The 274,678-nt window shown below is 50.7% G+C and overlaps 15 protein-coding genes across 56 annotated transcripts in view; 7 read left to right on the top strand and 8 right to left on the bottom strand.

The window, feature by feature from the left end:
* Positions 1 to 500, top strand: part of PDIA2 (protein disulfide isomerase family A member 2) — a 21,354-nt gene extending 20,854 nt beyond the window's left edge. For both annotated transcript variants that reach the window (XM_061599951.1, XM_061599950.1), the window contains one exon: positions 302 to 500. In XM_061599951.1, the coding sequence (XP_061455935.1) occupies positions 302 to 370 (69 nt within the window). In that variant the 3' untranslated portion in view covers positions 371 to 500. The remainder of the gene's footprint in view (positions 1 to 301) is intronic.
* Positions 501 to 1,314: 814 nt separating this feature from the next.
* On the bottom strand, positions 1,315 to 29,430 carry AXIN1 (axin 1). Of its 5 annotated transcripts, none has more exons than XM_061599946.1 (10): positions 29,270 to 29,430; positions 25,891 to 26,865; positions 17,351 to 17,491; positions 14,465 to 14,561; positions 11,380 to 11,517; positions 8,974 to 9,518; positions 8,313 to 8,489; positions 7,492 to 7,734; positions 4,038 to 4,205; positions 1,315 to 2,561 (listed from the first exon to the last, which is right to left on the bottom strand). In XM_061599946.1, exons 2-10 carry the CDS (start codon positions 26,766 to 26,768, stop codon positions 2,435 to 2,437), a joined length of 2,514 nt encoding a protein of 837 aa, XP_061455930.1. In that variant the 5' UTR covers positions 26,769 to 26,865; positions 29,270 to 29,430; the 3' UTR covers positions 1,315 to 2,434. The 5 variants fall into 5 exon arrangements, with proteins under 5 accessions (XP_061455930.1, XP_061455929.1, XP_061455931.1 ...); XM_061599945.1 differs by lacking the exon at positions 29,270 to 29,430 and adding an exon at positions 28,281 to 28,987; XM_061599947.1 differs by lacking the exon at positions 29,270 to 29,430 and adding an exon at positions 27,736 to 27,840.
* A 302-nt stretch (positions 29,431 to 29,732) lies between these two features.
* Positions 29,733 to 43,886, bottom strand: MRPL28 (mitochondrial ribosomal protein L28). Its single transcript, XM_061599952.1, has 5 exons — positions 43,447 to 43,886; positions 42,850 to 43,002; positions 42,373 to 42,507; positions 41,475 to 41,561; positions 29,733 to 40,966 (listed from the first exon to the last, which is right to left on the bottom strand). Exons 1-5 carry the CDS (start codon positions 43,738 to 43,740, stop codon positions 40,871 to 40,873), a joined length of 765 nt encoding a protein of 254 aa, XP_061455936.1. The 5' UTR covers positions 43,741 to 43,886; the 3' UTR covers positions 29,733 to 40,870.
* Positions 43,887 to 46,224: 2,338 nt separating this feature from the next.
* Positions 46,225 to 55,966, bottom strand: PGAP6 (post-GPI attachment to proteins 6). Of its 2 annotated transcripts, none has more exons than XM_061599359.1 (13): positions 55,767 to 55,966; positions 53,477 to 53,654; positions 53,068 to 53,275; positions 52,702 to 52,835; positions 52,200 to 52,459; positions 51,648 to 51,970; positions 51,412 to 51,505; positions 51,080 to 51,203; positions 50,718 to 50,854; positions 50,112 to 50,290; positions 49,398 to 49,544; positions 48,583 to 48,699; positions 46,225 to 48,195 (listed from the first exon to the last, which is right to left on the bottom strand). In XM_061599359.1, the coding sequence occupies exons 1-13, from the start codon at positions 55,882 to 55,884 to the stop codon at positions 47,899 to 47,901; spliced, it is 2,316 nt and encodes a 771-aa protein (XP_061455343.1). In that variant the 5' UTR covers positions 55,885 to 55,966; the 3' UTR covers positions 46,225 to 47,898. The 2 variants fall into 2 exon arrangements, with proteins under 2 accessions (XP_061455343.1, XP_061455344.1); XM_061599360.1 differs by having other exon boundaries at positions 52,702 to 52,802.
* On the top strand, positions 55,920 to 65,104 carry LOC133371693 (cytoglobin-2-like). Of its 2 annotated transcripts, none has more exons than XM_061599361.1 (4): positions 55,920 to 56,982; positions 59,318 to 59,434; positions 60,511 to 60,733; positions 61,942 to 65,104. In XM_061599361.1, the coding sequence occupies exons 1-4, from the start codon at positions 56,942 to 56,944 to the stop codon at positions 62,083 to 62,085; spliced, it is 525 nt and encodes a 174-aa protein (XP_061455345.1). In that variant the 5' UTR covers positions 55,920 to 56,941; the 3' UTR covers positions 62,086 to 65,104. The 2 variants fall into 2 exon arrangements, with proteins under 2 accessions (XP_061455345.1, XP_061455347.1); XM_061599363.1 differs by lacking the exon at positions 55,920 to 56,982 and adding an exon at positions 57,033 to 58,016.
* Positions 65,105 to 69,980: 4,876 nt separating this feature from the next.
* Positions 69,981 to 70,903, bottom strand: LOC133371666 (hemoglobin subunit alpha-D-like). The gene is made up of 3 exons (XM_061599264.1): positions 70,729 to 70,903; positions 70,377 to 70,581; positions 69,981 to 70,225 (listed from the first exon to the last, which is right to left on the bottom strand). The coding sequence occupies exons 1-3, from the start codon at positions 70,821 to 70,823 to the stop codon at positions 70,097 to 70,099; spliced, it is 429 nt and encodes a 142-aa protein (XP_061455248.1). The 5' UTR covers positions 70,824 to 70,903; the 3' UTR covers positions 69,981 to 70,096.
* Positions 70,904 to 75,942: 5,039 nt separating this feature from the next.
* Positions 75,943 to 100,503, top strand: NPRL3 (NPR3 like, GATOR1 complex subunit). Of its 11 annotated transcripts, XM_061599618.1 has the most exons (16): positions 75,943 to 76,055; positions 76,224 to 76,447; positions 77,828 to 78,025; positions 78,631 to 78,700; positions 81,581 to 81,619; positions 85,622 to 85,751; positions 87,990 to 88,064; positions 89,405 to 89,558; positions 89,989 to 90,070; positions 95,262 to 95,399; positions 96,620 to 96,776; positions 97,658 to 97,764; positions 97,891 to 98,020; positions 98,135 to 98,324; positions 99,107 to 99,299; positions 100,060 to 100,503. In XM_061599618.1, exons 1-16 carry the CDS (start codon positions 76,012 to 76,014, stop codon positions 100,223 to 100,225), a joined length of 2,097 nt encoding a protein of 698 aa, XP_061455602.1. In that variant the 5' UTR covers positions 75,943 to 76,011; the 3' UTR covers positions 100,226 to 100,503. The 11 variants fall into 11 exon arrangements, with proteins under 11 accessions (XP_061455602.1, XP_061455603.1, XP_061455605.1 ...); XM_061599619.1 differs by lacking the exon at positions 81,581 to 81,619 and having other exon boundaries at positions 75,944 to 76,055; XM_061599621.1 differs by lacking the exon at positions 77,828 to 78,025 and having other exon boundaries at positions 75,944 to 76,055; positions 76,224 to 76,483.
* Positions 100,504 to 100,990: 487 nt separating this feature from the next.
* On the bottom strand, positions 100,991 to 105,520 carry MPG (N-methylpurine DNA glycosylase). Its single transcript, XM_061599635.1, has 3 exons — positions 105,239 to 105,520; positions 103,415 to 103,619; positions 100,991 to 102,051 (listed from the first exon to the last, which is right to left on the bottom strand). The coding sequence occupies exons 1-3, from the start codon at positions 105,449 to 105,451 to the stop codon at positions 101,648 to 101,650; spliced, it is 822 nt and encodes a 273-aa protein (XP_061455619.1). The 5' UTR covers positions 105,452 to 105,520; the 3' UTR covers positions 100,991 to 101,647.
* Positions 105,521 to 112,869: 7,349 nt separating this feature from the next.
* RHBDF1 (rhomboid 5 homolog 1) lies at positions 112,870 to 133,322 on the top strand. 8 transcript variants are annotated; one of them, XM_061599613.1, is made up of 20 exons: positions 112,870 to 113,133; positions 113,979 to 114,075; positions 122,840 to 122,975; positions 123,237 to 123,367; positions 124,528 to 124,629; positions 125,500 to 125,713; positions 126,034 to 126,240; positions 127,401 to 127,523; positions 127,625 to 127,788; positions 129,489 to 129,740; positions 129,870 to 129,981; positions 130,125 to 130,199; positions 130,361 to 130,522; positions 130,642 to 130,742; positions 130,888 to 130,951; positions 131,144 to 131,238; positions 131,555 to 131,630; positions 131,728 to 131,828; positions 131,971 to 132,124; positions 132,648 to 133,322. In XM_061599613.1, the coding sequence occupies exons 3-20, from the start codon at positions 122,862 to 122,864 to the stop codon at positions 133,065 to 133,067; spliced, it is 2,667 nt and encodes an 888-aa protein (XP_061455597.1). In that variant the 5' UTR covers positions 112,870 to 113,133; positions 113,979 to 114,075; positions 122,840 to 122,861; the 3' UTR covers positions 133,068 to 133,322. The 8 variants fall into 8 exon arrangements, with proteins under 8 accessions (XP_061455597.1, XP_061455598.1, XP_061455601.1 ...); XM_061599614.1 differs by lacking the exon at positions 112,870 to 113,133 and having other exon boundaries at positions 113,845 to 114,075; XM_061599611.1 differs by lacking the exons at positions 112,870 to 113,133; positions 113,979 to 114,075 and adding an exon at positions 115,706 to 116,153.
* A 2,488-nt stretch (positions 133,323 to 135,810) lies between these two features.
* Positions 135,811 to 136,735, top strand: POLR3K (RNA polymerase III subunit K). The gene is made up of 3 exons (XM_061599638.1): positions 135,811 to 136,301; positions 136,404 to 136,491; positions 136,586 to 136,735. The coding sequence occupies exons 1-3, from the start codon at positions 136,191 to 136,193 to the stop codon at positions 136,711 to 136,713; spliced, it is 327 nt and encodes a 108-aa protein (XP_061455622.1). The 5' UTR covers positions 135,811 to 136,190; the 3' UTR covers positions 136,714 to 136,735.
* Positions 136,736 to 137,595: 860 nt separating this feature from the next.
* On the bottom strand, positions 137,596 to 174,964 carry GTF3C1 (general transcription factor IIIC subunit 1). The gene is made up of 37 exons (XM_061599589.1): positions 174,683 to 174,964; positions 174,082 to 174,291; positions 171,263 to 171,436; positions 170,466 to 170,609; positions 167,881 to 167,977; positions 166,925 to 167,048; positions 165,055 to 165,213; positions 163,110 to 163,225; positions 162,681 to 163,008; positions 162,104 to 162,315; positions 160,240 to 160,382; positions 158,648 to 158,801; positions 157,741 to 157,844; positions 157,023 to 157,192; positions 156,616 to 156,885; positions 155,519 to 155,664; positions 155,039 to 155,136; positions 153,899 to 153,995; positions 152,326 to 152,503; positions 151,977 to 152,118; positions 149,156 to 149,291; positions 148,355 to 148,436; positions 147,592 to 147,780; positions 147,066 to 147,223; positions 146,778 to 146,920; positions 146,283 to 146,364; positions 145,554 to 145,666; positions 144,657 to 144,719; positions 143,594 to 143,687; positions 142,539 to 142,711; positions 142,043 to 142,327; positions 141,092 to 141,348; positions 140,602 to 140,882; positions 139,918 to 140,479; positions 139,519 to 139,546; positions 138,684 to 138,876; positions 137,596 to 137,897 (listed from the first exon to the last, which is right to left on the bottom strand). Exons 1-37 carry the CDS (start codon positions 174,901 to 174,903, stop codon positions 137,676 to 137,678), a joined length of 6,348 nt encoding a protein of 2,115 aa, XP_061455573.1. The 5' UTR covers positions 174,904 to 174,964; the 3' UTR covers positions 137,596 to 137,675.
* A 27-nt stretch (positions 174,965 to 174,991) lies between these two features.
* On the top strand, positions 174,992 to 212,751 carry KATNIP (katanin interacting protein). 10 transcript variants are annotated; one of them, XM_061599593.1, is made up of 28 exons: positions 174,992 to 175,184; positions 176,871 to 176,947; positions 179,545 to 179,714; positions 180,790 to 180,884; positions 182,203 to 182,337; positions 183,291 to 183,413; positions 185,856 to 186,105; positions 186,588 to 186,728; positions 187,953 to 188,155; positions 190,605 to 190,714; positions 191,464 to 191,566; positions 192,182 to 192,394; positions 193,488 to 193,628; positions 196,191 to 197,025; positions 199,435 to 200,172; positions 200,929 to 201,137; positions 201,632 to 201,707; positions 203,006 to 203,044; positions 204,631 to 204,808; positions 205,713 to 205,878; positions 206,186 to 206,343; positions 206,504 to 206,568; positions 207,339 to 207,449; positions 208,093 to 208,232; positions 208,860 to 208,961; positions 210,013 to 210,173; positions 210,605 to 210,693; positions 211,218 to 212,750. In XM_061599593.1, exons 2-28 carry the CDS (start codon positions 176,886 to 176,888, stop codon positions 211,274 to 211,276), a joined length of 4,872 nt encoding a protein of 1,623 aa, XP_061455577.1. In that variant the 5' UTR covers positions 174,992 to 175,184; positions 176,871 to 176,885; the 3' UTR covers positions 211,277 to 212,750. The 10 variants fall into 10 exon arrangements, 8 of the variants coding, with proteins under 8 accessions (XP_061455577.1, XP_061455576.1, XP_061455575.1 ...); XM_061599592.1 differs by having other exon boundaries at positions 174,992 to 175,260; XM_061599591.1 differs by having other exon boundaries at positions 174,992 to 175,432.
* On the bottom strand, positions 211,858 to 236,066 carry GSG1L (GSG1 like). Of its 4 annotated transcripts, XM_061599633.1 has the most exons (9): positions 233,384 to 236,066; positions 225,918 to 225,965; positions 224,052 to 224,204; positions 223,327 to 223,438; positions 222,691 to 222,858; positions 218,542 to 218,609; positions 216,114 to 216,375; positions 215,134 to 215,619; positions 211,862 to 214,246 (listed from the first exon to the last, which is right to left on the bottom strand). In XM_061599633.1, the coding sequence occupies exons 1-7, from the start codon at positions 233,736 to 233,738 to the stop codon at positions 216,362 to 216,364; spliced, it is 918 nt and encodes a 305-aa protein (XP_061455617.1). In that variant the 5' UTR covers positions 233,739 to 236,066; the 3' UTR covers positions 211,862 to 214,246; positions 215,134 to 215,619; positions 216,114 to 216,361. The 4 variants fall into 4 exon arrangements, with proteins under 4 accessions (XP_061455616.1, XP_061455617.1, XP_061455615.1 ...); XM_061599632.1 differs by lacking the exon at positions 216,114 to 216,375 and having other exon boundaries at positions 211,858 to 214,243; positions 215,420 to 215,619; positions 233,384 to 236,065; XM_061599631.1 differs by lacking the exon at positions 216,114 to 216,375 and having other exon boundaries at positions 211,863 to 214,243; positions 233,384 to 236,065.
* Positions 236,067 to 241,315: 5,249 nt separating this feature from the next.
* On the top strand, positions 241,316 to 242,168 carry LOC133371805 (hemoglobin subunit alpha-1-like). Its single transcript, XM_061599636.1, has 3 exons — positions 241,316 to 241,447; positions 241,570 to 241,774; positions 241,911 to 242,168. The coding sequence occupies exons 1-3, from the start codon at positions 241,353 to 241,355 to the stop codon at positions 242,037 to 242,039; spliced, it is 429 nt and encodes a 142-aa protein (XP_061455620.1). The 5' UTR covers positions 241,316 to 241,352; the 3' UTR covers positions 242,040 to 242,168.
* A 1,807-nt stretch (positions 242,169 to 243,975) lies between these two features.
* On the bottom strand, positions 243,976 to 274,470 carry ADCY9 (adenylate cyclase 9). Of its 6 annotated transcripts, none has more exons than XM_061599598.1 (12): positions 272,191 to 274,469; positions 267,961 to 268,133; positions 264,835 to 264,939; positions 263,674 to 263,891; positions 261,364 to 261,466; positions 259,241 to 259,449; positions 258,577 to 258,736; positions 256,143 to 256,291; positions 255,669 to 255,710; positions 255,073 to 255,108; positions 254,159 to 254,200; positions 243,976 to 252,588 (listed from the first exon to the last, which is right to left on the bottom strand). In XM_061599598.1, the coding sequence occupies exons 1-12, from the start codon at positions 274,055 to 274,057 to the stop codon at positions 251,397 to 251,399; spliced, it is 4,296 nt and encodes a 1,431-aa protein (XP_061455582.1). In that variant the 5' UTR covers positions 274,058 to 274,469; the 3' UTR covers positions 243,976 to 251,396. The 6 variants fall into 6 exon arrangements, with proteins under 6 accessions (XP_061455582.1, XP_061455584.1, XP_061455585.1 ...); XM_061599600.1 differs by having other exon boundaries at positions 255,669 to 255,707; XM_061599603.1 differs by lacking the exon at positions 243,976 to 252,588 and adding an exon at positions 253,593 to 253,735 and having other exon boundaries at positions 272,191 to 274,470.
* Positions 274,471 to 274,678: the final 208 nt, after the last annotated feature.

Below are 274,678 nucleotides of genomic sequence, written 5' to 3'. Positions count from 1 at the left end.
AGGGTCAATCCAGGCTGGTTCCCTTGCTTGCATCATGGTGCCCCACTCAGCAGCCAGAGGAATGCAATTGTTCAACCCTGAGAAAGGATTCTTCTGCTCTATCGGCTGGGAAACATTTAAAGGGGAAGGTCTGGATAGGAAGGTGGTTGCTTCACCTCCTCAGAGCATCTTTGGCAGTTATGGGAAAGGGGCCTCAATTCACAAGCAAAGTAACTGCAGGCAATGATAAATATTTATTTCAGACCATACCATTCTGGTTAAGATGCTATTTCCATGGTAACACTGGGCTCTGGCTTTCCAGGCTGCCAAGGGATCCAAGGGGAACAGGAGGAGCGCACCAGATGCCCCGGAGTCAAGAGACGAACTATAGAGCCTTTGAGGGCCTTGAGTCCTGCGGCCCCACATTGAAGTTCAAACCTACACTAGTGCGGCTCAGTTGTCAAAAACATGAGACTCTGTAGCATTAGCCACCTGTGCAAGTTGTGAAATATATAAATGTGTGATGCATCAGCTAGCTTCACCTTCTAGTCACTTCAGGGGCCCATTCTCCTTGATGGTCCCTCCTGGTCTCTGGAAAGGGCCAAGTGCTAGTTGCAAGCATTTGCAGGAACCAATATTTCTTAAGTTTTCCTTGCTTCTAGCTTCGTTAGAGGGAGCTGACACTATGAAACAGGAAAGTTTGCAAGCTACACAGAACGCTTCCTCATGGAGAAGGGAAAGGCCTCCAGCTGCCAGCAGCTTCATTGCAACGCTGAGCACTGAAAGCAGAGACCATTTGTGGATCAGGAAAACAGCAAGCCATAACTTAACATTTAAATTAAATGAGCATTTCATCCAATCACTGCCTTGCTGAGGTTGTGGCCCTAAAAGTAAACCAAGCAACATCTTGGCATTAGTACACACGGCTCTGCGGATGAATGAGATGGGGTGGGGGTTGTTGACATGGCATCCCCGTGCAAAAGGAATCCAACCCAAGACACAACTTCAATGCTGCTGCTGCTGCAGCTGTGAAGATTACAAGACTTGCTGCTCCTGCCCAGATGGAGAGGACCCCAAAACTCGGAGGCTTCCAGGACTGTGCAAATAGCCACCCTGAAGCCTGGACAGCATTTGAATGAAAATGGTTATTCCCCGGCAGTCCTGGTGAAGGCAGAAATGATCAGAGCCCCACATGGGCAACATGTTCGCTCCAAAGGCACCTTGCCCATCACCCCGAATGCAAGCAAAGGTGTTGGGTGGGGGGGAGGCACTGAGCCCCTCGGTGCCTGCAGAATCTGGAAAGGAAGAGGATGACTACGCACACACACAGAGCCGCCATTTGAACATGGGGTTTTATTCCATTATTATCCAAGTACCTTTAAAAGATAAATTGTACAAGTCGACTTGTGAAAAATGTTCAAGAGATGCCAGTCGTGTGCCCAACTGCTGGGAGCTAATGCTTTCTTTAGAAAATGTACATATTTACAATTGAACCCTTCAGAAAAAAAGGGAAATTAAAACCCTGCTATGGCCGGGCCATATACCGTATAAATCCCATCAGATGTGGAACAAGGCAAGCAGAGCCCCAAGAAGGAAATAGTCTTGTGGCAGCAGCAGCGAACAGAATAGTGTTTGAAGGCACTCGGTGACATATGGAAGGTGCAGGACTCTGGCAAGGGCAGCCGGGACACCCCTGATCCCAGGGACACCTTGAGACCAGCTAGAGGGGAAGGCACCCAGAGTCAAGCTGGGGGAGGAGCAGTGAGCAAGAAGCCCCTGGAGATGCAGACCAGTGTTAGGAGGTGGCTACCATTTAGGGTGGGGGTGGGGGCACTTAATACTCATAATTCTGCAATGTGCAGGGAGAAGGCTCAAAGGGCCAGCATGTTCAGCCCAGAGACTCTTAGAAATATCCCATGTCTCAAGCAATGGCCACTTACCAGGCTGCCCCCCCTCTAGATTCATGTGCCAAACTCTGCTCTCTCCTCAGTACTGACCCCCACCTGCCTAGCTAGCAAGAGGGGCAGCAAAGTAGAAAGGCTTTGAGCTGAGACCCCTTCCCTCTAAAGCATCAGCGCAGCAGTTCATTCAGAGCATGAACAACCAATGTGGACCAGGCCCTTGCGCTGTCCACCTGCCCACACTCAAGCTGCGTGGCTGCACCCCCCCCCCCTTCCAAAGAGGAATCTGGGGGTGTCTGGCTTGTCTCCCAAGACATTCCATTCATGAGGATATCAAAACATGCAGCGTTAGTCAACCGTTGCATCTCCTTTTCTAATGCAACTGCTTGAGGATGCTGCTTTGCGCTGCCGGTAGTGGGGGGCTGTGACTGCCCTGCAGGCAGGCAGGCAAAGGGAAGCTACCGCTCCTAGCAGCCATGTGAGCTGCTGCCGCTGCCGCCTCCCCTCTCACCCCCTCTTCTCTCCAGCAGGTGGGGCTCCCACACACCTCTGGGCTAGTCAATCTTTTCCACCTTCCCGATGATCTTCTCTTCAAAGATGGGCAGGATAGCCTCATCTTCTCGCACCTCTTCAAATACCACGCCGCAGTCAAACTCATCGCTTACTTTCTTAAAGTAATACCTGCAAGACAGGGGTGGAGAGGTGTGGGAAGCCCACAGAGTCAGCAGCACCTCCGTGGCAGGTGGGCACTTTGAGGCCACACGCCACTGGCCGGCCCAACAAGAGAGGGGTCGTCACAAGGAGCCGAGTGAGCCACCCACCACAAAACACATCTGGAAAGCCCTGCTAGCAAGCAGCCTTTTAACACAAGTGATGACAAGTGGGGTGACATTCACACTTGGGCAGGAAAGCCCGGCCGGCACAGATATAGACGCCTCTGCAGATCCTGATGCACCGGCTGACAACCCTGCGGAGCAGAGCTCACTCTTTCTCAACCAGAGGTGGAGAACCTGTGGCCCTCCAGGTGATGTTGGACTACAACTCCCATCATTCCTGGCCATTTGCCATGCTGGTGGGACCGGATGGCAGCCGAGGTCCAACCACATCTGGAGCCTGGCCTCCATAGAGTTCCCCACTCACTTTAAAGCGAGCCTCTGGCGCTCACCAGGACTTTTAAGAACAGGCATGTGCTCTGTCACTGCGGGGGCTCCTCTTACAGCTTACTTGCCCCTCATTTCTCCAGATCTCTCAAATGGGCACGTGAGGCTGACAAAAAGCGAAAAGAAAAATTTCTGTAAAAATGGAAACTGGATTCAAAACAAAGCATGGAACTTTGATCACACTCTCCGGGGGAACCTTTTCTACAGACTTCCTCAGCTCAAATCCCAATGAAATCACGTCTAACATTGCTCCTCTTGCAAAAGCTTAAGTTTTCTTTTTAAAATGAGTAAGATCCCAGCCCTCATACTCATGGAAGGAATCAATTGCGCATGTGGCCCCTGAAAGCGTATGTTTGTGTGGCTTAGTTTGGTTTGGTTTTTTGGGAGATGCAATGTGCACATTTATCAGTCTCCCGGGTAGCGGACCCTCACCCTTCCTCTGCCTCTCCTCTTAACAGATCCCAAATGCACACCCAGATTATGACAACAATGATGATTTTAATTTATTACCCACCCTTTACCCTGAGATTTCATGGCAGGTTACACAATTTAAAATACCTCCTTAAAAACAATTTTAAAACAACTGACATTACAAGATGTACTGCAGACCTGGGTTCGAGCCCTAGAATGTGCCATCCCCGCTCCCAGCTCTGACCCCTTGTGCCCCTCAGGTGCGAGTGACTCCCCTTGCAGGGAAGTTCTATAGATGTTTTGGCCATTAAAGCCACAGAGAGCACACTGAGCAGCTTTCCTTAGCGAGTATGATTATTTACCAACCCTCAAAGTTGGGGCCATGCGCTGATGGGAACTGTCACTATGGCCAGAGGCTGATGTGGGGAGCAGAGCCGGAGGTAAAGAGCAAACAAGGGGCAGAGGAACGGAGAGAGACAAAAGGCCCAGACAGCCGGAACCGGAGGAGGGAGAGAGCGGCCTGAGCGAGATGCAGCCACTCCTCCTCCAAGGACCAGCCTGGGATCCAAAGCAGCCCAGTCTTTACCTGTAGTTCCCTTTCTTGGTGAGCAACTCCTTGAAGTGACCCAGCGTGACCACGCGGCCCTTGACCAGGGTGCGGTATGGGATCGGCTCCCCACAGAAGTAATAGGCCACCACGATGTTCTCACAGGGCTGAGAGGAACTGCCGCCTGGCCTCTTCTGCAGCTTCACCCTACAAGGGAAACACAGAGGAGGCCCTTGGCATTGCCGGCATCTGGAATGCCTGCCGAGATCTTGGGTGGGCTTCCTTGGAAAAGAACAGGTTCCCTCACAAACCGGGGCAAGGAGGACCCAGGGACACCATTCATCAAGGAGGGAAGGGATATGCCCTACAAGGCCCCAGCAGGCTCTGGGAGGAGGAACTTTTCCCCAGTCCCCATCCTTCCTCCTTCTCCAGGCCAGGGGCATGAAAACAGATGCAGGAACAGGCCACAGTCGGGGGTTGGCCAAGAGAAGCTGCCTTGCCCCAGAATGAGTGGTCAGGCCTGGGGGAAACAAGGGGTCCTGCAGCCCCCTCAGCTTGGCTAGTTGGGGAAGAGGAACAGCTACTCCAAGCACAATGAATGAAACGACTTCCCAAGCAGGGCAAGGTGGAGGGGGGAAGAGACGGCAGGCTCCCTCTCATGGGAGGGGATTTTTATCGCAACCCTCAAGACGCTGACCTGCAGAACCAGTTTCTGTAACCCTCACAGGCATCAGCCAGTTCTGCATGGCAGGCTAGCCCTCCCGCTCTTCAAGGCAGTACACAGAGAGGACTCTGGCTTCCACCTTCTGGGCCTGCCTTGGGTCAGCCTGTGCCCCTTTTCCCCATCCCTGCTTCAAAGACCTGAAGGGTTTTGTTCATGTTGTTTTCGAGAGGCCACCTCAATCTGTGCTGTGTTCCTCATTCTGGGGAACCAGCCCTGACCTGTCCCTGCAGGAGGCAGAAATTCTAGCTTGCCAGAGAATAGCCTTCCAGGGGTGCTGCTGAGAGCACCAGACCACTCCGCCTAGCTTCTGTCCCACACAAGCTGCCAGGTGCTACTGAGGGCCTGGCCAAAGCAAGTGGGGCAGGAGGGGCACAAAGCAGAATGCCACCCCAACCCACTGCTCCAGGATGAGCAACGGGAGGCTGCCAGCAGCAGTCTGCATCCCTCGGCCCACCGGCCCCTCCCTTCCCTCCATCAACCACCCAGAAACTCTTGGAAGCAACCACAATGGGTCCAAGCTGGCTGGCTGCTCGGGCCAGCCAAGGCCACCAACCATCCCTGGAACCGCAACCTTCTCCAGAAGCCAGGCCATGGAACCAGCCCCACAGACCCCACGGCCACTAAGCTTCAGGAGATCCCCAAAGAGACGGACTTAGCCCAACAGCCTGTTTCCCAGGGGGCTCTCCTATTGTTCCCCAGGGACTGCTATCATGGCTTTCCATTCTGGAGGCAGCATTGCTACTAGAAGCCACCGACAGACCCTTCCTCCTCCTCCTCCTCTATTAACTTGTCTAATCCCATGGACAGCTGCACAGGACTACAGGATGCAGTGGGCACAAGGTGAGGGTGGAAGGCTGAAGCTGGAGAACCTCTGGAGGCAGAAACAAAGACGACCGGGATGCACAATGGGAGGCTCTCAGCTCTGCCAGCAGGAGACACACCTGGCTGGCGTGGAAGCTGCCTCCGGTCCCAAACTCGGACCGCAAGCCGCCCACACCAACACGGCACAAAACACCAGCTGCTTTGCTGATGGAAGCAAAGACCTCCCGGCGGCCGGGGAGGTGATTGAGCAGCCTCTGTTCTGCCCTGCGTACAAACTCCAAGGGCCTGTTGCTGAACTGGTGGTTCTGTCCCACAGCCAAGCCCTGTCCGAAGAAGAAGGCTGAGAGAGGCTCGCGGAGGCCGGCTGGGGTGGAGGGTGGGGAGTGCGAGAGCTCCTAGAGAGACGCTGCCAGGGAGAGAAGAGACACACAGAGCTGCAGCGCACACTCAGAGTCAGAGGCGGCAGGCACCACGCCCAGCAATGGCACACCAGCTGGCCCAACAGAGGAGCAGCCTGCCTGGATAACCTCCTGCGCATACCTGAAGAACAATCTTGGACATTAGACAAGCCCTCCTGCAGCACGCGGGGGAGACTGTGGAGCTCCACGTGGCACAACCCCAACTTCCACAGAGCTCTGGGCTCCACGCCCCCAAGAGAAGGACCTTAGGGGGACCCTGGCTCTACCTTCAGTTGCTCAGAGGACATTTGGGGGCAGCTCTGCACAGGCAAGGCCTCATGCAGACGGGAGGGAGCCAGACTGTTGCCTTTGCCTCCAGGAGATACACCCTCCCCGAGGCCCTGCAAGAGACCAATGCCAGCCCTTCTGGAGGAGCCTACAGCACAGCTCTGCGCAACGCCAACCCTGTGAATGCCACAGGAGCAGAGCCCGGCAAAGGAAAGGAGCTGCTGCTGCCGCCGCTACCACCACTGCCTCCCCCACCCCCAAAGAGCGAGGGTCCAGAACAGGCGGCTAAGGAGCTAGTCCTCTCCTGCTGGCCTCTGCGGGTGTCTCACCCCACCTGGGAGCAAGCGAGCCGTCTCAGCCCCAGGGCAAGCTGCCTCCAAGGTTGGCATAGGGATGGCCTAACCAGCCTCACAATCTTGCATGGGTGGCGGGGGGGGGGGGCTTAGAGAAAATTCTCCAAGAGCCAGCAAGCCTCACTGCATGGCCAATGCACCACAAACTGCCACACAATGCTCAGGCAAACTCAGCCTCCCAAAATCTCTCCCATTTAGAGGGTGGACACAACACAGCTCTCACTGTGCTCTCCTCCAGCTTAAAACAAGAAAAAGAAAAGAAAGAACGAACCAGGTGGTTGGAAGCAGCCATGGCTGCCCAAGGCCACGCAGAACTCCTGTCAGTCACAGCAGGCAAGGAGGGCTAGTTGGGCAAGGGAGTTGCAGCACTCGGTCTGATGGGGCGCTTCCAACGCCCCGTGCCAAGGACATGGGGGGCCACGGGGGCCTCCATCTGAGGAGCCCCCACAAGCCCAGCCTCCCCACAGGCAGTGTCCACAGAGCCAGCAGCTGGTCCAAGGCTGCTGAGATCTCCCCTCCCCGCCAGCCAAGGCCCCAGAGTGCCCCCCTGGCAAGTGGAACCATGGGGGGGGGATTGGGCAGGGCAGCCACCCCTCAGTAGCAAGCTCTGGACTGTAGCACTTCTCACACGTGGGGAGAAGCCAGCCAGGGCTGTCTCGGGACACACAGCAGCCGTTCCTGTGAGAGACCTGCCCTCCGGCCTGGGAGAGAGAGGAGGAGGAGGAGACCCTTCCCCCAGTCTCCAGCTGCTGAGTGCCAGTGCAGCAAACACCGCAGCAGCAGCACCCTTGCTCCGGAAGGCGGAAGGCTTCGTGGGAGGGGGACCCCAGGCAGCCCCCGTCCGCTCCCAGCCAACACCAGAGCCACACGAAGGCAATGCCACCACCATGCCCCCCCTGTGGCTTTACCGCTGCTTGGCAGGCTGCTTCCCGGCTCTCTTCTCCTCTTCCTCCAGCCGCCGCCGGGCCTCCTCCAGCTGAGTCAGTGGGTTGGGGGCAGGGTTGGGAGGCATGGTCGGGTCCTGGACGAAGGGGTGCGATGGCTGCACAGCACTGCGAAGCTGGGCACTGACCCAGGGGTGCACGGCCACGGGACGCTCGGCAGAGACCGGGCGGGGGGGCTCGTGTGCCTTCTTTGCAGCACCAGAAGAGCTGTAAGGCACAAAGCAGAAGAGGGCATCCAGTGCCAGCTTACGGTCCTCTCCTCTCATACACACACAAAGCCTGGGAGGAGCCCCCCTCCACTACGCGGGGTAAGCACAGTGCAGGGGACCAAGCGGCCATTGCCCTGCTGCTGCCCAGAAAAGAGGAGATTTGCAGTGTGAGACAGGCGGGGCAGGGAGAAGGGCCAAGCCCATCTTCGGGGGGGGGAGAAACAGACAGCGATGGAGAAAGGCCTGAGCCAAATGTGCAGATGAGAGCAACATCAGCAGCTGAGGGAAGCTGCTGCCACTGTAGCAGAAGCACAGGCTGCTCTCGGAAGGAGACAAGGCCCCGGCACAGGCGCTCTGGCATGAGGTGCCACAGAAACTCCCCTCCTCCCTCCCATCTGACTGACAACTGCGAGGAACAGCATGATGCTCCCTTGGCCTGATCCACAGCCAGGCCTTCCTGACATTCTCGGCAGGGAAGCTTCTGAGCCGGTGGCAACTATGGGCTGACGCCTGCCGTTCCACTCCCTGCATCCCAGCCGTGCATACTCCTCTCCCCCCACCCACCCCATGGCTTACCCATGGTTTGTTTTCTTGTGCCTGCTGATCTCCTTCTCGCCTTCTATGATCCACTGCATGATCTTCTGGTTTCTTTCTACATCGTCCGAAGAACCTGACACCTCGTGGTTGGTGCTGTCGTTCTTCCCCAAATCCACTTTCTTGAGGCTTCTCTTTGAGAGCAAGCCGGCTTTCGCACTAGGAGAAAGGAGAGTGCAGCCGCCTCTGGTCATGAGACACTCACAAGGGGGGCTACTCGGCCTCTTTGCTTCCCTGAGACACCCCCACTGGGCGCTGCTCCTGAGACAGCCAGCAAAATTACAGCACAGCTGGCTAAGCTCAGCTCCAAGAAGCTGCTGGATAGCTGGTCAGCCAGACTGTCCCTACTGGTCCCCGGCTGGCCTGGGGCTGCAACGTGGCCACTGGCCCTCCTCCAGCTCCTATCCTATCTCACTTGCTGGGATGGGACCGTCTTGAGCATTCACTCTCATCATCCATGACCACAGAAGGCACCAAGCAAAGCCTTTCCACTGCCGGGCCCCTCTGTCAGAAGGTGAGAGCACCAGCAGCACCAGCTCCAGTTAATGGTGATCAACTCACCACCTGCTGGCAGTCTCCTGTCCTCCCCCCATCTCCCACTATAATCTAAGTGGAGATAAGCCCCGCTCCACCTCACACTCACCTGTAAGCCAGGGGGTCCAGAGGGCTGGGGGCCATGCCCACACACTCCCCATAGGCCCGCGACTTGGTGGCATAGCTATGAGCATCAACATTCCAGGCGAAGGTGCCTTGCGTGCACGGGCCGGCTTCTCCCTCCACCGGCTCTTTGGGCTTCAGGGAGCCATGATGATGGACGAGGTGGTGGTAAACATGCTTGTGGTGGTGATAGAGGCTGGCAGTGTCCGCTTTCAGCCCCACCTTGGCGGCGTGCTTGCCGTGCCCAAGCGGAACAGTCCCCATTATGCCGTGCAGCTTCCCGGCAAGGCCGCTCTCTGGTGAGCGGGACTTGGGGGAGTGGCGGGTGGGGCCTGGAGACTGGCAACCCGGCGTCTTCATGACACGCTGCACGTGCTCCTCGAGGATGCTCTCCGGGTCCTCTTCATGCGCGTCCCTCAGCTGCATCTCGATGTAGCGGGGGTTGAAGTGGGGCAAGGCCTGTTGGGGCGGCAGCCTGTGGCTCACAAGCGAGGGGCCCGAGGAGATGTCTGCCTCTTCACCTTCCTCCTCCTGTCAGAAGACACAGACAGGTCAAGGGGGCGGGGATGGAGCTTGCCACAAAAATTTGGTCTCAAAGTGACTTGCAATTTTTTTAAAAAGCATGCGGTACCAACTTTAAAACACATCAACACATAAAAGAACATTCTCAACTGAGTGTGTTCCTCCTGCAACAACATGAAAAGGGCACATTCTCCCCCACCCAACAACTAGACGAACCCCAATTAGGAGCAAAAGGCCTGGGTGACTAGGAGCGCCTTCAACTGGCGCCTAAAGACTGAGAGCGACGGCACTGGGATCTCAGGAGACACTGAGCCAAGCAAGCATTGCAAGCAGAGCCAGGGAGCTCCAATCAAAAGGAAGGCTCCAAGGGGAGCCAAGAGCCCCCAAGGGGAGGGAACGGCTCAGCGACGCGGATGAAGGAAATGCCCCAGAGAAAGGGGGGAGACACCACCATCCTGCAAGGGGCCTCCCTACAAGACTGCTGATGTGCAGGTGTCTGACAGGAAAAAGGCGCAAGGGACCTGCAATCTACAGCTGAACATCGGGGCATCTCTGTTCGCTGAGCGGGTGGGCTCATGGGTTGTGCCAAGGGCCATACCTAACTGGCAGGTTTTGAGAGAGGCAGCAGACTTGCCCCGCAAGGGAGGAAGGGCAGAGCCACTGAAAGGAGCAGGACCCCTTTGGAGGAATCGCAGCCAGACCCTGCTGCTCCCCCAGCCAGAACCCAGCAGCTGTACTCCAAAGGAGCCAGTTCTGCTCAATCTCCATCTGGAAAGCAGCCTACCAGAGGCACTTAACACTGGCACACACAGCCTGCCCAGAGGGATGGCCCTGAATTTCTCCTTGCAGAAAACATGGCTCTGCAGTGTTCTTTCAAGTGCTGCCTGCATCCAGCAAGCCCCCAGCTGCTACTCTGCTGCCCTCCTTGCCCAGCCCTCACCCTCCTGCCTGGCAGCCAGCGTGGTGTAGTGGTTAGAGTGCCAGACTGGGGACTGGGACCTGGGAACAGACCAGGGTTCAAATCCCCGCTCGGCCATGAAGCTCACTGGGTGACTTTGGGCCAGTCGCCGCCTCTCAGCCTAGCCAGTCCTGTGAGGATAAAATCAGGAGGGGGAGAACCATCTCTATATGTCACCTTGAGCTCCTTGGAGGAAAAGTGGGATATAAATGTAATAATAAAATAAATAAAGCTTCTTGCCATGTGACAGGAGTGCCTTCAGCAGAGAGAGAAAGCAAGACCTGGAGGGAAGGGGGGGCTTCTCTGCACAGAGAGAGGGGGGGGGGCTGGAATGGAGGAACTTCTCATCTGGGTATTTGAATGAACGAAGTCTTTATTGTTCAGAGCCATAGGCTACCACAATTAAACAGATATAAAAGGAAGATACAAAATACATATTAAAAAAAGGATCATATCACAAAACACAGAGTGGACAACATAGAGTGGAAGAGCAATGGTACAGTTCAAATAAAACTTCCTCTCCTAAGAGGGAGATACCCTGACCCACCCCATGTCTTAGTGTATAGACACTACGGTCAGACTAGCGCAGGGGCACATCCCACTCATCCCACAAGGTGTTTTAGGTAACTAACTCTTACTTTTCCTGCAGCTAGAGCAAATTTTGCCACCTGAGTAGTTATAGATTTGTCATTGCCTGCTAACAGGATGCATATCTGCTCCAGGGGAGGTCTAGGCCTTGTCACTGAACCAGAGCACAACACGTCAAGCACTAAGAGGTAAACACCCCACATTCTCTTCCCCCAAATCCCAAGCCCACTGTGCCCCTTTGCCGTGGCTGGGGGGCCCAATGCACCTGCCCTGCCACCATCTACTCAGGGAACGGCTGGGATTCCCACGCAAGCTGCTACTCACCGCTCGGACACGCTTCAGCCGCTCCTCCAACTTGGCCTCTGCTTCCCGGTCCCTCAGGACCTCCTCCAGGCGATTTATCAGCTCGGCAGCAAATTTCTGTGGTTCAACATGAATATCCTTTGGCATTCGGTAAGTACGCTGTGGAAAGACATACACCGCTAGTTAGCAAAGAAGCCAGCCCTGAAGAAGCCATTTTAATCCACTGAGGAACCGGATCTCAGCTCACAAAGTCCCTGAAGTGGTGGTGGTGGTGGTGGTGGTGGGGTTCTTGCAACCAACTGCCCAGGGCAAAGCGAGGTCTCCCTGTTCATGTGGAGCCTTATTTCCAAAGCTTAGCAAAGGGTCACTCAGAGACCAATTAACTAGTTTGGTACTTCACGGACTTTTCTTTAAAAGCACCTTCACAGAACATACAGTTTGCAAAAGGACTTTAAAACCCAATGAGGGATTGGTAACATTCACGTTCCCAACTCCTCATTAATCACACAGAACAATCAGGCTGTTGGGCTACGTTGCACATGAAGCTCAAAGGCTGGGCCTGGAACATTTGCCTTGCACGGCTTCCCCTGCTGCTGCCCCCACCCCAATTAGCAAGGAAAAGCCGGCCGAGAACCCACACCAGATCCTGTTCGCTGCATAGCCCCACGCTGGGGAGATCTCTCCACTAGTAAACACCAAACCAAGAGATTTTACTGTTGCCCCAAGAGCAGCTGTACAATTAGGACAATGGCAGTGGCAGCATTGGGTAATGGCTGCTAGCCTTGCTGCAGGAATAAAACCTTTTAGGCTGAGACCTAACCCAGTCTGCGTCTGTGTTAGAATTGCTTAATAATTTTTTTAATAATGCTTTTAACCCTTTTTTAAAGTTGGTTTTCTTAATGTTTTTAACGCTGTTTTGTTTTAAGGTATTTTAAGATCTGTTTTTATGATGTTTTAAAGTGTTTTTAGCACTTTGTTTGCCGCCCTGGGCTCCTGCTGGGAGGAAGGGCGGGATACAAATTAAATAATAAATAAATAAAATCCAGCTTTGGCACTGGGGTTTATCATCTTTTTTTAATTATCAGGAAGTATCTTCTACAACTGAAGAAGGGGGATATAACGCTTAAGACAGCAACAAAAGGAAGCACCTGCCTTGAGCAACTAAGGCTGGCACCTGGATGTTGCCAGCCCATCTTCTCCTGGAGGCCTTGGCTTCATTGGGGGAGGCAGGGAGAAGAGATAGAGGCAAGTGTGGCACAACCTCCCATCCCCCAAAATAAAAGATCGCTAAGAAATAATTACACAATTGCCACAGGTCTATCAGGGGAAGACTATTGGTGATGTCATGGACATACTCAACACAGACATAATTAGCATTCCCTTCATTTGGGAGAAGGAAGCAGCTTTTCCAGTTTCCATCCTAAGCCACGCCTAAAACTGTAGAATCACAGAATCTGCTCCAAGGCAGAGAAAAATGAATCTGTTTTGAGGACAACACTGGCACTATGAAGCCACTTCTGCCCTCTTACAATATCATTTATGTTGTCACCCTTAGGTAGCTGCTGACCGACCAAGACAGACTGCAAAGTGCCACTCTGGATCAGGCGTTCAGATATCCTGTGGAAGATATGACAGCATCTGAAAAAGCTTCAGGCAGGCTTTGTGCCAAATACTTAGGCCAGGCAGCACAAGTGGCCAAGCAGCGGAAGACGCCAGCCTCTGAAGCTCCTCTAGCGGCTGGTCCCACTGGGCTTTGCCCAACCTGAGTTCTGAAAATGTGTGCAGAGAAGTGGCAGAAGAGGGCTTTGGATGAAACCTTGATCACAAGACGGGACAGCAGGAGAGGGGCCAGGACCCTTTCTGCAAGGCCGTGGGGCCACTTCTCGGCTGCCCACAAAGAAAAGACAAGCACCCGGCGGCCCTACTGAAAGGCCACAAGTGGCTGACCCACCACTGGGGTCATGGCATCTTCACATACCGAGGAGGGAGAGCAGAAACATTCAGTGTAGCAGAAACCCCCAGGCCTCCGCATGAAGAGGGATCTGTCATCAGACACGACTGATCCCAACATTCACACATCAGAGACTCCAACGCAGCCAGCAGTCCATTCAAAGGCCGAGCTACTTTTCTCCAAAACCCAAGCTGCCAGCCAGATGTGCAGCCTGAAGCTCTTTGCGGCCCGCCTCCCACGGCTCACCCCCAGACCAGCTGAGCCCTCGCGCGTCTCCGAAACAGAACAACACTGGCTGCAGAAACAGCTTCAAGAGTGATGTGGCACAGGAGCGTTCCCACCAGCAGGTTGACGGAGGGAGCGCTAAACTGTACCCACCAAGTGCTCTGCCACCCCCCCACCCCCAACACAAAGACCAAAGCCAGCAGCAGCAGTGAAGGCGCCTCAGCCCCTTTCAAGGGGGCAGCAGCAGCAAGGGGGCGCTTGCGCTCAGCTGGGGGGCTCCTAAGTGCCTGCTTAAGGTGAGGCAGATGGGAATGGATCAGGACGGAGGCACCTAGCCTACATCCTTCCCACGGGCAGAACGACCTGCAGGGAAAGCCACCCAGCCAAGGGGGCAGACAAATTTCCAGCAATGCTGACCAAGCAGCAGTCCGGGACAGGAATCCAGGCTACCCACAGGGAGGCCATGCAGCAATCCCTGATGCTTCCAGAGGAGCAAGGGGCTTTTGGGTGGCTGAAAGCAAAAAGTGCGCCCCAGGAGCAGGAGGGGGGCACAGACGGACAGCCAAACACTGCGGCATCTGCCGGCATCTGCCCATGCTTTCTGGCACAACCGCATCAGCTGCCACCGCATCAGCTGCCAACGCAAGCAGAGGCCCCCTTACAGGCAGAGAAAGCCCCCCCCCCCGGCTACCTTGCTAATGCCAGACTGGCGCTGAGGGAGCGGAGCTCTCTCGATGGGCCACACCATGCTGGACGCAATGTACACAGAGTCAGCCCACCTGCCCACCCGCCACTCCGACTGGCAGCAGGTCTCAGGAGAGGGAGGAAGACACCTCCAGGAGCTGAACCTGCGGGACCTCCTCCTCCTGCATGGAGAGCAGGTGCTTCCCCACGGAGCTGTGATGCCCAGAGGTGGAGGCTGTCACTTACAGGAATGTGAGGTAGTGGTACGCATCCGTTCGCTTTGGCACTTTCCTGCATCTCTCTGCGGTGCTGCTTCCGGAGTCGGTATGGTGGAATCCCATCCCTGACATGAGGAAACAAGCAGACACACGTGGCGTGTGAACTCCACGTGAGAAGGGCCACAGGACAGCACAGCCAGCAGGGCTGGGCCGCCATCACCGTGTAAGCACAGCCAGTCTTACCGTACACAGACACAATGTAATGAAGATAAATATTAGACAAGCCGTACAATGACAGACAGTCTTACCTGAGCGGGACGGCACAGACTAGGCATGGCCACCTTTCCCTCAGGGGCTACTGCCAAGGAGTGGCAACCAGCATCCACGCAAAGGGTACTCTTGGCCAATTTCCCACTGCCAGCTGCCCTGCATGCAGGCACCTCCAGGTATCCAGCTGGCCTCGGTGGATCCTTGGCTCAGTCTGGCAGGGCCTTTCTTACATTGCTGCTGCCTCCGGACCAGGTATTAGGAAGCCAGCAGAGCCTGAGGACCAGGATCCTTCCCATGCTACTGCCCCCACCACCACCAAGACTAGAAGGTTGGTCAACAGAGGGGTCTTGGTAAGGACAGCTGACCAACACCCAAACGAGGAATTACAGGGCGGGACATGGCGTGCGGTGTTAGAAGACCAATTCTGCTTATCTGATCTGGAAGAGCAAGGCAAGAAACTGGGTGAAAGGTTATAACTGAGGAGCAAGCAAAGATCTGGGGGGCCCATGAGAGAGAGACACCCCACTTTTGCTGGAGGTAGGGAAAGGGTATAGAATGCAATGATCAGGTAGATGCAAGGCGGGGGAGAGACCTGTGATGGATGAACTGAGTAAGAGCAGGAGGGATGCAGGAAGGACCAACAAGGAGCTTTGCGTACTCTGGCTATTCCTTCATGTGCTCTTTCCTTATTCTATTAATTCTCTTATAGTAGCAGCTTAATAACTTAAAACTCATTTTGCTCTCTCTCTGCTTGGTCCAGGTGGTGGGAAGGTTCCAGTGGACTCCAGGCTCAATGCCGTCAAGCAGAGCATAAGGAACCCTGTTGCAGAGCGTTAGGGACAGATGATCAAATATCTTACAAGAAACCCTGCAAAGAGATCTTGCCCCCAGCCAAGTCCTGCCAGGCATCCTCCCTGTGGGGGCTTGCTGCTACAGCTGCACTCCCACCCCCTCCACCCTCACTCTCCATTCCGGCAGCCCACATCTGCTGACCCATAGGAAGGACTGCGGATGGCTCGTATCCCCCCATCTGCCCTCTTTTATGAGAAGCAGCTGGAAAATGGGTCTTCTGTGGTGGGCACAGCCAGACTTGGATGTCTTAAGCACAGAGCCCTCATTGCTGCAAAGATTCAGTACTTATTAGGTGTTATTTTTGGAAACCGGCAGCCTTTGGGGGTCATTTTCAAGGAAGTGCCACAACTCCCTCAGTTTAATCTTCCCAGTTAGGAAGAGGCGTCACCTCCACACACTCAGCTCCAACGGCTGGGGCATTCTGACCATCGACACTGAAAAACTCCTCGTAAACCCAACATTTGTTCTTCATTATATCCTTCCCCAGGCTGTTGCTGGCTCTTAGGACAAGTTATATAAATCCTGAATTTCAAAAAGGAATTTCTGCAAAAAGGGAAGGCTGAACCCTGCAGAAGCTCCTGTGATTCCACAAGGACTGACTGGCCCATGTTCCATTCCTGTTGGTTATCTTTGACCTCATTGTGATGTAATTGTTACTATCAGCCAGGGATGGGGAAGAATTTCGATTCTGTACTCAGTTAAAGCCATCAAATCTATCAAATGCACACCTTCTGAAACAATACAAGAACATCCTTCGAAATTTGCACTTAACCAAATTTAGCGATGCAATTCTCCAACCAATGTTTACAAAAATGCATATATTAGGGGAAAGCGTGCATAAAATGAATGTCTTAGTGAAAATCGCATACAAAAATGCATTATATTAGGAGAAATTATTTGCAAAATTTGAACATTAGTCAAGACTGCATACCAAAATATGTTTATTAGGAGAAATTCAGGCTAAAATGCTTAAGAATTTTCATGAGTTTTTTTTAAAAAAATTCCAAATTGCTGCAGAAACGTGAACTGAACTTAAGACTGGAAAAATAAGAAACTGGGAGAACCAGACCTGACAGATCTTTCCATCCCTGTTACCCGCAGGCAGGTGCATGCTTTCTGACCGCAGGAGCCCTCCAACTCAGGGGAAAGCCATGCCCAGCCATCACCCCAAGGGCTGCCTGCAAAGGACAGCCCCCACATACAGCACAACTTGGAGGTTTCTCCAAGCTCAGGGCTCAAAGGAGTGGATGAGAGCCCCACCCCCACAGGTGGGAAAGCCCAATCAAAGCACAGCTCCCCCAGCAGACCAGGGCAACTTATTGGGCAGGGAGGGAGGCGCTCTCTGACTGGCTACTGGACCAAGATGCTCAGCCACTCACCAGAGCAATGGGGCAAGCCTGCCTGCCTGCTTCTCTCCCTCTGCAGCGGGAACATTAAGGCAGCAATAACCAGGCACCAGGCAGTTCTCTATACCCTCTAAACCCAGGGGTGGCTACCTGTTGGCTCTCCAGATGTGGCTGATCTACAACTCCCATCATCCAGACCACTGGCCATGATGGCTGGGGCCAGTGGGGACTGGGAATCCAACAAAGACTGGAGAACCAAGCCTGCTCTAACCAGTAAAAGCCAGATAAAAGAAAGAGGAAGATGGAGACAACAGGCGATAAATCTACTACTGCCACTGCTACTGCTACTGGGGAATCCCAAAATCCAGGAGCCATGCCCTTGCAGCACAAGCCACCACCATCTCCTCTGTCTCACTCAGCTACCCTTGGGGAAACCAAGCACTTACACACTGCTGTCAGTCAGCGACATGGTGTCTGCATCACTGGACATGCTGTGCTGTTCACTGTCATTGGCGCTGGTAGCTGGTGCCAAGGCATAGCCTGTGTTGACATAATAAGGGTTAGCAGGCTCTCTCCAAGGCCCATGCCTGCAAAGGAAAAAAGACAAGTATGTTCTGTTGGTCCTCCAGATGACTCAAGGAACTTCAGGATGATGATCTGGAAGCAGCTCTGGCAAAAAAACTATTTGCCTTTGGCACAATCTAGGCCCCAGCAACAGTGACCACGAAGGGCAGCCAGAGAACCTTGAAAACATAAGCACGGTAAACCATGCAGAGAAGCATCCCAATTACTACAAAGGTGTAATTTATTATTATTGTTAGTAGTAGTACTACTACTACTACAACAAAGCACCGGAGGCCTCTAGTTCACACATACAGAAGCACCAAAATGCAGAGCACCCCTTCTGTGCCTCTCCACATCAAGTCAAACAAGATGGTTTTGAGTGACCAGCAGAGAGAACACAGGCTCCCCAGGGCAACTTGCCCACCATGTGACAACCACATTGTAATGGGTCAGGCAAGTTCCATGGCAGTCAAAACTGGACTTCCCAAATAAGGCAACTGAGACACGGTCTTCACGGTGGGGTGGGAGGGTGGCTCAGTAGCAGAGCTTGGGCTTGCAGGCAGAAGGCTCAGATCCAACCCCTGACACCTGCAGCTCAAAGCGTTTTTAGCATTTCTGTTTGCCGCCCTGGGCTCCTGCTGGGAGGAGGGGCGGGATATAAATCAAATAATTAATAAATAAATAACCCTCGGGGAGCCACTGCCAGTCACAGTGGACATTGCTAGGCTAGACATGCCAGTAGTCCCAGGCTGTTGCTGCTTCACATATACTCTCACTTTTCACCTTCTCTTCCAAGGGGAAACTGGACTTTGGGATCTACACAGGCTCCTCAATCTGCATAACGAAGGGCCTGAGCTGCAGAGCCAAGTCTTCTGGAGGAAGCTACGGAAAAGTCTCCCTCTCCCAGCTCGTGCCGGTGTACTCTACTTTCTCACAGAGAAAAGTCCCAGGAATTGCACTGAAGGTGGGAAGGAGGCTGGTTTTGTGCTTCGTGGGTGGAGTAAAAAAGCTTCCCAATGGACATGGAGCCTCAGACAGTCAGGGCGCACCGCAAGACAGCCCTCCTGAAAATGTCATTTTATCAGGCTGTGCCAAACAGAAAGGGATTCGGGAAGCAGGCTCTGATGTCCTGCACTCCTGGCATCGGGATCTGGCAAGTGAGGCTATGCAGCAGCCTGGCTGAGCCACAGCACGCCCAGCGTGAGGAGGAGGCAGCAGCAGTATTCCTGCCTTGCTCGTTATGCCGCAGGCAACTCCTGAGCTTCTCCAGGTGATGCTTCCCCAAAAGACTCAAGAATTCTCCACATCTAGCATCCCAGCTCAGGGCAAGCAGTCCTAACACTTCTCTTTGTTAACACAAATTCCAGAGAACATTCCATCTGGAACACATTACCATGAATAGAAGGAAGGAATGAAACACCACAATTACCCACACAGGGCAAACTGTTCCAGATCACATTCCGCTGCATTCATACGAGCAGCTTCATTTATGGAAGTCAGGGCAGGAAAAAGGCTTCTTGCTTCAAATACTCCAGCCACTGTCCTCAACACAGGCAGCCTGCTCAATGGCTAAACGCTGCTCATTCTGCATAAAGACCTAGAACTCAGATCTGGGCATGTGCCAAAGCAAAGCACCACATGAACTGTAACCACCTTCATATGACATCATGGCTCAGAACACCCAGATGTGGCATGCTGGGCCATGACCTGGGCTCGGTGGCCAAAGCAGCAAGATCAACCTCCATGCAGCCAAAGGGCTTCTTCACATGCCAGTTTGGTCAGAACAACCCTGAAAGGCTGGAGGAAGCAGAGGAGGAACAGGAATACAGGCCAACAGGCTGGACGGAGCAAGCCACTGACAGGAGGTGGAAGCCGAGGGTGAGCAAGTGGCACCCAGGCCAAGGATAGAGGTCTCCACAGTCCCCTGGAAAAGTTCTGGCTTTGTAACTCAGAGTCTGGGCGGGCCCAAGGACACTGCTCAGCTCGCAAAGAGTCAATGGGGACTGGAGGGAACCAGCTGTGGCCACATCTCCTCCTGGGCAGAGGAAAAGAAGAAGGACCCTGTGGCAAGAGCAGAGCAACACAGGCCCCTTTTCACAGGCAGTGGGAGTTTTGAATTAAAACAAGGAGTCAGAGGAAGCCCATCTTAGGGTGCCCAGTCTCTACCCAGAAAAATCCCAGCATCTCAGCCTGGCTTCAGTTCAATTCTCAGCGCAGGGAGAACTGCTGCACAAGCTCACCTTGCAAGTATAAGGCTTTCAGTTGCTGCTCCAAGCTCTGGAGGCTGAAATCTCTCTTTGTAGAACCCAGAAAGAATGACAATATTTTTTTACAAAAGAGTCTTCCCCCCACCCTTGCCTGACAGCCAGATTCTGAGGGTCTTTTTTCATTTCAGCCAAATTCAATTTGCAAACCTTTTTGAGGTTTTACCTGTGCAACTTCTCATATGGTACAAGAGCAAGAGGTGCAAAAAACTGACTGAAAAGCAGTTTTACAAAGTCGCATCAATTCTCAGCCCCTCCGTTCTGCATTCTATAAGGAACAGCAGGAACAGGTGATGTGATGTGGCCTCCAAGGCAGAACATACGTTTGGATCAAACTCATAGAAACCCAATTAGTAGCTAAAAAGGGAAAGGGGAATGAGTGTGCACACATACAAAGATAAGAAACTTCTGCAGAAATAAATTACTCTTGTTAGCACAAGCTCTCTTTCTGGGAGCTCACGTTATTTTTAGAAAGTCACAGGTGCCTCTTGTATCCACCTCAGCTGCACAAAGGCATGGTCGAAGGTACCTGGCACAGCTATCTTGCTGAAAGTGGGCAGGTCTCGGTGTCTAGTCAGGGCCTGGACAGAAAGCCTCCTGGAAATCACATGCTTGCCACTTTGAATTCCACAACTGAGGAAAGGCAGGCAAGATATCAAGGTGATACAAGGCAAAGAGTGACAACAGCAGATAAAGTTCTAGACCTTACGGACAAAATAAAAACTGGCAGATTGCCAAGTCCAGATGGCATCCGTCCAAGAGTTCTTAAAGAACAGACGGGGAGTGCTCTTTGCACTCAGGTCCTGCTTACAGGCTTTGCTTGGGCATCTGGTTGGCAGCTGTGTGAACAGGATGCTGGCTAGATGGGCCATTGGCCTAATCCAGCAAGCTGTTCTTAACTCAAACGTGATATTGCTGATATTCTAACAAAGATATGTAACTTGTCCCTAAAATCAACCTCCACACCTGAAGACTAGAAAGTGGCCAGTTTTAAAAAAGGGATCCAGGGGGAATCCTAGAAACTACAGGCCACTTAGCTTAACATCTGTTCAAGGAAAACTGTTGGAAAGTATTAAGATAAAATAATCAAGCATATAGAAGAACAAGCCTTGCTGAAGCAGAACAAGCACGGCTTCTGCAAGGGTACATCCCGTCTTACTAACCTTTGAGAGATCTTTGTGAGTGCCAACAAGCATATAGAGGTGATCCAGTTTACGTTGTGTACTTGGACTCTCAATAAGCTTTTCACCAAGTACCTCACCAAAGACTCCTGAGTAAGCTTAACAGTCATGGAATAAGAGGAGAGGTCCTCTTGTGAATCAGGAACTGGTTAAGAAACTGGTTAAGAGTTTAGGAATAAGTGGACAGTTCTCCCAATGGAGGGATGTAGAAAGTGGAGGACCGGTATTGCGACCGGTGCTTTCTGACTTGTTCATAAATTACGTAGCTGGGGTGAGTAGTGAGGTGGCAAAGTTTCCTGATGATACTAAATTGTTCATATTGGTTAAAAGGGATTGTGAAGAGCTCCAAAAGGATCTCTCCAAAATGAGTGAATGGGCAGGGAATGGACAAATGCAATTCATTGTAAACAAGTGTAAAGTTATGCATGTTGGGGCAAAATTTTTTTTAATTTTGCATATATGCTTATGGGTCTGAGTTGGCAGTGTCTGATCAGGAACATGACGATGTGGTCTTGGCGGATAGTTCAATGAAGATGTCAACACAGTGTGCGGCAGTTGTGAAAAAGGCAAATTCCATGCTAGGGATTACTAGGAAAGGTACTGAAAATAAAACTGCTGATATCATAATGCTGTTATACAAATCTATGGTGTGACCACACTTGGAGAACTGTGTACAGTTCAGATTGCCTTATCTCAAAAAGAATATTGTAGAGTTGGAAAAGGTTCAGAATGGATAACCAAAAGAAAGGAGTCAACATTTGGGGGTTTTTAGTTTAGAGAAAAAACAAGAAAGAGGAGACATGATGGAAGTGTATAAAATTATGCACAGGGTGGAGAAAGTAGAAAAAAAATTTTTTTTCTCCCTCTCTCATATTACTAGAACTACTGGACATTCAGTGATACTGAATGTAGGAAAGATTCAGGACACAGCACATAGTTAAAACTATGGAATTCACTCCCGTAAGAGGCACTGATGGCCACCAACTTGGATGGCTTTAAAAGAGATTTAGACAAATTCAATGAGGAGGCTGTCAGTGGCTACTAGCCATGAAGGCTATGCTCTGCCTTTGCTGTTGGAGGCGGTATGTGCCTCTGAATATCAGTTGTTGGAAACCACAGGAGAGTTGCTGTTGTGCTCAGATCCTGCTTGCGAGCTTCCCACAGGCATCTGGTTGGCCACTGTGAAAGCATGATGCTGGACTAGATGGGCCACTGGCCTGATCCACCAAGCTCTTCTAATGTAATGATAAATAAAGATAAAAATGGTAAGGAATTCATGCTGAAATTGGACTCCTTGTTCCAAGGCTGTAGGCCAAAGGGAAAGAGGGATACTGTGGGGAAACACATGCAATCCTGATTTTCTGGTGGATCCTGTAATGCAAAGCTCATGTGGCGAATGGTGTTTTGATCCAGTCAAAAAGTCTACAAATCTTTGATTGATCATACAAGCAAACAGCTAGGATGGCTCATTCAAATGACCCCAAGGGGGGAAAAACAGCCACCCACAAGTGTGTGAGGGCAAAGCTGTGGAGAACCTTTCTGGGTCAAATACTCATACCTGGAATTGTGCTAGGAGGACAATGTACTTATTCACATTCTGTACAATAACAAAATCCTTTGCTTAAGTTGGGCAAGTTCTTCTCTCTTGAAAATACACTTACATGCATTCAGAAATTGAACTCTGATCTGATTAATACACATGAACTTAAAACATGAAACACACAAGTTAGACTGTGAGGGGTTTGCACTTGGGAGAAAAACACCCTTGAAGCTTGCCACTTCCGTTGCCAGCATCAGAGGGAGAACACCCCACTGAAACCCTCAAAGTGGTGTCACCACAAGTCCACTTTACTCCATGCCAACAGAATAGGGGAAAGGCCATTAAGTTGGGCACCAGCAGTTCTTAAACCAGCGAGGTAAGCAAAACCACAGGACTGAGAGCTCTGCCTACCCTCCCTTGCTAGCTCTGGAAACTGGGAGAGGAGGAGGCCATTGTGTCCCATCACATCAGCCCTGAAGTTGGATTTCATTAAGATTCTGAAAGTAGTCAACAAGAAACAAAAGACAGCATGTGTACTTTGCAAGGAACTCATACCACCTGCAACCACGAACAAAAGCTGGAAGTCTGTGGGCAGGCAAGGCATCCCAACATGACTGGCATTGCTAAAAGTGTCCCATCTCAGCAGCCGGGTTCCCCCTCAGGTCACAACGCTCCGCCCCCCTCTCCTTTGGTGCATCAGATCAAGATCCAGCTCTAGCTCTGAGACTAGCATTGCTCAGTTATGGCCGACAGACAGGAAGGGCTTCCTTCACCACATCACATACGATTCAGAAACTGGGTGCAAAACCTTTCAAGGGCCAGGGAACAGCCACCTGGAATGTTTTTTATAAAATTTTAAGTGGGTGGCTGCCAGCACTCAACTGTCGCGAGAGGTTACCATACCCAGGATTGCTTTTCGTCTCCAGATGCATCAACTACCTCAAAATAAGGAGTCCACAAATACAGTCGCCAGAGGTAATCATATGTTTCTTCAGGTGACCTGCAGGGAAAGCTTCCAGATGAGTTGCTCTGCTATAGGTGCAACACATTTTTAAAAAACTGCCAGCAAACAAGGGAGGCAGGAAATTTGTCTTTCAAAATTGTGCCGCTACTCTACTCTTCCCATATAATTCCTCCCTCCTTGCACACCTCTGCCAGGCAGCAGGTATAAAAGGAACATAAAAGTATAAAAGGCCCTTCACGGCTTGGGCCCTGTCTATCTGTCCAATCGGTTGTCTTCTTATGAACCCCCCCGTTCTCTCAGGTCCTCCAATAATTCGCTCCTTAGGATACCCTCAATCTCACAAGTTCATCTTTCAGGAACCAGAGATAGGGCGTTCTCTGTTATCGCCCCTAGACTCTGCAATTCCCTGCCAACAGAGGTCCGGTTGGCCTCCTCGCTTCCGGCACCCGTCGCCAGGTCAAGACGTTCCTTTTCCGTCTTGCATTTAACCTGGACTGAGGAATAGGAAATCTCTTGACCATGAGAGATTATGGAGTAATTATGTGTTTATTGTATTGTATACAGTTTTTACTATTTTAATCTTATCTTATAAGTTTGTATCTATGGTGTATGTCTTGCTTTTATAAGGTATTCTCGGTCTATGTTCTTTTATTATAGAGCTGTCCGCCGCTCTGAGCTTTCCAGGAAGATAGAGCGGCATACAAATGTTTTAAATAAATAAATAAATAAATAAACATATGCATTCTGTCACTGTAGAGCAGGAAGCAAGAACGCTCTGCCTCGCTGTGATGTCAAAACAATGAACAGTCATCAAACGCAGCCAAAGTTTGTGGACCATTATGTCAAAGCCACCACCTTTTCCCCCATTAGACCACTCTGTAAAGACAACTGGGCTGACTCATCAATGCACAATTCGCCTTCCCATGAGACCCAAAGCATGGTGGTCTCGTTTAAGCTACAATTGGCTACTTGCTGACCTACAAAGTTTCCCATCTCTTATCTAAAAGGGAAATGTTCTGGGTCCTTTTCTATCCAGATCGCCAAGGCCAGGGATGTTCACCTGTAGTTCAGTGTCTGACGAATGTCACTGTAATGCACATCCCTTTAGCAACCAGCTTGGTGTGTGTGGTTAGAGTGTTAGAATGGGAGACCATGACTCAGCCATGAAGCTTGCTGGGTGACCCTGGGCCAGTCACAGTTTCTCAGCCTAACCTACTTCACAGGGTTGCTGTGAGGATAAAATGGAGAAGGAGGAGAACCATGTATGCCACCTTGAGCTCCTTGGAGGAAAGGTGGGATATAAATGCAATAATAAATAAACCAAGACTACACACCTGGACTTGAGCTGTGCTCTTTCCAGTCTGAGGAAAGCCAGGATTAAATGTCATTAACATATCCCTAATTAAATGAATCTCTTAGGATTTCCTCACATTTGCTTCATTAAAGTGTTCTTCCAGAATCATTCAATGGTTTTAACTCCATACGGAAGTCCCAGTACCTGGGATCATTTCCTAATCTGCTGATTAAACTAGCAAAAGATCAAAGGAACAGCTCCCTTTTCTTGGGGCTTCGCACACAACATTCCTACCTCAAACTCCAGATGAAAACAGTACTCAAAATGGAAAGCTCCCAATGTCTACAAGAAGTGGCAGAATTTGCTTGAGGGAGGATGGAATCCAGTTGTTGCCTTCCAGATTGCTGAGAAAGATAGTAAATTCATGGGGTGGGGAGCTTATATTTGGAGACTGGCAAGGGAGAAGGGGGGAACTCCATGAGGACCCTTGACATTTTTAGAACATTCCTTGTTTATTCGGGGGGGGGGGGGAGAGACAACCTTAAAATAAAACCCAGCCTGGAAATAGATTAGGGAGTATTTGGATTGCGTGGGTCTTTTTTAATCTTGCTGTTTTATATGATATGTTCTTATATAGCTTATTCCTATCTATAACAAAGTCCTTAGGAGGAAGTGGTATAAAGATCTAAAACATGTATAGTATCAGACATAGACAGGGACTAATTCTGGAGAATTTCCCACCAACATATCAGAATTTTATTGTCAAATATTGCTGAGAGAATGAATAGGCAGGTCACCAAAACCTCTGCAAGCTTTAGGGAGGAGCCTTGGCCAAGTGGCAAAAGCACCCAGGATCAGTCCCCAGCAGTTGCAGTTTAGAGCATTGCAGATGGCAGGTTTGGGAGTGACCTTTGCCCCAAACTCTGCCAGGTCACAGTAGGCAGTGCTGGACTGGAAGAACCAATGGATGACTTGCTAGTTGGGCATGGGACCACTTCAGACTCCATAGCTCTTCAGCAGCCACATGGGGGTGCCTCCACACCCTGCTCAGCTATGCACGTGGAAGCAGGCTTCTGCCACTCAGCAGTCACACACACCACGTACCCACCAGAGGCAAATCAGCGTGCCTTGTACAAAGACAACCTGTGGCTGCAAGGACCTTAGACCTGCAGCTCTCACCTGAGCTCTCTTCCCTCGCTGTATCGCCTGGACGATGTGGCTCGCTGGGTGGCCGTCTCCAGCAGAAGTTTCTGGGTGAGCCGGCTAGAGGGAATGGAATCCCGGCTGGTCTCCTCCTCCGTGTCTTGGTTGCATTTCCATTCCTCATCCTCATTAAGGGTAGGCAAATAGCCAGGAAGACACTTTCCTGTCCCAGATCCTGAGCTCTGGTCACTGCACACCTTCGGGCTTTCCCCACCCGTCCTTGTATACTCCAAATAAATATCTGACTTAAGGAACAAAGGGTACGTGTTCTCCTCTATCATAGACTGAATCTCTGTCTGGGCCTGGTCGAACATGGCTGGATCAATTAGCTGCTTCATTACGCAATCTTTTATAAAGCTTTTAGTGGCTGGTTTGATTTGCCGTGACACAATCCCATTATTGTCAAGAATGTACTTTTTATAAATCGCCTTTGCCAGCTTGAGCCTCTTTTCCTCATTGGAATCGCACAGTTCCAGCTTCCGGAAGCCGCTGCAAGCAAACCAGAAGTCCAGCAAATCTGCACAGTTCTCCTGCTTCAGGAAGGTCCTAAACAGATTTATCCCATCTTGATCATCTAACAAAGAGTGCAAAGACTCTGCCCATCTCAGGTAGGGAGGTGTGGGAGAAGCACTTCCTTCTGGCTCATAGCCCAGGTCCAGGTCTGGACGCCTTGGTGTTGCTGTGGAAGTCTCAGTTTTGACAACATCACACTTCCCAGAGTAAAATCCATGGCTGACTGGCCGCAGATCCGTGGAAACTAGTTCACCTTCCTCACCAGGGACTGGTGGCCTTGGAGCATCCTCGGTGAAGCTTCCCCCTAGATCCAGAGGGAAGCCTTTGCTCTGAACACTCATCTTGAGAGCACTTGTTGGCACAGGAGCAACAGCAGAACAGCAGCCCACGTCTCAGCACCCCAGCAGGCACTGCTCCAGTGGGAACATACATACCCAGCTGCAAGATGGAAAAATGGCAGTTAGAAAGCAACTCAACATTCTTCACAAACTGATGGCCTTGCCACCTTTCTGAGGAAAATAAGGGCAAAGCTTCCTTGGGGAAAGCAGGAAATACCCCAGCTGATCATATTCTCCCCCAGTTTAAAGAAAGTCAAATGTTTTGCCCAGGAAGACCTGACACATCTAGGCCCATCCCCCATCCTCATTGTCATGAGGGCAGAACTCTAAAAACTTCCTGCAGCTAAAATATCAATTTATACAAAAAAATCCTCTCCTTAAGTTTTTTATACATTTCCCTTTCTGGTTTTGTTCTTGGAAAGATCAAAGTCTTTGGATTGCCCAAATTGAAATTGAAAGGTAATGTAGCATTTTATAGACACCAGGATACAACAGATACTTTTAAGAAATTTTGTTAAAAGATGATTTGTGCAAAGTGTCAACGAAGGCGCAGGAGAAGATATTTACAGTAATTTAAGAATTCACAATCAACAGGCAGGCCTGGCTTCTCCAAGCCTTCCAGGGCCAAAGGAGCCCAACGCTTTGTTCTTCCCGCACTCAGACACTTCATGCAACTGCAAATATTTTTTCTGCTTTAGGCAAGGTGAGCCCTGAAAGCTGAACGCTGGTCTTGTGCCTAAAGATGTGAACTGACCCTCGAGGTGGCCAGTGTTGTTTTAGTGGTGCTTACTAGCAGAGCACCACCGCTAAAGAAGGAAAGGGAGCCGGCAGCAACTGAGGCTACCGCTTGTGGGACCCCCCCCCCAGAAGGCTCCCCAAATGTCCTGCGTGGTCCCTGCGCTCCGGCTGAGCTGCGGGGCACCTCTCACAGCCGAGACCGGCCTCCCTCCCGCCCTGAGGATGCCGATACCGCGGACGTCCTCCGTGACAGGGGAAGGAACAAGGCGAGGACAAATGTCAGCCAAGCAGCAGCCTCCTGGGTCGAAGGGCTGCTTCGGGGCTGGCCGCGAACAGCCGCCGCTTTCACACGTGCATGCCTTCGGTTTCCCTTTGTTTGACGGCTGGCTGGCTGGCAGGCAGCGGGGCACCCGGCCGGGCGAGTTGGCGGCTCTCCTTGACAGGCGCGGAAAGAAGGAAGGAAGCGGCAGGCCCGGAGCGCCGTCGGAAATGAGGCCGCCCGCCCGCGGGCTGCCTTCCGCAACGCGAGAGGGGCACGTGTGGAGCCGCCACAGCAGCCCCGTGGGGAGCCCGAGCAAGGGTCGCGATCACCTCGGCAAGCCCACCGAGCGGGCCCTGCTCTGAGGAGGCGGTTCAGGCCGCCCCTTCCGTTATTGCCGCCGTCCCGGGCGCGAAGACGAACGCGGCGCGTCTTCCCACCGGCCCCTCTCGCTCGCCCGCCCGCCCGCCCTCCGGCCCGCCCGCCCGCCCGGGCCTGCCTCGCCCGCTCCCACTCACCGGGTCAAGGGGGCGGGAGGCAGCGGCCCCGGCGAGGAAATGGCGCGAGGCGGGCGGCCCCGAGTCACCGTCAGCACCACGACCATCGTCGTCGTCCCGGGACCCACCGGCCCGCCTCGCCTCCCCTCTGCTCCACTTGGCCGGGCCTAGCCGGGCCTGCCTCCCTCCTCCTCCTCCTCCGCTCCCTTCCGCCGTGAGTGACGGAGGCGGCTCGGCAGCGCCCCCGCCTGGCACTGCGGCCTCGGCCGGAAAGGCAGACCGCGAAGCAGGAGGACCCGCCAGGCCAAGCCCGGCCCGGCCCGCTGGAGAAGGAAGGAGGCGGCAAAGCATTCCGGGGAGCGGGGAAGGAGGTTGCTAAGCACCGCGGGGAGAGCTCGCCCCCTCCCCAGAGCAACAAGGCACGGGGGGGGGGAGCCGCCTCCGAAGAGCTCCGCAGTGGGGCCGGGCCAGAGGGGGGGCCTCTGCTTAGCACAGGCGACCGGGAAGGTGAAGCCCCCAAGCCCGCCCCGCGAGCACCCTGGTCTCCCCACCGCCGCAGCGGACGGCTGAGGGGAGGCGGAGGGCCGGCAGAGCGGGCCGCACCGTGAGCAGTGCCAGGGGAAGCTTCGCCGTACCGGGGCAGGAGGGAGTCGCCTGCCCGGCAGAGGCACTCCCAGTTAAGGGGCCCAGCGGCCCCCTCTGCCCGTGCAAGCTTCCGAGGGCAGCAGGACTCCTCTTCGGACGGGGAGAAATTTCTTTCCCAGAGCTGGTCGGGGCAAAAACATGCGGGCGGGGGCCGTCCATTCGGACAAAAGGGCAGCGGCTGCTCTCCCCGAGGGGCTTGGGCGACGGGTGCCCTTTCTGCCTGTCGAACTCCCCGCGCGAGGCAAAAGTTTAACGGGATAGGTAGGTGCGCCAAAGGGGTTGCGGCGCACAGGAAATCCCCTCATTCCCACGTCGGGCTAGTCCTCCGGCTAAACTGGCATCGCCTCCCGACTGGCAGGGCTTACCCTGGGCTTCACGAGACAGGGAGAGCAGCACCCGAGGTCCTGTGACTGGCGTGCGAGGGGTTGCAGCTGGGCCCTTCTGCACGTCATCAGGCGCTATGTCCATCCCAGGGGGGGGGACACAGTGTCCCAGTTTGGCGCAACACTCCTTTTGGAGAAAGGGCAGGATATAAATTTAAGTTTAATAATAATGAAGAAACAAAACAAAAAACACTAACTACTGCACAAAGAGCAGCACAGCTCTGTCCCACCCATCCCTTCTGCAAGGACACTGGAGGCACCAGCTTCTGTTTTTTATGTGTGAACTGAAGGAACTCTGGTTCGTTTAACTAGTTTGCTGGGTTGAACAAGCCACACCTACCTGCACTGCAGGGGATGCTGAGAGAGAAAAGTACACTCTCAGGCTCTGACATAGTGCAAGCATGAAATGGCTCTGGCCCCAGGAATTTAGACATTTCAGAGGAAGTCAATACTAGAATTTATTAATACATAAAATTGGTGTATGTACATACATTTAAAAAATAAGGGTAAGGAACTCTATGTACCAATGAGGAGAAGACATCCAGAATTTGAGCAGGCATGAAGCCACGCCACTGATCTCCCCTGCATTCTCAGAGAGCGGCCCTGGCTATTTTGGTGCTCCAGGTGAGCAGGAGGGATCTGGAAATAGGGTTTGGTAGATGCTGAACATCTGCCATTGTCTGAGGGAGCCTTTTGATCTGAGGACTGATCCAGGCACCTCTCCTTCCCTCCGGTGCACTGTGAAAACAAGAAGTCTTTAATCTCCCAGGAAGGCCAAGGAGGAAACTCTTGCCTGAAGTGTTACAGCAGGCAGCCTCTTGACTTGGGGAGTGTGGTTAGCGAAGGACTCTTGCTGGGAGGCCAGATTCTAGTTGTGGCTAGCCTGCTCCACTTGCCAGGAGGCACTTGAAGGCTCCCCAAAGAGCAATCCAAGGGCAGCAAAGCACTGATCTGCTCGGCAGAGAACAGACTCAGAAGAGAGAAGCCATTATTTTTCACAGGAAAAAGCGGCAACCTTTATTTTGTACCCTTAAATAAAAAGAGGTTTTGTTTATGTGGCCACCCTCTGCTCCAGAAGACTATTATTACTATTAATTATTATTAAATTTATTACCCACCCTTTTCCAGTAGTTACTGGAGTGGGTTACAACAATATAAATATTATTTAAAAGTTTAAAACAAATATTCACAACTAGAGGATCCTAAAATATGTATCTCTTAAGTGTCAAAAGCCAGGGTGAAGAGGTGACTCTTCAGCATAAAACAAAAGCTGTACAGTTGAAGTTGCCAGGCGCACCTCTGTGGGGTGGGAATTCCACAACTTAAGGGCTGCCACAGATGATGCCCTCTCCTGGGGCTATCCCCACCCCAAACGTCTGAGGGCAGTGGAATTATCAAGAGGGGCCCTTCTGCCAATCTCAACACCCAAGTGGGGCTGTAGAGAAGGAGGCGGTCTTTCAGATATTTGAGACCTAAGTCATTTAGGGTTTTAAACACTAGCATGAGGACCTTACATGGGGCCTAGAAACAAACTGGCAACCAATGCAGCAGTTTTAAAACAGGTTATGAGAGATCTAAATGGAACTCCAATCAATAATCTGGCTGCCGCATTTTGGACCAGTTGAAATTTCCTCTTCAAGAGCACAATCTGGAGTACAGAGGCCAAGTCATCTCTGTCCAAAAGGCACTCCTAGCCATTGACGCCACCTGAGGCTCTAGAAACAAGGCTGACTTCAGGAGCACCCCAAACTACAGACCTGAACTTTCCAGGGGAGTGCAACCCCATTCAGGACAAACACAAGTCTTTCCAGGTTGCAAGATGCAGCCTCAATTCATTGGCCCATATCCAGCCCATCACTGCCTGCAAGCACGGATCTAACACTTTGTTTATTTATTAAATTTACATCCCACCCTTCCTCCCAGAAGGAGCCCAGGGCATCTGTATATTAATGCCCAGAGTATGGGAAATAAACAGGATGAATTTGATCTCTTAACACAGGAGGGTATAGTGTCTTGATAGGTATAACTGAAACTTGGAATACAGAAAAGGATATAACTTGTTCAAAAAGAACAGAAGGAATAGAAAGGAGGTGGAGTTAAGCTATATGTTAAAAAATATATCCCTGCACAGAAATACAGGAGGATGAGCTTGGTAGCCCCATCAAGAGCATCAGGATTAAAATAAATAGGACAAGGAATAAAAGGAACATGGTGGTTGGAGTCTACTACCAACCACCCAATAAAGATGATGAAGATGAAACTTTTGAAAAACAAATTGCCAATGTTTTGAGAAGGCATGATGTAGTAGTAATGGGAGCCTGCAATTACTCCAATATCTGTTGGAAGACAAATTTTGTCAAATATGGCCCCTCCAAGATGTTCCTGACTTGTGTTGCCAATAACCTCCTCCTACAGAAAGTGGAGGAACTAGAGGATCAGTTGGCATTGACCTGATTCTAACCAATAGAGATGACTTAGTGGATGAAGTGGCAGTTACAGGAATCCTGGGGAGAAATGACCATGTTATACTTGAGTTCTGGTTTTTAAAAGAAGCAAAAGCTGAGAGTAGCCATATGCATACCTTGGACTTCAGGAAAGCCAATTTTAATAAACTCAATGATAAGTCAGGTCCCATGGTAAGCAACCCTAATGAGAGAAGGAGTCCAAAATAGGTGGAAGGTTCTAAAAAAGGAAATTTTAAAGACACAATGGCAAACAATTCCAACAAGGGGAAAAAGTGGAAGATAGCAGAAGAAGCCAACGGGTCTCCACAAAAAGCTTAGAGATGACTTGAAAAGAAAAAAGGACACATAAAGGAAGTGGAAGGAAGGCCAGGCCACAAAGGAAGAGTACAAACAGCATGGAATTGCAGGGATAGCATCAGGAAGGCTAAAGCTGAGAATGAGGTTAGGTTAGCAAGAGATGCTAAAAGCAACAAAAAAGCTTTCTTCAGGTGTATGCTTAGTAAAATACAGAAAAGAAATGCTGTTCAATAAGGATGGGAAAATGATAATAGATGACAAAAGGCAGAAGTGCTCAATTCCTACTTTGGCTTATTCTTCTCCCAAAAGAGGGACTATGATGCTCCTGGCAAACGTGAAGTACAAGTTGAAGAGGCAGGATTGCAGCTTGAGATTGATAGACAAATGATCAAGGAATACCTAATCACTTGGAATGAGTTCAAATCTCCAGGGCCTGATGAACTGCATCCTAGAGTAATGAAGGAACTGGCTGAACTCCCAGAACCACTGTCTATTATCTTTGCAAAATCATGAAGGATAGGTGAAGTGCCGAATGACTGGAGGAGGGCTAATGTTGTCCCTATCTTCAAAAAGGGCAAAAAGGAGGAATCGGGAGTCTACAGACCAGTCAGTCTCACATCAACCTGTGGACCTAATATATCATGGCATCAACAACGCTTTTAACAAAGTAATATTCTAATTAGCAAGCTAGCTAAATATGGGCAGGATGGAAAAACTATCAGGTGGATCCACAGTTGGCTACAGAAGATACTCAAATAATGCTTATCAATGGTTTCCTCTCAAACTGAGGGGAGGTAACGAGCGCGGTACCGCAGGGTTCAGTCCTGGGCCCGGTGCTCTTCAACGTTTTTATTAACAATTTGGATGAAGAGGTGCAGAGAACGCTTATCAAATCTGCAGATGATACAAAATTTGGAAGGACAGCTAGTACCCTGGAAGACAGAAATAAAATTCAAAATGATCTTGATAGGGTGGAGCATTGGGCTGCATACAACAGAATGAAATTTAACAGGGATAAGTGTGAAGTTCTACACATAGGAAAAAGAAACCAAATCCACAGTTATAAAATGGGGGATATTTGGCTCAGCAATACGACATGTGAGAAGGATAGAGTATGAAGGATGCCACCTTGAGCTCGGTAGGAAGGGTGGGATATAAATTTAATAAATAAATAAATAAAAATAAAGATCTTGGAATTGTCGTTGCTCACACACTGAATATGAGCCAACAGTGTGATGTGGCTGCAAAAAAGGCTAATGCTATTTTGGGCTGCATTAACAGAAGTATAGTTTCCAAATCGCGTGAAGTACTAGTTCCGCTCTTTTTGGCACTGGTTAGGCCTCATCTTCAGTTCTGCATCCAGTTCTGGACACTGTACTTTAAGAAGGATGCAGACAAACCGGAACAGGTTCAGAGGAGGGCAACACGGACAATCAGGGATCTGGAAACAAAGCCCTATGAGGAGAGGCTGAAAGAACTGGGCATGTTTAGCTTTGAGAAGACTGAGGGGATATATCATAGCACTCTTCAAGTATTTGAAAGGTTGCCACACAGAGGAGGGCCAGGATCTCTTCTCAATGGGCTCAATTTACAGGAAGCCAGATTTTGGCTGAACATAAAGAAAAACTTCCTAACTGCTAGAGCGGTATGACCATGGGACCAATTGCATGGGAAGGTGATGGGCTGTCCAACACTGTAGGCATTCAAGCAGCAGCTGGATAGCTACCTGTTGGGTGTGCTTTAACTATGATTCCTGCATTGAGCAGGGGTTGGACTCAATGGCCTTAGAGGCCCCCTCCATCTCTACTATTCATGGATTCTATGAGCCCAAAGTCTTGTTCCTGGTCAGACACCGCTAGTTCATACCCCATGAGTTATATTGTTGTTATGTGTCTTCAAGTCAATTTCAACTTATGGTGACCCTATGAATCAGCAACCTCCAATAGCATTTATTATAAACCACCCTGTTCAGTTATGAAATTGATTTTCCCCCCAACATGCATCACTTTCCACTGAATTGCATTTGCCATTTTACTACCCATTCACTCTTTGGAAAGGTCTTTTTGAAGCTCTTCACAATCCTTTTTTGTTTTAACCAACATGAACAACTTAGTATCACCAGCAAAATGGTCACCTCACCCCTAATTCCAGATCATGTATGAACACATTAAGAAACACAGGTCCCAACATCAATCTTTGGAGGACTCCACTTTCTACATCTATCCACTGGGAGAACTGTCCATTTATTCCTACTCTCTGCTTCAAGTTTCCTAGCCAGTTCCCCAGCCATAGTTCTTGATTCCTGAATTCCCCTCAGTTAGTTCAGTGCAAGCACATCACCAAGGCTCTTTGGAATGAGAAATAAAAAAACTTGCTAAAAAGTCTTGTGGAGCGTCTGCTTCAGCCCCTACTGCTGACCCGGGAAGTCTGTCTGCCTGCCACTGCAACAGCAGAGTAACTGGATTACTAATGCGCATTATATATGCTACTCTCTGCGGGGCAGGGCCTTTTGTTGGGGCTGAATATGTCACAGCCAACAAAAGTAGACTGGATTAGCCACAGTGGATTAAAAGATTTTCCTCTCTAAATTTACCTCATAATGCAACATTCACCCTAGAAGATCCCTTTGAAGCAGACACGACTTTGTTATTTTGCCATCTGTGAGTTTGCTTTTCATTAAGTATGCAGCTATGAACGGAGCCACCTTGCTATAGGGCAGCCATGAGATGCGTCATTCCCAACTCAGAGTAGAAAGAGAAATTGCAGGGTGTTATAGAAACTATTTCATCGGGAAGGAAGTAACACCAAGGACATGTCCCTCCTCCCCAAACACTCCTGGCCCACACCCACAGGATTTGGGGAGAAGAATAGACAGCCAAATATATCCACTTGTGTGCCAATGAAAAACTTTGTGAGTTCCTGACATGGACACTGAGCCGCTAGGCTATTCACAAGGTGCTCAGAGCCCCCCCACTGGAAGAAGCTTATCTATTATGGACAAATCTCAGGTTTCAGCAATTATCATTTAACACACACACACACACACACACACACACACTCATTCATTCTCTCAAAAGAGCTCAGTTGGGAAAAGTTTGTCTCCACTTCCTCTCCCCTATCAGGATTCCCTAGCAGACAATTTTCTGCAATGGGTCATGTTAGTGCCATGACTTTCACAAGCATGCAAGGTGATGGCTGCAACAGGGGAAAACTCCCTCTGTGCATCCTACAGTTCTGATGCTGTCACCCAGCCCCCTCCACCGCCGCTGCCATCACAATAGGAAACACACAACTCTATCCCAATCCTTTGGGCTTTGAGCTCTAAACAAGCCTTTGGACATCGTCACCATGTCTCCATCAAGAATATGGTGAATTTAAGCACTCCCCCTGCCACCCGACAAATGCAGTAAAGCTAATGTGACTTTGCAGCATATTGTGGTCCCTTCACAGGGGGAGGGGCCAGTGGGTGACTGGAATCGGGTGCTCACCTCGCTCTGCAAGAGCCCAGCTGGGGGCTTTTAATGAGCTGGCTTTGCAAAATGTGATTTGAAAGGCTGACAAAGGCAACCTAGAGAGAACAGCTCCCTATTTTCTCATCCTGATTTCTTTGTTGTTTTGTGGGGCAGGGCGGGGCAGCGGCTGGCGATGGCCAAGGGCTGGTTGGGCGGTGGAAGGGCAATGGCAAAGAAAGAAGGCAGTCAATGGCAATCGAGGAAAAGCTCCATTGTCTCACCTGCTGTCTGCGCAGTGCTGGCCTCCTGCTGGGTTTTTCGCCGTCCGCCATGACAGGAGCTGTCCGGAGCACTTTCCAATACTCTGAAAACCCCTTTTCCTTTCATGGCAACTGAGTGGCTGGAAAATGGCAATCTTTACTTTATACTGCAGCTTTGGCTCCTCAACCTGATTGGCTGAGGCCAGTACCAAATGATGGTCCTTCAAATCCTATTGTAACTATGGCAACAAGCCCCTGTAGGCATCACTGATTTACTTATAATTGCTGGATAAATTGTCCAGACAGACCCCTTTCATCTCACATAGTACCATTTCCCTCCTTTCTTTTTAGGGTGAGGCACTAAAAGGCAGCAAACTCTTTTGATACTATGGAAAGATGCCATCTCGTCTTCCCTATCTGGGCACCTTCTGCTCCTTGCTGTGACTGAATACACAGTGCCTTGGTCAGGTGTCTCTGTGTAGTAACAGAAGGCAAAACGGAACAATCTTTGGGAGGAAAACGAAGGCTGAAGGCAAAGAGAGGAAAGTGAAAAGCATCCAAGGGAAGGGGGATGAGGATATTGTGGCACTCCGGTTGAAGGAAAACTACTCTTGCATCCGCTGAATTTGCCTTTCACCCACATTCATTTCCTTCCCACCATGCCTATGGTAACGTTTGCACTTGTCACAGATCATGAACACCACCTTCCCCAAGCAGCCAGCAGAAGGCAGGCAAGACACTGGAGAGGGAACACCAATGACGCAACAGGTGCACAACTCTCCTGCTGGGCACCCATTGTCATCTATTATGCACCAATCCCTCCATGACCAGGACCATATCAGGGGCACCCACATCACCCTGGACCCACCCAAAAGCACTACACCCCTGTGGTGCCAAGAACTGCTTGGCAAAGGGATCTGCCAGCCCTGAAGTGAACTTTGCTGGCAAATGATGCGTGAACTGCTACGAGACAAAGAGTGGATTTTGATATACAATGAGTAATACTAACTGGTGCATGAGGAGCTTCTCACACAAAGTGAGCAATGGTTCACCTGGCCCAACATCATCAACACCCTGACTAGCAATAGCTCTCCAACTCCCAGGCTGCTTAGTGGAGATGACGGGACTTCCAGCTGGGAACCAGTATATTCAAGACAAGTACTCGCCCCCTCCACTACAGTTAATCAGCATTCTCTGAGACATGCAATAAAAAGCTCAAGGCCAGGGAGCAAAAATGCCTGCAGGGTGTGTGCAAGGAAGCAGCAAAAAGGATGTTGGATCACAGCAGCTGAGACTAAGTCCCCATAAAGAGGGAGGACGCAAGAACAATTCCTCTCTGAGGAAAAGGTGCAGCGTTTGGGGCTTTTTTGTTCAGAGAAAGGACGAATCAGAGGTGACATGATAGAAGTCAATAAAATGATGCATGGCATGGACAAAGTGGACAGAGAAAAGGTTTTCTCCCTCTCTTATAACAAGAGAACGTGGACATTCAATGAAGCTGAATGTTGGAAGATTCAGGACAGACAAAATAAAGGTTCACAGTGTATAGTTAACCTATGGAATTCGCTCCCACAGCAAGCAGTGATGGCCACCAACCTGGATGGCTTTAAAAGAGGATTAGACAAATTCATGGAGGATAAGGCTACTTAGCAGTGGCTACTAGCCATCATGGCTATGCTCTGCCGCCACAGTTGGAGGAAGTATGCTTTTGAATACCAGTTGATGGAAACGGGGGGGGGGATGCTCTTTGCACTCAGGTCTTGCTCGAGGGCTTCCCTTTGGCCACCGTGAGGACTGGATGCTGGACTGGATGGGTCCCCTTTGGCCTGATCCAGCAGGCTGTTCTTATGTTCACAAAGATATGGACCTGCACCAAGAGAAAGTGAATGCGTCCACAGGACTGGTGGCTCTCCCCAGAGGCCACATGGCAACAAGCCACTTTCCAGAGAATATCCAAAGTATCTGGAACCAGCTATGGCACAGCAACTGAGACAGCGAGCCTTAAAAAGGGTAGTCTGGCATTAGAGAACAGGCAACTAAGGTGATCAAGTAATTCAAGCATTTTCCCCCAAGGAAATATTTCATAAGCTGAAGCTTAAGTTGGGAAAGCCTTTGCAAGCGGACCATGATGGAAGTGTACAACTACAGAGAGTGGAGGGAGAGCTGTTGCTCCTCAGGCACCCCACACATCTCAGGGGCCATCAAATGCAACTGATTAGCAGCAGGGTTCAAACAAAACACAACATTTCTTCATTCAATGTCAAACACATTGGGGCAGGACAAAGAATCGTAGCCAATTATGTTTCACTCAGAGTAGACCCACTGACATTAATGAATCTAACATAGCCATGTCCACTTCGTTTCAATTGGTCTACTCTGATTAGGACTAACATTGGATGCTGCCACAACTGACTTCAAAAAGGACTAGATAGCCAGGACAGCCAAGACTAACCCTCCCATCCCTGTGATCCTTGAGACAAAGACCCTGCTGGCTGGCTGGCAGCTTGCAACTGGAGACAGCGTGCAGAAGCTACAATGCCACCACCCACGCTCTCTCATTAGTCAAGCACTGGAAGAGGAGCCTGGATGCTGGAGAAGACCAGAGGGGATCCACCTGGCCCAGCACCCCGTTCTCACAGCCAGACACCGCAATGGGGGAAACCCACAATAACATGAGTGTGGCAGCAGCAACAGCAGCACCCTCCTCAGTTGTCCACATTCCCAAACAGCCGCCACTCAACAGCCAGGGTGATATAGCAATCAGAGTCAGGCTAGGAACTGGAAGGCCATGGTTTAAATTCCCATGAAGCTCACTGAGTAACCTTGGGCCAGTCATTATCTCTCAGCCTAATCATTCCTGGGATGAAAGGTGGGATATAAATACAGTGCCTTGCAAAAGTAATCACACCCCTGACCAATACTCACATATTACTCAATTACAAATGGTACACTGCAATTTCGTTCTGTTTATTTTATTTTGAAACACAATTACAATGTACCATTTGTAATCCAGTAATATGAGAGAATTGGTCAGGGGTGCGATTACTTTTGCAAGGCACTGTATAATAAATAAATAAAATAAAGAAGCATACCACCTTCAGCACGGGAAGCTGTACATACAGTAAGGTCCTGCTTTTTGGCGTTCTGTTAATACGGCACCAGCAGGGCGATCAGCTGGAGGGGGGGCTGGAGCTCCCCACGCTCCAACTGATCTCACTCTGAAGAAGGGGAAGATCAGCTGTAGAGAGCTACAGCTGATCTCCTCTTCTGGCACGATCAGACTCCCGAGCTCAAGCTGATCGCGCCGGAGGAGGGAAAGATCTACTGTAGCTCACTACAGCTGATCTCCTCCTCCAGTGCGATCAGCGGGTTAGGTTCCAGACCCCAGCACTACAGCTGATCCACTTTTCAGTGGTTTTCGCTTGTCGGCAGGGGTCTGGAACCTAACCTGCCATATGAGTGGGGCCCCACTGCAGTCATGCTGAGGCAAGATTTGAAGTAGAAGCTTAAAGGTCCACATGCTATTCACCACTATCCTTCAGTCTGACCCTCTAAGGTGGTTCTTAGGTTAATGACATGGGGCCATCAGAGATGTGTCAATTTAAGCATAACAAAGATGACTTACACACAGAAAGCAGTTGTCTGCTTGTAATAATCATTGTTATTCTGCATAAGCATAGAGCCACTGTGCAACCCTCACTGATGTTGCAAAGTGTGCCCCACAACGGCTCTGCTAGTTGCTGCTGCTTTTCTGATCTGTTCAAAGTAGAAACACAGAAGTGCTTCTATTTCTTTTACCAGCCACAGCAACACAATGTTCTGGTAAACATTTGCCTTACTTGGGCTTGAGAGGCATGCTATAAAGCAGGGACACTAGGATTCAAAGACACAGCAACAACCCTCCAAGAGACCAAAAAGGAAGGTGGGGAGACAGCATGCCCGTTCAAGGGACTCAAGTTCCTTTTGTCAGCCTGGAACAGGAGTAAGGAACCTCTGGCCTCCAGGTCAACCATGGCCCTTCGGCAGGTCCTATTTGGCCCCCAAGGCCATTTTCCCCAAACCATGCCCACATGCCCATCAGCTGACTGGCGGGACAACAGGGTGTAATCCTGCATTGGCTGTGAGATTCTGTTCCCAGCAGGAACAAGATCACACAGCAAGACAGCAGGATTTATTCCATGTTCATCAGTAAAAGTGCCCACTGAAGCAGCTCACAAATGCAAGTTAATTCAAATAGGCTTTTTCAAAGGCTTTAAAACAGCTCCTGCACTCCTGTTTACTCAAAAAAGTGAATCATAAGGGACTTTGACAGGTAACATCATAATGATATGTGACTGACAATGGTTGGCTTCTCCTACCTGTCCAGTTTGGCCCACAAGGCAAAGCCTGATAAGGATCTGGCCCATGGAGCCAAAAAGGTTCCCTGTCCTTGGCCTAAAAGAACAAGTGACTGTACTGTTTCAATAATAATTTACATGCCGTTGCTTCTTCTCTTTGCTGCTATGCTTTGGACCTTAATAATCTTACAAAAACTTGTAATCTTACATGAAATGGACTGTTCACTAGGCTCCTTTCCTCAAGAGAGACAATCTGACCCATTTTTTATTTTCTACAAACACTCGCTCTCTGGCCAGAAGATGGCCCTGCAGACAAGATGCCCTAGAAGCCAAGAAACTATGTGCTGCGTCCTAGGGTTCTCCAAAGCCTGTTGATGAAGGGCTCTTGCAACAATCAGCCTGAGGTTGGGGATCTTGGCAGGTCCAAAGGATCACAGCAGACAAGGTAACTGCAGGTGCAGAGTCTTAGCAGCTACATGCAAGAAAAGCTGGCAAGCCTGAGATAAAAGCACTCTCTTCTTTACTGATGCTCTGCAAAAGCATCCTGAATGGAAGATGAGGAGGCAGCTCAAGATGGCTAGTCCAAATCCAGGCTTGCCCCCTTAGAGGACACAGCAGACAGCCTTTTTGTCTTCACAAAACATGCCTCAGACAGCTAACATATACTTAACCATTCTGGATCCAGCTCTATCAGAGGAAAGTTCCATCCCTTGGTCTGTTTAACAGAAGCCCAAAGGAAACAAGGCATTCACAGCCAGTTTCCTGTGTCTTGTTAGACCTTCTGCACTTCAACCAATTCAGAATGCTTCTGTTCTTGGAGCTGCTGCATCAGTCCTTCTGCAAAAACTCTGAACAGGGGAACAGGGTCCTGAGAGAGACAGAGAAAGACTGAGATTGAGGGTAGTGGGGAGAAGACACAGTGAACTGGCTACACAAACACCAGGTTTGCAAGTTAATGCTAAGCCACAGTTAACGTAAATCACTGTTTATAAACCACCAACAAGCATGGCTTACACGTTCATGATTAGTAAACCATAATTAAGCCATTGGTCTGGGTTCAGATGACCAAATAAACCATGGCTTAGTGTTATGTGCAAACCAAGCCAAAGCATCACAGCAGCCCTTCACAGAAACTAGCAACACCTTAGAAATGGAATGAGTACAGGAACCAGATTGGCCCCCAGTGTGAACAAGATGCACTCCCAGATAACAACGCATAAGCAACATATTGCACATTGTCCCAGAGTGAACAAACCTTGGCAATGAAATGCACTGCACCTAGGCATAAACCATGGTTATTTTACGCAGCCCTGAGTGTCACAGATGGATGTTGCAAAGGCAAGACTAGCCCACAAACCCAAAGGGTGGAAACACACCTTCTTCTCCAGAAGCCGCTGCTTTTCTATAGCTTCTTCCAAACTCAAACCAACCCATTCTGCCTCCTCTTCTGGGATCACAAACTCCTGTGTGCAAAGTAAAAGTGTTACCACTCAGTGTGAAGACTCACTGGATGGCAGTAAATAAGCAACATTAGAAATTGCCTTGTATCATGTCAAGCCACTGGTCCACCTAGTTCAGTATTGTCCACTGACTCCAAGGTTTCAGAAAGTAGACTCTCCCAATCCTACCTGGAGATACTGGGATTTGAAACTTTTGCTTACAAAGCATGTGCTCCGCCACCCGTATCACTACAGCCCTTCCCAAGTTGGATTTGGCACTACCAGGAGAGAAGAGAGAGGAACAACAGTTTATAGCCTTGGACACATGTTTTAAGACAGATATACTGGCCTTTCTACTTTCTCTAGCTATGCAACTTCCACAAGTACCACAAGTCCCAATCCCAACAGCAAAGTTTAAAGAAGTAGAGAATGCAGAGCAGAGCTGGGCACACAGCTTATACTCTGGCCCAAGCACACTAAAGCTTTTGCAATCCATCTACAGCCCTTGTAACAAAGCTGTCCATAGCAATGGTGGATGTTGACTTAAAGGCAACTGAATGAGCCTCTACAATAACCCAACCAATGTAGGCATATTGATGGACAGGGCTAATAACATTTGCCATTAAGTATTTAGAGCACTTCATATACATTACCAATTTGTAATTCTTACAACAACCCTGTAAGATTTGAACTGCCTGATTCATAGTTCAGCCTCTTTCTTACTCACCAAACCAGCTCCCTGGAGCAAATAAAGAGAGAACTGAAACAGTTCCACAGCATTTCCACAGGGAGACTACCGCCTCCTCAGGAGCTGGCAGCAAAGGAAGATACCCACCTTGTACTTATTGTAGATAGCCTCTCTCTTTGATGGATCATCTCGATGGAGAGAAGGGTCACGACGTGCAAGTCTTAGTAGCATTACACGTTTCAGGTCCATACCCAATTTAGAACACAGCTCAGCCTTTGATGTCTGCAGGATCAAAGAAAAAGTAACAGCTCTTCCCCATTTCCACAGATTTGCTCAAGGCCAAGAGAGCGAGACCCCAAGTCAACAATCCTAGGAGCATCCTAACTTCTATCACATAGGTCAAAGAAGAACCTGTGTCACCCCAAGCAGAGTTCTGGGAAGTGACCCACACAGACTGACTCTTGTCATACTGCTTTAAGCTATCAAGTATTTATTAGACAGTACTCAAGATGAATTGTTTCAAGCTTGGAGATAAGATGGCCTGTCAAACTGCCATTACAGACCCCAGTGGGTGGGTGAGAGTCTCCCCCCCCATTATTAGTGTGACCCAGAATACACATTTACCTTTAAGATGTAGAAATCAAAGCCATAAGCTGCATCAATCTGGTCCAGTGTCCGCATAGTGACTGTAATGGTTAGCTTCTTATCGAGAATCTCGCTGTAGAGTTCTCGATAGAAGAGTTGTGGCTTCCAGGTCTTCCTCACCCTGGCTGAAAGCTTAAGACAAAGGAAGGGCAGATACAACCAAGTTCCCGCACTTCCTGCCCCAACACCCATCTGTCAGGCAGAGGATGCACTGCCCGGGTGACAGCATATAGAAACTGGAAAGAAAAACAACCTTTTCAGGGCCAATATGGAAAGCAGCCCTTTGGCCAAATCATATTGTTGGTGCATTTCGCTAGGTGTTGGACACTGCCAGCGGTTCTCCAGGGTATGGGCATAGCCTTCCCCAGGCTGACCTGGAAATGTTGGAGATCGAGCCCGGGCCCTTCTGCATGCAGCTCATGGGCTGAGTTACGCCCTTTCCCTGCTGCCAGCCCGGCCTGCTTTCGCTCCCGCGCTACACCCAGAGCGATACCTTGGCGGCGATTACTACCTAAGCCGCTAGTCCTCAAGGGCGCAGACACCGACGCGCCCCGCACAGCAGTCACAGCAGCCCACCTTGTCGCCCTTGGCGTAGCGGAAGCCGGACACCCAGCCCTCGCCGCCCCACAAGCCCTCCTGGCTCTCAGGCGGGAAGTACACCGGCACCGGAACGTCCTGCAGGCGCTCGCGCTCCCCGGTGGCGGCGCTGCGCGCGTACTTGGCGCCGTGGGGCCTCCAGTGGACGGCGACAGGCGGGGCAGCGGCATCCTCCCGCAGGGCGCGCAGGTAGTGGGCCGGCAGCCGAGCGAAGATGCCGCGCTGCAGCCTCAGCGCCTCCCACAGCCGCGGAGGGACTGTGTGCAACGGCATCGCAGGGACGGAGAAAGCGAAGCGGCCTCTGCCCCCGGCTGGCGCGAGAAGCTTCTACTCCGGCGTTGGCTCTCCGTCCGAAATGCGCAGGCGAAGGTCAAGGCCGGCCAGGCGCAGGCGCATGACAACATCGACCCGGAAGCAAAGGCGCCGCGGAGCCAAAGGCGCTCCTGCTTCCTTGTCATTGGAGCAAACGCTGCCGCGGGCGTGGCCTACAGAAAGCGGCGATTCAGGGCCCCATGGCCTCAGCCCCGCCCCTATGCCGTTACCATGGTGGCGGGAGGCGGAGCTATTCCCAAGCAGCCCCTTGGACTCCCTCAGAGTCAGCTGACCGCTTGGGCCGGCTGGCTGGCAGGCGCGAGTGCGCATGTCGCCCGGCCCTCACCGCGCCCTGCTTAGGGGAGGCGCCTTTGGGCTGGAAGTTCATACCTGCACCTGTCAGGGGAGAGTGGCAAAAATATGTCTGGAACTTGGCCTGCTTTGACAAATAAGCAGAGCTTGGAAAATTTACTTTTTTTGAACTACAACTCCCATCAGCCCCACCCAGCACGGCCAGTGGATTGGGCTGATGGTAGTTCAAAAAAGTAACTTTTCCAAGCTCTGCAAATAAGCCAATAAAAAGATCAGAGATGCGGGCATGGATTAAACAGACACGCCCCAGGAACTATTGTGATTCTCCCCAATACAAATCCTAGCTCTGGAATGTCTAGATACATAGCAGGAGCATATCAGACCTCAGGCATGACCTTTAACTGAACCAGACTGTCATCTCCACCCTAGCCCCACCCCGCCCCCAGGGTTGACGTGTTAAACGTAAAAAACAGCTTCAGAAACTCTAGATCTAACAGGAAATAATGTGGTCCAGCTTGAGGTAGCAACTTTTTAGAAAAGCAGGAAACGGCTGGTTTTGTATTATGCTAGCTTTGTGCAGGAACCGCAAGATGAACTTTGAATGACAACTGCTTGACCACACTTTAAGGAACAGAACCTTTTTAATCTTAGTGGTTTGATGGTTTACTAGGTAAAGAAACCAATGTCTTATTAACCACTTTTTATAAGAATATAATTAGCACTATGTAGTGACAAGTTATTATGTTGAGGTGGCTTTTAGACAGGGTAGAAGAGTATATAAGGAGCTTAAGACTGTAAGGGTGCTCGCTTTCTAACTTGGTTGCAAGATCGAGACCCAGGCTTGGCAAAGTATACTTTCATATTGTAAGACCTGGTCAATGCTCTTTTAATCATTCTTAGGGAGAGTATTTTCTGTATCAGGGATAGATAAATAAAATAGAGTTGTATTATTCATGGTTGTTCTTGCTGGCTCTTTTTTATAATAATTGTCTCTCCCATAACACAAGAGAGTGCTGGAGACTCATCTAGAGGGTTTTGTTACTTACAAGAGGAACCTTGGTTCTTAGGAATCATAACACATCTTGGGGTTCAAAATCCAAAGAAGAGGTTACCATGACACCCCCCACCCTGGGACCTGCAATCCTTATAGCGGACTACACCGCAGGGCTGTTGTAATCCACTCTTACCCCCCCCCGAACTTCGCTATCCGGGCAGCACTATTTTTAAACATTGAAAAACTTTTTAAAACTTGAAATGTTTCGCAGAGTGGTTGAATTGGATGTGGAGGAAGTTAATTAGATAAAATTTAAAATACGTGACATCCCCTGGGACAGGTGTGGGGGACCTTTGGCCTTCCAAATGTTGCTGAACTGCAACTTCCATAATCCCTAGCCATGAGCCATGCTTGCTTGGGGGGATGGGAGCTGTAGTTTGGCAACATCTGGAGGGCCAAAGGTCCCACACATCAGAGCTAGGGCGTGGGGGGACTGGTTTTGCTTTTAAGATGTTGTACAGTGTTGTATGAAAAGTCAATAAAATATAATTCTAAGAAAACAATGGTACAAAATAAAGTCAGTGTTGAAAAGAGCAGGAATGTCTCCATTGACCAGGAAGGTACATGCCAATGCCATGTCACAGCTAGGCTAATTATGGATTTCTTAATTCACTTAAAAAGGGCTGAAACAGGAAATGAAATCATTAACTATAGTTAGGAAACAAGACCCCTGCCCCAACCAGCCTCTGCTCAGGAGGTGGAATGTCTGCAAGTGGAGCAGCTGCACACTGCAGGGAAACAGCCCCTACAGGACATGTCTGGCCATGGGTGGGAAAGGGCAGCACCCTCTGCCTCAGCAACACAAGCTGGGACTGGCTGAACATCGAAAAGGGTCCAAGGTGGCAAAGCCAAGTTGGCTCTTCCAACAGAAATGGAGGGGCAGAACACTCAACTGGCTGCAAGGTGACGCAGGCAGGCAGGCAACCGATCCCCAGAGGACAGCATTTCCAGGTCCAACCAGCCAACACCAGAGGACTTGCTATGGGATGGAGGGCCCTGGCTCCACTCCAAAGGAAGCCACACATGCTCCCTGCTCTTTTTATTACAGTACAGGAAATAAGCACTGAGGGCAAAGAGACCACAGTGTGCAAGACTTTTAATTGAACAAAATAACAATTCAGTTAACCTTTTAAAAATTCAAAGCATGACATAAACAACAAAGGGAACAAGATACTAAGAGAACTTTGTGAACTGTAGTTGCTGGAGTTTTTTCTGAGGTAATCAACAACAACAATTTTCCTATATAAGATTAGAGTTCCCTCAATTCCCTGCGGTGATTAGAAAAAAAAATCCCAGATTAAGGATCTTATAGATGTGTGTGTTATTGTGCTAAAAGAACTCTCTGAGTTTCTAGCTCCTCCCTATGTGTCTGCAGCTGCAAAAGGTTTTAAAATGTGCTATCCTGGCCCAGCAATGCAGACTGCATTTGCCTGAGGGCAACCAAAGCAAGAGCCAGAAATCAGAATAGCAAATAGTGCCAGACTCTCTCACACCTGTAGCCAAGGAACACGAGTTCCAAGGCTACAAAGGCAGAAGAGGTGGGTGTCATTTAGCTGCTATGAGCACTAGAAATTGTGCCCAATCCTATTGTAAATGCATAGGCTGAGAGCTGCTACATTAATTGCGTCTCCCCAAAATAGGGGGAGTTGCCCGAAAGTGGTCATTTGGAGGATACTCTGGTAGAAAGAAATGCAGCAGGCAGTGGAAAACAAAGGTATTGGGTCTGGTGAAGAGAGAGGTGCAAGCACAGGGCCTTCCTGTTCACACCCAAGTCCAAGGCCAGCCCACCAGCAGTTGATGAAACTGGAACAAGCTGGCTGGATGCACACACAGCCAGTGGCAACAGTGCCACAAGGTGACCCTTCAACAGTGCAGTATGCGCAGCAGCCAGACGCCCTGTCCATCTCACACCTGGCAGCGAGTGGCAGGCCACCCATAAGTATGGCATAGGCTCAGTTAAAACCCATTGTTTATTCAAGGGCTCCCACAGAACTGGGTCATTCCAACTAAGCACTTTATACAGGCAGCTGTTCAGGACAGAGCCAACTACAGAGAGACCCGGGACCTCCCTGAGCAATACTGAGTTTCTTCAGCCATGGACAGTAGGGTGCCTCTCCTGCCTTTCCAGCCCAGGTATGCTCCTGGGTCATCTAATTTTGCAGTCTTGTGTTTTATCATCCACACTCCCTCCCATCTTCCACATGTTTGAAAAAGTGCCCTGCGCACACTGTGCTCAGGGGAGTGATGGCAAAGAAACACAACACATATTGTTCCCACATTAGCATGGTGAGGCTACCAAGAACTACACACCAACCTCATTTCGTAGGATCAATCACCACCCTACAAACCCCCAAGTAGCACTCAACTCCAGCTCACAGGACTGCAGAATGACCTGTTTCCTGGTCATCAATGCATTTCTCAGTCACACAATTTCTAGGCTGCAGTGCAGGTGATCACGATGCTTCTGAAAACTCCAGAAACATGACTGGTTCCCTCCAAAGAGAGCGCTCCAGAACAGACCCGCTTCATGAGTGGACAGTCTCCCCTCAGATTAGGATGAAAACTAGCAAGCCTCCCCTGCCCTGTATCTTGAACTGCTCAGCTCCCTGTTTTTCATCCAGCCAGCTAGATATTCTTGCCTTCTTCCTGCACAATCAAGTGGCAACAGGAAATGCAGCTGGCGATCAGACATACAAGCTTGAAGGGGGCCCTCGAGGGAGGAACTCCACATGCATCAGTCCCCACTCGCTCCATCATGTCACTGCATAGAGTTCTTCCCGGTCGTTCTTGCAGATCTGGTAGCGGCAAAGCAGTTTGCGAGACCAGGCCCATGGATTCTTGTGCTTGTCTCCTGGTGGGAGCAGGAAAGCCACACTGCTGGCTACCAAGATGTGCCAGATGCTGTGGGTGTAGTAGTAGTTCTCGTTGGTTTCCAAGAAGGCATACACCACCATGGCTACCAGAGCGAGGCTGATGCCAGGGAAGATAAAGAAGGTCCAGCGCTTCCAGGAAGGGGGGTAGCAATGGTGCCTGGTCACTCCACGATAAACCTGCAGGAGGAGGTCAGGGTTACTGGCTGTCCCAGTCGGAGTGAGAGAAGCATACCAGTGCAAAGCATGGCCAAGGATGGCGTCTCCCTGAGGGCTCCACCCACGCTCAAGGACGCCACATCCCAAGGCTTACAGGGAAGTCAGATGGGTCAATCTGGTGTTAAACCTCCTCTGACTCAAGCTGTCCTTATTTATAGTCTTCAACACGCTACATTCCGAAAGCTCATGATGGATTACAAAAAAATAAAAAAGAGACATCCTCAAGTAAATGCCTGCTACAGATTCCAAACACCTCACTGTTAAAAGCTACAACCTGAGCCCGGAAACACTGAAGTCTTGATCCACGCGGGGTCAGTAAGAGATGGTGCCCAGGCATCAGCCACCTACCCAAGCAGTGATCATGATGAGGAGGGCAAAGAAGCAAGGTCCCAACATGTTCCAAACCCCTCTGCGATCCAACTGCAGTGACATTGCAATGACCAGGGTCCCCAGCACACAGAGGACCTGCAGTGGGCAAGATGACAAAGGAAGATGACAGAGGCTGCCCTCAGAAACTCCTTAGACTCAGACGTGGAGGGCAGAGCTGGCTTTTCCAGCTCACCTGCTGGCATCACTACAAGATGGCCAAGGCAAAGACAGGCAGTCTGATTCACAAAACCTCTCTGCCCTAGTTCATGTGTTAAATCTGCATTCTGCCTTTCTACCAAATGGTGCCTTGAGTTCTCATGCAGGTCCACCCCTTGCTGGCTTTTGGATATTTAATTACATTGCTGGTATCTGGTATCTGTACTCTCTGAACCACCCTGTGAGGAAGCTCATCAATACCCCTATTTACAGTGAGAAACTGCACCTTGCCCAGGGCACCCAGCAAGAAGCCTGCCTGCTCCCTGGCCCAATTCCAGCTCTCAATCCACCTGGCAACACTAGGGTGGAAACCAGCAAGTTCCCCTGAGCAAACATTGGCAGGGACTGTGATTCATGCACTTTATTTACATTTGCTTTGTTTTATTAAGAGCTTCAAGCCACAGGAGAAGTTATGCTGGCTTTGGTTAAGGTATGAACTCAGAACTGTGCCTATCTTGGCTTGAAAGCGGCTCACTGCAAACAGCAAGATGGTTAATAAGCCCCTCTCCATGTCCCACAGGCACAACCCCCTTTTGCACTCTTTCCTGACATTCCCCAAAGCAGCTCCCCAAACATACATATTTCAAGATCTTCTTGACTCGGGCCATGCACAGAATGGTCACCCAGATAGAGACAACAGAGCCCAAGAAGTCACAGAACTGCAGCGTGTCATAGTCCATGATGCACAGCACAGCAACGCCAGGCTGGTCGCAGGCATGGTAGAACTACAGCCGCAGATGGAAGAGAAAACCAGTCAGCAGACACGCCACCCACAGCCAGCAAACCTTTCCCAAACCAGCTGCAGGCAGCTTCACTTCACCAGCATGGCATGGCAAGGCCCTCTTTGGCCCCAGAGCCTGAAGCACCACTCTTTCCACCACAGAGATCCCAGGAGCCCACGAGAGCCAACGCAGCAACCGTTAGGATGACTCCACCTGTCTGCAGCAAATAAGACAGCCTGGAGAGGCCACATGGTGCGAGGGGCACCCTGAGCCAGGATCCAGGAGCCCTCTCTTCCACAGCTGCAGAAGAGCTGCCCTCATTCCTGTCCTATTGACAGAACAATGGGGAAGTCTCCTGTCCCTGAAATGGGAGGCAGCAAATGCAGGCAGAGACATGGGGGGCTGGCTGGGGGGCTGGCTAGGGGGCTGGCTGGGGGGCTGGCTGGGGGGCTGGCTGGCTGGCTGGCCTTGCATCAGTGAGAAGGGGCTGACTCAGTCCTTGTCCCACCCCTAAAAGGAGGCTGGATTCCTGCCCAATCATGCCCCAATGAGGAGGAAGCAAGGGCCTACTGTGGAGAAGAACATGGTGAAGATATAGACAGAGGCCTCGGCCAGGTGGTAGTGATACAGAGCAACAGCGATCGCAGGCAGGAAGAGCAGGTTACTGAGGGTGAGCAGGAGAGTGGCCAGCGTCTGGAGGCCAACAGACTGGGCTTTGCTGTCGTCTGTGCAGCTCCAGCCGCTCCAGCCTGCCAAACGGGGAAAGAGAAGAATGGACGACCTGCCATGCGCATCACCCCAGAACATCAAGGCCAAATGTACCCAGGCAGCCTCCGCCCCCAGGTGGGGAAGGGGGCATCCCATGCAGCTCTGGAGAGCGTCAGGTGAGACTCATCACATCGTGAAGGCAGCCACCAGAACGGCCCCTCAATTAGGCTAATTTTAAATTGAGTTCATTGGTGTGCAAAGCACTTTGGGCATGGGTGCATGCAGGCATTCTCCTGAGGCACTGCGAGCGGAGGGTGGGGGACCAGTGAGCGGGGCTGGGCAAATAGGTGCGAGTTTAGGCCAGGGTAGCACTTCCTGGTAAAGAAACCGGAGGCAAAGTGAAGGAGGCAAGGGGCGACATCCTGGCCTGTGGCAGCGTGGCAAAAACCAGCCCAGAGAAATCCTCACCAGCTTTGCAGCTGCATCCAGCATAGAGGTAACCATAGCGCCTCAGGAGACTGCACTGTCCATACGTCCCACAGTCATCAAAGCAGGGAGTGAGGTAGGCAAGGACAGACACCTGCGCCTGGGCTTTGTCACATTCCCTGCAGCGAGAGAGAGAGAGAGAGAGAGAGAGAGAGAGAGAGAGAGGGGAAGAGCTGGTGCAACAAACGTGTCCCAAGGAAGCACAGCCCTGATGGCTCCCAGAGGGCATCACTGGAGGCCATTTCAAGCCAACCTGGCACCAACTAAAAGCCAGGTGGGGGCCCACACGAGAGGGTAGACAGCCCAGTACACAAGGCTGGTGGCAAGAGAGCTGCAGGACTCACCCAGAGTTCTCTGGACAGACGAGTTGCAGGGAGAGGAACCAGTTTTCAGACTCTGGGTATGGGATGTTGAGCGAGGCTTCCATGGAGATCGTGGACACATTCAGCATATAGCCTTGGGAAAAAGCTGCGGGGCAAGGAGCGGGTGGGGAAGAAAGTCCTTCCCTTAGTCCTTGAATCTAATCAGAAACTATCAGGACCTGATGTGGGAAACAGCATCCCTCCATCCCACCTGCACGGCCCCAGGACTCAGGCGCTACAAACAAAGAGCAGCTCCTTGCACTTCCAACAGAACACAACAGCTGCGGGCGAATGTAAGCTGCTCTGGCACGTACCTGTGCTGCAGCCCCTCGTGGCATTCGGTGACAGCACAGGGGAGGTGGCACTCAAGCAGGCCCACACAGTAGCGTTCCCAAGGCCTGAGGAGCTCTGCAACAACAAAACCAGAAGCAGGCAGGAAGCTGTTCTCCTGCGCTGCATGCCCAAGACACTCTGGGCCAGGAAAGCCAGCAACTCCCCACCATCAGGCAGGCTGCAGTGCCCCAAGAGGGGCAGCTAGGGTCCTGCTTACCTGGTTGAGCACCAGAGTCAGCACGAGGGTCCCCCCACTGTCCATGCCCGAGTTCAGGTTAAAGAGAAGCAAGGCTGGAGGCTCTGCCTGGACAGGCACGTCGGACTCACCAAGGACCCGGAAATGCACAGACGCCACGTCCAGGTCCTCACGGACGACTGGCTGGCCACGCAGGCACAGGCTGCCTTGGCCAAATGCATCATGAGGCCCAGCCACTGGAAGCAGCGTGACATTGGGCTTTCCTCCCAGCAAGGGTGTCTCCTGGCTTCGGTTCAGGCTCTGGTAGAAGCTAAGAAAAGAGCCAGCACCCCCTGGCTTGCACACTGCAAAGGACATGGCGCAACGTTAGCAGGAGTCTCAGCACAGGAATGCTGCACCGCAAGGTGGCCCAGCAGTAGCAGCTACCTGACTCACTGTGGAGGCACCCATAGCAAATACTCTTGGGGGGGGGAGAAAGAGAGTGTTTGCAGGACTTTGAGGAGCCAACAGGGTTGCATCCTCAACAGGGGTTTGCCCTCCTCTCACCCTCCCCTCCCCACAGCTAGCTCACACCTGTGAAGGAGGCCATCATCTCGAAGGAAACACTGGCACCAGGACCACTGAGGCTCTCCACTGTGATTGGCAGCCACCTCTCCCATGGTGGGGATTCCAGGAGGAGGCTGCAGGCCCCCGTGCAGTTGAGCACCTTCTGGGAGGAGGGAGACAGCGTGAAAGAGCCCAATGTGACACGCACAGCGCAGGTGGTAGAAGTGTTCACCCTGCAGCTCCCCAGCTTAAAGTGCAGCGTGGCAGTGTATTCAGGGACAAAGATCCTATGCGGGGAAGGAGGGAGGTGTGAAGCGGCTGGTGGGAGAGCCCACTGGGGCACCAGCCAGAACCGACATGCATTCCTCATGGCTGGCCCCCTATTATTACACTTATTATTTAAATTTATGTCTTGCCTTTCCTCCCAAATGACCCCAGGGCAGCAGGCTATACAGGTGGCAAATGCCCAGTGCTCTGTGGGATCGGGAGGACACTAACTAGGCACACTCTCTCCCCAGCTTCTACTCACTTGGCATGAAGGGGCCTAGCCGGCCAGGCAATTATCTGCTGCATGGTAGTGTTGGGCTCAAGAACTGACGCATCAACAGCACGCAGCACAAACATGTCAGACTGGAAGAGATAGGTGCATGCCCTGAAGATCCCCTGCAAGGAGGTAGGGACAAGTCATTGCTCAGGAAACCCTCCTGTCCCATCTCAGCTGGCAAGAGGGCGCCACCTGCAGCCCAGGGCAGAGCGGGATGCTCCTGCCCCTTACCTATCCCAAATACAATGGCCACATTGAGTACAGTAAAGGAAGAGTCCAGACACTCAAGGGAACTGCAGGCTCCTTTTCCCTACACCAAAGACTCCAACAGAAGGGGCTGCCTGCTCTCACCTTCACCTCAATCTTGCCTGGGGCTTCAGGCAGGTGCGCGGCAATGAACCAATCGCCTGCAGCAGGGCCTGTGAGGTTGACAAAGGTGCTGTTCTGCAGAGCAGTTGCCAGAGTCAAGGTCCGATTGTAGGAGAGATGCACACTTGCATTTGTAGGAAATGGCGTGCCCAGCGGGTTGATTACAGGAGGAGCACCATAGCGGAAATGGCTGGAAGACAGCAGGTAACACACAGGTCAACACCCCTGCCACCACCAGAGCCCTGTGAAAAACAACCTCTGGCCAGGTACAAAGTCAGGAGCAGCACACAGGTTGGACCTCCCATGCCAGCCCAGCAAGGTATTTGGGGGGTGGGGGGTACACATGCCCGTGAGTGTGCGCACAGATGGAGAGGAGCCAGGAGATACACACATGATGACCTGCATGCTGCCACACTCAGGGCCTTTTCCCTTGGATGCCTGCAGGAGCCAGCGCAGCTGGATGGTGTCCTCGGGCACGCGGAAGCGGAAGAGCCTGGCATTCCCATACCAGCTGTAGAAAGAGAGCTTCTGAGAACTCTGAGAGAAATACTCCGTAACAAAGGCCAGCTCTGAGAGGAGAGGAGAGAGGACAGCCGGTCAGCGGGAGTCAAAGAAAAGAGCTCTAAATCCACCGGCATTGGGCAGGTGCTGTCCTCTACTAGTGGAGGAGCGACAAGGCTTCCCACCCAAGCACACAACAGGGGTTCAAGTCTCACGCTATGGAAGGAGGTGGTGTTGCAAAATGCCTTTGCTTTCTACAGTGAATTCCTAGAGGGTTGGCGCTGAGCCACAGATTCCTCTTTGACCTTCAGGCAAGGAAAGTGATGTTTGTTTATGCTTGCTGACACACCTTGTAAGCTTCTGTCTGCGAGAAGACCCCTGCTCTGGATCAAGAGCCTTCCCATTCAGAAGCAGCTACCAAGACATTGACAGACATTTTCCTCCAGAAAGGTCAAGGGAAGGTTAGGAGAGGAGGTCATCAGGGTGCACAGCTCTTGCCAGGAGGCTACTCCATCGAGTGAGAGATTACCAGCTCAGTTGTGGACTTTGGCACAGCAGACTGGCATTTCCTGAAAGGGCCGAGGTGGCAAACCCATGGGCCGGGCCTTCAGGAACCAGGGCTGACAGCTGCCTGTTTGCCGAACACGCACCCACAGCGACTGGCAAACAATGGTTGGAACAACATGGGGTGCACCAAGACAAAAGCACCACCCGTATCCAGCACAAGCAGCCCGGAGCCCAACCACCACAATGCCCTCTGGACACACAAGAAGATCAGCCCTGAAACAAAAGTGGCCGGAAGTTGGGAGCAAGGAAGATCCCAGTGACAGAAGCTACGACGAAAAAAAACCCAGCTCACCAACAGAGGCCTGAGTTCAACCCACAGCACAGCACTTCTAATCAAGGGTCCCTGATAACAGGGCTGGGAAAGACCCCTACTGGAAGTCTGGGATACGTGGGTGGTGGAAACATCCCCATGGGCACAAGCATAAGCAGGGAAGTGAGCTCACCCCACACACACACACACACCCCACATACACACACAGAGAGGGAATGCTGAAAAGCTGGCTAGGAGCAGGGCCTGGATGACAGCCTGCCTGACCAGCTCAACCATGAAACACTCATCTGGCCCCTTCAGCCACGTGGCAGATGAGGAAGAGGGCGGAAAGAAACCCCCTCCCACCCACTCACCTGTTCTCACCCAACAGCACAAGGGCAAGGCAGAGAACAGGAAATTAAAGGGAAAGGGGCAGGGTGGCAAGAGGGAATATGGGTGTTGCAGCAGCACCCTTCCACAGAGGGTGACATCTGTGTAATGGGTGTGACAAGGCGAAAACATCCCTGCAGTGGTTCTTTTTGGATTACAGCCTCTCCTCTCCCCAAAGCAAGAGCCAGCCTTCCCTTTCATGGCGAACCAGGGAGGCTGCTGGCCATTGTGGCACCATATGCAAACCGTGCAAGAACCCCACAGGGGAACCCAGCAGGGGCTGGAGCCAGGGGGTGAAATCATGGAGGGCCAAGATCCTTCTACCTAACTGGCTGTTTGGGACCTACACAAGGGTGTTCTCACCACACCATGGGACCGGGGACTTTTTCAAAGCAACATCAGCGCTGGCTTTTAACACCAGACACAAGGTCAGCAGTGTCTGGTGTTAACAGCAAACTGGCACAGAGAGAGAGAGAATCTGAAGAGGGGCAGCACTGGCTGCCCACAGAGATGGCCTGGGACCTTGCACTAAACACCCAGCGGGTTTCTTTAATTGGGCATCCACACTCTCCTGCCTGCCCTGTCCCCTCCCAGTGAATTCTGGAAGGCTCAAACTTCGGCGACTCTTTAAGGGAAGAAAAGTCAATGCCTTATGGGCAGCCGCTGCACTCGCCTCTCGGTGAGTGGCCGGTGCACTTAGGGTGCCCTGCCGATAAAGGCTGGCCTGGACCAGGAGGAGCAATGGCCCACCACCTCCACTACTAGCACTAAGTCGCTTCCCTTTCCGATGAGGGACAGCCTCCTCTGCGCGGTCCCCCCGCCGCTGAGCCCAGGAGCCGCGCGCCTCTAGTCATGTGCAGAGTGTCTTCTTCCCCTCCGCACTGCGGCTCCAAGACGGCCGCGAAAGAGAGGAGAGAGGGGAGGAAGGAGGGAGCCGGCCGGCCCGCCCTCAGACAAAGCGGAGGGGGCTCACCCTCGGGGCCTCGGCCGCTGCTACTGCTGCGCCGCTTCTCCTCGGCGGACAACGACGGGGCTGCGGGGGCCAGCAGAAGGAGAAGCAGCAGGAACGGGCAGGGCGCCATCTGAACCATCGCGGCGGCGGCGGCGGCGGCGGCAGTGCCCGGGGCCAGGAGAAACCGGCAGCCTCGTCAGCGGTTACGCAGGAGCAGCTCCTGCCGCCGCCGCCGCCGCCGCCATCGCAAGTCCTCTTGAGGAAGCCGCTCACTCTACTGGACTGACCCCCCTGGCCGGGGCGGTGACGTCACGGGGGACGCCCGCGAGGGAGGGAGGTTGCGGAGGGGAGGTGGCCGGCCGGTGCACGACTCGGCTCCTCCCCAGCGCGAGCGAGGGACCTGGGGCAGCCGCGTAGCCGCCTCGGCAGCGCTAGGGGCAGGGCAGCCAGGGCAGGAGGTGCAGCCCACCCCCGGGGGCAACAGAGGAGAAGTGGCCCGAGGCGCTGCCCGGCGCATCCGACGCAGATACATCGAGGGGGTGGGGCGGGTGTCCGAGCTCTGTGGAGCGGGGAGGGGGCTCCTGAATCCTCGAGCTGGGCGGTGCATCCCCGCCGCCGCCCGGGCGCGAGAGCACTCCTCGCCGCCCCCCCGGCGTCACCGCCTCTGGGAGTCCCCCAGTACGGCGTAGCGACCGGCGGGCCGGTCCTCGTCTCCTCCCTGCGAAGCCAGCCTGACTCGCCCGCTCCGCGCGTGAAGCGCCGTTCAGACGACAGCATCGCCACGTGACCTGCCCCTGAAGTGACGCGCCCGCCCCACACGCCTCTTGGTTCCGTCTGAAAGGGAAGGCGCCCGGCCCGGCCCCGGAGAGGAGTGCCCGGGTGGTGCCCGGGAGTGAGCCCTGTGGGCGGTGCAGTGGGCGCCGGGCCATGCCGGACGAGGGGCGCGGGCCCAGCCCTGGAGCCCTTGTGGCGGAGCGGGGGCGCCCGGCTGGGCCCTCTCTCGCCCCCGCAGCCCCCCCTGCCCTTCACGGGCGCCCCCGGGAGGCATTCGCCCGCACGGGGATGATAGGCCAAGGGGCCTCGTGGGGCAAACTGCCAGCCCAACCGCCACAGGAGTCCGTTGTGCTCAGGAGGTTCCGAGGCGGCGGCGGCCTCGTCGGAGAGCCCCTGCGCGCCCGCCGGCCCCGGCAGGAGCCATGGCTGCCTTCGGTGGCGCTAGTGCCAGGAACACGGTGGGGTGAGTGCGGGGGCAGGGGCCGAGCTGGGCCCGGGGGGGGGGAAGGGGCAGCACGCGGGTGCGCGGCCAGCGGCCCTCCAGCTGCAGCGGCAGGTCCCCTGGCAGGGCGCATTGTGTTGGCCTTGGCCCCCGAAAGGCAAATGCCACTCGCGGGAGAGGAGGCAGAGCCAGAGCGGTGGCGCTCTTTGGGCATGTTGGGATGTGTGAAGAAGAACCTTGTGGGATCAGTCCATCCACTTCCACATGCTGCCTGCAAATGGGCCGGAGCAGAGGGCCAGAAGGCAACAGCCCTCCTTTGCTGTCCCTACACAGAATGTGGTACTCTCAGGTAGACTGCTTCTGCACATGAAGGCTTCGTTTAGACTTTATGGCCTGCAACTGCTGGTAGCATTTCTCCATTAATTTGTCTTAACGCCTTTTACAGCCGCGGTAGCCAGTGATGATCACCGCATCTTCTGGCAGCAAATTTCACAATTCCTGCATTGTGTAAAGAAGATTTTTTATCTCTTCTGAATCTATGGCCAGTCAGTAGCTTATTGTGGAAGAGAGAAAAAAACTCTGCCCACTCTCCACCATACTTTTTTATATTTCCATATTACTTACATTTTTTCTAAACTAAAAAGACTCAAGCATTGCAGTCTTTCCTATTAGGGAAGCTGCTCCAGCCCATTGATTATACCCATTGCCCTTTCCATTGCTTTTTCCAGTTCTGAAACATTTTTGAGCTGTGGTGACAGTTGAATTACACGCATTCCTTGGGACTCCGTAGCTCTGCAATGATAATTTATTTCATTTGTGAATTGTTTCCATGAGGCATCCCAAAGTGATTTATAATATAGTAAAAACATATAAAACAGTTAAATACAATCAATTGTATATATATTATTTTTAAAAAGCACTTATATATATAAACAGATTAAAACAATAACAGCACATAGATAAAATCAATTCAGATCCAGTCGAGATATCAACTGGGATAAAGATCTCCATTCAGAAGGCTTGTTGAAAGAAGAACTTCCTTAGCAAGCGCAAAGGTGAATCTGATAAGCAGCGGGAGGAAATTCCGAAGGGTAGGTGCTGCCATACTAAAGGCCCAATCCCGACATCATGCAGAACAGACCTCTTGATAGGATGGTACTGCAGGATGCCCTCTCGCAGAATGCAGCGATCACTTGGGTATGTAGGGGGTGAAACAATGTTTTAGGTATTCTGTCCTGTATAGGGCACCATTCCACCAATACCAGCACCTGCAACCTAGCCTGGTAGCTAATTGGCAATTGGTGCAATTCTTTCACCAGGAGCATAATATGCTGGCAATATTCTGCACCAGTGAGAAGTCGAGTCACTGCATTTTGCACTAGCTGCAGTTTGGAAGTTACCAGTGCATGGATGACAGTGGTTCTAGAAACAGCCTTAGCTGCCTTACCAGCTGAAGCTGGTGAAAACACTCCTAGCCACTGAGGTCACCTGAGCCTCTAGCAATAGAGGTAGATCCAGGAACACCTCCAGACTACACATCTGCTACTTCATCCAAAGCAGGCAATTAACCAATTATCCAATCTCGGGGACCACCCAGCCACTGCACCTTGCCAGGATTCAGAGCCAACTTATTGGCCCTCTTCCAGCCCACCATCAAGTCCAGGCATTGGTCCAGGACTTGCACAGCTTCTCCTGATTCAGATATTACAGTAAAATGGAGCAGGGTATCATTGGCATACTGATGACTCCTTGCCACAAATCACCCAATGACCACTCCCAGCAGCTTCATATAGATGTTAAACAGCATTGGGGACAAGATCATGCACTGTGGCACCTCACAGCACAACTATCAAGGGGCCAAAAGACAAACTGCCCAGTGCTGTTTTCTGAAACCAGTCCTGGAGATAGGACCAGAACCACAGTAAAACAAGTGCCCGTTTCACAGACCCAATTCAGGCAAAAGCATCTGAGAGTTCAAGTAAGAGTAACAGGGTTGCACGCCTCCTGTTCTTTCAATAAAGATCATTATCAGGGTGGCCAAGATTGATTCAGCCTCATAACCTGGCCTGAACTGTAATTGGAATTGCAGCAGGAACCAGCAGCTTTTCTGCCTCTAGATCCAAAGGATTCTCCAGAGTCTAGAGCTCTTGGTCTTGGCTGCCACTCCTTGCTTGTTGCCTTCTCTGAGTTGGCATCCTGTACCTAGCAAGGAAATGGCTGGCTTTCTAGGCCTGTACTCTTAGGAAGAGCCCTATTAAGGAAGGGGTGCTTTCACTCAGTGTATGTCCCAGAGCCCAGAAGATGGAGTCTCTTCCAAGGCCATGACATCTAGCTTGTCTGCTTGTCCCCTCTCTAGGCTGCCGCTTTCAGTCTCCATGGTAGATCTGACAGAGTTAGATCGGCAGTACATCCGAGACATTTGGACAAGGGTATTTGACAATGCAGAAGAGAATGGCAGGCATATTTTAATAAGGTGAGGCACTACGATCAGTTTGGCAGGGGTGATTTCTTCAAATCTGGCTTCTCTATATCTTTTTTACAGTCTTGCTGTCTCCTAAAAGCAGCTGCTGTGTGCATGGCTATTGTAGTGTGACCTTGGTTGTGAGACAGACGTATAGATGGAGAAGATGGACAGCCTCGATCCCCTGCCCTTCACTTGTGCCCCCTCCCCTCTCTTTCCAGCTTTCAGATCTGCTTGGGGAGTGTCCCTCTGGGCACCCCTGGATGAGATCGATATCCAACACCCTTCAGCTCATGCCGCTCTTGGAAGTGCTCCAGCTATCTGTGGGCACCGATATGAGCTCTTCTTTTGGATCTGGAGCTCTGAGCCCAGTGGGCGGTGATTCCTGGGCATGTAGCAAAGTAGGCTTCATGCTCTGTTTTTGGCCCAACGGCTGGCACTATCAGCATGACTTTCAGAAGCAGAGTCAGTAGATAAAGGGCCAGTCCTCCCCTGTTCCCCATGTGGGCTCTGCTGCCCTTTTCACTCCCCGCCTGCTGAGGACTCCTTGGATGTTACTTGGGTAAGATATGCTGCTGAGAATGCACGTCATTCATGCACTGATCTCAGACGCAGAAAGGGACACAATGCAGGAAAGATAGTGGGTGTCTCCCAAAAGTGGCGAGAGTGCCCAGCATAAAATAGGCCTATGGAGCCATTGTGGTTATGCAGCCGTGGTATAGACTCCCTGGCATCTGAGACCCTTGGGGGGTTGACAGGTTGGAGAATCTCCAAACCAAATCCATGGGGGGAGGGAGCAAAAGGGGCAGTCAGTCAGCCAAAGAACCTTCCTGAGAACACAACATGGGTGCATTTGGGTCAGAAGCCTGAACAAAGCCAACTCTGCAGAGCTGGGTAGAGACAAGACTGGCTGCGGCCATGCACAGAGAGGCTTGTGGGTGGCGGGGGGAGCCAGGTAGGGGGCCAAATGTTGCCCCCTGCAGCCTTCTATAGCAATGTTAAAAGGGCCATCGTGGAATGGGGATGGGTGGGGGGAGCCCACAAAATACAGGCCCTGAGCTTCTAGTCATCATTTGTTCCCAATGCAGATTCTTTACAGATTGCCCTGCAAGCAAGCAGTATTTCAAGACTGTTCCAACCGAAGGTGACCTGCTGAGGAATTCTGAGGTGGGCTTTCACGGCAGGAGGGTCATGGTTGCTCTTGACCAGCTGATTGAAAACTTGAACAACTGGAAACAGGACCACAAGTTGCTAGAGCGCCTGGTTGACAGCCACAAGAACATCCACCAAGTGCCTGTGGGGATGTTCCAGGTATTGGGGCCCAGCTCATGAGTGGGGGAGTGGGGCTTTGACTTTGGAGGAGGCAAACCCATCGCCAGCCCTGAATGCCTGGGCTGACTGCCTGGGCTGACTGCCTGGGCTGACTGCCTGGGCTTCGGGCAACTGGAGCTGTTCCAATAGGACATGGGTGGGGAACCTTTTCTGGCCAGTGGACCAGATTCTGATGTCCCCTGCAGGCCATTTTGACTGGTGGGCAAAACCGTCAGTCACCTAACATCATAATGACGTTGGCTGACAACTTAAGTGGGGCTCACTGCAAACCCTGCTATGTCTGTTTGCAGACAAGTTTTGAATCCAAATTGCACCTGTGACAAGGCCATGTGGGACTTGCTCACAGTGCCAATCAGCTACGCCAGTAGTACTCCTGGGCTGCATGAAGAATTTCCTGATGGGGCACTGTCTAGTGCACTCAATCCCAGCAGAGGTCACTGTTGGGCCAATCAGCTGCTTGATCCTCTCAGGAAGCCCGCTTGCAAAGAAACCATTGGCTTGCCACTTTAAGCTCCTGATGGTTCCTTTGCTTTGCAGCTGTGTCCTTACCCACTCCACACCAGACAGCACATATCACAACAGGTGTAGGATGGGGTGTGGCTTGGGAAAAATGCCCTCAGGGACCACACTTGGAGCCCAGCTGGGCCTCCTTGTTAGAGCCACAGGCCAGAAGTTCCCCATTCCTGCAGCGAGCGGTCTGCCTTTTGGAGAAAGAGGGTTGTGGCAGATAGGGGTTGTTTCTTGCCTGAAGTCTCCCCATGCTGGGAGTTTCCTGTGGATCACCTCAGCAGCGTACCTCACCTTAAGTCCAGCTACAGCTTTCCTGCTGTCTTTGCCCCTGCCAAGGGACTGAACTCTGGGTTACAATGTCCGAGCCCATACCTTGCAGGCTTCATTCAGATGGAAGGAGCTGCTTTTGACAGGCAGGTAATTTGTGGGGAGTGCTGATGGTCACTTCTGGAGACAGAGCCTAGTGGTTAGAATGGGGAGCTCCATTTTCTTTGACAGAGGCAAAGATGCGGCGCGGCATGGCAGGGGGTGGGCATAGGAACAGGAGTGGAAGACTTCTCATCTGCAGAGTAATTCCATCTTGACCTGAAGCTCAGACAGGGAGGTTTGTAATAAACCTTTGATGTGATTAAGGCCGGATCTCAGACTGTCTCCTGAATGGCATTTCCCTTGCCCAGTTTTTGTTTCAGGCCATGCTCTGTGTCTTCCAAGATCTCCTGGGGAAAGAGTTTACTGATGACATAAGGCTCTCTTGGGAGAAGTTCTTTGGGGCTGTCTGTGAAGAAATTGAAGCTGCTTATGCCCGCCAGCATGTGCCTTAAAGAGACAGCAGCTTCATTAGAGCAGCCTGCTCTGTTCTCCATCCCCTCCTTACGTGTGTATTGATGGAATAAAGGGGGCAGCAGCCAGGTGTGAGTGTCAGCATTTGGTTTTGGCACCTATGTCTGGGGCAACTGATCAGATCTGGGATTCCAGTGGTTCCTTGCAAGATCAGGGCCAATTCTCCAAAGGTGCAGAAGCACGTCCAAGTACATAGCAAAGGGTCAAAAGGCATGAGCGTGTTTAGCCTGGAGAAGAGAAGATTGAGGGGAGATAGGATAGCACTCTTCAAGTACATGGAAGGTTGTCACACAGAGGAGGGCTGGGATCTCTTCTCAATCATCCCAGAGTGCAGGACACAGAATAATGGGCTCAAGTTGCAGGAAGCTAGATTTCGACTGGACATCAAGAAAAACCTCCTAAATGTTAAAGCCATATGGCAATGGCACCTATGACCTAGAGAGGTAGTGGGCTCTCCGACACTGGAGGCATTCAAGGGGCAGCTGGACAGCCATCTGTCAGGAATGCTTTGATTTGGATTCCTGCATTGAGCAGGGGGTTGGACTTGATGGACTTATAGACCCCTTCCAACTCTTCTATTCTATGATTCTAAGTTGAGGAGGGCTGTAGCTCAAGCAGCTGCTTTGCTTGCAGACGGTCCCAGGTCCAGCCCCTGGCATCTCCACTTAGGGCCAGGAAACCTGTGGAAAATGCAGAGCTAGATGGACCAATCATCTGACTATACAGCAGCTCCCTATGTTCCTTTGAGAAGGTGACATGTACTGAGGCCTAAAATTCACACTCGGGCAAAAGTCAGAGGAAGGGTAGGATTATGCTGGCAGGATGCGGCAGGAAGCCCCGAAAGTCCAGAAGGATCACTCACCCACAGCTGCCCTGCTAAGGGAAGAGGCCAAAGCAGGTGTGCTCAGGAAGGAAGAACACAAGAACAAAACCTGGACACTGACCAAGCTTCCTCAAGGAAGGAAAGCTGTAGGCTGCGAGTGTGTATTCAAAAGGAAGTCGGATGCTGACACAAGGCAAGACTAGTAGCCAAAGGATACTCTCAAAAGTATGGACAAGATGACTATGAAACATTTGCTCCTGTAGTCAAACACAAGACTTTCAGAACTCTTCTGAGTGTTGCTGCTAACAAGAAAATGCAGGTAGAGCATGTGGATATAAAAACAGCATTGTTCCAAGGAGAAAAAGAAGAGGAAATCTACATGCAACAGCCACCAGGGTTTGAAGTTCCAGGAAAAGAAACCCTTGTGTGTAAACTTCAAAAATCCACCTATGGACTAAAACAGGCTGCCAGAGCCTGGAATGAGAGACTGAGCAAAATGCTCTTGAAAGGAGGCTTTGTACGAGGCAGAGCAGAGCCATGCCTGTGCAGCAGATTCAGGAACAACAGATGGACTTACTGATTTATGTGGATTATCTACTGTTGGCTTATCAAGACCCACTGGACAAGCAACAGCTAGTGAATCATCTCAACAAGGAGGTTGGTGAAGTGCCTAGGTGATCACTCACTACCTCAGAATACTAATTGAAAGAGAAGATGATGGATCCTTCTTGCTGAATCAAAGACAAAAGATCCAAGACCTTCTTGAGAACCTACACCCACCAGACCTTCCAGCACCTACTCGGATGGAAGTAGGATACCTGAAACCAGACCAGAACAAACAACCATGGGAAGACCGTGAGAGCTACAAACAAGTCATCAAGAAACTTCTATATATCCGCACTGTTACCAGGCCAGATGTGGCAGTAGCAGTGGGATACCTGTGCAGAACAACCAGCTCGCCAACCAAAAAGGACTGGGAAGCAATCAAGAGAGTGGCGAGATATCTGAAGGGAACTGCAACCATGAAACTGAAGTTAGCGGCTACCCGAGATCCCAGATTAGTGGGATATGCAGATGCTGATTGGGCTGAAGACACTACAGATTGAAAATCCACCAGTGGAAGCATCTTCTACTATGGAGATTCAGTGATCAGCTGGGAAAGTAAGAAACAAGAGACTGTGGCACTCTCTTCCACAGAAGCAGCGTATATGTCAGCTTCTGAAGCGAGAAGACAGCTGACATGGCTACTTGAACTGTTTAACGATTTAGGCGTCTCTATACCTGGGCTGAGCCATTGTGGTGTAGTGGTTAAGGTGTTGGACTACGACCTGGGAGATCAGGGTTCGAATCCCCACATAGCCATGAAACTATGACCAAGCTGGGTGACCTTGGGCCAGTCACTGCTTCTCAGCCTCATGAAAACCCTAAGGTCGCCATAAGTTGGAATCGACTTGAAGGCAGTACATTTACATTTATACCTGGGCCTGTCATGATGCATGAAGACAACCAAGGATGCCTCAGACTCACGGAGTCAGAAGGAGTGAGTTCACAAACCAAGCACAGAGACATGAAGCACCATTTCATACCTACTGCAGAGGACTATGCAAGAAGGAGTATTGTCCAATGGAAGACGTGACTGCAGATGCTCTGACGAAGGCATTACTGTCAGATACTGTAAGCTGTGGAACAAGATGAACCTCATGGGCTGAACCAAACAGTTGTTGAGAAGGGATGTTGGAAGTGGGGCAAGAGCAACTCCAGTTTGTTTGTTTTTTTTGTATTCCAGAAGGAAGATAGAGATAGAGCTTTGCCTACCTTTACCTGTGCCCTTCTCTACCTAACTTCCTTCCATTGTAAACTGATATGTTCAGCAAAGCTGACCTGCCCCTCCTTCCTTTGTTCTTTTTCTTCGGCCATGAGGGCACTACCCACGTCTGGGCATTGCACCTCCAACTTAGTTAAACCTGGGGGACCTGGGAGACCAGGGTTCGAATCCCCACACAGCCATGAAGCTCACTGGGTGACCTTGGGCCAGTCACTGCCTCTCAGCCTCAGAGGAAGGCAATGGTAAACCTTCTCTGAATACCGTTTACCATGAAAACCCTATTCATAGAGTCGCCATAAGTCAGGATCGACTTGAAGGCAGTCCATTTCAATTTTTCATGTATTTCTATAAATAAAGTGGTTTTTCGTATTTTACTAAGTCTTAAGTCTCATTGATTTAAATGCAGGGTAAAAGCCTGCTTCTAAAGTAAATACACACACTGGTGCGCACACAGTTCAGACCGCTGAGTTACTCTGCATATTTCTGTAACATGTCTGATGCGGGGGAGGGGAGCTCAGGCAGCAGAACGGGGGGGGGGGGCTCTCCCTGGTACCCATCACAAATGCCTGTCGGCGCCTCGTGAAAGGGAGGGATAAGAATCACGCCAGAAGGCTGTGACAGGGAGCGGGCGCTGTATGCGCCTTGTTTGTGGGAGAAGTTGCTCTCCTGGCAGCCTCTGAGGCAAGCACTGTGCCTTTGGAGGGTGAGTGGGCCACGGGGTGCACAGGGCTGGACTTGGGCTGAGGTGAGCTGACTTCCAATCAGCTGGGCTCAGCCATGACACTGCTTGGTGGCCTTGATCCAGTCATGATCTTCTCCACCCTAACCCACCTTGCAAGGTTGTTGTGGCAATCAATTTGACTGTTTGTTTATTTGTCACATTTGTGCCCTGCCTTTCCAGCAAACGGTGCTGACTATGGCTTAAACACCAGAGATGGGCCTCGTTGGAGGGGTGGGTTGCCCTTGTGCCACGGATTATGTGCCAAGGATATTTGCCCCCCCACCTACAGCCTGACTCTTGCCCCGCAGTGTGGCTCTTCCTCTTCATCCTCCCTTGGCTGGCACTTCTGGGGAGGATAATGCTGCAGCCTCTGCTGTATGGATGGGGGGGGGGCTGCCTCCACGTTATCCAAGGTAGCAGAGGGGTGGTGGTGGCAGATCTGTAGGGCACAGTGTGAGTGTGTGTATCTGAGGCAGAAGGCGTGAAGGGACTCTCCACCTAAGAGAAGTTTACATGGGAGAATGGTGACAAGGATGAAGGAGGGTGAGAGGAGGAGTTTACACAGGGGGAGGGTGGAAGGCAGTTGCAACCCCAGGAATGACTGTTTTGACTTCAGATCACCCAGCCTAGGAAGGAATTGGATGCTGAGCTTGTTTCCTGGGTTTTTTACCCCCTCCCAGAGGTGAGGGATCAGTTCTGGTTTCAGAAGAGGAGGAGGGGCACATTAGTTGCAAAGCCTTGGAAATGGATGAAGAATTGTGCCCTTTCTCTTTCTTAAAAAAAAAGGCTTTAGAAGTTTGTGAGATCTTCCTGCCTTCTCCCCCCTCCAATTCCCTTCCCTCCCGTGCATCTGAAACTATTCCTGATGCAAAGCATTATAATTTGCAAATGCAGAAAGAAAATGGGTGCTTCTTGCCTCGGTTTGTTATAGGAGCAATGGATTCAAAACAATGTATTCTCTGTTAAACTCTGCCCAGACAAAATTCTCTCTTTAGCAAACTGCAATCCAATGCACACTTACCTGGGAGTAAGTTCCACTGAACCCAGTGGAGCTTACTTTTGAGTAGACATGTATTGGATTGCACCCTTAATCTGTTCACTGTGGGGAATGGGTGCTGCTGCTGTGGGAGGAGCAAACAAGGAAGCCATCTTCTCACCTAGGAAGGCAGCAACACCAGCATGTTAACGTTAACTTGGTTTACTTGGGAGTAAGCTTCATTGATCACAGTACAGCTTGCTTATGAGTAAACATGCATATGATTGGGTTGCATGATACTATAGCAGATTTATCCTGATAAAATAGGTTAATTTCTTTCTTTGGCTGGATTGTATGACAAGATTAGAGATAAGTAGAAATGATAGTTAAAGGATGATAGTTACATAATTCATGTGAATTAAGGTCATTTTATTATTCTAGGGACATAATCTTGGGGTGGAGAAGGCAGGGAAGGATCTTTCAGCACTTGAGCTTCTAAAACCACAATGTACTTTTTGAAAAGTGCCTTGATGGAAATAGGTTTTAAATGGGGGAGGGCCGCCAGGCAGAAGACCCAGGTGGAATTCCTGGCATCTTGCCTGAAACCCGGGATTGCTGCTGCCAGTACTGAGCAAGATGGACTCAGCATGAGGCACTTTCCTGTCTTCCTCTCTATCTTCCTAGACTTGCTTACCTTCTTTCTTTCATATACTGAGAAAGAGTTGTCTCCTACAAAATAAAAATAAAAGTTACCTGTAGTCGTCTCATCTGCCAAAGGCAGACGGGCCTACAAAGTCGACCACGCTGGGTGGTTTGTCAAAGACTTGACAAAACTCCTATTTGCTATCTATATGAAATTGCAAATGTGTGAGTTGTGAAGTACTTGCAGGCCACAGTACTTGGCTGGCGAGTGCTGTTTCGGGGGTCGTCAAAGGTCTGAGATGCTGTGTGCCAGTGTGTGCGTTTACCTAAGAAAGCAGGCTTTTACCCTGCATCAGCATCACTGAGACTGGAGACTTAGTAAAATAAGAAAAGCTACTTTATTTATAGATATGCATAGTAGATAGAAAGGCATACCTACTTCTAACTAACTAACTAAGTTGGAGGCACCACGCCAAGGTTTGGGAGTTGCCCTCATGGCTCAGGAGAGAGAGAGCCGAGACAAAGGTGTCTCCCCTCTTTTGGACAGTCAAAGAAGAGAGGAAGGAAAGGGCAGAAGGAGGAGGGGCAGACAAGCTTCCCTAAGCATATCAGTCTAGCGAGGGAAGGAAGTCAGTCAGAGCATCCCAGGTAAAGGGAGTCAACTCTACCCATCTGGAGGACCCTGACTATCTCCCTTCTGGAACACAAACCAAAGAACAAAACAGGAGTTGCTTTTGCCCCACTTCCAACATAATTTTGGGGCTAAGGGAGTGTGCAAGGGGGTTGGTTAATCTATGTGTGCTGGTGAATCAAATGGGAAGGGATTCAACCTTGAAGACTTAGAGGGTGAAACTTCCACACAACATCATGGGGTTTTCTTCTTTATTGCTGTAGCTTTCCAAGTCAGTTATGGAGGCCCCAGCAGTGTCAGTGGTATAGCCTTAGCAGGGGTAGTAGCAGTGGGAGGCGTGGCATGACTCACAAAGGGACCCTGTGCTTCTCGATTTGCCACAACACTACTGTGCCAACTGGACTAGTTGGGCCTGCAGAGGGCGCTTTTTCCCAGGCGCAGCACTCCTCCTTCCTCACTGATACCCCCAACACTCCCTTGACACACATACACACATACATTGCCCTGGCCTCAAATGCTCTACGCCCAGAAGAGGCCGAAAGCCCCTTTCCTGCATGTGCCAAAACCAACCCTCCCTGGGCTGCCCGAGCAGCAGCCCCTTTCCACTTGCCTAACAGGACGGGTCTTCCTGCAGGCTGCCCGGGCGATCTGTGTGGCGCTCCGGCAGCCTGAAGAAGAAGCCGCCGAGGTGCACTGGGCTGCTCTCTCCGTCTCCCGGGAGGCAAGCGGCGCCCTTTCCAGCGGCTGTGGATGGGGTGCCGGAGAGCCGAGACGCTCTTATGCGGTGCTCTCCCTGGGCAATTGCATGCCTTCTCGCCGGTGGCCCTGACAATCCCTGGCGACGGGACGCCAGCGCTATTCCCCCAGCATGGTGGGCGCGGTCCAGGGGAGTTGCAGAAGGCAGGGGCGGGAGCCTTTGGTCCTCCAGATGTGGCCGAGCTGCAGCCGCCTTAGCCCTGGCCATGGCCCTGCTTGCTAGGGTTATGGGAGGAGTTGTTAATGAAATCATTAAGCAAGATGTGAAGGGGGGGGTCGGAGTGCCGTGTATCATTAGTACTGCGCTGTGTAAAAACAAGGGCCGGACACGCAGCAGGCACCGACTGGAGTATACCAACTTCAGCCCCAAGGGCCTTTCCGCGGAGGGCAGGGTGTTTGTGTGCCCTAGTCTTTGGGGAGGGGAGGGGAGAGCGCCTCTGGCAGCCACAGACGGCAGTTCCCTGGGGGATGGAGGGCTTCCGGGCACCGCTCATTGGGCAACGGGGCACCCGCATGTGTGCACACGCAAAGTGTTCTGGAGTGACTCCGACGGGGAGGAGGGCAGGCGGTCCACGCGTGCGCCGAGTGGGGGATGCCCGCCCCCATTCCATGCCAACGGGCGAGCGGCAGCCCAAGTGCTGGGGGCCAAGTAGCTTAGCCCGCCCCCTCACTTTGTGGGCCTGATTGCAATGTAGGTAGAGCCCAAAAAAAACCTTTTCAGGGGGGGAGCAGCCAGGCATGATCGATTTATTATTTTTTGAAAAATATTATCAATATTTTTACAAGAAAAGTATGCTTTGGTTTGGGTTGCGACCTGGGCCTGTAATGGCACATGTCAGAGGCCGCGGGGAGATGTGGGTGGCGCACTTCCCTCGCCCGCGGGGAGGATTCAAGGGTCTCCAAGGGCCGGACGACGGCGCGGCGATCTGAAGCCGTTCTCCCCCTCCGACTGGAGCTAGGCTCTCCTCAGCTTAGGTGGGAGCGGGCCAGCCCTGACTTCCCTCCCAGGGCCAGGCAACTTTTGGCCGGGGAGCAGGGGCTGGGTAAGGGGGAAGGGCCTCTCTGGCGGTCCCCGTTCGACCCCTTGGCAAAACAGCTCCCTTTTGAAGATGGGCTCTGACTCTCCCACTTTTGTTTAGCGAACAGCGTCGGGGGCCTTTTACTTTTGGGGAGGGAGTGTCCCGTGAGGATGGGGCCTCCCTCAGCACACCAACCTCAGCTCCCACCCCCTTGTCTTCCAACGGCGGGTACGGGATCCTCTCCCCTTTGGGACGGGTGTAGATGCCTGGACCGGGCTACGGAAGAGCTCCCGGGCCGGGGTGGGAGGTTTGGGGCTTGCGCCTCTTCTGAAATAATAGAGGCTTCTCTTCCCAATCTCCCCCCCCCCGCAAAACCCTCTCCCTCCCTCGCAGCTCCGCACCCCAAAGACCCTTCTCCGCCCTAGCCCAGGCATGGGACTCTGATCCCCCTCATCCCCAAAAAGTGAAGCAAAGCGCAGAAGCTAGGGCGAGGTGCATGCGTTTTATTGCTCAGTGGACCAGGAGAGCAGGAGCGCCGGAGGGCGAGCGGCTGGGAGGCCACCCAGCAGCCCGCGGGAGGGGCGTGTGTCCTGGGACGCTCATCTGTACTTCTCGGACAGCACATCGGCCACCTCGTAGAATAGCTTGTCAAAGGCCAGGTAGGTCTGGCAGGTGTAGTCGGCGCGGAGACTGGAAGCCAGTGTCACGTGGAAGCACTTGCCCAGGAGCTGCAAGGAAGGAGAGAGGGAGGGGAGGTCAGAGGGGAGAGGGAGGGGAGGTCAGGGGGGAGAGGAAGCCCCCCGACAGCCCCTGCCCCCAGCGAGAGGCGCGCCCCTCCGCCCGTAGGCGGCCTCCTCCCGTCCGCCCCGTCGGGCTTGCCTTGAAGTTGATGGGGTCCACGCGGAGGTTGTAGGCGTGCAGGTCGCTGAGCTCGGCCAGGGGCCCGCGGATGTTGTCCAAGTGCTTGACGGCGCCGTCGAGCGCCTTGAAGACCTTCTGGCCGTGGCGGTGGATGTCGTTGGAGCCGGGGCTGAGGTCGAAGTGCGGGAAATAGGTCTTGGTCTGCGGGTGGGCCTGGAAGAGCCTGCGAGGAGTAACGGAAGGGCCCGTCGGAAAAAGAGCGGGCTTGGGGTGGGTCGGCAGGCGGGTGGGCTGGCGGGCAAGCAGGGGCTTTTCTCAGGCCCTGGGGGTCGGTCTCCCTCCCAGCACCCCCCCTTCGCGGGGCCCCTACCTGGTCAGCGCTTCGCCGCCCAGATCGTCCATTTCAGAGGACAGTTTCCCCCAGGAGGCTTGGATCAACTTGCGGTCCTCAGCGGTCAGCACCATGGTGGCAGGCGGGAGGTCGTCGAGGGGCTCGCTGGGTCGCTAGAAGTGGCGGGACTCGGAATTGGGAGTCGCGCTCCGGGCCGTGGCTTTTATAGCCTTCGCCGCCACTGCCCTCCTTGGACCGCCCCGCTTATCTTATCGCCCAAGGCTGTCGGGGGAAGGCGGGGCCTCCGTCGGCGGGCAAGCAGAAGACAGAGGCTCGGCTCGCGCTCATCTCCCAGGAGGGCCTCCGTCCGTCCCCGCTAGAGAGGTGCTGCTGCTGCCCGGAAGAGCGCATCAGCCTGGACGGCCTCTGGCTCCGAGGAGATATCCGCGGCGGCCCTGAGCTGCCCCAAAAGGCAGCGGTGGGGTGGGAGGTAGCGGCGGCAGCGTAAATTTGCCAAAGAGCGCCAGGGGATCGCCCGAGGTCTTTCTGCAACGCCGGCGGGGGGGGGGAGTCCCAAGTGCTTGGAAGGCAAGGCGGTGGAAGAGCTCTCCGCGGAGCCCACGGAAGATGCTGCCCTAATCCGCGGGCGGGGAAGGGGAGTCTTCCAGGTGCCCAAGATTCTGGAGCGGGCTTGTGGATTCGGAAGCCGCTGAGTCAGAGGGAGCAACGAGTAGGGCCGTTCCCTGGGGCAGGTCCGGCAACGGAGAGGAGATTCTCTCCCCAGCAGAGCAGAATGGCGGCAGCCGGGGCTCTTTGATTTGGGGGGGGGGAGAGAGAGAACAGCAAAGTCGCTGTGTGATCTTCAGGCCCAGTGCAGTAGCCTTAGGCCGAGACACCCACCGGTCAAAGAGGAAGCCATAAACGTGCCAGCCCCCACGGGGCGCCTGCACTCTGCGGAGCAAGATCTTGAGGCGACCCCTGTAGGACGCCAGATTGAGGAAAGCCATTCCTCGCTGACGGCGGGGGCTCTCGGGGTTTTGAGCGAGGTCTTTTCCAGACCAGTCTGGAGACACCAGGGGTTGAACCTGGCTGGGACGTTGAACATAAACGGAGGTAATGGCTGGACCTCTGGGCAGTTAGCAAACTGCAAAAAAGGCCCAAGAGAGCTGAGTCAGTCAGTGGGCGGTTAGGGTTAGGGTGATATAGCCATCCATACATTTGCATCCTCCCAAACACAGGCGCTTCCGAAACCGACAGAAACGTGCAAGCGAGCCCTGGGTGATTCCTGAAGGGCCCTTGACGGTCTGCCGCCCCCATTGCTCAGCGCGACCCGTCCGCTCCTTTGAATGCCCTGGCCTGACCTAGCCCATGAAGTGGTCAAAAGGGAGAGACGTCAGCCGACCTGCCCCCCCCCCGCTCCCTCTCCGCAGGAGCTGGTCACTCTCCTCGTGGGAGGGGGGTCTCTCCCCTGGGCTTGTTGGGCAGCTATTCAGCCGGGACTCTCCCCCCCCATTGGTTCCCCTTTCCTCCCTAGCGAGGCGGGTCTTCACTTTCAGATTGCAAGCCTGTGGGCAAGGGCTGTGCCAGTGGAAGGATTCGTCATCACTGCTATTTGTCAACTAAGGGGACTCTTTGGTTGACAGACAAAGCTGGGCTCGCTGGAGGCCTGCGACTGCGCTCCCCTGCGAAGGTCCTCCTTCCCAGCTATCTCCCTGGAGACACAGCGCCTGTGCCAGCCTTATCACCCAGCTTGCAGAGGGTGGCCAGGGCGATAGCACTGTGCAGAAGGAGCCTAGGATCCTCTGGGCAGAAAGGCCTCTCCATCCCTTGGCTGAGCCAGTTGGCTCCCCATGCATGGTTAGGGTCACCCTCAGGCGTGTAGTCGTCTGGGGGCTCAGGGGGTCTTAGGCCCCTTACTTTTGGGGGAGCAGGGTCTCAGCAGGGTCCCTGTGTCTCCAGCATCGTATGAGCTGATCAACATGAAAGGGAAGTGTGTTAGCCACTGAGAAGAGTCTTCTACTATGCTTCCTTGTCCTTTTCTGTTGACTGGAGCCAATCAGTGAAAGGATGTTAGTCAGCCACTGAGAAGACTCTTCTCAGTAGCTAACGCTCTCCCCTTTTATGCTGATGGTCTTCTAGGGACATTAGATGTTGTGGGAGAAGGCATTAACGAGGACCTCATTTTCAACCCAGCAGCAAAAAAAAAAGGGGGGGGGAAGGGAGTCTGGCTGTGACTGTCATGAAGGGTTCCTACACTTCCGAATTTGCCAGTACGCTGCTGGTCACCCTTCCTATCCAGCTGGCACACAGGGACTTTTTGCGACATGCAGGTGCAATAGATGCAGCTGCTCAGGCGTAGAGATGTGTTCTCGTAGAAGCAGGGTAGACCCCAGGTATGTTTACGGCAGAACCAAGCAGGGCTGAATCAAGGCCAGGTCAAGGTCCATCCAGCTGCTGCTTTGATGGCCTCTTTTGCAGATGGGGAAGTATATATTTATGTACCAGTTCTAACACTATTTTTAACAAAATAAATGAGCCCATTTTGCTGATTGTGCATTGCAGTTCTTTGTTTCCGTTGCTACACTGTCCTCCCAGACCTTTCTCAGGAGGCGGAGAGAAAGAGGCTAGGTGGGATTTCTCTTCTGGTGGGCTCTGCAGTGGTGGATTCCCCCCGCCCGCCCATGTTGACATCACAGTTCCCTGCACTGTCATGCACAGAGGCAGCATGGCTCAGCCAAATCCACTCAGGTGCCCTGCGTGGAACTGGCCACCGAAACACTCCTCCGGAAGCAGGCGTACTGCTGGTGGAGAAAGCAGGGCCGAAGGGAAGCTCCTATCTCCCACTTGTCGAGTTTCTTTAACCTGGCCCTGGAGTGGGGAGGAGGAGCTGGCCCCGGTGAACTCCTCTGCACTCTCCTTGGGACCTGACAGAGCTGATCATGTCGAGCAGGAGCCCCCCAAGGCGGCTGGCCAATGCTGTCGTCATTCGTGAGCCAGAAGACCACCTTTGGGGTTCAGAGCCAAGATGAAGAGCTGGAGCCTGGACTGAGATTGATGCCAGTGAGGTCCGGACCAGTGCCCCCTTCCTCCATCTGCCCCCCCCCAATGCAGCAAGAGTGCTGAACAAAGAAGTCAGGGTTGGGGTAGCTCTGTTTGCTTGCTGCAGTAGAAGCAAGGGACTCTTGTGGCACCTTGCGAAGAACACTTGTGTTGTGGCAGAGCCTTCCATGGACTGAAAGCCCACTTCATCGGGGCAGTAAATGTGTTCTCGGTTGTCGGATGATATCTGCATTGAGGGCTTGGAAAAGTTACTTTTTTGAACTACAATTCCCATCAGCCCCAGCCAGCAGGCCACTGGATTGGGCTGATGGGAGTTGTAGTTCAAAAAAAGTAACTTTTCCAAGCTCTGGAAAGTATCCTACACAATGGGGCCAGATGAAGTGGACAAGGTGCTTTCAACCTTAAGGCCAACCACCTGCTTACTTGATCCTTGCCCATCGTGGCTCATTATGAGCTGCAAGAACAGACTGGGCGAGGGGATCATGGCGGTGGTAAATGCGTCCTTGGAAGAGGGCGTGATGCCATCAGCTCTCGAGGCAGTAATAAAACCAATCTTAAAGAAGCCCTCCTTGGATCCCCAAGATCTGAACAACTTTTGCCCAATCTCAAACTTACCATTATTGGGCAAGGCAGTCGAGCGGGTGGTGGCGAAGCAGCTGCAAGCGCACTTGGGGAAGCAGATTATCTGGATCCATTTCAGTCGGTCTTCAGGCCTGGACATGGGACTGAAACAGCCTTGGTCACCTTGGTGGATGATATGAGGAGAGCGTTGGATAGGGGTGAATGCACCTTCCTCATCCTCCTGGATCTCTCAGCTGCCTTTGATACCATTGACCATGGTATCCTTTTGGACCGATTGGAGGGGTTAGGCATAGGGGGCACTGTTTTGCAGTGGTTCCATTCCTTCCTTTCTGACAGGTACCAAAGAGTAGCCCTGGGGGATGAGGTTTCGGACCCTTGGCCTCTCACCTGTGGGGTGCGGCAGGGCTCCATCCTCTCCCCAATGCTATTTAACATCTATATAAAGCCGCTGGGGGCTATCATCAGGAGATTTGGGCTGCAGTGTCACCAGTATGTGGATGACATGCAGCTCTATCTCTCATTTAAATCTTCACTGAGGTTGGCTGTAGAAACCCTGTCCAAGTGCCTGGAGTCAGTGTGTGCCTGGATGGGAAGGAATAAACTGAAACTGAACCCTGACAAAACCGAGGTACTGTTCGGGGGAGACAAGGGAAGGTTAGGGGACTTGGACCTGGTGCTCAATGGGGTACAACTGCCCCTAAAAGACCAGGTCCGCAGCCTGGGGGTCATTCTTGACTCCCAACTGTCCATGGAAGCACAGGTTTCGGCTGTGAGCCGGACAGCACTGTATCAACTCCATCTGATATGGAGGCTACGCCCCTACCTTCCCAATTATCTGCTCCCATTGGTGGTACATGCCCTGGTCTCCTCTTGCCTTGACTACTGAAATGCGCTCTACGTAGGGCTACCCTTGAAAACGGTCCGGAAGCTGCAACTGGTACAGAATGCAGCGGCATGCCTGATTAAAGCCAGCCGCCGGGGAGATAACATAACTCCAGTGCTCAAAGAGTTGCACTGGCTAGCAGTTGCTTGCCGGGCTCAATTCAAGGTGTTGGTTTTGACCTTTAAATCTCTACACGGTTTCGGCCCAGCCTATCTGAAGGAGCGCCTCCAGCATCATCAGCTATGCTGCCTAACAAGATCGGCCTCAAAAGACCTTCTCTCTATCCCACCAGTCAAAACAGCTAGACTGGTGAGGACTAGAGAGAGGGCTTTTTCAGTTGTGGCCCCCACCCTATGGAACTGCCTTCCAAATGATCTCTGTCAGGCCCCCTCTACAATGAGTTTCCACCGGGCCGTGAAGACCTGGCTCTTCAGGCAGGCCTTTGGGGTGGGCTAGATTTTAACATCATTGCTTTTAGATTTTAATGTTATTGTACTGATGTGTCATTTTGTGCTATTTTGCTTATTTTGTACGTCGCCCAGAGTGACTGGTTAGCCAGCAGATGGGCGACTAAGAAATCCAATAAATAAATAAATAAAATAAAATAAAAGGCTGTGGAGTGCAAAAGGTGTGCCCTGCAAACAGCAGCAACTGGCGACGATGTCCCTAGCTTTACAGCAGCAATGTAGTGGGCGAGGAAATAATTGCCTCAGTTCCGGCCGAAATGCATACTGGAACCCCCTGCTAAAACGTTCGTTCTGCCCTCTGAGTCTGGGGGCTTTGAAGTTCCTCCGCGGATGCTGGTGAAGGGGGTCGGCTGCAACCGACGAAAGGCCAAGTGGTACGACAGCCTTCCTCACCCTGGGGCCCACCAAATGTTTTGGACTACAACGTTTAGCTTCCCTAACCGTTGGAAGCACTGGCTTGGGCTGATGGGAGTTGTAGTCCAAAGCGCTGGGGGGGGGGGCTTCGGGTTGGCGAACTGCGATCGTCGTTTTTTTCCTTTGAGGGCATGCGCAGAAGACTTATCTCGGGGCGGGCACGAGTGGAGATCGAGGCGCATGCGCAACGCTCTGGCCGTCGGGGCCTTCTCTATGGTGCTGCGGGGAGCGAGCATGGGGGAGAGCTCCAGCCCTATTAGCGTCATCTTGGTGAGCTCCGGCAGCCGCGGGAACAAGCTCCTCTTCCGCTTTCCCTTCCAGCGGGGGCCCGGCAGCCCCGCCGGTCGCACCGGTGAGGAACCGGCGAGAGGGACCGGAAAGAGAGAGAGTGAGGGAGAGCAAGAAAGAGCGGCCCACTCGCCCCGCCTTTCCTCGCCCCGCCCTCCAGGTGGTGGGGGAGGGAGCGGGGATGCTGTTACCATGGCGACGCGTCCAGCGCTAGTGGCCCGCACCCAGACGTGCCCGCTTCCTTCCTTCTTTCCCGCTTCCCGAGCGGGCGAGGGGTGGTCGGAGGCCGGTGAAGGAAGAAGGGCGGCGGGTTAACGGGGAGGAGCAGCAGCTGAGGGCTGTAAAAAGGGGCGGAGGGCGACGCGAGGAGGTTCAGGGCCGGGGTTCCCCAGCTACGCTTCGCCGGTCAACGTCCGTCTGCGTGTTTAATTGCGTCTGTTATTTCTTGAATTGTATTTCATTGTGTTACTGTTTGAATTCTGTGGAATGCAAACTGTAATTCTAATAAAATGCAATGTAAGAAATAAAAGACGCAGTGAAAAATCCCGTTAAAAAAACCTACAGCATTGGCACAGGACATAACAATGGCTACATCAGGCAGGGGAAAAAATCATTAAGTGGTCCGCCAAAACCCTCAGCAATTTTGGGGAGAAAAAGGTTTGGGAACTACCGTTTTAGAGCATTGTGCCTGGGGTGGAGAAAGTGCATCAGGAGTTATTATTTATTTATTTATTTAATTTCATTTATAAACCGCCCATAGCCAACGGCTCCCTGGGCGGTGTACAACATACAATAATACAATAAATGAACAAAATCACAGATACAAATACAAATAATGATAATATATTACATTGCAATCTCTGGAATAAGCACAGTTTTATATACATCAGCATATTTTAAATTCATCATGTCCTTTCAAGAAACGTTTATAGCAGACAGTTTTAGACTTATGATTCAATTCCTAGAGGGAATTCTTGGCTCATGGCTATTGTGGCTTTAAATGTTTTCTTGCTTTCTTTGCAGACCAGTTCCCTACCCAAATGAGGTGTTTTTCCATTTTCAGCAGATATATACTCCTCCCATGTAATTGTGTTTGGTGGAGGTGGAGTAATAGACTGCCTCCTGACAGGCTCAAAATTTTGTGCCATCAAGTTTCCACCTTTACTCAAGCTTTCCATAATAGCCTTGTTTCGAAGAATATCTTCTTCACTGAGATGTTCCCGTCTTTTCCTTGATTCTAACACAAGTCCATTAACCGGGTAGAAGTCTGCCAAAAAGTTTCCTACCCGTTCTGTTTTATCTTCTCGGAAAAGCCATCCTGTTTGGGCACGTGTGAAAGTGATTGATTTGGTTGATAATGTTGCTGAATAAATATCGCTGCTCATCAAAATGTCAACTTCTTCCTCCGTTTCCATCTCAGAGTTCTCCCCTCTGCTCTCCTCAGGCTCAACCCATGAAGCTGAATGTTGGGAGATTCAGGACAGACAAAAGGAAAAGAAAGGACTTCTTCACGCAGCGCACAGCTGGACTGTGGAACTGGCTCCCACAAGGGCAGGGATGGCCTCCAGCTTGGATGGCTTTAAAAGAGGCTTTGACACATTCACAGAGGAGGAGGAGGCTATCAGGGCTTCTAGACACTATGGTCAGGTTCTACCTGGCAGAGGCTGGTCCATTAGGGTGCATGGGGAACTGGCCCACCAATCTCACTCTGCCCTCAGCCAGCCCTCACCTGCCTGCCTTCTTACTTACAACTAGCCCAAGAGATAGCCCTGGCTGTCAGATTCCTCCTCCCCAGGCTGTATACAGTACACACCATAATTTCAAGTACATCCCCTCCAAAATTGTAATCTGGGAACTATGGTTTTTGGGAAAGTAATACTGCAACTGAGAATAAGAGCCTGGCTGCCAAGTCAGGCCAAAGGGGGCCCATCGCAGTGGCCAACCGGATGTCTGTGGGAAGTCTAGGCAGTGCCTCTTAATTTATTAACATACCCTTTCCTTTCTGTTTGAGCACTGATAGGTCATCTCAGTTGATTTCAAGGGTCACCATAAAATGTTAGGGAGGTGACAGTTCTTGAGCTTTGTAGGGCCCAAGCTATTAAGGGTTTTCGAGGTCAAAGGTAGCAGTTGAATTGTGTCATAGACTCCCATTACATGTATAGATTCTTTGCTAAGAATGTATGGAAGAGAATTCTGCTCTCACCCAAACCTCTCAGCACTCTTTAAAATGTTTCCCCCCTTTTTTAGGGAAACCAAGAAGTAGGTATGCTGTGAACAGTATTGGCGACAATGTAGAAGACTCAGATGGGGACTCCAGGTATGTGTGCTTCCTGTTCCCTTTTGCTGATCCTCCAGCCCTCATGCAGAGGACACTGGATGTAATGTCTTTGTGCAGAGAGCAAAACCACCTTTGCCAGATCCAGAGAGTGGCATCCAGATCCTCACAGGACAGTGTGAATAGGAGCCCCAGAACTGGAGCCCCAGAACCAGAGCTCTAGAGCATGCAAGGCAAAAGGGGCACCTGTTGGCTTGCTTAGGACTGTGTGGTTCTTGACCAAAGGGAAACCTAGCCTTCTAAGCTAGGATGGAGAGCATCTATGCCTTCTAGCTCCTGCCATCCCTGACCATTGGCCATGCTGGTTGCTTGGGCAGATGGGAGTTGGAGTCCCACAACATCTGAAGCCCCACAGGGGTGTTCCTCACCTCTCTCTCAAGCTGTTTCAGTTGTTTGGCTGGGGAGAGCCACACTAGCGATGTGTCTAGGAGCTGCAGCCTTCCCTCACGTTTTCCTTTCTAAAAATAAGTTTCAGATCCAGGGCAGAAGCAGATCCAGGAAAAAGATTGGACAGTGTGCCCAAGTGAACAGTCAGAAGATATCTGTCTGCTTCATTATTATTATTATTATTAGTAGTAGTAGTAGTAGTAGTTGTAGTATATGGATGTTAACTGGAGCACGGCACAGGGAGCATATCACCCCTGTGCTTTATTGACTCCACTGGCTCCCAATTTGTTTCCGGGCACAATTCAAAGTGCTGGTTCTGACCTTTAAAGACCTAAATGGCCTCGGACCAATGTACCTGAAGGACTGCTTAACGCCCATATGTACCTGCCAGGGATTTAAGATCATCTGCCTCTGGTCTCCTCTGCGTGCCTGGAATGAAAGATGTTAGACTGACAGGCATGTGGGAGAGAGCCTTTTCAGCTGTGGCCCCCAAGCTCTGGAATACCCTACCCCAAGAAGCCCGTTCTGCTCCCCCCTAATGGTTTTCCAGAGACTTCTGAAAACGATCTTGTTCCGGAGAACCTTTGGGAGGGACTGAGGGTACAGCCTGACACTGATTTTATGCCTTCTGTGTTAATTTTTACCTCTGTAGTCCCTTCAGTACCACTCCCTATATATATGTATATATGTATATGTGTGTGTGTGTGTATTGTATTTTATGTATTTTAATTGCATTTTATATATTTTAATTTATTTTAATGTTTTTGTGATCTTTATTGTGTACAATGTTTATTACGTACATGTTTGATTTTATTGTAAGCCACCCTGAGTGCCCTATTATAGGGTAGAAGGATATAAACAGATTTATTATTATTATTATTGCCCTCCCTTTCTTCCATGACGGAAGAGAAAGCACTGGCCAGACCCAGCGGCTTAATTTTAGCAAGGCCATTCCACCCCGTGCCACCAGAGAGATCATGCCTTGGGTCTGGTCTTGACATGGGCTTCTTTGTCTGGATGGCACTGTGGGCTCTTCAAGACGGCAGAGAGAATGTTCATTTCAGAAGGGAGGTGTGGCTTTTGACACTAAGACGTCTACCCAGACTCAAAAGAGGTCTCTAGCCAGGCCTGGCATGTGATTGTTCCATGAGAGGTTAATGCACAACTCTTGTTGGTTGTTTGGCCTAAGTTGCTTCTTTCAAGAAAGCTAATGCAGGTGGACAGGCTCTCAGTCAGAAACATTGTCCAGAACCCTGATGCTTACAGATAAAATGGCTTGATAAATTAGGAAGGTGATAAGGGTTTTGCTCAGAGAGGCTGTTCTTCACTGGCTTTCCATTCAGCCCCTTCAATTGGCAGCCAAGGAGTTTCCAAGTGAACACTGGCCCTGGAGCTTGAGCCAGTGCTCTCTCGACACCAAGCTCTTTGGCATGAACAAGGCCACCGGGGCTAGTGTTTGGTCTCATTTGTAATTACAGCTCCCTTAGTCATTGCAGCGCTGGGCTTACATTCAGCATAAGTGGGGGGAGGCATTTCTGAGAGAGTTGTCTTGAGGAGAAGAGCATTATAGCCACGGCCGCAGGAAAGGTCAGAGGGGGCAGCGTTTGGGATCAGGGCAGGTGGGGCCTCCTGGGGCCTCTGGCCCCACTGGGGCTATGGACAGGCTTGTATGCATTGTTCAACCCTACGGCAGATGCTGGCTTAGGTAGCTGTTTGTGGGTCTCATGCAGGGATTAGGATTGCTGTTTGGGGCCTGGGAGGGTAAGGAGAAAGTGCCCCTTTGGGCTTCCCATCAGGTGGTCAGTGCTGCACAACTGTGGTGTGGACTAGGTTGCATCCTGCAGCCCAAGGGTAGCAAATGTCTCGTAGGCACCTATTTGGCAAGTGCCACCTCTGTGCCCTTCCAGGGTTGTGTCTTGTGGAGAGAAAATGGCGTGGCTCTGTGCTTGTGGAAAAACGTGCCCCAAGAAATTGATTGCTGGCTTTCCAGTGACTGCTTCACGTTCCAGGAGGTGTTAGTTGGCCACAAGAGCAAGAGACTACCCTTGTGAAACCAGGCTCATCAAGTCCAGGAGTCTGGCTTCAGCATGCCAACCAGGGACTCAGGAAGGTCCTAGAGGGGATGCACATCCCCTCTTGTTTATCCCAAACAAGACCCTGGTATTTTAGGTTCCATTTAGCTATTAGGGCCAACAGCTACCTGCATGACTGTGTTTACACTAGTCAATATGCATGGTGAGCGGTGATTTGGCCTTCCTGGCTGAGAGTGACTTTCCATTTTTGTTTCTTATTTGAGATGCTCTGCAAGAGACCATTGTCAAAGATGTGTTTATTTTTTTTAATATGTGGGCAGTTACTCAACCTTTAATCGTCCCATTTTAGAGTGTTTATGTAGTGTGCCATGTGTGACTTTGCCTGGTTGATTCCTGTGTTCTGTTTCCGAATGGTGCTCATAGCCCCTGTTCCTGTTTTCAGAGAGCCATGTCCTCTCACTGATGAGCAGGTGGTGTCGGGGTAAGACAACATGTTCTGAACCAGCAGCGTCTGTCTCGAATGGCTCCTTCCCTGTCTCACCATCTCCTCTTTGTGCTTTGTTTCTGACTTCTGTTTTCCACCAAGCTGCAAATTAATTGGATGGCAGGCTAGAATGCCAATAGGCCAGCAAGGTTCTAGGAAAGACACAGATCAACCAGCCAACCTGGAAAGAGCATAGAATCAAGTAAAAGCTCAGGGGAAGAGCATTTGCTTTCCATGCAGAAGGCCCCAGGTTCAATCCCCAGACAGAGCTGGGAGAGAGCCCTGCCCAGCACCCTGGAGAGCTTCTCCCAGTTGGCAACACTAAGCTAGATGGACCAACAGACTGACATGGGATAAGGCAGCTTCCTGTGTTTCTTTCTCCTGAAGGCCTTCCCAGCCCATGTTCTCAGGACTGAATAAATTGTCATGCTGCACTTTGCAATGCGTGGTGAACTTATTTTTATCCATGCAGACAAAATGTCACATTTTCTCTCTGAAGGGATTAGTGGGCTGGCTACTCGCCCCAGGTATTCAGGATGCGGAGTGCCTGTGGCTGACACAGTTTTCATCTGCCTACTTCCACCTCTTTGTGATAAATCGCAGTGGCTCCCTCTGGGCCCCTAGTGCCAGCTGAGGGAGATCAGCACAGCTCTAAATCTTGCTGCGTGGCACCCAGGCCCATGCAAAAGAAGCATCTGCCCTAAGGCAAGAAACAAGAGGAGACAGCCTTGAGGAATGACTTCAGATTTGGGCAAGTTTCAAAGACTCAGTGAGGATGGTGGCTATGAGGCTTTGACCCTCTTACAGAGAAGCCTTGCCAGGAGTTGTGTGAGCTCTGCTCCTGAGTGTGTAGTGCTTTTGACCTGAGGTGGCCATTTTCATATCTTCAGCTGGCCTAGTCTCTGTTTATTCCACTTCAGCAGCAGAGACCTTTGGGGATGACGGCCTTCCTGTGCTCAGTGATTGAGCATCATTCAGGGCTTTGAGCCGGGAGACACGGTGGTTTCTGTTGCTCCTGTTTGGAATTCCTTCTGTTCTAAATTGTTTCTCAACAAGCTCAGTTTGATTGTTGCTGTCTCAGAGCACTAGTTTGTTTAAAATAAAATATTTTGTATGCATTTAAAACATGTTTGTTCTGCCTATAGCTGCTCAAAAAGCTTTGCACCCTTACTGAAACAAATGTACCAGGCTCCGAAGAAGCAGATGAGCTCCACAGAATTGCCTTTTAAAAGTGTGGGAGGGGAGGAAGAGGGGAAATAGGTGTTCTTCTCATTTGCAGCCAGACAGTCCTTTTCTGTGTTCAGTTACTTTTGTTCTCTGCTTTCAGTGATAAGCTGAGGGTGAGGGCAGCACATCCCCCAGAAAGTCCCTCCACTGAAAAGCAGGTTGGCAGCACTAATGGCTTTTTCCATTATGAAATTTCTGGACTTCCAGTTGCCAGAACAGATGAGCAGAAGTGATATATGCATCCTAGATTTAAACTGTAGTTTCAAGAAACAAGTTTCTTAATTTCCAGACGGACAGCCATGTTAACTCTGTTGCAGCAAAAACAGCAAAAAGTCTTATGGCACCATAAAGGCTAACAAATTTATTAGGGCAGAAGCTTTTGGACCATAATGCCATCATAAATGTCTTAGTTTTTCAGATTCAGCAAGACTTTTGAGTTTCTTAATGTGGACATATCACCACCCCACAGTCATGTTTCCATGAAGTCTTCCCAGTTTTCTGTTCCACTCAGCACCTTGTGGGATTGTTGCCTTTCCAGATGTTAGCAGAGAGTTTGAAGCAAGCATGGCCAGGTTTTGTGACAGGGAAGATTGCAGAAGGCTCTCTTGGCTGCATTCTCCTGGAGCCGCCTACTCTCTCAGCTGGGGCTGATAAGCTGGCCATCTCTCCAAGCCACAGCTCATGCAGCTGCTCTCTGTAGCCTTGGGGGAGCACTCGGTGTAGGGCCAAGGTTTCTGGGTGGAAAAGGTTAATGGCAAAGCAGGCCTCAGAGATTGCTCTAGGCCTCACTGACTCCCAGGTCCCAAGTGTCTGGAAGGTGGCCACCTGGCATGGGAAGGTTGGAGGGACCCCCCCCCGGAAAAAAATCAGGCAAATCCCCTGTTGACTGGTGGGCGGTTGCAGCTAAAGATACCAATGGAGCCATTCTTGCCTATTACACATTTTCCCGGATATGAAAAAAGTGAGAAAATGTAGCCCTTGCTCAGATGCTAGAGCAGCCCTCCCTAGCACAGCATCCAAAGTGACACAGAGCCAGTGCTGAATGTCCCTACCCAGAGCTTGCAAATCCACAAATGTCCTTTATTCGAGGCTTGGCTTTTTGTGAGTGCCATCGGAGGCAGGCAGGTGTGTTCTTTGTGTTGCTGATCAGGACTATTCAGTGGTGGCGGCCTCATCAGGCATGCCCCACTTGGGGACCAGACTTTAGGGCCAAGTGATAAAGAGGCCTTGCCGGGGTGGGGTGGGAGGAGATGGCTGCAGTATTCAGGAGGGATTGTGCCATCAAGCCTGCTTCCAAGAGAGGCTTTCCTCAAAAAGCTTGGAAGAAGATTTGAAGAAAAATGGATAGAGTGGTTGAGAGAGAAGCTTCAGATTGCAATCACAGGCCCTCCTTCTCCTTGTTTGGCCAGAGTCCTGGGAGTCAAGATTGTTTCCTGAAACATGGAAGCTTCGCTCCATGTTCAGTTCAGTGCATGATGTAAATGCCTGGGTGCCGTTGGTCTCCTCGGACACGGGCAGGTTTACGTCTGCTGGTCTCCAGTTCCATTCTAAAAAGTGACCTGTGCAAGTGCCTGGGGGGAGGGGGGGAGAGGAGTTCCTTCTTTGCCAGTTTGCTACCAAAGGTGTGCCCGTTCTCAGGCCACCAAAGGGGTTCCCCCATTCTCAGGGGTACCTGTTCTCAGGCCAACTTAGGCTTCCAAGGTGTTTTTTGAATTACGCAGACTTGTGCTCTGACTTAACAAAGTGTTGCTGTGTCCTTTACAATTGTACCGCTTTCACTTGAGCCGAGCCAGCAACAACTCTGCAAAATGTCTCCTTTGGCAAGGGAGTTGGGGGGCAGTTTTGGCCTCAAAGCTTCTCATAAGGCTTCTCTTCCCAATCATTCCAGTGCAGAAATGGTCCTTTCTTCTGGGGACCTTCATGACCTCTTGGATTTTCAGGCCACAGATTCCCCATTCTTGATACTCCTCACACATTGCAAGAAATGCACTTTTGTCTACATAGAAGAAAAAGCTCTTACAGGAGGGGAGAGACAGGAAGGGCAAGTAGGGCTTCCGAGGGTGGCTCTCTGCGTGGAGGCAGACCTCCCGACCTGCTCTGGTCTGCTCTGGCTACCAGCTGCAAACAAGCCTTTTTTTGAACAAAAGCTCTTGCTTTGTTAACAAGGGAGCTGTTGGGATGCGAATCCTCTCCTTGCTTGCAGGCTGGATGCAGTGAGGAGACCAAAGGCCATTCTGAAGTTTGGGGTATTTATTTACTTGGCTTGACAGCCTTTTTTTGCAGGGATGGGGAACTGGTGGCCCTCTAGATGCCGTGCTGGGTGGGGGCTACTGTAGTGCTGGAGCCCAGCAACGCCTGGAGGGTCACCGCTCACTCTCCCAGCTGCGTAGCAAAGCACAGGAAGCACAATTGGTATTCAGCTGATCTGCCGCCACCCCTTCCTGCTTAGAAAAACCTAACCTGTTGTTCAATCCAGGCTCCTGAAGCTGAAGCAAACTCTGCCTAATCTTTCCTTCCTGAGAGCTTGTCATTAATGAAAGTTGCATGAACAGCCTTTCTTCTTTGCCTTTGATGCTTTTCCTTTTGATAATTCTTGTGATTTGAAAGACGTGATCTTTATAGCAACTTAATTTCTCTACCTGATGGAATCCAAGGTGTCCCAATGTGTGTGTTCATGTATGTAATGGCTACATAATATATAAAAATGCAGCCTGGCTCTGGGATAGTTTTGGGTCAGTGTAAGTGCAGTAATATATGTTTCTGCTCTTGAAGGTTTTCGGATGTCATCCTGGCAACGATACTGGCTACCAAGTCAGACATGTGTGGCAAAAAGTTTGAGCTGAAGATTGATAACGTCCGCTTTGTTGGCCACCCGACTCTGCTGCAGCACGCCTTTGGGCAGGTAAGGCCTGTGGGCAGTGAGGGTCCGTCCGTGGGTACCTTTGAAACAGTCCGTTAGATGTGGCTAGAGCCCATTTTTGTGTGGGGCCAGCTGCTGGCTTTACCACTTTCCAGATGGTGCATCTAGTCATGGGCTGGGGGGCTCACCTGTGCCTGCAAAGGCCTTGGAGCAGCTCCGCTGGAGCAGGCCAAAGGGAGCCCATGTTTTTCAGAGAGCCAGTCGGATGCCCCAAGGGGAAGTCTGCATGCAGGTTGCCAGGAGAAGCTCCCTCTCATACTCTGCTCTCAGGTGATGAAGGGAGGGAGATTCGGCCTGACTTGGGTTCCTGGGCAGCCATCAGGTTGTCCTTTCTCCCTCTCCGCTCATAAACTTCTCCCGCATTTAAAATGAGGATGACATCATTCAAAACTTCCCTTGACGCAACCTCACCTGTGTGATGATGCCATCATTTGACATCTGTGGAGCTGACTCCAGCACACCTTAAGGCTCTGTTTCCATGTGGAAGCAGCCTTTGCTGAGTGGCGTTTCCACACTTGCTAAGTGACCATTGCACTACTGTGTGTGTGGGCACGTACACTCTCCCAGATCCTACGCCTGCCCAGGCTTCTGAAGAGTTAGAGAGGTGCCAAGTTGGATCTCCTCCCTGGGTCTCTCTGCAGTTCGTAACTGCAGAGGTTCTGGAAGCTGAAGAACTCCACACTGGGAAGGGTCAAGCCAACTTGGGAGAGAAGAGACGCTCCCAAATTATGAGCTGGCCAGTAGCGACGTTATAGCCAAATCAGACCTTAATAATTGTAACAAAAACAAAAGCTAAAAATCTTCTGGAAGCTGAAGAACTCCACACTGGGAAGGGTCAAGCCAACTTATTTCAATATGTTCCTCCTTGAAAGAATGACTGTGCTTAGTGAGAACAACTGTGCACAGTCCGACGTTGGAAAGCCTTCCAAAGCTGAATTAGACCCACCTTTGGGACTGTGATTGAGTTGGGTGTCCTTCCTTCCTTGGACAACTACACGTTGACTCACTGGCTAGTGAGCTCTTTGTGGACCCTGACTTCATGCAACTGAGGGAGATGGGGAGAGAGACAGACAGAGAGAGAGAGACCCTTCAGGTTCCTCTGCAGTTGCCCTACTGTCCCTGCAAGAATTCTTGAGCAGCAGCTCCTAATTTCAGTTGCTTTTCTGTACTTCTAATCCCTCCCTTCAGTTCAAAAAATCCTGAGTCTTTCAGAGTGATTAGCTGGCCCCCAGTCCCTGATGCGTGAGGCCTGGTAGTGGTTAGTGCTGAGGCAGAGGTGCTCTGCATGTGCCCAGAGGCACTCTTTTATTTTCAGATCCCTGTCTAAGCATTTAGAACAAGTTCAGAGCATCTGCTTGGATTAGGTCCCAGCAAGAAAATGTGTGTCAAAATTCTTCACATAGTAATGCAGCCTTGCATCTGACAGTTTTTCTGATAGGAATTCCATGCAGGCATGTGGGGGCAGGGGTGGGGGGGCAGTCTCTCCTTCTCTGGCAGCTCTGGAGGGGGCAGCACGTCCCCTTGTTTCTCTGTGGCCCTGCTTAGTGGGAGGCAGGGGCTTTTCTTTTGTCACTAGTCTGCATTTCCATGCTGCCTCTTCTGCAGCAGACTTGGAAGTTCAAATGACTGGCCTTTTACTGGCTAGTTTTTTGTTTGTAGGCTAGTAACATTTGTGGGCCTGTTTACAAGGCTGCAATGACGACTTCTCCCTTCTTCACTGTTTTCCTCTTGAGTGTGTCCCAGAGGGGAAAGGTGGGCACTCTTTGCTGCGATCTCTTGAGCTACAGGGGGGGCTCCAGGATAGAGCTCGGGTTCCCCTGAAGCCAAGTGGACTCACATGCCTCCCACTGGGCCAGGCCTCTTTGTGGCCCTGAGTGTTGTGCTTTTGTAGTCAGCTTTAGCCTTGGGCAGAAGGGCCGCAGCCCTTGCTGTGTGTGCAGAAGGTCCCAGTGGCATCTTCAGGCAGGGCTGGTCAAGAGTCTACCGGAAGCCTTGCTGGGTGGACCAGTTGTTTGTCCCTGTGTTAGGTAGGAGTTGGGACTCTGCTGTGACCCGGGTGGTTCTGCAGTCCCATTAGCCTCCCCTCCCACCACTCCCTAAGCTAAGCAGATGAAGCAGCTCGTCTGAGGTTCCCTTTGCCGCTAATGCTGTCTCTTTGTCATTGTTGCAGCATTTCCACTCTCTCTGCTGCATGCCTGAAAAGTCTTGTTTGCTTTGCAGATATCCAAGACAGACCCCTCCCCAAAAAGGGAGATGCCCACCATGATTCTCTTCAATGTTGTGTTTGCCTTAAGGGTAAAGTGTTTATTCCTGGGGTTTATTCTCTTGGGTCAAGTTGACCAAACTCTGGGTTCTGAAATGTTGATCAGCCAGGCCAGGCCAGTACTTGGCGGGGGGGGGGGGGTTCTGTTGCTTCCTGGGATTCAGAACCAGGCAGAGGAGGAGGAGGACCCCGACATGTGTTGGCAGGGACAGTGAATTAGCAGTTCAGTGAAATGTGGGGTTGGGGGCTGATCCGGGGGCTTCCTATCACCTTAAAGAAGGCCCTGTGGTGCTTCCACAGAACTCATCACTTCTGCCGTGCATTTTCTAAGGTGTGTTTGAGGGGCTGCCACCTGCTTTAAGGCCAGGGGTGCTCGCATCCCCTCCTGTGTCCTCTCACAAGTAGTCCGGAAGAGATGGCTTGGCCTCAGCTGCCTACTGAGAGCCTTCCCAGGTTTTGGGTGGTGCTGGCGGGTGGAGCAGGCGAAGGCCCAAATGTTGTAATCAGCAGAGGAGCAGGCTGGGCTGAAGCTCCAGGTCTACAACCATGCTGTGACTCAGCAAGAACTCTGGTGCTTTGAAAAGCTGAGTCATGGTTTGTGAGTTCCATTGGCAACCATTATCAGCCGCCTAGCCCTCTGATTCCATTGGAAGTCATCTTAACAGGCGCCCAGCAGCTGTTTTCTGCACTCCTGTTGCTTGCCTCTCAAGCCCCACCTTGTCTGCTGTGTGTGGCTGATAGTGGCTGCTGCCTGCTGGTTATGTGGTGGCTTGAGGAAGCCACCTTTCCTTCCTGCCGAATGTGACCACTTAAAATGGCCAGGAATTAGGATGCTCTTGGGCTGGTAGGCCAGGCTAGTGCCTGGCAGTTATGAACTCAGCATTTGGGCCACCCAGTCTCACCTCTGTCCATCAACAGGCCCGGCAAGGTTGAGGCCCCAGGACAGGAAGTGGGTTACCCAAAGGTCTGGGCTTCTCCGAGGGCAAAGAAGGGGTGTGGGCTCAGAGAAGGGGCCAGGCAGCCTGGGAAGCTAAGCAAGGGGGGAGCCCACCAAAGAGTGCAAAAGGAAGAGTCTCATAAAGGGCATGTTTCTTTTTTAAAAAGAAATGCATGCCTCCAAATGTAATTCTACAGGGATTGCTGTGTCAGCCGGCTGCCTGCAGCACAAAGGAGAAAGATTTTCAATGTAAAGACTAAAAGAGAGATTGTTTCAGAGGATGGGCAACCTTCCTGCTCTGGGGGATGGAGAGCCATGCCTCTGAGTGGCGTTAGCTGGTCAGGGACAGGACTTGCCCCCCTGCCTTTGCACCCCCTGCCTTCCCCACGCGGGGTGGTGGCTGACTGACTGCTCTTGGCCCTCTCTTGCCTGTAGGCCACTGCAGACCACTCCGTCATCAGCTGCCTGCACAATCTCTCTCGCCGCATCGCCATTGTTCTCCAGCACGAAGAGCGCCGCTGCCAGTATCTCACCAGAGAGGCCAAACTCATTCTGGCCATTCAAGACGAAGTGTCTGCCATGTCAGAAAGTGAGCTCCGGGCCCTGTAGGGTTGATCAGTTAGCAGTTTTCTGGATCACTTCTAGTGCCTGTTTGGGAAGTAGGAACATCCCTGGCATGGCCCAATCCAGGAACCGCAGTGGGGCTCTTCTCCTTGATCTCAGCCCTCAGGCCAGGCTCCCGTGGCCATTTCTGCTCACTGGGGTCTGGCCCGCTGCTGACTGAGGGGGTGGGCCCAGCTTTCTTTCTATGTTGCAAAGCAGGGCTTGTGTGCCTTTGACCCTGCCTGCAGCGCATGGCATTTCTCAGAGGCCCTTAAGATGGCAGTGGGTGAGTTTGCAAGGAGAGTTTCTTGATTTGGGGTTGGGTGGGAAGGACATTTTGCAGCCTTCCCTGGAGAAGGTATGCGAAGTGCTTTGAATGCTCCCAAAGCAATGTCTGGTTCTTTCTCCCTCCTCAGCAACAGAAGGCCCCCAGACTCCTTTCCTCCACATCCTCCCCAAGTGCAAGCTGGCCAGAGACCTGAAGGAGGCTTATGACAGGTAAGGCGCCCAGCCCTCCGGGATCTGAAGATTGCAGCAGCCTTGGATTCCCTCTTTTGCCTTTGTTGCCACTATGAGATGGCCGTTGCTGTTGTGGTGTTTTGGCTAAGAGGCAGCGCCTGACTACCCAAGGCTGGGCTCCCAGCACTGCCACAGCTGGAGGACAGCGGCACCTCTCTCTGCCTAAAGATGTGCTTACTGAGAGGACAAAGCTGAGTGACGCAGTTCCAACTTACCTGGGGTTCCCACGTGGTTTGTCTCAGGGCTCCACATTGTTCATGGCAGAAATCTAGTAGGAGCCTTTCCAGAATCTTCTGCTCTCCAACAGGGGTTGCTTCTCGACTTGGGCACCTTGAAGAAGGCAGGAGCACCCCCAGCTGAAGAGAGAAAATCTGGGGTGCCAAAAGAACAAAATGTCTTTCTTTGAACTCTGCCTTCTGTGCTAAAATGCAGGAGCTTTCCTTTGGTTGCCACAGACCTCCTTGTCCACGACTCTCCAGAAGGCCTGTGTGTGCTCCAGCCTGGAGGAAATGCGTCAGATTTTGAGAGCCTTGGTTCTCGAAGAAACTGGCCCATCACCCTTTCAGCCATGGGGCACTTATCCAGCTGTGTTCAACTGTGTGTTGAGCAAGCGAGGCATTTATGGAGAAAGGTCCCTGGTGCGAGAGGAATGCTTTGAGACTGCTGAGCCGCAGAAAATGATGACAGTGCGTGTAAACCTCTGGCCTTGGGGGCTGCCTGATCCCCTCTCCCAGCACGTCTTTCTACAGGCTGTGTCAGCATGAGGAGCTGAGGGGGCTTCGGCTTATTTGGATAAGGTTCAAGAGACCCCACCCCAGCTGGGAGCACCCGTGAAGCCTCTGGAGGGCACAGGTGAAGACCGAAGGGTGACAGTTGCTCTGTGGACAGAGGTGCAGAGTGGGGCGGCCTAGTAGCCATTTATGTCCTTGGATTTGCAGAATACTTTTGGCAAAGGCTTCTGAGCAGTCGTAGGGTGAGAGGACAGGTTCCCTTGTGGATTAGGAAGGGGCTGAATTGGGGGAGCAAAGAGTAAGGCAGGTCCGGCAATGGAGAGGAGATTCTCTCCCCAGGAGCAGAGTGGCGGCAGCCGGGGCTCTTCCACTTGTGTGAGAGCGACCGGGGGGGGGGGGTTGAGCAGCAAAGTAGCTGTGTGATCTTCAGGCCCAGTGAAGTAGCCTTAGGCCCAGTCCAGCTTCCACCACCCTCCGAGTCGAAGGGGAAGCCATGAACTTGCCAGCCCCCAGGGGGCGCCCGGACTCAGAGGAGCAAGATCCTCAGGTGGCCCCTGGGGGCTGCTGACTGTGCTTGAGAGGACAGTACACAGCCTGAAGCCACACAGGAGCCACATTTGCAGCTTGGCTGGCTGTTGCCATGACAGCAGTGCCTGCAAGGAGTGTGTGAGCCAAAGAGCTCAGTGACCGAAGGCGCTTTGCCCTACGGAAGGTCACAGCTCTTTTTAGTGGAGATGCCACCCTCTCAGACAGCAAAACTGACGACTGGGGAGGAGGGGCACCGCGGGTTTAGCCAGTCCAGAGGCCTGGCCTGGCCCGGCCCAACAAGGCTGCTTCAGGTACTCGGGGATATTCGGATGTGAGAGATCTCGTGGGTCGGTTATGGCAGTTCTGTGAATGAAGTGGTGGAAATTGATGTGGAACTAGCAGGCACAAGATGTAGAGATGGCTTAAAAGGGGAATGGGGCACACTCATGGCGGGTGGGGGGTGGGCAAGGGGGCAGCTGCATCTCCCCCTGCATGCTGGGCCTTGGGAGATGAATGACAGGGAGGCCACCTTTGTGTTCACGTCCTGCTTCTGAGAGGCCTTCGGTTGGCCACTGTGGGGGTAAATGGACACTGCAGGGCTCCCTGCTCTTGTTAGGTTTCTCTTTCTGGGCCTCCATTCTTGCCCTCTCTTAGCATCCTCCTCTCAGCATCACTTGCAGGTTTTCTGACAGCTTTGCTTCAGAGGAGTCCCTAATAACTCTTTGTCCCTTTTTAAGACTTCTTAAATCTTTAAGTAATGAAAAACCACATTCCACTTAGACACAGCAGACAGGTTAATTGTTTGGAAAAAGATGGAGCAGGAGGGGAGAGAATCTGGCAGTTTTAATAAGTGAGGGGCGGGGTGGGGTGGGGTGGGGTGACTGGGAAAAGGCAGAGAGTTCAAAGCAGCCAATGCTGTGAGAAAAATAGGCAGAGAGTGGGACCTAGTGCAGAGGCTTGTACAGACCTTTGGGAGGAAATGGGAAGAGGCAACAGGAGAGTTCGGTTTGGGCTGAGAATGGAGGAAATGGCATTTGGGGAGGGAAGGAAATAGAAGGAGCAAGGCCAGTTGCCAGAGTATTTGAGTCAGGGGTGCAGGGGAGTGCACAGGGGAGTTCCAGGGGCATTGCCGGGGGTGGGTGGGAGGTGCGGAGGGCAGGAGCTCTGAGAGTAACAGATTGCAACTTTAGGCTTATAGCCAACTAAGTCCACTTGCAATAGACCCGTTGAAATGAATGGACCAACAGTAGTCGTGCCCATTCATTTCAGTAAATCTACTCTGAGTAGGACTAACATTGGATGGATGCAACCCTGTATAAGGATACTTGGAGAGAAGAGACGCTCCCAAATTCTGAGCTGGCCAGTAGCGACGTTATGGCCAAATCAGACCTTAATAATTATAACAAAAACAAAAGCTAAAAATTTTCTCTTGCTAATAACTGTCAGGTGTTGAACATTTTGATATACTAGCCAGGTAGAGTCTGTCCTAAATCTCTGAGAAGTTACCTTTAAAAATGTTTCTGCTGGCCAGGTTGGGAGGAAGACTAATTAACATGCCATTTGGGCGTTTCTGGTGGGGGTCTCAGGCCATTGAAACAGCTTGACTAGTTATTGTGGGGAAGCATGCAGGGGGGGGGAGGCGGGAAGGAAGGAGGACGTTTTAGGTGATTGTACAAGTGACCAGAGAGGATGGCAAAGATTTACAGTGAAGGAGACATCAAGCAAGTGAGGTGTTGCGAATCAGCTCGTTCGCATGTGTGTGGCTGAGTTACTTGAATGGAGGCTGACTCCAGGGCAAAATAGGACTTCTCAGCTGCAGGCTGCCATGCTTGTAGCAAAGGCTGGATTTTAGGAGTACGTTCTAACATTAGTGACTTTAAAACTGTTGATTTCAATGGGTCTGGACATAAAAAGATCAGTGCAATGGCCCATCAAGTGCAGCCCCCTGTTCTCACAGTGGCCAACCAGACGCCCCACAGCAGTGCTCTCTCCCCACTTGTAATTTGCATTAACGGACATAGAGGCCTGCCCCCTGCAGCAGGGAAGTAGAACGCAGAAATCTTGGCTAGGAGCCGCGGAGGATGAGGCTAACCATGGCTGGTGTAACCTTCTTAAAGCCATCCAAGTTGTTGGTGCTCACTCTACTTCTTGTGGGAGCAAATTCCAGGGTTTAACTGTGTGCTGTCTGATCCGGATCTTCCAGTACTCGGCTTTGTTGGCCATCCCTGAGTTCTAGTACTAGAAGTGAAGGAGAAAGCCTCCTCTATTTACTTTTTCGCCACATCGTGCATAATTTTATACACCTCTGTCATTTCTCCTCATGAAACTCTCCCCAAATGCTGTCACATTTCTTCCATGGGGGAGTTGTTCCAGACACTTGATCATTTTGGTTGGCCCTTTCAGCACCTTTCCAGCTCTACAATATTCTTTTTGTGGTGAGGCAACCAGAACTGTACACGGTATTCTAAGTGCAAGTTCACTTTTGTGAGGCAGGCAGAATGTCTGAGGCCAGTCGCTCTCTCCCCGCTCTCTGCACTGAACTGTAGGTCAAATGCGGCTCCATGTCCCGTAAAACAAAGCTGGTTCCAGCCACCGATCTTGGAGAATTCAGTTCTGTTTGGGGTCAGGTTCACAGCAGCCCAGTGCCATCTGGTGGAGAACGGCTAGCTGGTGGCCTGGATTCCTTGGCACCCAAGACATATTTGCTGCCAGCAGATGGTGTGGAAATACTAGAGAGTGATCCTTTGGGTCGAGAGTGAATCATACTTACGTGGAGAGACCCAGCCTTGTTGGGTGTGCACATGACTCAGTGGCTGTCGGGGCCGGAGACCCAGCCACACAGTCTGTTCTGCACAGCGGGCATTGGGAACCGAGGAAGCCACCTTCTGCCAAGTCAGACCACTGGCCCATCTGACTTAGCTTTTTCTGCACTGACTGGCAGCGATTGCTTTCCAGGGTTTCAGGTGGGGTTTTTCCCCAGCTCTACCAGGAGGTGCTGCCAGAAATTGAACCTGGGACTTTCTGTGTGCAAAGCTGGGGGGCTCTCTGAAAGAACTGATGGGGGAGGGAGCGTGGCGGTGTTCTTTGGCCAGTCAAGGGCAGGGGCCTGCATGTACCAAATCACTTTGCTTTTCCCTTTTCCCATCAAGCCCCGTGTCTGGGCTCTGGAATGCTGCTGCCACCTCTTCTGTATGCCACTAGGGGGCACTGGATAGTCATAGTCGCCCTGTGGCGTTCCCAGGCCTGGGAGGAGAGCAGCCTTTAATCAGCCCAGTTAAAGAATATTCCTGACCCTTCCGTTGTGCTCCTGCCTCTTGCATTCCCTGAGGGAAGGGGCCATCAAGTGGGAGAACTGAAACAGGAACAGAGGAGGCCGGGGACTTTGCTTGTGGGATGCTACCCCCACTCCCGCCTGGCCCAAGATGCTGTAGCAGCAGTGGCAGCAAAAGCAACCCCAGCAGCCCACAAAGATGCAAAGGCTGCTGCAGAGCAGACTTCTCCTGTGGCGGTGGCAGCATCTCCCAGGCTTCAGGAGGTGGTAGAGGTCAGTGTCCTCCTGCCGTCTGCTTGCTTTAGAGGGAACCTGCAAGCTTCTGCTCTCTCTCCTTGCCATGTCTTTCTCTGCTGAGGCCAGTGCATGCTGCTGCTCCAGATTATGGGCATTGCTGTGCTTTCCCCTGGCACTGTGTGTGGAGCACTACCAGCCCCCATGAGCATCAGGAGTGCTGCTAGGGGACGAGGCTGGAGCTGGCCCCGCCCTGCATCTCCTGGCTTGGGCCATTGACGATGCAGCTGTGGGGGCTTCACCAGGCACCAGGCTCAGCCCCGGTGGCCCAGGCAGGACTCTGAGCATCATCCACTTGGAACAGGACAATAATCCCGTGCTTCTCCTCTGCTCTCTCCCCCTCCAGCCTCTGCACTACAGGAGTGGTTCAGCTACATATCAACAACTGGCTGGAAGTGAGTTTCTGCCTCCCTCACAAAATCCACTACGCTGCGTCCCATTCCATTCCTCCAGAGGCCATCAAAAGGAGCCTGAAGGCCATTCGGTAAAACCCACCTTGGGGAGTTTTGCTAATAAAACAATGTTTGATGCATGCTGTTGTGATTTGTATTTCTGGGTTGCAAAGGGATTTATTTATTTATTTTATTACTCGCCCTTCACCCTGAGGCTTCAGAGAAGGTTACAACTGTTTAAATACAGAATTAAAAACAACTTAAAATCACAACATCACACATCCCCAAAATGTGGGTCCTAAAAATATACATCTCAAGTGTCAAAGGCCAGGATAAAGAGGTGAGTAAGTAAGTATGAGCAGCCGTGAGTTATCAAAGTTTTATATATTGTTTTGCCCACAAAATACCATCTCTGAATAGCTATGGCTTCCCTCGCCCCGGCTGCAGGCCTGGAGCCTGCCCTTTTTGTACAGGCCCCACTTGACCCAAATGTCCTCCCAGTGCCCAACAGATCCAAAACCCTCCTCCGACCGTGTCTCATCCATGCATTGTGACTGCACAGCTGGGCTTTTCTAATTGGCCCTGCACGGGGAACTCGTGGCATTTCAGGGAAAACTGCCTCAAACATCCTGGCTTTCTACCTCCTGTCTAGAAACCTAAATTTTGCCTCCTGAACCAACTATCTGACTGCTTGTCTCCGGTTGTTTATTGAGTTAATTTACTTGGGAGTTTTGAGGTTGTTAGGTCCAAAAGGGGTTGGGGTGAAGCACAGTCTGCCCTGCCTTTCGCATCCCGCCACAAAACTCTTACAGCTGCTTAATTTGCTCCTTCCCTTGAGGCTTAATGCGCTGGGGCTTCCCGTACAGGGTTCTTTCAAATTTCTCTTCGTTGTCTTGGTGGCATTTGAATATTGGCGTTAACCCTGAATTGCAGCCCCGGTGCTGAGAGTGCTGACTTCCTTGTGTGCAGTTGCCTGTATGGTGTTTGCGATGGGGTTGTTTTCCAGGCAGTAACACAGCTCTGTGCCTAAGCTATGCACTGAGGTGGGATGAGGCTCTCTGGCCTCTGTGAAGCAGAGGAATGGGGCTGGGTCGGGGGCCTTTCTGCAGCTGCTGCTGCCGAGGAGTGCTGGCAGTCGAGCCCCTGCTGCCTGCCCGGGCGTCTTGCTGGTGGTGTGACTGTCCCTCAGAAAGCCCCACAAGAGCACTTTGTCTGACTCAGTACAACTCTGGGCATTTGTGCTCGGCTGCCATTAATTGCACAGTGAAGCTGAGAGCAAAGCGGCCTGTGCATGCTCTCTCTTTTTCTGCAGGCCTTACCACGCCTTGCTGCTGCTCAAGGATGAGAAGTCCCTCCTCAGCGAGCTGCCCCTGGACTGCTCCCCGGCCCTGGTGCGAGTGATCCGGACCACCTCTGCCGTGAAGAACCTTCAGCAGCTGGCTCAGGATGCTGACCTTGCATTGCTGCAGGTGCCTGCTGGGGGTGGAGGGGAGCTGGGGCAAGAGGCCCTCTGAGGCCCCGGCTGCCGCCATCAGCGCTGCCCTTCCCGCTCACTCTCACACGTGCATGCCATGTTGGCCCCGTGGAGCCTTTGCTCACCCTCTTCTGCTGTGGAGCCAGAGCAAAGGTGGCCAACCAAGTGCCCCAATGGGTAGCCCTGAGGCAGAACAAAGAGGCAGTGAGCCGCCCTTTCCCACCTGGCAGCCATTCCTCTGCCTCTCCCGACTAGCAGCCACTGCTAACAAGACATTGGCAGTTGAGCTTGGGACCTCCCCACCACACCACACCCTAGCAAAGCTCTGGCACTCTCCAGCCTCCGTATCTCAAGCGCCAATTGACAGCTCTTAATGCTTCTGCCTCCCTGTAGTACTGGGGGATATTCTGCTACTTCAGCTGGAAAAACATTGGGGGAGAGGGAATGTTGTGCAGCCCCCGTGCCAGAGTATAGGAGAGTTCTGGTTAAATCTCCTTGGAAAGTGGAGCGGACGTCCCAAAGTGCTTGGCTGCAGATGGCATCCCCCAAGCCCATGTCAGCTTCGGAGATGCCCGTGAAGGTTTGGGAGCAGCCAGTGGGGCCGGGTTTCTCCCTCAGCGCCAGGTCTGTGGGTCCTGGGGGGGGGCTGGGAGGGAGGAGAGGCGGCTTCTCTGGCTGGGAATGCCAGGAGGCTTCTCGGCAAAAGGCAGGTTCCCCAGATGCTGACCTCGATGAAGGTTTTTCTCTCTGGCCAGGGGCTTCTTGCTGTTGCTTTGGCCCAGGGTTGCTCCTGAACGCCCTACCCACCAGCAGAGGCTGCCCCTTTGGGACGTGTTGCTGCTGCTGAGCGCTGCCCTCTTTTCTCCCGTGTGGCAGGTCTTTCAGCTGGCTGCACATCTGGTTTACTGGGGGAAAGCCATCATTGTCTACCCGCTCTGCGAGAACAATGTCTACATGCTGTCTCCCAGTGCCAGCGTTTTTCTGTAAGTGTGTCGCTGTGCCCCACTCTGACCCCACTGATGCCAAGCTCAGCTCTGTGGCAGCTGTACTGGATGCAGATGGCATGGGAGCGACCCCTCCCTGACCCTTGGTTGTTTTTCCTTCTGCAGCTATTCCCCTCTGGCAGATGAATTTTCCTGCCAGTTTCCTGGTCACGATCTGCCTTCCGTTCTCTCCAAGTTCTCCTTGCCAGTTTCTCTGTCAGAGTTTAAGAGCCCCCTTGCTCCTCCTGTGCAGGAGGTAAGCAGCCCTTGGCAAGTCTCCCGGGGCTCCTTTGTCCAGCTGATGCCAGGCGGCGCCTGAGGTGCTGGGCACCATTAAGTGCCTCTTTGCCTTCCCTCTGCCACCCACCAGACACAGTTCATCCAGATGGTGGTCTGGATGCTCCAGCACCGCCTCCTCATCCAGCTGCACACCTATGCCTGCCTCCTGGTTCCCCCAAAGGAAGAGGAGTTTCGGCCCAGAGTGGAAGAGTTGCCTTTTGCGGCCCGGGTCGGGAGTCGACGTCTCAGCACTCCCAACGCACTCAGCTTTGGCTCTCCAAGTATGGAGCTGCGCCTCTCTTTCCAGGAATGAGGGTGGCAGTGGTCAGGGTTTCCCCAGGATTGTGGGGGTAGTGTCTGCTTGAGGAGGAGCTGGTGTAAGGCCTTGGGGCACTGTTGAGCCCAGCATTGTACCAGCCACCAGGACCTTTCCAAGGGGCCAGTCACAGTCTGCCCTGTCACACATGACTCTCTTGCAAAAGGCCTGTGACTTTTTCTATCCCAATTGCGTTACATCCCTTCTGTGCCTAGTAGACTTTGAGGTGTGTGTGTGGGGGGGAAAGATAGCTGTGGGTGCTGAGCTGCACCCCTCCAGTGAAAGGAGTGCTCTCTCTCGCTCTCTCTGTGTGGGGGGTAGAGCATCCAAAGGGTTTTAAAGAGGCCTCTTCAAGTGTGTGTTGCCTCCCCTCTAGTTCTGCTCAGTGGGCCTGGCACCCCAGAGGTTCTTGGGCCTCTGCGCACTCAAGACAAGTGCTGCATTGTAGAAGCAGGCAGATCTTATCCAGGAAAAGTTGTGGCAAGGGTGAGGCCCTGAGCATGTCTCTCTCTCTCTCACCTCTACTCTTTGCAGCCTGCTTTCTCCTATCTGTGGAACTTGCCTCGGGAAAAGCTTTAGACTAGCTGCTTTAGGGTCCTTGGTCTCTTTTGTGAAAGGTCCCAAGTTCCAGGTCCCATTTGCAGGGCAGGATTCTACATCTGGGGTGCAAAGTGTATGATTGTTGCAGACAAGGTGGCATGGGGTGGTACGATCCATGCTGCATTGTGGCTTTGTTCTGTTCTGCAGCAAGCAGTGATGACATGACGCTCACTAGCCCTAGCATGGACAACTCCAGTGCAGAGCTGCTGCCTGGGGGAGACTCTCCAGTGAACAAGCGCATGACAGAGAACCTGCTGACGAGCCTCTCGGAGCACGAGCGGGAAGTGATTCTCAGTATCCCAGCAGCCCACAACCCAGAAGATCTGCGCATGTTTGCCAGGTAACAAGGGAGAGACAAGGAGGTGCAGAGCCTGCCTCTGTGCTTCGCAGCCTGGCCCCAGGAGGGGGCTCTGCCGAAAAGAACTGCTCAGAGCATCCAGAAAATGGTAGAAGCAGAGCCATAGAACTCTTCACGTGGCTTATAGCTTCTATATTGCGAAGAATATCTCCACTGTTGAGTGGCAACTGAGATATACGAGGTCTCACCAAAGCTCACGAAGGGAAGCTTTGCATGGCTGAGGCAGCCAGCTTCCCATCTTTACGGTGTGCCACTTCGCTGTCTGTTTCTAACCCCTTCAGATTTCTCCCCTAGGGCCCTAAGCTATTCTGCCCTAGGCCTCAGGCCCCCTGCTGCATGGAGTTTAGATCTCACCTCCTCAATGCAGCAGGTACAAATGAGGGGGAAGCGACTGCCATGACTCCTTCTGGCACATGCAGCCATTTTTAAGAAAAGGTGCTCGGCTTGGGGGTGGAAGTGGAAAGAGAGAGCAGCACCAAGGCTGGAGCCCCTCTCCAGCCCTTGAGGAGGGGGGACGGAGGGGGACCGAGGTATTTTGAGAATTGGGGCTTGCCCTTGTCTCTTTGCCCTGTCCCTCTCTTGCAGTTCCCTCCAGCCACTTCCAAAGTGGGGGTGGCAGTCTCTGTGACCAATGACTGGCCCTGCAGCCTTTGCACTCTGTCCTGGGCAGGCAGGCGGAGGCTCCTTCACTCCTCCGAGGGAACCTAGCCCCTCCACAACTCTCCCCCCTTTTGATCTGCAGGCTGCTACACTATTTCCGAGGACGGCACCACCTGGAAGAGATAATGTACAACGAGAACATGCGTCGCTCCCACCTCCTCATGCTCTTTGACAAGTTCCGGACCGTGCTGGTGGTGACCAACCATGAGGATCCTGTCATCTCAGTCTTTCAGTCCTTCCAGGAGTAAGCAGAAGCTGCCGCCTTGGACCTCTCGTAAGGACATGGGGTGGGGACGGCGAGGAGGGTCGCGGGCCCTGCTTGCCTTAGTGGGGCTGGGGGCAGACTGGACTTGCGGGCCTCCCGAATGAAAGCCTGTCAGCTGCCCTCTGCTGTCTGGGCCAAGGATTCAGCCATGCTCTGCTCTTCTGTCCTGGCTGGCATTCCTGGCACTGCCAAGCCTTCAGTGTTGCTCTGGGGTCTCTGCTCACAGTTGCCAAAGGAGTGAGCTGGAAGCTTTGTGGGGGGGGGAGGGAGGGGTGTCTAAATACTGATGATTGCAGATTCCTATCAGGGTGTTGATCTGCTGTTTCATAATTAAAACCACTCAAGTTGGAATATATGAAATCTCATTCCTCTAAGTCAGGAAACAGGCTTGATGTTAAAATCTCCCTCAAAAGCTTCCTGAAACACTTATCTATTTATTACATTCATATCCCGCCTTTCCTCCAAGGAGCTCAAAGTGTTGTACAAACGTTCTCCCCCTCCCAATTTTTGCTTCACAACAATCCTGTGAGGTAGGCTAGGCTGACAGACAGTGACTGGCCCCAATTCACCCAGTGAGCTTCATGGCCAAGCAGGGATTTGAACACTGGTTTTCTCTCAGGCCCCAGTCCGGCCCTCTAACCAGTATGCCACACTGCCTTTCACTTGTCAGGAAGGCGATCACTGCACAGGATGCTCCCTAGGTCGGTCTCCTCTCTTAGGCTACTTATCTGAATTGAGCTTGTCATAATTGGTTTTTTAAACTGTTTTTATTCCGTTTTTTAAAAAATTTAAATATACATCAAACAATGTGACCTTGTCATAGTTGCTTGTTTGGATCCAGTTATACCTCCACCATCCAAAAGGTGTCAGGATCAGGGACATGCTTAATCAGGTAATTGGGGGGGAGTATTTGCTGCGGTGATGCTGGCATCTCTTGGCCGCAGTGGAACTCTCATCCCCCCCCATCACAGACAGTGCATGTCAAGGAGGGGGAGGGGATAGCGTGCAGCTTTTTATTTGGGTTTTTTAAAAGGGCTTGGAGGCAAAAAAGTCCCCTTAGTGAGATATTGTATTTTTGCCCCCCCCCCATCGCACCATCTTCCATTAAACATGCCCCCCATGCCTAAGAGCAGTCCCATGCTGGCTGCTCTCGGGGAGGTGGAGCTATCTGCTTGTCCCCAGCCTCTCTCCTGTCCAGTCATCCCCCTGGCATGGTGCTTCTTGTCAGATAGCTCCCTTCTCCAAACAGGGCAAGCAGGAAGGCCCCTTGCAGCCACAGCCACAGCCTCTGTTAGCAGAGCAAGGAACACACTTATGGTGACAAACACACACGCTCCTTCAGCAGCCTCCTCTCGTGCTCTGCTACTGCGCATGTCCACTCCACGGCCTCACCAGCTCCTGCACATCAGCAGGAAGAGGCCTCAGCAGGCACGTGCAGTAGGCCGGCTCCTGCTGGCCCCTCTGCCACCTTATCCCTGATGCTCACGCACTTGTTGCCCAGGATGTAGAAGCGCAAAGGCTTCTGGGCCCACTCGCCACTGATCCCAACGCGGGGGGCACAAATGAGAGCTTCCTCCCTGGGCAGGCCTGGGCTGGACTCCAGCCACACAGTGGGGTGGCTGGCCAGATCCTGCTGGTCAAAACTCTTGTCGATCGCAAGGGCCTGGCAGAGTTTGGAGGGCCCGTTGCACAGTTGCCAGTCTTTGGGGGGTCGGGTCACCCCTTTCCGCTGAGCAAGGCGCAGCTCTCTCATTGCGTCAAGGCCCTGCAAAGGCTCCAGTGACCGCAAGAGGACGGCAGCCCCCTCACCTGTAAAGAGAGGGTCAGATGTCAGGGTGGGATATATCAATGAGAAAGGCAAATTCCTGCCAATGGATTGAAAATAAAACTGCCAGTATCATTAATACTGTTCTACAAATCTATGATGAGACCATACTTTGAATACTGTGTACAGTCCTGGTTGTCTCACCTCAGAAAGGGCAACCAAAATGATCTGGAAGTTGGCTGCACCAACTCCCCTATGAGGGAAAGTGACAACATTTGGGCCTTTTTCATTTAGAAAAAATGTGAGCAAGGTGTGGGGGCAATGTTAAAATGATGCATGGCATGGAGAAAAGGTTTTCTCCCTCTCATGCAGAACTGCATGTCAGAAGAGGCAGGCCGGCCAGGCAAAACAAAAGACTTTACGTTGCACATACACTCTAGAATTCGGTCCCAGAGGAGCCACTGACGGCCACCAACTTGGATGGCTTTAAAAGTGTATTAGACAAATTCATGGAGGAGGAAAAGTCTGTCCATGGCTACTCGCCACGATGGCTGTGCATTGTCAGAAGCAGTATACCTCTGAATATCAGTTCCCGAGAAGCCCAACTGGGGAGACTTGCTGTTGCGCTCAGGCAGCTTATGGGCTTCCCTTGGAGGCATCTAGGAATTGGCTACTGTAGGAACAGGCAGCTGGGCGCAGTGGGCCCCTTTGCCTGATGCAGCTGCAGCGCTGTGTTTATGCCCTGTGCAACCAGCTCCTGCCCCCTCCAAGAAGGATGCACTCGGCTCCAGTTGCAGGTAGGTGTGCATTGCAGTGGCTGCTCCTGGGACCAGAAGAGTAGCTGCTGGGCTAGCCAAGGGCATACGCTGCATATAACCTGGAACAATTGTCTGGGGTGAGAGGTGCAGAAATACAGCCGCACAATCAATAAACACAACCTGCTGGAGCTTAAGCACAAAAGGCATTCCTCTGGTGCAAGGAGAAGCACCCAAGGTCTTGCTTCCAAACTAGCGGGGCTCTGTGGGGGACGGGGGGACTTTCAAGCAACATCCTTAACAGTAGCCAGATCCCTCCCACCTTTTTTTTAAAAAAAAGAGGACTAGGGTCTATACGGGGCAGATAATCCTCTCAAGTGCCCAGGTGCTAACATGTTCATGTTCTGCTCCTGGGCTACCTGGAACTTTGGATGGCCACTGTGAGAAACGAAAGCTGGCCTAGGTGAACCCCTTTGGTCTGAGCCAGCAACCTAGCACTCTTCTGAGGTTTTTAAGATGCCTGTGGCAGCCCTTCACCCCAAGTCGGAATCTGCATGGTTGATGTTCAAAGCAGGGGAGGTGCTGTGGGAGGGGGCAGAAGGGCCGTAGAGGGCATAGAGTTGTCATGAAAGGTGGCCCTTCTGCTGCTTACCTTGGCTGGAGACATTCATGCAGAAGTAGATCCCGTAGATCTGGTACACATACAGAGTGCCTGGCATCATGAACATGGCTGTGTTCCTTGCAGTCTGCCGCCCACCCCTTGAATGGGAAGCTGAGTCATCTCCTCCCAAATAGGCCTCTGTTTCCACAATCCGTCCTCTGAGCTCTTTCCCATCTGGGAGCTTCCGAACCAGAACCTGAAAAGCAGACAAGTCTGAGCCCTCATGAGCCCCTCAGCCAAGGATGGCGCACACAGAAAGGTCCTGACCACCTGCCCATGCGCCATCTTGGGGCCCCAGGAGAGTGTATGAGCTAGGACGGTCAGAGGAGACTGTTGAGCCACTGGCCCTGGTTGTGATCCTGTTACTGATGACATGCGGAGGAGATGGACAATTTGGAGGGCCTACAGCAGGTGTGGGGAACTGCTGGCCTGCCCAATGGTGCTGAGCTACAACTCCCATCAGCCCCAGCCAGCATAGCCAATGGACAAGGATGATGGGAGTTGTAGTTTAGCCGCATGTGGAGGTGCCCCACGGCTGACCTCGAGGAACTCTGACCCCTGAATGCTAGTGGGCTTTCAGCCCCTCGTCCCCAATCATTTATGGTCAGCAGTTCAGAAAGCCAAGTGAGGCTGCCAGCACTTCCACGCCCCTGCTGCCATTTGTGCCCCGATTGTTACTCATGGCCTGTAACCAGAGTCGCCGGTGTGGCTGCAAACTTTTAGGAACTGCCTGGCTCTGGGATGGTTCAGCAGTCAAGGCTGATGCCTGGGGCTGGAAGCCGGAAAGGCCAGAGAGCAGGCTGAGCTTTGGAGGGGAGTGCCCAGGCAGAAGTCCTGCAACAGCCGACCCTTTGACGTTCTGATCTCCAAAATGTGAACGATGGAGGAGCCGGGTGAGAAGCAAGAGGCCCCAAAGGGCAGCTGGGCCGCTGCCACAGGTTAGCAGGGGAGCACGTGTCTGGCATGCAGAAGGTGTCGGAGCCAGTCTGGCAGCACCTCCAGATTGAAAGGCTCCCAAATGGGGGGGGCTGGTGGTGGAAAAGACCCCTCCTCTCTGGCTGCTGACAGGAGCAGTAAGACAACACCAGGGTGGATAGGACGAAACGGCTTAACCTGGTAAAAGGCGCCTCCCAATTCCTTCACTCAGAACCCAAAGGGCAGGAAACTTGCAGCAGACTCCTGCCCATGTCTGTTCAGAATTGGGGGGGAAATGGGCTGCCTTCAAGTGGATCCCGACTTATGGCGACTCCACGAATAGGATTTTCATGGTAAGCGGTATTCAGAGAGTTTACCATTGCCTTCCATGAAGTAAGCTTCATGGCTGTGTGGGGATTCAAACCCTGGTCTCCCCGGTTGTAGTCCACCACCTTAAGCGCTACACCACACTGGCTGCCAGGGAGGGGGAAAAGCCATCCCTTGACAATGGAAATGGACTGCCTTCAAGTCCATCCCGACTCTAGGAATAGACTTTTCATGGTAAGCGGTATTCAGAGGGGGTTTACCATTGCCTTCCTCTGAGGCTGAGAGGCAGTGACTGGCCCAAGGTCACCCAGTGAGCTTCATGGCTGTGTGGGGATTCGAACCCTGGTCTCCCCGGTTGTAGTCCACCACCTTAACCGCTACCCCACACTGCTCAGAAGTACGCCCCGTTTGCTCCCACGGAAGTGGCGCCGACGCATGTCCCCTCCCTCTCCCTCCAGAGAAAGAGCACGCCGCTCGGTCTGCGCACGGGGGCCGGCCGGAGTTACGCGGGCCAGCAGCGCGGCCGCTTCGGGGTCCCTCCTCCTCCCCGTCTCCGGGCCCGAGGAAGATCACCTGCCCCAGCAAGGCTCTGGCCAGCCGGGTGCACGGCTGGTCGAAATACGCCGCGCCCAGGCGGAGCGGTGGCGGGCCGTCCCGAGCCGAGTAGAAGGCCTCGCTGCTTCTGCGCGGGGAGGAGCAGGAGGCCTCTTGCAGAGGCCGGCGGCCCACGACCCCGCCAAGCGCCGGCGCCTCGCGGAGAAGCCGCTTCTGCCGCCTCCCTGGCATGGCCGCCACTTGCGGCGGAGAAAGAGGAGCGCGCGCGCGCCCGGCTCCTGCGCACGCAGCCCCTCCGCGCGCCCCTTGAGGGGGGAGGAGCGCGGGCCTGCGCCCCTCCCTCTCCGCCTCCTGGGCCGGTCCCGCGAGAAGCCCGAGAAGGGCCAGGTGATCCGGCCCTCAGCCACCTCTGACGACCCCCGAAGAACCCTGAAGCTGGTTCAGGCCCAGGAAGCCCGGCGTGGCCTCTCACAGTTGGGCCCCAAAGGGAAAAAGCCCAGAAGCCAGCAAAGCACGAGGGCGACGGAGAACTCTCCCCGCATCCTGGTTCCGCTCCTGGGCAACTGGCATTCAGAGGAATGTTGCCGCCGTGGCAGACTAGCTGCTAGTCGCCGTTGAAAGCCGCCGCCGCCGCCTCCTTCATCAATATGTCGCATCCCCCTTTAAAGCCATCTGAAGGGTTTTTCTGCAGCAGTGACTTTTATAGTTTATCACATCTTGAGGCAGTGAGTTCCATAGGTGATTGGTCCTTTATTGAAGGTCCCTTGAGCTTCCCAGGCGGATTCCCCTGCAACAATGCAATGTGTTTAGGGTTGCAGCGAGAATCCTGTCAGGCAGTGGCAGCAAAAGCATTTTTTCTGGCACCTGAAAGAGCATCCAATTGATGGGGCAGGAGAAGCTCCCAGCACCCACTTCCCCCTCTTCAGTTGGTCGGTATGGGAACATAACAGGCATCCATGGAGAAAGAGAACACTTTTTATTTATGTTTTTAATTGTTTGTTAAACGTGTAAAATTATTTATTTATTTATTACATTTATACCCCACTTTTCTTTTCATGATTGAAACCCAAGGCGGCTTACATATGGTTCCCAAGCAATCTCCCATCCAGGCACTGACCCAACCCGACCAGGGCGCTGGCCTTATGTGCCTTCAGACCATAGCCTGGGACCAGGCTATTATTATACAATTATTATGTGTTAAATGTGTATTCTGCCTTTTCACCAAAGGGCACTTGGGGCCATTAGCAACAATAAAATGCAAAGTATAAATCAAAACATAGTTGGTTTTCCTAAACGAATGTTTATCAATTAAACCAATTTTTAAAACCCCAAAGATACCTTGGATAAAGCAGACCCAGGTCCAGGGAAGTACTGCAATGACTGATCTGTCTCTCTAGGTGCCACTTTGAGCTTGTGCCTTCAGTCAATGCTTACCCAGAAGGAGGTTTTCACATGTTATGACAGAGAGCTGAGCTTGAAGAGGGCTCATTCGCTCTTTCCTTTTCAGCTTCTACTACCAGGGAGGCTGTGGGTATTTCAAATCCGTGTCTGGTGGGAGTTTTGAATGGGGGTGAGGATGAACAAGCCAAAACATAATCCAGGAAGGCAGAAGTACGGATTGTTGGGGATTCTGTTGATCAGGTGTTCAGAGCTTGTTGTAGATGAATTTGCTCTCCACCCCACCCGCCCACTCAGGTGGCTGCAGTGGCCACAACGGCTTTCTGCCCACCGTCTCACATGCGTCATCTGGAATGGAAGCTGCATCCTTTTTTCCTTTTTCTTTTTTTAGCTGCCGATCCATTTCCAGGCCCAGTTCCCAAGTGCTGGTTTAAAGCAGTTCATGGCCTGGGGCCCACCAGGGTAGCCAACGGATTGCTTGTCTCCATATATGCTTGCTGGAAATAGCCTCTAGGTGTCTTGGCAGCAGCGGCAACTCTTTCTGAGCCTGGCTTCAGAGGGAACCCCAAGCTAGCTGCTCTGCCCAAGGGGTCTGAGGCTTCAGGCCTTCCTTGCAGTCCCGTGGTACCCACCCCTGCCCAGTGGGACACCCTGCAGAGGTGGAGCCCCCCTCCTCCAAAGCCCTTCTGACAGCATCAGATCTTAAAGCTGGGGCCAAGTTGCTGCTTATGGTTTTGCCGCAACAGAGGCAGGGACTTGGCTGCTGCCCAGGTGGGCAAACGTCCCCTCTGCCCAATGAGTCATCAGTCACTCTCCTCTGGGTTGCAGCGGGGCTTGGGAGCAGGGGGCCACACCAGCTGATCATCCAAGGTTGTCCAGTCTGGAAAGAGGTGGAGGAAGACTGGAGGGACCACCTGGCCTGGCTGCGGCCCAAGTCACACAGCGAAGTTGAGGAGTGGAGAATGCCGGAAGGGGGTGATGGCTGCTGGTCACAGCCCAGACTCCTGCAGAAGGCCCCCCAACCCAGAGTCTCCATCTGTCAGTCCAGGTGTGGGAGCACCTGGATTAGCAGGGGATAAACCCAGCCAGTGCCTCTTGTGACAGGCCCTCCCCCTGTGCCTTTGGCCCCAGCCAGCTTGGCCTTGCTACAGTGGGGGCACCTTCTCAGGATCCCTTCCCTTTGCCAACATTTTCAGTTAGAATCTAGAAACCTCAGCAGGTTGTGCCAAAATTTCACGTAAAATATTGATTCGCAAAGAAAGGCACTTATTTGTGACATTTACACACCACCTTTCTGTTAATGTGCTCACGGCAGCATATAATGGCAAACCATCACTTGCAATGAAATAGATAAATAGGTATAATACCTGAGGAGAAAGGGGGGCGAGGAAAGAGGAGAGGAAGCAAATGCAGGCATCAGCTCTTGCAGATGATGTGACATGACAGATGCGGCGGACGAGTGGCAGATGGAGGGGAGGCCCCACACAGGTTGGCGAAGGGAGCTTTGCCTGTCTCATGTCTACCTGATATAGCCAGGTGGACTAGCAGTTGGTGGGGGCAGTTCTGAGACTGCACCTTGAAGATACTTTTTTCAAAAGTGCCAACCGATGACCAACCAGCATGTTTCAGCTGCAGTTTTAAAAACAAGGCTGGAGGCCAAACGGGGCTTGCTGGGGCAAAAGGGGGAGCTTGTGTGACTGGGCCTGGCATTTCATCTTTTGGACCCACGGCTTCTGCTTAGGCTTCTGCTGCGAGGCCTCTGCAATGGGGACAGTGGTCCACGCTTGAGAGAGACCCACTGTGGGCAGAGAAGCAGGCCTTGTTAGCTGAGGGGGTAAACCACTGCAAGTCAGGTTCCTGCAATCCCACTGAAATAAAAGGCCTGTTGAAGAGACCAGCTGAGGTCACTGGGGCTTAAGGGGCCCCACCTTCCCCTGGGGTGCACTTGTGTCCTGCTTGCAGGGGCTATGCTATGGAACAGATCCAACCTATAGGGCAGGATTCAAGGCCTACACATCCAGCAAAGCAGCTGTGTGGCTGGCCAAGTAAGTCCATTTTAGGGAAATCCCTCCCTGTTCTTCAGAAAGAAAACAGATGTGACCCCCTGTCAAAGGGATGTCAGCTTGCTGGTTTCCCCTGCTGAGTCCCAGTGTCAAAGTAGGCCAGCTACCATGCTGGGCCTGTGCTGAGAATGACTTCAACTGTAGCGTTCTTGCTATCTGGACCCGAGAGATCCAGGCTGCCCATATTCCCTCTCCACTTTGTCCATGCCAGTAGCCTCTGTCATTCGCCTTCCTCTAATGTGGCAATGCCTGTTTGTCAGGGATGAGAAACCTTTGGCCTGTCCTCTAGATGTTCTTGGGACTCCAGCATGACCCAGGATGATGGAAGATGGAGTCCAGGACCATGTGGAAGCTCGCAGGCACCTCATCCCTGCATTCTATTTAATGGCTGTGGTCCACAGCATTAACTTGCAGACTTGCACACCAGATATGTGCTTGAGGAGTCGGAGCTTCCCTCAGCTGGCTTACAAAAGGCAGCTGCTTGGGGGGGGGGGTGTCCTCCTTTTGCACACGTCAGGATCTCTGTTCCTTTGCAGGGCTCATGACCTTCCCAGTTGCAAGCATTTCAGGCAGGACAAGAGGGACTATTTGTGTACGGGTTGCAAAGCGGAGCTGTTGCTGGAAAGTGTTCCTTTCTGGCAGGGCAGCTCTAAAACAGTCAGGAAACAAAAGTCTTGACAAGATGCGGATGAGGGGCAAACAGTTGTGACATGCAGATGTGCTTTCAAACCCAGCAGCAGAGAGCGAAAGAAGCACAATGGCTGCCAGTTCAGCCCAGGCTCCTGAAATTAGCTCACGAGGGCAAAATGCGGGCAGTGTGGAAGCTGTCCGTCACCACCTCCAGGGAACGTGTGCCTCCGGGCGAGGGGAAGAGGCAGCCCGTGTCCCTGGGAGTCAGGTTCTGCCGTTCAGACCGACCTTCCCTATAAGGGCATTTCTTGAAGGCTCCCATGTCCTAGCCTCAAAATAGCCTTGAAACTCTCAGGGGTCTGTGTTGACCACCCTCTTTAGCGGAATGGAAGCAGAAGCCCCAAGACTGCCCACCAGAACCTTTGCTGTGTTTCCCAGCCATGCAGGATGGAGCAACCTTGGGGGCTGCTGGACCTCTGCCCCCGGGGGGGAGCTCTAGTGCCCCCCACAACAGACCCCCACTTGGGTGCCTCAGGAGTTCCTCTGCTGGCACAGCGGGCTGCAACTCAGCTACATCAGATTACCCAAGACCATGCCCCTCGACGCTGCCATACCTTCACCCCATTGCCAACCACAGCCGCTTGATACCAGCCTGGCACACACCAAGCAGAATCCCAGTTGTGTCCAGACCAGCATCTCGTACAGGATTTCCCTGGCCCTGTCAGAAACGCTTCACTTGACGGAGCCGAGAACTGCATCTGTTTGGTATTTGTGGTTATCTGCCCTGAGCCAGGAAACCACAAATAGAAATCCATGCATAACTGCCCTGCCCTGCCCTGCCCGCCCTCTCCCCCGCAACAGCCTTCCCTATTTCCAGAGGAGAACAAAAACAATGGATTCAAGCCTGGCCGCTTCCCTATCTTGACCTGCAGGAAACTCCTTCCAGAGAGGAAAACGAGCACCCCACAGGACAGATCTGGGAGGCTCAGCAAGTGCCCCCCCGTCATGCCTGTGCCAAAGAGCAGGTGCTGCTGGAGCTTGTTAACGCAGGGTCTGAGGGCCGGGGGGCTCCACAGTGTCTCAGCCTGGCAGTCTCGGCACGCAGGAGAGGCCAGCTGGCCAACCTCACCACTGAGCATACTGTTGTCTAAAAATGCACAACGATAAAAATGTCTCTCCAGGCGATTGTGCCTCCTCCTCTCCCACTGCAGTTAATACTAAGGGATGTCAGTCTGTCCCCCTTGACTTCCTCGCCCGGCTGGCGGCCAGAGAATTCCAGCAGGGCAGGAGGACTGGAACGGGCCTCTACAGGCACCCAGGAGGGAGGGAAGCTCAACCTGGACAGCCGGCAGGCTCTTGGCTCCCGCACCCAGCAGAAGGCACCCACCCCTGGTACTGCCTTTTGTTCCAAAGGAATTTCTGGGAACTGGGATTTTGATGTAACAAATCATTTTATAATTGTTTTTATATCTTCTCAGTTTGGACATTCAGCAACTAGTTGATGCATTTTGTTTCCTTTGTGCAATTTGAGATATTTAGCGTTGAAGCTCCTGGGCTGCTGCAGTACAGCAAAGTCATTAGCTGTATGGGGATCTTTGGCCTTCAGGACCCGTGAACCCAGCTAGGGTATCACTCAGGCATCTCCCAGGATTGTTTAACAACAGCAGGAAGAAAAATGACACCTCCCTCTTATACTGCTGAAATGAAGAAAGCTTGGGGGTAACCAGGAGTGGATTTTTGTGTGGAGGGATGGTGGGTTCTGGTACTCAGAATAAATCCCAGGGCTCAGAGTTCTTTAATTCTAAGTGGACATCTTTTGTACTAGAGTCCAGTTGGTGAATCTTGGGGTTCTAAGAAAAAAACAAATAGATCCCACAATCCTGAAGTGTGCTGACTCCTGGGCTGAAGTGCCATGGCTGCTTACGGACAAATACCTCACATTTTGTATCATCAACTGGAAAGGCCCAAAATGAACAGAGAGGAGAAATGGGAGGGAACGTCTACAAGCTGAAGCTGGGAGCTCCAGAGGGAGGCCAAGCAACAGCCAACATTCCTGTGTCCTGCCCCACCCTCCTCTCCACAGCCTTTACTGGACCGAAAGAGAGACTGAGGCACAGCAAAGGGAGAAAACACAAGAGCACATTTCAAATTCAAAATGCTGGCTAGTCTCCAAGAGCCTCAGTTTCAGAGTCAACATGGACAGGATTCAGGCCTCCTGTACCATCAAATGGTTCCATCGAATGACTTGAAGAGGAGCCGTTCTGTTCAACATCTTCCCCTGCTGGAGATGCTGCCTTCATCTTGCTAGACAGGGCTATCTTTTTAGCTTGGCAGATGAGGGGATGACCTCTCCTGTGCTCTCTCTGCTGCAGAGGTTGTGTGAAGAGCCCAACTGCACGGCTGCTGCCCATTTGAAAATAGCCACTCCCAAACACTGCAATGCCCAAAAGTGAGGTGCCACCCGCTGGACTGTCACCTTATGAACTGCCCTGGACGATGGAGAAAGAAAGGGCAAAGTCCTCCTGGAATCCCATGGAGGCAGCAGCGGAGGTGGGCCAAGCTGGAGATGCTCCACTGCTCTGCCTTTATCAGGCTCCGCTGAATACCACCAGACTGTTGTGAAGGGCCTGGCAAGGATTAGCTGCACCTTGTACAGTGAGGCTGATCCAGTTGCTTGGAGACCAGGCAGCCCTGCTGGGAGACCTCCGGCTGCATTCTGGCTGGGACTTGAGATGTTCTAAATCCATACCATTTGCTGTGGCGAAAGAAGATGTAGTATAAATGTCTTTCAACATTGGATGTTAAGTACAAAAAGAGGTTTTTAAAGATGTTTTGTTTTAACATGTTTTAGAGTGCTTTTAGTGTTTTTGTTTGCTGCCCTGGGCTCCTTCTGGAAGGGTGGGATATAAATTTAATTAATAAATAACATTCTCTTGACAGTAGCACCTGGCCCCAATTGCCTTTCAGGATGTTTATGATTGACTGGCTTATGGTTTGCTTTGGCACTGCAGCCCAGAAAACAATCCCATGCCAGGTGGGTAGAAGGTACCAGTAGATGGGCAGAACCAAGGTCCAGGAAGGCACTGCAGTCATGCTGATCCCGAGACGAAACAGTTGGGCAGATTCTGATTCATCTCGCTGAGCAGCAAGTCAGACTTCCTCTCCTGAGATTCTGCTGAAACAGGTGCAGCTGCAGCCATGGTGCTTTGCAAGCCAGCCGGCCGGCCGGCCAGCCATTCACTCTCCATTCTCGCTGCAGTGAAGCCTCCTAGGAAAGGGAGAAGCGCTTGAAGTCTTTTGCTGAAAGGGCAGCTGACGCCACTCTCAATGGTGACATTCTTGTGCTTTTCATGGGCCTCTGTCAGTGCCAGCCTTGGTCACAAAGGGGCATTCAAGCCATTCCCCTTCCTCGCCATTCATGATCAAAAGAAACTAATCTCAGGCAAAGCCTCCCCCCCCCCACCGCCTTCTGCAGCAGCCAGCAGCCAGCTTCCTGTTGACAAAGAGGCCAAAGAGCCTTTGCCTGTCCATTGGGAGGGTGGAGGGGCCAGAGCCCACTTTCTCTGTGCTGCGGCATGGACAGTAAGCTAGTGGTGAGAGAAGCTGCTGGAGCACAGCTGGATCGGATGGCCAGCCAAGGCAGCGCTTCAGGATCCGACCCGCGAGCATCTGCGTGCAGGAGAAGCAGCAGCCAGGAGTGGACGGAGGAAACCAGAGCACTGGGCAGAGCCTGGCAGGTGGAAGCCACAAACTAACTTGGGACATTGACCACAACAAAACTGGCCATTGACGCCTCAGGCACTCCAGTGCTTGGACAGGCAGGTATCTGTGTGTGTGTGTGGCTGGAGGCGGTCCACCTGGCAGGCAGGAGAGCCAGATGGCCTCCCCTGCAACCAGTTTCACACCCTGAGGAAGTCAGCCTGGCCAGCTGTTTTTAAACAAGCCAGTGGTGCTAGATTGGCCCTTCCATGTCACATGACTACTCAGGCCAGGAGGATTATGGGCCCTTGTGCATGTTTGCCTGCAGTTCTCCCTCTAGCCCACAGTAGCACAGGTCTGAAACTGTCTGGCCAGGCACAACAAGGCACAGCCGAGCGGACAGACCGGTGTGCCCTCATAGGAAGGCCCTGGTGCCCTGCATGGGACTCCCAAGCCTGCAGTACGGAGACAAAGGGAGGCCTGTGTGAGCCTCATATAACGGAAGGACCCACTTTCTTCCCGTCCTAGATAGGCCTTGACCTCAGGTGCACTTTGCTCCTATGGCCATGCTTTGGGGGCATCTGGGGCTGGCTAGCTGTTTCTCCGGCAGATCTTGTTTCTTCACCTCCAAACTGGAGTTTTAAGGGCCGAATGGGCAGTCCCTAGGGATGGAAGGACTGCAGCTGGGGCGTTCGCTTCAAAGTGCCTCAACTTACACTTGCTCACATTAAATTGCATTTCCCATTTTACTGCCTGTTCACTCAGTTTGGAGAGGTCCTTTTGGAGCTCTTCACAATCTCTTTTTGTTTTACAGACCCTGAACAATTTAGTATCATCAGCAAAACTGGCCACCTCACTGCTCATCCCAGCTCTAGATCATGGACCCTTCGGGGACTCCACTTTCTACATCCCTCCACTGGGAGAACTGCCCATTTATGCCTACTCTCTGCTTCCCGTTTCCTAGCCAGCTCCTGATCCACAAGCGGACCGCTCCTCATACTCCACGACTGCTAAACTTACTCGGGAGTCTTTGGTGAGGAACCTTGCCGAAAGCTTTTTGAAAGTGTAAGTTCTCTGTGCCCATTGGATCACCTTTTGTTTCTCTATGCTTGTTGACCCTCTCAAAGAACTCAAATAGGTTAGTGCGGGAGTGGGGAACTTGCAGGGGTCCTAAAAAGGCTGTTTTCCCCAAAACATAGACAGCCAGTGTGGCGTAGTGGTTAAGGTGTTGGACTACGACCTGGGAGACCAGGGTTTGAATCCCCACACAGCTGTGAAGCTCACTGGGTGACCTTGGGCCAGTCACTGCCTCTCAGCCTCAGAGGAAGACAATGGTAAACCACCTTTGAATACCGCTTACCATGAAAACCCTCTTCATAGGGTCGCCATAAGTCGGGATCAACTTGAAGGCAGTCCATTTCCATTTTCCCCAAACCACCCTTATTTGCCTTGCCCCTGAGAAATGTGACATCATGTGGGAGGCAGGTAAAGATGTGGTCTCAACTTTAAAGTGTATTTCTAAGCGGTTTCATTATGATGTCAGATGACTGACAGGATTATTTTGTCTGTAAGGCCTTGAGTTTTGTCTTGTGTCACTGCTATTTGCCTCAGACTGTGAAAGTTAGCAGAGGCATAGGCCTTATCCTTCTTTAGCACTCCCTTGTCAGCCAAAGGTCCAACTGTATTGATGTTTTTAGCAATGTACTCCTCAAATTTGTCTTAGCACCATTTATTGTCCGCTTCCTTTCTTTTGGCCAACATTTGTGTTTCTTTTTGTTCTCCTCATTTGGGCAAGACTTCCATTTTCTGAAGGAAGCCTTCTTGCCTCTAACAGCGTCTTTTACTCTGCTGCTTCACCAGGCTGGCATCCTCTTAGCTCTGGGTGGTACCTTTCCTGATTTGCGGTATACACTCTAGTTAAGCTTCTGTTGTTGGGTTTTTAAATAACTCCCAAGCATTTTGGAGAGATTTGACCTTCTTGACTTTGCCTTTCAACTTCCTTTTTACCAATCCCCTCATTTTGGAGAAGTTTCCACTTTTGAAGTAAGATGTGGCCATGTTTAATTTCTTTGCAATTGGCCATTTACATGTATATTTAATTTGATAGCACTGTGGTCACTTCTCAATCGGCTCAGCAATACATATCTTATACCAGGTCCTGGCATGACTTAAGATTTAAGTCCAGGGTCGCCATCCTTCTTGTCCGTCCCATGACCAACGGTTCTAGGGCACAGTCATTTAGGATATCTTGACATTTTACCTCTTTGTAATCACTGGAACACGCACTTCAGCCTATGTGAGGGCAACTGAAGTCACCTGTTACTGTAGCATGTCTTCTTTTGGGTGCCTCCTTGATTTCCTTCTCTGTCTCGGGATCACCCTGAGCATTTGGGTCAGGAGGATGACAGCACCTCCCCAGTAGTCAATCACTCTTGGGACTGGTATGAGCACCCCTGGTGATTCCGTGGAAGAGTCTGCCCCTTTGGGGATTCCGGCTTGCTGGTCTATATCCTCTTGATGCAGACGGAGAGGCTGCCTCCAGGGTGCCTTTCCTAAAATTTTATTTATTATTTATTTATTATTTGATTTATATTCCGCCCAGCAGGAGCAGGGAAAGTAATTGGCCTGGAACTGGCCCTGGTTAGCTTAGCTGAGTCCAAAGACTGCCCAGACCCTCGCCTTGTCTCTGCACTGCAGGTGTTCGTGTGAACCTGCGCCTGCGCTGCTGGCCGCAGGTTTGCTGTCAACAGGGTCTCGTGGAGGGCCCCGGGCGGGCAGCTCTAAGCAAATAACCTGGAAATGGTGGAGCCAGAGGGGGCCGATCTCCCGGGGGTTCCCCCCTTTTCTGTGCCAAAGCAGGCACCAAAGCGTCAGGGCTGGATGGAGCGCTCGGCCCTCTGCCTGACCGTGACCCGCGCGGCGGCCTCCAGCTTCCGTGGGAATCCTCCCGGCCCGGCGAAAGCAACAGAGCAGCCAGTGGATGGGCAACCGCCGCCCGCCGCTCTTCCTTCCTGCCGCCCGGGGGTCTTTGGGCCCCGAATCGAGTCGAGCCCCGTCGGCGCAGCGTCACAGCCAGACCACTCGGCGGCGTTGCCTGGCGCGGAGCGTGCGGCGAGGCAACCGCTTCTCCCCGCGGCTCGGAGGTGAGACAAGGCCCCTCGGCCTGGGGGCCTGCGCGGGACCCGTCCTCGCAACGGCGGGCGGAGGGTCCGGCCTCCTCCGCGGCGTCGCACTTGCTGCCTGGCCCTCGCGACGAGGCGCATTCCTAAAGCCTGAGTCACTCCCGGCCCGCCTTCCGTGCCGGGCCGCCCTTCGGTCTCCAGGCCGGGCCGCGCCGACGCCGGCCCCCTCGCTGAATGGCCGCCCGGCCAGCACTCGCTCGGCTCGGCGCGCTCCCTGGGAGCGGCAGACTGCTCCAGTCCCACGGTGGTAAGTTGGCGCCGAAGAGAGGCGGGCAACGAGGCCGGGCCGGGCGCGCCGCCGCCGCACGGAGGGAGGCGCTGCAAGAGGCGGCGGTAGAGGTGGGGGGACTTGAGCCCAGCAGCTCGGGCTCTCGCTCTGCTGCCCGCGCCCCGGCCCCCTCCCGAGGGCGTTCAGGGGCTTTGCCTCCACAGGGCTGGGACGTGCGCTGCCCTGGCCGTCGGGGGGAGGGGGGGCGAACAGCATGGACGGAGCAGGAGGGCCGGCGGCGATCCCTGCCCGCCATCGAGTTTCCCGTTTGCCTCAGGCCGGCGGCTGGACCCGGAGCTGCTTGGCCGGTTTCTTTTGAGTTAGCCGTCGCTCCTCCTGCCCCTCCGCAGATACCGCTCGCGTAGCCGTTCCACCGCCGGGCGCCGCCTGGAAGTGTGGCTTTGGCGGCGTCTCGGCCGCTGGGCACGGGGGTCCTGGCAGGGCGCGGGCGAGGCCTCCTCGGCGCAGCGAGCGCAGGATCCTCCTTCCCGACCCCGGCGCGCGTTGAGAAGGTGGCCTCTGGCTTGGAGGGGCTCCTGCCTAGGCAGGAGGCAGGCGAGGGTAGCGCGAAAAATGCCCCAGCGGCTTAAAGCAGCAGCACCGGGGGCGGCGGCGGGAGAGAGCGGAGCAGCCAGGTTAAAACGCCCGGACGGGGAACGGTTGGCTGGCAGGCGGAGGTGCAGGCACCGGGGCGGGGAGGGGGGTGATATTTCAGCACTTCTTTAACTCACAGTCTTACTGCTCCAAAGATCACCCTGCACGGAGTGGCAAGTGCAAGGCAGGTTCTTATTTAGGGCCCGGTTTGGAACGGGAGGCGGGAAGCCAGCAGCGCCAGATTGCCACCACCACCCCCCACTGTCTTTTATATCCCATTTGTTTGAGCACATCCTGAGCTAGGGAACCAAACGGGGGAGGGGTGTTATCTCATCAGTCTGCAACTGGCTTTGATCGGGATACTTTGTGTAATGCCAACCTCCCACACACACACCCAGTCTCCTTGCCGGCTTGCACCACAATCCTCAACGTGTTTATTCAGAAGTGATTTCCCGTAGTTGAATTTAACTCCCTAGCAAGTGCCTTTATGCGGGCAGCTGTGCAGCGCACCCCGCCGGATACATGTTTACTTGGAAGGAACTCCAATGGCTCTGCTGGGCTTCTTCCCCATTGAGCGCAGGGCTTCTGCCTCCGCTTGCAGCTCCCGGCTCTAGCGGCTGCATCCATTTCTGCAGCTTTGCCAGTTCAGACCCACCTCCCTGTTTGCACACATGTAACATTTTCCACTTGCATTGGCCGAATTTTATTTTTAACAGTACAGTGCTGTACCTTTGCAGGTTTACTTTGAATTCTGATCATGTCCTCTATAGGGTTTTCAGTTCTTCTGGTCTGGGGTCATCTGCAGATTTTTTGAGCATATGCTTCAGGCCCTCATCTAAGCAGTTCTGGACATCTTGGTGGATCCTGTGGAATATCGCTTGTGAAACTCCTCCCGCGTTTGTGAGATGTGGTTTTCCAACCTCTTGTGTATGAGCCTTAAGATATGCCACCTGTCATGTGATGTTGCATCCAAGGCCATGTGCAAATCATGATGTCATATCTAAACCTTAGAAAAAAAACTCCCTGCTACCTGTGATGGGAGAGTAGAACTGGCTTGTCACTGTGAAGCTGAACAGTTCTGGAATACTTGCTCCTTGAAGAGTCAGGAGGGTCCCTTCCTGCAAAAGTTTGGCTTCCTTCCCCTGTACTAAGATGATGCCTCCGCTCCAGAGCTCGAAGCCTGGATGGTGCACCTTGGCAAGGTCATGTAATGTGGGGCTGTTTGCCCTGTGGGTTCCTGGTGTGTGGCAGGTTGTAGCCTCAGCAAGACAAGGCAGGGTGGCTTTGTAGGCCTCCACGGAGGCTCTGGAAATCTGCTTTGGTGGTGACTTGCAGAGTTTGAGCCAGGGCAGCATTCAAAGGGAAATCCACCCGTCTGAGCTGAATTTTTAGGGGGGAAGCCAGTTTTATGAAAATAGAGAAAAACAGAAAGGGGTTTTGGGGGACAGGGAGAGAGAGTTCTAAAGGTGTTGACAGTTCCCCTCCCCCAGTGGAACCTCCAGCTTCAGAGGCAGTCTGCTACATACCAGTTCCTGGGGCAAAGCAGCAGAAGGGGACATTGTACTGATGCCCTTCCTGTGGGCGTCCTGTAGGCATCTGGTTGGTCTGAGTTGCTGCCCCACTCCCAGGCTGTCTTCGGTTCAGTGCTCCCCCTTATTGGTCTGGCTTCTACCAACCTGCCTCCTTTGCTAACTGCTGGGGTGGGGGGGAAGGCCACAGATACAGATGTGAAGACGGGGGGACGACCCCAGAACTAGGAGAAAAACATTTTTCCTGGTATTTTTCCAAAAAAATGGGGGGGGTTTCCCCTGACTTTTTCTGGACCTTCACATCTCTAGCCACAAAGTTCCCCTTCTGTGCAGCGCTCCTCCAAAAGGGGATTGTGCAGCTGTTCAACATGAAGGACCTTTTTAATTATATTTGCCAGTTGTGGAGGTTGGTCTTCCGAGCCCAGAGCTCCGGAGCTGCCCTGCCGGGTCCCTTTGGCAGCTGTGTGTGGGCGAGGAGAGCCGTGGCCACGGCTGCACCTCCCTCCCCTGAGCCCGGGCGTGTGGAAGGGGGCTGTGGGGCACTCGGAGCCGCGCTGGCTTCCTCTGCCCCACGGCGGTTCCTGCGCCTCCCCTTTGGCAGCCTTTCCTGGCACTGTGATTACTGGAATGGCCACGTCCAGTGGGGGCCTTGTGCCAGCCGAACCCGGTGGCAGGCGCCTTCCCTTCTCCCTCTGCGGCCGCCTCCCGGTCCGTGTGTGTGGCAAGCAGGAAGTCCCTTTCTTCCTTTCTTCCTGTTTTTGTCCCTCTGTCTGTGGTCTTCCTCTGGCAGGAAAGAGTGCAGATTCTCCCAGGGGGGGGAGAAGGGGAGACAGGGGCACAGGAAGGCACCTTATACTAAGTCAGACCACTGGTCCATCTAGCCCAGTATTGTCTACACTGACAGGCAGCGGCTCTCCAGGACCTCAGACGGGATTCCTTGTCCTGTCCAGAGATGCCAAGGTTGAGGAAACATACAATGTCCTGGGCCCTTTTGAGGGTAAACTGGAGCTGATGGGGGGGGGGCAAGTGAGGGAGGATGTGAAGTGAAGTGGTTCCCAAATGACTGCATAGAGTGACTCCTGTCCAGTCACTTGGCTTGGTGGGCGGGCTGGCCTGTGGCCTCGTGGCAGTGGTGCTGAGCTGCCAGCGAGTGCTTGGGCCATCTGCCTTGATCTGGCCTGTGTGCTGGGATGAGGGGATGGGGCGAATGGCCTTTTCCTGCCCTCTGAGCTGTGAGCCCAACTTGAATCTATCCCATTCTCTCCAGCTGTGATGGTGCTCCTTGGGCAGAGAGAGGCTCTGTGGGCTTAGGGCCAGGATCCAGCCCACCAGGATCTCCTGCCAGACTGGAAGCCTCTAAGCTCTGTCAGGGGCGGGAAAGGGACTTTCCGATGGACTTTTCAGTGTGTCTTGCAGCATCTATGGGAGGCAGTGGAATGGGGCTGGGTGGAGGCCCTTCCCCCGCCCCCTTCCGGAAATGTTGCTTTGAGGTGGGGGTGGGAGCTTGCGGGACAGGAGTTGAGGGCTCTGGTTTGCCTTCCCTGTGCATCTGCACCAAAAGTGTGGGGGAAGGAGGCTGGTTCTCCAGGTGGCGTGGGGGATTGGGTGGTTTGCCTCCCTGGCCCTCCCCTTCCTACCGCTTGAGAATTGTGTATTTGTGACTGGCGATCATGTCCACTGGAAAACCATCACCCTTTCAGTTTTTCACTGCTTTCTGGTCATGGGGGAGATAGTGAATTCCTGTCTGCCTGCATCTTTGTAGCCAGGAAGTTGGCTAGAATTTCCCCTCTCATGCCAGGAAAGCAAGGCGGGCTGCTTGCCCCAGACTGGGGACGATGCCTGGTGTAGTGCTCTTGAGCTGTCTCCATTAGGATGTCCCCTGAGAAGGTGTGAAAGCAAAAAGGCTGCGGGGAAAATCTGAACCCTAAACTGGCTTTTCTGGTTCCAGATGAATCCTGGAGCTGAGCTGCCCAGTTCGTAGGCACGTCCTCCTCCCCGTCCGGTGCTTGTGGGCAGCTGCTCTGGGACAGAGAGGAGGCTGCCATGGAGGGTGGCACTTCCTTCCCTCCCGGAAGGGTCTGGCTTGCTTCACGTATTTTAGCCCATCTTGTGAGGATGATGATTTGCTTCCTGCTGTCCTCTCGGTTTGCTCCCCTTGTTTCTCTTACTGATTTGGTTCTAGGGCAGCCTGTGCTGACCTGGTGCCCAGGAGGTGTTTTGGACTACAACTCCCAGCATGCCCAGCCAGCACATCCATATGGGGGTGGGGCTAACGCAGGCCCAGATCTGTTGGCTGGGGCTGGTGGGGCTTGTCATTCAAAGCATCTGGCAGGCAGCAGGTTGGCGAACGCTGTTGTGCCTTGGGATCAAGGCCCCTTTGCCCTCCCCCAGCCCAAAGTGACAGCCCCAGAGCCAGGAGCGGCCCCCAGCTGCTTTTGTGGAGCAGGACCGGTGTGTAAGAATGCGTGCCCCTCCGGCTCGGGCCAGTCCATCTTGGGGCTGTAGCAAAGGGGTTCAGCATGGCTGAGATGTGCTCCCCGCCACCTGAACATCCTTTCCCACAAGACAGAAGGAAAAGCCTTGGTTCCTGGTTTGGCTTTGCACATAGTATTTGCGGCACACTGTGCGCTCAGTGCCAAATGGCAGAGGAAACTGGCTGAAGGGCTCAGGGGAGAAGAGTCCCTGGGCCGCCTGCCCTCATCCACTTCAGGCAGGAAAGGGAATCTGGAGCAGCTGGCCGGGAACGCTCCCTGCAAGCGAGGAGGGAAAAGAGCCTGCCTGCCTGCCGGCTGTTGTGCCTCCTCAGCCGCTGGCTGAGGGCTCCCACAGGGGGAGCAGTGGGGGAGGGGAGCCCACAAGGGGGCATGGCTGCTTTGGGGCTCTGTGGGTGGAAGATGGCAGCGTGCAGTAGATGTCCTTTGCCAGCGAGCAAAACTGTCACCCAGTCTGTGTCTGTGAAAGGACCTCCGTTTTTGCTGTGGGCCTTCTGGCCATCCCTCTTGCTCTCTTCTTCCCTGGCCGTTGTGACTCCCCAGTGGAGGAAACAACCCACATGTGTGTGATTGTCACACCTCCGGTATCCTCTGTGGCCATTTCCTACCTGTTGTTGCCCAAGTGCCTTTGGCCTGGGAATTTTTGTAATGTGTGAAGTGGTTGGGGTGGGGTGGAGTTTGGGAAGGAAAGAGAGCCGAGGGAAGGCACCAGTGACCTCTGCTCTCCGAGAGGTGACCAGGGTGCACTGAGCATGTGAGCAGTGGGTGGGAATCTGGGCAATGTTAGAAGAGGACGTGGGCAGGCCTTGGCGGCAGCTGGGATTACAAGAGGAGGAGGAGGAGGAAAGTGAGTGGTGCCTTCCGGTGGGACCAGGGAGGGTCAGGGCCTGGGAGAAGTCATTCTGTGGCTGAAGTCTGTTGCAGAAGACTGCAGAGGCAGTGCGGGAACAGCAGTCTTGAGGGCAACATCCTGTGTGTGTGTGCGTGTGTGTGTGTGTGTGTGAGAGAGAGAGAGGTGTCATGTGACTCCCTCCCTGGATGTTATGTGGAAGCTCCACGGCTGTGCCAGCAGACGTTGGGGTGAGGCTGACCATTCCAGCCACATTCTGCCCAGAGTGGACCGTGTGTGGAGATCCTGGCAGCACCAAAGGTGGAGGCTTCTCCCCAGCCTGCAGGGCTCTGAGGGCCCTGTATGGGACCAGCCATGCTGCCTGAGTCTGGACGGGCTCTCTGGGCCGGCATTCCTGCCTGTGGCTCGTGGCCAGCAGCTTCCCCTCCTGGCCGCTGTCTGCCAGAACAGTGGGAGGGCGCCCTGCCTGCCCTTTGCTTGCTGTCAGCTTTCGCATCGGGATGCTTTGACGTTTCTCCATTGCACTGAATGTGGAAAGGTTGCATTGTGCCAAAGCCTTGACAGAGAGGAGGCGGCCGGTCTGTGGAGCACAAGTGCCACCTCTGATGCCAGGGCTGCTGCCAGGATGCTGCTGTTGCCTGGGAGGTTCCCCAGCCATGCTGGGCTCTGAGTCCTTTGGCCTCTGCTGGGCTGCAGTTTCTCAGTCTGGCTCTGCTCCATAGGGCAGGCCAGCCTTCCTGAGCTGGGGCCCTCCGGACCGGAGCGGCAGTCTGACAATGTCTGGAGGGCGCCAGGTTGGGGCAAGCTGGCATGGGCATGGCTGCCCCATGTTTGGCCCTGAGCAATCCCTAGTCGCTGTTAATTGTTGAGGGTGTTTGTGTGGTCCACCTGACAGTCCCTCCACCTCCCACCAGGCCGGCCAGCTGAAGCAGGAAGATGTCTGAGGGGCGCCGTGACAGCACAAGCAGCTTGCAGAGGAAGAAGCCGCCGTGGCTGAAGCTGGACATCCCCGTCCCAATGTCGGTGGCTGAGGAGCCGCCCTTGGCGCAGGTACCACCAGAGCGAGACACAGGAGGCCGGGGGAGGGAGCGCGGCAAGGGCTTGGAAGCAGCTCTCATGTCCAGGGGCCCCCCGGGGGCCTCTCAGGCCGGACTGCGCTGAACGGAAGAAGGTTTTGAGCAGCTGTTGGCCGCCCCTGTGGCTGAGTCCAGTGGGGGACCCAGGGATGGGGGCAGAGGCCCTCTCGCTTCCTCTGGCCTAGGCAGGCAACCCCCCTTTTTTCTTGCTGCTCACTTCTTGGTTCCTTGGCAGCCCTTGAAGCGCCAGACTTTCCTCAGGAGCGTCAGCGTGCCTGTCGAGAATACCCACTTCCCTTCTCCCTACAACGAGCTGCGGCGGCCGGCCCTCCAGCGACACATGTCAATCACCCAGACCATCCGGAGGTAAGATCTGCCCCCATGACTCGGCCTTGTCTGGCAGCGTCCCTCCGGCCCGGGCGACTGCTTTCCGGGGCCCCAATGGAGGAGGCTGGGTTTTTAAGTTTGCTTGGAAGGGCAACTTCAGTTTGACTGACTTGAATGTATCGATGTGCCGGGATGGTGCGCAGGGGGCTCTTTGCACTTGGAAGGGCTGGCTGGCTGGCTGGGGCCGGGCCAGGCAAATGGACAGAGAAAGGGGTCCACAGAGAACCACGGTGGTGCCCCCTGGAGTGAGGCTTCTGTGCTGGGCACAGGAGTGGTTGTGCTGCCCTTGGTGGGCTCTGCCAGGGCGCCACTGTGCTCAGGCTGCCAGCCTGGGAGTGTGCCACCCTTTGAGTACTCCCTGCTGTGGGGATGGAGACGCTGGAGGGCTCCACGTGTTTGGCATCTGACATGGCATCTTCCAGCAGGTATTCCTCTCCTCCTCAGAGACAGGAGACACACAAGGGGCAGGCAAAAGAGTCTCGTTTGGGCCCTGCCTGACCCAGGATTGCCCTGGCTGCTGTGCAGCATCCTGTAGACAGTTCCCCCCCCCCCCACTCTGGTGGTTTTCTTGTTTTTAGTCCAGGTTTGTGTGAATGCCACAAGAACATTTCCAACTTTTGGGTGACTCCGCCCCCTCCCCAGGTGCCCCAGAGAATGCAGAACTACCTGCTTCCTTGGAAAGCAGAGCAGAGGGGAGGGCGGGCAGCCTGGTGGGGAAGAAGTGGGGCGGATGTGCTTCTGAGCATAGCGCATGTGTGTGAGAGAAGCCCATACTGAAGCAAGAGCTGCCTCCTTGAATGGCCCCGTGGGCCTGCCCCACACTTGGCGCCCCACAGGTTCATTGCCTGCTCTGGCCCAGGAATCTTGTTGTCCAGCCTTCTTATGGTGCTGGGTGGGCACACCTTAGATGGGCTCTCACTGCCAGCCTTCCCTCAGGTTTGCTCCCCCCCAGTGCCCTCCTTGCAACAGCAGCCTGTGCCTGCCCACTGAGGCCTGCCCCGACACGGCTGGGCCGTTCCTTGTGCCTCTCCCCTTCCCCAGGTTGCAGCAGGAGAGGGGGCCAATTGCTCCAGCAAGGCTCCGGCAGGCAGCCTCCCGCCTCCCCCCCCGCCCCCTCAGCTCTCTCTCCTTTGCAACAGGCAGGTCCGTTTTGAGAGGACTCAGACCTTGCCCATTCAGGGGCGCCAGATGGGCAGGAGGCTCCTGAGAAGGCGCCAGTCACTGCCCAGAACGTTGTTCAGGTACCTGTGGTGCTGGCGTGACCCCCCCCCCGCACCAGTGCATGCGTGTGAGGTGCATGTGGGTCCGCCTGCCCACTCCTTCCCTCTCTCCCAGCCAGCCAGCGGCCTGTGGCACCACCTGACCTTCCCCCTGAAACCGAAAGCTCGCACAGGCCTGTTGCTGCTTCCCTGCCGGAGCCCAGCCCACCTCCTGTCGTGTCCCTGGCACCACCACTCCCGGGCCCATCTGGGTTCGGCCACTCTGTGCAGGTGGGCCAGGCCAGGCCTGTTTCCCTTGGCACAGGCAGGGATGTCCAGGGAGAGGTTTGTTCTTGGCACGCCTGGCTCATGGCTCCCTCCCTGTGGGAAGACACATGGGGCAGCTGCTGCGGCACTTTGCCAAGTTTGGGAAGGCCGTGCAGCTGTGGCAGCTGCCTGTTGCATTTCCTCCCCCTCATCTCCTGGCCTGGAAGGCCACTGAAAGCAAGTTGCCTCCACCCAGTAGTCAAAACCACCCCGCCATGCCATGACCTTCGTCTCTCCCTGGCTTGTGAGCTTGATGCATCCCCAGTGGTGTGAATAACCCAGACTAATGAGTCTCCTACGATGCTGCTCTCTGACAGGCACCACTAACAGCAGCAGCTACACAGCGCTCTCCTGGCCCCAGCTGCGGGACCAGGAGCCTTGGCAGCCATCTTGGAACCTGTTGCTATGGATACGGCAGCTTACCCAGGGTTGCCACCATCCAGGCCTGTATTTGGGCCCAGGAGGATTCAGGCCGATCTTGCCATGGCTGTGGAGGGAGCAGCATTAAGGGGTGTCAGTGGCAGACCGGGCGTGCCTTTTTTGGTCCTCAGTGTGGCAAGTCCTGCTTGTGCTCCCTTTCCTCAGGGGCACTGCAGACTGGTTTGGAGTCAGCAAGGAGAGTGATGCCACCCAGAAATGGCAACGGAAGAGCCTCCGGCACTGCAGCCTGCGCTATGGGAAGCTGAAGCCTCAGGTCATGCGCGAAATGGACCTCCCAAGCCAGGACAACATTTCTCTGGCCAGCACTGAGACCCCCCCACCGCTCTATGTGCCTCCTGGTCAGCTGGGCATGCAGCGGGTCAGTGGCAGCCGTGGCAGCAGCCTGGGGTGGCTGCTTTGTGTGGGGCTGAGAAGGGGTGGCCAGTGTGGAGGGGGATGTGCCCCCAGTCTAAAGGTGCCTGCTTGAACGCTGCCTTGTACCAGGAGCCAGGTGGCAAAAGAGTGGTGGCGGATTATATAATTCACTGTCAGAAGCTTACTTGGGTAGATCTCCTCCTTGCGGTGTCATTGAATCTGCCACAGCAGCCGCACATGGCCTCTGTGGCTCGTGCCCCTTGGTGTGCCCAGAGCCATACTTGGAAGCCTCTTCGTGCCTAATTGGCCCCTCCTTGATGGCAGATCATTGACCCTCTGGCACGGGGACGAGCCTTTCGGATGGCCGAGGACGGTGACGGCCACAGCATGCCTCACACCCCGGTCACGCCTGGGGCGACATCCTTATGCTCCTTCAGCAGCTCACGCTCCGGCTTCAACCGCTGGCCACGACGGCGGAAAAGGGAATCTGTGGCCAAGATGAGTTTCCGAGCGGCAGCAGCGCTGGTGAAGGTAAATGGTTGCACAGGCATGCCAGTGCTTTGCAGGGCAGGGGAATATTGCTCGCTTTGGGTCGGGTGGAACATCCTGCTGGGGGAGTCTAGCAGGCTGGCGAGAGAAGGGAGGGTTTGGGCCCATCAGGGAAGTGGCTTTGCTGCCTGGCCCCGCGGGTGCAGGCGTGGGCAGACGGAAGGAAAGGGGGAAGGAATCTCTAGGCCTTGGAGGTCCCGCTGCATTTGGTGGCCTATGGTTGAGACTAAAACCAAGTGGCTGAGAAAACAGATGCAAAATTCTCATAGGAAAACATTTTGGTTTCTGCCTTCTTCACGTCCCTTCCCAGCAGCTGAAGAAGGCAGAGGCCAAAATGTTTGCCTATAAGAAATCAATGCCTCTGTTTTCGTAGCTGCTGTATACAGAATGCATTTCCACATGCTCTGTTCAGTGTGTAATCAAGGCCGCTTGCAAACGTTTAGCTAAGAGGGAGCACAGGCCGCTGGTCCCCCTAGCCTTGCTCTTGCTCCCCACTCTGACTGGCAGGGTCCCTCCCAGCCCTGCCTGGAGGGGCCGGGACAAAGCCTGGGACCCTCTGTGTGCAACCCTTGCCCCTGCCTGCCCTGAGTGTGCCCTTCCCTAACAAAAAGCAACAAGCCAACAGTGAAAACCACCTCACCTGGCAGCATCCATGGTGTCCATGGAAAGGAGCCCGTGGAGCCCTTTCCTGCTTTCCTGAAGACAGTGAGCCATCGGGCCTGTGTGGGAGGCTGCTGCACCCCGGAAAGGGGCCTGTCTCTTGTGCCACCAGAGTCCACCAGATGGGGGTATGGGAGGCAGTTCTTAAGAGATCCTGCCTGGCCTGGTAAGGCTGTAAAGCTCAGGACCAGGACCTTGAACTGAACCTGGCAAAGCTGGCAAACGAGCTCTGTCCAACAGCGCAAGCTACCAGCTCCAGACCAAAGGGTGGCAGCCCCGTTTTGAACCACTGGAAGCGACCAAGGGCAAGGGCTGGAAGCTTTTTTTTGTTAATCTTAAGCTGTTTGGAGTTTCTGTCCCCCCCCACCCCCACCCTGGCCGATGTGTGGCGCCTTCTGCACTTGGGTCTGTTTCTGCAGGCTTGCTGCTTATTGTGCTAACGTGCCTTTTTCACCCCTCCTGCCATCTCTCCTCCCTGGCAGGGTCGGTCTGTGAAAGATGGCAGCCTGCGGAGGGCCCAGCAGCGCAGCTTCACGCCAGCCAGTTTCCTGGAGGAAGACACAGTGGATTTCCCAGAGGAGCTGGATACCTCCTTCTTTGCTCGGGTGAGGGGCTTGGGGTGGAGGGAGTGGGGGGCCCAGCAGAAGCAGGCAGGCAGGCGGTTCCTCGGTGGTGGCGGTGGCTGCACCTTCTCTCTCTTCCCCAGGAAGGAGTCCTGCATGAAGAGCTTTCGACGTACCCCGATGAAGTCTTTGAATCGCCCTCGGAAAGTGCCGTGAGGGAGATGGAAGCAAAGCTGCAGCAGCCGCAGCCAGCCCTCACCGGAGGGGCCTTGGACCGAAGCGAGCTGGAGAGGAGCCACCTGATGCTGTGAGTCCAACAGCCCCCTGGTGGGAGCGGGGCACGGGGCAGGGGGGTAAGGAAAGGGTCATCTCCTGATGACAGGCCAGCCGGCCAGACTCGTCTTGGAAGCTGCAGGCACTGAGCTCTCTTCTGGAGACAGGCCACTGAATCTTCCTGTCCTGATGGGCACCTCTCTGAGGGGGTCTTTGGGCACTGCCGTGCTTGCCTCTCAAACCGCTCGCATGGCATCTGCCGCATGGTGGGCTTCCCTGCCTGCTGCCTGAGCCTGCGTGTGCTTGAATGTGCTCCTTGACGGCTGCGACGGGCCGTCCTGGGACAAGCTCATGGGGTTCTCCTCTTCAGCCAGCAGGCCCGTCTGCTGAATGGCCCTGACGAGGCTAGAGCCCAGCTGCAGACGCTCTTTGCTGTGGCTGCCATTTGTGCAGCTGGGTCCGATGTGGCTTCCTGGGCTCAGCCAACAGTGAAAAGAGCTTCTCTACTCTTTAGAAGCAGCCATGAAATCCCTTCCCAAAAGGGTCAGTGTCTAGAAATACGACTGGTTCCTCTGAACACACAACCAACCAACACACAACCAAGATGGGGTTTAAAGAAGGTCGCTCCCAAATCCAGGGACCCTCTTTTTGAAATAGCATTGAAAATATCTGAGCAAGTCGAGAATGGGGAGCTTCACAGCTCAGCCTTTGCCTTTTTTGAGGAGCCTGATGGGCAGGGCCAGTGAGCAGAATGACAACCCTCTGCAGTGAGGAAATCTGAGTTCTGTGACTTCTAAGAATCATGCCAGTTAAGATTATTTTTCTTGCTTTTACATAACTTGCTCCGCCATTTTTATCTCCTTGCCTAGCATTCTGGTCCAGTAGTGGGCCAGGAACGGGGCAGGCTCTGAAGCCCCCTGCAGCAATACACACTTTTGGAGCATGTAAGAGAGGTAGAAAAAAAAAACCTCCCTCCCTCCCCACCGATGGAAGCAGGGGTTCTCTGATTTATTTATTATTTTATTTGTATCCCACCCTTCCTCCCAGCAGGAGCCCAGTGCGGCAAACAAAGCGCTAAAAACACTTTAAAACATCATAAAAACATCTTAAAATACATTAAAGCAAAACAGCGTTAAAAACATTGAAAAAAAAACCTTTAAAAAATGGTTAAAAACATTATTAAAAATCATATCAGCACCAGGGCATCAGCACAGCACAGCGTACGGCCTCTGCACTTGCTGGTGAATCATGACTCGGGCAGGCGACCCTGTCATCATTGGTGCTGCCTTTTGCTCCTGCCCTGCTTGGTTGAAGCTGGTTTTTCCTGCTGCTTTGAGCGAGTGCATCTTTCCCAAAGCCAGGAGAGGAGGGAGGGAGGGGCCTGGCCTTGACGCTGCTCCTCGGCCTTCTTGCTCCTGAGCACAGCAGCAGTGAGCCTTGGGAGGCTCTAGAAAGCAGGCCGCACTCTTCCGCAAGCTGGCCCTGCCTCCCAGCAACCTGCCGGGGGGTGGGGCTGAGTTTGCTGTCCAGGACCTCCAGTGGCTGGAGGGATTTGAGCTGCCCCCTTGGCACGGCAGGCACTCGTTCCTTGGGACCCACCGGGGTGACAGCCACTGGTCAGCGGTGGGATGCGTTTGGTGTGGGTAGTGGAGCAGATTCTGGGTGTTCCTCATGCTCCCCTCCCGAGCATAGTTGACTTACTGCCTCCACCCCCACCCCCCCTTTGTGTTGCAGCCCTCTGGAGCGTGGCTGGCGGAAGCAGAAGGAGGGGGCAGTGGCACAGCCCAGGGTGCGCCTGCGGCAGGAGGTTGTGAGCATGGGCCTGCAGCGGCGGGGCCAGCGCATCAAGGTGCCTGTGCGGAAGCTCTTTGCCAAAGAGAAGCGTCCCTACGGGTTGGGCATGGTGGGCCGCCTGACCAATCGGACGTATCGCAAGCGCATTGACAGCTTTGTGAAGCAGCAGATTGAGGACATGGACGACCACCGGTGAGTGCCAAGAGGGTGGCTCTGGGCTGCCCAGCAGGGGCTAATCTGATGCCCAGCGGTTGAGTGGCAACTTTGCTGCCCCCTTGGCCAGTGCTGTCAGTGCCTCCTCCTTTCCTCTCTCCTCTGCAGGCCTTTCTTCACTTACTGGGTTACCTTTGTGCATTCGCTGATCACCATCCTGGCTGTGTCGATCTATGGGATCGCCCCCGTGGGCTTTTCACAGCACGAGACGGTGGATTCGGTGAGTGGGGCAGGCGGTGGCAGCAGGAAACCCCGCCCCTGCCCCCCCCCGCCTTCTGCGCCGTTGCCCGGCTGGTTGGGCGTCTGCTGGGCCCCTTTGCCCCCATTCTCTCTTCCAAGGAACCATGGCTTTCTTTTGGGCAGGTCTTGAGAAACCGTGGGGTGTATGAGAATGTGAAGTATGTACAGCAGGAGAACTTCTGGATTGGCCCCAGTTCGGTGAGTGCCTGTACCGGATTGTGTCCTGCTGGGTGGCACAGATAAGCCCTGGCAGGGTTGTTGCATTCAACCAACTCAGCCCCACAGTGCCCATGTGTGATGCAAAGGTGGGGGCTGCCTTTGTGGCTTGTGGGTCTGAGATGGTGCCACCCCTTCCCCAGGAAGCCCTCATTCACCTGGGTGCAAAGTTTGCCCCTTGCATGCGCCAGGACCAGCAGGTGCACAGCTTCATCAGCGCTGCCCGCGAGAAGGAAAAGCACTCGGCCTGCTGCGTGCGCAACGACAAGTCTGGCTGCGTGCAGACGGCTGCAGAGGAGTGCTCGGTGAGTCCCAGGGGCCCCCGTCCTCTTGCTCTCCCCACTACGCAGGGTCACCCTCTCCCCCCCCTCAGCCTGGCAAGGGCTCCTGTGCCCCCGCCCACTCACGCCCATCTCTTTTGCAGTCCACCCTGGCCGTCTGGGTGAAATGGCCACTTCATCCCAGCGCCCCCCTGCTGGCAGGAAACAAGCGGCAGTTTGGCTCGGTGTGTCATCAAGACCCCAGGTAGGTGCGTGGTGCCCAGCCAGCTCTAGGCCTGAGTACCTGGGGTGTTTCCCACTCAAATGCCTCCGTGGAGGAGGGGCTTCACCTGCCTTCCTTGAAGGAGCAAAGCTGAAGGACGGGGTCCTGCCCTTGTTCCCCTCCCCAGGGTCTGTGAGCAGCCAGCCTCCATGGATCCTCATGAGTGGCCCGATGACATCACCAAGTGGCCGGTAAGGTTGCTGGGGGTTGCAGGAAGGCTGCAGCTGTACTTGCCTGCCAAGAAGGTGGGAAGCTGCCTAAGAGCAGGTCAGCCGCCTGTCTGCCGGACTCTGGCAGTGGCTGCCAGAGGCAAGGAGCCATTGACTGCTGCTGGGGGTGGGGTGGGCAGGAGGCCATGTAGCCAGGAACACGTCTCCTTCCAGATCTGCACCAAGAACAGCGCCGGCAATTACACCAACCACCCCCACATGGACTGTGTGATCACGGGCCGTCCCTGCTGCATTGGCACCAAGGGAAGGTAGGGGAGGCCGTGGGGTGGGGGGCAGGGGGAGCCGCTTGGGACAGGCTCCTTTCAGGCTAAGGACCTGGGGGCAGCTCTTTCTGCAGGGACGGAGGGAGGGACTGACATTCGCCCCAAATGTGGTCACTTTGGTTTGTTAACGGTGTTCATTGCTCAGTGGAGAAGCTGCTCCCCACACATGCTGCTGCTTGGTGCCGCCCAGCCCAGCCCAGCCCAATCTCCTCTTGGTGCTGCAGGACAGACCATTGGTCCTGCTGGGCTGGGCCTGGTGCCCCCCCTTAACTTCCCAGCTCTCTGCCCTCTGTTCTCCCAGGTGTGAGATCACGTCACGAGAATACTGCACGTTCATGCACGGCTACTTCCACGAGGAGGCCACCCTCTGCTCCCAGGTACCCAGCCCCGCCCCATGTGGCAGGTTCCTTTCTGGGCAGGGACACCCAAGGGCCTGCCCGTGCTGAGCGCAGGCGTGATCTCTGGTCTTGGCAGGTGCACTGCATGGATGATGTCTGTGGGCTGCTCCCCTTCCTCAACCCAGAGGTCCCAGATCAGGTGTACCGCCTGTGGCTGTCGCTCTTCCTTCACGCAGGGTAAGGCTACCTCCCCCAGGGACACGCCGGCTTGTGCTGGGGGGGGCACTTCCCCAGCCCCTTTGCCTTCCCCCCTCAGCAAGCGCTGTCACTCAGGCGGCTGGATCCTGTCGCCATTGCTTTCTTCTCCCTTGCCTGGCAGGATCCTGCACTGCTTGGTTTCAGTGTGTTTCCAGATGACCATCTTGCGAGACCTGGAGAAGCTGGCTGGCTGGCATCGCATCGCCATCATCTACCTGCTGAGTGGCATCTCGGGCAACCTGGCCAGCGCCATTTTCCTGCCTTACAGGGCTGAGGTACATCTTGGGCCACCAGGGAAACAGGAGCCACAGCAGAGCCAGTGGGAGCAGAGCTGCTTCACACGCAGAGCCCCCAGGCAGGACCTGGCAGCATCTCCAGGCAGGGCTTGGAGGACCTGACCAAGACCCCGGAGGGCGGCGGCTGCTGCTGCCGCCCAGTGTAGGCAAAACGGAGCTAGAAGGACTCGGCCTCTGGCCTGGCAGCTCCCACATGCTAGGTTTGCCCTTCGTCCCATGCTGCTCCTCCTCGCCCCCTTGGGTGGAGTTTCAGCTCCCGCGTAGCTCTCCCCTTCCTGGCCCAGCTGAAGTGGCCGCCCTTCTCCCTCACAGCTGCTCTGCGGAAAAGGCCATGTTCTCTCCTTGCAGAGCAGCAGCAGCAGCTTCTCGGCAGCCCCAGGCCAAGCATCTGCCTCACCTGTGGGCTCCGTTTCCGCAGAGCCTCCAGCTGAAGGGGTGAGGGAGGGCCCAGCGGCACAGAGAGCCTAACAGGAGCTTCTGCCTGCCTGCCTTCCTTCCTCAGGTGGGCCCAGCGGGGTCCCAGTTCGGCATCCTGGCGTGCCTCTTTGTTGAGCTCTTCCAGAGTTGGCAGATCCTGGCCCGGCCCTGGAGGGCCTTCTTCAAGCTCCTGGCGGTGGTGCTCTTCCTTTTTGCCTTTGGCCTCCTGCCCTGGATCGACAACTTTGCCCACATCTGCGGCTTCATCAGTGGCCTCTTCTTGTCCTTTGCCTTCCTGCCGTACATCAGCTTTGGCAAGTTTGATCTGTATCGGAAACGGTGCCAGATCATCGTCTTCCAGCTGGTCTTTGTAGGGCTCCTCTCTGGCTTAGTCGTTTTGTTCTACTTCTACCCCATCCGCTGTGAGTGGTGCGAATTCCTCACTTGCATCCCCTTCACGGACAAGTTCTGTGAGAAGTATGACCTAGACACACAGCTGCACTGAGCAGGGGGCTCGCAGGGACACCCCCCCCCCGCTGTGCAGTGAATTTAAACTCCTGCTTGCACCCATGCTGCCTTAAGCCCAGAGGGACTGGAACCTTTGCTGCAAACGGACCGTCTGTGCCTTGTTCAATTTTACTGAACCTTTTCTGCTGCCATGTTTTGATGATGCTGGTTCCAAAATGGCCTTTTTAACAGGATTTGTTACTTGTTGCCCAGGTGGCGATTAAACACACAGGTAGCGTTTTAGCTACATTTCCAAAACGTCTTGGGCATTTTGTTTGTGTTGCTGAAAAGAGGTGGGCAGACCTCTTCAATTCAGTGCTAAAAAGTCCAGATTCTAACATCAGAAAACCAAAGAATGGGAGTAATTATGAAAGTCAGACACGTGAAATTAAGGAGCTACATGTCTCAGAGAGCCTCAGCATTTGTATTCTCCTGGGATGTGTTGTTCTGTTTTAGGAGAAGGAATTAGTTTGGAGGGCAGAGGAAATGGCATCTTGCCATCTGGTCGTGGAAACTGCTCAAATCACACTTGGCTGCATTTTCTGAAAGCTCCCAGATTTGGAGCTGGTACCACTGTACAAAATCTGGTGCCCTAAAAAACAACAGAACAGCCTCTTGTTGCACTTGTATTTTATTGTAAATCCAATTAATGTAGCTTGGTAAGGTGAAGGCTAGCACCTCAAGGTGCTTGGAGACGTCACTTTTCCACTGGACTTCTACGGCTGAGGTACTGGTGTCCCCCTAAATCGGTCCGACTCCAGTGACAGTCAGATAGCCAGCACTCTTCAAATCTGGCCTCGCACCTGCCTTTGCCAGCCTCAGAGGAAAGCATCTGTGCCCTCCCATGCCAGTTACTTCCATTTCTGCAAGGAACCAGCTGTGGTCCTATCAGCCACTCAGTTCCCAATAATATAAAATCAGAACAAGTCTGAAGTGCTCCTATGCTCCTTCTTCACAGCTGTGCCACTCAAAAGATGCCCTCTTCCCATTCAGAAACAGGAGGCTTGCAAAAGCACACCATGGCTGTCACCTGTAAAGGAAGAGACAAGCCAGTCACGCCTAAAGGCCCTTCCAGGCTTGGGGGGTCAACCCTTTGTGGAACAGCTGCTCTTTCAGCCGCTGAGCTCTCATAAGAGTCAGTACAACTGATTTAAGCCACATTACCTCTGCACTGCAAAACCTCACTTGAGTTTGCCAAAATATAAACCTTGAGCGGTGAAGATAGCAGGCTGGTTCAGGAGGGTTCTTCACCATCTGTCTACATCCAAGGTTGTTGAATCTTGCCACATTCCCCCCCCCCCAATACTGATACAGCCACTAGCACCGTCTCTAAAAGCCAGAGCTTCCACCAAGCTACTGGGGGCCACTTTCTCTCTGCCAAGTACAGTCTAAAATAGATTCCCCAAACTGACCTGCAAATGCTCTGCTTAAGAGCATAACGTCTTCCCCCAAATAGGTTTTCACTGCGTTGATACCCACCTGTGCTTGGCGCTGCAACAAGCGCATCACTGACTCCCCCTCCCAACTTAGTTCAGCTGCGCTGATTATCTTCTCAGAGAAGGGAATCAGTTCTTTGGCTCTCCAAGAGAGTGGTCAAACCAAAAGATGGCCGCCTCCACGTTCCAGAGTTTCTCTGTCCAGGGCAGAGTTACTGATGGGTAAGCCAGGCAGGAGACTCAGGCCACGACTGGGTAAGAAGACCCAGCAAAGAGGTCAGGAGTATTTTGGTACTTGCCTTTCACTTCATTTCCGGAGCTTTTTTATAAAGGTGACTTCATCTCGATTTCGGATGCCATACCTAAAAACAGCATTACTCATGTTACACGTCTGCCCACACCATCACCACCTTCCAACTGCCCCACCCCAAGGGCTGAAGAGTGTAAGGGGAGCCCTGGGGCTGGACCAGGCTGGTTTTGGAAACCCACAACCGGGGCAGGAGACAACAGCTCAGCGACTGCTCTTCCCAGCAATGGCAGCATATCGGTGCATGGTTATTAGCCACTGACAGCCTTGCCCTGCAAGAGTTCTTGCCTCGCCCGCTTCCCAAACCAGAGCCTGTCCCAAGTTTCAGTTTCACCCCTTTGCTAAACAGAGCAGTTTTTTAGCCTTGGGGAGTTTACTCCTGGAGAAAGAGGAGAGGCCTGCACAGCAGTCGCACCACCTTGCACTCCAAGTCACATCCGTCCCTACGGACTCCCAGCTGCGTTACCGCAGAGGCTCAGCTCCAACTACTGGCTGAGACCAGCTGGCGACTCACTCTCTCAGCTTCCTTCGGTCATCTGCCAGCTTCTCCCCACCGAAGGTTAAGCAGTAGGTTCGCCAAACGTACTTCCTGCAAGGGAAGTTTTGCGGTATAAGGAAGAAGGGCGGGCGGCCCAAGCCGGACCCTCCAAGCGCCCCGGTCGAGTCGGCAGAGCCGCAGAGGCCCAAGGGCGGCTTCCCCCCCGCCGTGACTCCCTCGCACGGCTGCCCAGAGACCCCTCGCAGGGGCCGCTCACCAGCTGACGTGCTGGACACCGCCTTCCCGCTCCTGCTTCAGCTGCACGAAGCGCCGGATGGCTTTCTTCAGGTCCAAGACGGAGGCGTTCTGCACCACCACCACGGCTGCGAGGGAGGAGAGGCAGCCGTCAGCACCCGGCACGACGCGCCCACGGCCGACCGGGGGGAGGAGGAGGGGACTCACGCATGGGGGCCTCGGGGGCGTCTGCCCTGCGCACGCGCACCGTCATCGCCTGCCCGTACTCCAGCGCCACCTGCGAGCTGATCTCCTCGGGGGTCACCTGCGGAGGGAGGAAGGCGGCGTCACCCGGGAGGGAGGAGCCAGAGCGACCCAGGCCCCGCCGCGGCACTTCCCCCCTGGCCTGCCTACCTGCGCGGGGAGGTCGCAGAGCAACGGGTCCCTCACGAGGCGCGCCAGCCCGGCCTGCCACAGCTCCAGCACTTCTGCGTGCGCCGCCTCCGCGCCCTCCTCCTCCTGCTCCTCCTGCTCCGCGCCCCACTCGCCTGCCCTTCTCGCCGCCATAGCCATCCTCTCCGAGCAGCAGGGGCAGCGAGAGGGGGCGTAGCCTTGCCGAGGCGGAAGCGGAAGTGAAGCGGCGAGGGCGTCCGAGTCGCCGCCGGGATGCTGCTCTTCTGCCCGGCCTGCGGGAACGTGCTGGTGGCCGAGGAGGGCGCGCGCTGCCACCGCTTCGCCTGCACCACGTGCCCCTACGTGCGCAACGTCACGCGCAAGGTGAGCCCCCCGCGCCGGCAGGGTTAGGGAGGGGGCGGCCGCGTCTCCGCGGGCGGAAGGGTACAGGACTCCGTCTCAGTCCCTCCCTCTCCCTCCCTGCAGGTGACGAGCCGGCGCTACCCGAAGCTGAAGGAGGTGGACGACGTGCTGGGCGGGGCCGCCGCCTGGGAGAACGTGGACTCCACCGCCGGTAAGCCGGATCGGGAGGGAGCCCACGCCGGAGGTGGGTGAGTGGGCGCTCTCTCTCCTCTCTCTAACGCGCCCCTCCTCTCCATCCTCCCCAGAGCCGTGCCCCAAGTGCGAGCACCCGCGTGCGTACTTCATGCAGCTGCAGACGCGCTCGGCCGACGAGCCCATGACCACCTTCTACAAGTGCTGCAGCGCCCAGTGCGGACACCGCTGGAGGGACTGAATAAAGGCAGGAATGCACCCCAGGAGACTCCCGACTCTCGCTTGGCGCCCCGAAGGCGGCGGGGGGGTCACTTGCAGGGCTGTGCAGAAATACCAGAAACCACCCTTTGCTTCCAAGTGCAATCTTTTGTGTGTCTACTCACAAGTAAGCCCCAGTGTGCATAATTTGCAGCCTTCGTTTCTTTGGTACGCAAGTAATTGGGAGAGGTTGACAGAATGCGGCCCTGAAATTGAGTGTGCCAAAGTCGCCTTTGGGGAGCAGAGAGAAGAGGGTGTCATCTGGAAGGGCCGCTTGCTTATAAAGAACCAGCCCAGCTGACAAGGGCTGCAGCTACTGGTGCAGGGAAGTCTACACCTTAGTAAACCCCAAGTGCAAGGTCACAGGACGATTTTGTTCTTTCCTGCAACACAATTCTCACACCAAGGGCTCAGTGGGGCTTGTCCCAGGCAAATTACTCACTTTGACTAGGGAGGCAAGCAAAAGGGGTTGGGTTTGTTTTTTACACATGGGGGGGTCATATCCTAAGTTGGTACTGCCTGTTCTATTCCTTTATTCCACTACCTGTTGACAAGCTGGTTATTCCATAGAGGAAAGCAGCCCACCGCTTACTCTTCAATTTAGATTTCTGCACTGAGAAGGGGGCTGGACTTGATGGCCTTATAGGTCCCTTCCAACTCTACAATTCTCTGATTCTGTGGCAGCCATTTGGACATTTTAGCTATACTCCCCATTACGCTTCCATTTCTGCCTTTCCAGTTTTTCTGTTCTGGGGCCCTTGAAAGGCTGCTAGGAAGGAAAGGGGTGTGCTGAGCCCCTGCAGCAGAGCCCACCATAAGCATCCTTCTAGAGGGGCAAACTAGGTCAAGCAAAAACTGGGCCAGGAGGGGGGAGGGAATACAGAACCCATCACTTTATTTAAAAAAAGGACACAAGTGAATTCACTCTACTGTACAAAAGAGACCTCATAAGTGAGTCACCTGCACCCACTTGTTCCAGTTCAGTTCGTAGGGAAAGACCCTGCCCATTTTCAGGGTGCAGTCAATGGCAGGCTCATAGAAGACTGTTGGGGTGTTGCTCAGTTTGGGGCTGGGGACCACCTCCTCAAGTATAGGCTTTGAGAAGAGAGAGGGTGCACTCTGTTTCTTCAAGTGGAACTTCCTGATGCAGCCCAGAGATTCAAGGCCCTGTAAGGCAAAGAGGAAACATTACATACACACACACCCAATAACTATTAAAAAAACCTTGTGTATTTGGCATAAGCTCTATTGGAAGCATTTGTTTTATAGACTGGACGGCCTAGGCAGGTGCTAATCTGTGCCCCCCCCCAATGTTGCTGGACTCCCATCATCCCCGACCATGAAGCTGTAGTTCCCCACAACTCTTACTTTTAGAAAAACTAGCCTGTTCAACCTTTCCAACGTGTAAGAAAATAGCAGCTGCTTCCTTACGGCAATGCTTAAGGTGGCCTGTGCATCCCACATGCCCTCACAATATAGGAGGGAGGACTAAAGCCCACCACTGAGCGAGGGAGGGATGGCTGTTTCCATCCACTGTGCCACCACAGGCAGGCCCTGCGCTCCCTAACGGAAGGCATCTCTGCATGGGTCAAAGGGTACCTTATTGCACCTGTCAAGGATGCAGGAAAGTAAAGACATGGTATAGTTCCATCTCCAAAATGTAGCAGCTCTGGTTAGAACCTGAACAGGAGATTAATGGCAGAAAATGCCCAAGTGCTTTAGTTTGGCCTTGGAGAGTGGGAAACGGAAGTTTATACATTGAGTTAAGACAAAGGCGGAGAGGAGCTGAGCTCCTTCCGCTGCCTCCACATTAGGCCTAAGTAGGGTATTCCTTTTGTGCTGCCGACAGCATTTAGCTTGTGTGCAGAGCATTGCACAGGCACACTGCATGCAGCTACAAGCAATTAAGATGGAAGCACCCAGACAGAGTGGACCCCAGGAGGCCAAACACACCTGCAGTACTTCCAGCAGAGCCACTGGCTGCAGGACGCCCAAGTAGTGGTGACGCAGGGCTGCTTCTGTTATGCCAGGCTTGGTCATGATATGGCACAGCACACCCTCCATAATACCCTTGCAGACCGGCTTGTTCAGGCTGCCATCCACGATACGCCACGGACGCCCGACAAAGTAGGCGTTCCCTCCAGCACTGTTTCAAGAAAAGGAGTTCAAGGAGAGAAAATCAACAGTGTTACTCCAGGCATCAGCAATGCACTTGTGCGCACAGGCACACACAAGGAATCTATTGCAAAAGCCAGTCAGTCCTTGTGTGATAGTAGATCCCAGCAGCTTTCTGTGTTTTGTCCAGCCAGGCTGACATCTCAGCATAAAGCCAGTGATCTCTTTGAGGCTGGTGCCAATCTCCTGAAGAACAAAACCCAGGGATAAAGGGGGTCTCTAAAGGACAGTATAGCCGAGGTCCAAGAAGTGCTGGGATTGGCAGGGAACAAACCCAAGGCCATAGTGCAAGGGTCACCCTGGCCACCAATGGAGGCTCATTCCCTTCTGAGCTGCTGCTGCAGCAGCAGGAACATGTCAAAGCACGAACGGGTCACCAGCCTGGGAGCTGGTAGTCCAACAACTGCTGGAGGGCCATAAAGGTGTGCATATACCATGGCATCTGTACTTTATGGGAATCCTGTGGATGTAGTTGCTAACGTCCCAAACCACCATTTAGCCTGTGACTACATGTTGAAGCAGCAGTGATGCCACGCTGGTGTATGGTGCAACTCTTGGGAGACAGCTCTGCTCAAAGACATTTCCTTATGTTCCATTTTATCTGCATACTCGCCTTCCGTCTTCAGCCGACAATACCTTCCCTGTAGAACATCCAGGAAAAAGCAGAAAACACAATCAGCATCAAGAGCAGAACAATGAGAGTCCATCCCATTTCCTCAAGTTGCTGGGCTGCATGATCGCTGCACAGATACAACTAGGGAAAGCAAGCAAAGCCTGTTGTGCAGGCTGAAGGCACTTTGAGAATAAGCAGCAGCCAACCAGAAGAGAGCGATCAGAGGGGGCAGGAGGGACACTGGCCACGGGGACTCAATGTTGGCTTGGTCCGCTCGTGGCTGTGTCAGAACCCCTGGGGAAGGCAGGCTGACTCAAAGGCATTCATGGGGGGGGGGGAAGAGATTTTTGTCTGTTGGTGGGTGTAAATAATGAGCTCAGTGGGACTCCTCACACGTACCGCTGGAGTTGCCAAGGGTTTCCTGCTGTGGCAACTTAGCCGTATGTGGTTCCCCAGCACAATTTTCATAGTCTGCGGTTTCCTGGCTGCTCAGCACAGCTGCCTCTTTCCCACAGAGAGGGGTCCCCTCCTTTCCCCCAGTGTCCATTCTGCAGTCTTGTGTGGAGCCCGCCTCTTGCACAGTGTTTCCTTCTTGCAGCTCTGCAGTCAACACACGCCTGGCATCCAGGAGTGGTGCACCTCCTTCCAGGCACCTCTCTGTGCTGTGGGCAGCAGCTTTTCCATGCAGACTTGCCGCCTCCTCCTCCAACTTTTGCCTTTTCCTTGCTGGCTCTTCCTCTGCCAAAGCAGATGAAGATGACCTACTGAGCTCCATCTCCCCCTCCTCCTCCTCCCTTAACTCAACAGGGTCCTTCACGAGAATGGAGTATTTCCCTTGCAGCCTTTTGCTGACATCCTCGATACACACCGAATGCAACAGCCAAGGGCTAGCAAATCTCCTTGCCACCAGCCGGGTGGTGTGGCCCCCTACTTCCAACACATGCTCCCAATCAAGAAGGTCCTAAGGGGAAAACACACACACACAAACTGTGTCAACACATCCTCAGAGAGGCTGCATAGGGAGAGAGATTGTCAGATCACTAGCAAACGGAGCTGGCTCTCTTTGCTCCCCATTACACTGACCTGAACATACTGCTGCAAGAGTTGAGTGCGCCCAGCACCAGGCACTTCGTAATGCTGGAGCTGCGTGGCAAGATCCACCCTTGTCACCCCAAAGTGGGAAGCTGTCTCTATGGCTCTGCAGATCTCAAGGACTGCAGCAATATCTCCAGGGCTGTAAGAGAAATGCTCCATGGAACGAAGAAGTTGCCTCATCTCATCCTCTTCCTGGACATCGAGAAGTCTGGTGAAGGACTTAGGAAGGCAGGAAGCTCCAACTGGCAGGTTCTCCAGCTCTAGAGGATCTGCAAGCACAACACATGTGGCAATTCAGCTGACTGAGAAATGCGGCAAGGAGCCCAAGAGGCCCCAGCCAGCTGCTGCTCTGCATATGGGCAATCCACAGGCTCCCCCCCCTCCCCGACTAGTCGCAGGCAGGGATGATCAGCACTCGCCCTACAAGTGGGAAGGTGAGAAGGAGCTCTTCCAGGGCCTCCTAGGCTAATGGACTGACCTTGGACCAAGAGGCTGCCTTGGGCAGGGGTCTGTCTCAGCTTCACCTTCACTTGACAGGAATTTACAACAATGTTGTCTGTGGGGCTCAGATTCCGAGTGCTGACGATGCCTGGGGCATAATAGCCTCTCATGAGAAGGTAGTTGGTGTGTGAAGCCTGACGAGCCTTCACCTCGATCTGCCGCTTATTTGTCACACTTTCCTCCAAGTCCTCTTCCTCTTCTTCCTCCTCTTCCTCCAGCCCCTCTTTCCCCAGGCTGCAAGAAGCCAGAGGGATTGCAGCAGAGGCCAGCCAATCCAACCTATACCCCCCTTCCATGGACAAGGCCAACATTTCCTATATGACCTTGGGCCAGTCACCTACCTGAGAGGGTTGTGAGGATAAAATGGGGGGGGGAACCATGTATGCTGCCTTGACTGAAACATAAAATCTATTAAACCCACCCTCCCCATCCGAAACAAAACCAGCGGCTCCTGCACATTTAATGCTGGTTGGTGTTTCATTGGCTATATTTTTACTTGGAAGTTGCTATATATTATTGTATTACACACAGTTTTAATTTTACTGGTTTTTATTGTTTTTATCTGTTGTATTTTATCTTGTTAAGCTGTTCTCTAACAAAGGCAATAAATAATAGCAGAAGTCAAACTGCCCACATGGTCCGCTGCCACCGCCCCGCCCCCCCGCCTGAAGCGTGGAAGAGCACCAGCAAGCCTCTCCTTGCTCCCTTCTGCATGTCCACTCACTGATAAACCAGGGCCAAATCCCCAGTCGGCTGCCTCTGCAGGGCCACAAGGCCATCAGGAAAGGCTCTGCACCTCCAGGTTTGACTCGAGTCAGCCATGACAGGGAAAGGGGTTCAGGGCAAGCACTGCTGCGTGTGCCACACGGAGTGCCTTCCATTCTCCTCCGCCCATCCCCTTCCAACCTAAGTGCCAAGGCAACCACACCTTTTAATGACTTCATTCTCCACCAAGGTGCTGTCAACCACCACTATCTGCTCGGGGATGATCACATCCACAGAAACCAAGCCAAGGGAGAGGAGGGCGAGGACTGTGGCACAGTAGCCTCCAGGGCCATCCAAAGGAAAGGTCACCATTCCAGAGGAAACGGAGTCATCTTGGTCCTTGAAAGAAAAGCGAGCAACTTGGTCCTGCGCTCCAGCTTCCTTGAGTTTCAAGAGGAACTGATACGATTCACTGCAGAGCGTGCTCGGGAATCGCCATGTGAACACTCTGGAGAGAGAGGGGAAGAGCTCAGGGCTGAGCCATGGTCCACGCCCCTGGGTGGGTGCGCATAGGTTGCCCACCTCTGCCATGCCAGGCACGGGGATGTCCTCCCAAAGGACTGCTTGTGCTTGCCCAGCGAGTGAGGGGAGCTGGTGGAAGGAATCCCCACTCCACACTGCTGGCAGCCTTGGGGCAGGGAGGGGCGCAGGGCACTGACCTGTAGTAACTCTGGGAGAGCTGATAGGACATTGGCACAAAGGGCAGTGCCCGGCTCTTCTTGGGCCCCAGGCTGTGATTGCCCCGGCGGCGGTTCACCAGGCTCCTCTTCTGACAATCCAGGAAAGCTTTCACCAGGATCTCATCCTGATACTCCCGATAGAGGCGGAAGGTCTGCAAGCAGAAACTCTGCTGTGCTACTGATGGGCACCTCTGAACGTTTCTCTCGTTTGTTTCCTTTTGTGGAATTTGCACGGTTACCTTCTCATGTCTAGTACTTAATAGCTACACTTTGCCATTTCCAAGCCTGCCATTTCATACTTATCCTGTACGCAGCATTTTGAAGGGTTTCATTTCCATTGTCTTCTCATCCCTCTCACAACCTCCCTGCAACATAGGTCAGTATTATCTCCCTAACAGAAGGGGGGGGAACTAAGGCCACCCAGTGAATTTATGGCAGAGGAAAGTTTTGCACTGCCTGATTATTGTTAGCTTGCTCTTAGCCCAGGGATGCAGAACCAGTGGCCCTCCAGGTGTTGAGCTCCAACTCACAACAGCCCCAACCGGCACAGCCAATGGTCAGGCCAACAGCTGGAGGGCTACAGGTTCATTCATTTCTTAGCCACTACGCTACAGAAGCTGAAATATTAACATTCGTGGGCAGAGAGACAAGGAACCACTGCAGATGGGCCCTTTGGTGCACAGGCCAGGCTTACCTTCTCCTCCACCCTCCCATGCGTTAAAGCCTTTTGGCGGACAAACCTCTTAAGCAAGCCTATCCCAGACACATAGATGTTGATGTGTTTTAACCTCTTTTTAGTGCTATTTTAAATGTTTTTAGTTGTTTAAATGCTTTTATTGATCTCAATGTTTCTTGTAAACTGCTTACAGGTGTTCTTTTTTAACAATCAAGCGATATATATATATAATTTCTGTTAAATAAGTGAAAATAGAAATCCATGTCCCAGTGTGTTTTCTGGAGCCTGCCTTGAGCCCACAAGATAGGAGAGGGTACACACACACTTCTGCAGACAAGCAACTCAAGATTCTTCCTACCTGAAATGACTGGCAGGACTTCATCTGGTTATCGGAGAGGGCCAAGGTGCTCTGAATCAGATTCTGCAGCACCAGAAAGTGGATGTCGGAGATGCTGAAAGGAAGAGGGGTGGGAGGACAGCCACAGCTTCAGCACATGCTCAGCAACTCAACTTTTCCTTCAAGATTTTTATATATATCCCGCCCTTACTCCCAGTTGGAGAAACATCCACTTCAGTATCTCCCCACCCTCAGCCGGGAAACCGACAGGCAAAAGGTCCCGCAGCCCCCTTTGCACCTGCAGACTCAAAAAGGAACTTGTGATGCTTTTAACAGCAGATGCCTGCTCTCTAAGGCAAGGCAAGGCAACGCAGCTGGTTCCCCTCCACCCCTCCCCCGGCAAGGTGTTGTTGTACAACTCGCATCATCCCTCGCTGGGGCTGATGGGAACTGGATCCCAACAGCATTTGAAGGGCCACAGCTTAGCTAAGGAAAAGGCTTGCACTGTTTTTCAAAGATTTGCATGCACTTAATTGAAGAGCAACACGCTCAGAAAAGATAGGATGCCAAAAGTGCACATTAATTCTCTGCCACAAAAAGCTGAGCTCTGAGTAATCACACACAAAAAACAAAAGATTTGCAGTTGGTCTGTGTATGGACTTTTAAATTATTCTGCTATTGCTCTGGGGAACATTGAAGCTCCCTTCTACAATACTTTTGAGCTTCTGAGACCCCACCAGGTTTCGCGCACAGCATTTGGAATTTATATTCACAGCCCAGAACTCTTTTTTAAATAAAGTCTGACTCCAGTCACCAATGAGCCGTTCTGGATTTTTGCAATGTGATTCCCACTCAAGGCAGAAGTCAGGACAGAACGAGGGAGAAAATTGGGGTGGGGGGGGGAATGGCTCCGTTACCACCTGGGGCTTTTCTTTGCCATCTCTGGGTTTGCTGGACTACAGTTTTTAATGGTTTACAAACAAGACATTGACCATCTGAGGGAAGGTGCCTTGCTTGGGGTGGGGGGGAGAAGCAAGCATAATACATGGAGCAAGGCCACCCCCCCCGGCCACCTTTGGCTCACCTGCTGAGCAGATCCTCCTTCTTCTTCTGGTTTGTTTCATCTCCAATGGCCAGAACTCGGTACCTGGATAAGGGCAAGGAAGGAGGAGAAATCATCAGTGGGACGTGTGAAGTTGTGACGCTGCACTCTGCATGCAGAAAGCCAGGAAGGACCCCCACCTGAAACTGTAAAAAGCCACTGCCAGTCTGACTCAGTCAGCAGCTTCCTAACTATTTTGTGATTTTAGGTTGTTTTTAATGCTATATTTTCAAATTATTGTAACCCACCCTGGAACCTTTGGGTGAAGTACAGGTAATAAATGTTAATAACATGGGCTAGGACTGGCTTTTGATGGGGAAGAGTCAGGCCCCCAGTTCCCTGTGAAACAGCAGGTCAGTCACCATCAATGAGGACGGGACGGCTCAGTTCCTGCAGCCAGAAAGTCCTGAGAGGCCCCAGCCACCTCCAGCTCTTTGAGCCATTGCAAAAATTAAAAATATCAACACATGGAAACAAAATAAGGCACCCAAAAAAGAGTGAGTGGTTGGTTTATATCTGAGATTATATAATCTCAGATTTGAGAGGACATGCTTATCACAGTCTAATCTTGTGCCATCAGAATCTATATATTTTTATCAATATTTATGAACATTTTAAACTCTTTAATATTGCAAAACCATGGCCACCTGCCAATTAACTGTCACCACCCCAATGGATGGGTGACACCAGCTGATGGGGGGATCTCAATTCTGCATTGGCTGCTGGGGAACTGGCAGACACAACCAACCCAGCAGGATTGAAACCCTCCCCCACTCACCAGCTGATGAGCAGAGGGTAAATCAGAGCTGTAGAATTACAGTTCTGGAGAGAGTCCTGCCAAAGGGATCAGAGGCAGGAGGTGGGAGAGGATAAGGATACCTGTGGAAAAGTTCCTCCAGGGTGTCTGGAATTGTTGGCCTGGGGCTCCCCAATGTGGTGCTGAACTTTGCCTTGAGCCTCTCCACAAACTCCTTAAACTCTTCTGCACAAACCTTTGAACACAGGAGAGTGGGAGGTCAGCCTAGAACAAATGACTGCCCTGAGAACGATCAAGGCAGGCCTACACCTTCCCAGAATGCCAGTCTCAAGGGCAGACGTGGCTGTGGGGCATCTTTGGGCCATCTGCATGAATGGCACATGCATACTCACCTCCATTTCCCCTCCTTACAGCATGTAGGAACTGCAGGAGGCCCCTCCAGAGGAAGGGCCTGGAAGGTGCATGAGAGATCTGCTCATCTTTTCAGAGCCCAAAAGGCTTCCTTGGTCCATGTGCAGGAGGCCAAAGAAACACCTCCACCACCCTTGTTTGGGCCCAAATGAAACGTGCCACTGCTGAGAGGCTGGCGGAGTTGGAAGGGCCAGACTCTTCTCCCTCAGGAGTCACCAAGATGCTCAGAGAAACCCTCACTATAGTGGCGCACTGGGTTCCTGCCCACATGCCTCGCGCAACGCAGAGAGCATTGCTGCAGAAGGCACTCGGAGCAGGGCACAGCCACTTCAGGCCAGTCCTAAAGGACGACATCCCATCCCAAGTCCTTCAAAAGACAAGAGGGAGCACATGGAACCAGAGCCCCACACTTCTGCCCACGCCACTGAGCAGCCTCTCACCTTGGGGTCCTGATAGTTGCTGTTCCTGCTCGTGAAGTCATCAATTAGAGCTCCATCTTGGTAGACTTCAGCCAGGCAAACCCTGCAAGAAGACAATCCATAGTTCAGTCTTCAAATTGAGTCTCCTTTGGGAGAACGTCTGCTTCTGTAAAAAAAAAACTTCCTCAAGAGCCACAGCGGAGTCAAGGAGTGAGGTTCTCCTTGCACCAAGGCAGGGTGGGGCGGGGCGGGGCGGACTGATCCATTCACTGAAGATGGGGGAAATGTTGGCTTTCAGACTAATGCCTCAAGAGGCAAGAAGTCCTTGATGACCACATCTCTGTATTCTCGGCACATGTGTGTGTCTACTCAGCTGGGGAAGAGGATCCCCAAAGAGGGAAGCTGGAATGACACAGAGAGCAAGGCAGGCTGGGAAGCACTGAGCACACACACACACACACAGTGGGACATTTTGAAGCAGCTGCCATGGAGCTCAGGAAGAGGAGAACGTCTCACTTGTAATTGAGGTAGGTCTGGGGATTTTTGACAATGTAGCGAGCTCTCCGCCCGACAGAATGAGATGTCTTATCCAACGACTCTTCAAAGTTGCTGTGCATGATGTCTCTGACCACCTGCCATGGGACAAACGGCCCCTTCACCTATGCCAGGGAAAAGAGCAAGGAGTCTCATCTCAGCTTCTGGGTCATGCACCAGCTCCCTCCCAAGGCAGGACCCCTTGCTCACATGCTGATGAAGCGCTAAGGAGGGCACTCCCCACCCTTGCAGAATACTACACCCCCTTACTTTGGCATTGAGGACATTGCTTGCAATCCGACACAGTATCAGCAGGCTGTCCTCCTGCACGGTCCATGTGACACGTAGGCGGGTCATTCTCTGCAAAGCACTCTGGTCTGCTTCATCATGGTAACGTAGCCTTTTGCTCTCTGCCCCTGCAGTGCTCCCTTTAGTGGCAAAAAATAAACCAGGCAACATTTAATTCATTTACCCTCCTGGTTCTGTCTCTCATGTTGGGAGTTCCTTGATCAGATGTGCAGAGCTTCAGAGAGGCTCTGGGGAAGGGTGGGCTGGCCATCAAAGGCCCACCACTGTGGCAGGCCAGGTCACAGTGTCTATCAGTGTGCCCAAGGGGCCCAAACTGGCAGGCAGATAAAACCTAAGCCATTCTATGAGAGTGTTTAAGTCTCAAAGAAAGAGGAGGATCCAAACCTAGCTGGTGTTCAGATCCTAGCTAGCTTCTGGGTTATTCAGAACTATTTTTCAGGCAGAGGAGTGCTGTACAAGACAACAGCCTACCACCGAGTCAGGTCACCTCTTTTTTCTTTCTTTTTCTTTGTCTTCTTCACTGTGTCCTTCTTAAGACGCTTTCTCTTCTGGCTTTTCCCACCCTGCACTCTCTTGCTTCTGTTCAGTCCTGCTTCTTTTTCAACCTCCAAGTCTTCTTTCTGTACCGCAGGCTCTGGACCCACCAGCCCATCTCCCCAAACAGAGCTGTTGCTACCTGGGAATCACAGTGAAATCCTGGATTAGCAAGGAACGCACAGCAACACCGCTATCAGCACCAGAGCGGGGGAGAGAAGAGGGCGAGGGCCTTCTCTGGGGTGTGCCAGCACTGAGGCTGAACTGGCAATGGAAACTGCAGGACTAAAGTAACTCTCTCCCACACGTATGCATAAGAGTTTTCTTCATATTTTGAACACACACATGGTTCAGAATCACACACACATAAGCATGCATGGTCCTCCTTAAAAAAAAGAACAAATAAGGACTCCAGAGGTTCTCAAAATGAGCACCAGGTGCAATCGAAATGTCTCAGGGTCAGCCAGGAGTCCAGTGACCAGAGGCCAGTTCTGTAAAGCGCTTGTCTGTAGTGAATGCTGTCCAGGAAGTTATAGTCTGTTTGGACCTGTACAAGCAGGCCAGGATGCCCACTCCAGAGATTCAGAGATTCCATAATGGCCACATGACAGCTGTGTTGCCCTCACCCAAACAACAGGAGCAGGAGCCATACATGGTCATTCTTGCCAGCTCGGTTCTATGTGCACTGCTGGCCCCCAACAGAGTCTTGCTCCTACCTCTAGTGGCAAGTGGCAGGGAACGCTTGGTCAGGAAGGTCTGGAGTCTGACAGCGTGGCCAACTTCAGAAACGGCATCCTCCTAGCAGCAAAGCATAAAAGGTCGTCAGCAGAGGAAAGGCTGCTGATGGGACAAGCACAGCCTGGGAGTGGGCAGGGGGCTGCTGGAGGACAAATCCGAAGGAGCCCAACCAGGCACTGGCACTGGGGAGAGGTGCCCTCTGGGCCAGGTTTGGGCTACACGGAGCCAACAATGGCTTTCCACACATCGCAGTGCTTCAGAGCAGTTTCACAGAGTGCTTTGTCCGATCGAGGACACAAATCTCAGGCAGAAAAAGTCAGTGACTGCTGTTGCCACATGTGCTTATTCCGCTGTGGAGTCATGTGAGGGTCACAATGCTGCATCTGCCTAAAACAGGATTCAGAAGGTCGCTACAGGAAAATGCAGCCAAAGCAGCAATAGCTGAGAGAGGCCAAACTTCCCAGGGAGAGCAGAAAGTGCCTCTGGAAGCTACATGTAACATTCGCAATCTTTTGCCTTCATCGCTTACTTGAAAATAATATGCAAAGAGTAGTCACAAGGAAATTCCAGCTATAGCCAATGCGAATACAGGCAGCTAGAAAGAACATTTCTAAAACAGTCTCTCCCAAGATAAAAGAAAAGTCAGAAATAACATTTATCAGAACAGCTTGTGTTAAAGATTCCTGTTTATTTATCCATACTTCTGTATTGTTAAAAAAGGTGTTTGGGGGGCAGGAAGGGAGAGGCAGATTTTTAACAAACTGGGAAGGAAAACTCACCCTCCTGGTCTTGTTAATAATGTAGCTGGTCCAAATCCAATTACGTTTCAAATGGCCGTAAAAGCTGGAATCCAAGCCGCCAGCACCAAGCCCATCTCCAGGGACTGAACCATTGTCCTCCACCTCTCGGCGTCCTCTTAAAGGGGAAAAAGTCACTGTCAAGGGAGTCATTCTGCCTAGAAGCCGCAGAGGCCAGCCATGTCCCGTTTCTGTTCGGCAGGTGTTTGAGGCAGTTCCTTCCTACGCCACCCTCGTCCCTGATGCTGCTCACCCTTATACAGGCTATTTCCATCAGACAGTTGTTGCTGTTTTGTTTTTGTGTTCTATCTTTTCTGTATTAAACTTTAAAAAGGCAGATAAATACTTTTTTTTAAAAAAGAACATGGTGGGAAACCTATGGCCCCTGCAGATCTTGTTGGACTACAATTCCCATCATCCCTCCCCTTTGGCCATGCTGGCTGTGGCTGATGGGAGTTGGGGTCCAGGAACATCGGGGGAACCACGCAAGTTCCCCATCCCTAGTTTAGGGCAACCAGAACTTTGAACTCATTGTGAAGTCCCTCCCTGGTCAGCAGAGAGTGAAGCATGCAGGGAAGAGCTGACTGCTGTTCAGAAGGGCAGGGTTGAAAACAACTGAAAAACATTTGCAGTAGCCAGCTGGAAAAGGAAGGAGACCCCCCCAATGCCCCCAGACTTGGTCTTGTCAGCAGTAGTATAGCTGTATTCACATAACCACTAACAAAAAATCCCAAGCAGGGAGCCAACATTAACAGGATAGACAAAGAAAACCACCAAAAGTTTGGAGAAGACATGGCAGAATGGGTGTCAGAATCCCCAACTTTCCTACCAGGGGAGACCATGCAAATGCAATGTGCATGACTCGTGCACCCATTGGATCTGGTTCAATTCAAAGGAGGGCAGGCAGTATGCTCCACTCTCCACTGACTCAGAACACTTCATGGTAAGTCCAACTTTCCATTTTCAGTCAGCAGAGGAGCACAGCATACAGGAAAGGGATGCAACGGTGGACCTGGAAACCTTCCTATCCTTCACTCCGTTTGTATAGAAAGTGAGCCCATGCACCTTAGGTCTTTAGTAAATTCTAGGTAATCTCATGGAACACTCCACATATGTCCAGGTTTAAAACAACTTCTTTTTCCTTCTGTGCACTGGATTGGGGCAGAAGTTTGGAAGCATGATTTCCTGAACCCTGTGAAAAGCAAAATTGCATGGAACTAGGACCTGGCCTGCGGGCTATGCAATCCGGATGGAACATGCAGAATTCTTTTCAGACAGATAGGGCCCCAGCTTCCCCACCTGTCTGGCTGAGATGACTGCCACCAGAAAGAGACCTTCCATGTGAACTGTCTGAGCAAGACTGACCATAAAGGCATGAAGGGCTGGACTGAGACATGAATGCCCTGAAATCCAAGAACAAGTCTCAGGGTAGGGAACCTATGGATCAGTAGGGGCAAAAAGAGTGTGGTGCCTCACAGAAACGTCTTGACCCACGGATGGCAGGCTATGGATTTGCCCCCTGGGGCCAGAAAAATGCTGCCCACAGCACCATCTACCTCCACAAAGTGCTCAGGGCTACCCCAAGTTGAGGCTGCCCTGCGGGAACTCCAGGATCTCTGGAATCCCTGCGGTTGGGGCCTGGAGTTGTTGCCATTTGGACCAGCAGTGGAAAGCTGTCAGATGACAGATGTATGTGTGGAAGCTGTCTACACTCCACTCCCCCCCAAAGGGAAAGTGTGGCCTGGCTGAGAGGGGTGCGCCTGGACCTGGAGGCCCCTTGATGTTCCTGGCCTATCATGGTGGCTACGCCTTTCACTTTCTGGCAGGGAAGCTCAATGAGAAGAGAGACAAGAGGGACAGCCACGATGGGTCCCTTTCCCTGCACCTCATGGCTTTGGGGCTCTTGCCTCTGCTCTGGCAAAAGAGGCACTTAGCCAGCAGGGCCGCTGTCTCTCTGACTGTCTCATTCCACCAGGCGGCAGGAGAGGGGTGGAAGGGTTTATCCTTAGGGGGACAGGCTTGGAATTGCCGTCTGTACCTGTACTGGCACCCTCTGTAAGGGATATCTGAAACGGCGACTGCTGTGCATGTTAGCATTTCCAGGGTGGTGCTGTGTGCTGGGGCTCTCTCTCATTTAGAGGGATGCCTGTGGATGCTGGACCTTTCAGATTCTAGCTGAGAAGAGAAAATGGGGGCAGGGGAAGAAAGATAATCTTCCCCTCACTTTTTGAAACTGTCCAGCCCCCACAGTGGCCATCCTGCGTCTCTCCCACAGGACTCCCAACACAATGGGAGGAGTGGGGGCGGGGGACTGAAAGTAAAAAGTTTGGAGTTAACTGACCAAAGGTACAGTGGGAACCAGGGGACACGCTCTACTGCCTGCTAACAGCTTTACTTTGCTTGGCTACTACAAGAGTTTTTTCTGTTGTTTGGCCCCATGTGCTCCGCTCCTCTGCCGACCAAGGAGTGTGAATCCACATATAAAAGGCTCAGTAACGCTTCTCTTCTATTAGGTTATAAAGGTCAGTTTCAGTGTAACTTCAAAGAGCATTTAAGCCTGAGTCTCAGATCTGATCAGCCCTCCAAAGACGCACGACAAAGCCTGGGTGGCTCTTCTCTCCCTCCTCATTTCTTTTTGGACCCTTTACAAGTCCTGCCTCCATTGGTGGATGGGGGGAGTCCCACTGCCACCACCATCAGGTGTGTTCTGCTCCACCAGAGAGACCACATTACATCTCTTCTGTAACATGCCACATTCCTAACAAAGAACCTGCCCCAGCACTGAACAAGAAAGGAGACGTACGTTGTGTATTCAAGCATGGCGCACTTGCGCTCCAAATTGTGTTTGTGTGCTGCTGACTCTTGTTCTAGCATCACATCTAGAGCGGTGCCAGTCTCATCGGCTGGAGTTCCACTCCTCCTGGCACGGGGATGGCGGACAATTCCTGAAACGAGAAAGCGAAGTGGTCAGTAGCAGCAGCCCTATCGCAGATCAGAGACTGTAAAGGTGGATGGCCATAGGCAGTGAGTCAACAGCAGGAGGATGTGGAAGAAGAGTAGGAAGAGGCAAGGACCCAGAAGCAGGAAGAAGGCAGTGCAGGAAGACTAGTGAGTAGCTTTTGAAGGTGGGAGTGTGGCTATCAGCTCTGTACCTAGTGGCGTATTGAGGCAGACGCACTGCAGATCAAACCAGAAATTCTCCACATCTTGCAGAGTGTTCAAAGCATACAAGCGCCTGTCAAACGGGCGGCTGCTTTGAGCCAGGTTATAGTGGGGCTCACAGACAGTGGTATCCACGATCACGGCATTTTTCTTCAGATAGACAAACACCTGCAAGACACCCACAAATTTTTATTTATTTATTTAGTTGCATTTCTAAACCGCCCTATAGCTAGCAGCTCCCAGGGCGGTGTACAACATGATAAAACCACAATATTTAAAATACAGCACGTGTGTATTGTGCAGACAATATAAACATTATATAAACAAAGTAAAAGAAAACTAAAAAAAATAAGATTAAAAGCTTAAAATACTTTAAAATGCCTGGGTGAAGAGGTGGGTTTTTACCTGGCGCCACAAAGCTCAGATGGAAGGCCTTTCACAGGGTGTCTTAAAGAGAATGCAAATCAACAAAGCAAGGATGCAAAACCCCAAATAATTTAGGAAGGAAGACCAAAGCTAGGATACTCTTGTGTTTTTAGATGGCAACTGGGTGTAACCCTTCCTGAGGCACCCTTTGTTTTAAGGCAAGAACAATTCCTGCTCAAATGACAGAAAGCAGGAGGGGAACTGCCTGGCTCCACAGAGAGATGCAGCCTGGCTTAAGGGGGGCACGACAGGCAGGCACCCAGTTCCTTTTTCAAAATGCTGCTATGTGACAAACTGACTGTCATTTGGTCTGCATTAAAGAGCAAACCGGGACATTCAATCATCATATTAACTTTTATAGACTTCTCTGGCTTGAATTGTGATCATGGCATTCTTTCCCATTATAGGGGTTAATTACTTGGCAACGATGGGGCACTGAAGTTATCAATTAAGCTGCTGCAAATAATCGCTGTGCTTGTTTCGGAAACACTTCAGCTTTAATGCAATTGTCACAGACTGAGTTTTTGTGTATTTCATTTCTAGCTGACCACAGAAGGCCTCGGTTCAATCCCCAACATCTCCAGGTGGGGCTGGGAGACAACTCTGAAACCCTGGGCAGCTGCTGCCAGTCAGTGCAGACAAGACTAAGCTAGATGGACTCAGTGCAAGGCAGCGTCCTGGGTTCTCTCTCTATAGGCATGTGCAGAGGATAATGTCTGCCAAGGGCAGCTCTAGTCCACACGTGGTTTTGTCACAATTTGTAAAGTCTTTAGAGTGCTTTGTTTTTGCTGCAAAAGACTAAAACACTTCCCCTTCTGGAAAGGGTTCTTCTCATTCCCCAACAAGAAGGACAAATGTTTAAGAAAAGATTAGACAAGAACAGATGAAAAACACAGACGCAAGTACAGCTCCTCCAACCTGAGGAAGAGCCTCTTCCCCAGGTCTTCAAAGCTGCCTCACATGACCCTGCCTGTCCTGGGCAGCGAGGAGATAAAAGCCATGTCTGGAGATCATCTTCTCCACAGGAACAGAAAAAGCTTCTCCCGGTACTCTCGTGTGCATTTTTAAAAAAATACATCACTTCAAGTGGCAAGTTACAGAATAGTGGTATAAATAGAAACACAACAGTGAAATTACCTGGTCTTTTTCCTGAAATTTTTCTGTGGGGCCAAACTGAACCAGCCCCATGTAGCATAGTCGCTGTAGGCTTTCCACTACCGAAAAGATGTATCGCCTGTAATAATATTAAGGACTAGGTATTAATCAGCTTATTGCTGTCAAAAAGTGCCAGCCTGTCATAATATTTTGTTTAGTAAAATATCCACTTGCAGTTTTTAAAAATCGAATGATGAATGCAGCACTCCACCAACTCTACCATCAAGGAGCAGGCAGTTTTTGTAATATGCATAATTTCATGACACATCCCATATTCAAATAGCTTGACCTGTCCTATAGAATGTTTATAGTCCTCCCCAGCCACAGCTAAAGGCATCCTGAACTGGGCCCTAAAATGTGGTGCAGACCACCACCAGGGGGGCTCCACTGGCTACCAGTTTCAGTTCAGAGTTACTTGTTCACAGTCAAGAGGAGCTAGAATAGTGAATCCACTTCCCTCCCTTCTCTAAGTAAAGCTTTTTGGCACCCCTGGTTGGCTGCGTTAGTCTTGATCTTGTGATCATGAAATCCTACCGGGGGGGGGGGGGAGAAGAAAAAGAGGCAAAGCCAACACAACCTTCTGGACATTTTACGCAAGTTAAAGCAACACATTATTTAACACCACCTACGGTGTGCGCCTTTGACCCCTGACCTTTTGGCATCCCTTCATCTTCTTGTAGCTCCTCTGAGTCGCTTTTTCTGTCTCTGACAAGAACACACTGTTTGGAAGCAGGCCGAAAGCCATGCTAAAGGGAGCTCTTTGCACCTGCCTCCCTCAATGCTGGCCTGACATGAGCAGCTCTTATAAAACTATTCAGCTACCCCATTTGCTCCAAGTTATTAGGAAATGGTTCAAAATGCTCTAATATTGCCCAACTTCCTATTACAAGGTAATATTTCAACGGACTGTTAGGTGTTCCACCTTTGCAAAGTTAGGGTTGTATTCGACTAAATCCTACTCAGAGTAGACCCACTGAAATTAATAAACCTAAGTCAGCCATGTCTATTAACTTCAATGTGTTTACTCTATGCAGGACAAGCACTGAATGCCACCCTTAGGTATTCTTTATTATTCTGAAACCATAACCTTATATTGGGTAAATGGGTACTAAAGATGCTCACCTCTTGTAAAGCAGCTTCTGTCGAATTGATCTTGGAAGATACCTGATTAGTGTGTGTTTCTTCAGGGAATCATTTAAATAATCTTCCAGGTTATCTACCTAAAAGTCATTTTACATTGAGTTAAGTCTTAATATAAACGTAAGACTGGCTAACTTCCAATTTATGTTAATAAAGCTCAAATAAACAGTCAGAAACTGAACGAGTGCAAGGAAGTCACCAACGCAGCTGCCACCACAAAAGAACTGACAAGGCACCACAAGAAGGCTGGCCATGAATCCAGTCAGTGGGAAGCAAGCAGCGTGGCAAAGCCTTGGCACGCAGTTCTTCATCTACCATCAGAGGATTTAAGTGCCCCCCCCCGCACGCTAAAAGTGACTGAGAATCAGGTGGTGCCTGCAGTGCATGAGCCCCACCCTCCCCTCCCCTCCGAGTGGCAGCTTTGTTTCAGCCAAGAGCAGCCCCTGAACTGAAGCCCAGCACCTGGTAGCTGACTTGCACTATCTGGACAAAGATGGACAGCGGCAGACAGAGAAGGATGTCGCTCACAAGAGCCCATCCATGGCCAAACTCCCTGTGGATTGGGAGAGGAGGGATGTGGCGCATCCATGAGGCATCCTCCACGTACACTGCAAGGGGAAGAGAGAATGATGTTCTCACAGACCAAAGAGAAAAGCTTTGCCTGGCTACTGTCATTTCGTTTCATGGGACAATCAAGCGAGATTAATCTTCATGAATAGCTGGTGCTCACCACCATTAATATAGAAAGAGATGCTTGCCATCTTTCACATCCTGTTCATTTAAATTCAGTGTTACAGTGAGACAGGAACGTCAAGATTTACTCCAGTCTCTAGATGCCACTAGCCCAGAAGAAGCAACGGGGGAATCAGACGTCCTGCCTCCTTCCCCCACTCAGACCCTGCAGCCCACAATTCCCCTGCTCCACTACGCTGCAGAGCAGAGGCTGCGGATGGGCGCCCTGCAGCTGATGCCAATGAGGGCACTCGGGCTGCCCAGGGCCCAGAGCTGCTACTGCTCTGTCAGCTGCCTTGCTGAGCAAAGCTCAGTCATCAGGAGTTCACAGGATACTTCCCACGGATGTGGGCAGAAGACTCAGCCACTCACAGAGGTAGTGAGTGCCTTTTCACAGAAGCACATCGTAGCAGCAGCAGCAGCAAGCAATCTGACAATCCACCTGCCCCTGGACAGACCTGTGAGATCACTTAGACCACCTGGGACTGTTTCAGCTGTGCTACTACACATAGGGCGGTGGCCCAAAAAGGGGCATTTTTCACCGTTGCCTCTGCCCTATGGAATGCCCCTCCCTCTGCTGTACATGAAGCATCATCCATCCATTGCTTCAGACGTCCTGCAATGACATATCATTTTGCCCAGGGTTTCTCTAAGACTGGACCCTGGTGTTACTGAACTCCTGTTTTTATCAATGCTGTTTTGTTGGTGTTTATGCTGTATCTGGTTTTAACACCGTTTTCTTGTTTTGTGTATCTTTTAGATATTAAAAAATATTAAACGGTTTAGAAATGCTTTTACACGAATAAGCAATCCAATTTGCTCTTTACCTGCCGGATCCCCAAGCTCCTTGTCTGCTTCCTGAGCAGCAGGGACGGGGGGGTTCCCCACGCATGCCATTGCGGGCTCCTCGTCTTCCATCACGCCAGGCAAGCTCACATCAAGGTCCTGCAGGCTGCCCACTGGCTCACTGCTGCAGCTTGTCCTGCTCTGCAGGCCATTTAGAGGATGGCCATAAACCAAGTACCAGAGGAAGAGGTGGGCCATCTTCAAGCGAGGCATTTTGGGCAGGAAGCCCAGGGAGCGTCCGAGGCCTGGCACTGAAGGGAAGCAGAGGTTTTGCGTTTGGAAAGCCACACACAGGAGCTGCCGCTTGCCACAATGCACACTGGGAAGCACTAACACTCCTCCTTCCCTTCAGCAGGCTAGAAAGAGCAACAGCAGGAACGGTCTTCACCTGTAACAGGGTGGTAGTTGAATTTGGCAGTGTGCACCTGCTTGCCAGCTGCCTCCGTCTGGCAGGCGGAGGAGCAGCCCTCCATTTCCCTCAAGGGAGCCCCAACTCCAAACTCCTGGCTTCCTTCATCCAGATGCTCCTGGGATGTTGGTGTCTGTGGAATTTTAATCCTGCAGTTAAGAAAAAAAAGGAATTAGACACCAGCTTTAGGAATTTGTAAAGCAGACTCCAACATTTAGTCCCAAGAAACTCCACACTTTGACTGAACTACCAGCTGGGTACGCAGCTCATGCCCAGTGACCAACCTTCCATTCTACACTGGAACCACAAGGTCCCGTAGGTGGTTGGGAAGCACCTCAGAAGCCCCACAACTGAGGGGAGCCTCCTGGGAAGTGGAGAGGAAGGAAGCACCTCACTTGGAGGAAGGAGGGAGAAATGGGGCCAGTGGCGGGGGGAGGAGGGTTCACTTCACCAGCCTGCAGGCAAAATCACGGGGGAAGGGAGAGAGAAAACGTGCAAGAGAGAGAGAGAGAGAGAGAGAGAGAGAGAGAGAGAGAGAGAGAGAGAGAGAGAGAGAGAGAGCGCAAGCTGCCCGGCTCCAGCTCCCTTCTGTTGCTCAGGAGGCTTCATGCTCACAGCCCACCCAGCCCATGGCAGGACCCCCTCTCTTTCCCTCCGCCTGCCCAGGAGAAGAGGGAAGGAGCTTCCTGCAACCTACCTGTTTGCAGTGCTTGAGTTGGAGATTCGGAAGCGCACCTGCTCAATAGCACTTTTCACCAGTGGGTCGCTGGGATTTACCGAGGGGTCAACTACAAACTCAACCTGTCAAGCAGACAAACAAGCACACTTGGGGAGAGGCTAAGCATACGAGGAAGCCAGCAGCCACAATCTGTGGGGTTCATGGCAGTCCTTCCCCACTTCCACCTGTGCTGCTGTTTGGGATATGGGCCACTCCTTGCTTCAGCCAAATGTCATTTGGATTCCTGCGCTGAGCAGGGGTTTGGACTTGATGGCCTTATAGGTCCCAACTCTACTATTCCATGCTGCAAGAAGTCTGTGCTGCAGTCATAGCCCCAGACAGCTTTCTGAGCAGAGGACCAGTTCCAACCCGAGATGAGAGGCAGCTCTGGAAAGAGGCCCCAGCGGGTGGAAATGCCGCCGCTGTGATGAGGTAGAAGCAGCAGGCAAAGTCTTTAGAAAAGAGGCCAAACCAAAATGACTGGCAGAGGAGAGGCCAACAAGGGCATTGGGCAGCTGTTCTCCTCCGTGAGGCTGCACCACCACAGAACACACATACAGGCAACAGACACACAGAGAAAGCAGCTGCCTTCTATTAGGTAGACAACTTGTCCGTCCAGCCCCAAAGTGCAGACTCTGAAGGACAGCACTCAGGACAGGGACTCAGGTGGACTCCTCTCTCATCACTGGGTATCTGAGGAGGAATCTGCACTTGAGCCTTTTGCAGGCGCGCTGTCACTTAAGTTATTTACTAGCTTGAAAGCATTCTCACATCCAAGACCACCTGCATGGGGAAAACTAACAAGTCAGGGGGAAAACAAGGCAGAAAACATCTCCTTGGCACGCTAGCATTCTCGGCAAGGAGACCTTCACTGGCAGGGGAGTACCTTTCTGCTGACACCATCCTGGATAACTGTGGTGCGGTAGAGGCGCAAGAGCCCTTCTTGGGAGAGCTTCTGCACTAGGCGGATGATGGACTTCTTGCAGCACTTGGTGGAGACCCCTTCTTGCTTTTCCTGGTCCATTATCATCTTCTGAAGCCTGCAGCAAGGGACACAACACGATGCTTCTCAGCAGGATGGGGAAGACCACAATCATTTACTGCTTAAATCCTAGTAAATCCTATGAAACTCAAATACACCCAGTCCTTTTCCTTTTGAACTAGGCTGACCGAGTCAATCCAACAGATAGATAAGAATCAAGTAAGTCGAGGGGAAAGTTACAGAGGCTACCTTGGAGGTCCTAGCTTTCAACATCCCACCCAGCAACCTACATTTTGCTTCCAGGACCTCATGACTACATTTCCTTATGTCATTGGTGCCAATGAGCACCAGGACCACTGACTCCTCCCCAGCACCATCTAGGTGACAGGCAGTATCTGCAACCTTTCAGCCAGGCAGGCAGTTCACCCTGCAGTCTGTATGCCCATCTCTCACTCTCACTCTCTCTCTCTCTCTCCCTAATGAGCAAATCACCCATTACCAGGTTCCCTCCTCAGAATGAGAGGATAGCTGATCATCCCCCAAGAATGAGTCCCTTCTAAGGGATCATTTCCCTCTTCCTCAGAGGGACGCTCTCCTTCCCTCATTCTCCATGACAGCAGGGGAACTGTCATCCTGGGAGTGCAACACAGCTATCATGTCCCTGAAGGTCTCATCCACCAACCTCTCTGCCCCTCTCAGCTTTTCCAGGTCAGCCACCTTAGCCTGAAGGGAACAAGCTTCTTCCCAGAGTCAGGAGCTCCTTGCACTGAGGGCACACCCACAACTTCTGCCCAACACAGAGACAGTCATACGTGACAGACAGTGCAAAACACTGGAAAGCCCCCCCCCCACTCCTGCTGGCTTCCTAACTGTATCATTGCTTTGCAGTTTACTGAGTTACTAGAATTTGAAACCTAAGCTCCCAATAAAGTACAAAAATGAAACAGGGAGACACCCACCCACAGCAGTTTATGAAGTAGGTGATGCTGCACAAAAGGAAAGAGGCAGGCAGGCAGGGAGAGGAAGCCAATTCGGACTCGTTGCAATTATTCTGAGCACAAAAATTGCAAGTATTTATGAGCTGGACAAAAAAGGCTCATCAATACTAAATTAGGAGCTCAAGTCTTCTTGAGGTTTTATGAGAGCTGAGGTGAAAACTCTGCCTCAGGGGAACCGACTAGTTCTGAAGCTTTGTGTCGCAGAACTCATGGAAACACCTTTCTTTGGTCCTTATCCCAGCCATTGGCTGCACAGCTAACCCCACCAGCCAGCTCAGATAACAATGGGAGCTCTGCAGGGGAGGCGGGGGCCATTCCTAGGCAGGGCCACATCCAAGATCTGGCCGGCCCATTATGTCACAAACCATCACACAGACATTCCCACCATGCCAGGGTGGGTCAGACGAGGAAGCAAGCAAATGCGCAATCTCAGGTCCCTGAGAAATCTGCCTTGAGGGCGGGCGGAAAGCAGACACTCACTTCTGAACCTCAACTTACGCAAACAAACTTTCAATCAAGCGAAGGTTTCGGACAGCCTCTATGATGAGGTTCCGACGCTTCAGCAGACGGTAAGTCTCGTGCGATCGCTCAGCACCTGAGGCTCGCCAGCGCTTCTCTCTCTTCTTGTCATCATAACTTTTCTGGCATAGGATGAGAAAACTGCTTGTAAGAGGTCAGGTAAAAACCTGCTTAAACACATAGTACGCCACACTTAGAACAAGGAAACCAAGGGGAGCCCCTCAGTGGTGACCAGATACCATATCAGGTCAAAGCCAGCTGTGTGCTGCTTCCAGATATCCAGTGTGTCCCAAGGGACAGCTGGAGTTAACAGCTCAAACCTGGTACAAGCGGTGGTGCTGGTGGTCCATAAACGTGGGAGAGAAAGTCTGTACTACAGCAATCCATGCTAGAACAGAAAGTGGCTTTACTCTTCAAAATTGCCAAGATTTGCCCTCGTTCAAACTGTCTCAGCTCAGGGGTAAATAAGGAAATTCTCCCCAAGCACTTTCTCACAAATGTCCCACCAACTCTACTCAACTCTCCCCGCAAGTTCCAAAGAAGTGTCATCGCCTGGTTAGCTTAGTCTGGTTTGTCAGCTACAGCTGTTCCTGGACAGAAATAGCCTGACCAGTCCTTGCATTGGCAACCGCAAGGCTGGACTGCTGCTCTATGTGGGGCTGCCATTGGGCCTGGTTTGGAAGCTCCAGCTACTGCAGAATGTGGCAGCCAGACTGCTGATGGGTGCACATGGCCGACAACTTGTGACACTATTGTTGAAACATTTGCACCAGCTGCCCTTCTACGACCAAGCCAGGTTCAAGGTCCTTGTATTAATTTACAACGCCCTGAACAACTTCAGTTCGGAGTATCTTAAGGACTGTCTGAACCCTGATATCCCAGCTCCATCACTCAGATCATCTGGAGGAGTGTCACTGGTTGCCTCCCAAATTGGTGAGGCTCATTACTATTGGCCCACTCCTGTGCAATGCTCTTCCAATGGAAATTCAGCAGGCGCCTTCTGTTCTATCACACACTCGCTGAAATCTCTTCTTTGCCACCAGGCTTATGCAGACAAATAAAAGCTTTCCATAATAGTCAGCAGGTGATCTTTTGCAATTTGTGTGTGTGTGTTATTGTATTATAAGAATTGCAAACCGCTTTGATATTTTTTATAAATAAGTAATTTAACTTGAAGCCAGGAAAGGGAGGTTTCCTAGTAGCTCGGATAAGTGGCAACACATGTGGCAAAAGGAACGTGGGAACCTGCCGTGTTCAGAGTCAGGCCATTGGCCCTCCAGCTCAATGCTGTCTCCTCAGACTGGCAGCAGTCCTCCAGAGCTTCAGACAGAGGTTCTGCCCAGCTCTTCCTGGAGATGCCAGGGACTGAAACTGGGAACTTCTGTATGCAAAACAGGTGTCCCGCCACTGAAGTAGGCACCTTCTTCAAGGAACAGGGAACACTGGTTCATCTCCTGGACCAGCCCAGAATATGTGCCACCTTCTGGTGTCCACAGCAGCACAGAAACCCCAGGGTTACACCATTGCTTCATTCCCTTATTCCTGTTGTTTGCTCCACCATCTTTCTGAGAGGAGAGCCCACCAACAGTGAGAGTAGCACCAATGAACATGTCCAAGCTGCTCACAGTAGGATTGGCGAGTGAGGCATGGTTAAGCCAAGCAGGCAAACTCTGCTGCACAAGCAGACCAGGTCACTTCCCTCCAGTGGCACCGGTCACCACTGTTGCAGCCCACAGCCTGTGGATGGTTCTCCTCTCCACCACAGACTGTTGAAAAGAACCCCCGTGTGCCAAGACATGCATGCTAATAACAAACACGCAGGACTTAAGCCCAGGACTCTTACTTGGGGTGTTGCAGGCCTGACTTCCTCAACCAGAGCCATATCACCAGCATCAACTGTAAAATGGGCACAATTTGAGAGACCAGTTTCCTGTTTTAGCACATCCAAAGCAGAATCATCAGTTGCCACTTGTTCAGGTAGTTCTTCTGGGTATTCAGAAGGGCACACAGGTGACATCTTCCTTCCCAGGGTCCTTGGAGCTGGCAATTTCTTGGCTAGCATTAAGGAAAAACACAGAGAGAGACATCCAACTGGTTAGTGACTCCACTGTGCAATTTCTGGCCATCTCGAGGTATCCTAACTCCCTTAATGAAGCACAACAGGTTGTGAAGTGTTCCCATCAACCAGGCCACCTAAAAAAAATATGTACAGATGACGTTCTGAACACTCCAACCTAATTAAAAACTCAGTTTCAGTGTCAGGCAATTTCCACAATACCAAACAAATCAGTAGTCCTCCCACCCTTTGTGGTTCTTGGAGATGAAAGCAGGTCAAAGAACCCCTGCCCCAGCCTAACATGGACAATGAGAAAGGAAGTGGTCCTCCTGGCTGAACAAACCCACCAAAGTTCACCCCGCACCTTTCACTGGTGTTGACTGGCACGGACTGCCTCCACCGCCTTGGAAATTGAACCTGACCAGCAACCCTGGGCTGGACTTCCTCGGCCTCACCCCTTCCCTCTCCTCTTCCTCATGCTCCGACTCCGAGAGCAGTGGAGTCTCTTCCTCCGCTGGAGAGAGCTCCTCCCCAGGCAAGGAGTCACCATGGGCTGCTGACACACCAGCCATGGCCAGCTGCTCACTCCGGGCTTTCTCCTGCTCAAACTGCCGGCTGAGGTCACTCTCTCCTGCAAATGTGCAGGTGATGTATTTGGTTGTCCGTTGTCTGCCTTCATCTTCCATGAAGCCCTAAGCAAAGATCAAGACCGTCATTCCCTTTCTTGTCCTGAGCAACTTGGGGGTGTGTGTGCAAAGGGTGGGTTAGCAGCAGAGGCCACTGCAAGCCTCACCTTGATCGCTTTGTATCTCTCCAAGAGGCGGCAAAGCATCCTTGCTTCCAGCTTCCCCACATTCATAGCCGCTCGAAGTTCAGCCTGAGAAATGCCTTTGGTCCCCCAGCTTTCAACTGTGGAGGAGAAGGAGGAGAAGGAGACAACTCTCTCATCATACTAGAGCCCAATGGGGGTCATCCCAGGAAGCTGAATGGTGGGAGGTTCAAGGTGGACAGAAGGACGGACTTCTTCAAACAGCCCAAACTTAAAACTGTGGAATTTGCCACTACAAATTGTAGGGGTAGCCACTGACTGGACTGCTTTAAAAGTGGATGAAACAAATCCATGGAGGCTATGAACGGCTACTAGTCACGCTGGCCATGTGTTACCTCCAGCATGGGAGGCACCTCCCCTCCAGACACCAGTTGCTGGAGACAGGAGGGGGCCACTGTGTTCATGTCCTGCTTGGGGGCTTTCCAGAGGCATCCAGGAGGATCACTCTGAGATTGAAGTAATCTGTGGGAACACTATAAAAAGAATTTATCAATGTAATTGTATCTGTTTTTTATCTGGAAGCCGCCGTGAGTTCCAATTTGGAAAAACGGCGGGGTATAAATAAAGTTAATAATAATAATAATAATGATGATGATGATGATGATGATGATGATGTTTGGATCTTTTTGATCCAGAATTTGTCAGAGTGAAGAAATTGAATGGTTTATACAGCTCCTGACGAGGGCGAATTCTCTGAAACGTGTCACGCGTCATAAACAGTGGGATCCCAGCAGCACCAGTGTGTGTCTCCTTTCCGTTACCTTTCCCTCGTCGCTCCCCCCTTTATTCTCCTGCTTTGGCCACTCTGGGAAACAGGATCCAGCCACAGGGCGCTTCTTACGTAATATGAAGGAAGCTAAATGCCACACGGATCTCAAACAAGCCATAAACATAAATAGGTACAGATTTTTGAAGCAAGGTTAACTAAACACAGCATTTTTGTATATGCAGGGGAGTGGCTGGGGGGGAGAGAAGACCTTCAACTAAAGAGAGGAAATTCAGGCATGATCCACAACCCCCTTCCAGAAAACCTCAGCCATACTTGGGAGCCAGGACGCCGCAGCATCTGTGCAACAGCCAACAATGCCCAGCAGCTGAACTGCGCAGCCGCAACACCACCTGCACAGATCCAGACCTGGGAGAACAAAGAGCAAGGGACTGCAGGGTGGCTGGTTGGGGCTCAGGAGCCACCTGTGACTGCTGAGACAAACTGAAGAATCAGCACCAGCAACCGGCCTGGCTACTAGGCCAACTGATACTCCGCTTCTCAGATTTTCCTGGGATTGATCAGAGGCAGTGATGGCCACTAACTTGGATGGCTTTAAAAGCGGAATACATAAACCCATGGAGGATAAGGCTATCAGTGGCTACTAACCATGACGGCTATACTCTGCCTCCACAGTCAGAGACAGTATGCTTCCGAATGCCAGTTGCTGGGAACCGCAGGAGGGGAGAGCAATGCTCTTGGCCTCAGGTCCTGCTTGCAGGCTTCCCTTTGGGGCATCTAGCTGGCCACTGTGAGGACAGGATGCTGGACTAGATGGGCCTCCTTTGGCGGATCCAGCAGCCGGGCTCTCCATTTGTTCTTATGGGTTGCCTGTGCTGACCCTGGAGGGGGACTGCCTCAGAGCAGCAGGATGACCGATCACACAGAATGCCCGTCTCATGTCTGGCCATTTATTTGGTCACTTCCCAAAGCTAAAAACCCACAACACAGGTGGAGGCAGAGACAGAGTCTTTCACAGAAGCTCTTAGGACAAGGAAGTGGTGGGGCATGCGGCAAACTCAGCTGTTTCTACCATGCAAAAGCGTTTCTGTTCAGCAGCCAAGGAACAGGTGGGTGGGGGAGTGGGAAGAAACCCTTGGGGAGCAGCTGCAGGCCATGGCCCAATCTGGCCGCATTACCTACTTAGCTCATAAGCCTGCGTTAGCATATCCTTCTCATACACAATGTCCACAGGCTGCACGGCTTTGGTGATCATCTCTTCATCGTCATCATCATGGTAATCATCCATCTTCTTCCGAAACTCCTTCACTAACTTCAGACAACGAACCATAACATCAGTTCCTGGGAGTGAATGAATGAGCACACAAACCAGTTCGTTAAAAAACAAAGGGAAACCACTAATGCAGAAAAATGGTAGCTCAAGGCAAAGCACAAAAACAATGCATGAACAATTTAAACATCGGTAGCTTAAAACTTTGAGATAAAACTTGCACATGGAGAGGACTAAGCACAGAACATTATCAGTCTGTGACAAGAGAAACTCAGGACAGAGAGGTCTGCAACAGATGGTATCCACTACCAGCATCAGATAATGGAGCCCCTGAGATACCCTCAAGACTTCCTTTTCATAAGTGACCAGAGGCTCTGCAGCAACACCCGTTTATTAGTCTAAGAGGCTATAAGCACCTTTCAAAGGTATGAGAGGTAGTCAAGCCAAAAGGCAATTCACTGCTCACTTCTGCGGCTAGGAGCGCTTATGCCCAGCTCAAGCTGGTTCGCCAGCTACAGCTTTTCCTGGAGTGGGATAGCCTAGCCCCACCTGTCCATGTTCTAGTGACCTCTTACCTGGACTACTGCAATGCGCTCTGTGTGGGGCTGTCCTTGAAGATGGGTTAGAAGCTGCAGCTAGTGCAGAATGTGATTGCTAGGCTGGCGAGTGGGGCAGCCCAATAGGACGGTGTGTCACCACTCCTGAAAGCACTGCACTGGCTGCCAGAGAGCTACCAGGCCCTATTCAAGGCGTTAGTACCAGCATGCAAAGCCTGAAATGGCTTCGGGCCAAGCACCTAAAAAGTGCCTCTCCCAGGGGAGTCCCTGTTGCTGGTGTTACTGCTGGTGCTGCCTGACTGGCACCGACTTATGACAGGTCCTTCTTGGTGGCCTATTTGTGGTAAAGTGCATCTGTGCCCCTCATTATTAGCACTCAGAAAGAGGTTAAAAACATTCCTCTTCACCCAGGCACTTGGTGGCTGACACATACCGTTCTCAGCAGCCTTGAAGTTTGTTTCTTAAGTTTCTACCCCACCCTTCCTCCCAGAAGGAGCCCATTCACTGTGAAGTATGCGACCATTTAACATACGTCTTTATTTTAAATTGCTTTGTTTTCCTCATTTGAGCTGCTTTAGGAGGAAAGGTGGGATAGAAATTTAAGAAACAAATAATAAACCCACCCCAAGAAATTGTGCTGCGTGTGTGCTCCTGGAGGGAGACGGGACTGGAACTGGCCTTAGCTCGCTGCCTCTAAATGCCAGCCCCAGTTTTAACATTGCTTTTTAAGATGTTTTTCAAGCTCTTTTCAAAAAAGATGTTTTTAACGATGTTTTAATATAGTTTAAAGTCTGTTTTCATGATGTTTTAGAGTGTTTTTGGTGTTATTGTTTGCCGCTCTGGGCTCCTACTGGGAGGAAGAGTGGGATATAAATTTAATAAATAATAATAACAACAACAACAACAACAATGAAGGAGGTAGTCTGCAGCCCCCTGAATACAGAGCAGGGGACAGGAAACAGCAAAGGCCCTCCAGGTATTGTTGGCCTTTAGCTGCCATCAGCACCAGCCAGTATGGCCAATGGTCAAGGATGATGGGAGTCGATCATCACCAGGATGATCCCTGATCTAGGGAGAAGTACTGTTGTGGCAAGGGCTACCATAAGGTCCTTCCTTCACTTGAAAACAGAACAAAAGCCTGGCAAGGCAACAGTTCTGCACACAAATGACAGTGACAAAACAGCCCAACCCACCCCTTTCCAAATGGTGTGCTGCATCCTCTTACCCTTCTTGGTCTTGAAGGGGCCTCCATCAGGGTGAACATCCTGTAATGGAACGGACACAATCTTTCCCAAGCCAGCATTCAGCATATACTGATAGAGACGCTTAAATGTTTTCTCGCAGAGACCCTGTAGTGGTGCAGCAAGACAGAGAGAGCAGTTTTAAGTCCAATCACAACTGCACTTTAGGACAGAATGGCAGGCAAGCTCTTCCACACTAACCCTCATGCCAAGGTAACTGTTTCAATGATATAGAGGTGGGAAATTTCCTACTGCTTAATTTTGCTGCAGGAAGTCTTCAATTTCTAAAGTACACTGTCAATAAAGTTAATTAGGATTCAATCATATACTAAAGATCTGCTGGCTACAGGGGTTAATGGATTCACCAGGAACTTTGCCCCACCAGAGGAAAGACAGATATGACAACGCCATGATTGACACGCCAACAGAATTTCCAAAAGGGGAAGAAACCATGGGCAGCACTCTCTTACTATATCCTATCCCCCTTTAATACACAGCCAGGTCCCCATCAAAAGCATAACATTACAACCCCCGAGACCTGGCACATTTCCGTCCTACCAACTCCCATGGCAAGTTTTTTAGAAAGCTCCCCCCCCCCCGCATCAACAACCACCACCCCCTCATCACCAGGACCAGGGCATAGGATATGGCGTTAGCTCAGTACCAAATTAAAGTATACCACCCACAATATATAAAACCCACACAGAGAAATCATAACTCATATGAAAGGACACATGGCATCTATCTCTAGCCTCATGTTGTGAATGTTTAAGGCTCACAAGGGGGGGGGAATTAATCACAACACATGGGCTGTTCTGACAGAAAGTTCTGTCCGACAGAAACACCTCACCAAAGTCCAAATATCAAGCACCACATGCTCTGATGCACAGAGTCAGGTTTCAGAGAGCTCAAACACATGGAGAAGCAGCCAAGAGCTCACCAGTTCCTCCCTTATGCTTCCCAGCATTTCCATGTGACCAGGCCGCCTGCCCAGCATACTGGAGAGCTTCTCCATAAGGATATCGTATTTGCTCCTCCTACAACCCAAGGAGAGGCAACCGTGAGCAAACATGACAAAGCTTCCTGACAGGCTCCTAGATGTAAGGGGGAATGCCAGCACCTCACCCAAGTTGCGAGCAGTTTATGATACAGTAAAGTCCTTGCCAGCTCTAGAGGGAAGCAGGCAGAGAGGCTGCAGCTAAATGCGGAAGACGCTCCTTCCTTTGGGCTCAACCAGCTCACACGCCACAACCAGGATGGCCATGTGGGGATGCTAATTTAAAGCATAGCTTGGGACTTGGTTACCTTAAGGGTTGCCTGCACCCATATCAATCTGCCTATACCTTAAGTTCTAATTGGGAGGCCCTGCAGAGATGGCCATCTGTAAAAACAAGTAGTGGGGGAGGCACATGATACAGGGCCATTTCAGCAGTGCCCCTTCTTCCCCAAAAATATCTGGTTACAGAATTCTCCCTTGCTAACTTTAAATGGGCCTTAAAGACCCTTTTTATCATCATGGCCTTTGGGGGTTAATCTAGATCAGGTGTGGGGAACTTTAGGCCCAGGGACCAAATGTGGCCCTCAAAACTCTCACTGGGCCACACTCCTCACTGGCCTCACTTTGCACTCTCCGAGTGTAATTGCCTGGCTGGAATGCATCCTTGAACCCTGTAAAATACCTTACTTGTCTGGACAGAGAGAGGTGTGGGAGGGTGGTTAGAAACTACCCTACCATACAAAGGTAAAATTGACATTCATGTTCCACCCCCACCCATTACTGGCATGTGGCCCTCAGAAGGTTGCCCACAAAGGAATGTGGCCCTTGGGCCAAAAAGGTTCCCCACCTTGATCTAGGTCAATCCCCACCCTTTTGGGGCCTGGGGACACATCTGAAAATCTATTGTGGGGACCATCAAAGACCTGAAGCTCAGAAACCCAACCCCTCAAATCACAGGCAAAATATTTACACACACACACACACACACACAGCAAAACCTTCCACCCAACCCCAAAACAAGCAATTTCCACCTTATTAAAAAATAATATAAAATTGGGAGACGCACTGCAGCCTTGGCAGGCATCATGAGGGCATCTGAAGGTGGATGCCACATTGGGGATCCCAGATCTAGGTTATCAGATGCTGTTCTTTAGAGATAGATTGGCTATTTTGTTGGTGTTCTGACTTGAATGTTCCTGGACAAGAGGCTACTGTAAGAACAGAATATAGAAAAACCGACTGGTTCCCCATCGGAAAGGATGTGAGATGGGTGTATTTTATCACCCTATTTGTTTAATCTATATGCAGAACGTATCATACGGAAAACAGAACTGGACCAAGATGAAGGAGGTGTGAAAATTGGAGTAAGAAATATCAATAACTTAAGATATGCAGACGATACCATATTAGTAGCAGAAACCAGTGATGATCTGAAACGAATGCTGATGAAAGTTAAAGAGAAAAGCACAAAAGCAGGACTACAGCTGAATGTCAAGAAGACTAAAATAATGACAACAGAAGATTTATGTAGCTTCAAAATTGATAATGAGGACATTGAACTTGTCAAGGATTATCAATACCTTGGTGCAGTCATTAACAAAAATGGAGACAACAGTCAAGAAATCAGAAGGCTAGGACTTGGGAGGAAAGCTATGAGAGAACTAGAAGAGATCCTCAAATGCAAAGGTGTATCACTGAACACTAAAGTCAGATCATTCAGACCATGGTATTCCTGATCTCTATGTATAGATGTGAAAGTTGGACAGTGAAAAAAATGGATAAGAGAAAAATCAAGTCATTTGAAATGTGGTGTTGGAGGAGAGCTTTGTGCATACCATGGGCCATGAAAAACACAAATAATTGGGTGTTAGAACAAATTAAACCAGAACTATCACTAGAAGCTAAAATGATGAACCTGAGGTTATCGTACTTTGGACACATCATGAGAAGACCTGATTCACTAGAAAAGACAATGGGAGTAGAAAAAGAGATGGGAGTAGAAAAAGAGGAAGGCCAAACAAGAGATGGATTTATTCCATAAAGGAAGCCACAGACCTGAACTTACAAGATCTGAACAGGGTGGTTTATAACAGATGCTATTGAAGGTCACTGATTCATAGGGTCGCCATAAGTCGTAATCGACTTAAAGGCACATAACACACACACACAAATTTGCACATGGCTGTAAACTGCTTTCACAGGCAACTTTGCCTAAAAATCAGTCTAAAGGCCTTTTAACTGAAATAATCATTTGATCAGGGAAGTAGCACTGGAGGCTGTTCAGCCATTTCCTCCCACAACATTTCTCCCATCTAAGTCACACACAAGCAAAGGCACCAGGGGTGGGGGTGAGGAAGAGGGAGGAAGGGGAAGGACCCAGGTACCCCTTTTCCTGTCCTGTGAAGGGCAGGGGGTGCATTTAGACCAGGGGAACAGTGTAGGAGGAAACAACTAAAACATGCCCACCAACCATCACTTTCATGACTTCCTCAGATCATATCAAATGTGACTTTCTGTCTGGCACATACCTGTCAATATGGAAGCGGGTCAGAAGCAAAAGGATGGAGTGCTGCTGGACCCCTGTTGGCAACCTGATCACGTGGGACTGCATTGTGATGAGCCCATTTCTGTCCAGCACTTTTCGGTGATAGTGAAGCTTCCCAGCATCCACCCTAGGGTGATATTTACAGCGCTTATTAAAATTAAGTTAAAAGGAGACAAACCTTGTCTGCTTGCCAGAAGCACCACACCCTAAGCCTACAGAAGACAAACAAGGACACTGTCAGAATCTGCATCTCTGGCATCTTGCTGGGCACCAAGTAAGTTTCTTAAACTATGTTACGTTAAGCCTGCTTAAAATTTTAGATGGAAAAAATGGGCTGAACATTCTCCAAGGATGCTTCACCCAAGAGAAACTCATGCCCAGGCAGGCGATCAGTTAGCATTTGCCAAGCTGTGATGTGTTGAAGGGGATGGTCTTGTCTTCAGACCTCTGGGACTGCAATGGAATTGGGTTCTGGATATAGCTCAGGGCTATGGCGTCTCCCCAAAGGCTTTAGGGTGGGGCTCACCTATCATCACAGCAGCTCCATAAAGTACATTCCCAGGCGAAGCAACCTCTAACCTAGCTTGGAAATCCTAGAATAACTGTACGAAACAAGCCAAGGTAACAATAACGCCGTGTTACTTGCTCCAGCCCACAGGGCAAGTCATCCTCTCCAAGCCAGTGGGGAACGTCTGCCCATACATCACCCCTCCTGCCATTGCAGCTTTACAGATGGAGCCAAAATGAACTACTGTAAAGGACTGAAGTCTGGGCACTTACTTAAAAGCTGCACTGAGGTCTCTTTGCAGCTCTCCCTGCCATCGAGCACGCCCCAACCGCTCCAACATGCAGTAAGAGAAGTCAGGAAGTTTTAAATCTGGATCCCCTTCCCAGCCTATTAGCGTTCTGTGGCGGAGCATCTGAGAGGCAACAATGACCAGTTTCTCTCCCCAGCTGCAAAGCAATAACATGCAGTATAAAAGTCATTTCCCACAATTCCCCAATGAACCACCCACTTTGTGTGCTGCTCAGCTTTGCCTATGCAAGTTTTCCTCTTGGAATCATCCTATGTATACCAGTAACTGTTCAGATTGTATACTCATGGGTAGAATAAACCAAGCCACATGGACACATGTCATGTCATGACCCCGCTCAAACAATGGTCAACTGTTGTCTCCAAGGCGGGGGGCAGCGGAGGTAAAGAAGGGAGGCCTTCTCCTTCAGCACAGTCTTCTTGTCAATATCCTCCTCCCTACTCCCCAAAAGACACTGCAAAGTTGATCAAAGATCCAGTGAATCTGGAATGCAGGTGGGTCCACAAGTTGCTTTCAGCATGCACCAGGTAGAACACCCAATGCTCTCTCAGCCGCAAGAGGCTGGAGGAACATGCTGATGGGCCCAACACCCCCACTACTTCCAAGCTACAGGAAGAAGAGTTGGGGATTACTGGAGCAGAGCTAGTAACGAAAACCCCCGGGGGTGGGGGACATTTTTCTTCTGTGGCAGCCTTTTTTCATGGGATAAACTTGGAAGGGGTTGGCAGAGAACAACCTGTTGTTGATTCTTAGCCCAAAACAGGGGTGGCTAACCTGTGCCTCCCCATTATTATTATTATTTAAATTTATTAGCCACCATTCACCCAAAGATCTCAGGATAAGTCACAAGAGTTTTACAATCATTAAGAACAAGTAAAAACAACCTAAAGTCATATCACAAAAAATAGGGTGGGTTCCAAAAATATACAACTCAGGTGTCAAAGGCCAGGGTAAAGAGATGCATCTTCAGCATTTGATGAAAACGGTATAGCAGAGTTGCCAGATGCGCCTCTGTGGAGAGGCAGTTCTACAGCCTGGGTTACCACAGAGAAAGGCCTCTCCCAGCCCCCCCCAATTTCTGATTGTGGTGGAACCACCAGAAGAGCCCCCTCTGCTGATCTCAACACCCAAGAGGCTCTGTATGGAAGGAGGTGGTCTTTCAGATATTTGATGCCTAAGTTGTTTAGGGCTTTAAAAATTAACATGAGCACCTTAAATTGGGCCTGGAAACAGACTGGCAACCAATACAGCTGTTTTAAAACAGGGGTCATATTCGTTCTAAAGGGTACCCCAGTCAATAATTTGGCTGCTGCATTTTGGGCCAGCTGAAGTTTCCCAGTCTTCAAGGGCAGCCCCACGTAGAACAGATTGCAATAATCCAAACTGGAATTTACCAGAGTACGGAGTACAGAGGCCAAGTCATCCCAGTCCAAAAGGGGCTGAAGCTGGCAAACCAGACAGGGCTGGGAAAACACACTCCTAGCCACCAAGTCCACCTGAGCCTTCAGTGAGTGTGGAATTCATGAGCTGTGGACCTGTTCCTTCCGGGGGAGAGCAATCCCATCCAGAACAGGCTGTCTCCCCACCTCCTGGACATGAGAACGCTGGAGAAATAACACCTCTGTCTCTTCAGGATTCAGCATCAATTTATCAGCTCACATCCAGCCCATCACCACCTCCAAGCACCAGTCTAACACATCAACTGCCTCTCCCAATTCAGAAGGAACAGAGAGAGAGAGCAGGATGGCATCCGCATATTGACAACATTTCACGCCAAATCTTCTAATGACAGCTCCCAGCAGCTTCATATGGATGTCAAATAGCAATGGGGGGGGGCAAGAAGGACACCACAGGGCAGCTCCCACAGTGCCACACATGAGCCTCCCATAACTACTTTCTGGAAACTGCCCTGGAGGTATGAAGCACAATGCCTCTAAAGCCTCCCTCCCCAAGATGCTCCACAATATGTCACTGGGTTACAACTATCGTCAGACCCCTGACCCCACTGGCTGAGTCCAACAACATCAGGAGGGCCACTGGTTAGTCACCTCCTATGGTGGCCCACGCTCTAGCACACCCCCACAACGGGGTCAGGGATGGGGGAGCCTTTTCAACCCAAGGGCTGCATTTTCTTGTGGGCAACCTTCCGAGGGCCACATGTCAGTCATGGGCGGGGCCAGAGGCAAAAGTGGGTGCAGCAATGAATGTCAGTTTTACCTTTGTATGGTAGGCTAGTTTCTACACATCCTCCCACACCTCTCTCTATCCAGAAAAGAAAAAGGTATTATCGATTCAAGGTCACATTCCAGCCAGGCAATTGCACTCAAAGAATGCACAGCAGAGCCAGGGAGCGATGCGGCCTGATGAGAGTTCCAAGGGCCAAATAGAGAGTCCTGGAGGGTCACATTTGGCCCCCGGACTTGAGGTAGTCTTTCAGGAATTGCTCCCTTCTGTGTAGATTCAGGTGAAACCATACAGCCCTTCACCTTTCTTCAGTTCTCCAGGAATATGCTTCCACACTGATCTGCCAACTGGGAATAACACACACACACACACACACACACAAGTTCACACTTCTTTGGCTTGTTTCACCACACAAACATTTATGGGAAAATAAACCCTTCTTCCTACTTTATGACAATACTGTACAACTCTCATTTGGATTCTGTGGATATTTCTGCAATGGAACAAATTCAACAATCCTGCTTTACTTGTCCACTCTATACACATCTCTCCCACCCCAAGGGAGCCTGAAGCAAAATCAATCAGCAAACGTTTACTCACTTCTCATAAGCCTCTGTATACGTGCAACAAGGCTGCAGATCTTTTGTCCTGACCTGATCAGTAATATCCACCCTCTCTTTAAAATACTGACATGAACCCTGAATGCCTTCAGCATCATCCAAAATCATGTGCACAGGATAAATGTCATCTAAAGGAACAGGATCTCGCTTCGTCTCCAGTATTCCTGTTTCAAGATCAATTTCTTCATACCTAAAATGAGAAAGAGAGTGAGCTCTTCTCAACCCCAGCCTTCCTGGTCCGGATTATTAGCTTTTTTTAAAAAGCATCCCTTGCCCCAGTTAGGTGAGATGGGTTCACTGTGTTTGGTCAAGTCCCGAGTAAACCCTACAGCCTTGGAAGCCGGCCCGTGTGGCGTTTTGCACTACGCTGGCCGAGTCACCCTCTCTCTGTCTCTGGCACCAGCTGAGGCGACTCTCCGCTGAGGTGGTGGTGGTAGAGGCGACCCCGATAGTAACAGTGACCCCCCCCGAAGCCAACTAAAGAGTTTTCCTAGCCTTTCCCCAGGGTATGCCTCCCCAGGACTAGAAACATGGACGATGTTTGAGGCTGGAGGGAGGAGCGAGAGCCACCCCTCACCCACCGGTCGTAGAGGTGCAGCGGAGGCCGCGGCTGCGGGAGGAGGTAGAAGCGGAGCTCGGTATGCGCCGCGAGCGTGGCCCAGAGGAGCTGCCAGGCGGCGGGCTCCAGGGGGAGCGGGAAAGGCGGGACGCGGCCGGCCAGCCGGTCCCACAGGGCGCCGGGAGTGACGCCATCCAGCCCCTCCAGGGCCACCTCGTCCAGCGCGGCCCACAGCGCCTCCATGACAGCGGCAGGCGCCACGCATGCGCGCTTCCTCTGGCCCCCCGCGGTGCCTCCAGGGACGTCCGGCGCGCCACAAATGACGCCAGCAGCCCGCGCCCATCCGGCGATTGCCGCCTTCGCAGTATCCAAGGCAACGGGCCCAACAGCAGCGCGCCGGCCGGGATGAAGAGGAGGAAGAGGAGCGGGGAACGGTGGAGATGAGGGAGTGAGCGAGCCCCTCCGCGCCTGGCTGTGCCGGGGCACCCTCAAGAGGGTCTGGCGAGTGCGGGCCGCCTGAGCGGGTGGGTAGGGAGGGAGAAGCAAGCAAGCTGCCTGCCTGCCTGCCTGCCTGCCTGCCTGCCTGGCGAGAGAGAAGTGGTGAGGAGGCTCTTGGGAACGCAGAAAAGGGAGACCGACATTGAGGCGGATCCGCTGAGGTGGGCGAAGAAATCAGCCCCGCGCTTGCTCGGTGGGCCAACGCCCTGAGCCCGCCAACCTGATGCCTCCCAGAGGCTCCTGTCATCATCCCTGACCATTGGCCGGGCTGGCTGTGAGTTGGAGTCCAGTAACTTTTGGAGGGCACCAGGTTGGGGAAGTCTGGTCTGGCTCGCCCAGGAGGCCACTGCGTAGGCCTCTATGCCAGAACCCTGGGCAGAAGCACCTAGGCCAATACAGGTAAGGTCTCTTTGGGCCTCAGGAATTCACAGGCAGGTAGAGAAGGCCACCCTAGGCTGAAGAAGCACTAGGGAACACAATCGCCACCCCAAGAGCCAGGTACGCACCCTACAGGCGCTCCTGGTGTGAAATATGAGAAGAGGGCCATGCGCAGAACAAAGCCTAGGGTGGCAACTGAAGAAGGCAATCAGCTGCTTTGTAGTGGGGCAAATAGCTGCTTCTCTAGCCAAGACATAATGTCAGGCAGTAGCCTTGCAGGCCAGCTGGCCGTGTGCTGTCCAGCAAAGCTGAATGTTGGAAGATTCAGGCAGTCAAAAGGAAGGGCTGCTTCAAACAGATCAAAGTTAAACTGGGATTTGCTCCTACAAGAAGGCCACCAACATGGACAGCTTTAAAAAGGGATTAGAGAAATTCATAGAGAATGATGCTATCCATGGTCATTAATACCTATGCAATATTTTTTTTATTGTATTTATACTATATCCCACCTTTTCTCTAAGGAACTCAAGGGGCCATATGTGGTTCTCCCTCTCATTTAATCCCCACAACCACCCTGTGAGGTAGGCTAGGCTGAAAGGCAGTGACTGGCCCAGGGTCACCCAAGTGAGCTTTCTGTCTGAGTGAGGATTCAAAGCCTGGTCTTCCTGGTCCTGGTCTCACTTTAACCACTACAGCCTTTCCAGCCTTTGGGTCTTCAGATGTTGCTGGACTATAATTTTTATCATTCCTGACCATTGGCCCTGCTGGCTGGGGCTGATGGGAGTTGTAGTCCAACAACATCTGGGGACCCAAAGGATGGGAAAGGCTATACTAGACCACAGTGGCTCTCTACACTACTCACGCTAGTCAGGTACCTGAGTTCCTGGGTCAGAGGTGTCCCATTATGGGAATCTGGCTAGCCCCCATGAAATAGAGGATGCTGGAAGCAGTAGACCTTTTTTGGCCTGAACCAGCAGGAAGGCTTTTCTAATGTTCTTGTGCCCATTCATTTCCATCTGACTGAACTACTTGGCAGCTTCTAAAAATTGTCGTGCTCTACTTGCTTTACATCAGCCTATTCTGCTTTGGAATCCCAGTTTCTCTAAGACCTGAGTTTACTTGTTTAATGGGCAGACCTAAGAAGTGTACTGTTATGATTGTTAAGAAATCAAATTTATATCCTGCCCTTCCAAAGGAACCCAGGGAGTAGGAAGTAAGCCCACCTGTATTCCATGAGATTTTATTTTGAGTAAATATGCTCAGGCTTGTTTTGCATAGCACTGTTCCAACACAGCTCGGCACCTGCAAACGTTTGTTTTGGTTCTGTGTTTCAGGCTTAATCTAAGGACATGGTGACTGACTTTGATGAGAAACATGATGAACATATAGTATTTCTTCAGCAGAGAAACAGGTAGGCCGAAAGGTGACTCGCAGGTCAGAAGAACAGATTCTGTGGGCACTGGATGGTTCTGCAGCCTGTTGTATGATCAGATGTAGCATGCGGCTGGGTAAGAGCCAATGAATTCTGGCAAGACAGTGTCTTTGTGGGTGAGTGGCTGCTGAGAGATGGGCCAGGTATCTGCTCTGAATGGGCTTGCACTTGAGCCATCTTTATTGCTTGAGGCTCAGGGATAGCCTGTGACTAGGTATGTACTGCCTTCAAGTCGCAGGAGTGCCTTTTACCAGCTTTGGCTGGTGTGACGGCTGCAGCCATTTCTGGACAAGATAGCCTAGTTACAGTGGTCCAGGTACTGGTAACTGTATGACTGGATTACTACAATGTGCTGTATGTGGGACTACCTTTAAGGCTAGTCTGGAAGCTGAAGCCAGTGCAGAAGGCAGTAGCCCAGCTGTTAACCAGAGCTGCTTATCAACAGCATTTGACACCACTGCTGCAGAATCTGCACTACCTCAATACACTACCGGCCCTAATTTCAGGTGTTACTGGTAGGGTATTAAGCCCAAAACAACTTGAGATCAGCCTACCTGAAGACCGTCTTTCTCCATATATTCCTGCTCATTCTTTGAAATCCACTGGAGAAACATTGCTTGACTGCCCGTTATGAATGGGCCATTTAACGAGCAACTCCTGTATTGTGGAATTTATTGCAATTAGGCAGGAACCTTCTGTGCTTAAGTGTAGATGCTGGCTTAAAACACTTTTATTTATACAAACTTACCCTGCCGCTGGATTACAGTTTTATATTCTTCTGATTTTTGCCTTTCTATATTTTTTCATAGGTGAGTAAGGGATGACATGATAGAAGTTTATAAAATTATGCATGGCATGGAGAAAGTTTTTCTCCCTCATAACACTAGAACTCATTATCTGATGCAGCTAAGGGCATAATCCAACTCACCTTTCTGCCGGGCTGGGGTGGGTTGGATGCCACAAATCCCTACCTGCACCGGGTCCACCAGCAGTAGCCCTCTGCCACGGCTGAGCCATGGTGCCACCGGGGGTCTGCCAGGGATAACGAGCCTGGCAGATGGAGGACCGGTGGAGGCCCTGAAAACAGGGAGTTCTGGGGGTGTGGTGGGGGACTTATTTGAGATCCTCCCCGCGTTCAGAACTCTCTCCTGGGTCCCAATCCCCTTGCAAACTCCACCAGCCAAAAGGTCAGTGCGGTAAAATAATTTTAATTATTCCCATTATGGCCTACAGGGAGCACTTACTCCCCAGGAGGCCTGTTTGTTGGAGCCAATGTTTCCCAGCCAGCTCGTTTGTGCGGCTGTCAACAGAGCCAGTGTTCAGCCGGGCCGGCATTTCTCAAGCAAGAGGATCCTGCAAAGCTTTCCGCTGGCTCCTCCTCTGCCAGCCCGCCCTCCGCCAGCTTCCTGGCATTTGAATTGCTCTGTAAATGTTGCAAGATTCAGGACAAACAAAAGGAAGTATTTCATCACATAGTGCATAGTTAAACTATGGCATTTGCTCCTACAAGAGGTAGTGATCGCCACCAACTTGGATGACTTTTAAATTAGACAAATTCACAGAGGATAAGGCTTTCAATGTTTACTAGCCATGATGGCTATGCTCTGCCTCCATAGTCAGAGGCAGTATGCTCCCAAATGCTTGAAACTGCAGGAGGGGAGAGTGCCCTTGTGCTCAGATCCTGCTTGCAGGCTTCTCTTTGGGGCATCTGGGTCAACTCTGTGAGAACAGGATGCTGGACTAGATGAGCCATTGGCCTGATCCAGCAAGCTCTTCTTTTGTTCTTACGTCTGACTTTATTATGAAATGTTTATTAGAAATGTTTGTATAAATAAATATCTGTCAGGAAATAATCTGGCACAGATCTTGAAGGTCCCTTGGATTTTCCTGCCTCTGTATAGGCAAGCAGTTCCATAGTTTCTTATGGCAGACAGGAAAATGAACTTGGTAAAGGCTCCTGGAGAATGTTTTTAGGCAGAAAATCAGTTTATTAATCTAAATAAACAGGTTACAAATCCATGCTGCATTTGAAAGCAAGCAGTAGCTCAATATACATTCAGCGGCTCATCTTAGCCTTTCCCAAGACCTCCTTCCAGGACAGGAAGGTTCTGCGTTGGAATTGCTTTGTAAGATTTTTTTAAAAAGATGTTTTGTTTTAATATATTTTAATATCTGTTTTTATGATGTTTTAGAGTGTTGCCGCCCTGGGCTCCTACTGGGAGGCAGGGCAGGATATAATATTAATAATAATAATAAAAATAAAAAAATTGCCCTCAGCTGTTGTAGGAGCCACTACAGCAGAAGGGGGACAAGGTTTCAGCAGACCACCTCTCTCACTCCACCTCTTTCCAAGTTTAGGACAAATTTGATTGTATTGCTAAGCTGTTTGCGGAGATCTTCCATTGTGGTTTAGTTGAGACTTCTAAATCGCTACAGAAGCTGTCACAATTGCATTTTTTACAACTATTGTTTATCCCAGTTCCACACATATTCTCGGTTGAGTATTGCGTTTCTGTAGAGAGAACATGATCCTCTGAGAACCCCACATCAGAAACTGAGTGTACTGCTTATTTTAGGATATTGAAACAACTCAGAAGAAAAGACCCTATGCAAATCAAGCTGGAGCAACTGGAGCAAGGCTTTACTCTGTATGTGAATGGAGCTAACTCAGAACCAAGTAACCATCGCAAGAAAGTCATTCCTCAAACCTATTTCACAAGTGGCACACGAACTGCAAGGGGAAACTGTGAGTTCCTTCATAATGTATCATACCTAAACACCATTGCACTGCTACATCAGCAATAGGCTGAGGCAAACCTTGGTCTGATCTAGCAGAACACTTCTTGTTTTCCAAGCAAGAGTGATGACTCTGAATCACTCAACACCAAATTGTTATCCGTCAGCTGTTAAGAGGCCCTCCTGATTACACCCACTTGTTTTGTGAATTTGACACACGTCAGTGGACTGTGGAAAATCTGTCTAGTTTTTAAAAAAGTAGACCAATCAAAACTAGAGTCAGTCCATTGCTACATTGCACCACTGACAAGTAGATCTCTCTGTCCAAGCAGGTGGCTTTCTGTCATGTACATTATCTAGAACAGAAGCCAGGATATGAAAGGCATTTTGTTCCGGTTGATCCCATCCTCCTGTTTCATCTACAGTAGCACTCTTAACATTACTGCATCACTTCTGAGATGCTACAGTGTTAGCTGTGCCTGTTTTAGTTCCCATTTTCAAATCCTTTTGGTTTCATAAGCTGCAATGTCCATATGGTGAGGTGTGTAGTGGGAAAGGGGCATAGGTTACCAGGCTCCCTGACTACTGTTCCTTCCCTGTCATTACCAACACTGCTCCATAGTCAGTTGACACAGAAGGCATATTTTGGGAGAGGGCCGCAGGAAGAAGGGGCGGGAGCACAAGAGCAGTTGCTGCCAGTTAGCGTCCCCTGCTGTTACTTGGAATGTGTCCAGGGCTCTCCTGATGTGCATCTCCCCATCTCTCTGGTATAAGTTTCAAAATTCTAGGAATGCTCAATGCTACAAGCAACACACAGACACTAACTTTACGTGTTGTATGGCCAGGGAAATGAATGCCATGCAGTTCAAAGACTCAGTTCCACCTCCTGACAAAGCAGCTAGTCCAAATTAATAGCACTGTAGGAACCATTTGGGGTCCCTTTTCACAGTTGGCACGTTTCTGTCTTAAGGCACACAATACTCTATGTACACATTTGCGGGTGATTGCTGTGTAGAAAGTCTTGCCTTGCAGCAAGGAATGGTGTTTGATGGCCTTCGGCTCCTTCTGCCCCAATTTCCTTTCAGATGCCACTTCAAGAGCCCTGTTAAAAGAAGGCGATGTGCAAGGGAGGAGCACGCAAAGTGCACCAAGTAAAATCCAGCGCCGTGGGTGGCTCCAGGTATGGAAAAGGAGGAGGGAGTGCAGGCTTTGCTTGTCGGTGGCCTCAATTTCTAATTTTAAAAAGGTGGCAGAGCAGCTTTTAAATTGATGTCTGATGTGTTTATATTTATTTTATTTATTTATTATTTTATTTATATCCCGCCCTTCCTCCCAGCAGGAGCCCAGGGCGGCAAACAGAAATGCTAAAAACACTTTAAAACATCATAAAAACAGACAAAATACATTAAAACAAAACAACGTTAAAAATATTTTTTTAAAAGCTTTAAAAACATCTTTTTAAAAAAGGGTTAAAACATATTATTTTAAAAAAACACATATTAACAGCTTAACACAGACTGAGATAGGTCTCAACTTAAAAGGCTTGTTGAAAGAGGAAAGTCTTCAAAAGGTGCCGAAAAGATAGCAGAGATGGCGCCTGCCTAATATTCAAGGGGAGGGAATTCCACAGGGTAGGTGCCGCCACACTAAAGGTCCGTTTCCTATATTGTGCATTATATGCTAATGCCAGAAGCCTCCAAGCCAAGATGGGTGGAGTGCTTGGTCTTACAGGAGAGTGTTGATATAGCGGGCAAAATAGAAACCTGGTGGAATGAAGAGAATCAGTGGGACATGGTTATCTCTGGATATAAACTCTGAAGGAAGGACAAGGAAGGACATATTGGAGGCAGTGCCACTCTGTACTTGAAAGAGAGCACTGAATCCAGTAATCTAGATATCCCCAAAGGGGCAGAGTCCTCCACAGAATAGGTGTGGGTGGTGATATTTAATAATTTAGTGCTGGGGGCATGCTATGAGAGTGATCTTCAGGTAGAGAATGAAATCAAGAAGGCATCTATAAGAGGAAATGCTGTAGTAATAATTGCCTTCGTATAGGCTGGTTACATGTGAACATGTTCCAGTAACAACAAAGAAATAACATTTCTAGATACCTCAATTAACTGTCTCCTAGAACAGTTGGTCATGGAACTGACCAGAGGGGTAGTGACTCAGGATTCTACACTGTTGGTTTGAATCCTGCTTTGGGGATTCAGCTTGTTAATGTAGGCATAACAAGACCCGGAGGGACAGAAGCCACTGCTTGACAAAGACAGGCAAGAGGGAAGATGAAAACAATGGTGGCCATTTGAATGGGCTTCAGTGATGCCAGAGCTGAGGGGTGAGCAGGGCAAGCACAGAAGTGGCATTCCAGATCAGCCAGAGAATTGCTAGTGGGATTACACTGGGTGTTTGCCCACATAAAGGCCTTTGGTTCTAAAAGCTATTTATTCCTCAAAAGAGTCACACTAAACCACCCGATGTGGTCCTACATTTTCTAGAAAGCAGTGCAGATCAAAACAGAAAGTGGATCTAGACTCTACGTTGCTCCTCCTTCAGAGTACTCTGAGGATTTTGAACCTTATGAAAGTCTAAACTTGGAATCAAGTGACTATGAACAGAATGACAATTGCCAGGTATGTGCCTCTACTATTTTGTGAAAAGTTTGTTTTATTATTGAAGGTGAAGCACTAGCACAGACACCAGGAAACTTAACTGACTTCCAAAAAGAAATGTGTGATATCGTTTGTGTCTTGTTTCTTCTGAAGTCCTTCTCACACACACACATAGTCTAACTGGGCACACAGTTGGGGAAAGATTTAAGCACACTGTATTTCAAATGTTTCTTCTAGGGTCTTTTGAAAGAGGGTGATGTTGCCAGCAAAACTACTGAATCTGTGTGTTTTGATAATCAGCAACACAAGCTGTTGCGTGTGCCATTAAGATCTACTGTTTTATCTTGTTCAGATGTTCCTATGTTCTCTTGTGTTTTTTTGTATTGTACTATTGTCTGCAGCATTAAACAATATTTACAATAAAACATTGAAAAATCCATAATAGGGCAATACCTTTCTTAGGCTAACCAAAATGTCACAAAATAGTTGTCTGCTTTCCAGTTCTCCTAGCTTCAAGTTCTTTCTGTCAGGCTTGATGGTAAACAAAGCAAGGGTGGTGAAGGGAAAAAGTTGGCTGATCCAGATGGAATATGGAAGGAGGTAGAAGACATTCACATGAAGCTCTGTTAGGTGCCATGCAGGGTTCAGCTTGCCCCTGTGAATGCCGGGAAGAAGGAACATGTAACATGAAATGTACATAATATGCTGGTGCTCTTTGCAGAACACCAAGCTTGTACAAGATGTTGCACATCTATTTTTTTCCTCAGCAGTATTTGCAAGTGTCTTTTCTTCCTGACAGAATCAAACATAAAAACAGCCTGAGGTACTTTTCCTGCCCTACATAACTTGTGTCGGAAATGAAGCCTGGTGGATGTCCACACCATCCCTGGTGTTCAGTCCTGGCAATTTGCCTCTCCTAAGTAGAGAAGCATCAGGAAATGGATTTACTGTTAGTTCACTGTCTTTGTTTCCAGAGTCTCAGATCTCCTGAAAGCACAATCGCCAGTGACTTTATTCTCTCTGTTCCAAAGGCAGAACCATGTCTGAGCAATTATGCTGAAAAGGAAAGATTAGTTCTCAACACTGATGACATGAAGGTACTGAGCAACCCCTTATTTGGTATGGGTAAATGCCTATATGGGCATCATCTCCAAACCCTAACAAGATGAAAGCTATGCTGGTCTTGGGCAGGGATTCTTCAAAGGTACTTTCAATCCCAACAGTGATGGTAAATGTAAATGTAAATTTAATTTTTAGGTCGCCTATCTGGCCGAAGCCACTCTAGGTGACGTACATATCAAATTTCAATAAAATACAATAAAATACAGTAAATACAATAAAATACAATATAATCAGCAGTAATAAAAATAACACCATATGCAATACACAACAACGGGCATTCAGTATGTAATTAGCCCATCCCGGCGGTCCCAAAGGCCTGTCCAAACAGCCAAGTTTTTAAGGCTCGGCGGAAGATATCCAGGGAAGGAGCATGCCAAAGATCAGATGGGAGGGAATTCCAGAGAGTGGGGGCCACCACCGAAAAAGCCCTCTCTCTAGTCCCCTCCTTGGTAGTCTAGGAGGAAAATGTTGGAGAAGAGAGAGGCATATTTTCCCTCCTTAGTCTTTAGTCCTTCTTTTATTGCACAGTCCTATGTATGTACACATGCACGTTTCCATTAAGGCTTATTCCTTAGTAAATGTGTTGAGGAGTGCGGTAGCAGTCTCCCTCCCTCCTTCAGACTCTGTTCGATTTGTTGTTACCCTGCTGTTTAGACGAAAAGGCTCCCAGAGTGGCTTTACGAAGATCAGTAGTAATATTCCTGCATTGAGCAGGGGGTTGGACTCGGCCTTGTAGGCCCCTTCCAACTCTACTATTCTGTGATTCTATGATTCTACGGTCCCCTCAGTCTTAAAGTGCAAATAAATGGCACACAAGAAAAGGGGATGGGATAGGAGGAAGGGAAAAAATACGCTCAGATGGAACAAGTAACACAGAAGAGTAAGGATTCGGGTTTCATTCTTCAAGCTGTGCTTTCTTTGGGCTGGATGACTAATCGAAGTTCTAGTTATGATTCCATCACACTTTCTGTATGATTCTGAGTGTTCCCAGGCTTGCTTAGAGCAGGCAGAGCTACTAGGAGTGGTCACTGCCTCTTGATAGCCTTGGGGTCCAGCCTGTGACGATCATCCATTGTTGGGGCTCAGTCTAGTTGCTCCCCCGCATTTATTGATTACCAATCAGTTGATGAGCCTGGCATTTAGGGCAGCCTGTTGATAAGATGAATTGATTTAAATCAAAGAGCTTTCCATAAACAAAGGATAGTAGTTAGTGGGCAAAACACGGTTCCTCCATGAGAGATGGAAAATAAACATCTGTTCTCTTTGGTTGGTAAAGTTATAAATATTCATATTTTGCGAATTGAACACATTGTTGAACTTGAAAAATGGTACAAGATTTGGTTCCAATGAAATACAGGACAACACCTCTTGGATTCTAGTACTAGTCCCACATTGCACAATTATCTAATGCTTAGCTGCAGGTCAACTATTTCCCAAGAGTTCCCTTTTTATATAGAAAGGCACCATTTAATTCAATCCATTTGGGAGACATTCATGATTTAGTTTGAAGGGATGATAATTTTAGACCCTAACATTTATATTTAAATTCAAAATTTATTTTAAATAAACTTTTCAGAAATGAGAAATTATAATTGAAATGCTTTTAAAATCCTACTGTATTTTTAAAAATCTGATGTCAAGTGAAAACAGAATTTGGCTTATCGTGTTGTGGTGTTTCTGTATTGTGAAAGATCAGCATAGGAAGCGGCTTACACAAAGTCAGTTCGTTGATTTTATCTCACTGCACACCTGTGCAAACTGTGGAATTCATTTTCACAAAACGTGATGGCCGCCACCTCAAGCAGCATTTAAAAGGGGTTTAGACAAACGTACGGAAGATGAGGCTATAAATGGCTGTTGGTCTCCTCGGATACCCTTCCTCCAGGATCAGAGGCTCATACCTCTGAATGCTGCTGGCTGGGACCTACCACAGGAGAGGGTGGCTGCTCTTACACCCTGCTTGTGGCCGTCCTAGAAGCATCTGCTTGGCCACTGTCCAAGGTCGGGAGTCGGACAAGGCCGGCTTTTCATCGCCTCCTCTAGCAGGGCCTTCTTGCGTCCTCTGCTGACTGGCAGCTTCTCTCCAATTTCTTCCAGGCAGGGCATTTCCCTAGCCTTACTTGGAGATGCCACTGGGGATTGAAGCGGGACCTTCTGCATGTAAAGCAAGTGCTCTGCCGCTGAGCTGTGGCCCTTCTTCAGATGGTTCTTCCCCCCCCCTCATAGTGGCATGTTGGATTTATGGGGTGATTCATAGCACAGTCTTGTATACATCTACACAGAAGTAAATTGCGTTGAGTTTAATGGGGTTTATTCCCAGGTAAGTGGATGCTGGATTGCAGCCTTAATGTGGATTTATTTATTTATTGCCAAGCCATTGTGAGATCGCCAACCGGCCTCTCTGAAATTTTTTCCAGGAGCTCCGGCGGAACTTGGAGTTCAGCATGAGTCAGAAGAGGATGGAGAAAGATTACTCGGAAGGGGAGGACTCTGACTCTGTAGAAGAGGATGTGCCTGCTGAGTCCTCTGAGACAGAGGAGCCAGTTGAGTCTTCCAGAAGAGACACGGAGCTGTTCAGGGATACAGACGACTCTCCAGCAGCAAGAAGGTGCTGCAGCCTAGCCACTGGCTCTCTAGTGGAGCTGGAATTCAAGCCAAACTGCCAAAGTAAGTCCAGTTGTGTGCTGGCTTCTGTAGCGACACAGCTCACTTCCTCAGAGAGAGAGAGACAGTGAGAGAATGGGGATGTCTTCAGAATCAATCTCCTTTGCCTGGCTTGGACCAGAGAGAAAAGCAAGTGTGTGTCTTATTTAGCTAGCAGAGCATTCTGCAGACCTATCTTGAGATTCTGGTAGCTATAAAAATTAAATCTAACCTGCATTTTCCTTGCCCTCTTGTCTTGCTTGTTTTTGTTTGACTGTGAATATGTTGGTTGAGGGTGTCATATGTGGCGTTCATACTGCTAAAAGTCTTGGAGCCTGAGAAACAGTGACCTCCATTTTGCTGTCAGATGCAGATGATCTAAAAGGCATCTTGGAGAACGTGTGGTTGCATTCGCCTGCTCCACTCATGAGTACCTGCTGCTTTTCCCCCTGCACCTTTCCTAAATTAAGCTGATATTGGCATTTTTTCTGTTTGTTTTTCTGTAGGCATAAAGAAAGAGCGGAGTCTCTCTGCAAAAAGGAAAGGCAGTGCTGAAACCTACATCCCCACCAGGCCTGTTAGCCAAGTGGCTCGGCCTCTCTCAGCTGGGTGCCTACACCAGGAGGAACAGGAGTGGGCCCCTTGCAGTAAGGGAGATCATTGTTCTCTGTTTTGTTGCAACTCCTAAGAGTTTGAGGAGATGTAGAAGCAGAGAGTAGAGCCTGCTAGAATGATGAAAAAGGCCGTAGCCAGGGGCTTGTCCTGTTCCTTCATCAGGCCCTGACTGGGCGTGCTGCTTGCTCAAATTCATGCTCTGGTTGTCTTGTGTAGCCATCTCACACTGGTAACCCATTGGGATCTCATTAGTGAGGCATGCAAAACCTTCCTTACAGAGAGAAGAGGGGAAAGCAAGTGTGACTTCGTTGTGACTCTCTGAAGGAGGCTGACATATTTTTCTTGTGACGTAACCTGTTCAAGCATTGTTCGTACAGCACAGATGTATAACCCCTAAGAGCATCCCTGTGTTTTTGAACACTGGCTTGAAAGGCAGCCTCCAGCTATCAGGATCTACCATCTTGCTCAAATCAGCGTTCTTCCCTATGAACAGCCCTTACTAGGCTTCTCGGTCAGACACCTTTCTCCTGTTGCTTCTGCCTTTCACTCCTCAGCTTGCTCAACATACAAATGTGCTTCAGTAGCACTATCATCTAAGAGATAAATCTTGACTCTGCCTGCCTCTACAGCTTGAAAGGCTACTTTGTAGAGGATTCACACACCCCCTCCTAGCTGTGTTTGTGTTCTGCTTTTGGTTGTCTTTGGCCCACTGAATGCTTACATTCTCAAACGGCCTGTCCTCTTCCTCCTCCTCTATGTTGTTTTTTCAGCCGCTGTTGAGTTGTCTCCTCTTGCGTGCATTTTCCACATCTTGTTTGGCAGGTTTTTCTCCACCCTCGGTGGAAATAACATAGGGTTCTTACCATCCTCTTCTCCTTCTGCTGCTTGGACCTGAGTGGAGCCCACCTTTGTTCTCTGTTTGGTACAGATTCACGTCCTCACACCCAGGAGATTATTACTTAGTGAAGATGGCTGGCACTTGATGCCCACTGCTTCCCTGAGGGAATGCTTTGGCCTCTCTAATGTCCTTGAGGGGCTGGAGGCTTGCACCAGGGAAAAGGGTGCATATCCTGTGCCAGGCACACAGGATTTTCTTGTACATCACACTCTGCTGGCACCGCCACCTCCTGCTCTAGGAGTTTCCTATCCTGTGGCTCAAGAGCCTTTTCAACCTTAGCATGGGGGTGCCTGGGGCAGGACTCACTTGCACTTTTAGAAAGCGGTCAAAAAGTGTTTTCTGCTTCTTTGAATGTCAGGGCCAATAAGCCGATCCGAAAGGCCACTCTCAGCAACTCGGAAGAATGTGTGTGAGAAGAAGGACCCTGCATGCTCTGCTTCTGTTGTCCTGAAAGCTGTGCAAGCAGAAAATGAGACCCTTCAGAAGGAACTTCTCTGCAGGCAGCTGCAGGTTTCAGCTGCTTCCCTGAGGGCTGAGCTGGAGCAAGCAACCTCTACTGAGGTCAGTAGCAGAAGCGATCTCTCCTTCCACCAAGTAAGTCTGTGCTCTCTGTGTCAGCCCATCCTACAGTCTATCTGCCCATTGCAAGCTTCCTCTTAGATAGACTGCCAGTGTTGTGCTGAGGACTGCAAACCCCTCTCTGCAGCTGAGTGCATCCCCAAAATAGTTTGCACAGGTGGTGCTGTTGTGGGAATGGAGAGTCCGCTCCTGCCTCCCTTGAATCTTAAATGTAAGGGAACCAGGCTGCACTGGCAGAAGTGAAGGGGCCATGGATGGTTCTCTCTGAGACTTGTTGAAGCTGGAAGGAAAGGCAGAGCCTGGAAGACTAGAGGAGCCATTCCTTGGCTTGGGGGGCAAGAGAGACAAAAGACAAAATGGTTTATCAAAAGCTTAAAGCTTCATCTGATGCACTGGAATGGGAATATGTGGGAGTAACTTAGGGCAGTGCAGTGGACATGAGGTATATCTACTTCTACTACCTGGCCCATAGTAGCAGTGATTCTGTGGGGAGCCATGAGTTGAGGTGGAGGGGAAGGCTGCCTGCTCCTCCCAGTGGTGCGAGTGGCAGTAGGGCTGTGGAGCAACTTTCTTTCTCTGTCTGTTGCTGGGCCCTGTCACATAGGCAAGCAAGCTGTTTACTGCTCACAGGCTCTTTGGAAATGTTGCTTTGCAAACATCTGTCTCAAAATGAGCAAAGAAGATACCCCACGTTGTCCATAAAGAGCTCCTTTTCCCCGTCCTCCCTGCGTTTGGGTTCTCAGCAGGAGAGAAAGCCACACCTGGTGGTCTTAAGGGCCCCCTCCTCCCTTGTCTTCAAGGCTTTCCTCAGTTAAAACTAATTTGCATAAGGTTCAGCTTGTAGAAAGCCACTCCTAAAAGTGATACTTCATTGCTGATAGATGACAGATGACACACACACCTGCCATTAATGGCTTGGCTTAATCCTGTCTTTTTCGAAGGCACTCTGGTGTCACGGTTGCTGTGGCCCAAGAAGGGTCAAGAGCAGCAGAGGAACCTGGCAGGGACCCTGAACCAAACCACGCCCCACACCTGCTGTTACATGTGATGTCGGATGTGGGGCAGATAAAGATGCTGCGAAGGAACAATGGGAAGCCAATGTGTATTCCTGGTGGTGTCTTGGCAAGCACCAGCCAGCTTCAAAGTACCTTTGAAAGTACACCTTCAAAGGGAGCCACTGTCAGCCCTGATCAGCTGATTGGTGCTCACAGCGAGCCCCTTTGAAGTTGTCACTTGACTTCCTAATGATGTCAGGTGATTGATAGGTGGACATCCCTGCCCACCGTCAAAGTGGCCATAGGCAAGGTGGAGATTTGATCAGCTGGCCCGGTTCAGTTCCCCAAGCCTGTGCTAATGGCCGGGGAGCAGGGTAGACCTGGGCATGGAAAAGCCCACTGCTTTACAGTGGGTAGACCTGGAGGCTCAAAAACAAGCAAAAACTCCATGTGTTTCAATAGGTAGACCTGGTGACCTATGAGGCAGTTGAGGATATGACCTGCTGCCCCAGTTCAGTTCCCCAAGCCTGTGCTAGAAGTTAGAGGAATTGCGTGTGATGGCGACTTCTAGAAGCCAGTGTTCAGTGGGGGAAGGATGGGCAGTTTTCTGAGCCAGGGAGTGACGCTGACAGATGGGGCCTCCTGCAGCCCTAAATAAGGAAGCTGTCAGGCATTCTCACGGTCTCAAGACAGGTGCATTAAATCACAGATTCTCACACAGCCATGACAAACTATCAGAATCAGAAGGAGGAAGAGCTGATGTCCAGAATAGCCTGGCCACCAGATGCAGTTTTGCCATCAGTTTGGACAGAAGGTCTCTACAGGTCTGGCTCTACCCTTAGGTGGAGCAAGGCAGCTGCCTCAGGCTGCAGGTGCTGGGGGGGAGGCTGGAGAGCAGTGCCAAGATATTGGGGGACAGAGCGCTGTGTGCCATGCATGACTTGTCCTTTGCCCCTTGAGCGAGTCTGTGTCCTCGGAAGTGGTGGAGATGTTTTATCCTGTTGTCGGTGTCGAAGAACAGTTCAACTGCCAGGCTGACTGGCTTCTAAACATGGAATTGGGAGGCAGTGCTATCTTGACCATCTCAGACAGCAAAATGCATTGGCCCAGCCCTCGTTCTGTACAACAGGGGGCGGCCACATTTTAACTGCCAGGCTCCTTAGCGAGCCTTACATGAAGGAAGTGTCCCCCTAAGCCCTTGCATCCTTTTTCTGTAAAGATGGGTGATGGTCTGCTATTTGGCTGCCAAGAGACTCCCTGGGGGCACCTTTGGGGACTGCAGACCCCTGCAAATAAGGGGTCATGTTGTCCTCCTGGTTGCTTTACCTGCCCGACGTGAGCATGGCCTAAGCTCCCAGTTCTTGCCCAGCCCCAGGAGGGATTGTTGGAGCCTGGAGTATGAGCCTGTTTTCTGTTGTGTTTGCCCTCTTGCACAGCTGCTGTTGCCTTCGCCGTCTGCTTCTGCAACAAGTGAGCCTCTCCAAAAGCAGCAGGAGAGAACTATTGTCTCCACCGCCATGGAAAGGATTGGGCTTCTAGAAAACAGGTGGGTGGGTGGTTTGATTTTGAGTCTTTCTCAATTGTGTGATTAAGGAAGGGGCAGTTCTGAGGCAGTGTGGCCTCATTTGTGCATATAAGTGCCCATTTCCACATGGGTCTCCATGCCATGCACAGTCTCTGCCAGGCCTTTCCTACATCTGGTCCCCTTGGCATTCTGCCCATATTGGGAAAGGGGCAGCCAGGAGGTGAGGGCCAAAGCACCATTGTAGGGGCCTCATCTGGAATGTGTAGACAGGGTGGCAGAGAGGGTAATGAGTGTGGTAGATGGGGCCAATTCTGAGACTGGAGGTGAGGTGCTGGGACCACTGGCTCCCCCCCCCAAAAAAATTGGGGGACTGGATTGTATTCTCAGAGTGTAGACATTAGTTGCACATGGGAAGACCTAGCTCAGAATGCCAGCAAGATGGGGAACATGTCACCCTGCTCACAGTGCCACACCCCTAGGGACAGAGGGCCCCCCCCCAAAAAAAACAAGCTCTCCTGGAACAGCTCAGCCTCCCAGTTCTTGAAAACATTTTATATATTTTGCAAGAGAGCACAGATCTTGCCCATCAATCCACCCTGTACTTTGTTCTCTGTCTTGGCCTGAAGGTTCAGGGCGTGCAACAGTAAAGGCGGGTGTTTGTAGCTGAGGGTGCAGAAGCTGAGGTGGACTTGCCCCTCCCTCCTGCTCATTGTCCACTTCAGGGCTTTCCACTGCTGCTTTACCTGTGATCATTCTGCTCCCTGTTTCAGGCAACAGAAGAAGCTTTTGAAAGTGCTGCAAGAGATTGAAAGCTGGTCTTCCTACGACGGCCCTGCAGTTCCAGGCTCTGAACGGCCAGAGCCTCACGTGCTGGTAGGAAAGGAGGCTTTTCAGAGTGACGGAAGTAGCAGCTTTGTAATCTAGTCATCATCAATCTCAGTAGAAATCAAAGTGGGGGTTGAATGACTCTAGAGAGGAGAGGTGGAAGAGGCTGGAAGCCTTGACTGGGAAAGAGGCTCCAGCATGCTGCTGAGCTGGCCATGAGAGCACATGCCAGGCAGTTCACGCATCAGCACGGGGCAACTCAGGGGTGGAATTGCTGACTAAAATAATGGCTCCCTCCTAAGTGAAAACCAGTCAGTGTGATGGCAGGACTTGTCCTGTGCGTAATGTTGGGTGGGGATGCAAGAAAGGCAGGCCTCTTTGTTCCTTGGGAGCGGAAGGGCCATGTGCTTTGCCTCTTCCTGTGTGGGGTGTGGCAAGACCCACGGGGGCAAGGCCATCTCCCCTTTTGCTTGCTTGCTTTCAGTGCCCACATCCTTTTATTTATTTATTACATTTATACCCCGCCTTTCTTTCACCTTGAACCCAAGGCGGCATACATGTTCCCAGGCAGTCTCCCATCCAGGCACTGACCAAAAGCAAACCTGCTTAGCTTCAGGTCTGACGTCTGCATTCACAGCAGTGTCTCACTTTTTACCCTTTTAGGGCCAGCAGGAATTGGAGAGGGAGGTCCGGGATGCCATTTACATCACTGTGGAGATTCTCTCCAACTGGGGGCACGCAACAAGGGTGGGCCTGACAGAAGTGGAGTTCTTTGATTTGCACCATGACAAAGTGTTTGTGTCTCCTCATGACGTGGACATCAGGCATGCCGACACGCCAGGAGAACTGGGCTGCTTGGTCAACAGGAACGTGGATGTAAGCCTCCCACCCCTGCTCTGCAAGTGGCCGCCAAAGTCCTTGCTTGCCTTTTCTAGGTTGTGTGCTGCCCCTCCATATAAGCAAATGCTTCAGTAGTGGGTTTCAAGCAGCATGTGTCCCAGTGGCTCTCATGACAGAGAGTGGCACAAGTCAGGGGCCTCCGCAGAAACGTTTGTGGTGCTCCGTTCACATGTACAACTTCCTTACTCTTCATAAGCATTCTTCCCCCCCCCCCCGAAGAATGGAATGATGGGCTTTCAGCATTCTTTTTCTTATGCTCCGCTTTTGAAAAAGAATGGCTAGACTGAACCTCCATGGGGAAGTGATGGAGGTGTGATGGGGCGAGGCTGTTGCTGCTCTTGGGAGCACTTAGCCACCTGGGGTGTTCTGGGTTTCCTGCATTCCAGACGAGGGGCCTTCTTGCCCGCAGACAGAATAAGATAGAAGGGGGCTGCCAGCCACGTTCCAAGTCCTGTGAACTGGTCCCCAGCATAAGCAAGTTGAGGACTGAGGAACGCTGTCTTGTCTAGCAGAGGCTAGGAGTGAAATGCTAGGGCAACTGATGGACCTTTAACAGTGGAAGTGAAGAACCGGTGAAAAACAGGAGGGCAACATGTGTGCAAGAGACAGGCATTTCTCATCATTTGAAGCACTGATCTTTTTAAAGGTTTTTAAAACATTTGAATTTGCAGTGTTATATGTCAGAAAACTCTGTGTATTTGAGAAACACCTGTAGTTCATCCAGGTGGAAAATGGACTCTCTGCCTTCAGCTTTCTGAAAGGAGATGGTCAGAAATACCAGCCTCTCGTAAAGATTTAGTTTGCTAATCTACTGCTACTTGGTGTCCTGTCGGGATCCTGACAAGATGTAAAACTGATTAATTTGATTAGAATCAACAGCAGCTCTCTTTAGCTGCAATGAAGTTGCCGCTTGCTCACGCAGAGGCAGGCCTGGCTTCCCTCAAGAGCAGATAGGAGGGGGGATGTGCTGCTTGTGGGTCTCTTGCCTTCCCTTCTGTTCTCCAGAGGCAACCGTGCTCCTTGCAAGGGGAAGAGCCCAGGTGAGAGCATTTGCTTCCGTGTGTTGTAGGTCAGCAAAGACCGGATTCCCTGGACGTGCCTCTTTCAGCCTCCAGTGCAGCTGTACTTTGTGGTCCGAAATCCCAGCTTGTCCAGTGACTTTGGTCTATCCAGGATCAGGATTTGGAATTACAGCACACCTGCTCCTAGTGTAAGTGACTGCTTCAATCTTGGGCACCTTGAATGCTGCATTTCTGTTCCCAGCCGTTCAGTAAATCTCAGTAGAGTTTGACTAGTAGAGCAGGTGGGGGGAGCTTTGCAGGCTGGGGGTGGTTAGAATGGATTTCATTCTTGCCACTGCTTGAATTCTAAGCTGCAGAAATGCTCTGACTATATATTTAAAACAAGACCTGAGGCATTATGATAACTTCCAAATAGCAAAAGGAGCTAGCAGAGTTTTAGACAGTTCTTTTCTGTTACGATTTTGCTTTTTAACATGATCAGAGAGAGAAGTTAAGCATATGAGGCCTTTGGAGCTATTGCTGCATCAAGTGGGCCCATGGGAACACCAAGCTGCCATATGGCGAGCTCCTGTGTGGTGTGCCAGCCATGCCTTTTTTCAAGAAGACTGTTTCTCCTGCACAGGTTTTCCTTCTCCTCTCCCAACAATGAGCATGGTCACTGCACATGGTCACTGCACATGCTCAGTCCTTACTGGGCTCTTTTAGCAGGGTTTCTTTTTGGTCCAGTTAGGTTTTTTTTTCTCCTAATGATTTTTTTCCTAAACCTTGAAGATCCAGCTGGCCTTCCTCTTATACACATGGAATTGGTTATGTACTAAGCCTCCATGCATAGCAGCGCTGTCAAATATTGTGTTAGTAAAAGTCACATCCTACAGCGGATAGCAACCAGTTCAAGGTTCTGAAATTCTCTGAAAATTGCTCCAGAGAGCCTGCTGGGATGATTTGTTCAGAACAGCTCCAGGTACTGAGTGAAAGAGGATTTTCCATTCTGGATTATAGGTGCGCTAAGCCTTATCCTTGATGACTCGTTCTCATCTTTGCTATGAGAGTGGTGCTCATGTGGCAGCACAAATGTAAGAAAAATGTAAAAGCCAGGAGCAACAAGGAAAACTCATACAGCTTTCTGAGCTTTCAAAACACGCTGCAGATAAGAAATGACCCTTCCCTTGGAAGTAGGAGGCAGGTAGTGGCAGATGTGCCGTTTGTACAGGCTGCTTGTGGGCCAGATGCTTGACTGAGGGAACTATCTAGGGGCTGGAGAACAAGCCCTCCTTACCTTTCCTTTAAATGGTTACTCTTTTTTATTACTTATTCTACACTTCAGAATTTGTACTTTCTTTTGTTTTGTGTTTTCTTACTTACTAGTTGAGATTTGCTGATGCAATTTTTAAAAGTTATTTTTTTTAAAAGGGCCCGTAGTCCAGGTTCTGAAATTGAAGATGAATTGTGTAAAACAGAACAGAGTTATTGTGAGGGTTTAAATCAGGGATGGCTAACCTGTGGCCCTCCAGATGTTCCTATACTTCAATTCCCATCCTCCCTAACTATTGGCCACACTGGCTGGAGATGAGGGGAATTAGAGTCCAACAACATCTAGAGCAGGGTTCTTAACCTTGGGTCCATGGATGGCCATCAGGGGGTCTGTGAACCTGGAGCAAAAAATAAAATAAATTTGCAATGTAATAAAAGTGATTGTATGCAAAATTTTGTGTGTTTGTAGTTATGAGCATTTTTCTGAGGAGTGGGTCCATAACTTTCATCAGATTCTCAAAGGCAGCTATGACCCAGAAAAGGTTAAGTACTACTGATCTAGAGGGTCACAGGTTAGCCATTCCCGTTTTAAGGAATGAGAAGTGCAGAAGTTTCAGTCACAAAAAAGCAGCCTGAAGACAGCACTACCAGTTTGAGATGAGAAGATAATGATCTCATCTAGGCAGAACGCTAAAGTGGAAATTTGTGATCCTCCAGATGTTGTTGGACTACAGCTTCCATCATTCTTGATGAGTTTATGACCTTATAAATATGATCTGATCGTCATCCTTGCATGTTGGCTGGGGCTGATGAGATTTGGAATCCAAACATCTAGAGAGTACCAGTTTCCCTGTCCCTGTGCTAAATAATGGTTTAGCATCACAAGAACAAGCTGCATCAAACCTTATGCTCTCTTGTGTCCTGTTCTGGCACGGCATAGGAGAATTTGGAAGCTTTTGCTTCTATTTTATATTAACAGCAGTTTAGTGTATCATCTGAACCCAGACACTGTGGCTAAAGTTAACTGTGATTTATTAAAACATATCAACTACAAACCATAGTTAAGCTTAACCACAGTTTAGGGCTTGGTCAACACACTAAACTGCAGTCAGTCTAAAATGGAGACGGAAACTTCCAGTCCTGCTCCCCACAGTTCCATCTGAGGAGGAAGCACATGAGCCCAAGGCTTACAGAAGCTCATTCTTGTAATGCTAAACTGTAGTTTACTGTTATGTCTGAACACAACCGATTCATCAGCACCTTATATTTTTACTTCTGAGGAAGATCTTAGCAGGGGCTTTACATGTGTTGAAACTGAAATGCTTAGCATACATTTTTAGCTTTCTGCTGATTGGCCGGCTCTCTTCACCCATTATAATTTGGGCTCCAGAAAGGCATGAAATAATTGTTTATAAATAAATAAAGTTCATTTTTATTTGGCTACCAAAGCACAGGTTTGCCTTTTGTTTTTCTGTTTTTGTTTTTCTTTTTTTTTTTAGGATCTTGACATAGGAGCAAGAAATATCATTGTCTACGTTGATGGAAACCTTGTCTTTGCTGGTGAGCTGCAAAAAGGCTATGGAAATAGTGATGCTGATGGCAACAGCTGCACCACCATTGACCTCCCAGAAAGTTGCTCCCTTCCTCCGAGGGGAAAGGAAGGAAGGGGCTGGGCCACCTCAGACTGGAGCCACGAGCCACGCAGGCAGTTTTCAAATCTTAAACCTTCCTTAGAAGAAAATTGCTCCGAAGGAAAGGGGAACTCTCTTGATCTTGTTGCACTGAAGGAAGGTCTCCAAGCAATGTCGGAAAATGTCAAGAGCACCCTCTCACCAGAGACCACAGAGCTTCCTCAATCTGAGGATGATCTTTCTCTGAGTGAGCAAATGGAAAAACTTTCTGGAAGGAAACTGTCTCAGTTGCCTGGCATACCTTCCCCCTGTATTCTGCCCCCTTCTGAGGCAAAAGGAAAGGGCCAGGTCTGCTCTGCAAAGCTAAATCCTCCTCTGTGGCCTGAATCGGAGCCCCTTTTGGATCTGCAAGCCCAGCTGCCCTCCGAGATCACCAGGAGAGACTGTCTAGGAATAACTGACAGGAGCCCCCATCTCTGCCTAGTTGATTTGGACACATCTCACAATGAGCCTGTGGATGCGGATGGAAAGCTTCCCAAAGGTGCAAGGAAAGAGTCTGCAACTGACCTGGACTTCCTGAGTCAGCTGCCCAGCAAGTGCAGTTATGCAGCAGAGCTACTTCCTCCTGAGCACAGTCTGGGAGGCCAAGGAAAGGAGGAGTTCAGCCACGCCATGTTTAGGGAGGAAGCCCTACCTGACAAAGGTCAGCGTTGATCATCAGTCAACTTCCCTTGGATAGTCAATAGGATCATTGGGTTTTTGGAGTGAACTTTTCAGACAGTGAGCAATTAACTGCTTGCCACAAGTGGAAAGTGGGGAGTTCTGCTGCCCCCCCCCAAGCTTCCCCCTCTGAGTCATGGGACCTTCCCTGTTGGGCACATCTCACCTGCACAGTCTGCTTGGGATGGCGTGATGAGCTCTTAAAGAGGAGGCTGCTTGTGGCCACACACCAGGGCAGATGAGGCGCAGGTGGCTCACTTGGAAGCTGCTGGAAATGGCTTTCCTGTGGCAACGTCCCCACACTTCAGCTACTTCACCCACTAATTGCCCTTGTATGGAGAGCCTCACACCATGATCCTGGTGGAGACGTGGAAACTTGATGGCGACAATCCATAGAGTGAAACCTTTTACACTCTGCAACTGGGGTGAATGGAGAACCTGCCACAAGAGTGCTGGTTTCAGCAAGTCCCCTGCCTGGCCTGGAATGCCTCGGGGGATCTGTGGGGATCCATGCATGCGGATGGATGCCCCCCCTCCCTCCCTTGCATTAAGGGTTTGGCAGGGGGTTGGTTCCTCCTGTATGTTGTGCTGTGGTTCTGGTTCTGTTGCTCCCCTCCCCTCTTCTTCAAGCTCTCACCATGGCTCTGGAGCAGCTTCCAATGGTCAACCTCACTTGGGTCCTTTTGGACTGCAATTGGGAGGTCATCCTGAGTGGATGCTTCCTTGCTCGGGATTCAGAGGAGTGCAACAGAAAAAGGCTCAATCCACAAAGAGTTGAGTTTCTTTCCTGTCAGAGTTTGTCAGAATCAGGTTGGTTTTCCATACCAGATCCCCAAACGTACTGCCTTCCTTTCCTTCTCAGCTTCAAGAGTCCATATCCCGCCATAGGCTGTCCCTCCATCTTCTGTCTCCAGGCAAGGGTAGCAGGGGCTGTGCTGGTGAGCTTTCAGGATAGGGTTGAGCTCTGACTCACATTTAGCTGTGGCGTTTCTCTGTGGGGAGCACCAGTCTGTGACATGTAAGAGCAGTTTCTATACAGAGGTCCTAAAACCTTCTTCATTTTCTCTGCTTAAATACTCATTGTTTACTTCAGGAATGTCATTTATCTGGAACGGATCAGACCACTGGTCAGTCTGGCTTAGCCTTGCTCACACTGACTGGTAGCGGCTCTTCAGGGTTTCAAACGAGAGTCTTTTCCCAGTCCTAAACTGCTGCTGGGGACGGCACCAGGGAGCTTTCGCACACAAAACTAGTTCTCTGTCACTGAGCTACATCCCCCCCCCCGATGACTGGCCATGCTGGCTGAGCTATTGGGAGTTGGAATCCAACTACATCTGAAGGGCTACAGGTTCCCCAACCCTAACTTCAACTTTACCCTCACTGCTTCTTTGCCTCGAAACTCAAACTTTAGAAACGTTAGTCCATTTTGATACCTAATTTCCACAGGCTTTGGAGAATTTTAGATGTAGGAGTTCAGCTCAGAGTCGCTGTAGGTGGGGTTCACTCTTTGTCCTTGGGTCATCCAAATATAAGGGTATGTGACCTCCCTGGCCCACATAGAGAGGTCTTTCCATGGGGCCTTAGTGAAGCGGCTGGGCTGCTCTGCTACAACCTCTAGCGTTATGTGGAACTGGTGTTGCAGCCTTTGGGGCCACCCAACCCACTCAAGGCTACTGCAAGAGGGCCAATATCATAATGCCATACTACCAATCTACAGTGCAGTCATGTTTGGAATACTGTGATAGTTATGGTCTCCTCATCTACAAAAGGATATTGTAAAGTTGGAAGAGGTTCAGAAAAGAGAAACCAGGATGATCAAGGAGATGGAGCAACTCCCCTGTGAGGAAAGGTTGCAGCATTTCAGGATTTGTAGTTTGGAGAAAAAACAAGTAAGAGGTGACATGATAAAAGTGTATAACAGTATGCATGGCATGGATAAAGTGGAGAGAGAAAAGTTTTTCTCCCTCACATAACACTAGAACTTGTGGACATCCAGTGAAGCTGAATGTGGAAGATTCAAGACAGATAAAAGAAAATGTTTCTTCACACAGCGCATGTTAAACTGTGGAACTTGCTCCCGCAGGAGGCACTGATGGCCACCAACCTGGAGGGCTTTAAAAGAGGATTAGACAAAGTCATAAAGGATAAGGCTCTGAGTGGGTACTAGCCATGATGGCCATGCTTTACCTCCATAGTTGGTGGCGGTCTGCTTCCAGATACCAGTTGCTGGAGCTGCAGGAGGGGAAGGTGCTCTTTGCTCTCAGGTCCTGCTTGCAGGCTTCTCATAATGGGCATCTGATTGGCCAGTGTGAGAACAGGACGCTGGACTCAGTGGGTCACTCTGTTCTCATGTTCTCAGCCAGGCCAGCAATGTCTCTTTTTTGCCTTCCAGGTGAGGCCTCTCTGGCCAAGGGCAGCACAAGGCCCTCCCGAGCAAAGTGGGGCGGCTCTCAAGAACATGTTCTGCAAGAGTCTTGGAACTCTCTGCTAAAATTCAACCACTTGCACCATGGCCGAATCTCCAACATGGATTTCCAAGGTGACATTTTTGACGAGTTTCTCCATCAGCAGAAAATCAGCCGGCAAGGAGATCAGAAGCTCAGGATGAAGGACAGTGGGCAGATGCTACCAAAGCAACAGGAAGGGGAGAACTGCTTGGACTTGGAGGACGGGAGCGACTTCAAAATCCCAGTCCTGCCTTATGGGCAGCACTTGAAAATAGACGTCAGGTCAACCTGGGGAGACAGGCACTATGTTGGCCTGAATGGGCTTGAACTCTTTAGCTCCAGTGGAGAGCCCATCCAGATTGCCAAAATCAGAGCCGACCCACCTGACATCAACATCTTGCCCTCCTATGGCAAAGATCCCCGAGTGGCAGCCAATTTGCTGGATGGGGTGAACCGGACTCAGGATGACATGCACCTCTGGCTGGCCCCCTTCACCCCCGGGAAGCCCCACTGCATCTTTCTGGACTTTGCAAAGGCGTGTGAGGTCGCCATGATCCGCATCTGGAATTATAACAAGTCTCGTATCCATTCCTTCCGAGGTGTGAAGGACATCACCATGCTGCTGGATGAACAGTGCATCTTCAAAGGAGAGGTTGCCAAGGCTTCTGGGACACTTGCAGGAGGTGCGTCTTCCTTTCCAGCTTTTAAATTTCTGATTTTAATTCTGCCTTGCAAAGAAGGCTGGAGGAGCTGCCTGCCAGCTTCTCCTCCTGGTCCACCACCCCTCATTCTCTCAGCTAAGAAGTTCTTAGTTATGGGAAGTATGGGAATGTGAGGCCATTCAGTTGGTGCTCCTCCACTACACCAAAGTAATTGTGGCTTGTGAAGAGATGACAGGTGAAAAGAGTTCCTCCTTCTCCTTGGTCCTCTGGGTCCCCTGGCCAGAGGTTTCCCCCCAGTCCTTGAAAACAGGCTGTTCCTGTGTGTGCCTGCAGCCATTTCGCCTTTCTGGAAAGGTGCCCCAGCAAGACCTGATCTCTTGCGTCCCTTTGTTTGTTCCCTTTTGCATTCACAGGCTCTTTTTTTTGGTGATAGCACACTTCCTTTGGACATATAAAACAGCCTTGCCCTGAACCCATCTTCCTCCTCAGAAGCCACAAAGCCCCTTTGTTCAATTAAGTGTTTCCAGAGCAACTATAGCCACTTCCTCACCACTTCTGTCCTGCTTTACAGGTCTGGATGTTGTGGCAGTAATGCAGCAAGGGGAGCAGGGGGGAGAGATTCTCCAGGCAGGACATGGAGATCCCAGCCTTGAGCAGTGGCTGTGTGGATCCTTCCTCATGCTGGTCTTCACATTTGCTTGCAGAATGAAGGGGGGGGTAAGCATTTGGGGCTGCTGACTTGAGCGTGTCATCACCGTAGAGTTGACAATATTTCAGCTCTAGAGCAGTTTGGAGACACCATTCTGTTCACGACTGATGATGATATCCTGGAGGCCATCTTCTGTTATGATGAGTCCTACGATGAGGAAGTGGAAAGTGTCTGTAGCCTGAGGTATGAGGAAGAGTTGAAGAGGCCGAGAACTGCTGATGGAGAGGGGGACGAGAGACCCTTCACACAGGCTAGTTCAAGGATGGAAGACAAACAGGTAGAGTGTATGTTGTGGAAAAAGGTATTTACTCTGACCCACCCACACGCCCCACCCCCATGAGGCTACCTGGGGAAAGGAATGACTCTGAGCCTAAACTTGGAAGACAGAATTCATGGGCTAAACGTGTCTCTTGTTGAACAGAATGCTGCAGAAACAGGTTTTTAGCCCAAGCTCCGAATGGGGGCAGGGAGCTGTAAGTGCAGGGGGTGGGTGGGAGGAAGAGCTCTCCCTTGTAATTCTTGGCATCCTGCATGTTAGTTTTCCATTGGGGGGGGGGAATAAGCAGCCCATGCAGCTTCCTACGCTGTGAAGGAAAGGGGCACATCCAGGAACATGTTCACCCACCCACTCTCTCACTCCTGTGCGCAGGTCTGTATCCTCCAAGGCCTAATGCAGATGTCCTTCCTGAAAGAGCTCCTGTTGTAGGGAGACTGGCCTCATTTTCTTCCAGTTTATCAGTTGAGAACCTTACATTTCTAACCTTCTTTTAGGGCCCAATGCTCATGGCTGTGCCAGATTCTGTCCCTGAGATGGTGACCAAGGAACCTGGTGTCTATACTGGGAAATGTAAGTCTTCTTTCAGATAGCTATAGATAGATATATATATATACACACACACACACACACTGCTTCCTCCTCTGAACTATTCCACAGTGTTTGCAGCAGCACTCCATAGAGTTATACATATTCCTAGGACTTGGGCAGTAGATTCTGTGTAGGCTAAAAGAAACCTTTATTTGCTCAAGGCACAATTTAATTTCTAGAATTAATTCTCAGAAGAAGAGGGTGATGGCCATGATCTTCGATGGCTTTTAAAAAGGGTTACAGTGTCATGGAGGACAATCCCAGGCTGCCTGAAGGAAGACATAATAAGGCCATTCCCAAAGAAGCTTTTACTGGACCTGGAAGAGCTTCATAATGCTTACCAGTAGCAAATGCCCTCTTTCTGGGCAAGGTTCTTGAGAGGATGGTTGCTAACCGCAGTTCCAGAAGATGGTTCATGGGGAGCATTGCAAGGCTCCATGGGTTCCCTATTATGAGGTCCCACAGGGGTCAGTTCTGTCCCCTGTGCTGTTTAACATCGACATGACACCACTGAGTGGGGTCATACAGTGTTTTGGAGTGCATTGTCATCAGTATGCTGATGACACATAGCTCTGTTTCTCCTTTTCATCTTCTGCAGGTGAGGCGGTGAATGTACTGAATCAGAGCTTGGTTGTGATAATGGACTGGATGAGGGCCGATAAACTGAAGCTCAGTCCAGACAAGACTGAAATGCTCTTGGTGGGTGGTTCCTGTGGCTGCCTGAGTGGTGTGCAGCCTGCTGTAGATGGGGTCACACTCCCTCTGAAGGAGCAAGTTCGTAGTTTGGAGGTTCTCCTGGATCCATTGCTGTCACTTGAGGCATAGGTGGCTTTGGTGGCACAGAGTGCCTTCCATCAGCTTATGCTGGTGGTCCAACTATGACCCTGGACAGGGATAACTTGACTGCAGTAATCTCAAGATTGAACTACTGCACTGCACTTTTCATGGGGCTCCCCATGAAAATTATTCAGAAGCTTCAATTAGTGCAGAATGCAGCTGCCAGCCTGTTGGCAGGTTCAAGACAAACACCAATTCTGTTCTAGTTATGGTAGCTGCCTATATGCTTCCAAGCCCAATTCAAAGGGTTGGTTTTGACCTGTAAACCTATTTATGGATCAGGACCACAATATCTTCTGGAATGCCTTTCCCAGTATGAACCTACCTAGACCCTTAGATCTTCATCTGGGACCCTTCTTTGAGGGAGGCTCTGAGGGCAATGACATGAGAAAGGGCCTTTTCAGTTTTGGCTCCTCATTTGTGGAATGTTCTCCCCACGTAAGGTCCACCTGGTGCTTTTGTTGACATCTTTTCAGCATCAGGTAAGGCTTACCCTTTCCTAGGCTTTTGAAAGGCTAAGGATGTTGTTTGTTATTAGTGTGATGCCAAAGCTTTCTGTGGCTGTTATGTGGTGTGAGTGGGTTTTTTTAATGGCATAATACGTTTATATGTGTTTTTCACAATCTTGTAAGTCACATGGAGACTTTCAGGTAGCAAGTGAATAACAAATGTTATTGTTATGATTAAGCAACTAACAGGATGATGATGATGATGATTAATTCTGTTTGTTACGGCATCTTCAAGTGTGAAAGCTTCAGTATGCCTCTAAACTGCTTGGGAACAAAGGTCATCCCTTTCTTGGCCTCCCTTGGGGTCTGTTTGCTGCTCTTGCAGCATTGACCTTCTTGGTCCTGGGGCAGCAATTCTTCCATTTGTGCAGCTCCTTCAACTGCCTCAGGGAACTTTGACCAGGGAACAACACCCTTTGCTGTGTGGGTGATGAGTGGAGCTGCTCTGCTCCTCCCAGGAGGGAGGGGAGGAGTGGACAGATGCATTCTGCCCTCCAGGGGGTGCCCTGGAGTCCCTGCTCAAGTCAGGTCCGTTTTGTTGCTCTTTGAAGGTAAACACATTTGGTGGGATGGGATGGGAGAGGAGGGGCTCCATGGCCCCCATTGCCTTGAGACACTGAATCCCTCACTCAAATGAAAGCAAGTCCCCCTTTTCCAGCGAGGCATTTCTAATACATCCAGTGAGTAATCCAGCCCTGTAAGTCCTCCAGTCCTGGCACTACATAACAGCTCTGAACTGCCCTGTGGTTGGGGAATGGCGGGGGAGAGTACCAACTTCTTGGATGGGTAGAGCAGCTGCCTGCAGGAGAAACAGTCCCTGCTGTCCACCTTTTTCATCTCTGAGCAGATTCCAGGTGTGCTCAGCTGTCAGGATCCAGATGTGTGGAGTGCTGTGGCATTTCATCCCCAGCACACACGTTGGCCACTGAATTTGCTTTGCCCAGTAACTGATGGGTCAGACTGCACTGACTTGCGGCCCTCCGTCTGGTGCTTCCAAGGCCCCTGCTGTACATTGTCCTCCCAGGGACGGGCCCTCGTAGCTCGGTGGTGAAGCATCTGCCTTGCGTGCAGAAGGCCCCAGATCGTCCCCAGTGGCATCTCGAGTGGGGCTGAAGCCCTGGAGAACCACTGCTGTCAGCCAGTGTAGACAGTATGGAGCTAGATGGACCAGTGGTCTGACTCAGTAGAAGGCAGCCTCCTAGATTTCTATGGGTGGCTTTTTCAGCTCCAGTGTTCTTTTATTATTTATTTATTGAATTTTTTATTGAATGTGTATCCTGCCCTTTTCCCCAAAGAAGCTCAGGGCAGCAAATACATCAACTAAACTTTTTTTAAAGAAAATTAAAAAGAGAAGGTGTCCTCCATCTTCCTGAGTTTTATTCCTGCTTCAGAATTCCCCCCCCTCCTTGCAGATCATAGAACTCTTTATTTAGGTTCCCAGGACATGACTCTACCATCATTTTCCCATCACTGTAGTTGCAACAAATTCAACTTACAGCCTCTTCTTTATAGACATTTCTCCTAGTAGCTCATACTACTCTGTGTTTGGTTTTGTTCAGGCCTTCTGCTGAATTTCACCATCTCTTGGGGAGACTCTCATTACCTTGGACTGACAGGGCTTGAAGTGGTAGGAAAGGAGAGCCAAGCAATCCCACTTTCTGTAGATCAGCTCTCTGCCTCTCCTCGGGACCTGAATGATCTTGTGGAGTACACAGACGATTCCAGGACCTTAGATAAGTGAGTATCTCTGCAGACTGGCAGGGCCAGAGAGAACAGCGGCCATCTCTGCATACGTGTGTGTGTGTGTGTGTTCCTGTCTCTTCCTCGGGGTGCTTTGGAAGAGAGGCTCCTGGGCTCCTAGAACAGTGCCACAGAAATGTGACTTGCTCCGAAGCATGCTGTCCGAGTAGGCCATCTAGGGGTGGAGGGAGCACTCCACCAAACGCTGCCAAGTCCCTGAGCCATGAATGAAGAACTGTGGCTTTGACTCATCGATTGAAAACATTCCCATCCTGTCCCATCTTATTCTCACATAAATGGGTCAAGCTGAGTAGCAGAACTCTGGCTGAGAGCCAGGGGTAGGGGTAGGGTTGGATCAGGACAAGGCTGGCGAAAGGGAAGCCAGAAAGGAGAAGCTCCCCAAGTCTGCTTTACGGGGGTGGGGAGGTGGCAAGAAGCTTGTGATCTTCCTGAGAAAGATGCTGCGTGGCAAACAGTCTCTGCCTCCCTCGTGGCTCAGGAATGGTGAAAGCCCTTTCCAAAGGCTCAGCTGGCCGGCAGGGGAAAGAAGCCAAGCCGCCTTTGGGAGTTTGGGAGTCAGGCAAAACTGAGCCACTGCAGGGAGGGGGGTTTGGGGGGCTAAATTGCCATTACAGAATGCTAGAAAACCAACAGACGCCAAGTGAAGCTGGCCCAGTTGGAATCTGGGCAGAAATCAGGCTGGAGAGAACAGGCAAAAACTACTCAGGACCTGCTGGAGGGAGCCTGTCACCTTCTCTTTAGTATTTTTTCCCCGTTAACATTCTAATGTAGATAAATCCTGTGTCTCCTCTGTGAAGTGACAACACTGACAAATATGTATTCAAAACATTGTGTACTCTGCCGTGGGCTTTGTTTTGTCTGACATTTTTTCTTCTCTCAGATTAATCAATGGGACCAATATCACTATGGAAGACGACCACATGTGGCTCATTCCCTTCAGTCCTGGAGAACCTCACATCATCACCATCCATTTCGCTCAAGCGGAAAACATTGCTGGGCTTCGCATTTGGAACTATAATAAATCTCCCGAGGACACCTACCGAGGGGTGAGCAGAGGGGCTTGGAAAGCATCCTCCAGGTTGTCAGGGACAAGAAGTCTTGCCTGCCGCAGAGGAAGAGGAAGGAGTAGCTCCATTTCTCAGTAGTGGCACGGGGCACCCTTGAGAGCAGCCCCCTGGCACTGCGCCTTTGGGGGCCTCCTCAGCCCTCCTTCTCACACGCTTTGAGAGCAGAGCTGGAGATCCAGGCTGAAGAGCGGCCCGTTCTTTTTCTGACCAAGGCTGCCCTGAAGAAACTCCTCAGATGGCGCCCGAAAGCCCAGTGCCTCTTCTTCCTCCTCTTTGTTTTCTGCAGGCAAAAGTGGTCCATGTCTTGCTGGATGGCTGCTGCATCTCCCCGCCGGGGGGCTTCCTCGTTCGCAAAGGACCCGGCAACTGTCACTTTGACTTTGCTCAAGAAATCCTGTTTGTGGACTACCTGAAGGGCCCCCCAGATACGCCAGCCTGTGAACGGTGAGAGAGCCAGGCCTGAAGGGGCACGCCCATGCCTGCCCCCAAGGCAGTTTCTGCTGGCATGCATCCTCTGCAAAATATTTAGTTGTGTGCATGCATGGGTGTTTAGTAAAGATGGTTCTCTCTCAACACTTGGATGTGTGTGCTCCTCTTTTGGCAGTACGGAAGTGAAGAAGATGGAACAGGCCAGCATGGACTACGAGGCTCCGTTAATGCCCTGTGGTTGTATCCTCCTCTGTATGGCCTTGATGGGCACACACATTCTGGCCTTCTGCTTTCAGTCTCTGGGAACAGGGCTAAGTGGTGGGCTGGGCTGTCACCACAGGAACGAGGCAGGTGTGTCCCCTGGAGCTCCCCTGCAAGGGGGCAGAAGGAGCCGCCTCCTTCCGCTTTCACTGCAGGGACTGGCGCTGCAGTCCCCTGCCCCCCCTTTTTTTGGCAGCACTCAGGGCAAGAGGGAATTGGGAAGCTCTGCCCCTGGGCAACCTGTTGATCAGGTGTTCTCTTATTCCACCGAGTCTCCTTACCTATATTCTACATTCACAAAGGTCACCAGCCAGACACCCCTTTTCTAAAATCCAGCATGAAGCAGGTGCCTTCATTGGCCCAGATGCTGCAGCCAGACAACCCCTGCGTGCCGTGTGGAGCATGCACCACCTGCCTCCAAGAGGAGGACTCTGCTCTGACCAAATGAACCTGCCTGCGGTGACACAGAGCTGTCTCCTGCTTCCTGCTCCTGAGGAAGACCTCCCTGGCGGGCCTCTCTCGTCGCCTGCTCTGCAAGCAGCGGCACTAGCACTGCCCAAACTGCCCAGGTATTTCTTTTGAAGTGAAAGGCAGTATATACATTATTTTAATAATAATAATCTATTCTTTTATAATCTTATTTTGTATTGTTGTTTGAATTATGTTTTGTTTGTAACCTGCCATGGGTATCCAAGAACCAAAAGGCAGGATGGAAATGTGTTTTATATTTCCTCAATATCCTTCATCAGTCATTTTCCAGTTCCAGCTTCTTACAAGTTGGGGTGATCCATATTACATTGGTTTGAATGGACTAGAGCTGTATAATGAACACGGAGAGAAGATTTTTCTTAATGAGAACAGTATCCTTTCCAGGAAATAGATGAAATCTGATAAAGGTGAAGGCTGAACACTACAGCTGATCCCCGCACAAATGAAACGGGCCCTTTGGAGTGGGACCTCAGCTAGAAGCAGAGCAGTGGGAAGCTGGCCACGTGTGACTGAGCAAATGCACATTTGACCACCACACTAGCCACCTCCCCATGCCCTGCCCCAGTCTACTCCATTTCTTCACCTTGGAGCCAGAATGTGGGCCTCAATCCAGAGGTGTAGAATGACCTCATTTTATTCCGTTTGAGGGTGAGTCTGGGATGGGCCCAGAGCACTTAGCAATTTCCCAAGCAACAAAGAATCCCTCCTAACTTGCTGCCCTTGGACATGATTTGGCTGACCACCTTGTGGGAGGCGGCAGCTTGTGGGGCCCATTTTGCCTGGTGCCATTTCTTCCTCACAGAAGAAAGCATTTCTAAGGCAGCCGTTGGTAGACGACTAAGAGGAATTAAATCCTTGTGAACTTGGTGGGGCTGACATCCCAGGAAGCAGGATTAAGATCCGATGGCAAGTGCATGGCTTTTTCTGGTGAGGCTGGGTTGGTAAACGATGGGTTTGGCATGACTTTGTGTGGTGGATGGCTCAGACATTGCACTTGACATAATTGCGCTTCAGACATTGCGGCTTTTCCAGACAGCGTTAACATATTGGAAGGTGTCCGTGGAGATGTCCGAACGCCAGACAAGCTCGTTGATGGTGTGAATAACACAAATGACGGGAGGCACACGTGGCTGGCACCAATTCTTCCTGGCCTGGTAGGGTTCTGTTGTGTATTCTGCCCATGCATATTATAAGCACTGTGGGATGCCTCCTGCAGTTACATGCCTATGAAAGGCCTGTTTTAAAGTGTTCAGCAGCTTCCTCCAGAGCTCTGGGCATGTCAGAGCCCTCTTGCAGGTGTTGAGTCCCAGGCTGGCCCCTGCAGTAGGTTCACAATATATCTGTAGCTGTCCGCAAAGTTGACCCACCAGAGGTCAGAACCAGGAAATTGGACTTCCCATCCATGCCAAGAAATGGGCACACGAAAGTGGTAGGCCAGGAGCGAGGCCTGCAGAAAGTGACCAGCTAAGTGGACCTTTTGAAAGGAGAGCTCCTCCGCTCACGGAGCTGACATTGTGATGGAACTGTGATCTTCACAATCAGCAGATTCTTTCTGCCTCCAAAAGGGTGGCAAGAAAAGGTTGTGTGCCATATCCAGATATTTCACAATCCAGAGCTACTTTGATCCTTTACAAATTGCCTGGAATTTGATTTCTCAGATGAACAAAAAATATATTTGCTGGAATCAAAAGAGGTGGTGTACAGGTCTCAGTGCTGTATGTATTTCTCCTTGTTAGTTACATTTAAGTCTATTTAATGTGTGTTCTTGTTTCTGGTGGCAGGTGAATCGAGTTTATGTTGTCTTTGACCTGCCCACTACAGTCTCCATGATCAAGCTGTGGAACTACGCAAAAACTCCCCAAAGAGGAGTGAAAGAATTTGGAGTAAGTGATTGTGCATCAACTGTTCGGGTGCACTCTTGTTTCTTTGAGGATCTTGTCATACCTGTTACTGGTTTTCATCAACTGGTTAATGCTTTCTTGGGCAAACCTTGTCGTGCTGAGCAAATGGGCTTTGTGTGATAGACCCTCATGTTAGAAGGTCTTGACCTGCCAAAGCTGTTCCTGCTTTTGGACTCTTTTTTTATTTCTTTTTGGGATTGTGGCTGTTTTGTTTTGTTTTGAATGTTGCAAGCCACTCTGAGTGATGCAAATACTTTGGATGGGTGGGGCATACGTTTTCTAAATACATAAATATATTCATTATTTCATTCCTTCCAGCCTAGAAAAAGGCTTTCCCACAAGCATATAGAGTTGCCTTATGCCAAGTCACTCTTGATCCATATTACTCCATTTGTTTACTGCAGCCTTCCCCAACCTGGTGCCCTCCAGTTGCTGCTGGATGGCAACTCCCATCGTCCCTGGTGATTGGCCACGCTGGCTGGGGTGACGGGAGTTGAAATGCATACGTATTTGGAAGTTAGCAAGTTGGAGAAAGCTGATCTTCTGTGACGGGCAGAGAAGGCTCTTTCTCATCCCCTGCTACTTGAGATCCTTAGTCACTGGAGGGGCTGACCCTGAGGCTTCCTGCAGTGCTCAAGATTCTTTGAGACAAGAATTTCAGCAATGACTGCAGGCAATATCTCAGGCAATATCTCTCCTTGTATCCTTGAAAACTGCCCCTTAATGTCTGCATCTGTATTGGAATTGTTTTTAAGATGTTTTTATTCTTTTATCACTTGTTGTTTGCCACCCTGGGCTCCTTTTGAGGGGAAAATCAGAGCACAGCCTGCTGTTTGGTTTATGGCTGGAGGTGTAGGTGACTGCCTGCCTGCCTGCGGGCCCGTCATCCCACTTTGGGAGACACACTTCGGGCCACAGACCAGTCCTGGGCTTTTTGGTCTGGTATTTTACATAAGGCTCACATTTATCCTTGGGTGATGATGGGGTGCCTTTTCAGCTTGGGCCCTTTTCTCCTTCTCCCCTTTGTGTCCAGCTTCTCGTTGACGACTTGCTTGTGTACAATGGCATTCTTGACATAGTGAGCCACCTGGCCCATGGCATCCTCCCAACCTGTGACCCTCTTGTCCCACATCACACCATTCTCTTCACAAACAATGAGAAGATTTGCCGTCAAGAAAAGAACACTGTGATCAGGTAGGGGCCTGTCTGTGTGTGCGTTTATCACTTGCCATCCATATTGGAACATCTCGTACGGAAAGCTCTCAAGTGGCTTTGTCATTGTCATCAAATCAGGCGCTTTCAGCTTGAAGCAGCTCCCCTTTTGGTCAGAAGACTGGCTGCTGGCTACCTCAGTGGCACTCTCTTTATGGGCCCTTGGATACATCTCAGCGGCTTCAAGCAATGTCTTTCATTTTCAACCAGTTCCATGCCTAAGTGCTTGTATTTCCTCCAGCTAAAGGCGCATGTAGCATAGCAGGAGCTTTAATCCTTTGCTGTGTCGTAAAGAATGCCAGTCACCAGATCAGCCCCATGGGTGAAAGGTGGCAAACAGCAGACAGGTTCACCTGCCCCCTCCCTGTCTGACTCCTAGGGAAGCCCCTTGACCTTTTTTATTGGCTCAACAGCAATTACATAGAAGACCAGGACGTGCGGCTGATGAATGAAAATCAGATCATTTCCTGCTCCAAAAAGAAGCAGCTGCCTCCTGACCCAGGTGCGTTCTGCGCGGCTGCTAGCGCAGGGAGGGCCCTTCCCAGTGCACTCGTGGGCCTGTGCTCCCTGGGGCTGGGCTGGCAGCTGCTTCTCTCTGCTCTTCCTTTGCCGGGTGGGAACGCCTCGCTCTTTTCATGGGAGAGATGAGGAAGGAGCCTTTAGTCCTTGACCCAGTCCATGAGGCAGGGCAGGGCAGGGTGGGTAGTCCTCTGCAAGTGACCAGTTCAGATCTCTGGGCAAGGAGGAAGAAAGGGGAAAGGCTTCACTCTGCCTGCATTTGGCTCAGCAACTCTCCTTCCCACCTTACCTAGCAGCAGCAGCAGCAGCAGCAAGTGGCCCCTGCCCAATGACTCCTGAAGGAGGTGGCCCTCAACAGAAAACAGGGTCCGCCTAGAGGAGTTTGTGTGAGGCCGGGCCCTCTGCTCCCGCTCTGTCATCTGTGGCTGAAGGCACACGGTCTCCTTGGGTACAGAGGTGGCAGCAGCACCTGAAAGCTCTCTCTCTCCCTCCTCTCCCTTCCCACAGCGCTTCGCCCCAAAACCTGCATTCAGGACAAAGGACGGCTGCGGAGGATGAGGCAATGACGCCAGGAAGATGCGTGGCTAGCAGCCCTGCTGCTCGCCTGTGGCTGCTCCCCCTGCCACAAGGGACAGGCCTCCTGCGGGGCTGGCTGGCTGGGGCCACTTCCCTTAGCTGCAGCTCTATTAAATCTACCCACGGAAGCCACTGCTTGCTTCTGCCTCTCTGAGCGAGGCTTCAGCAGGGCAGCTGCTCAGCAAGAGGCCTTGTGAGGGCCTAGGCTGGCTCAAAGCCAGAGGAGCTGGCACAGAGTGGGGTGGGGGGGTAGAACAGCCAGCAAGAACAGGGTGGGAGGAGAGGAGGAGGAGGGAGCAGCAGTCCCCCACCCACAAATCCTCTCTGTCCATTTACAGGAGCTGCCGAGTTAAGTGTGCCATGTGTCACGTACGAGCATGTAAAACAAGTGACATTGTGCCTCTTGCCCCCTCCCAAGCTCTTGCTGAAGGGGGGGGCTGGGGCTGCACAGGGCCCGGAGCGAGTGTGCACAAATCCACCAGGAGAGGTAAATGTAGCGTAGCTGCTATGCAGTCACCCCATTTGTAACCCAGGGCTGGTGAGAAGCAGCTGCCACCCCTACCATGGGCCACCTTGGCCCCTTCTTTTATCGCAGCAGAAGTGCCAGTGCATGATGGACCAGCACCACCTCTGCTCTTGGTGTTGCATGGAGGGCAGAAGCTACATTGGGGGGGGGAATGTCCCTTCAGCAAAGGTGAATAGCTGCACAATTAAGACTGTCCGCTGGTGTACTGTGCATGTTGACTCTAAAATATCACGTTGTCACAACTTACTGCTTTTGGGACCATGCATTCCTTTTCCCCCACACACACACTCCTCTTTTTCTGATGCTGTGTTTTGTTATTACATGGCTGCCTTATGAACCTTCTGTTTGGTTGATTCGGTTGGGGATGGTTTTCGAGCAGGAGTTGGCAGTCTGGAAGCAGGGCCTGGCTGGAGGCACTGATGCAGTGATGAGGCACCGATGGGACTTTTCACCTTCTTGAAGCTCCTCCTGTGCTGTGAAATCAGGCTATGGAAGCCGTGAAGGGGGGGAGAGAGGAAGGAAGCAGCACAGCACCTCAACCCCTTCATCAGGAAAGGAATGACTTCTGTGCCTGCCCACAGATGGCAGCAGCCTCTCCCCAGTGTTGCTCTGGCAACTTTTTGCAGCCTGTCCTTAAAGCAAGCCTACCCCACTTTCATCCCTCCTTGGCCCAGCCCTTTTGCACACACACAGACACCCCCCAAGGCCATCAGGCACCTTGCAGTGCAAACAGTAAGCACAGAGCCCTGGCAAAATCTCCTGTCTCCAGCAGGCTCTGGTGCTTTGTGACAGAGGTGAAGGCTTTCCTGCATTTGTCTCATTTTTTGCCTGTCTACCAAGGCCTGGAAGGGCCAGCGTTATCGCCTGCTGCCTCTTTGGGGCACGCAGCTCCCCATTTTCATGGGCTCAGGAAGGCTGTGAAAGCACTGGAAATGGAGGCGCACAAGAGCCTGTTTCAAAGCAAGTCTGGGGTGGTGCTTCTTGTGGGATCGGGAGACTGGCTGTTCCCACATACACACCCTTTTATTTTTCACTAACTGTTCCTTGCCAAAGGATGAAGAAAAGCAGTGCTGCCCTCTCCTTGTGGGAGGGGGAGTGAGAAAGGTGTGTGTGCGCACCCCAGTACCCTAGCTGAGAAGGCAGGCTGTTTCCAGCCCAGGAGCAGCAGCCCTCCTTCCTTGCCCCAGAAAGAACAGCGGGAAATGAATCAAGTTGACATTTCCATTACCAACCAGCCAGCAGCCATCACTCAGATTCACGATGGTGGAGGGTGGAGATGACCAGGGAAATTTATCCCAGTTAGGGCTGTCGGGAAAGTAAAATTGTGGTCAGTGAGTCATGGCTAGGGGGTAGGTATACTCTTGCTTGCTTCTGATGACAAAACAAGCAAGAATTTCTCCTTTCCCGAGTGTGCACAAACTCATACACATGAAACCACATCCTGGTTGTGCCTCACTCTCCCTCAAAAGTACCTGTTAGGTAACAATTTTGTAAGAGTTGAAGGCAGCATCAATGGCTAAAATAATCCCTAAGCACCAGTGGCCTGCTAGGACAGGGAAAAGAGAACTGACCAAACAGCAGAGAGGCATGTGCTGGTCAAAACTGGCTCCACTTTTTTGCACAGAACATGAGCTTCTGCTTGCCCCGCCTCACCCAAAGATGATGCAGCAGCAGCTACTCAGTCAGCATTTGTCAGAGCTACACAACAAAGCAGGACAGGGAGCCTGAAGGCAGTTCTAAGAAGCAGACAACCGAGGAACTAACCCTTAATACTGTAAAACAAAACAGCGTCGCAAGCAAGATATAACTTTAAAAAAAAAAAACCAACAATATTACATGTTTCTTTAAAAAAAAAAAAAAAAAAAGCCATGATCTTTTAAAAGCCAGTTTTGTGGTGTTCTGCACACTGGGGGTTGGCACTAGCCAAGACTACCTGTCCGCAACACTTGTACAATTTGAGGCAATGTTCCAGCAGCACAGTTTTCTAGCAGGGGCAGGGAAGGAAGGTCTCTCAAGCCAGCTTCAAGCTTTCTACACATGCCACAGCCTCTGTCAGGGTTTGGCTGCTAATTCCAGGAAAGATGCACTGCAGGATGTCGCAGTAGACCATGTACAGATCCAGGTCAGTTTGGGGTTTGGGAAGGGTCTTGGGGTTGCAGGCTGGATCAGCTGCTGCCAAACACTGCAGCAGTTAGATGTCGCTGAAGAGCAGTGCAAGTATTTTGTGAGCAGCTTCATAGGGGTTCTTCTCAAACTGCACCATCACCTTCAGCTCCATCAGGTGTAGCCACTGTAGCACTTGATCTCCTCTGCCAGAGGCTGGACTGTCTCCGCAATGTGCCTCACCTTCCACTTGAGACACTTCAGCTCTTCTCAGACTTCCTCAAGTTCTCGCTCCATAGCCAGTAATTCTTTCCGGGTCACAAAGTCCCTGCTGGGAGAAGTGGACAGACATGAGCAGTGTTGGTGGGTGGCACACTGAGTGATCGTGTGCTTAGCAGCCCCTCCCTCTGTCAGGCCAGAATGTAGCATTGTGCACTGAAGTACCATTGCCTGTATCTCTGTCGTGCCATTTACTCTGCAGTCCATGCAATGCCTGGAGAGCAACAGAGAGGAGAGGGACATTATCTTCACACACCCTCTTTATGGGCTTCCTGGGAACATCTTGCTGCCACTGTGGAATGCAAGATGTTGAATGAGATGGACCTTTGATCTGAGCCAGCTGCAGAACTCATCTTAGGTTCTGAGAACATGCTAGCAAAGTCTGCTCACAGACCCGAATGCCACCATAAGGAGTAGCAGGGACCACCTTCATGGTTCAGAGATACATACAGTGGGAAGGGTTGCACACACTTTGCATTTTATCAGTCACCTACAGAGTAGCCAGTTTGGTGGCTCCTGTTTGCCACTCTGGCACAGCTGGATAGAACACGCCCAGCACTGGCATAGACTCAGCTCTCAACAAATCTCAGGTCTCTGGGACAACATATGGTCTTGCATGCACATGAGAGTCTCATCTTAAAAAAAAAAAGTAGGCAATAGAACCCTATCTAAGAAAGCCTCTTGTGCTCACCTGCATCCTGCCTTGTAAGGCCACAGCTGAACTTCCTTGTGGCACTAAAATGGGCCCATAAGAAGAGCTGGCCTGGAGCCTGGGTTCACCTGCACACTCCAACCACTTGGGCAAGACCCAATATTGCCATCTCAGCTCCTTCATGTGTAAAATAGGTATACTACGGAATTAATGTTATTCTAACAGATGCCTGGAATTAACCACAGAGAGAATGTAGCAACAATGGCTGACTCACTACACACACAAACCTCTTCAAGTCTTCCTCTTTCTGAGCGGGTCCCAAATCTTTTTCTGCCAGTTTTGCATACCCAGCAGGCTGGCCACGCATTTGATGCGTTGTTATTGGGCTTTCTGATGCAGCAGCTGGAAGCTCTTGCAGTGGGGTTCTGAGTATCTTGCTCTCTGGCCCAGAGAACAGGTTTGGCCTTGGTATGACTGGGGGAGATGCTGGCCTTAATCGTGGATGAGCAGCCATGGACCCAGGTCCTGCTGCCGCTGCCTGTGCAATTGGGTTCAAGTGCTCTATCTGCTTACGGTCGGCAGCCCAACGAGCAATGGCTGCAGCATCTGGATTCCTGGCTTCAGGGGAGATGAAGTGACCGCTGAGCTCCAATGAAAGCAGAGAAGAGGTTGCCGCGTTGGTGGAAGAGCTTGGTAAGGCCAGCGAGAACCTCTTCTGGCCATTTTGGCTGCTCACATTTCTCTCAGACTTCACAGTTGGGTATTGTGCAGCCCTGCAAGAAATAAATATTTTCACTCCAAATGGGTCTCTCCCTACCCACAAGACACTTTTTTTTACAATAAGGCCTTTGCTTTAGGGGCAGGTGGAGTCCTCCATGCCTCTTACTATTCCTATCCAAAGAAGACAATGGGTGCATTTACACAAGTTCCCTCCTGAGCCTGCAAATGACTTCCCTTCGCCACATCCCCAAGACTCCTCTGTCAGCAGCTAAAGGGGTACCAGAGCTTCTCAACTTGTAGTAGGAGACAGAAAGCTCCTCTAGGGTCTTGGCCACAATAAGTGGACTATCCACACCACAAAACCTTAAGAGGGGAAGCTGTATGCCATCCACTTCCCCACTGACTACTGGGGAAACGGCTCAGGGTTGGCAGGACAGAATTAGCCACCCACTCCTTCCTTCCTTCCACACAGCTCAGCCAGTGGGCACAGCTGGCATGATGCACCCTTAGTGGTAGGGATGCAAATTCACTGAGGGTGAATACTTACATTGCGGGCAAGTCTCCTCCTGCAGCAGAGCAATGGGACATGGTGGCCTTGCGGCAGGAGTAAGGGCCTTTCCCTGCTTTGGGCCCTCTTGCCAGAAGTTACTCAGTTCATGTCGGTGCTTCAGAGTGAGTGGATGCTTCTTACCCAACACACTGTGGCCATTTCCAAACCCTTGATGTGCTCCAAGAATTCAAATGCCTGCAGCTCACTCACAAAGCAGAATTCTTTCTGCCACCCAGGCAAGCCTGCTATGGAAGGACCCCTAAGACAAACATGTGGCATTGAAGCCCAGTCAGGAGCTGCCTGACAAGACTGAGCTGCTTGCAAACCCCTCCTCTGTCTTTGCCCACAGAGCTACCCTACCCCACACCACCCTGGTCCCTGGAGATCAGAACAAAGCAAAGCGCAAATGGCCCAGAGAAGGTGAAGTTCATTCCATGCACCCATGTGGAGCGCAAGCATTTCCCACCCCACCCCCTTCCACTAGATTTGGGTGGAGAAGCTCCCTGTGGCACTGAGGGCAACAGAGGAAACACAACAAGGCAGAGCTGGCTTACAGAATTGGCTGCTGCAGCCCAGTCTTAAGTGGCTTAAAGGAGATTCAGCAGATGGATGGAGCTACCGGTCAACAACTGCTTGCCCCAAGAGTGAAATTCCACCAGAGACAGGATGCCTTTGAATACCAGATGCTGCCAGGGAATGGAATGGAATAGACACCAGGAAGGGCTGCTCCCTTCATCTTGTCCAGAGTACAGGCCTTCTAGAAGCTACTGCTGGATACTGGACTTCCAGAGACCTTGAATCTGGTCCAGCAGAGCTCTTCTGACATTCTTGAAGCTCCCCCTTCACAGGCTATTCTCAAGTGCAACCAACATTCACTATTCCATGCTGCCTCGTAACATGCAAAGCCATCCCTTGTCAAAACACCCAAGAAGACAGACCAGACAGGATTTTCACAGCCCACACAGTCAATACAGAAGCATCAAGGAAGCAGGAATTTGCACCACTAGTCACATTCAACATGGAGCAAATATATCCTGAAAAGAGTCTTAATGCACAGGACAGCTGATGGCTGAGCAGAGAGAAACACACACACACACACGCAAGGGGCAGCCCTGCTTTCTCGCACACTGCTCCCTCCTTGGCTTCAACCAGATGCTGATGCTGCCAGGGAGCATACACAGAAGGTCAAACCCTTTCATCACTCCTCTCTCCCTCGCTAGGCCCAGGAGAAGAAGAAGAACGGCAGCCTGGGGGACCCCGTGCTTACAGTCACGACAATATCCATTTCCAAACAAATGGCCCCATTTACTCTAAGGAAGACCAAGCAGCAGGAGGTAATGAGAATGGAAGACGCTCCAGTGGGGGCAAGGGGAGGGCCAAGATTCACCCCACAGCAATCAGGCCTTCAAAAGCCAGCCCAAGATCCCCCCACCCTTCCTTCTATGGGAAGTGTTGTCAGAGGCCTTAACTGCTGAGTGGCCAAACCAGTCTGGGCTGGTGTGGGATTACTTTCCTGAGCTGCCTGGGCTCACCAGTTGCTCCTCACTGGGCAGGAAGTCGCCAGGCCATATTCGTTTGCCAAAGAGGGCTCTGTGGCTTCAAGACACGCACAGTGCCTGGACAGGCGGGAGACCGGCCACCCTTGTGCCCAGCTAGCCCTGCCAACTCTTCCGCTGGGCTGACAAGGACTTCACTTCCTCCTGCAATGGAGCCCTCCTTCTCCCAAGGTTCTGCCATTTTTCTGCTCAGCTTTACATAGTACTGAAGCAGAGTGTCTTGTCAATTACAGCACAGTCCTATGGATGTCTACTCAAGAGTAAATCCTGCTGAGTTCAAATGGGACTTCCCTGGGAGGATTGTAATCTAAGAAATGACAGCCCTGGAAAGAGCATCCCACGGGGCTGCCAGTCTGCTGACCCTCCTCCTACACCAACTAGGCCACCTCTCCCTCCACCTCCCCCGATTAAAGGGCTTCTGGCTTTCTAAGGTTAGGAGGGGAGAGCACTTCTGCCAGAAATGGACAGAATGGTCTCCAGAGGACTTGGCATCACTGTCTCCCAGCACTCTGTGGCCCTCACGTTCCTCAAACAAGGAGCAAGAGGTGATCAACACCATTACCCTCCTGGAGACAATTTGCCACAGAGGTGCAGCAAGGCCAACATCACAGAAGGGGCGGCTTCAATATCCACAGGAAGGGGGGATAAGTCAGGAATTTGGCGTAGGGGGTTGCACCGTCAAAACAGCCGTAAGGACGGTAGCTGGGACCTCTTGATTCAGCATCTTCTCACAACCATCCTGGTTCACCACCAGTTTAAAAGGACTTCAGCAGTTACTGCGAATGCGTGAGCTGCCCTACTGCTTTCAGCCTGATGCCCAGGAGAGCCATCGTGCAAGACAGAGAGAGCCAGAGATGGGATGCACTTACTATTGGAGGTGTAGCCACGGAGGCACTCTAACTTCACGTCCCCAGTCTCATCTTTTTCCTCCTCCAGCCTGGAAAAGAGAACATACAAGTTGCACCAGACAGGGACCCTAAGGCCCAGCATCAGCAAAACCACAGTCAGCTCAACAGCCAAAGCCCTGCAAGCCTCATTTCCCCATGGAGGCCAGAGAAGAGACAGGCCAGATTCTTCTCACACACAAAGTGAAGGATAGGTGGGTTGGGAAAGGCATGTGCCCACCTCTCCCCTTTTGAAACAGCGGTGGGCAGAGTGATGCAGTTCTCCAACTTTCCCAAACAGGTCCAACCTCCCATCAAAGGAAACTACAGGCTTGCCGATGGCAGGATGCAAAAGCAAGTCACCAAGAACTGTTACAGGGAAATGTCACTAAGAGATGATGCTCCTCCTCTGTAGTTCATTTGTGGCTTCATCCACAGGTACATCCCCCACCCCTCCGTCCCACTTGCCAGCAGGAGCAGCATGGGAAGACCTACCAGGAACAGCCACAGGAAATGCAACAAGTGGGGAAGATTACCCAGTGCTAAGTATCTCTATAAACCTGTCATATAAAAGGCCCCTTAACATCTCTCCTGTAACAAGGCCCATCCTCACAACTCACGCCAAGCCCTTGAGTTGCCAGTGGGGAGGGGAGAGGGAGAAATCACGCTATATAACCAGGAGCAACTGTTACAAAGCACTGCTCTTGATGGTCACCATGCACAGAAATAGGCTGACCTAAAAACCCCAATGCAAGAGGAGGAAAGGATATTTCTTACCCTGAGAAAGCAGCAACAGTATCAGTATTACTATCACTTCAGTGGAAAAAATACACAGAACTGCACAGCTTTAGCACTGCAAAAGACACTGCCCAGACTCGAGGAGCTGTTCTTTCCTATTATTGTTTCATGGCTGGGGTGTAGGTCATCAGCAAACATTTCGCTTATATATTAGCAAAAGACATTTTGAAAAAGGTTCCAAGCCTTTCCCAGCAGAAGAAGCCACCGTTTGTCCAACTTCTTCCAGCCACAGGAGCCGTCTTGACTGGTCCCCTCTGTCCAAAGTGGCGCACGTCAAAAGGGAGATGGTTCCAGAGTCACAGGAAGGGGTGGGCCATTATACAAAGCTTTTGGGAACAGACAGTGGGAGTTTTGGAGCTGATGACATGCAGCTCTGTTTCCCCTTAACATCTGAATTAGAAGAGGATGTGAAAGCTCTGGAATGGTGTCTGAATGAGTGGTGGACTAGATGAGGGCCATGAAACTGTGCTTGAATCCTGGGAAGATGGAGGCTCTTTGGGTGGGTGGTTCTTGTGTCCAGGAGATAGGCAAGTAACCTCTTCTGGATGGGGTTGCACTTTCTCTGAAGGAGCAGGTGGGTAGCTTCAGGATACTCCTGGATACATCTCTGCCACTAGTGCCCTCTCTGGCTCAGAATGCCTTTTACCAGCTTTGTCTGGTTCTCCAGCTATGGCTGTTCCTGTAAAGGGTAACTTGACCACTGTAGTCCATGCATTGGTAACCTTGAGGATGGATTACTGCTATGCACTCTATTTGGAGCTGCCCTTGGGACAAGTCTGGAAGCTCCAAGTGGTGCAGACTGCAGCAGCCAACCTGCTGATGGTGGCACATGGCCAACAGCATGCAACACCATTGTTAAAATACCTGCATTGGCTGCCCATTTACTACCAAGCCAAGTTCAAGATCCTTGTCTTAAGTTACAAAGCCCAGAAAAAGTTAGGCCCAGGATACCTCAGGGACCGCCTGAATCCTTATCTCCCAGCTGAGTCACTGAGATCATCTACAGGAGGGTCGCTGGTTGTCTCTCAAATTGACATCAACATGATACCAGCCCTTGAGCGTCATCAGCCCAGCCAGCGGAATGCTCTGCCAATAGAGATTCAGCAGGCACCTTCTATATGAAGCTGTAAATGTTTGCTGAAAACTTTTCTACGTCAGCAGGCTCATGCAGACAATTAAGAAAAGCATTTTCTTAATTAGCTGATGATCTGTGATTGTACATTTTAAAGATTTTTAGTGTGTGTATAAAATGAAATTGCGGGATGCCAGTATTTTTGTTTTATAAACAAACAGTAAACAAATTCTTCAGGGGCTTCCTTGCCACTTTATAGCGTGAGCTCTGGCTTGGTGCTTCAAAAATTATATTAACTGCTGCTGCCTCCCCTTGCATTCTAAGCAAGCACAAGCGCAGAGAACTCTTCCCAGAGCAAGCAGAAAGAGGCACAACAATGGACTCTCGCTCTTGTCCCAGCCCCTAATGGCTCAACCCACCTTCCCATCACCCCCCCACCCTCATGTTCCCAGCTCCAGGCCTTACACAATGCCCTATCAATATCCCCCAGATGCCTGCCGTAGCTCTCTCCATGCATCCCTCAGCACCATGGACCCCTCTGAGAGAAAAATGGCCTGTGAGCTGATGGGCCACCTTGACTGGTCCCCTCCCTTCCAATATCCCCCCCTTACACAATGCAGCAAGGAGGAGGCAGGGTCCTTGTCTAGTAGGCAAGTCAGAAGCCACTTCCCCCCTCACCTGCATGAGCTGTGACAACCTAATTCATCTGCTCTTCTATGACTGGCTAGCAGTTTTCCATCCTTCCTGTCAATGGGCAATCCTGAAGCTCTGTCTACCAACCCCAACTGGATACATTTGCAAAACCAGAAGAAGAAACCTGCAAGATTTAATCTCTGGAAAGATTGAGGTAAGCCATAAGTTATTGCCACCTTATGTCTTATATCATTACAATCCGGTGAAGCCAACTCCATTCCAAAGAGCTTGAAACAAAGGACTCATGCAAACATGCAGGCTGGACTGAGGTGGGGGGGCTGCCTGGCTTAGTACCCTTCCCCAGGTCATGTGGAATGGCAATTGCTAAAAAAGTTCTTCTTTTTATGGGTTTAAAGGTATTTTCTTCCTATTATGTTTAAATGCCAAGTTTAAAATGTAATTTTTCAACTTTTTTAGCTGCAATTCTTGGCCTTGACTTCTCCTCCACCTCCTCAAGTCAGCTGATGGGGTTGATGCTCATCAGACCTCCTACCCAGAAAATACCCTAAGGGGGGTTGAAGGCATTCTGGCAAACTCAAATGTCAGGTGGCACAAAGTGTCTGTCTCTCATTTTTTTCTTTTACTTTCTTACCTTTGAGAAATGGAAGACACCTCAGAGCAGAAAATTAGCAAAAACACAACCACCTAGGTGTGCCCCCAACGTCTTCCCACTTTTCCAATGGGATCCACACAGTCCACCCAGCAGCAGTTTCCCTCCCCTGCAAGGACAGACATGCATGGCACACTGCGCGCTCTCTCTCGCTCTTGCTCTCACTCGCTCTCGCTCTCTCTCACACACACACCACTCTCTTCCTGTGGTGTGCCCACATGCTTGGCTTGCCCCACTGTGTTCTCACAGCCAGTCAGGATCAACAGAATTAAGTGTCACACATTTCAGAGGCAGGCACGGGTCCCAGGACTGTACAGGTGGGCAGGGGCATTTCTAGATACTTAAAAGTTTGAGGGCCCAAATTTGCATGTGTGTACATTCAGAATTTAAAATGCCACAAAGACAAGCCAACTATCCAAATTTCCCATCCAAATCACACTACTTAAATTCTTCCGTTCATTTTCACCCGATCCCAGACCACTGCAAACTACCCCTAATTCATTTCCCAACAGATCCTGTTCCAAAGCCATACAATTCGCCCCATTCATTATCCTCAAATCATCTCTAAATAGTCAAATTATTTCCTGAATATCTTCAGTAACCCAGATCATCTCCCCCAATTCATTGCCCACCCAGAAACGTTTGGGGCCATTAGGTAAAAATTCGGGGGCCATGCCTCATTGGTCAACACCTCACAACACCCCCAGAGGGGTGGCGGAAGTGAGTGCAATCCCAGCCTCTCAAGAGGTCCAAGCACAAGAAAGAGTTGGTGGCATTTCCTCTCCCATCCAAACAGAGCTGGGCCACATTTGAAGGAAAGTAGAAGCCCCCTGCTTGTTTCCAAGGGGTCCCATCCACCCGGAGGGGTCCTTGCCCTTTCCAGGGCCACTGAGATGCTGGGCAAGACCCAGCTCCCCTCCACGGCCACCCTGCCCTGTACTTCTAAGCCAGTCACACTGACCTCCCGTGGAAATACTTGATGGACTCGTGGTCTGCATAGATGGGATCTTCAGGGAATCCCTGCTCAAAAACTTTGCGCTTGTGCCGGAACTCAATAACCGTCTTGGTGTACGAATTCAAGGTGGTGACCGAGGCAGCCATGCAGCAGGTGAAGGAACCCCAGGCCAGGCTGTAGAGAGAACAAGATGCCACGGCAGACAGCGGCCATCAAGCCAGAAGCCAGGAGAATGCATAACCCTAGGACCCCAATACATCTTTCTGGCTCCCAAGTCCCAGAGGAGCACAGGGCTTCTGGGAAATGACTCCTGAGGGCACAGCCCCCCACTCTAGCTGAACAGAGGCTCAGCCAGGCACAGAGAAGCGCCATCAATATGCCCTGTGCCCACCAGCAGGCCCAGGCCTAGAACTGAGCCTCTCCATTACATACGGCAAATCATACTCTTGATTAAGGACAGGCATTTTGCATCTTGTTTTGCAGGAGCTCTTTTGCAGACTGCCCCAATTTCCCACACTGGGAAATATGATCCATCTGTGGGTAAGACTAGTTCACTGTTTCCAAGGGAGCATGCTGAGCAGTTTTATTACCATGTGCTGGGCCCACACAAATCACCTGGAGCCTTCAGCTGACCAGACTCACCAGAAGGACCAGCCGTAGTCCCATGAGTGCGGCCTCCAGTCTTCTGGGCCAAGGCTGACCGTCATCTGGAACACCTGCGTGTACATCATGTGGGCCACCATTCCCAGGAGCCCTGTGGGACGCAGACCCAAATGTTTGCATCACTCAGACATATGAGCACATGAGAGGCTACCTCAAAATCAGGCCACTGTCCATCGAGGCTAGGACTGCCAGAGCACTTCCCCAGCACCTTGCCCAGGACATTTTTAACTGGAGATGTGGCATGCAAATCAGGTGCCTGACCTCTGAGGGATGGGAGGGGCAGCAGCTCAAGGGGAGAGCACATGCTTTACATGGTTGGCTGATGTGAGTGCACTCCAGGAGGGCAGGTGCAAAAAACACACAGGTACTTACTCCCTCCTTCCCTGGCAGATGCTCGTACACTTAGCTGGGAGTAAGCCCCTTTGAACAGAGTGGGAATTACTCCTGAGTAAACATGTGTGATTTAAGGGATGGGCAAGATCTTAGAAACACCAAGTCTAGGAACGGCTATCATGGGCAGCAAAAATGTATGATGCCTGGAAGCCAATGTTTGCTGTTAATTTATCTTTTTGTGATAAATGGTCTTCATAGAGCATCCAAGGCTTAAAAACAACCCATTCAAGCTCATCTTACTTCTGCCTCAGTGCAATGCAAGGAATTGCAGTACTGACCAGAAGGCTTCCTGGACTTGTACAGGCACATACCTGATAACACAGTGAAGACTGCTGCAAAAGCGTTCAGCTTGAGCCCATCAATCACATTATTGGAATGGACAAGCTCAAGGCACATGAGGCTGAAGCCAACGACCAGCAAAATGATGTACAGCACTTCAGACACCACCGACAGCCACAGCACTCCTGTGAACACAAGGCGGACAATAAGCACTGGGAGCCGCAAAGATTCAGGAGCATCCTGGAGCAAGGGAGCCAAACGGAGGTGTCAGCTGAGCAGCCGGATTGGTTCCAAGTCCCGGAAAAGCTGCCCTGCTCTCAGAAGAAGGTATGTGACACTCAGGAACTGCAATCCCAAGGGACTCCCAGCTGCCTTTCTAAGCCGAGAGGAGTAAGCCCTTTCAGAGAAAGTGCCCCTGGGGAGTTTCATTTCATAGCCCACTTGGGGCTGGTTAACAACATGTTGTTTATTCTCTCCTGGCATTCCCCGCGCCCCCCAGCCACTCATACAGCAAGCCCACCAGCCCATGGCTTTGGTGCCCTGTCAATGTCTGCACAATCTGCCTCAAGACAGGGACAGGCCAGAACTTAGAAAGCATGATATGTTTAGGAAATTTATATCCCACCTTTCCCTAAATAGTCCTCATGTGAGCTTACAGAAAAGAAAAAATCAACCACCCTCTAAAATCAGCATCCAAAAATTCAGCAAAACAGTTACATCAGGAGTGAGAACCAGACTGAGTTAAAAGAGAGAGTGAACAGGGCAGATTTCACCAAGCGCCTAAGATCATTATTTTATATAAAGAGTACCATCAGTGTTTGTGATGCTGAACAGAGGACAGGTTACCATCTAAAATTCAGCCCAATGACAGCAGACAGAGGGAACTGGAGGTGGCGGGGAAGGAGTGTGTGTGGTTGTCTCAGTTACACTCACTCAGTAGGCCTGGATACCAGCTTCAGCAAAGAGTCCTAAATCATCATAATGGCATTGTGGGATGGGGAGAGAATCCCACAAGGAAGGGCGCTGCCACCACCAAAAAGCCTCTCCTGTAGCCACCCATCTAAATGTGGGTGGGGGGCAGGGACGACTCACAAAGGACTCATGAAAATCTTAGTTAAGATGGACAGGTTCGTATGAGAGAAGACGGCCCTTCAGGGAGCCACACCAACCCCAAACCAAGTCACCTTGATGTTATCCCTGTGCCTGCCATCTCTACGAATCCTGAAAAATTTGGAAAACTCATCAAGAATGCCAGTCAGAAAACAACTTTGCCATGAAGGAGGCAGACTAGAAAGGCCCTTGCCACACTGGAGAAATGCAGGAGGCAAACAACATGCCCACAGACTGGAACTGGTGAGGGGGGCTCACGAGCGACATCCTTGCAGGGTCTGGCAGATGAGAACTGGGGAGTAACCAGAGCAGCTCCTGGACCAGAAGCAGAAGAAATGGCCCAGGCTAAGCCCCGGTGGAACAAGAGCCTAGAGCACATGGGAAGCAGCACCCACTGGGTTGGCAGGACACTCCGCAGGGTGTTTTGAGTGCTTCACTGCAGAGTTCTTGTATGGCCAAAACTGTTCTGTCATTCCCACTCCCACACAGCCCGGCCAGAGGCACAAGAGGGCAAGAGAGACCCCACGGAAGAGCACTCTTCCCCTCCCCAACAGGCCCTCTCCCTCCAAAGGAACTGCCCACAGCAACACCTGTTTCATATATGCTAGCAGAGGCATTGGGGCAAAGACCTTGGCTCTCCTCTGCAAAAGGATTGGGATTTCTGAGATCAGCAGCGCCAATCTCCCCAGGGCTCATCATGATTAAAACGCCAAGTGGGGGAGGGACAGACAGTCTCTCTCTACTGTCAACGTCATCTGCCAGAAGGTGACCCGCCACACACCACTTACCTTTCTCAGAAGCTGGAGCAAGGTCAATAAAACTTCGGCATTTTTCACCTTTAAGAGAAAAGGATTCTTTTGAGAGAGAGCAAATGACACCGCTTTGTTGCCCTGCCTCCATCTGGGTGCAGCCCCCGCCCTGAAACTGCTGCCCTCCTCCACACAGCACAGGCCCCTCCCTGGCCCTGCCTTGCCCATAAACGCATGTAGGACCCCCTCCCCAGGCCTCCTCCTCCCCACCTCTGCTGCACCCTTGGCAGGCCCAGTTAGCAACTGCTTCCTCTGGAAGAAAGAAAACAGGAGGAGGAAGAGGAGGGGAGGGCCTATGTCGCCCAGGCCAGGGTTTCCCCACCTGGATATGGGAGGGATATGCCAGAGAAGCCCCGGTGAGTCCCTGCTTGGCCTGCAGAAGCCTCCACTTCAATCATGGCACCATTTCCAGTTGCAAAGGGTCTCATAAACAGATCAGGGCAAGGAAGCTGCTCTTGGCTCAACCTGGACGCTGCTGGCGGTCCCATCAACATCTACAATAGCTTCAGTTACCAGGCAACAGGGTGTGTGCCGGAGGGGGCGGTGAGACAGGCTTTGCTCTGCCCAAGACCTGGGCACGTCCCTGGCTGTCGGGGTAGACTGTGGGAGGCTAGATGGACCCCTGCAGCCTCACTCAGAATCACATAGGAGCCTTTCCTAGGACCCTCCAGATTTGTTTTAATGCTGGGAAAAACAGAAGGGAGTAGAAAAAGAGGAAGGCCAAACAAGAGATGGATCGATTCCATAAAGGAAGCCACAAGATCTGAACAGGGTGTTTCACAACAGATGCTATTGGAGGTCGCTGATTTATAGGGTTGCCATAAGTTGTAATTGACTTGAAGGCACATAACAACATACAAATGTGTATCCCACTTGCCATTAAACACATACCAAAGCAGTATACAATAGAAAATAATAAAATATTATAAAATGCAACAAACATCAGAATAGTAAGTTCAAGACCAGTGGCACATTGTTGGGTCACAATTCAGGGAAAGCCTGTTGAAGCAAAAAAAGTTTCAAGTAAGCTTTGGAGACTTTGCTGCACTGTTGATGCCCTGCCTGCTTTGGACTCCGGCTCCCATCACCCAACATGGCCACATGATGCTGGGGCTTATGGAAGTTGTAGTGCAAAACTCCTGGGGGGACAGGTTAAGAAGAGCTGTTCTCTGCCCTCGCCTCCAAGCACCCTGAGGATCACGGGAAGCCACATCCATCATCTAAACGCCAGGCTGCCCTGCCAAAACTGCCAAGAGTGCAGACGTCCTAGGTCCTCCCAGCAAGGGCTGCCCGACACGCCTTCCTGCACATCAGCAGCAGCTCTCACCTTCCAGCCTCTGGCAACTGCTCCAATCAAACACACTTTTCCCAGTGATTTAGCCACTGACATGTCATACAATGCAAGATGACATAACCATGAATAATTTTACTTTCTGGAGTTACATAACAGAATTAATCATGCAGTTATTAATAACTTATACTTTTATAGATGGTTAATAATAGTAATAAGTTATTTGATGGCTAGTGCAGTGGATCTCTCTCTCTCAATCCACTTCAACTGAAAACTCCAGGGAGGGGGGCATCATGGGTGTAGACAGTAGGACAGGAACCTCCCTAGTTCCTAATCCAGGGTATTTTACCACTACAACCCCAAACATTGGCTTGCAGAGAGGCAGGCAAAACCTGGACTGACAATACTCTGTTGACAAAGTCTACCCCCAGCCCCAGTCCCAGTCCCAAGGCCATGTAACACCTCTCGCACTGCTCCCCCCCCCACCTCTCCTGACATCTGGCAGACAAAAGGCCAGAGATATTTCAAAAGGCTGCGTTGAGAACCTGCTAGCCAACTATCACAAATGGTTAAACTGGAGAACCATCTAATTACAGCCTGTGGGATCAGCTTCGGTTGTTGCACCCTCAGGACATGGACAGGACAGTTGCGACAATGGGGCAAACTGTGTGCCCTCTCAATTCTTGCCCATCACGGCTGGTAACATTTAGAAGAAGTGGCCTGACTGGATGGGTCGTGGGAGCTATTGATGTGTGAGGGAGGTATGGCCACCACCTTGAAAGAGGCAATGGTGCGTGAAGAGTCCCTCCCTGGATCCAGAGATTTGAGTCTCTACTATTCCCTTCCTAGGCAAAGTGGTCAACAAGGTGGTGGCTGGCCTGGGGGATGCAGATTATTTAGACCCATTTCATTCTGGTTTCAAGCCCTGTCTTTGCACTGCAACAGCCTTGTTTGCCTCGATTGAGGCCTTTTATCAGCAGAAAGACGGGGAGTGTGATCCTGTTGATCTTCCTGGATCTTTCAGTGGCTTCTGACACCACTGACCATGGTGTCCTTCTAGAGGGTGGGAACTGGGGGCACTGTATTACAGAGGTTCCACTCCTAACCTGCAGGGTTGTGACCAGAAAGCAGTGCTAGGGAATGGCTGCTCTGACTGAGGGATCTCTTCTGTCTCCTGTGCCATTCAGCATTCATATGATACCACTGGGAGCCGTCACTGATTTGAAGCATAGGGTCACCAGGTATGTCTCCATTCCGGTCCCATCCACACCATACATTTAAAGCACATGGCTTCTTCCCCAACAGAATCCTGGCAACCATTGTTTACCCTTCAAAGAGCTACAATTCCCAGCACCCTTAAACTACAGCTAACAGGATTCTTTGAAGAAAGGCGATGTGTTTTAAATGTAAGGTGTGGCTCTGATCTTCCATCTGGATCAGGAGAAATTGTGAAAGTGTTGAACACAGTGGAGGACTGGATGGGTGCCCAATAAACAGAGGCTGAATCCTGATGAGATACGAGATGCTGTGGGTGGGTGGTTTCCATGTCCAAAAATTAGGTAGACAAATAGTTCTGGAAGGGGTTGCAGTCCCTGTGAAGAAACAGGTTTGTAGTCTGGGAGTGCTCCTGGATTTCAGTCTGTCACTGGAGTCCCAAGTGACTTCTGTGGCTAGGAGTCCTTATGCCCATGGAGAATGATTCACTAGCTATGACCTTCCTAGACCGGGATAGCCAGGCCTCAGTTGTTCATGCTCTAATGACCTCCCACCTGGACTACTGCAATGTGCTCTACATGGGACTATCCTTGAAGATAGCCTGTGTCCCTCATTATTAACATTCGGAAGGAATTCAAAAATATTCCTGTTCACCAAAGCATTTGATAGCTGAAAGTTGCTGTTCCCAACAACCTTAAAATTATTAGCTATGAGGGTATGTGACTGTTTTTAAATGTTTTTAGGTGTTCTTAATGCTTTTAAATGTGTTTAGATGTTCTCAGTGTTTTTAAATGTTTCACATAAGGTGGTTTTTTGGGGGGTCACCCTGGGTGACTTTGAAAGGAAGAGTGGGATACAAATTTAATAAATAAGTAAACAAGATTTACAGGCACAGGATTAGGCCAGGAAAACCAAGAAATGTGAAAGTAAGCTGCCAAAACTAAACTTTGGCATCAGCCTTGACATCAGCCTGATCCAGCAAAATTCCTGTCAGTTTACCTCAAGAAAAGTTCTCCAAATTCTAGAAGTCCTTAATTAAAAGCAGATGCACTGATTCACAATAATGGCTGGAGCAAAAACCATTGAGCATTCTGCAAACAAATTGTCACAGAGTGGCGAAATTGGGAATGGAGAGACAGTGATCCTTTATGTGTTTGAACCTTTGCTAAAGATTACACCTTCCCTGCAAATTAGTCAGACAGAGACTTTAAGCTTTAAACTAAATAACTACTTTATTGTGGAAGTACATACTTGATAGGAAAGAGTTCTACATCTAGCTAACTAGCTAAGTTGGAGATGCAAACACTAGGCCTAGTGTTTGCCAACATGCTTGTTGGAAGTGGGGCAAGAGCAACTCCTGTTTTGTTCTTTTGTTTAAGCTCCAGAGGGAAGATAGGGCTAGGGTCCTCCAGATGGACAGGCTTTGTTTATCTTTTACCTGTGATGCTCTGACTGACTTCCTTCTGTCGCTAGACTGTGACGCCTTTAGGGAAGCTTACCTGCCCCTCCTCCTTCCGCCCTTTGCATTCCTTTGTTCTCCATCTGTCCAGGAGAGAGGAGACCCCCTTTGTCTCTGCTCTCTCTCCAAGCATGGGGCTGACTCCTACACCTGGGAGTTATGCCTCCAACTTAGCTAGTTAGTTAGAACTAGGTATGCCTTTTGTATCTACTATGTATTTCTCTAAATAAAGCAGCTTTTCTTATTTTACTAAGTCTCCAGTCTCAGTGATGCTGTTGCAGGGTAAAAGCCTGCTTTCTTAGGCAAACGCACGCACACGCTGGCACACTCGCATTTCAACATCTGCTGTTACTCTCTGCTGCTGTGGCGCTGCTTTTAAACGAAATTAAGCAACACAACTACGCACAGCACAACAATGCTTGGAGGAGAGGGAGAGACAAAGAGAATATGTCTGCTCCCCCTCTAGAGAGAAAGAAGAAGGAAGGAGGAAGGAGATGTGGTCAACATCCTATGCATATCAGTCTAGCAGGAAGGGAGAGTCAGCAGGAGATCAGAGGATAGGTATTAGCCTAGCAATCAGGTCTCCTCTCTAGCTACCCTTTTTAACCCCATGCAGCCTCAACCCACAAGTTGGAGTTGAACCACATATTCCAACACAAATCACACTCAATATTAATTTGACTCACATTTTCCGATGGCAACCGATGGCCCCAGCATAAAAATGCACTCGCAACAAAGTGCTTTTGCTTTCCCTCTGCTGCTTAGGATTTATTCCTGCTATGTTTGAGCACACTGTATAACTGATCTTCTTCTAAGCTTTTTAGAATTAATCTCAGACTTCGCACGGGGGCTGAGCTGCCTCGCTGCCCTTTCCCAGTTCCACCTACATTTGAATTTGGAAGGAGTCAACATACATCCAACACATGCTCTGCAGTTCACACTCTGTGCCCCCTCTTCCCCAAATTCCTCCCTTGCCAGCAGACCAAACCATGGTCTACTGTTGCCATAGGCGGGGGATGGAGAGAGAGAGACCATGCAGGCTTTGGGAGGAGGGAATCACATCTCTTTTTCTGCTCACTTAACAGCACCTGATTCCGGCTCTCCCAGTGACAATACATTTTAAAAAGAGGTGTGCAATAAGACACAGATTGAGCAAGCAGAGCTCAGAGCTGGCCTAGGTGTTTTGACACAAATGACAGACAAAGGGGAAACCTTGCCCTTCTCCACAGGAGTCCAGAGACCCAGAGAGAAGCTGCCCAGGCAAATGCACACAACCCTCACTGCTCTCCTGCAGGAGAGAGAAAGGCTGCTAAGATACACAAGATCAAATCATTCTGAGCAGCAGCAGAGCTCTACAGGATGTCACCCACTATCTGCTCCTGTAGCTGGAGTTGCCCAGATCGAACCTGCATGTGAAGCACTGCAGCTCTTCCTCAAAGGTCACTTCTGAGCACAGAGCATTTACGAGCAACACCCAAGAATACTGCGGGGAAAACACCTCTCAAGTCCAGGAGTTATGGGCCTGTAGAATTTTGATTGTTGTTGTTATGTGCCTTCAAGCAGATTACGACTTATGGCGACCCTATGAATCAGCCACCTCCAAGAGCATCTGTTACAAGCCACCCTGTTCAGATCTTGTAAGTTCAGGTCTGTGGCTTCCTTTATGGAATCAATCCATCTCTTGTTTGGCTTTCCTCTTTTTCTACTCCCTTCTGTGTTTCCCAGCATTATTGTCTTTCCTAGTAAATCATGTCTTCTCATGATGTGTCCAAAGTATGATAACCTCAGTTTCATCATTTTAGCTTCTAGTGATAGTTCTGGTTTAATTTGTTCTAACACCCAGTTATTTATGTAAATGCCAAGAACTAAGAGAATATTCACGAGAGGGTTATGTGCTTGGGGGCATCCACTGCTCCGGATGAGCTGGAGCACCTGCAGAAGGCCCCAGGCTCCAATGACCTGCACCATGGATGCCAGCAGGGGCTGGGAAAGGCCTCCCGCTGCCGGAAAGACAAGGCTGGGCTCTGTAGTCCAAGGCACTGTCTCAGTGGCCTTTGAGGAGCCGGTCTGTAGCAAGAGGAGCACACACTGCAGCCACATTGATGCAGCCAGGTGATGAAGGTACCTGAGAAGCATCAGCCAATGGAGAAATCACTCCCTCCACACTCATTGATGAATCAAGGTGTTACTATCTACTTACTGACTACAAACATATTCCAAACGCATACAGCTGATTGTGAGGGAGCAATAGTTTAACACACAATGAAGCCCTCAATGAAGTGAAATCCAAGGTGTCTGGATCCCTCCCCAAACTGCCCTGTGCCTGCAGGGTGAGGCCTCAGTTTCCTGAGGGTGCAAAACTTCTAGACCTTTTCGAAGCTGCTGCACTTGCACAACTGCCTGCAGGCTTAGAACCAGTAACTCCCGCACTGCCAGGCCTGGAAAAAGTTGTGTGCACGCATGTGCATGAGGACCCTCCAAAACAGCAGGTGTGGGGAAAGACCTAATTTGGGGTTTCCCTCAAGATGCAAAGAGCATCTGTGGGTCCATTTTTGTCTGGAAGGTGGCAGGCTTAAGCTCTCTCTCCTCACTACTATCCTAAAAACAGTCAGGCTGCTATTTACATTTTCAGAAAAACATGCAGTTTAATCACGTTCACACAGTGAACCTCTGGTCTAGTTTGGCCCTGATTTATTGGAAAATGTTTTTCTCTCTCATGCAGAACCAAAACAAGTTGGGTCACAAAGATGTAATTGCACAACGTTTTTGGGGGAGCCCTCATGCCCCCCTCAATGAACAGCTGGAGATGATGTAAACGGCCCTGCAGGATGGCTACCTACTCCACCAGTGCACCCAGCAAAGATGTCAGCACCCCAGCAGACCTGGAGAAGCCGCATGAGGAGCCGGCGCCCCAAGGCCCTTGAGCCCCGCCAGAAGGGATCCATGAAGTGTCGGCCTGCGATGTGCAGCTCAACCAGACACGTCAAGGAGGAGAACTGGTCCTGTTAGGAGAGGCTGGCCTCTCCCACCTCTGAGACCGGGCCCCATTTCGACCGAGGAGCGGCAGAGGAAGAGCCTTCCTTACGGGCAACAGGTTTGCTTTCGGCACCGATCAGTCCCTCCAGCTGAAGGTTGGGAGCTAGGCTTAAGGGTGGTGGCTCCTGAGGGAGGGTGCTGGCAGGGGCCTTTCTGCGGCCCGTGGTCTTGCCGAGCCCACTCACCACCTCCACAGCAACGCCAACTGGCCGCAATCCGAGGCACCCGTACCGAGGTGAACTTCATGGGGCTTACTTCTGAGGAAGCATGTGCTGCCACAGCAAAAACCTCCCCTTGGGCCAGCGGCAGGCCGGCCAGATGTGGCCCCTCGAGCCCCCTGACCGGGCTCCGGTCTGACCCAGGTTAACGGGCACGATCCACGCGGCGCCCCCCCCCCGACCTACGAAGCGGGCCACGGGAAAGAACGGCGGGGCGGTGACTCACCGGGAGCGTTGATGTTCTCTTCGCACGAGTACCAGATGCCGGCGTGGAAGCGTCTGAGGAGGAAGCGGTCGTCGCCGGTCTCCCAGCTGTAGAGCACCGCGTTGGCGGCGGCTCCGTTGCCCGCCGTCTCGTTGTGGCCGTGGTCGAGGCAGTTGGTGCGCTTGTGGGGGCCGCAGGTGGGCTTGGGCACGCGCTGAGTCCCCTCGCACCAGTGCGTCGTCCCGAAGGCCGTGGCCGAGGCGAGCAGCGCCAGCAGGTTGAGCGCCACCGCCAGCAGCGCCCGCACCCGGCGGCCCTCGCCGGCCCCGCGCCCCGGAGGAGGCCGGCCTCGGCTCTCCGCGAGCGCCTCATTCATGCCCGCCTGCGCCGAGCACAACAGCAACGGCCTGCCATGGAGCACCTCGGGCACGGCCGGCCGCCACTGAGCCGCCGCTGGCCAAGAGCGAGCCGTCCCCGCGTGGGAAAGCGGCCGCCCGGCTGGCCTCGCAGCCACGGGGAGTGCGTGGCTTCTCGGCGTCCCCTGCGGCGTGCTTAGCTCCTCCGGCCCGCCGGGAACTTGGAGGGCCGCTGGGCGGAATGAGGCGGAGGCCCCAGCGCAGGAGTAAGCGCGCCTGGAAGGAAGCCGCTCGCCTCCGCCCGTCCGGCGGCTCGAGGGCAGCGTTGGCCTCACTCGCTCATCTGAAGGGAGGAGGAGCCGCCGCCGCCTTGCTGAAGCGGAGGCTGGTGGGAGCCTCAGACTCCGCGGCGGGCGGGCAGGTGGGCGGGCGGGCCAGCGGCTCACCTAGGAAAAATGCCAACGACAGGCCTCCCTCTCTGGGCTCGGCCTGCGCATCCCCCTCCGCCAGGCCGCCCAGGAAGAGGGTGACCGGCTTTGGGATTGCTTTGTACGACTCAAAAGTTGTTTTTTCACAAAAAACTATAATCATCCGAAAACCAGGAAAAGGAGAAAAATGGAGCATTCAACAATTAAGTAATGGATGTTGTATAGCACAGCAAACTTTTAATTTCTCTCCAGACTCTTTGCTTTCAAGCAGAGGTGTAGCCCTCCAGGGTCTCAGGTGGTCTTAGACCCTCTACTTTTTTGGGAGCAGGGTCTCTATGTCTCCAGCATCCTACCAGCCAATCAGAATGACAGGGGTGGGTGTTAGCCACTGAGAAGAGTCTTTTAACATGTTTCCTTGCCCTTTCCTGCTGATTGGAGCCAACCAGAGTGAAAGGAGGCGAGTCAGCCACTGAGAAGACTCTTCTGAGTAGCCCACACTCTCCCCTTTCATGCTGATTAGCTCCTAGGAAAGTTGCTGCGGGAGAGGGCATTAACAAGGATCATATTCTCAACACAGCAGCAAAAAAAAGGTGGGGTAGCCGTGACTGTCATCAAGGCACCCTGCACTTCTGGATTTGCCAGTGTGTGTCCCTTAAGGACATTCAGGATAGAGGTAGAGGAGGGGGGAGAAACTGAGAAACCAGGAAATGGCGTGTTGCCTCATGTTCTTTTGGGCTGACCGTTGGCTTGAACCCATATTATTCCAAAACAAATAAATAAGTGCCATTTTAAAATGAATGTGTTTACTTCATCTTCCTTCTCAATTATGGCAGTCAGTACTGTACTGTCAGCATTTGAGACCCTTGCCATGCCCTCTTCATCCAGTGGGCGGCGATGGAGAGCCTATGCTCCTCTTTCTCGCTTACAGCTGACTCATTCTCACTGCTAATAACGGAATAATCGCCTCTCTATCCCCTTTCAGTGCTTCATTTTTACTGTCACCAAATAAAGTAATTATTATTGGCCATGGATATCTTGACCTGTAACCAAGTCACAGGCAGGGAGCCCCCCCCCCCCGGCTTTGCAGGGCTACCTAGGGGGTTTATGGGGCTGTGCAGGTGTGATGTTGGGGGCCCTGCCGCTGCCCCTGCACGGACCCACGTGTGTGTTTGTGTGCAAGGCTGGCGGCCCCATGTGAGAATTATCACCTGCAGTTCCTCTTTCCTGTGCTGCCTTTTTTTTCTTACGTGGGGGTAAGGAAACAGGGACCAGGTTGTGCTTCTCCTGAGGACCTCCTCCAAATTCCAAACTGCTTCTGGCAGAACTTCTTTCCGCTTCCTGAGCTCAGTCTCACTGGGCTTTGGGCCTCTGGCTCTGGCCTGCCACTGGCCTTTCCTGCTACTCACTCAGGATCCCCCCTCAAGGCCTGGCCTCACCCACTGCTATGCCTTTCCCTGTGGTAACTGCCACAGAAAATGATGCTCTAGCAGCACCTGGCCTGGAAATCGTAGGTGGCCCTCCCTCCCTGCATCCTTTTCCTGGCGGGCCTGGAGCTCGCTGCCTTACCATGATTGGTTGAGATTCCCTTACAGGCTGCAGGCCTAGCTAATAAGCAGGGCCCTCCCTCTCAGCCTCCAAGGATTCCCCCTCCAAAATTGGATTCATCTGGAGATAAGCCAATAAGGGGAGCAAATCCAGTCCAACTGTGGACGCACTGAAGTGGACTGTGTGGCTGGGGTTTTTTTATGTGGGTGGTGACCTTTTGCGGGGTGCCATTTATCACCACACACCCCACTCTCATTTTGTGTTCGTCAGCCCAAAGAAAAGGTTGCAGCGTCGGTGGCATTTGTTTTTGAAACGCCTCTTTTTTGCAGAAGTGTTCTAGAGCCCTGTTCTTCAACCTTAGGTCTCCAGATGTTGATGGACTACAACTCCTGTCATCCCTGACCATTGGGCATGCTGTCTGGGGCTGATGGGAGTTGCAGTCCAACAACATCTGGGGACCCAAGGTTGAAGAACAGTGCTCTAGCACAAGACAGCTGTCTTAAAAATAAAAATAAATTTTCCTTTGTGCTTGTGAATGAGAGAGAGCACAGGCTTGGAGTGGGGGGTGCGGGGGAATGAGTCCTCTTCCTGGCAGTTATGTAGCTGGTGTATCAGCCTGAGGGGTAAAAGGCCACTGTTTATTAGACAGAGTTTTGTCCAGAGGAGCCAAGTGGGCATTCCAAGGAGGCAGGCAGGCAGCTTGAGTCTGAGGGTTGCACTCTCCCCAGAGCAGGGACAGCAGCTCCCCCAAGTGGTGTACATCAGTAATGACAATAATAATAGAGATCGCTGACAGGGTTAAACCAGTTCTGGCAATATTGCATTGGCTACCAGTCAGTTTCTGGGCTCAACTCAAAATGCTGCTTTTTGTTGGCAGAGTTAGATGCTGTGGTTCAGCGGCAGCCCAATGGACTGAGTGTGTGTGTGTGTGTGAGAGAGAGAGAGTTTACCTGAAGGAAGCAGACTTTTGCCCTGCTGCAATCGCTGAGGCCTCAGACTCTGGTAAAATAAAAGCTTGTTTTATTGAAAGAAATGCATAGTAGATAGGAAAAGGCAACCCAGTTCTAACTAGCTAGCTAAGTTGGAGGTGCAAAGACCAGGCGTGGTCACCGGCCTCATACTGCAGGTGACAAAGGAAAGATGTCTCCTCTCCTCACGAGACGGAGAAGAACCAGGAAGGAGTTGGGTCAGCTTCCCTAAGAGGAACAGTTTACAGGAAGGAAGGTTAGCAGGAGAGTGAAGGGCGGGTACAGCCTCGCCTCCTGGGGACTCTTATCTCCCCTCTGGCATGCCAACCTCAACCCGACTAGAGGCTCATTCTCATAACTGCAACAGTTTTGACCTATAAAGCCTTATGTGGCTCAGGACCCCAGTACCTCAAGGACCACCTCTCCCAAAATGAACCACCACAGACCCTGTGATAGTAATCAGAGGCCCTTCTTCATGTGAAACCTCCATAGGTTTGCAGGATGGCAACACGAGAAAGGACCTTTTCAGTGGTGGCCCCAGCTGTGGTACCATCTTTATCCATCTTTAGGTCCCAGGCAAAATTTTCCACTACACCCAGACCTTTGTCCCTTGATGACCTCTTCTAGTGGGACAAGACCTGTATACCTGCCATTTATTTGAATCAATTATGTTTATTTTAATAGGATTTTTCCAAACTATTGAGTTCCAATCTTTTTTGCAGTAAAGCTCTATATGTTTTTTTCCTGCCAGTCTGTTTGTGTAAGGTCTTGAGATTTTTAATTTCAGATTAGAGCCTCATTTTAGAGGCTTTCCTCACTCACTCTTTCAAAATGGGAATATTCACATGAATTGGTGCTGCATTACCTCTTTCACGGAGTTCCAGACTGTAGCTCCTGATAAGTTGCCAATATTGTTTAGTTCAAAATAATTATGTAAATCCTCCTTTAGCTTATCCACAATGGGGTTTTGAAGCAGTGTATTAGGATTTAATTTCCATTATATTATTTTAGCTTGGGAGTTTAGCAGCTGTAAAGTGGCATTACAGGTGCAACAGCCCTGCCTGCAGTTCCCAGTCACTAGTATTCTGCTTCCCACAGTAGAGGCAGAACATAGTCACTGTGGCTAGTAGCCATTGATAGCCTTATTGTCCTCAAATAATTTTTTAAACCTTCTTTTAAAGCTATCCAAGCTGGTGGTCATTGTTCAATATGACTGGGGGGAAAACACAATCTATTATAAGAATTTGTGGGAGCATCACAAAAAAAAGATGCGGAATAGACGGTGCAAAACATAACATGCATGGATTAAATTTTGTTTTTCAGGTTTCACTTAAGGAAAAACAAGTCCTACAGCTCTGAGTCCTAGTCTTTCAACTGCATTTCCCCCTTAATCCCTTTGGAAACTTTGCAGCAAACAGACAATGTACTATTCAATACTGAGGTATCATATTATTCTTACGAATAATATGTTTGTCTATGGCTGCTGCTCTGAAGACCCAGAGTTCCTGGCTCTTTCTCAGATTTAATTCTGAAGGTAAACATCCTAATAATAAGCATCCTAGTAATAACCATCCTTAGAAGAGACAATCTGAGAACAATCTGATGCTGTGTAGTTACATGCAACATCTAATACAAAATGAACCCTCAAAGACATTTCCTTCCAAAAGGATTAAATTACAAGGCAGGATCAGAATAACATTTCCAGTGGCCATCATGATCCATAATTCCTGTCCAATAAGTCCAGCATGCTCTGAATATAATTTTGTGCTGGATATGTTGTAAACGTATGTCCAGAGTTGTATGATTGATCATTTGAAGAACATATTCCCATAAACGGCCCTGTAACTGAATCTCTAATTCAGACATGCATTTAGTTTGGAGCTCACTTAAGATGTAGTGTGCATTAAAAAACCCCAAACATCACCCAAATTCTTCCATACTGTGCTATAATTGTGGGAGAATACATCTAGAGGTGTGCCACAGCTCACCCTGCCTGCCAGGTACGTCTTCTGTAGACTTACAACTTCTCCAGTCTCCCATTCCCCCAAAGGGGCCAGGTGACCCAGCCCCTGCTGCTTTTGAGTGGCCCGCCTGAGTCCTTATGGGTCTTTACCCTTTCTCCATATGTTGCCTCCTCCTGAGGAAAATGTTGGGCTGGATGCTATTCCCTCTCCAGGATGTGTCGGGCCTCAAAGCCTCTTTTCTTTCTTCCATACATTGGCCACTATTTTCCTGGGGACATGCACTTGACCTGCACTGCCGTCCACAGAAGTATTGGCTTAGACGTCCCCTCCCCACCACCTCCTCCTCTCCTCTCCTCTTCCTTGCAGATCCTGTGGGGCGGGCTCATTCCCTTGAGGTGCATCCAACAAGGAGGCCACAGGTTCCTGACAGCACCCCTGCCCTCATTCCCCGCAGGTCTCCAGAAAGGGCAGTTGAGCCCCCACCCCATGACCTCTGCTCTGTGTCGGAGCAACAAAGCACATCAAGCCCTGCCCCCCAGGTTGTGTTAGGGGGAGCAGTGTCCTCTTGCAGAGAGGCACAGCAGGGTAGCACTCTGGACAGATCCAGGAGACGACTGCACGCTGCTCAGGCAGGCTCTAACAAGGGGGGGACCCTCTCTAGCTGGGGGGCCCTTTTCAGCCCAAGGGCCACATTCCCTGGCCAGCAACCTTCTTGGGGCCAGTTGCCAGGGGGGCGTGGCCAGAGGCTAAACTAGGCATAGCTGCAAAGATGACTCTCTATGGCACCGCAAGGTGCCTTCCAGACATGCACATGTCGGAGGTTTTGCTCCCTTCTCTCTGTCCTTCCTCCAGGCAAGCAGGAGATGCCTTATGGCAATTCAAGGGCATGTTGGAGCCCGACAGCGGCACTCAAGGAGGGTGCAAAGCCGAGTCAGTCCAGGGTGGTGGCCTACAGAGGCCCAAGGGATGGAGGAGGCCCCTGCACCTGAGGCTCCCAGCAGACCATGCACCCCCCAGCCAATACACCCCTACCTTCACCTCATCCCCTCCACACACACACATCTCGTGGCCATTTCAAAGGAAAGCTCCTGCTCTTGAAGGGTGGCAAGGAGTGGGCTTGATGTAGTTGCTCAGCCACACTGCTGCAGCCCAGGGCGGCTTCTTCTCAACTGGAAATGTCTCTCCCCCCCCCCCCGCTGCCTAAAAGGGCACATGGAGACCAGGGACAGGAGACTTGGTTGGGTTGAGCCCCCATGGTGTGGGCTCTGGTCATTCACCCAAGGATGGCCCTCCAAAGGTACTGCTCCAGTGACGTGGAGAAAGACACTCTGGGGCGCCCAAGCCCTGCATCGCAGCTCTGCCAGAGCCAGGAGGAGCTGCGTCCTCCCCCACCCTCCTGGAAGTGGGGCGCTGCTCTGCCCGATTATCTATCCGACAGCTGTGGTGTCCCACCCGGAGCTGCAGCCTAGGCGGGGCTCTGTCCCCAGCGGCTGCTGCTTGCAGATAGGGAGGGGACCCCACCCTCCCCCGGCGCCCTCCCCAGGCGCTTGGATGGGTCGTCCTGATACCAGGGAGCAGGTGGCGGTTCCAAAGCCAACCCACCTCCTTCAAAGCAGAGACCCCGAGAGATCTCCCCACCTCCAAATATCCCTGGGATCCATGCTTGGCCTGCAGGTGTCAAGATGGCCTCTGGCAGACTCCTCCACGCCACTGAGTGGCTGGAACAGTTCAGATCCTGCACATCCCCCCCCCCCGCTGCCAGCCCAGCCCCAAGTTTCTGCTTCACCCCCCTCTGCTCAGTAAGGAGAGCAAAGGCCTTGGAGAGCCCCACCCACGAGTCCCCCAAAGCAAGGGCCCCCAGGAGATGCCGCTCTCTCAGAGCCGTCCAGCAGGCAGCTTTGCCCAAGGGCCCTTACTGCCCTCGGCAGCAGCCCCGGGTTCAAGGATACCAGCGCTGCTTATTATGGGATGCCTTCCTGGAGACCTGAACGGGGGGACTGGCTCATGTGGGGTTCCCCTGGCTCTGGTCCTGTCTTGCGGGAGGGGGCCGTGCATCAGAGATCCTTCTCGCACGGGGGCCGGCGGTGGGGCGGGGGCTTCCCACCGGGGTCTCCCAGGCCAGCGGGGTTTCCTTCTCCCCTGCCCCCACCCAGCCCAAAGAGGCGCCAGGAGAACACATTCACGCCCTGGCCTGAGCCTCTGGAGAAGGCCCGGGACCCGAGGGGGCGGGCTTACCTGTGCAGGGCCTCGCGCCCGTGCCCGTGGGCATGAAGTGGCTGGCCTGGCGGCACTGAAGGCACCAAGTGCCTTCAGTGCCAATGAATATGATGGGTTCGTCATATGCTTGAGTTGACGTTTTGATGCAGCTTCTTTTGTGCGAGCCGCCTTGAGTGGTCGCCTGCTGCAAAGGCGGGATGGAATTATTCCACATAAACAAACAAACAAATAAATGGCGCTCCAGATTTTTAAGCGCTCGAAAATGGGGCGAAGCTTTCGGGAAACAGTTGAGTAGGCTCGATCCCAGGCCTACGCTTCCCTGTGGCCCTTGCTGGGCGCAGACCCGTCGCGCTGTTACTCCCCTCCCCTCCTCCTGGTGCCCAGAAGCAGCGGCGATGGGCGGGACACTCGCCCGAAGGAGGGGCAGGAGAAGGGGACGCCCTCCCACCCTTCCTCCCCAATATAAGGGCTGCCAAGGCACTGGCCGGCACCGACGACTCTGAGCCTCCACGATGGTGCTGACTGACGAGAACAAGGCTCACGTGAAGAGCACTTGGGCCAATGTGAGCAGCAATGCCGAAGCCTTTGGGGCCGAGGCCCTGAACAGGTAAGCGCGCCCCGTCGAGCATGGCTCCCGGAGCCTCAGCGGGCGCCACCGCCGCGGCGCCTTCTCTCTCATAACGGTAGAGTTGAAAGGGGCCTCAATCGTTCGCTCTCTGTCTCCCACAGGCTCTTCGCGGCGCACCCCACCACCAAGACCTACTTCTGCCACTTCGACCTCAAGCCGGACTCGGCCCACATCAAGGCGCACGGCAAGAAGGTCGTGGACGCGCTCACCGTGGCCGTCAACCACATTGACGACATGTCCAGCGCCCTCTCCAAGCTCAGCGACCTGCATGCCGAGAAGCTGCGGGTGGACCCCGTCAATTTCGGGGTGAGTTGGTCCCTCGCTCGCTTTCCCCGAGGCAGGCAGAGCCCCGGACAAGGGCCGCCTGCTCCGCTCCCCTCCCTTCGGGCGGGCCCTCAGCCTCCGCTCTAACGCCAGCGCCGTCCTTCTCTTCCTTCCACAGCTGCTGGCCCACTGCATCCTGGTGACCATCGCGGCCCACAACCGTGGCTCCCTAAACCCCGCGGTATACCTCTCCCTGGACAAGTTCTTGAGCCGCGTGGGCGCCCTGCTGATCGCCAGGTACCGCTAAGCCGCAGGAGCCCGGCGGCCGGCCAGCCCGCCCGGAGAAGCAGGAGACGGAGGCGCCCCCTCCCTCAAAATGTCCCCCAGCCACCCTCTCCCCCACCAGCAATAAACCTCTTGGCTGCTTCCAATGCAACGTGGTGCTCAGGCGTCTCTTTGGAGGGGGGCTGGGTTCGCACTGGGGGAGGGCTCCGAGCTTCGAGGGCCCCCTTGGCAGCTCTTCCGTCGGCCACTTCAGGGAAGGGAACTGGAAGGCAAGCAGCCCTGCTGAGAGTAGAAAAGGGGTGGGGGGCGGAGTGCCTGCCCCGCTGCAGTCCTTCGTTTCTTTACTTGTCCGATTTCTTACCTGCCCTTCACCAGAAGGTCCACAATAAAATTAATCCTACCGCTGTGAAAGCAAGTAAGCCCTTCCAGCCAACGCTGGGATCCCACTCAAGATGGGGGGGGGGGCACAAAACACAGTACCTTAACTGTCAAGGGCTGGACACAGAGAGGCCTGTTCAGGTGGCAAAAGCTGTGCAGTGCAGATGCCAGCGGGGGCAGAGGGAGTAAGTTGCACAACTGAGGCCACCCCAGAGTGCCCTCTTCTGGGCTGCCCTACCCTGCACTTCTGAGGGTAACAGAACTACCCAGGCCCTTCCAGATGAAGTGCACCGCAACAGGCAAGGCTGGTGCCAGAAGTCCTTTGGTGCGCCTTGAACCCGGGGCTGCTGCTAAGGGCACAAAGGGCCCTTGGGCAGAGCTGCCTGATGGACGGCTCTGAGAGAGCGGCAGAGCCAGCGCAGGTGAGGGTTCCATCCCAGCGGCATCTCTTGGGGGCCCTTGCTTTGGGAGACTCGTGGGTGGGGCTCTCCAAGGCCTTTGCTCTCCTTACTGAGCAGAGGGGGGTGAAGCAGAAACTTGGGGCTGGGCTGGCAGCGGGGGGGGGGGGGATGTGCAGGATCTGAACTGTTCCAGCCACTCAGTGGCGCGGAGGAGTCTGCCAGAGGCCATCTTGACACCTGCAGGCCAAGCATGGATCCCAGGGAGGTGGGGAGATCTCTCGGGGTCTCTGCTTTGAAGGAGGTGGGTTGGCTTTGGAACCGCCACCTGCTCCCTGGTATCAGGACGACCCATCCAAGCGCCTGGGGAGGGCGCCGGGGGAGGGCTCCCTTCCTATCTGCAAGCAGCCGCCGGGGACAGAGCCCTGCCTAGGCTGCAGCTCCGGGTGGGACACCACAGCTGTCGGACAGATAATTGGGGAGAGCAGCACCCCACTTCCAGGGGAGTATGTGGGTTTGTGGACCCCTAAGGAAGCAGCAACTCATGGGTGAGAGCAACCAAAGGCCAGCCCTGTCAGAATGCTGAAGCACCCCTCAGCACTGGCATAGAGAGATGGGAGATGCCAGCCGGTTGCTTAAGCATCTGCATGAGGACCCACATGGGAAAGCAGTGCTCTTCATGTATCCCATGGGGGTGAGCAAGTATAGCTGTCAACCTTCCCACCCCCAGATCAGCTTCATGACAGCTGCTTCTGTCAGGAAAGCAGGTAGATTCTGTTAATTAAGAAGACCTTCAAAGGAAAAGCAACGCAAGGCAGAGAGAAATGCAACAGCCTCCTCTGTCCAGAATTGCTGCTCTTTGAAACAGCATGTAGACTTTTCTAGAAGCTAGTGGCAAGGCCACATATTATAGGGCTGTGTCACTGTGAAAAGTGAGTGTCTACACAAGATGCACCATAGTGCAAGTATTAGGCAAGCTGAAATTAGCTAGGAGCCACTTTCATAGTGACAAGGCAGAGCAGCCAAGACAAAAGCTACGGTGCCTAAAAATCTCATTATGTGCAACTTGCACCTAATACACAGAGCTGCTAAACAGCCACTTTGCATCTTGAGTAGACCATGCTCTCTAAAGAACAAGAGTTTCCATTTTCCAGATCTTCCACAAGATAGTGCAAAAGAGTATCCAGTACAGGAAAACAGTTTAATATACAATTGATTACAGATCTGCAGTAACAAGTCAAAGAGAATGTGTATAGTTACCTTCTATATACATACAGTATTTAACACAGTTTTTCATTTGTGTGTTCAGAGCCAGACATATGCAGACTATTTACAATTAAGCTACTGTAGTGAAACACCACCTTCCCCACCCCCAGCAAACAAAAACATAACTTGGGGAAGCCTTTGCCTCACGCTCCTCTTTTCCCCGGGGAGGACAAACAAAACAGTGTCAACTAGTGCAGCGAACACAGAAAAAGAGGGATTATTTTCAGCTCACACTCATCAATTAAGGGGCATTTATTCATCAACACCAATACTGTACGGAGGCAATTTTCCAGGAAAGCCTGTCTTAATGGCGGACCAACAGCTGATAGGCACCTGAAGAAAAATACTGTTTTTACAAAATGAAACAAGTTTCAAGTTGATTTCATCTTTTACCTCTTCCTAGTTTCTCAGCACACCAAGTTAAAGTGATGAAAAACAGGAAAGGCTCATGCATATCAAATACTGAAGTGTTGCATAGGCTGCCTAAAGGCTGGCACCCTCCACCCCACCCCCCAGGAAATAGCAGTTTATTTAACACAATGCTAACGTTCAGGGCCACTAACAGTATTTAAAAACTAAGTAACATTATAAATACAACCATATAAGTGTAAAATAACCCTGTAGATAGTGGTGAAGAACACCAGAATGACTCTTCTTGGATGGTTTGCAGCCAATGCTCATTCTCCACTTGTATGAGCCTTCTTCAAGGGAGAGCCAAGCTCCAAAGGGTCAACCACGAAGACTCCCTGACCCCGCCCCCCACTGATGACTAGGGCATATATAAAAACCAAATGGGTTACTTTGGGTCAGCCAGGAAGGTAGCAATGGGTATGGGGTGGCTGCCTCCCAGGCCAACTGTTGACCCATCAAGGCAGAGGCCTTTGCCCTGTCCTGCTCAGTGATTATTTTAAAGCGGCCCTTCAAGTATGCAAAGCCCAAGCCAGTGAGAGATTTTATATGGTATTGCCATCAAAAGATGGAGTTGGCTTTAAAACATCCAGTCCTGAGAAGGGCCATGCTCCCCCTTAATGGCAATAACTGAAGGGTACAACCTCAGTGACTCCAGAACTCTGACCAAGCCTTCAGCATGTAGCGAATAGGCATCCTTTACAGTAAACAGGGGGGGGGGGAGTCGACTTATTGAGCCTGCAACTGTGTCTGTTGCATTTGGGCTCCCTGCACCCAGCTTGTTAAGGCTTTGGGCTTTTTATTACTTCTGTTCTTCCTTATTACTTTGAGGCTAAAACTTTAAAGCGAATGTCCCAAAGAATAGTTTGGAGCCCTTGGTTTACACTACTGCAATATTTTTAGGAAGTCAAGTTTGGCTATGGCTACGGCAGAAGCAGGACGCTGCGCCAGACTGGCACGGGGATAGCACAACTCGAGTTGTGCAGAGGAAGGCAGTGGTGCCGCTGTGGGGCATAAATCAACCATTACTAACACACAAGATTCACCAGTCATAGACCTGTTTCTAAGAGCAGTACCAATTGCCTCAGAGTGCCAGGAAGCACCTAAAAGAAAAGCCTTCTGCTATAATGTTTCTCCCTAGGTAAAGGGGCCCCTCAAATTGCAGATACAAATATTAGGACAAAAAAATGGCACCAGTAAAGAGGCAGCAAAGAGCTTTGTCACACTCCAACCAGGCCTGCCTTCATGTCAGGCCAACAAGAACTGCTCATGTGCCTGCCACTCTAAACTGAGATGGGATATGCACCAAGAATGCCTCTATGGGAACATGCAGACACTCCCGGTGGCTGCCTTTCAGCTCATGAGAAATAGAAGGTTTTTGTTATACACTCCATCAGCATTGCCATTGCCTTGACTACTGAAGACTGCAGGGCAGTGTACAAAGAGGAAAGGCTGCTAAGAGTGGCCCAAGCCCCACAGGTGACATTTCCTCCATCTTACACATCCCCAATCCTCATAGATATCCCTTTAGCAATGGAAAAGTATGCTTGCCTGTGTTGTGGAAGAGGAGCCATCGTTTTCAGTCTTAATCATGCTCTATTAGAAAGCCAACTGACAACAAACCTCAGGTGACAACAGGGGAAAGAGTTGTTGTTGTTGGAGTAGCCAAGAGCATCCACGTGGGTGCACATGCAGGGGAAAGGAGGGAAAGTAAAGGCATCCTAAACATTCTTCCCAGACATTAAAGGTACTTCACGTCATTAGTTTGTGGGATTGAGGCAGGCCTAAACGGAGGCAGGTGATTAAATTTTAAACATCTTCTTTACTACTTTAAGGCCTTCGGCACAACAGGAAAACAGAGCTTGTTTGCTTTGGGGCATTTTCTTGTCTATCCTAAAACTTTGTTGATGAAGAGTTGGCAGTGGAAGACAGCCTTGTGCAAGACAGAAAACCTGGCCTCCTTGCCCCCCTCCCCTTCAACAACTACTTCCGCCCTCATGCTACCTCCCATCCCTACTCAGTAAGTATCTGTTTCTAATGAATGCAGCCCTTTCAGTGCCAAGTCAATTGGCATTATTAGCTCCAGAGCCCTGGAAATAAGGCTGCTGCTGATATAACCCCAAATGATCCCAGCCGCATCCCTGGCTCATGTTCAGTCCACAGAGTAGCTACCTCCTTTGCATCTCATTACTTGCTACCTCACCGTTTAGTTACCCACATCAGGTTTGTGTATACATTTCTTCCTGCCCACATGCAACATTCGCCTCTAGTCTTCAGGAATTTCATTTCATCTTATTGCTACCAGTGTAGCACTCCTGTTTATTGCTATAATTTTAGGCATGGCATGAGGAACCTGCCCCCCCCTCGATGTTGCTGGGGCTCCATCAGTCATGGCCAATGGGCAGGCATGATGGGACATGGAATCTAGCAACAGCTGAAGGGCCCCACAGGTTCCCCGCCCCTGCCCACATGGAGGCCCCGGATACAGGCAACAATCCTTTGCGCCCAGGTGGCAGGCAAGCACTAGAGAGCTCCCAGATACCTGCATTTACATCTTTTGCCTGGCCAAAAAAAAACCAAACTTTTTGGGGAGGTACATGAGAACCCAATGAGATGCTAGATAGTAGCAGACAATGTGGCATTGTCTCTGGATTGGATAACCTTGATTTTGAGCACCCATGTCTTCACACCAAGAGATGCTGAGATGTTACTATTTCTGTATCCATGTCTGTTGGTGTGATGAGTTCTGTGATGAATTCCAGGAACCACAAAGCTGGTATGTGGTGCTGTAGGTAGAATGGTACCCTCTTGGTTGAAAGGACAGAGAAGACTTCTTGCAGGGCTTGCTGCCATCCTTTTTGAGTATGAAAGGCAAAGCCTTCTTGTCCTTGGTTTCCACTAGGTGATGGTCTAAGGACTTGCCCAAGAGTTGCCCCCCCCCCGAGTATGGAAGAACAGATAGGCTGGCTTTGGAGTGCGGGATCTACTTCCCACTGCTTGAGCCACATATTGAGTCTTACTGCCACAGAGTAGCACAGGGAGCTGGCTGACGACTGAAGGCTATCTATAGAGGAGTCTGCCAGGAACTCAGCTGTTTCGGCCAGCTTGTTCAGTCTCCTCCCTGACTTGTTTTGCCTCCAGGGGGCCCATTGTAAGTTCCCTGGCCCATTTAACCGCAGCCCAGGCTAAGAAGACATTAGCTGCAGAGGACCTCATGGACAGGCCTGAAGCTTCACAGGGACATGTTAAAGCTACATCACTGCCTCTGTCACTCTGGTCAGTGAGCATCCCCCCCCCCGGAACAGCCCTTAGGGCACATATTGGCTCATCATGGGCTGGGCCTTGAAGCTATCCATTACAGCGGTAGGTAAGCCAAAGAGGTTGCTGGATGAGTGAGGGGCCCTGGGCTTGGGCGGATGTTCCTATTCCTCTCTCACAATGTCCCTGAAAAGTGTTGGAAGTGGAATGGTGATGTGTTGCTCCCCTGGATCTGGAAAAAAAATCTGATGGTCCCAGCCTTGGGGGGGGTGTCCTGCTGTAGGGAGGCCATGGGCTTCTGAGACAAGGATTGGGTACAAGTCCAGAATAAAGCCTGTTAGGCATGTGGAAGACAGGGAATCACCCTCTGAGAGTTCCCACTCCTTCCTCCCACCCTGATCCCAAGAGGAAGTGGATGGAAGGCAGCTGCCCTCCCTCGGGGAATCCACACTGAGGGACGGATTACTGGCGGCTGAGGGCCTCGGAGCTGGAGGCACGACTCTTGCGCTTGCCCAAGGCCCCTCCAAAACAAGCCTGGCACAGCAACGTGGCTACCACTCAAAGAGGAGGCACGGCACCTCAAATCTTTGTTGAGTGGTCTGAAGTCCAGAGGGCAAGGGGCCAATCCCCACTTTCCCCAATGACCCCAGCAATTCTGGTGAAAAGAGCACTGGGGTGAACCACAGGAAGGGCCTGGGACCAATCCCACCTGCCTCCACGTCCAAGTGCCTCTGGGCACCAAGCAGATCTCCTCCTCCCTTCCCACTTCTTCTAGCGAATTAATGACAGGCAAGAGTAAAAAGAGAAGGAAGCTGCTTCATTTGAAAAGATGAGAAGGAATTTTGCCCCTGTATCCCTTAGAGACACAGGAACAAAATGAAGATGCTGTTAACTCGCTGGACACAGAGTCAAGACTGGAAGTTAGAAGGAGGGTACTTCCCCTTCCAGCTGGCCACTAAGATTTTTCCCCCCAAAAGTGTTTGTCATCCTATCTCCAGGAGCTAACTCTTGCCTGTATGCTCCACTGACCGAGAACAAGCTTTTCACACGCATGCTTTTCTAAGAATAAAGTATTGCCAGAAAAAGAACAAGCTACTCCCGTGCCCCCAGACCACGGGCTACAAGCACTTTCCCTCAGAAAGAACAAAATAAGATTCCAACAATTTAAGCAATTGGACACTGGACAGAGCTGGTCTCAGTAATATTCTCCCATGCCGCTGCTGCTTTTTTTTTTAATTAAGCAAATTCCTTGTGGTTTAGAAATCTAGAAACTGCCAACAATTCTTAAAACAGAGAGAGACAGTTACTAATTAAGAGGGCTGGCCCACAGCCTCTAGTGCTCTCCGTGCCAGATCCACCATGTGCCCTTATCACTGTTGGCTCTTATCAGCAACCTTAAAACGGTCCAAAGAGAAACGTTTAATGCCATCTCTGCTCAGTACGCTGCTGATGGCTTGGCAATAGCTTGGTAAGTTCAGCCGTGGGGAAAACAGCAGTTCATACTTCACAAGCAACCAAAACCAGAATCTTGACAATTACCCTCAGAGGTTACTTTCTCATTAGGCTGATGCAAGAGATATTTGCAAAGTGACACCAATCTTCTGGAAAGTCCAACTGAGGAAGGGGGCAGGGACAAACAAACAAAATTCAGAACAGCCTACTCCTACATGTCTTTATTCAGAATTATGTCCACATGGCAATTACTAGTTAGTAAATGTGCTTCAGATGGCAGCGGCCACAGTGGAGGCTAGTACAGTACTTGGGATTGAAGAAACTAAGACTGAACTTTTTTTAACTACATATTGAGAGTCATGTGACTCTGTCCTCGTAATAAAAGATGGAGCCCCATCCTGGGTGTCTGTGTCACCGAGGCCTGTGCTGGAAATTCACTATCCCCATTTTGGTTAAACCCAACCGCACCTGAAGTATTACCAAAAGCTTTTCTCTAAAGATTCACATATTACAAGACTATTCAGTATAGGTGTCAGAAATGTGTTACAGAAGACAGCATGCGGAACAGAAGAGGCCTTATGTGCTATCAAATGAAAGCCCCTTTATGATGATAAATTCAAGGGATGCCGATAATATTTGAGCAAAAAGAAACAGACATTCTGGCTATAGTTTTAAAGAAGATTAGCATGATAAAACAATAGAAGTAACCAGTTGATGAATGGTCATAGTGGTCAGAACATCTGAGATGAATGCTCCCTTTTGACTGGACCAATTTAGGTTGCAGTAAAGAAAGTGCAAGAGAAAGTGCTCTTATACCACCTAAGTTAACTCAAACCTAAAGTACTTTAACCCCTTTCAACTTGCAAAAGTGTAGAACAGTCCCCGTTCTATTCCTCGTGTGTATTTATGTGACAGACTTAGGGTTGGATGAGACATCTTTAGGTGGGTCACAAAAATTGGCTATACTAGAGACAACCCTGTTTGGTATGCACCATTCATTCAGTAATAAAACAGGAGTGAAAAAGCAAAAATATCCTTGTCAAACACAGTTCCCTGTGACTGAATCCACCCCACAAAGGGCTTCAGGCTCACGGTCTTGCTCTGCTTGTGCTTTTCAGCCCTGACCTGATTTGTCACTCTGACTTCCACTAAGGACACGTGGAGTCAAGGCAAGAGACACACCCCAGTCTTGCCTAGGTCAGTCATGCTTGGTAGTAGGAGCTCTGGTCACCTTTTGCACCAACTCTGCTTAAGGAAAGGCTGGGCTGAGTATGCAGACATGCTAAATTGGCATTTGAATTACGCCAGTCACAATCCTTACAATCACTATTGCCTCCACAAATACAGAATAATTGGCAGGAAGGGTAAAAGGAAGAGAGACAGTCACTAATCACGTATTAGTTATCTCTCTTAGGCCTGACTAGATTTAAAAAAAAGTTTCACCGGAAAGCTCAGAAGTCCCTCCTGCCAGAGGTCATAAGTGGAACACCTGAGGCCAAGATTGGCTCCGCTTTTGCTTCTGAACACCAGTCGGCCCCAATCCTCACAGAGCACAGGACTGTTGGGTAAATGGCAAGCCTCATGTCTCAGAACACACAATGGCACCTGAGTCCGATTATGACAAACAGAGCAGTTCAACTATCACCTCAGACAAGTGCTGAGCTACAAAGCAAAGCTTCTTTCTCTTCCCATAATGCCAGCCTTCCAGGAGGCTATCCCCTCTTACCTCAGGATATCTCCTTTTACTGGCTCTGTGTGTCAGTCACAGAAGGTAGATAAATGTGCATTTGTCTGTGTTTAAATACAAAAGGCTTAACATATATATTTTTTCGAGGAGCTGCAATAGCCAAAACAAAAACAAAATAGTAGTGCCGGTGAGAAACAATAAAATTGATATAACCACAGCTTATCTTTTGAACATGTTCAGATCCCCAACCTACAATCAACTTTGTGCCTCTGTACATAGACAAGTAGTCCAGCAGAGTCTATCTGAAGGCACTTGGTGTCTCCTCTCAGCTGAAAGACTGTTTCTAGGGGAGCTGGGGAGTGAGAGAGGCACAAAAGCCCTAGCGTAGCTGTGAGATTCAGTCATCAAAATGGAATCAGACAACACAGCCATTCAGCCACTCTCTCTTCTGCCCCCTCCACCAGGAGAACACAGCCAGCCGAGAAAATCTGTGTTCTTGTTGACAGAGCACACCACATAGCTCTTCAGGGTATCATACGCTCCTTGAGTTATTCAGCTTAGTCAGTTCATTGGTCTCATCAGGACCTACTGACTCACAGTCGTTTTTCTCAATGGGTTTACCAAACCTACGCCGGTCATCTGATTCTACTAAATCTTTTGGGAGCTTCTTAAAGCATGACAGCCCATCCTTGAGCTCTGAGTTAGGGACTGATACACGGGGCATCTTGTCTGAATTCTGTACAGAAGGCACCAGGTTGGTGATCTCATCAGTTGGAGACCGCCCGATGCTGCCATCCACTTGAACACGTATGTCTGGAGATATAGATAACTGGTGGTGGGGGACTATCCCATTGTCCATGCACTTGGGGTAAAGGAAGGTCTTCATCTGACCTTTGCCCTTCACATTGACTGTCCCCCTATAATCAAAATCATACCCCATTTTGTTAAGTATGCGGTAGCTCTCTTCACTCACCTGTATGCGACATTCCACTCCTGTCGTGTCCATTCTGCTGGCTATGTTCACAGTGTCACCCCAGATATCATACAAGAGCTTTGTGGTGCCAATGACCCCAGCAGTCAGGGGGCCGTGGTTAAAGCCAATTCGCAGCTTGAAATTGAACCACAGCATGTTGTTGTTGAAATCATCGACCACTCGCATCATTTCTTTGGCAAATTCGAAGAGGGTTTGCAAGTGGCTATGGGGGTTGTTGCTGTCCTGGCACTGGGAAGTGTTCAGCCCAGAAGCAGCCATGTACGTGGCCCCAATGGTTTTGATTTTCTCAATGCTGCTATAATCAGGCTTGCTCAGCAACTCATCAAAGTCCCCAATCAGTTCATTCAGGACTCTGTAACACTCCTTGCCGCCTTCATAGTTCTCCTCGTAGAACTCACTGAAGTTTACAATACTGGCAAAGATCACACCACCACTGTCATGGTTTTTAGAGTAGCTCTGTGATACTTTCAACTGCTCTGCTACATGGTATGGAATAATATTTCGCAGCAGCCAGTCAGCCTGGTCTCTCATGCTCTGGATCTTGGTGCGGTGAAGGTCAGCTTCCACGTCTCCATGGTAATGGAGACGATAATTCACTTCAAACTCACGATTTAAGAACCAAACCAAAAGGAGCAAGAGGATGAAACCCAGAAACACTTCATGGCAAATAAGGTCTGCTGGCCTCTGGTAGTCATCCAGTGTTGATCTATAGCATGGATTCTTCACAGAGCTGGGGTTAAAAAGATTTTTTTAAAAAAATATAGACACCATAAATTTTTAAAAAGTGTTTTAAAAAAAGCATTTTTATAAACTGTTTCCCCCCCTTCTTATATTCCAGTCACAAACACACTCCTTGATCTATGGCACAGGTTTCAGCATTCGGAGAATGTTATTCACGTTTAAAGTTCTAGACGCTTATGACAACAGAGACAATTCTGACAAATTGGTATGTGCAGGGCTAAAGAAGGTCCGATGCTACTCCCCCAGTGAGAAAGTGAAAGTGCAGAACGAGGCAGCAGGATTAGTGAGCCAAGCGGGAAGAGAAGAGTTTTACTTTAGGACTGCTGTGGTGGGCAAAGGGTTAAAGCTCCCCCACTGCAATCCCAGTTCAGACCCATCCCTCCTGCTATTTAGTTTTTAAAAGTTTTCAGCAGACTTCCACGGCAATCTCTTTTTCAAGAATACAAAATTCTTTGAAAATTCATAGCTCAAATGTATGAAATTATGCACAAACAGAACGGAAAATACACCTTATTGTTATTAGTATAATTATTATATTTGGTTTGATTATTTTATTTTATTTGCATGTGTCTAGTTTATAGTTTGTAAGAGTTTAAGCAAGGATGATCTCAGGAACAAAAGGTAAGCAGTGACATGTTTCAGGTAAGCAACTGCTCTTTGTATATAAATTACTTATTGTTCCTTATTCATTTGTTTTATGTTCCAAATGCTCAAACAAGGAGGGTAGCAGGGAAAGGAGAACACCAATACTCCTTAATGTTCACACCAAACAGGGGTACGCATAGGCTGTTGCTTAGGAACCTGATATTCATCAGGCTCTTGTACCTGATGCTCCATTACAATTTATATGTTGAAGAAAATTATACCACACCAAAGCAAATGTGCCCATCCCTTTTTGTTCACTCAAAAGCCATCCTGCCAGTTATGTTTCTAGTAGAACAACCTGCCAGACTTGCTGATACCAGGCACTCAAGTTGCCCCCTTCATACCTTTCCATGTACTATCATGTTTCATGCTGCCATCAAAAGGTCATCAATCAAATCCTCTTTTTTCAAAACTTTATGTTGGCCTTTGTACAGATTCAAAGCGGCCAATTGTGGATCTATTGCTGTATCTTATTTCACAATTTCCTGAAACTAAAAAAACAAACAAACCTGGCCCACTGGGCAGATTCACCACATATGTAGGTAGGAACCAGTTTCATTCCAATCCAGATCCCCGCCCCTGCTACTTACATTTTCCACACATACACTCACAATTACTATTTGGGTGAATGTCATATCTAATCTGGCTCTCAAAAGTCAAACAAAGGGTTTTGTGAGGCTTAGAGATTCACCTCTAGTCTCCAGGGGTGGGCCTATTTAACCTACATCTAGCACAGTTATCTGCAGAACTATATACACATATAAGCACATTATTGTTCTCTTGACTGGAAATGGATTTCATGCTCAAATATGGCTGACTAATCTAATTGATCCACTGTCTACCTTTCAGACAAATGAATGATCAAACAAGTAAAGAAAAAAACAGAGAAATGGGCACTAGATCTCAACTCCTACCTGTAGTTGTGTGCCAACTGAAGATGGGAGATTTCTCTAGAGCTGAAATCCAAACACAACAGAACATCAACAGAAAAGGAGAGGTTACATTTGTAGGATTTAGTTAGGGTTTTTTTTATAAAAGAGCTTAGTCTACGTTTAAGTATTTTTATCTGTTAGTATCAAGGATTTGACTGGTGTTTTACCTATTTATAGCTTTGCAGCTTCAAATATTCACCTCGAAGCAATGAAAACAATATAGGTTAATGTTGATCAAGCTCTTAAATGAAAAGCACTTCACTGAAGTCTGAGAACAGCTACAGTAGGGTCCCACTCATACGGCAGGTTACATTCCAGATGCCTGCCTAAAAGCGAAACCCGCCGAAAAGTGGAACTCATTCAATAGAATGGTGCCCAACACCCGAAAAACGCTGTAAAAGCAGAACAAGTGCCGTATGAGTGGGGCCTTACTCTAATTGAAAGCTGCCGTATTAGCGGAACGGTGAAAAGCGGGGCCCTACTGTACTTCTATTCTGCTGTTAGGGTGCAGACACAGGGCAAACTTTTCTTCCTACTTTCGCTTCTGTAACAGCACATACTCAGCTTCAAAACTAGCACAGGTACACTCCATTTAAAAAAAATCTAGACAACTTATGTTTTTCTTGTTTATTTGGCAATAGTTCCTGAGCTAAATTCTGAAGGCTGTTGATGTCTGACCAAAATTCTTTGGACACAGAGTTCAGTGCACAACTGGGCTTTTTCCAGTGGTTCTAATGAAGACATAAGCAAGCTTTTACAGGATATTACAATTTTAATATCAATTCTCCCTTTTAAAGCTAAAAACATTTTAAATGGTTATACTATTTCATTGAAGACTGTGAGGATCATTTATAAAGCAGACAGTGCAAGGAAGACTGTTAGATATTAATAATTACCTGATGTTTTGCACAGAGGTGAAGATTTCCATGAAGCTGAAACAGAACCACCACCAAATCAACAAGAAAACTGAGAAGCCACATTCCCATAGTTGCAGCTGCTGCTTGGCAACATGAACATGTGAATCTGCCCTGATGTATCAATTATTGCATCAAGCAATTTTCAGAAACTGGAGATAAGCATCACATATGTCTGCTGTTTCCAAGGATCTGTTCACACGTTACAGCTTTCCTACACTGAGAAAATACCCATACTCATGGCAAGAAGAGACTTGCACCAGAGTTCACAAGGCTCACTAAACAGCTGTCTTCCTACACAGAGACTTACTCTATGTAGGTCAATTGTATCTACAAGATGGCTGTTAACACATTTGGTTTAATTCACCCTAATTTGCAGAACACAGGAAAATACATTTTTTCATCCACAAGTTTTGACTAATGGGGGGAGGGGGGGAAAGAGAAGGGGAAAGCAAATTTTCAAGTCTCATGGTTGCGAGAGATCCAAAAAATGCTGTTAGTTGGAATAAAAGCTTATGGAAAAAGCTGTCTGGTCCAGAAGTAACCCAGAAACCAAAGTAAGGCTAATGAATGCTTACCTGATGTTCTTTACTGAATAAAGATGTGATTCCTCCACACTGCTGAAAGAAAAACACAAGAAAACCACATCAACAAACCAAAAGCATGAAGCAGAACAAGAACAGTTGGGCTGCAGATAGGAAAAAGTCCATTCCTCACGGTTACCAATCTCAAGATGTCATTCTTTGCTGTTAAAGACTTATTTCTACACACAGATGTCCACTCGTCCCCATCCTTCTCCTTCAAGGCTGAACCCCATTCCTTGGCAAAACATGATAGCTAAAGAGACAGTGCTTCTAATGAAGCAACAGAGCGGGTGAATCTGCGCCTGCAGGTGGAAGACGGATGGGCAAAGAGCACATCAATTTCACTCCAGCTGCCTCATGATACTCTCCAAAACACCTCACTATGGGGGGAAAAAGACATTGTCCCAGCTCATAGGCTACAGGCGGGTGGTACCAGTTAAAACTGCAGTGGTATCCTCAAAGACTCACCTGTCAGGACACGGAGACACATAGAGCAAAACTAGTAAGACTCCTCCAACAAGAGTGGCCAAAGATGACCTCATCCAGAAGCTGAGTTGGCAGAAGTTACAGTACTGGACAATAGTGATGAGAATTGCGGAACACATAAACATGGTATACTGCAACAAACAGAAACAGCAGTTATTAGTCATCCAACTGCTTCTTAAACATCTTTAGTTAAAGATGAAGGAAACAACATTATATACACAATGAGAACACCTTTTCGATAACTCGGAAGCCAAAACAAGCTATGCCCTATAAAGTGCCAAAACAATTTCCTGTTATCTGCTTCTTGGAACGTCACATCCTCAACTTGAGGAGACATGAAGACCAAGGAAAATATTGGGGGGGGGGGGGAGATAGAGGATGAGAGTTTAAAGGGAAATTTTAAACCATCGTATACAATACTCTCTCTTTCCAAAAGATGTGGACTAGTTCTTAAAGTATTTTTTTAAATAATATTGATTTAGCCTATTAATACTACGCAATGTCTACATCCAAGATTCAAAGGCATTAATATTACTGATGAAGGCCCAGGAACTGCATTATACTGGATTACTAAACAATCCAGATTTTTAAGAGAAAACTATACATCTGCCAAGCGAACTGTTCCTGCAACATGGGGCAGGGCCTCTGTACAAAACATAGACTCTGGATTCTCCTGCTTCTCACTTGCCTCAGGATTCTCCATCTCCTGCACCAAGTAAAAATTAATGCATGTTTGATAATACACATATCAAGAAGAACAGACGTATAACAGCTGAGAAGTGTATTTTAATTCATGTCAAACTCCTATGTTCTAAAGTCCATGAAACTCAGAAGTTCAGAATCTGAAGGTATGGATTTTTCTGCCAATCATTTATTTAAAAGCATTTTTAGCCCATTCTTCAGCCAAAACTAAAGGCTCAAGGAGTTGCTTACAAATGTCAGTAGTAAGACAGCCCCTGTCCTCAGGCTTACAATCTAAATATAATTAGAGAAATAAACTGAGATATTATTTTCAAGCATAAATGATCTACTGGAATTGAGCTGGGATATCTAAGTAAATGCATAGGAGTCCACAAATTTTTGGTGGCTTTGGTAGTCAAGCCAAAATTTTACTAATTGCTAGGCCTTTTCTCTTCAGGCTCACAGCACTGCAAACACCATTTAATATATGCCTGACTATAGCACACTGGTTAATTGCACGTAGGTATATGCTACAGCCATTGATTGGCCTCTCTGCGGTCGCTGGCTCCTTCTCCTCTTGAGGAATGAAGCATCCCATAGCCAGTTAACTAGAATGGGCAGAGGTTGTACACTTGGCTGCTGGACACTATCTTCCCCTGCTGCCTTGGGTATGTCTTCCAACTCCTCTGGGAAAGAAAGCAGCCTGCATGCTTTTGGCATCATGGAGAAGATCCACCCACAAAGTTTCTTATAACTGAGATTTGAATAAAGGTGCCAATTTATAGTTGTTAATATCAATCCTTTGCCTCCTTACTCACAGGATATAGCGGGGACACTGAACAAACTTTGTTGTTGTTATATGCCTTTAAGTCAATTACAACTTATGGCAACCCTAAGAATCAATGACCTCCAATAGCATCTGTTATAAACCGACCTGTCCAGATCTTGTAAATTCAGGTCTGTGGCTTCCTTTATGGAGTCAATCCATCTCTTGTTTGACCTTCCTCTTTTTCTACTTCCTTCTGTTTTTCCCAGCATTATTGTCTTTTCTAGTGAATCATGTCTTCTCATTATGTGTCCAAAGTATGATAACCTCAGTTTCATTTTAGCTTCTAATGATAGTTCTGGTTTAATTTGTTCTAACACCCAATTATTTGTCTTTTTCACGGTCCATGGTATGGACAAAACTCTCCTCCAACACCATGTTTCAAATGAGTTGATTTTTCTCTTATCCGCTTTTTTCACTATCCAACTCTCACATCCATACATAGAGATTGGGAATACCATGGCCTGAATGATCCTGACTTTAGTGTTCAGTGATACATCTTTGCATCTGAGGACCTTTTCTAGTTCTCTCATGGCTGCCCTCCCCAGTCCTAGCCGTCTTGATTTCTTGACTATTGTCTCCATTTTGGTTAATGACTGTGCCAAGGTATTGATAATCCTTGACAAGTTCAATCTCCTCATGGTCAACTTTAGAGTTACATAAATGTTCTGTTGTCATTACTTTAGTCTTCTTGACGTTCAGCTGTAGTCCTGCTTTTGTGCTTTCCTCTTTCATCAGCATTCGTTTCAAATCATTACTGGTTTCTGCTAGTAGTGTGGTATCGTCTGCGTATCTTAAATTATTGATATTTCTCCCACCAATTTTCACACCTCCTTCATCTTGGTCCAATCCCATTTGTCTGACTGAACAAACTAGTCAACGCTTAAGATCCAGTACAGTACAACTTACATAAATGTTTGTTTCAAATTCTGAGGTGAAGTGAGAGAAGACTGCCACTGCAGGAAGGGAGATCAAAATGGCACCAATGAAGTGTCGTGGCAGCCAGCCGGCAATCGCTTCTAACAGCCGCTTAGTACAAGCCATCACATCCTCCAAGAAGAACACCATTCTGGAAACAACACACAAGTCAGTTTCCCCAATGTAACCCGTTACACAAACATGAAGATATTCCTCCTCCAAGTCTCAATGACTCTCTGTAGCCCTCAAGCCATTTTACTAGGACCAGACCTTCTCTGAGCAAGGAAACAGCCCATTTACTCCCCAATCTTAATCAGGCTAACAAGGGCAGCTGCAGTCCCTCCTGCTTTCTCCTTTTCCTTGCATATTTTCACCTCTGGGATGAGAGCAAACCAGACCAAGCCAGCTAAGGCTTAAAGGTTCAATGATGCCCAAAGTGATGCAAATGAATTTTGCTTGGATCAAATCTGAGAATCTTATTCCACCTCTAAGTTGGGAAAAGAGGAATCTGTTTTACAGGTTTCAGAGAGTTGTAAAGGCCTGCAAAGGTCTCTCTACGCCTTTGTTAACTATTCCCACTTCAAATCAAAGAGGCAGGCCTCCTAAGAGCTTTATGAGAGTGATAAATGACAGATACAGGTTTTGCCTCATTTACCTAATGGAGACTGTAAGAGACAGCACCTCTAGAAGGATGGCAATGACCACCACAACCACTGCTGCCGGCGGAGGAGGGGAGGCATCCATCCCATGTTTCAGGAAGCAGGTGACAGAGAGGATGAGGAAGACTGTTGTGGACAGTAGCACATCCAGAAGTGAACTAAAGCTAGCACTGGCAAATGTCTTCACGGGCGTGTTTCTTATGACCTATTTCAAATAAAGGCAAGAAGAGCACCATGACACAGGTCTCCTCTTTCTTGTTTGTCTTTTAATGAGTATTAAGCCTGAATGTTGGCATTTCTACCCAATATGGTGGCACAGATAGACCTTTAAGACTTTTTAGATGGGCCAAGGGGGAGAAGGTAAATAAAATAATACCTAACAAAATTTATATACCATTTACTTCACTGAAGACTTCTAAATGGTTTACAACATGCCAAAATATAAATTTAAAATGTTGATAAAAACAAACATTAAAACAAGTCAATACAAAATTTTAAAACAAATAAAATCAGTAATTATAAAAGAATTCTACTTAATAACATCACAAGTTAAAATCCCATGCTTGGGTAGGCTTGTTGAAACAAGAGAGTATATTTAGCAGGAGCTGAAAACAATAAAGTCCTCTGCCTCATTATTAATAGGCAGGGAGTTCCAAAGAGTGGGTGCTGCCACGCTGAAGGATCAATTCCTTGCAAATATGGAACTATCATTATGCAGCACTTGTGTAGAAGGGCCAGTTCTGCAGATCGAAGCGTCAGAATGGGCACATATGGGGGTAAGGCAATCCCCGCAAGCAAACTGGTCCCACGCTGTGTGAGGGCTTTATATGCTAACAGTAACACCTTGAATTGGGCCTGGTAACAAATCTGAGCAAGAAGGTAATATGCTGGCAGGGTCTCATCCCCGTCAGGACTTTTGCACTAACGGTAGTTTCTAAACCAAATGCAATGGGAGACTCACATACAGTGTGCTGCAGTTATAAATACAATTAATGACAATGACAGCCTGGAAAGACATTCCAGTAGGATTGACAGAAAACTCGTGTTTCAAAGTTTTCTGCTATTTTCCCTATCAAGGATAGGGAACCTGTGGCCCTCCAGATGTCATTTTAACTCCCAGTATCCCTGGACACTGGCCAAGCTGGCTCATTCAATGGGAGGAGCTGTTCAACGGCATCAGGAGGGCCACCAGCTTCCCTGCCTTGCAGGGATCCCACCCACCTAGTGAGCCGCAACCATTTCTGGTCCGGTTAAACAAGCGCCTCTCAGCCTCATGAAAACCCTATTCATAGGGTCGCCATAAGTCAGAATCGACTTGAAGGCAGTACATTTACATTTTAAACAAGAGTCTGCATCAAACAGAAGCCAAAGATTTTCTTTGAATAGGTCATATCCAATAAAACTTGCTTGTATAATTTGGAAGTTATCATGCCCATGGTTTTGAATTTTTTTTCAGCTTCAAGTAAACCAGGACCCCCTGATAAACAACTGCTCAGTTCCTGGAGGGCACCACTTTGCAGCTAGCAAGACATTTGAAGAAGCAACTTTGTTAATTTGTGAAAGCAAAGGTTGTACCCTGAGATCAGTTAAATAAATCAGAATATGAGAACTGAGAATTTCATCTAAATTGATACTCTTCTTTGCAATGAGATTTTCAGGATGCTGGAAGTGTAATAGGGTGGGTCCTAAAAATACATGTCTCAGATGTCAAAGGCCAAAGAGGACATGGCTCTCTATGCTTAAACCATCCTGGCATCCAGTCTTGTAACTCCCCAAAAGGGAATTGAGTACAGACCATCATGTTCTCCAAAACCACCCTGGTATTCTGAAAACCACACACCTAAACGATTTGCAGGGGGAGGAATTACCCCAACCCTCTCTCCTTCCCACCTCCTTGCAAAGTTCCAAATGTATGTTTAAAAGTATGTATCTGGACCTGGGGACAAAGCAACGGGGGGGGGAGAGATTTTTAACAGAAAAGTTGCCAGGAGGACAATGATGAAGCAGGCTTCCCTCCTCAAAATGCAACCTCACAATACTACTTTTCATTTTATTTTTATCTTTTGTTAGCACTTTGTCAGTTTGCCTCTCAGAACATGCATGCATTCAGACAACATACCTCTTCTTGATAACTGCTCCTATAGGACATCTCCAAATCCTGATCCAGGAAGTTCAGGCTCAGATTGTTAATAGGTGGGTTAAAAAAATAGTCTTTCATCAAGCTAGAGGAAAGATTGAAAAGAGTTTACTTCTACATAATTTTCCTTTGAAGAAACAATTCCTATTGTCCCATTTCCTGGTTACTTCCTAGTTGACCCTAATGCTCTTAACGTATAAGACTCTTTGAAATACTGATTATTCTCTCACTATTCAATATCTGAGCTCCCTTTAGTATCCTTCACACAAGGAGGGAATGAAGTGCTAGACAACATAGAGAACTGCTTCCAGTTCCAGCAACAGTGATGAAAAGTGACCATTGGAACTGGTAGGGAAGACAGGGAAGCCAACAGGATGTGAAGCCAGAGACAACTAATTGTAGTATATCTCCATCCTCTCTACTGAGATGTGCAACGGCAACACTGAGACTAAGGAGGAAGGAGCTGATAGCCTGTGCCAGCTCCTGGGCTGGATGCAAGTAAGAAAGCAGGCGGATAGGAGTAGCTGAGGGCAGAGTGAGGTTGGGAGGACAGTGCCCCATCCACCCAAATGGACCAGCCTCTACCGGCCAGTGATGCACAATAGCTACATGATCCACCCAGGTCTAGGAACTTGTTTCTCACAGCTAACACAACTTCCGAGACACTCCATTCCTCGCAAGGAACATTGTCTTACATTTCCCCCCAAGGGCTGTACAAATCACCTGAACAGGCTTGCTGTATACAACTTGCAGATTCAAAATCTAACCATGGATGGTAGTAAAGTCTTGCAAATCATGAGTTTATGAGGTCACAAGTAAGTCCCTTGCACCCAGTCTTGGCATAAACAGAGTAAAAGTCCATGCATGAAGCAAGACCATACAGCAAAATGTAAGCAGTGCTCAATTTGGAGTGCCTACAAGCTCATCCAAACAGACGACTGAGCTGAGTCACATATCAGCAATGACACAAACTTGCTGAGTGACCCTGGGGCAGGCTAATCACCAGGATCGCTACGCCCCAACTCAGGTCACTGCAGGCAGACTACCCGGTCACCTTCCTCAGTTTAGAGGAAGCAGGAACTACAGCAGTCCAGGCCAGAAAATAATAATAATTTTATTTAACATTTATATAGTCTCCCAAACAGTTCATATATGATATGTTCCAGTCATCTTTGCAACACTCATGCAAGGGAGGCCAGTACTATTCTTCACATATGCAGATGGAGGACCACGGCTGACAGAGCAACCCAGCAAGTTAATGCAAACATGAAATTTGAAATGGGGACTACTTTGCTCACAGCTCATAACCTTAATTACTGTACTACATCAGGGCTCAAAGATGCCGCAGTGGACACTCTGGACTCATTAAAATAGGGGGCAAAAATCAAACGCTACTGGAGAGGTTTGCTGCCTTACTCAGACTTGAATGCTCACAGTCCACAGCCTACTATATCCTCCTGAAAAAATATATCTTTAAAAACTGTGACTAGCTCCTTAAAAACATATGAAGAACCCCACTGGATCACACCAAACACCTGTTTAATCAAGCATCACATTCCCCACAGTGGCCAAAAGAAGAACATTGGGGCAACAGCCCTCTCTCCTTGGTTGTTTCATGGCAAATGGCATTCAGAGGCATCCCAAAGGCAGTACATGGCTGTATTCTCCCCTTGTCTTGCCGCCTTTTAAAGCCAGCTAAGTTGGGCGCTGTCACTACATCAAGCGATAACAAAATCCAGTTTAACTGTGTGCTGCATGAAAAACTCCTTTGAATCTCCCAACATTCAGCTCCATCGGATGGCCCTATTGGAGTCTAATATTATGAGAGTGTGAAAGAAATTGCACCCTAGCCAGTTTCCCCACACCATGCATAATTTTATAAACCTCTATCATGTCACCTCTCACTTGCCTTTTCTCTAAATTAAAGATCCCCTAATGCTGCCACCTTTCCTCACAGGGAAGTCGTTCCATCCCCTTGATCATTCTGGTTGCCCTTTTCTGAACCTTTTCCACCTCTACAATATCCTTGAGAGGTGAGGCGACCAGAACCATACACAGTATTCCAAGTGTGGCTGCCCCAGAGATTTCTATAATGGCATTATGATATCGGTGGTTTTATTTCCAATCCCTTTCCTAATGATCCCTAGCATGGAATTTGCCTTTTTCACAACGGTCACACACACTGGGTAGATGTTTTCATTGAGATCAGTGTTCCTTTCCTGGTTAGTCATTGCTAGTTCAGACCTCATCAGTGAAGTTGGGATTCTTTGCCCCAACGTGTCTCCTCCTCACCTGTCTTCTTTTATCACATCAACAAAGTGAGCATCAGTTTTCTCCCTGATGTTTTTGAACCGCAATGGCAGAAGAGCCGACTGATCCAAGCTCACGCCTACCCATCTTCCTTTCTCCTGCAACATTTCATAAAGGGATGTTTGGCTGTTGCTCAGCTTCTCCTCTTGCGGAGGACTTAAAAGTCCATTCTGGGACTTTGGGCTGCATCCTCCAAGGCTCTGATTCAGATCAAAGAAAGGGCAAAAACACAAAGAAACAGTTTACAAGCTACAGAGTGCTTGTGCTGTACTAGTGCTCATCTTGGCGAAATTTATGGCAGAAAAAAATACCTTTTGAGTGAAACATGCAAACTTAAAAAAAAAGACTGGTAAACAGAACCAAACAATTAAGACAGCAGAAAATTTCAGGATATTTTTACAATGCAAGTTATTTTTATATATTTCTTGTTTTGTAAGTCAAAACACATCTTGTCTGACACACAACTTTGTGCAGCCTACACTTTTGGCCCAAAACTAGCTAGTACGCTTCATAGGGAACAGGGATTTGAACACAGATCACCTGAGTCCTTATCTCTTATCCCACTGAGCCACATTGGTTCACAAGATTACTGGCACCATGACCAAACATTATTTTACAAGGAAAAGTCTCAATCTTCTATAAGACAGAAAAACCCAAAATTAAAGTAATTATCATGATTAATTTTACCTCTAAAAATGAGGCACTATAGGAGTGTCAGATCTGTGGTGCTTTAAAGGAGTCCATACTTTCAGAGGCTGAATGTTCACATTCTCTGAAAAGGAAGGACTTTCAGGATACCAGCACAAGAATTTAAAAAGAAAATATCAACTGAAGGAATCTTGAAGACTCTACCCAAGCAGATTGGCTCAGCCAATGACAATCACAAAAGTCCACTCACGGCACTCTGCTGCTGGCTCCAAAGTGATACACCAGGAATAGTTAACACTTTTCAAAGTGATCAATTTGAACCATGCAAGGGCAACTTCTGGAAGTGTACAAAACAGTTCTGAAAAAGGAGGCTGTATGTCAGCTGTAATTAACTCTGTTATCTCTCAAGACTAACCTAACTCAGTTTCTATATCTTGAAGTTATCACATGAATGAGGCAGGATAGCTACAGAATGAAAGATGAAAATTAAGTTACCTTTCTGCTATTCTTATGTTCATCTTGACAACCATTTTGTATAGCTCCTTCCTCTATACTTGGAGCACAGGCAGGTACAAATGTGATGTTGCATGAAAGGCATGTCTGGAAACCAAAAGAAAAAACACTACAAGATTTACTTGTCTATTTTCATAACTTGCCTACTGCTTCACTGCAAATGTTAGCATGTCCAATCTGTGTATGTTTCAGGATTCTTGACAACAGGTTTCTCAAACGCAACCCATGGGATGTTGCCAACCGTGTACATCACACTCAGTGATCCTTTCCCCCCCTTAAATATTTGGGAACAGAATTAAAAACACTTGAGCATAAAGTAAAGTAATATTGCATGTGAGGAAAGCTTTCACATTTAATGGAAATACAACTATAGCTAAACAAAAGAACAGCAGATGCTCTTTCTACTTATGCCATCTGTTTGGAGTCTTGGAACTGCCAGCTTTAAAAAATATCTAGTTCTCATGGTAAGATAAATTTGAAAATGGAGAAAACATACTAAAGCATAGAGAGGTAGATGCTCCAGTGCATTGTCTTATTTTTATATTTATATCCCATCTTCCAACCCAAAAGGAGTTTAAAAAAAAACGAGGAGGAAGTTTCCACAGTAGTCAGACAATATCAGCAGCCCCTTCTGTGAGAAATTTGTTAAGGTAAGCACAACACATTCAGAACAGCTGGGATGGTTCACAGCAGAGTGGGGACCCTGAAGATGTTGCAACTCCCATCAGCCCTGACCACTGGCCATTCTGGCTGCCAGCACTGATGGGAGTTAGAGCCTGGCAAAATCTGGAGGAGGGCCCTTAACAGGTTCCCCCCATCCCTGGTTTACAGAAACCATTGCCGTCAGGCAACCATTGCAGAAGCCCCAGGCTAGTCAAGTGATTTGTTCCTTCAGCAAGGTTAGGATTCAAGACATCAGAGAAGCGTAAAACCTCAAAGGCAGGAAAGGAATTGATGTTACCTCACCATCCCCATTTAGGCAATCTTAATCTTTATTATTACAGAAAAACAGCTGTTAGCGCAGCACCAGTATAATAAGGAATGAACAAAACAACATTGTGCCAATCAGATCAATAGGTAAGTAACAACAACTACAGGTAAGTACACACACACACACCCCACATAAACCCATTAAGTTCACTAGGATGAGCTGAAGTTATAGAAGTCCAAGTTCTTTCTTGCTAAATAAGGATTTAAGCAATGTCTTTCTTATTTTCTGTTTTAGGAGAGCATCAGACCTTATCGCAGAGTTTAAGAAATGCATTTGACATATCTGGTGTCTGCCTGTGCACACTGATATACAGTGCAAATGGATTCCACGTAACATGATAATCCATTGCTTTTGCCTTGCCTTTGGCTGGATCTATGTTAAATGTTATTTTCTCTGCCAGCGCAATGTTCCAAAGCCTGTGGAGCCACTCTTCAAGTTTAGTTTATCTGCCATTTTCCAGCTTTGAAATTTCCATCCATGCAGCTATTAAAACAAATTAAGTCAAAGGTCTGTGCATTACAACGTTTTCCCCCTCCCAAATATTTAGAAGTGCCAACCATGGAGAGAGGGCTGCATTTTCCGACACCACCAATCTCTTTAAAAACCATGGTCCCATATGTTACAACCTTCAGACATTCCCAACACATATGTGTGTACAACACTCTTTGGCCACAACCCCTCCAACAGTTGTAATGCCTGGTATCTGCTACGTGGGCAAGTCTCAGTGGGGTTAAGTACCAGCAGTGAATCCATTTCGATGAGCACTCTCTGACCATTGAAGAAAGTGACTTTACAGGCTGCTTATCCTGTCAGGTGGCCCAGGCGTTCTCCTGTGCAGATTGCCCTGAATCAGTTTCCCCTAAATCCTTCACTGCAATGAACTGATTTGTCCTTTAATATAAAGTGTAAATCTCGCACACTAAGCCTTTTGCTGAACGCCCATGTTCCACAATTAGACGCTCGAAGTGAATGAGGGTCCATTGTAGCAGTTTCTCTGTTTGCTCAGTTTGTCACATAATAATGGACCTGGTGCAGATGGCTCCAATTAACATGGTTAGTGGCAAGCCTTTCTACTGATATGGGATTTCTAAGAATATAAACAGCCCCCATTCATAGGAGACCTTTATCTGACCACTTGTTAAACTGTGCGAGCTTGTCTTGACTGTAAAAGGATGGGTGGAGCACCAGTGGAAACAAGGGGGAATATACCTTTCATAAGCTTGGATCTCCATTTCTTCCAGACCATCAATGCAGTCTTTGCGGAAGGTTTATGAACCCACTCCAAACTTCTGATTACTGTCCCAAAATCAAAGACTCAATATTAGATTTTTCTTTTTCAGTCATTCCATTGCTACCCACGACCTGTCCTGTATCTCATGTATACAGGCAATAACATTTTGAAGCAGAAAAGCCTCATAATAATGGAACAAGCCTGGCTCTCCCCCACCCTCCATGCTTTGCCCACTATCAAAAGATTTCTGCTCGAAGTCGCCTGCTTAACTTTGTAAGCAACACATATATACACACACACAAATTTTACTTATTTTCTGTGCATATCAGAAAAGAAACCCAGCAGAGTGACAGACTGGAACAGATACTGCACTAGGAACAGTTGTTGTTACATCACTTAGCAAGACCACACCAAACTGTACAACTAGGGTATCTTCCCATATACGCTTGGTGATCTCAAGCCACCCATCCTACTTAAGGATCAGAACCTAAGAGTTCCCTGCCCCCTTATTTCATTTACCACCCACTCTTCCTCCAAGGAAGTGAAAGCAGCATTTTCTCATTAATGCCGTCAGGCAGTCTGGGCTGAGATATGGAGACTTGCCCTTGGCCACACAGGGAGCTCCATGGCTGAAAGGGAATTTGAGCCTGGGCTCTCACAGTCAACCCACCACTCCAGCCATTATGATCCTCTCACATCTTTCACATTTTTCAGACTCCATAAGCAATATAAAAGAAAAATAAAGCCTTTCCATTTTTCCTTCTTCAAGGATTCATGGTAATGCATGTCGAGAGTTTTATTCCACCCACCTGAGTAGATGTTTCATGTCCCCAACATATGCTTATCAAACAAGTTTCTAATTAATAATCCCAGACATTTGACAAACCTTGTTTTTTTCCAATTGTCTGAAACCTTTTGCTAAGTTGCCAACATTCTCTGCTGATGAGGTTCCCTGTAACTTGCTTCTGTCTCCTGCTTCTAGACCGGCAAGCAGCATCTGTGAGCAGCTGCAGTGGGGCTCCTTCACTTTCAAACCAGGTATCAGGTATGTTTTCAAACCTACAGGAAAATTACAGTTAACAAAACTGAAATCATTTTTCCACTACTATCTCACCCCCACTTGTTTGCAGAACTCCTCTCTCAAATCTGCAGTCTACTATGGCTGGGCAAACTACATCCATGGTCTACTAGAGCCAGCTATTCACACAACTTGCTGCTCCTCTTGGGAATATTCAGGCCCATCCTTTAGCAACAAATACACATTTCATCAACTGCTCTTAACAAGTGATTGTTTCCCTTTGCCTGCCTCCCTAATCCCTTACAAAAAAAGAAAAAAATCGGATTGTACAATACAAGGCAGCAGTATTTTATGACTTTCAAATATTGTATGTACTTCTGTCCGATTCATCAGCAGTTGATTTCATTGGCAAGTGTCTGCTTTTAAATATGCTTTACATTTTATTAAGAGTGGGAATCCTGCACCAAGGACTACTGCACTGCAGCAACTGAATAATTGGAAGAATTTTCTCCCCAGCTAAATAATGGATAGCAAGGCTTCCGCCCTTAGCCAGCCCCCGTCTAGCCTTCCACCAGGCAATGAGGAAGGAGGTACAGACTACTGGCCTCCAGATTACCTTCCCACCACAATCATGGTTTCAACATTTAGCCGTAATGACTACTGCTTATTCACACATAGAAGCCCTTCAGGAAATTCAAAGACAGACCCTTTCAATATTTGTAAAGCCTGCAATCCCTTGCACACCTTAAATGAAAGTGCCCTGTTGAATTCAGCTGTGACTTAATCGCAGCAACAAATAATCTTTGAGCACCTTCAGAGGAAACCCGAAGAGAAATGGACTGTGTAAAATATTCCAACACATTTTAATTCCTCTTTGTTTCATTGTGCTCGGCTAAATCTAGAAAAAGGTCATGAGAGGGACATTACTATCCTTCAATCACATTATTTAACTGCATGGAAATGGACTGCCTTCAATTCGATTCCGACTTATGGGCGGCCCTATGAATAGGGTTTTCATGGTAAGCGATATTCAGAGGTGGTTTACCACTGCCTTCCTCTGAGGCTGAGAGGCAGTGACTGGCCCAAGATCACCCAGTGAGCTTCATGGCTGTGTGGGGATTCGAACCCTGGTCTCCCAGGTTGTAGTCCAACACCTTAACCACTATGCCACACTGGATCTATTTAACTGCATATGTTAATAAAATTTTCAATATAACGCCACATGAACCCTAAGCCAATTTAGAATTGCCCATAAAATGAAATTTTAAAATAAACGATCCAATATACCATACAAGTTAAACATTCATTCAGTATTAAGTGTGTTCCTGAAAAAAACAGAGGCTTCTATTTTCATAGCACTATGCTCCTCTGTAGGATAGACGTAAGAATTTTTATTAGGTTATATTTTTAAATGCTTCACTTTACTGCTAGTGTAACAAGTAGGGACAGTCATTCCCATCAAAGGTCATGCGGCTCATCTGTAAGAGCCAGAAACCTGTCAGCATTATTACTACACACAGATGGAGGCATTTTTTAAAAATATTTTCTGATTTTATTGTTGTTTATATTATGTTTACAGCTACAGATTTGGAGGGTCATAACCTGAAGTGGGGATGGCATGGATATCTATGGTATGACAAAGTAAAAGTAAATGTAGACTTTAATAATCATTTTATAAGACGTCCTCTGTTGAAAATATGGAATAGATATAAACCAAGGTTCTATTCGAAAATACCATTATGTGTCTCAAGTCAAGAAGCGTTTTATAGAAGAGAAATGGCTGGAAAAGAAAAATGGTTAACTTATCAAGAACTATTAGAAAATGTACATGGAGAATATATAATGAAAGAGAGAGAACAACTGATAAAAGAAGGATATAGTTCTCAATGGTTTGCCTATTTACAACTGTTAGAAAGATATAAAACGGATAAGAAAATGTATGGGTTTGAAATAAGTAAATCTGATTTTGAAATAGGTTTGTGTACAAATGATGAAAATATAATTGCGAAAATGTATAAACTCTTGCTGAAAATGGATATGGAAGAAGAACAAGTAAAAGAGTGTATGGTAAAGTGGGCAAAAAATTTTGGTTATAACATACAAATGGATCAATGGGAAAATATGTGGAAAAAAGGCTTTAGATTACATTATGCTATAATCTTAAAGAAAATTTCTATAAAATGATGTATCATTGGTACATGACTCCAGAAAAGTTGTCAAAAATGTATAGTAATGTTTCTAATGTTTGTTGGAAATGTAAACAACAAGAAGGATCATTTTATCATATGTGGTGGTTGTGTAAAAAGGCAAAATCATTTTGGGCACAGATAGGTAGGATGATGCAAAAAATTCTAAAGATAAATATTCAGTCAAAACCAGGATTTTTTTTATTGGGTTTTATGGATAAACAAATAGAAAAGAAATATGGAAGAATAATATTATATATGATTACGGCAGCAAGATTATTATATGCACAAAAGTGGAAAATGGAATCAACACCAACAACGGAAGAATGGCTATTGAAATTAATGGACTTAGTAGAGATGGATAAATTGACATGCTTACTTAGAGAAAAATCGACAGACACATTTCTCAAGGAATGGAAGCCTCTCTTAGACTTTTTGTTGAAAGATCAAAATAAAATGATGATATTGGGATTTGACGATTAACTAAGATAGCCTATGGAGAAAAGTGATCCTGTATGTATATATTAAGGGACAGGTTTGATATATATTATATACTTATAGCTGATCTGCGACAAATCGGAAGTCAACTATTTTTTTTGATGTATTGTTATGTTTTTGTTGTTTGACTCTGTTTTATTTGTCTTTTGAAAAATTTGAATAAAAATTATTAAAAAAAAAATTATGTTTACAGCTACTGACCTAGGAGTATTTTGTAGTGAAAACATACAATATAAATATTATAAATGCTTCAGGGAGCCACTGAATCAACAACATCGGCTTTCTTCAAAAATCAGGTTGCCCTAACAGCAGCTGATCTGGTCAAGTCAAATGCGGTTTGCAATTCAAAATAATTCATGCAGATATAGGAACTACGGATGTCCTCCACCTGCTGCCAAGGAAGGCAGGCTGGTTCAATTATTATGTTTCAACTTTCTGCCTTTTAAATTTCACCATAAGGAAAACTCAAAGAGGAGGAAAGATGGGCGTATTGGCAACATATTCTTCAAGTTTGCCTTGAGGAAGACACAGCTTTGTGCAAGCGATGCCATTTTATACTCCAGGCCCAGTCTGTCACCCACACTCACTCGTCTTGTTGCCTTTTCAACATGCTCTCTTCTCGCTGACTGCTTATAAAACTGACCATTAATTAAGCTAATCAGCTCTCTTTCATCTGTCCTTCAGATTCGTAAGGGTGGTCAAGTACAAAACACCGGAAACAGAACGTGATTTTTTGACTGTTCTCTGAAGAGTAACTCATGTTTTATTCTGATTTCTATACAGAATTATTTAAAATGTACACCTTCCCTATAATACTTGTCAAACTGCCACAAGAGCTCTAAACAACAAGTCTGAAATAGCGTGCCTGAAATTTCTTTCACTCTTCAACAAGATAGGCGAGTATCTTCTTTATAGCTCAAGTTCTAACTACTGCTACAACTCACCAAACATGGGGTTATGGCAATATTTTTCTGGGGGGGAAACCAACACGCAAATCTGCTTTAATATTGATACATTTACCTCATGTTAACGCAGTTTGTTCCTCAGCTTGGGTTTTTTTGTTATTTTCTTCTAGAAGCCTATGAATCACCTGCATCTTAAGTGCTCAAAGTATATGAAAATATATGAACTATAAAATATCTGGCAGTTAATTAAGAATTCCACATTTACTACAGCTCCTCATTTAAAAAAAATCAGTTCTAAAACCAGAAAACACTGAAGCTGCCAATCATCCATCAAAAACCTGATCTTTCATCCCATGAAGCCCCAAAACTAAAACCTAAGTCTCAGATTGTTGTACTTGCCTATGCGTCCAAATTTGTCCATGTTAACATGGCAAAAGAAAGAATCAATGGAGAAAAAGTACTGAAACACACCAGTTCATTTTGGCCAACACACACACACACATACATACCTTTAAGCTGATCGACTACCACACTCTGGCCAACGCGCTCAGTCACATTCCCATCCTCCATTTCATAGCGGTCATCCAAGTATTTTGCAGTTGCTTCCGAAATATGGACCTTCCCAGCCACGCCCAGTTGCTCCATTAGGTTGGCCAAGTTGACATCATTGGACCACACATCAAACTTGAACCTCCTCATTCCCAGAATGCCACACAGGACAGTCCCAGTGTGGACGCCAACCCGCATGTTCACCATCTCTTTCTTCTCTTGACAAAACTGTTCAATGGCTTTAATCATGCCCAACCCCATCTCAATGCAGCAATAAGCATGATCCTCCCGGGGCTCAGGGCACCCTGCCACGCAGTAGTAACAGTCCCCCAAGGTGCTTATCTTCTCACATTTTGTGTCCTCGCACAGGCGGTCAAAGCGACCAAAGAGATCGTTCAAGAGCCCCACGAGAGCATGTGCAGATTTATTGGCGCTCATTTTTGTGAAGCCAACAATATCCGCAAACAAAATACTGACTGGTTCTATCTGCTGCATTTTAAAAGGACGAAATATGATGGGGGTTTTCTGTATGGAAGGCTTTTTCTTTTTGTTTTTTGGGCTGGAGGTAGAGTGACGCTTCACAGAGTTCTCACTTTCATCATCCCCTTGCTTCATCAAGTCGTCAGCAATGATCCTGGGCATGACTGAATGGATCATCCGCTCCTTGAGGGCCTTTTCCACTTCCAGATCTTTGCCATGCATGATCGACTGCCCCGCTTTCAGGAAGGTGCTCCTGGATCTGACTTCCGACATGATGAACAAGTGGATGCCTGTGGCGTGGATGCACACGTGGAGCAGGGCTTTGCTGAGCAGGTCCCAAGAGACAAGGCGATCCCCGAAGGGTGCAAAGCAGCTCTCCTCGCGGAAGTAGTAGCCCACAGTTTCGAAGAGGACCGAGTAGGAAAGACCCAGCAAAAGGCTCAGGTAGAGCGGCAGGTGCATGACGGTGTACAGCAGCAGGAGCGCCTCGATGCACATGGAGAAGCTCCCCACCTGCGACAAGCAGGGGCCCGAGGGGGAGGCAGAGGCGTTCCCGTTCGCCGCCTCCGCCGCCGGGGCCCCCAGCGCCTGGAACTGCGGCGCCAGCGTGAGGGCGAAGACGAGCCCCGTGAGGGTCAGCGAAGTGCGTACCGGGTGGCGGCCGTAGGCGCGCGTGAAGGTGAAGAGGAAGAAGGCCAGGCAGGCGGCCACGAAGGCCACGGCAGAGGCCACGAACGGCGCCAGCCGCCCGCCCCCTCTGGGGCGCAGCCGCAGCGCCAAGTAGCCGCCCCACAGCAGCCCCGCGGCGCCCAAGTAGGAGAGCGCGTAGCGGAAGAGGCGCCGCGTCCGCGGGAAGCAGTGCTCCAGGCAGGCCTCCTCCAGGTTGCTCGAGTCGAACTTGGGGTTCCACCATTTGGGCGAAGCGCGCTCAAAGAGCTGCGGCAGCCGCGTCACCTTGCGCCGGGAGCCCAGGCCCAGGCCCAGCCCCAGCCCGAAGCCCCCGCCGCCGCCCGTGCCCCGGCCTCTCTTCCTGCCCAGGCCGCCTCGCCGTCCGCTGCTTCCTCCTCCGGGCGCCACCGGCGCCGCCTCCCGCGCCCGCGCCCCCGAGTCCCCCGAGCTGCTGCCGCTGGACGAGACGCTGGCCTTGCCCGGCCCGAGGGGCTCCGGCCGGGGCTGCTGAGGCGGGGGCCCGCGGACGCCGTGGATCCGCACCGTGACGCTGCCGCTGTCGCCGCTCGAGTCGCAGCTCACCTCGGTGCTCCGCCGGCGCCGCTGCAGCAGCTGCTGGCGAGCCGAAGGGGAGGGCGGAGGCGGCGACGACGACGAGGAGGACGCGGCGGCGGCCATGGCCGGGCTTGACGGGCTCTCCGCGCTCCCGACCGCGACGACGGCGAGGAAGACGGCGACGGCGCGGCTCTCACTCGAGGGAGGACCCGCCGCTGCCGGGCCCGGCGACGATCGCGCTCGGTCTCGGTCTCGTGCTCCCGCCAGGCCGCTCCGGGCCCCGCCACATGGCGCCGCGCCAGGACCGCCGACGCCGCTCCTTCCTCACGCCGGGCCGCTCGGCCGCCGCATCACCCGCCTGCCTCGATGCGCCTGAAAGGCAAGGCCGAGGCGGTTGGGGCGGGGCTTCCCTCGAGGAGGACGGCGGCGGCTGTCAGTGAGGCTCTGCTCGGCGCAGGCGCACTTAGAGAGCCGAGGGAGAGGGGGAAGCCCCCAGGAAAGGGCCCCGCACGAAGCCACGCACGCGCTTCCACAACGAATCTGTGGCGCTCGAGTACGCCTGCGCGGCGGACTCTCCCGCCTTTTCCCCTCCCCCTGTCCTCTCACAGGAACACATTTAGAGGGAGGGACGCCCTCCTGAAAGGCCGATTTCCCTTCGCCGCTCCTGAACAAGCGAGCGCGCTATTTATTTATCTGTTTATTTTGTATCATCTGATAACTTGGTTTCCCCCCAAAAAAAGTTCC

The sequence above is a fragment of the Rhineura floridana genome, chromosome 17 (assembly GCF_030035675.1).
Source record: "Rhineura floridana isolate rRhiFlo1 chromosome 17, rRhiFlo1.hap2, whole genome shotgun sequence".
In the NCBI taxonomy this organism is placed as follows: Eukaryota; Metazoa; Chordata; class Lepidosauria; order Squamata; family Rhineuridae; genus Rhineura; species Rhineura floridana.
The sequence above is the reverse complement of the archived record's forward strand: the minus strand, read 5'-3'. Positions and strand labels throughout refer to the sequence as shown.

What these genes read in the sequence shown, in the direction of transcription:
- AXIN1 (XM_061599946.1), bottom strand. Translation starts at nt 26,768, where the DNA reads ATGAGTGTTCAGAGCAAAGGCTTCCCTCTGGATCTAGGGGGAAGCTTC. An exon ending in TCGCTGACTGACAGCAGTGT is followed by an intron (nt 14,562 to 17,350) that starts GTAAGTGCTTGG and finishes TCCTCATGTCAG; the next exon opens with GGATGGGATTCCACCATACC. An exon ending in GGCTGAAGCGTGTCCGAGCG is followed by an intron (nt 9,519 to 11,379) that starts GTGAGTAGCAGC and finishes GTCTTCTGACAG; the next exon opens with GAGGAGGAAGGTGAAGAGGC.
- MRPL28 (XM_061599952.1), bottom strand. Translation starts at nt 43,740, where the DNA reads ATGCCGTTGCACACAGTCCCTCCGCGGCTGTGGGAGGCGCTGAGGCTG. An exon ending in GCTACGCCAAGGGCGACAAG is followed by an intron (nt 43,003 to 43,446) that starts GTGGGCTGCTGT and finishes CTTTGTCTTAAG; the next exon opens with CTTTCAGCCAGGGTGAGGAA. An exon ending in AGCGGCTTCTGGAGAAGAAG is followed by an intron (nt 40,967 to 41,474) that starts GTGTGTTTCCAC and finishes TGTCTCTCTCAG; the next exon opens with GACCCTGTTCCCCTGTTCAG.
- PGAP6 (XM_061599359.1), bottom strand. Translation starts at nt 55,884, where the DNA reads ATGGTTCAGATGGCGCCCTGCCCGTTCCTGCTGCTTCTCCTTCTGCTG. An exon ending in GGCAGCATGCAGGTCATCAT is followed by an intron (nt 53,276 to 53,476) that starts GTGTGTATCTCC and finishes GCTGTCTTCCAG; the next exon opens with CCATTTCCGCTATGGTGCTC. An exon ending in TCACCATGTTCTTCTCCACA is followed by an intron (nt 49,545 to 50,111) that starts GTAGGCCCTTGC and finishes CTGCGGCTGTAG; the next exon opens with TTCTACCATGCCTGCGACCA.
- LOC133371693 (XM_061599361.1), top strand. Translation starts at nt 56,942, where the DNA reads ATGGCTGCCTTCGGTGGCGCTAGTGCCAGGAACACGGTGGG. An exon ending in AGTGCCAGGAACACGGTGGG is followed by an intron (nt 56,983 to 59,317) that starts GTGAGTGCGGGG and finishes TCCCCTCTCTAG; the next exon opens with GCTGCCGCTTTCAGTCTCCA. An exon ending in GGCAGGCATATTTTAATAAG is followed by an intron (nt 59,435 to 60,510) that starts GTGAGGCACTAC and finishes TTCCCAATGCAG; the next exon opens with ATTCTTTACAGATTGCCCTG.
- LOC133371666 (XM_061599264.1), bottom strand. Translation starts at nt 70,823, where the DNA reads ATGGTGCTGACCGCTGAGGACCGCAAGTTGATCCAAGCCTCCTGGGGG. An exon ending in GGCGGCGAAGCGCTGACCAG is followed by an intron (nt 70,582 to 70,728) that starts GTAGGGGCCCCG and finishes TACTCCTCGCAG; the next exon opens with GCTCTTCCAGGCCCACCCGC. An exon ending in TGGACCCCATCAACTTCAAG is followed by an intron (nt 70,226 to 70,376) that starts GCAAGCCCGACG and finishes CCTTCCTTGCAG; the next exon opens with CTCCTGGGCAAGTGCTTCCA.
- NPRL3 (XM_061599618.1), top strand. Translation starts at nt 76,012, where the DNA reads ATGCTGGTGAAGGGGGTCGGCTGCAACCGACGAAAGGCCAAGTG. An exon ending in CAGCCCCGCCGGTCGCACCG is followed by an intron (nt 76,448 to 77,827) that starts GTGAGGAACCGG and finishes TGCTCTCCTCAG; the next exon opens with GCTCAACCCATGAAGCTGAA. An exon ending in CTGAAGGAGGCTTATGACAG is followed by an intron (nt 90,071 to 95,261) that starts GTAAGGCGCCCA and finishes CTCCCCCTCCAG; the next exon opens with CCTCTGCACTACAGGAGTGG.
- MPG (XM_061599635.1), bottom strand. Translation starts at nt 105,451, where the DNA reads ATGCCAGGGAGGCGGCAGAAGCGGCTTCTCCGCGAGGCGCCGGCGCTT. An exon ending in CCAGAGCCTTGCTGGGGCAG is followed by an intron (nt 103,620 to 105,238) that starts GTGATCTTCCTC and finishes TCTGCTTTTCAG; the next exon opens with GTTCTGGTTCGGAAGCTCCC. An exon ending in CATGAATGTCTCCAGCCAAG is followed by an intron (nt 102,052 to 103,414) that starts GTAAGCAGCAGA and finishes CTCTCTTTACAG; the next exon opens with GTGAGGGGGCTGCCGTCCTC.
- RHBDF1 (XM_061599613.1), top strand. Translation starts at nt 122,862, where the DNA reads ATGTCTGAGGGGCGCCGTGACAGCACAAGCAGCTTGCAGAGGAAGAAG. An exon ending in TCTGGATTGGCCCCAGTTCG is followed by an intron (nt 130,200 to 130,360) that starts GTGAGTGCCTGT and finishes CCCCTTCCCCAG; the next exon opens with GAAGCCCTCATTCACCTGGG. An exon ending in GTGTGTCATCAAGACCCCAG is followed by an intron (nt 130,743 to 130,887) that starts GTAGGTGCGTGG and finishes TCCCCTCCCCAG; the next exon opens with GGTCTGTGAGCAGCCAGCCT.
- POLR3K (XM_061599638.1), top strand. Translation starts at nt 136,191, where the DNA reads ATGCTGCTCTTCTGCCCGGCCTGCGGGAACGTGCTGGTGGCCGAGGAG. An exon ending in TGCGCAACGTCACGCGCAAG is followed by an intron (nt 136,302 to 136,403) that starts GTGAGCCCCCCG and finishes CCCTCCCTGCAG; the next exon opens with GTGACGAGCCGGCGCTACCC. An exon ending in GAACGTGGACTCCACCGCCG is followed by an intron (nt 136,492 to 136,585) that starts GTAAGCCGGATC and finishes CATCCTCCCCAG; the next exon opens with AGCCGTGCCCCAAGTGCGAG.
- GTF3C1 (XM_061599589.1), bottom strand. Translation starts at nt 174,903, where the DNA reads ATGGAGGCGCTGTGGGCCGCGCTGGACGAGGTGGCCCTGGAGGGGCTG. An exon ending in AACTCAAGCACTGCAAACAG is followed by an intron (nt 157,193 to 157,740) that starts GTAGGTTGCAGG and finishes TCTTAACTGCAG; the next exon opens with GATTAAAATTCCACAGACAC. An exon ending in TCTTGCAGCAGTATGTTCAG is followed by an intron (nt 140,480 to 140,601) that starts GTCAGTGTAATG and finishes TTTTCCCCTTAG; the next exon opens with GACCTTCTTGATTGGGAGCA.
- KATNIP (XM_061599593.1), top strand. Translation starts at nt 176,886, where the DNA reads ATGGTGACTGACTTTGATGAGAAACATGATGAACATATAGTATTTCTT. An exon ending in TTTCTTCAGCAGAGAAACAG is followed by an intron (nt 176,948 to 179,544) that starts GTAGGCCGAAAG and finishes TGCTTATTTTAG; the next exon opens with GATATTGAAACAACTCAGAA. An exon ending in CAAGGATGGAAGACAAACAG is followed by an intron (nt 201,138 to 201,631) that starts GTAGAGTGTATG and finishes ACCTTCTTTTAG; the next exon opens with GGCCCAATGCTCATGGCTGT.
- GSG1L (XM_061599632.1), bottom strand. Translation starts at nt 233,738, where the DNA reads ATGAATGAGGCGCTCGCGGAGAGCCGAGGCCGGCCTCCTCCGGGGCGC. An exon ending in AGAGAACATCAACGCTCCCG is followed by an intron (nt 225,966 to 233,383) that starts GTGAGTCACCGC and finishes TTTCTCTTAAAG; the next exon opens with GTGAAAAATGCCGAAGTTTT. An exon ending in ATCAAGTATTTCCACGGGAG is followed by an intron (nt 218,610 to 222,690) that starts GTCAGTGTGACT and finishes TCTCTTTTCCAG; the next exon opens with GCTGGAGGAGGAAAAAGATG.
- LOC133371805 (XM_061599636.1), top strand. Translation starts at nt 241,353, where the DNA reads ATGGTGCTGACTGACGAGAACAAGGCTCACGTGAAGAGCACTTGGGCC. An exon ending in GGGGCCGAGGCCCTGAACAG is followed by an intron (nt 241,448 to 241,569) that starts GTAAGCGCGCCC and finishes TGTCTCCCACAG; the next exon opens with GCTCTTCGCGGCGCACCCCA. An exon ending in TGGACCCCGTCAATTTCGGG is followed by an intron (nt 241,775 to 241,910) that starts GTGAGTTGGTCC and finishes TTCCTTCCACAG; the next exon opens with CTGCTGGCCCACTGCATCCT.
- ADCY9 (XM_061599598.1), bottom strand. Translation starts at nt 274,057, where the DNA reads ATGGCCGCCGCCGCGTCCTCCTCGTCGTCGTCGCCGCCTCCGCCCTCC. An exon ending in GGTAGTCGATCAGCTTAAAG is followed by an intron (nt 268,134 to 272,190) that starts GTATGTATGTGT and finishes ATTTTCCTGTAG; the next exon opens with GTTTGAAAACATACCTGATA. An exon ending in GGAGCAGTTATCAAGAAGAG is followed by an intron (nt 259,450 to 261,363) that starts GTATGTTGTCTG and finishes TATTTGAAATAG; the next exon opens with GTCATAAGAAACACGCCCGT.